Raw genomic sequence first — 272,081 nt, 5'->3', positions numbered from 1 at the left:
CACTCACCCCACTTTATCACTTCAAAAATTTTAAATATGGGGAACTAAGTGTTATCACCACAATTTGCTCATAACTCTCAAGTTTCTCCTTTTTAACATTCCTGCCCTGGTCTCAGCTGCTAAAATTCTCTCATTTACCTTGACTTGAAGCCATGACATTATTTCAATATCTTTTTCCTGGAGACATAACATAACAAGAGGGCATTGAATTTGGAATCAGAGGATCAAAAAGAAAAGTAGTTTTATCACATTTTAGGAGAATGGACTTAGGAAGTTTCTTAAGATCCCAGGGCCTCAGATTTCTCATCTGTAAAATGAGATCATTTAGTACCATAAAACACACACACACACACACACACACACACACACACACACACACACACACACACGGGTTGAGCAGCACATACTGTTGAGCAGCACACAGTATTGATTAGGTGAGGTTTTGTAACTCAGCACGACTAGTATTTTGGACCTGATAATTCTTTTGTTATGAGGTCAGCTCGTATGCTGTACACTATTTAGCAGTATCCCTCGTGTTTGTTCTTTAGATGTCAATAGTAACACTTCTAGTTATAACAATCAAAATTATGGTCAGGCATTGCCGGATATCCCCAGGAGGATGTAGAAAGATGGGGAAGAGCCACAGTGCCTTTCTGTTTGGTTTCTTCAAGGATTGTATAAGATGATAACTAGAAAGTAGGTGGTACTGTTCTTGACCTGTGACCCCATTTGTAGAATATCGATGTCTATTCATTCATGAAGCTCTGTCATTGTGAGGTGCCCTCTGAAATCACAGGAAAGACATGTCTAGAGGAAACTTACTTTGTCTTAAATGATAGGACCTCAAATATTACTTTTGGATGGAAACAGCACCACATAAAAGTTTCAGAGCATATTTTCTTAGTTTGATTTCCCTACGTATTGTCTCTGGCCTCAAGCTTCACATTCCTCATGTATAGCTCTCCAAAATACAACTGGCCTTCCTCATGTTGTTTGTACCCAGCAGTCTTTCTACCAGAAAGTCTATTGCCGGTTCCCACATTTTTCCTTGTTTGCTTGCTCTTTTTAAAGCACTCATTGACTATATATTTTGGTTCTGTTTTTGTTTTGAGATAGGGTCTCCTCCTCACATTGTTCAATCTGGTCTTGAACTCTCAGTTCTCCTGCCTTAGCCTCCTAAGTGTGGGGATTACAGATGTGTGCCCATCTCTCTATTAGTCATATTTACTTCACTGAAATGGAATGTATTTGTTAGTAATTCTTTTTTTCATCCAGTCAACTTTTTCAAGCTTCATCAATGTGTTTACTCTAACTGAAGTCAATCGCCATTGTGATTGGTTAAACCAGCATCTCAATCCAGGAAATGGGTGATTTCTAGTCTGGATGCTGCTGTGTATGTAGTTTGAGCATTCTCGGACATATGTAAGGCCCTTCTGAGACTACACCTAGAGTAGGAATATTTGTTTGTATGGAAAAGAGGAAGCAAAGGAAAGTTACTGGACTTGTCTCTCAAACATATGTTAAATATGCAGCAGAGAATGTCAATTCCTCATGGTCTGACTCACAAACTTTCAAACCTGCCATCTCTTAGTCTCATTGTACATGACACGGGATTTTTTTAATAACGTGAAGCTAGTTAATCTTTCAGCCTTTTACTTCACATTTTCTGAAGTATGTATTTAGTTTTACTTTTTGGCTTCTCTAGATTTTATTTGGATGAAATTATTTATTTAGCCAAATACTGGTGGCTTACATCTGTCATTCTAGCTACTCAAGAGGATGAGGTGTTAGAATTGTGGTTCAAAGCCAGCCAATGTAGAAAAGTCTAAGACACACAATAAGAAAATATATGCGATCATTTTGTTCAAAAAAAGAAATGGCTTTTGATAAAGGAAGTAGCCCCTTGTTGGACACTTCAGAAGAGAAATAGAATGCTTAGAAGAGAAGCTGCCTTGTAGGTGGGGCTGGGGATCTTTCTTGGATTATTTCAATTAGCAAGTAGGAAAACAGTCTGGTCAAGAGAAACTGCAGGTGGTGATATTTACAGTGGGAAAGTGCAAGGTATCTTTGGGAGTGAGTAAATAAACCATTTTGATGAGAAGAGAGAAAAATCAATAGGACAAAGTGACTAAAGAGATATGGAATGGAAGAGCCTGGCCAAACATGTATGTCTCCAGACAGAAGGAAGTTGATCATTAACAGCTTGTAAATGATTCCATGATTCCATGTGGAGCTTTGTGTGGGAGCAAAATACCCAGCTCTCTGGTGGAAATTCAAGCAGGAGCCAAAAGAAAAAGTCCAGATTAGAACTATGGTTTGCAAATCCGTAGCGGCTGAGAGGTAAGACGAAGCTAGAGCAGCAGGTCAAGGACTGGGCATTTGGAAATGCCTATGGAAGACGTAAGAGAGATATGCAGTTGGCCAGTAAGCAGTATGGACCCAGTGTCACATGAAATCTACAAGTGTTATAGCTACAGAAAGAAAGGAGAGAGCTAGCCACCAGCAACAGGGAAACACACACTCTCAGGAGAAGAATAGGCAATAATGAGGCTCTGCTCTTAGCCAGAACACTGTTACAAGCCATTTGAAGAGATGGATGGTGCCCACGGGACCAGGCCCCTGGTAACAACAGAGTGGAAATGGAGACTGATTACATCGGTTTGAAAAAGGGACACAGTTAGATATGGGTCTGATTTTTCCTTTCTGACTCTGCATGCTGATCTTAATGAACTGATGAGCAAATATTTTCACTTTATTCATGCTAATCAATGCTGCTATTACAAATGTTTCATGCAGGTTAGTATTTTAGCATGTGTCTAGCTAACATGCACAAAGCTCTGGGCTGGATCCCCAGCTAAACACACACACACACACACACACACACACACACACACACACACACACACACACACATACACCAAGGAAATTAACAATGGAAAAATCATTTTATTAGCTTCTGTGCTATAAATAAATCCTGAGTATTATACAAATTATACAGTGTGTTGATTTTTTTTTATCTAAGCAGTATACCACAGTATGGTCTCTTTTCTGCAGAGTAACGTATTTACACACATTAAATCATTATTGTGGCTATCTATACATAGTACTATGATGACACCAGTAAATTAGTAAAGTTCATTTCATCTCACAAAACTGGAGCTAACACTCATAGAATTTCTCAAAATGTAAATATCTGTTGTATTTTAGGAATAGGTGAAGAGTTAAACATAACATGAAAAAATGCTGCCTTGTTTGATTTCTAATACAAAAAGTAAACTTCAGCTTGATCCTCATGAAAATTTACCTGTTACTCCCAAAGCACTAGAAGTGAATCTGAGGTCCTCTGACCACAGTCCATTAATGTGTCTTGGTCTGGCACTTACTCACCTTTCTCACCATCCTGTGCCCTCAGTGCTTTTCCTTCTGCTTGGAAAGCACTTCTCGCCTTTAGTAAAAACCTCAACTTCAAAGTCAGTTTTCAAGCCAGACCATGTTGATTTCATCTTCAATCCCAGTTACCCGGGAGGCAGGAGTAGAAGGATTACGATCTGAGGCCAGCCTAGGCAAAGTCAGCAGGAGATCCTATCTGAAAAACCAAAAAGCAAAACAAACAAAACAACAGAGGGTGTGGACCAAAGAGTAGAATGCCTAGCAAGCACAAGGCATCTGAGTTCAGTCCCTAAAAGTGAAAAATAAAGTCAACTTCCCAGAGAATCTTTGAAAACAATTCTATTCAGTCCCATCTCCATTACTCTTTATCAAAATGTCTTATTTTCTTCAGACACTAATAGCAACTTGAATTCATTTATTGCTGCTTCCATTTATTTTGTTGACTCTAAGCTAAACATCCATGAGAGCAGAACATCATCTGCCCGTCACCATTGTGTCCTCCAGCACCTAACACAGATTCTGACATATATTAAGGAATCAGTTGTTAGATGAATGAATGAATGAATGAACAAATCCAAACTAATGAAGACATGCAAGTCCCTGACTGAGGTAGAGAAGTAAGACACTTCCATTTTCTAGGTGGAATGGTTGTGTATCCTTAACTTAAACTATATTCAGAGTTTTGTGGATGATTAGAAACCTAAGTACTCCAAGCCTATTCCTCTTCCAACCAGTAGAAATAGAATATATTATTGTTGGGAAATTCCCATGAAAAAATAAAAATGTCACTTTCCCCTATTCAGGAAAGATTTATTAATGTTCATGGGTACAAAAAAATCACAAGAAAGAAGAAGAGTATGGGAAAGAATGTTAATTGCCTATAAAGCATGTGTTATTATTACTAATTATGGTTACACTAAAACTATATTAAAGGAATTCCATAAAACCTCATTTTAAAAATATTAGCTTTTGGCCATGAATTTTAAGACAATCTATTTTGGAATTAAGAAAGAAACCAAAATATTTCTCCCCTAATATGAAGTATTGCTGCGATGCAGATTGGAACTAGAACTTGCTCAGGCTTGCCTCAAACTCTCCATCCTCCTACTTCTACCTTCCCTGCCCTTAGCAATTGTTTCTGTGAAATTGTTCACTTTCAGAGGAGGGTTTAGTCAGGACTGTGTAATGGCAGAGTGTAATGGCAGAGTTGAGGTGTCGTTTCTCACCAGTGGATGAACCATCTACTTCAGGGAAGAATTTACCACAGTAATCAGGCTACTGAGTCTCATTCCTGGCACAACTTAGAAAGGAGAAAATAAGCTGGAGCTTCTTCAAGCTCCTTGTTCACTGGCCAGTGCTGTATTTAGGGTAGAGAACTATTTCATGCCCAATAATACCAGAGTTCCTTTGTGCTTAAACTTCCTCGTGGGTCCATATCAGAGCCTCTTCTACTTCAGCTTGAACCCTCTGCTGGCTCTCTGCCACAAGCACTTTGGTAAGTGTCCCCAGGCTCCTGAGCCAAGATTGTTACTTATTTTCAGCTTCCCAGAGTAGGTCAGTGTCAGACACTAGGTACCATTTCCACAAGGCATTATCTTTAGAAGGTACCTGGATTCAGCAGTCAAGGTATAGGGAACAAAAAATTGTCTTCCTTCTCTGATGTTAGCCTGCTATATAGAGATTTTCACACTGGGTTTAAGGCCTAAATGAAGCATGGGCTTATCTCATACCTAGCTCAGCTGTGAGTGACTTTTTTTTGGCCATTCATGGAGCTTGAACTCAGAACCTGGGAGCTGTCCCTGAGTTTTTTCTCTTAAGGCTAATGTTTGAGCCACAGCTCCATTTCTGGTTTTGGGGTGGTTAATTGGAGATAAGAGTCTCACAGAGTTTCTTGCCCAGGTTAGCTTTGATCTCAGTTTCCTGAATGGTTAGGATCTTACAAGTGTGAGCCACTGGCTTTGGGCTTCTGAGTTACTTTTGTGGTTGTGTCCTCAGCTTCTCCTTCCCACCAGGAGCCAGGGTTGTAATTGTTGTTTCCTACTTTTCTCAGTTGACTTTCTCTCTTTCAGTTGTCATGTCTCTCTGTTTTGATTTCCAGTGCTCTCCCATTTCTGTATTTGGAAAACAGTCTCCCTTTTGCTATCTTGACTTCTTCAGGGCCAGATGATGGAAGCTTTAATCAGCCATTTTCCCTCATCTTTAATGCTGTCCTTCTATAAAACATAGCTATGAACTTGTGAGAGTTGAAAAAATTCAGATTGCTCCCTCCTCCCTCCTCATTAGCTGTAGAGGATGTAAGTTGTAGCATGGAATTAGAAATGACACAATCTATGCACACAAGCACATTGGATATTCCCTCATGCATTGAAGTGGACTTGTGAGATGAGGGCAATATTTCAGACTAAGAAGGAAGAAAATAAGATAACTGGTGCAAGTTAGTGCTAAAGTCCCTTCCAATTGTTCTTGATTCTTCAATTTATCCAGTCCAGTTACACAAAGTTGAGATTCTTCTGGGACTATGACAATGAGCAAAGCTAGACATCTTTTGCATTGGAATAGGATCAGGAGCCTGTGTAAGTTAGAGAGTGCCCAAGACATATAAAGACTGAATGATGACATGTGCACTTGATTTTCTTCTTGGAATGTCATTTTGACAAAAGGATCAGAAATACATAATGGACACACAAAGACACGTTCTTAAATGTTGCCCAAATGGACTTTTACAGTTTCTGATTTGAAATAACACCAACTTCTGAATTCACTTTTATCACCTCTCATTATCTTATTTGTTGAACTTCCCTATTATGTTTCCTCTCCTCTTAATTCAATAGCAAAAATCCATATTACTATTTTTATTAGATTTATAAAAAATAGTTTCTGACTTGCCCCATGATATCTTGCAATGTTATCCTAAAGCTCTTTTCCAATACAGTAATGTGTATATTATTCATGTTGTAGTACACCATGGTGCCTGCTTATAACCCATCACAGACATACAGCATGTTTTTTTTGTTTTTTCATTAGCCCTTCTCTGAGAATCAACATTTTCCACATTCAGTCTACAGTACTCTCATTATTTATATAATCACACATTTCAAATCATCTCAGCACCGACCTTTCCAGGTAGTATGGTTCATTTTAATCCTCGACTATTTAAAGTAATCAATAATTGTCTCGTAATGATGAAACACAGTCCTTGGCAGTTATTTTATAGCTGAACTGAAAGAATACTATGTTCTGATATTATTATACAAGTCATTACCCTCTCTGAGCCTGTTCCCTCATCTGTAAAATTACAGCATGAATTCAATTAGAGCTTAAACTCGCACATCCTGGAGCAGCTTTAGATAGCTGATAAATTTGTATTGACCCTCATTCCTATCCATTGATAATTTCTTAATTGGAAGAGTTCTCATGAAACTCCAGAGTTGGCTTCTCTTGGAAAAATCTCAGTCTGAGTTCCTTGAATTAAGATAGTCTTCGAGGTTATCTGCTTCAGATGCAGTTCTCTATTCACAGATGACAAGGGAGAAAATCATGACTGACCATCTCTTCCCTGTGATGGCTCTGATCATGGTCATGCTCCAGGCCTATGATGATGAAATGCAGCAGGAAATTTACAACTGAATCGGGAAGGACAGCCTATTTAGTGCCTTAGAAAACCTCATGGAGAAACTGAAGAAAGCAGAAGACCTAACAACATTGACCAAATTGTTTGTTCGGGTGGTACAGAGGTTTAAACTAAGGGCCTTATATTTTCCAGTGAAAATACTAATTATAAACAAGGTTTCATTTAAAAGTATAAGTCTGGGGGAATAGGAGCATAGTCTAGTGTTAGAGTGCTCACCTAGCATGCACAAAGCTCTGGGTTTGATTCCTCGGTACTACATTCTTAGAAAAAGTCAGAAGTAGTGTGGTGGCTCAAGGGGTAAGGTGGTAGGTAGCCTTGAGCTGAAATGCTCAGGGACAGTGCCCAGGCCCTGAGTTCAAGCCCCAGAACTAGCAAGATAAAAAAAAAGTTTATATCTGCTGGGATGCATATTTGTTTCTGGTGTGTTTTACTAGATTAAAAAAATTACTCAATGCAGGAAAGAAGTGAAGGACACACTGATGGAGTATAACCTCTGGTTCTCTGATTCTATAGTAGTTTCTATTTGGTAAATTTAGGATAAGGTGTGAGGGTATAGGTGTGTTATAAAGGAGAGACGTTTGTAAGAAAAGGAGAAAGAAGAAGGGAGGAGGGGGCCACAGAGTATTCTGATTTTTTAGTATATGGGCACTTGTTAAGTATCTGAGTTTCTTTTGGGTGACCTTAACCCATTTCTATCTTCATAAAGTTATGTTTTAAGCAGGTACATTCCCTGTCCTGTTCTCTTGGTAAAATATTCACCAGGCTAAATATAAGGACCTGACGTTTGCCAGTCTTCTCACTTGCACCTTGGTGCTGAGAAAATTTCCTAGCCTTGGAAGGCTTTCAGTAAATATTTGTGGAAAGGAGCTCTCAGGGGTTAGCAGTTACCTCTGGAAAGGGTCCATAATGATTAACAGAGCGAATTATTATTTGAGAGAGCAAGCCAAACACCCTAATGTAATATAATTACGTCTTCTGTTACTCAGCAGAAGGAAAATCAGTTTAAATTGTTTTGCGTTAATATTGTTTAAACTCTCTTAACAGGCCTTGTTACATTAGGCTTCTAAATTTCATCTGCTTATTTGTGTAAAAAGGACAGATCTATATCCCATGCGGTAGTGAAGCAAAACATAAATCTTGACCAAGAGATAATAAAGAACTTGCTTCTTTGACTAAGTAAAAACAGGCTGTAAAAATTCACTTAGAAAATAAGGTGTCTCAGGCTGGGCAGCGGCGGGGGGAGGAGATCAGATGAGGTGGTAAAAAAATTATGTATATATATACATATATATATATATACATATACATATATATATATACATATACATATATATATATATGGTTTCTCATTCCATCCAGGGTTGGGAAAGATAGTAGAACACTGCCCTCTGGTGTTTGTTGCTGGAACACTCTTGACCTTGCATTGGGCACCTTCTAAGGGCTATGAGTCATCAAGCAAGCATTCAAAATATTCAACCCAGGATTTCTTTTTTGTTTGTTTCTTTCATATATTTTTGTTGTAATTAATAGAAGGGTTGCATTATATTCACCAGATGGTGCATTATTTCACAAACATTGATACCCTTTCTCATGTCTTGGTCCCCATTTCCCTTCCCCCACCCCCACCCCCTTCTTGTTTTCCCCCCTTCCCTATCTGATTTCAAATAACCAAATACTGGGGCTGGGAGTTTGGCCTAGTGGTTAAAGTGCTTGCCTACCATGCATGAAGACCGGGGTTCGATTCCTGGGTACCACATACATAGAAAAAAGCCGGAAGTGGTGCTGAGGCTCAAGTGGTAGAGCTCTAGCCTTGAGAAAAAATCCAAGGACAGTGCTGAGGCCCTGAGCCCAAGTCCAGGACTGGCAAAACAAAACAAAACAAAACAAACAAATAACCAAATACGCATATATACAATATATCAGATAACAAGGTAAAATGCTGTAACAATAGAGATAACCAAGGGACAGCAAAAGAGATGAGAGATAACATAGTACATTAAGGACAACAATCACTCATTATATGGCTTTTGTTTCTATATCCTGAAGGTCCTTTCATTTAGCATCATTCTATATAGCCTTATATATCTAGGTTTTGTTCTATTGTAAATCTCTGCTAGGAGAGCCCAAGGTTTCTACTGATTATGACAAGTGAGGGAAACCACTGAGCCTATGTTCCTTTGAGTCTGGCTTACTTCACTTAAGATGATTTTTCTAAGTCTTTCTATTTCCTTACAAATATGGAGATGTCATTCTTTCTGACAGCAGCATAGAATTCCATTGTGTATAAATACCACATCTTGTTGATCCACTCATCAACTGAGGGACATCTGGGTTGGTTCCATATCTTTCCTATGGTAAATAGTGCTGCAATGAACATAGTTGTGCTAGTGGATTTAGTATGTCCTTGTTTCTGGACTATTGGGTAAATGCCAAGTAGTAGAATTGCTGGGTCATAGGGGAGATCTATGTTTAGTCTTTTGAGGAACTGCCATACTGCTTTCCATAGTAGTTGAAGGAGTTTGCACTCCCACCAACAGTGTAGTAGTGATCCCTCCTGGCCACATCCCCTCCAGCATCTGTTGTTACTAGATTTCTTGATCATTCAACCCAGGATTTCTAAACCCTTTCCTTCCTTCTATTAATCAATCTTCTCAAAAATTATAGACAAATGATGTGTAGATAAATAATTTGAAAACAATCACAGCTAATGGAATGGGGACTATGACCAAGCCTTTTCTACTTTACTCACCAGAAAAGGGAAAAGGGTAGGCAATTCAAGATCCAGAAGAGTGTTTGTTAAATATGTGAAATATACGAATCATTTTTAAAATTCTCATAGGTTTCCCATCATCACCTCCTAGATCCAACTTAAAATATCAGTGCTGCTTGACCATATATGAAAAAGAGCCAGGGGTCAGTAGCTTACATCTGTAATCCTAGTTATTTAGGAGGGTGATATCTGAACAATCACAGTTCAAAACCAGCCAGAATAGTAAAGTCCATGAGGCTGTATCTCCAAATAATCTGTAAAAAAAGTCAAGCTGAAAGTATGGTTAAAGTGATAGAGAGTCAGCTAAATAAGTACGTTGAACAAGCAGTAGGCCCCGAGTTCAAAATCCCAATACCAGAAAAGAATAATAAAAGGTTGGGTATGAATTCTAAATCAGTTGTTTAGATTTTACAGAACAATGAAATAAACAATGTGTGCATGTTAAATACAAGTAAGACTACCATCCAACAATATTTTTAATAACTTAAAATGAACAGCAATGATATTGTACTCATTTAGAAACAGATGAGATACCCACCATATGCCAGGAATGTTCTATCATGAAGGCAGCAGTCATAGGCAAACAATAAGTTGCAATGAAAATATCTAGTGTGTCAGCTGAAGCAAAGTGCTATAAAACCACAATAATCACGTGACCAAGAAAGAGAATTAATTGTACTTCCTTGGTCAGTTTTACTGTACATCTACAACTGCTCTTTGAAATAAAATACGAATCTTTTTTTTTAGTATCAGTAGCTAGAAATGTAGCAGTTGATTTTATTTTATTTTTTTATATATTTTTATTGTAATTAATAAAAGGGTTACATGATATTTGCCAGATAGAAGGTGCATTAATTCACAGACATTGATACCCTTTCACATGTCTTGGTACCCATTACCCTCCCCCCACCTCCCACCCACTCCCCGTATTGGTTTTCCTCCCTTCCCTATCAAGTTTCAGATAACCAAATACAAATAAATTCAATATATCAGATAACAAAGTGAGATACTGTAACAATATGAGATACCCAAGGGACAGTAAAGGAGATGAGGGATAACATAGTACATTAAGGACAACAATCATTCGTTATATGGCTTTTGTTTCAATATCCTGGAGGTCCTTTCGATTAGCTTCATACTATATGGCCTTATGTATCAAGGTTTTGCTCTATTGCAGATCTCTGCTAGTAGAGCCCAAGGTTTCTACCGATTATGACAAATGAGGGAAACCATTGAGCCTAAGTTCCTTTGAGTCTGGCTTACTTCACTTAATATGATTTTTTTCTAAGTCTTTCCATTTCCTAACAAATGGGTCGATGTCATTCTTTCTGATAGCAGCATAGAATTCCATTGTGTACAAATATCACAACTTGTTGATCCACTCATCAACTGAGGGACATCTAGGTTGGTTCCATATCTTTGCTATGGTGAATAATGCTGCAATGAACATTGTTGTGCTAGTGGATAAAATACGAATCTTATTATGTCTATTATGAGAAAGTTTGCTGTTTAGTATTCGGCAGAATGCAACCCATGAATTCTTGTGCTTATTTGTGTTCTTTACCAGTCTTCCTTGGTAAATAGAAATATCCATAATAGTAAACTTCAGGAAACACAAAATCCAAGTAATACAGAAACTGAGGGAAAGATTAAGGAAACTTAATTTGCCTCATTTAACTTTGACTTCTTACCAATGAGCTGGCTGGGCTGGAGAGAGAGCACAGATTAGAAATATTTTCTGTTGCTGCATAAGTTCGCCACATATATATATACATATATATGTATGCATATATGTATATATACATATACATATATGTGTGTGTATATATATTCCATATTTCAGAAATATGGCTTTTCACCTAGGAAAATATTACCACTTACTATTAGTCATTTGAATAAGTTTCCTATAATTTCCTAGAGGCATCTTCTTGAATTGTCTTCTTTGATGGCAGTTTCTGAGATGTTCAAAATAGAATTTCTTTTTAGTTTGTTAAAAGTCTTGATAAATCCAAAGCTTAACTCTCCTGATTGCTTTAGCATTCTAACACAAATGTCAACATGCATATGAGTATTTATTTCAATTTTTTTGTGATGTTCTGGTGCTTGAACTCAGGACCTGGGTGCAGTTCCTTAGTTTTTGTGCTCAAGGATGGTGCTCAATGTTTAAACAACAGCCCCCTTCCAGTTTTTTGTGGCTAATTGGAGATATGTCTTGTAAAATTTCCTGTCCAAGATGACTTTGAACCACAGCCTTCAGATCTCAACCTCCTAAGTAGCTAGTATTACAGATATGAGCCATGTGCGTCCAGCACAGGTGACTTTCTAAATCATTACATTTAACATAGTGTTTCTCAGGTTGTATTTCTTTTTTTTTTTGCCAGTCCTGGGCTTGAGCTCAAGGCCTGAGCCCTGTCCTTGGACTTTCTCAAGGCTAGAGCTCTACCACTTGAGCCTCAGCACCACTTCTGGCTTTTTTCTATGTATGTGGTACCAAGGAATCAAACCCGGGTCTTCATGCATGCTAGGCAAGCACTTTAACCACTAGGCAAAACTCCCAGCCCCTCAGGATGTATTTCTATATACATTATTTCACCCCAAAAGGAAGAGTCTCCTTATTGTCAAAAGAATAGGATACAAAGCATGCCTAGTGCATCCCTCAGTTGGGGACTAGAAAAACTCAAGGATGAACATATCAATGGTGATTCTTTATTTAATGGGTAGAAACGGTTCTCTAAACCAGTTCTGATATAAGTGTCACACTGTCATTACAAAATTTTCAATAATATGCTTATTCCAGTCTTAATAGATGTAAATATTCTTTCAATATGGGAACACATCTAAAAATATTTACTTTCCTGAAAACCACTATATAGTATGCTGTTAACATAATGTATACTATAGTTACATTCTTAGAAACAACATACATATATATGTATGTGTTCTTTCCTTAAACATTGAGGGAAAAGTAATCCCTGAATTGATATAATTCCAAAAGTCACGATTAAGTGAATTTCACTCATGATTAAGTGCAACAAGAAATTTCCAGGCAAGTGTTGCCATCTAGTGGTACAATCAGGGCAAAGGCAAGAAACATAATAGGGAGACCCTTGGTATTTTCAGGCAATTTGTTCCAAGGAGACCTCCCCTGAGTAAGAACCATGAATGCTCACTCAGGATGTGTAGAGTTCAGTACCCTAAAGTTACTTAAATTTTATCTATAGCATTTGTACAAGATGTCTGAGCATCCATAATTTAAAACCACATACCGTGGGTTATATAATGGCCACTGTTGTACACATTAACACTGCACACCCCAAACTAGATCTTTCAGGATCTTTATCTCAAATACTTCAGTTGCTCGATTATTTTTTTTCTGAGAATGATGCTCAGCTTCTGCTAAAGACAGGACCACTTTGAATAAAGCTGAATTTTTTCTTTACTCTCTCACTTAAATTAAGTGTATTACATACATTCTGGGATGTCTCTCCCATTCCTCTCCACCTAACTCACCAAATTTCTTTGGATTGATTGGCTAGAATCTCTGCAAATAAAGCCAAGGAGTCTGCATTTCACAAGCCCTGCATGTGTTTCCTTTGCTTCCTAATAATTACATCATAGATCAAAAGTTTAGACACACTTAACTTTCCTCTGTGGCAGAAGACATCTGAATGATCTTTAGCTTCATTAGTCAAATAAGCATCCTATGAGGAAACTCCAGAATTTAAACATCATGTAAATGATGTTTATTTTCATAGTACAATTTGGTGGGCAGAGATTAAGTGTGTAACAAGGAATGCTGTGACACATATGTAATCCCAACATTTAGGAGGCTGAAGCAAGAGAGTCGCAGCAAGAACAAGCAAACCAACAGAAACAAGCCAGCAATCAGGGGTCTAACTAAAAATAAATCTCAAATCTTTTGTATTAAAAGAATACTTAGTGGGCTCATAAATAATATCAACTTCAGGAAGTGGTGGATTGGTAAGTGAACTAATTTGGAAAATACACTCATGAGTATAATTAAGCAGAGGAGAGCTTTTGTGGATGAAATACACATTGGTTCAAGATTTACTTCATGCCAAATGAACACTGTAGGTAGGTCCTACAGTCACTGTCTACCAATAAATGGCAATCCTCAGATATCAGCCTCCTAATTAGCTAGGACTACAAGTAATTGTATGTGAGTGTGTGTGTGTGAGTTCCTATGTGAACACGCATGCATGCATGCTGTTGGGGCTTGAACTTGGGGCCTTGATTTCTCACTTAGCTTTTCCCTTAAGCCTGGTGCTCTACTATGTGAGCCACAGCTCCACTTAAGACTTCTTAATGGTTCAAATTCAAGATAAGAGTCTCTTGGATTTGTCTGGTCAGGATGACTTCAACACACAGTCTTGAAATTTCAGTGCCCTGCTCAGCTAGGAGCATTGGCTGAGCCAACGAACAGCAAAAGGCTTTTATTGGTCTTTAATAGTTGAGATGGGAAGAAAAACCAGCTACATGCATTTTGGACCTCTGTGTAGTTCTTTTTTCCTAATCTTCTCCGATGAGGAAAATGTCTAGTCTTAGTGTGGGACTATGTGCCAACATTTTGTCTCCAAAGATCCAGAAAGTGAAATAAACATTATAGAGAGAAGAGGTTGATGCCATTCCTGGCATTACACCTCTGAGATGGCAGTGGACGTACTGGGCAGCTTACCCTCTCTCTGATGGGCAGCTGTGCCATCATTGAAAGTCATACTTCTGGGAGAGCATTCCACATCTTTGCTGTAGTTCACGAAGGATGGGATAAAAGAAAGTCATTTTTATTTAAGTCCCCTAAAGCTCCAAACAGCAAACTTTTCAACTAGAAATCTTTCACTTAAGACAGTATCCACGTAGCATACCATCTGTGTTACGTTACAAATACCATAACTGCTACATATTCTTTTTTTTTTGCCAGTCCTGGGCTTGAGCTCAGGGCCTGAGCACTGTCCTTGGACTTTTCTCAAGGCTAGAGCTCTACCACTTGAGCCTCAGCACCACTTCCAGCTTTTTTTTCAATATGTGGTACCGAGGAATCGAACCCGGGTCTTCATGCATGCTAGGCAAGCACTTTAACCACTAGGCCAAACTCCTGGCCCTGCTACATATTCTTAACTAAATACTTGAGCCAGCTGCCAAGAACAAATTTTAGTAGCACATTTTTAAACCACCTAATTCCAAGTTTACTATGTAACCCAAATAGGAAGATTTCTTTTTAAGAAAGTTAGCAAGAGTGGAGTGGAATGCAAAGGCCAATTTCCTGCTGATTTTATTTCCTCTCTAAATCCAGAAAAGTTTTTTTTTCCTTCTTAATGGACAACTCTTTTAGTCAATGCATGTTAATAATAGCCTCCATAATCTGGACTTGATTTGAATGTCCATATTCTGTGAGCATATGTTTGCAAGGTTCATTATAGTTCCAGACTTTTGTTGCTAAAATATTAAGTGTAACTCTTCAAGAAAATTTCCCTCTTTTACCCCATTCTTCATTTCAGTACCTTCAAGAAAGTGACCATTAGTGAAAGGAGTTATGAGGGGAAGGGGAGGAAGAAAGGGAATAATTCTACCATGTTGACTCTAAAAGCAGAATACACCCAATCTTCCTAAAAACCAAGTCTGTTCAGTGGTTCATGTGAGGAGCCAGCCAAGAGAATAACCAAATATATATCTTTAAAGAACAAAGAGGCTGGGTTCAAGTGATGTGAATGGTTGAAATGTAAACATCAAATCTTTGGGGGTTTTGTATGCTCCCTATGGATTCTTGGTTTACTGCAACAAGGAAGCTTTGAGAGGTCATATAAGCATGAAATATGACAATTAACAAAAGCTTATCTTCTATGTCATTTTTGTGATATATTTTACTTGGTAAGATTTTTTTCCTGATTTTTTTATTGTGATTAATAGAAGGGTTACATTATATTCACCAGATAGAAGGTGCATAACTTCACAAACCCTGATACCCTTTCTCATGACATTACATGGTAAGATTTAAGTGGCAACCTCTGAACACATATTGTCATTAAGTCCGTGAAATAAGCCCTTTAGAAAGCAATGCTTACTAGAGAGCAGCAAAAGTGGCAGCCACAGTAAAGCAGGATGACTTTGTGATGCTCTTGTCACTTCATTAGGAGTGGACCACGGTCCAGGATGAGCAGAGCAACTCCCCCACTAACAGGTTCCTTGCTCTGTAAGCAAAGCTCATAACTGACTCCTAGAAACAAGTCACAACAGTGGAAATCGAAAACTACATTGCGACATTGCATTTGTAACAATCAATTCCAACTGGCTCCAGGGGGCACATTTCTCTGTTATTTTATTTTTTGCCAGTCCTGGGCTTGAGCTCAGGGCCTGAGCACTGTCCTTGGATTTTCTCAAGGCTAGAACTCTACCACTTGAGCCTCAGCACCACTTCTGGCTTTTTTTCTATGTATGTGGTACCAAGGAATTGAACCCAGGTCTTCGTGCATGCTAGGCAAGCACTCTACCGCTAGGCCAAACTCCTGGCCCCTTCTCTGTTATTTTAAAGGGGCAATACTCATTGTACAGAAGATATGGTTGACCATCACCCATAGACTGCAGTCATTTGGAACACAGAAACAAAAGTTGGGCTGGGTTCGTCACATAAAAACGCTTTCCTACAGCAGGTGTGACCAGCCAAAGAACCAGAAAGGCATTTCTAAATGTGGATAGGCTTTTCTTTGAGTAGGGGCTCCTGCTGAAAGAATTTGGAGTTTCTCAAAGGCTAAGCATGTGGTCCACCACTGAGCTACGTCTACAGTCCTGTAGATATGCTTTTTAATGCACTGGGGAAAGAGAGGCAGAAGGAATAGGTCAAGACCTGCCAAGCCTACTATTATGGTTTGGAGAAATGCCTCCCCAAAAGGCTCATGTGTTTTTCAAACTGGTGGCACTGTTTGGGGGGGAAGTGTTGGACCTAGCTGAAGGGAACAGGTCCCTGAAGGCACATCATGGAAGGTAATTTCTCTTTCCCCTTTCCAGTCTCTCCGCGGTGTAAAGAAATCCTCTGCTACATGCACTGGCCTTAAGCCATTCTATTTTTTTTTTTTTTTTGCCAGTCCTGGGCTTGAGCTCAGGGCCTGAGCACTGTCCTTGGACTTTCTCAAGGCTAGATCTCTACCACTTGAGCCTCAGCACCACTTCCAGCTTTTTTTCTATGTATGTGGTACATACATAGAATTGAACCCGGGTCTTCATGCATGCAAGGCAAGCACTCTACCATTGGGCCAAACTCCAGGCCCCGGCCATTCTATTTTTGCATGTGGGACTGAGCAACCATGTTCCAAACCCTTCAAAACTAGGAGTAAAATAAATGTTTCCTTCTTTTTTGCCAGGTATTTCTTTCTGCCAGGTATGTTAGTCACAGATTCAAAAAGTCACTAGCCCAGCAACATAGAAAGATTATCTCAAAAAAAAAAAAAAAAGGAACGAAGTCCTTTTGGGTGCCTTTGCCCATTAATAATCAATAGTCATTCTATTTGAACAATTGATTTTGGCATGAATTGCCCCAGTTGATGTAGGGTTTCTTCCTGAACAAATGGAACACATTATTTTAACCACACAGCCCTTCATTCCACATTAGGGGCTTTTGTTGTTGTTGTTAGTTTTATGGACATTCATGTGTGTGCAAGTCTAGCATCAATACATATGTAGTGTGTAGAAGAAGGGAGAAAAAAGAGACAGGAAAATGGAGGGATGCTACACTAAGGGAAGGTACTGAGCTCAGAATTCAGACCTGATTCTCAGTGTGGAATTTTGAGCAGAGGGCCTATAGAAATTTCAGTGAAATGAATGACGGGAAATGATAGTTATACATGCCCAGACTGCCTTTATACAAAATCCCTTTAGGAAGATGAAGACAACTCTGAATTATTTGGTCACAGAGAAGTCTTAATTTTCCCCAAGGCTGGTTCAGGACTCTTGATCATTAGTTCATGATCATGGCAGTATTTTATCATATGAATGGTGATAACGGGCTAAGAACATAGCTTAGTGAGAAAATGCCTACTTCATGTGCACGAGGCCCTGGCATGATCCCTAGCACTAAGCAAAAAAAAGGGGGGGGGGAGGAGGAGGAAGAGGAGGAGGAAGAGAAGAAGGAGGAGAGGAGGAGGAGGGAAGATGGAGAGGAGGTGGTGAGAGTAATTACCTCATTATCTGGACAAATTGATTGGAATGAAGTTGCTGTAAGCTACTTTTCCTATCAACATGTTTTATTCTCATGTGGTAACTTTGTGAAAGGGCCTACTCAATGTGCCCGCTTCTTTGAATCACAGAAACTCAAGCCTATGAAAGTCATCTCTGGCCTAGCTCTACTTACCAATCCAGTGCCAGGTCAGAACCTGTCAGAGTTCAATGCAAGCACTTTCCCCTTTTGACATTTCTAACTAATTGTTCAATATCCATCTAGAAATCTAAAAATTAGCACAATCATGTAATACTTGATGGCTTTGATTTGCAAGAGGCATGGATTTGCAACTTACCTGCTAGGATCAAAATTAATTTCCCTGAGATGAAATATGAAACTATTACTGCCTCCTAAGTTTCTCACAGGACAGGATCAATGAATAAAAAGCTGACACTAAAGTGTAAGTGGTAATTATTCAATCATTAACACTATAATATAAAAATAACCAAATCTCTATGTCTTTAAGTTTGCATAGCAGCATATTTAAATAGTGCTTTAAAATCAAACTTTGAAAAAAATCAGTTTTTGAGGGCATTCATAGAGCCTGGGTTTAGTAGTAGATGTAATTCCCTGGATTTAATACCCAGTATCATAATATACCCACAAATAAATAAGAAATAAATTTTAATGCTATGCCCTTTTTAAAGGAATAATTTCTTCTATCTGAGAAGAGTTACATCTCTGTGTTGTCTCTCCCTACTGTTATTAAAATGCCACCGATGAAGTCATGCTTTAAGTTTCCTGAGTGCAAACATAACAATGGACAAGTCTCCCTTCAGCTTTATCTTTCTGAGATGCTTTCTATGCTTAATTAATGATCACAAGGAACTACTTTGAACAGCTATGGTCTAATGTGGATGACAGAAACAAAGGCTAAAGGACCTGAAGATCTAACTGTGCAATGAACTAAATGTGCAGGTCAGATCCAACGAAGCCTGATTGTTCTGGACAAGCAAACCATTTCTCCATGGTTGCAGAGAGTTGTGTGGGCAGCATCTCTGGGTAATTGCTTCACATCTCCCATTTCATTTTGCTTGTATAAACACTGCCTAAATAACTACTTGATGAATTCAATGTTGACACTAGCACATGAACCAACCACAGAATGACTGCTCATTTTAAAATTTATAAGCCCAATATAAATCATAATCAAGCTCCAAAGGAGAATGTCTAAAAAATGGTCCTCTTTAAAATTCATAATGGCATTGAACTTACCTAAGTTCAACCCAGGCACTAATGGGTCTCAATACAAAAATACATTTAAGATAATATGACATTTGATGAACTATTTAAGTCATTGACTCTAGAATATACCATGCTTACATTAGCTTTGATATGAACTTTACATCCTTTAGGGTTAACTAGGAATCTATCCTTATTGGAGGAATCCATTCTTTTGGGGGCTGTACATAGTTGTACCCACACACATACAATAAATGCACCTAGAGAAGCATAGACTAAGAAAATACATACTGTAAAAGAAATTTAAATTGAAGTCATACAAAATATTTTTACACTTGAATTCTTTTTATTTTTACTTATTTATTTTTTGGCCAATCCTGGGTCTTGAACTCATGGCCTAGGCACTGTCCTTGAGCTTTCTCAAAGCTAGTACTCCACCAGTTGAGCCACAGCACAGCATGGCTTTTTCTGTGTATGTGGTACCAAGGAATTGAACTCAGGGCTTTGTGTATGCTAGGCAAGCACTCTACCATTGAGTCATGCTCCCGGCCCCTTGAATTCTCTTTAAAATTAAATTTTAAGCAGTTATTCACAAGTTATCATATACAATCTGTCTGCCTAACTTATGGAATGTGGCAAAACAGACATAATTTATAGCAGCATCATGACTTATACATGCCATAAATTCTTTAGATCAGATCTTGTTAGTAAAGTGACAACATACATATAAACTAAGTGAAGGGTAAGAAAAAAGAAAAAGTCTAAAACAAAAAGGGCTCAACTATTTCTTTAATAGCCTAAGAGAAAGTGAAAATTTATTCTTAAGCAATAATTTCAAAAAATAAAAATATGGTAGTTAACAACAACAAAAGCCAAGTGCTGGTGGCTCATGCCCATAATCCTAACTACTTAAGAGACTGAGATTTGAGGACCATGGTTCAAGACTGGCCTTGGCAGGAAAGTCTGTGAGACCACCAGAAAACCAGAAGTGGCACTATGGCTCAGAGTGGTAGAGAGACTAGGCCCACAGCTCAAGCCTCATGTAAATAAACAAATAAATACATATTTTAAAAAGCCTGAGATTTGAGATTCAAAGCCAATCCAAGACAAATCTGAGACTTACATATAATTATCCATCCTAGAAGCTAGAAGTGGAGATGTGGCTCAAGTGGTAAAGCAATAGTCTTGAGTAAAATAAGCAAGAGTGTGAAGCCTTGAATTCAACTCCTAGAAATAGCAATAAAAAGGAAGGAAGGAAGGAAGGAAGGAAGGAAGGAAGGAAGGAAGGAAGGAAGGAAGGAAGGAAGGAAAGAAGGAAGGAAAAGCACCAGTGACTCACTTCTGTAATCCTAGCTACTCAGGATTTGAGAACTGTGGTTGGAAACTAGTCCAGACACGAATGTCTATGAGATTCTTAGCTCCGGTTTACCATCTCAAAAAAGTGAGAAATGAAAGTGGAGCTGTGCCTCAAATAGTAGAGCTCTAGCTTTGAGAAAAAAGCTCAAAGACAATGCCCAGGCTTTGATTTCAACCTCAGGATGTGTGAGATAGATAGATAGATAGATAGATAGATAGATAGATAGATAGATAGATAGATAGATAGAATAAAGATGATAGAAAGGTAAGATAAAATACATACAACACATATATACACGGTACAGTTTTATTCCTCCATCAGGAAGAACACGATATCATTTTCCAGGTAATGGATGGACCTGAAAAAATATTGAGTGAAGTGAGCCAGACCCAGAAAGATACAGGTTATGTTTTCTCTCATTTGTATATCTTAGATCTAAAATAGAAATATATATGAAAACACATACAGGGTCATATGTGTGAATGCAAAATCAAACTAAGTGATGGTAAATGAAGGAGTAGGATTCTGTGATGTAACAATTTGCACAATTTAGCAATTTAAAAAATAAATCTCAAGAAGCTCAAGTATGTTTTGACTGAGGAGAGTGGGAGTAAAGGGGAAATGGGGGAGCAGATGAATTGAGAAAGGAATCGTGGTTGAATATCGTCATCATATTCAAGTACATATGTGAAAACGAAGCTAGGAAACGAGACAGGTAGCATGGATGACGTAGATGGGGGAAGAATGAGGAAAGGAGTGACACTTCTTAAGATGTACTATACACGTAAGTGGGTATGTTCAATTATTTGAGGCCAATAATTTTAACAAAGCAAAAGGAAGATATGAAGGAAAACAAATGAGAGGAAAGATCATGCTGGAAGCATGGCTTACACAGTGAAGCATTTAACCTAGCAAGCACAAAGTCATGCTCTACTACTACAAAAAATTAATATGAATAATCCACAGCTAATGATATGCTCACCTATAAACCTGGGGTGTGAGTAAATTATATGACAGCAATTAATGAAGACTCACGCTTTCTCCCATTCATCCAACAATTATGGCATAATCTTTGCATTTTTCTTCCTAGTTCCTCACCCACCCCAATCACTTTTGCTTTATTGTGCAGGACATGGGAAAGATGAGAAGCCAGCAGGAAAGCCTAGATGGCCAAAGAAAAGGCAAATAATAGAGAAAGCTAAGAGTGAGGGAGAAAGAGACAGACAAACATAAATGCAGAGACACAAAAACAGAGAGGCAGAGAAACAGAGGGAGAGAGAGAAATTTGGGTTTGGGAGAATATTTGGGGCTGGGATTCTAGAAAAGATGGAAGTTTCTGGAAGAAACTTCTTTCCATGAGGAACATTTTGAGAGGAGCAAAGATTAGGAAACAATTTTGTTAAATCCTACTCCATGTGAGAAATGTCTTGCACCTTTGGCATTTTCTCCCTAAACTGAATACATTTTTATACTTACTCCTTTGTCAATGGTATGACAAATTTAAGAGTCTCGCCCTACACAATTTATAAACTAAAAGCAAAAAAAAAAGAAGCAGTATGATGCTTATTCAGGTTATGAGTATAATTTTAGTCTTTGAAACACCCTGTGCACCACAGTGCTGTAGATTGTAATTACATGAAATATGTTGCAATGACTTGCTTCCAGTTCTAATCCACTCCTCTAGGGTGGCCCTTCACTCTAAGAATACTCACTACTCTTGTCCAAATCTACTCCATTTCCCTAAGAACATACTTCACAGACAGTGTGACATGGCTGAAAGACTGCAATGGAAAGATAGGTTCCAGATGTGCCACCCACAACTGCCTCAACTGTCTTCATCAACCCGAGAAAATGATAACATGATGAATAGTAGCAATGGTTTTCAACTCATGAAATGAATGGTCTTCCAGATGGTTACCTTGGATGGAAGCTCTGGAATGGCTTTTACTGCATTTGCACAGTGGGCTGAAAAAATAAAAATCTTTCAGAATGTGCCCAAGCTAGATTCCAAATAGAACAATTACTGATTTGGGGATTCTTGGCACGTGTATTCAAACTTAAAATTAGCTGAATCCAAACATTTGTAGTTAGTTGGGATTTTTAAAAAAAAATAAAGGTGCCAAGAACAGACAATGAAAATAATCTCTTCAAAAAAAAGTTATAACAACTGGATATCCACACATACAAGAATTAAAGTGAACTATCACCTTGGACTCATATGAATCAACTCAGAACGGACTAAGAGCTTAAACATAAGGCATAGAATTGTAAAACTACTGAGAGGAAACATAGGAGCAAAGCTCCATGACATTGAACTGGGCACTGGCATTTGGGATACAACTTCAAAAGCACAGACAACAAAAGCAAAAGCAAACAAAAAAGAACAAAACAAAACCAGAAATGTGGGATTGTGTCAAATTAAAAATTTTCCATGTAGATAAAGCAACACTCAACACCATGGAGAGACAGATCATAAAACATATTCAAAGAAAGAGAACATCATAAAACATGAAAGATATCATGAAAGATAATATCAAATATATATATAAAGAAGTCAAGCAACTCAATAGCAAGAAAATAAATAATATGACTTATAAATGGGAGTGGGAAGCAAGGCTGGGGGTGGAGTTCAAATACTAGAAACCATGAGGCCCTGAAATCAATCACTAGACACACACACACACACACACACACACACAAAGGGAAGTGTGAACGAAAGGAAAGAGTATAAATAACTATAGCCACTATGGTAAACAGGAGGGCAGGACCTAGAAAATTAAAAATGGCACTTCCATATCTAAAGAAAATGAAATCTGTTTGATGAAAAGATATCATAACAATGACTTAGAGACAGTTCTTTCTAAAGCTATCACTTTCCACTCGCACTAGCAAGAACTCAATGGGTAACTAAAAGCAAGATAAATTTGACATCTCTGCTTTCATTTTGTATCCATCTTTTTTTGCCTTAAACTTTGGGTCAGCTTTTCCTATTCAGCTCTGAATGTAGCAAGCTAACCAAGAGTGATCATCAAAAACTGGTAATGCTCAAGATACCAAAATAGAAGTAACTATTTTTTTCTTTCTTTCGTTCTTTCTTTCTTTCTTTCTTTCTTTCTTTCTTTCTTTCTTTCTTTCTTTCTTCCTTCCTTCCTTCCTTCCTTCCTTCCTTTCTTTCTTTCTTTCTTTCTTAGAAGTAACTATTTTCTAAAAATTGCCAATGGCCAACTTTTAGAACAGCCTATCTAGATTTCAGCAATAGCACCCAGAGTCTTCAATCATTGCCCCAAAGCTTCTAGGAACAGTGAAACTTTGTAGGCAGGGTACAAGACTATCCAGAAGCAATCATCTCATGGAAAGCAAATTGCCACCATTCCTGGGAACACAGGCCCTGTAGGAAAGCGTTTAGTTGAAGGAACTGGAGGTTTCCTCACTTCCATACAGTAGCAATTTCCTTGTTAGTATTAAGAATGTGCAGGCTGGGAGATTGACCTAGTGGTAGAGTGCTTGCCTAGCATGCATGAAGACCCAGGTTCGATTCCTTAGTACCACATACATAGAAAAAGCCAGAAGTGGTGCTGTGGTAGAGCTCTAGCCTTGAGAAGGTCTAAGGACAGTGCTCAGGCCCTGAGCTCAAGCCCAGGACTGGCAAAAAACAAAACAAAACAAAACAAAAAAACAAAAAAACAGCTACTAACATAGTTTTTTTGTCTCTAGGTACTTTCTTAGTCTATGTATTTTCCTATACCTGTGGTTTTTTGTGACTAGCTTCTTTCAACTTTGATATTTTGCAATTATTCTCTCTGTGTGTGTGTGTGTGTGTGTAATAGGATTTGAACTGGAACTTCACACATTTTCTTATTTTTTTTTCCTGCAGTCTACCACTTATGCCACACCTCAAATTCCAGCAGTTTGCTATTTTACTAAGATTTATGTTTAGCAGATTTATCTACTGGGCTGGCTTCAAATCGGAATCCTCAGGTCTCAGCATTCAGGAGTAACCCACTAGTCTAGTTGTAATAAATTCCTTTTAATAAGCCATGTAACTTTTCAGTGTACGACCATGCATCTTGTATGTATACATTCATCGTTTGGGGGATATTAATTTATATTTTGGTTATTTTGTGTATATATAACATTGCCAAGAATTCATAAGCCAGTGGATGGATGGAAGTGTAAGAGTAGAGTTTTCTCTGGATGAATTCATTTCACTTTCTTGCCTGGTTGTCCTGGCTAGAACTTCTAGTACACCATTAACTAGAAGGGACAAGCAAGATTCCCCTAATCTTCCTCTTGATCTTAGCAGGAAGGTGTTCAGTCTTCCAACACTGTGATGTAAGACAGAACTTTTCAGAGATGCCTTTTCTTCGGTTGAATGTTTTTTTTTTTTATTTCTGGTGGGTTTTTATTTGTTTGTTTTGTATCATGAAAGGTTGGTGAATATACTTAAATGCAGTTCTGGCATGTATTTAAACAACCCTGTGTAGTATGATTTTTGTTTTGCATTTATCTATCTCTTCAGATAGATAAGATAGTGGGATTCCTATCCCCTCAATACTCTGCTGGGTGAAGGAAAGGTCACTGATTTTCAGTTTGTTTCATTTTTTGTAAGTGGAAAAACCTGGAGTGATCAATTTCAATATCTGCACATGTTACAGATAAAACAGAAGTAGAAAAGTTTCTGAAAAGAGTTAAAAATGGTGACATAAAAAGATTAGGAACCAGGATGGCATGGAGCTTGCTTACAACAGCAGTGGAAGCATGACATGATAAGTGCTATGCCTTCAGAATTTTGAGGAAAAGTATTATCTAAGGTAAAATTATATAATCAGACAAACCATCCAATCGGTGTAAGGGTAGAATAAAAATATTTTAAGAAATCTTTAGACACGCAAGTACTAAAAAAATGTTCTCTATCCATTTACTTTGTAGCACAAGCTTGCCTTAAACTTGTAATCTTCCTAAAACCCTAACTTCATGAGTTTTGAGCTCATGGACAGGTGCCACCATGCCAAGTGGAAAAAAGTCTGGTTTCAGATAATGTTTAAAAGAAGACAAACTCTCATGACTTACTCGAGAGCTAATTGATAACATTAAATTACCTCAATTAATTCTAGTTTGGAATGTTTAGTGTTTATTTGTTATAGGAGTGAGTAAAAAAAGAGGCAAAGACATTTAATGCAAATGTTCTTTTTATTTTTGTATTGCAAGTGATGACGACTTGTAAAGAAGTCTTTTAAAGGGCTCTACATAAATAGCTCCACTCTATCACCTATAGATACATTTTAGAAAATGAAATAGAACTCATGAGAATAAGTGCTCGTGGTTGGCCGAGGATGAAACATTCAACATATTATATAGATTCTTTTTCTTTTAAAGTGCATAAACATGCTCTGGAAATTATTAAATAGCTCTGATCATGATAAAGATATCATCAGTGAAGATTCAAGTGAATAATCCAAATAAAACTGTTGCATGAAATGAACAGTAGGTGGCATATATTACTAAATTAATGTTATCTCACAAGAACTTGATTTTAAATGTATATGTGAACTAAAGTATTCTGAGAAAAATAAGTTAAATATCCAACTGATTCCCCCACTCCCAATATTTTTCATTTTTACTGAGGAGGTGGCAAGGACCAAAGAAAGGTGAAGTTGTTCCAGCAGCAAGGAGCTGTGATCACACATCCCAAACCATCTGACAAAAGGAATCCCTTTCCTCCCCCTCCATCATCTCACCTGCTTCTCTTAGGAACACTAGCCACTGCCAGATAGTATCTTGCTTATCAGTAGGTTCATATACTCCATATCTGTTTTCCTCACCAGGGTATACGCCTAGTGAGAGCAGGGGCCTGCAGCCTTGTTCTCCATTGAAGGGGCATCCTGAATGTTGCCAAGAGTCTGTGATGTCACTATGTCGTCACTAAAATGAACAGATGGAGAGTGGATGAGCACCTTTAGAAAAACAATGCGGGAAGGAAATCTTCCTCATCAATTTGGGCTTATTTTCTGATCCAATGGGAGGATTCTACTGAAAATCTCCTACTAGTGACTGGACTCACAGTACAGTTGCATCTGTGGGTCATTTTGTACCACCCTGAGAAATTTGTCAGGATTCATATGATCATCTTTGCTATGGAGAAGACATGCTTCATGATGCAGCAATCAGAGGATGGCACACTAGAGGAAATAAACCTCAGGATGGAACAGTGCTATGTGTTCATTAGTGCAATAACTGCTTTATTCATTTATCTCAAGACGGAGCGCTGTCCTGTCACTTTCTAGCTTCCCTTTAGTTGAAACCACACCGACTGCATGGAAGTTCACAGTCTTTAGTATGGAATGCAAGATCTTCTGCATTTGGGCTGCTTGTCTCTGTTCCAGTAGATTCTAGTAGTTTCTGTGCATTCAGCTTGCTCTGACTGGGAAGCCCCCTGCCTCCTGTCCCACTTGGCAGTGGCTGGTCATTAGTAAGTACTCCACAGAACTTTCCTATCACCCTTCTCAGGGAGAGTATGGACCACAGGGTCCACATTCCAGTGGAGCCCTCTGTCCTCCCTTGTGGATTTCCCAGAGGAACTGGCCCCGTGTGGCTCCTAAAACTGTTTCCCACCACTCTTGCCATATTTAATTTCCTCTCTCCCACTGGCTTCCTCACAGATCCTCAACTGCCATTCCCATTGGCCTGGAGTGAAAAGAGCTACTACCGGTATATACAGTGCATTTTCAACTTCATTTGCTTCTGTTCAGAGGCAACCGCTGATGAGATGCTGAAGATGACTTTGAATATCAAAACCAAATAAATCGCTCTCCTTCATATTTTCCTAAATAGAACTATTCCCTTTCTAGCTTAGCTTCCCTGTTTTTTTCTCTGTAGCTCTCAGCGGACATTGCACTACACAGCCAGTAATATTTTTTTGTCTTCCCTTCTATTACATAAGCTTGAGATTATGGGACTTCACTTTGTTAAGTAGTGTATTTGCAAATAGATGAATGCTGCTTGTTGGACTCATTGCTATACATCTTGTTTTGAGATTTTTGTCTTCCTCTGCTGGATACAGAGGTTATATACTATTCCTTAGTCTCTTATCTCCTTCCTTGTACAGAGTAACTTTTGTGGGTTTTTTTTTTTAAGGTGTGGGGGGAGGGGAGGTCATACTAGGAATTAACTCAAGACCTCAAAGTCTACCACTAGAGCTATGTTTCAGTCCTTTTCTGTGTGGGATGTTTTCAAGGTACAGTCTTAAATGATTCCCTGTGCTGGCCTAGGCTGAAATCCTAGTTGTGCTTTCTCAGAACTCTGGGTGACCAGAGTACCAAGCCATTGGCTTACCCATAGCTAGGATAATAGACTATACCATTGTGTCCATATAGGGTTTCACTTTTGCCCAGGAAAAAGTTCGCAAGCCCAGGCTGGCCTGGAACCATGATTGATTCCCCAGTCTCTGCCTCCCAGGTAGCTAGGATTACAGGCTTGAAGAAATTAAGCATCAAATAACTTCTTAATAATGACTGGATGATATTAAGTGCAATCACACCAAATATTTCCCTTTTCTGAAATTCTCAGGTCTATATATAGTTTAAAATTCAGGGGCATCCATTACTTAGTAATCTTAGAAAGTGGATGCCCTATAATCAAACACATTGTGAGTTCTCCAAAAAATTTACATGAAAAGACCTAATATTTCTGATAAATAATGCTAAGTCAGCTTTTACTGTCAAGTGGGTTATCAAGGTTAATTTGAGGAGTTTGAGATTTTTTTTTTTTTTTTTTTTTTGCCAGTTCTGGGCTTAAGCTCAGGGCCTGAGCACTATCCTTGGATTTTTCTCAAGGCTAGAACTCTACCACTTGAGCCTCAGCACCACTTCTGGCTTTTTCTAAGTATATGGTACCAAGGAATCGAACCCAGGTCTTCGTGCATGCTAGACAAGCACTCTACCACTAGGCCAAACTCCCGGCCCGAGTTTGAGATTTTTTAAATGGTGAGTATAGAGCTGTGGATGTGAGTTAGTTAGCATGTGGCAATCTGTGGTCTCCATGACAAACTCAGATTCCCCCCCAAAATCATCAAGTAGTTTACATCATCTGTGTCTATACATTTATATTTTTAATTACAGAAAATATGAATAGAGTATTTGCTATGTGTCAACTCTTGTATAAAACTCTTTCCATATGAATATAACTATTTAGCCCTATTATTATAATCATAAATTTATAAAATTATGATTAGCCCTATTATTTTACAGATGAAGAAAGTGAAGTCTACAGAAAAGTTTAACCATCTCCCTGCATAGCTAGACCCAAACTGAAGCTATGTCACAGTAAAAAGCCATGGTCTGGGCCATCCAAATGTCCTAACATCATATGATGTTAGCACTGTACACATAGCACCGTACACAAATGTTTCAGTCTTGTCACATTTCTTTGTGATGTAGAATCTAAAGGAAAGCTTTTGTAACTCAGACAAAGGTGAAAATCCTTTGGTTACTCAGTCCTAGCTACAGGCTAGCTATAAGAAGAAAACATTTGACTGATACTTTTACAATGGAATAATATATTTCCTCAGCTGAGCTGGTGTTTTTCCAGTATGTAATGAGAAATCAAGTGATTCCAGATAATGAAATAACACAGTCACACTAACTTGCCCTGATTTCCTTTGCAGAATCATGCTTGCAGGTTCAAAGTCTGCTCTTCTCTGATAGAAAAATGAGAGAAGAGACTACCAAAAGGCACTAATTATACATAATGCATAATGTATTTTTAAAGAACACCTTGTTGCTTTAATTTTTTTTAAAGTGAGGCAGAAGTTGCTAGTATATACTTCTGATGAGCAAATTTTGAAACTCCTTCAGACTTACCAAATATAGCAGTGATACTTTGGCATTAAGGAGTTATTGACGAGCAATAAACCTAATTTTTTAAAAAAAATTCCCACATAGGGCTACAGCATCAAGTGAAAATAGAGTTTTGGATCTTACCACACTTACAGGGTCACATTATGATCTGTACAGCAGCTAAAACATAAAACAGAGTCATTTTACAGCACACAGCAGATAATATGAAAATGAGAATCCAGAAACAAAAATAACATCTACACTAAAAACATCGCAACAAAAACAGACTTTATTACAACCAGACAAGTGAATTCTTCAGTTATCATCAACTTCTTCAAGACCATTAAAAATATGGAAATTAAATGGTGCTTAGAAGGCAGAGAAGGGAAGATTTTTCTATGGAGCAATTATATTGCTCTTAAAAAAACAAGACAAAACCCTTTTAAGGGTATGCTCAACCCAAAAGATCATTAGATCTCATGTGTCCCATATTTGCACAAGACTCTCATGTGAAAGTTATCCACCAGTCTTAATGGAATCTTTAAAGAGGAAAAAAAAATAGAACAATAGCTAGATGGATGGATGGATAGATACATAGATCAAAAATTAGTTTTTGAATTTTAAGACTGGGATTAAAGTACAATTTTTAGTTTAAAATATAAAACAACAAAAAATCTGTAATGTTATTGTTTAAGATGCCTTGTTACAGAGCTCCCGAGGCACATATATGTACAAAACAATTATTACAACCTGGTACCTCAATTCATGATAGCCTGTAAATCTGATAGGAAACAGATCACCTACTGGGAGATATAAGTTCCAAATTTCTAGCATAAGAATTTCCTGTGTGTACATGAATGAGCACATTTCATCATGAGAATATTTCAATTTAACATTACATAGCTTATATATTTAAATGAAACACTTATAAAGGAAAGATAACATTACATATAAATTTCAACTCATCAAATCCATAACCCTTTTCAGAGTTTTCTCTTCCTGGGTTCTTTTGAGAGCTTTCCATATGTGCTGAATTTTGTTTTGGGTTGGCGAGCACCTTGATTGATATAAGCAATGCATTAAAGGAAGATTGTGGTTAGGACAGAAGGCGATTATTGGAGAACAAAAACAAGGATGAACTATTTTTCATCAGACATTTAAACAGAAAGGACAAGAGAGAGAGAGAGAGAGAGAGAGGTGGGGGGAGAGGAAAACAAATATTCACAGTAAAACACACCAGATTTGTAGTTTCATTTGAAACCAATAGCAAATCATGAAACGTCATGAAAAAATATAAGTAAAGATAAAATCTCCTAGAGTAATTACTAAACAAAGTTAGAATTTACCACACTGATCAGTAAACCCCAGAAGAATAATAAACAGCACTTAAATTGAGGTCCTTTTTAGACATCATACATAATTTTCAAACTTAATGCATAAAATTGGTAAGTTTGGCCACGCTGCACATTTTTAAAATACATTATACAGAAAAAACTCTTATATTTTCCCCATTTTGAATCATAAAGTTAAAAAACTAAGAGTAAAAGATTAGCTAGAAGAATTTTAAATTATTTACAAATCCAGCAGGTTCATCTGCCATGATGGCTTGGCTTCCATCCCAAGGCAATATCACCCTTTTCTGGGTCAGTTCTCCATCCTCACAGGTGGCTGTTTGCTACCTCTACTGCTCATCAGTCATTTTGAACAGTTCCAACAGGGCCCCAACTGCTCCAAAATAACCCTAGAAGACAATTAAACAAACACAAAAAAGCTTCTGTAGGATTGTCTCTGAATCTTAGCTAAAGATCTGTTACTTCTAATAATGCTGCCTCTGAATTCTATCAATTAAAGAAAAACCTAGAAACTGCTTCTTCCTTGGGGGAGGTATTGGTGGTAGTTCACATTTTTCATACCAGCTATTTGGGAGGTTGAGATCTGAGGATGGCTGTTCAAAGCTATTCGGGGCCTCATCTCCAATTAATCACCAAAAAGCCAGAAGGAGAGCTGTGGCTTAAGTGTTAGAACACCATCTTTGAGCATCAAACCTAAAGAACAGCACCCAGGTTCTAAGTTCATCAAGCACTGTATGGACATAGAGTAAGATAAAATGAAATGAAATGAAATAAAATAAAATCACAAGCTTCTGAGAAAATGCAAGGAAAATTTAGGAATTTGTGTCTTAGTATGTTGTATTGCTATCTGTCTCAAAGTAGCACAGAGTAGATAGCTTATAAACAACAGAACTTTATTTGTTAGGTAACCAAGATCAAGATGTCTGATCAAGGCCGATTCCTCACAGATGGATGTCCTGGCTGTAAACTCCTGTGGCAGGAGGGACAGACAGCTCTGTGGGTCTCTTTTAGAATCCCATTATGAGAGCCAGTCTTCATGATGCAATCACCTCCCTAGGCCCCACTTCCTAATACCACAATTTTGGAGGATTAAGATTTCAACATACAAATTAGGGTGGGAAAGGGCAACACAGAAATATTTAACCACTGGTTCCAAAAGACTGGAGATTCCACCCTCTGACATTGGGTTGATTCAAAAGAGTGACTGACTATAGAGGGTGATGTGGATGTAACAACACTTCAAGACCTTGGTTGTTACTGCTACAATAGGATGGAAGGAGAGAGGGAAAAATAAGAGAAAGGAAAAATGAGCAGTGAGGACTCTCAAGGTCCCAAGGCCAAAGGAGTCAGAAAGCCATCAAACCTGTACCTCCCCAAAGCTATCTCTACACAGTATTATAGTTAGGGCTTCTTGAACTGAAGTGAATTTAAGAATATTAAAGAGCATTTTAAGTGACACCTTTGAAAAGTTCCCTGGCTACCTTTATGACTTTGGAAATGACTTTTCACTGCTGACAGATTCTAGGCTGTATTATTTACATAAGGCAAAAAAATCTGGACAAGATGCCAGATAAATTAACTTGAAAATCTGAATATTTTAAATTGCTGAATTTGGCAAGTACATTGGATTAGAACAGATGCTTTCTTTTTTATTTTTCTTAAGTGTTAATTTCAAAGCTCTGAGGCTTTCTTTGTTTTCAAACCTTTACATAGAGATGTCATAAATAAGTGAAAGCAGGGGCAGGTAGGGTGGGGATGGGCTAGTCTGGTTGGAGGGAAAAAAGTGAAGGTTGTGGGAATTTATTCTCCTCCACCTCCTAAAAGTTGTGGCACTCCATGCATTATGGCTGCTTAAAAAAAAAAGAAGAAGAAGAAGGGAAGGACTTTCAGTATTAATTTCTGTCCCGGGCCTTAGCTATTTCCACTTAAGTTCTTTTTTGCTAGTAGTAGGTTTGATCTCAAGGGACTTCATGCTCATGCCCTTGCTCAACTTTCCTGCACACAGTTTGTGCTCTACTATTTGAACTACACCTGTAGTCCAGCTTTTTGCTAGTTAATTAGAGATGAAGTCTTGTAGACTTTCATATCTGGGCTGGGTGTTGAACTGATCTTCTAGGTCTCAGCTTCCTGACTAGCTCGTTACCCATTGGTGTCCAACATCTGTCTTTCATTCTTAGAGGAAATCCTATACTTTTATTCACAGTATTATACTTGCTTACCTGCCTGCCTGCCTGCCTGCCTTCCTTCCTTCCTGCCTTCCTTTCTCCCTCCCTCCCTCTCTCCCTTCCTTTTTGACTACCCAACTGCCAGTATTAATTATTGAATGAGAAAACTTCCACAGTTTTTCTTTTTGAATGAATGCAAAGGTGAAATGACATCTTTACTCATTGTTTAACTTTAAAATTAGGAGACCTGTTCAAAGACACACTAAGATAGACTCCACATAGGATAATTAAGTTTGTGCAAGCTCAGCTTACCTCATGTTCCAAAAATAAAGCTTTCAGCTGTCCTTTGGACCAAAAATCCATGGCATATGCTAGCAGCTTCATGGAGACCATATTGATTCTTAGAAAGTTTCCAACAAACACAACTCTGTCAATATTCTGGGAGAAAACAAAGGTAAAGAAGAACAATTCAATCAAGGATAAAATTAGCAGCTAGCAAAGACTCAGTGTTCTATATGTCACCATGCAGAGCCCTTAAGGAGATTATAAGTAGAATCATTACAGTACATGCTAAATGAACATGAGCAAACCTGACAGTGCATTTCACAGGAATAGAAGGGTGAGATTTTGATTGGACAAAGCCAAAATTGACACTGGGTTTATGATCCTATATAATATTGCATTTGGCTCTGGTATGAAATTCAGCCACACAAACACACACACACACACACACACACACACACACACACACACACACACACACACAGTGACTGGAGTTCAAGTTTGACTGATTTTTTTTTTTTGCCCATTCCTTCAACAGACACACACCCCCATTTGAAATATGAAATATTGTTCTATCAACCTATTAATGAAACAGCTATTGCATGGGTTTGTTCATTGAATGAGTTTGAGATATAAAAAAGAAATAATACTCCATCTCTGCCCTCAGAACATATGGTAGAATAACCTGCTTGATTACCATATGGGTTAAACTATGGTAACAAAAACATATTTGTCACCATGAACACAGATTTGCATTCTGGACACATACTTACAAACATTCTGCTCCTATCCTATCCATGTAGCCAACCAGCTTCAAGTCTCATAGTTTCCAGCTCCAGTGCCCTAAAAGCACTTCCAATTCCCCAAGGTATTTCTTAGCTTAAGATGGAGCTTGGCCTGTCTACCATACCATGCATGGGCTTATCACAGAGCACAGATCTAGTTGCCATGGTCACATTTCAAGGCAAGAAAGTCTTTGAAGGTTGAATTATTTTCTGCTTAGCCTATCAGGAATCATCAAGGTCTGGGAATATGACCTTTTAACTGTCTCAAGTTTTAACAATGCACGGTTCATGAAGCCATTAGCCACAGAAAATTTTCCATAGATGAAGGAATTGGGGACTAGTTATGATAAATTTCCATTAAACAAAAAAGAGCTGTAGCCAAGACCTACCCCAAGCAAGAGACTCAAAGAATATGCAGGTAAAAACTTAGATTAAAAATAAATTTCATGGACTTTATCATTTAGGAAGTTCTTCCAAATCTGTGGTGGAGGCCCCTATATTTTTGAGGAGAGAAAATACAATTTTATTTAACCATTTTAAAAAAAATTCATTCAACTTACAGTCTCTAAAGTAGAACCTGCTAAGAGCCTAGCTTTGAATTGCCCTGGTAGAAAGCCAGAAAAGTAATATCCAAAGCTGATGAGCATTCATGTTTCAAGTAAACTTCAGGTAGGTAAAAAGGCATGTATCCAACCTCTTCTCAAAAGAAAACGAGACTAGAGAAAAATATCAAATTTAAAAAAATGCTGAGTCAAAAAATATAGCACTCTGAGTCTATTAAAATTGATTTATTCAAAAGTCAAACACTTATTCAAGGAGAAACATCACCACAAAAAAAAATCCAACTGGGAATCAATAACAATATAAGTACATAGTAAATAAAATGAATTTGTTAGCTAATTAATAAAGAATTGTTTTATGTCAAAAAAGAAAAAGATCAATAATCCAATAGAGGATGGATAAACAAATAAACAGTTGTTCACCTGGGCCATAAAAGTGTTATTAAGTCTAAGAAAATGCCTAACCTCTCTTATATTAAGATACAATTCTTACCTATTAGACTGGAAAAGATAAAAAAACTTGACAAACCTCCTAGGAAAAACTTTTAATTTTATACTTTGCTTGGGAAAATAAATTAGAACCACCTTTATGCAAGAAACTTTATAATATCAGTAAAAATTACAACCAAAGTATCCTTTGACTCAGCAATTTCCCTTCTTGGAATTTATCCTACCATACTAGTGTTTGCATATAAATACATGTGCAGATATGTATCTACTTTATATAAATATATTGCAGCCTTTAGATAGAGTAAACACTTGAAGAAAGGAAATACCATTAGAAAAGCAATTAAATCAAAAGCAGCATGCTTATGTTGGGATGCTAGAGGACTATTAAAAAGGATGTGATTCAGTCAGGTGCCAGTAGCTCATCCCTGCAAGCCTAAGCTACTCAGGATGCTGAGATCTGAGGATTGTGGTTCGAAGCAAGCCAGGCAGGAAAGTCTGTGAGACTCTTTTCTTCAATTAAACACACACACACACACACACACACACACACACACACACACACACACACACTGTGGCTCAAGTGACAGAATGATAGACGTGAGCAAAAAACTCAGACTATACCCAGGCCCATAGTTCAAGCTTGAGGACTAGAGTGCTCTGGATACATTATGTAAAATGGCGACAGGCAATATATTCAGTGGTACATGTTGAAACACATGTAGACTGATCCAATGGCTGAGATTTGTTCTGAATTTTTAGCATAAAGAGAAGGAAGAGGAAAAAGAGGAAGAAGACAGATAAAGCATGCACATGTGTGAGACCAAGTCTTGGTAACTATTCAGACTGAGATGATAGTTATATGAAGGTTCTCTGAACACTATGCTACTTCCTTTATGCATTCTTACTGATTTTCATAATAAAAGCCTAATAAACAAAGTACGATATAGAGCAGTATGCAGAAAGCAATTTGTATGGCTTGTAATTATTATTATTTTTATTTTTTGCCAGTCCTAGGCTTGAACTCAGGGCATGAGCACTGTCCTTGAGTTTTCTCAAGGCTAGCACTAGGCCATGTGAGCACCACTCTGGCTTTTTCTGTGTATGTGGCAATGAAGAATGGAATCTAGGGCTTCATGCATGCTAGGCAAGCACTCCACCACTAGGCCATGCTCCTGGCTCCTGATTACATTTTAACAAAGAAGAGTTTGCTGCCTTTGGGAGGATATATTTATTCTACATTGCATACAGCATAGGATAACAATAACAATAATTAATAAATTTTAAAAAAATCAACAAAAATTAGCTTCAAAGAGTACAAGGGCGAGGACTCAATATTTGCATACCCAATGCTATGGACATGGTAATGGAAATATAAACTTAACTATATAGACATAAAAACCTAGGACTCTATAGACATAATGTTTTATTTCATAAACTAATATGTATCTATGACATACAAACCCTTAGCCTAATTTTGATTAAGTTCTAAAAACTAAGTGCCAGTGATTATATAGAGATTCCCTTCTTGAACACTTGTTTGTTAAACTTGTCATTTGAAATATGATGTAAAAATCAATGTTAATAAATTCTTTAATAAAAAAAGTTTTTATTAAAAAAAATCGACAAAAAACCAAGGGTAGTCCTGTATAGGAAGGTTCATGAAGGACAGAGAAAAACTCATTTCCCTGTGTGTCTTTTCAACTAAATTTAGAATTTTATCTATTCAAAACCACAGATAGAATGATTTATGAGGAAGCATTTCCCAGTTTTCTGGCTGTGCTAACAAAATGTTTTAGAATCAGTATGTGATGCCCCGGAGTATGAAATGGCTAAAATCTAAGATGTCAACGAGAGAAAAGGTGAAGGCCTTGGTTACTGCTCTCTCAGGGAAATATGAGGCCGCCAGTTGCTGGCATGCTCCTGGGAGCTTGCACAGACTCCTCACCCCTGACCCTGAGGTAATGAGTCCTTTCATTCATACACTCCATAGGAACATCTAAAGCAGTTGCTCAACCCAGCAGATAACATAGCTACATTTTGAAATCTTGAAAAATTGTTAATTAATCCTCTCCTAAAGGGATTATGATACCTGTAAAAGGACTTGCTGGCTCATTAGAGCAGAGTGCAAGGCAGAAGGCAGTTCTGAGGAAAGCAGGGGAAAGGGCATCTATTGCTCTGTGGGACACAAGGTATTGCCACGTAACTGACCTTTGAGAGCTTGTGAGTACAGCTAACTATACACATATTAGTCCTGGGGCTTGTTTGGCTACTTGGGGGAAAAAAGCACTCTTTAAAGGTTAGTGGCAACAAATAAATAAATAAATAAACCCCTGGTGAAAATGAATCTTCTGAACAACGTGAACTTTGAACGGCACCTCTCTAGAATACACTTCTATCTGAATGTCAGACTCCCATTTAAACTACATCTGGACCGGAAACTTCCAAAAAAGTTACATATCAAATAATACACTACATCCCAAATCCTAAAAGATGGTGTCTCTTTTATAATGCCAAAGCTCAAAGGCAGAGCCAGTTATCAAACTATATATGTGTGTGTGTGTGTGTGTATACATACATATACATGTAATATATACACATACATATATGACTATAATGACATACCTCAATATTTCACTATTTAGCTTAGAGGGGTCTCAAAGAGGTTTTAATTATGCTAATGTTCTATTTCTTGATCTGAATTGTGATGATATAGCTGAGTTTCTGTATGAAAGTGCACTGGTACACTAATACTTCAGCTCTTTTATAGTGATGCCATATTTCTATTAAAGATATACAATTCTATTAAAGATATACAATTCAAAACTCCATTAACTGATCTATGATGGTTCTTTAATGCTTTTCCTATTACTTATCCTATGTTCTGACTTCTCTTTCTTGTCTTCCTTATAAACCTCAGTGAGAGAGTTTTACTTTTTAAGTCATATATTTCAGAAAAGAGCTGTCTTTTTCCCCCCATCTTGCAATGTTTCAAAACTTCTTAATAAAGCTTTGTTGCCAGCTCCACCCCTTCTTATGCCTGGAGCACTGGCTGGCCTTGGCTGTAGCGAGCTCTCTGTGCTTTGATAGCCCTGTACAATGCTGCTTGAACTCCATGCCACAAGGCAACACTGTAAAGAAGCTCAAAGCAGAGAGAAGATTGAATATTGAAAGTGGAAGCATTTTATGGGCGGCGATTTGCAAAGATGAGCAGAACTTCTCACATTTTGGTGGGCACATGCAGAACTGATTGTTAAAGAGGCTATGGGAATTTTGTTGACATTTGTTTTTATCCGGTGTGTCCTTAAAAAATAAAATACATACTTCCCTCCCTCCCCACATACCCCTCTAATACTATGAAATGTGACTATGTAATAAGGCTGTGTACTTTTGAAAGAGGCCTGGGTTCCACAGTACTGAGGATGATTCATGAACAGCACCCAGCTCTCCTGGGTTAAGGCCTTACCTCGTTCAGGGCGCACATCCGAGCAATGGAGCCAATGTTGTTGGTGATGGTGACCAGTGTGGCCCGGGCCAGGTCTTCCTTGCTGATAGAATCTCGCTTTTCTTTACTCATCATGTTGCCAAAACTATTGGAAATATTAGTGAGAGAGTTCAGAAGCATCCTCAGCAGGATCCATGCTTCCACAGAGGTATTGTGGAACGCTCTACAAATAAACTGTTCAAACTCAAATGGCCTGATTTTGCTACCATGGTTTGTAAGCAGATAGAATTACTGTATGGATAGCTAGCTGCCCCTTTCTTAACAGGGACAAAGTAATATGATTATTCATGGGGAAAATATTTCAGTGTCTCTAGATCTGGATAAGAATGGAACAAGGGAAACCGTTGTAGTTTTCTAGAACCTTCTTTCAAAGTTGCCTTATTTTAAGCACAAGCATGAAGAGCCAAACTTCTCAGTGCTTCAATTAAGGACAGGAGATTAAATGTGAGATCTAAAAAGACAGATATTTGCACCAAGCTGCAGGCTGGTGCTATTTTTTAAAAATTAATGATAACAACCATGAAATGAAATCCAGGATGGAGAGCCTGCCTCATGTTCAATCACTACAGCTCCTTGCTACTTTGTCTCTACCTGGATGCTACAGCAGATCCTTGAAGGCCAAATCGTTCATAGTCTCCTCCGTAAATGTCCTTCACCAGCTTATCAACATTGGTGCTGTCGCCTTTAGCTGCCATTTCCAGAGCTTCTTCAAAGGTCTCACAACCAGTCAGCAAGCAACATAGGCCTAGGAATGTTCCACCTCCAAGACTAAAGGAACAATAAGGTTCATTTTTTAAATTTTACTGTAAGATATTCCCATCCTAATCCCCAACTACATTAAGATCATTGATATGAGTAAAGAGAAACAAACGTAAAGCAAAGGGGCACTTACACTGAAGTGCTAGAGTGCAAAAGAACTTTAGAGTTAGATTGCATAAGGAAAGAGGGCAGGGATCAAAACTGATCCTGAAGGGAAACTTGCCCCTGTATTTGAGAACAAAACAAGAAACACTCTCACTGATTTCCGTTGTGAGACCTTCAGCTAGCCACTAACCTAAGTCTTCCTATCTAAGACAAGGGGCTAAATCATGACCTTTTTTTCCTTTCGGTGGTCTAAAGCAACAAATTACCATTACAACACCATAGGCAGCTGAAGGAAAATATTAAGTAAAAGAAATTGTACCTAGTTCACAAGTATGGAGCCAAACCATCCAATGACAAAATCAACTCTCTTCCTTTTCACTAACATTTCTTCTCTAGCACAGCACAGCAAATCTTAAATTTTTTGGGGGGGAGGGGCTGATATGACTTTTTTTCTAGCAGTCGTTGAAAAAATATTATTGACATTTTACTTACTACCCAATAGGAAAAGAGAGCCAAAAGTCACAAAATGGTTCAAATGCTTCAACTATGTTTTAGAAGCTTTCCATTGTGTTGGGGAGAAATATCTTTTAAGCTAGGTTTTGGGGCCCTGATTCAAAACTAATTATAGCACCTGAGAATAACCACAATGTGTATTCACATAAAAGTTGCCTAGTAAAAAGAAAAGCAGAAGCTCCCATCGGGGAAATAATATCAGAAAATGGAGCTCCAATCCCTAAATTGTTGTGCTATGCTTCATTCTTTGTTTTCCTTTAGAACAAAATGTATGAGAGCTCATGTCAATTGATTCTGAGGCCTTAATAGGCCACTAGCTCTGAGAACTCAATCTGTGTTTGGCTCTGGCTTTTAATTCTAAACTTAAGAAAATCAGGTTGACATAGGTTATTTTGGAAGGCAGCTGTCCTCACCACTATACTACCAAGGTGCCCGAGATAAGGTTATTTTGACATAAGGATTTTGGACATAATAGCTTGATACAAGAATGGGTGTTGTATATTACTGTCAATGACTAGTAATAAGAAGGTTCCAAATTACAGACAGGAACATAGTTCTGTTAATTGCATCTATAGCAAAACTTTGTGTAAGGTTCTTAAACTGTGATTTGTACAGAAATACAGTCTTGATGGAAATTATGGGAGTCTTTCATGGAAAATTATGTAGCTAGGTACCACCAGTAGCAGCTACCTAAATTACAGTAACAGGCAATGGAGAAACAGAGCTCCACGCTGTGATTCTGAATTCCTTCTAAGAAAGTTTATCTTAAATGTATAACATAACAAGTCATGCTACCATTGTTGGATTCAGCCTTCCATACAAAGCTTCTGTGCGTGCGTGCGTGTGTGTATGTGCGTGTGTGTATGTGTGTGTGTGTGTGTGTGTGTGTGTGTGTGTGTATTTCGTGGTGCTAGGGACTGAACTCAGGACCTTGCTCATGTTAGGCAAGTACTCTGCCCACTGAGTTATGTTCCTATTCCTGCGAGTGTGCTTGAATAGGAATACTTCTTTGGGTTGTATAGTGCTTTGATTTGTCTTGCCCATATCTACTTTAGAAAAGAAATCTTTGCTTATATTTCTAGCTTCACAATATCTTTCATTCCTAATAATCTTTCTTTGAACATTAGGGATCATTCAATAATATACTCCAATTGTAGGCAACTTAAGAAATTGGCTGACTTAGAAAGAAGGTAATTCATCAACATGGTATAAGTGAGAAAGGGCAAGTACAACTGGAAAATGACAGGTGATTCCAGATAAAGAGTCAAATGAGGAAAGCAAGCATGAATTTGCACAGCTGGCACACTACAGAGAGGAGGGAAGGATGCATGGTGACAGAAGAGCCAAGAGTCTCCTAGTACTTTATTAACATCCTCAACCTGCTAACCATTCCATAATCACATGATTTCCTTGCTCACCATCAGATACATATGTTTGTTTTGGCAGACACATAGTAAAACCCTTACTGCACCAGACACAAACATTATGTTGCCATTGACGAGTATCATCATCTGTCATTGTGATTTTAAAGAGAAGTAAAATAAACCTTCAGTAAACTTATTTTTAGTTATTTTTCTTTCAGTGCTGAGGATGAAACTCAGGGCTATGTACATGCCAGACAAAAGTTCTACCTCTGAAGTACATCCCCACTCCCAAATATTCATTTTCGTAATTAAGTTGTTGACAACTGCAGAACATTGGTCATTAATGGACACAAATGGGCATTATCTTTAAACAGGTTCAATATAACTGGTTAGATGTACTGCTACTTTTGCCAAAGATTCTAGGATCATTACAATTGAACAAACTAGATTCTGACACTGTCAGCTGTAAAAATACTATACTTTCCACTGACATCCATAGGTGAATTGGAGTATTACTGGAAAAATGCATGGGATGTAATAGACGTACATGCAAAAAGGACCTTTAAAACCACATTTAAAACAAAACTGAAAGAGTGAAATGGCTTCCAAAAAACACTCAATGGAAAACTAGTATGTAATAAAACAAGACCCCCCCCCCTCCCCGCCCAGGATAGCTATCAATTCACAAAGGAATAGAACATCTTAAGGCCTATTCTGGCTCCTATCAGTGATTTTCAAAGTGTGTTCCATTTGGTAACGTTCACTGCAAACTTGTGTTGGAAGTTTTAGAACTTGGATCAAAGTAGCCTTTGAGCCCAGTGTAGTGGCACAACCTAGAATCCTTGTATAGGGAAGGCTGAGGAAGAAGGATTGCAAGGATAAGGCCTCTTTGTACTACCTAGTGAAGCTTTGTTCCAGGAAGAAAGGAAGGAGGGAAGGAAGGAGGGAGGAAGGGAGGGAGGGAGGGTGAGAGGGAGGGAGGAAAGAAGGAAGGAAGGAAGGAAGGAAGGAAGGAAGGAAGGAAGGAAGGAGCAGGAGGGAGGAAAAGGTATTTGACAGAACTCTGGTTGAGGTATCAAAAGCTCCATGGACTTGATGACTTCATGCCCCTTCAGTACCTTTGGCAGTCTCCAAAAGGACTCCCCATGAACACATTTCCAAAATCACTGGCTGAAGTGAGAACCTATAAGGAAACCTGAACAACATCCAGATAGAATTTGTTGAGTGTTGAAGAACACTGGTCACTGACTGGCTTTTTATGAATAACTAGATTTTACCGAGATTATTTCACATGTAAGCCAAAGCCACAACTAGTTCTAGGTAGCTATTCAAAATGACCCTGATCCCTAGACTTTCCACCTTTAAAAAATACCTCTAATGAAATGGTGCAGTGTTTATCAATGGTACTGTCAACATCTCTAATATGGAAAATGTTTAGCTTATTGTTACCTTGTGTCAAGCTTTACCAGTTCAAGTCCTCCTGGCAGGATGTCTGTAGTCACTATACACCTGGTCTCTAAATCACTGTTGATATTTGGGGCTTAATAATTTCTTTGTTGCTGGAGGAACTGCTCTAGGGACTGTCAGATGTCAGCACTATCCTCAACTTCAATGCATTCAATGCCAGTGGCATCCCACCTCCACGGATGACAATCAAAAAATGTTGCTAGCCATTGCCAATCACAAATTTATGAAGATCCATCACCAATCATGGCTATACATTGAGAAAGAGAAGTTCTACTTATAATGGGTAAGTAGTACTTCTGTACTTCACTATCACTGTGGTATTTATCAGTGCCAGGAAAGCCTGTAAAAACAATCTAAGCACCAATAACTTGCATGACAGAAATGGGGACACTGAGACCTAGGAAAGTAACATGAGATCTTCATTCTATCAAGAACAATGGTTTGGCCAGGCACTTGGTGGTTCACACTTGTAATCCTAGCTACTCAGAAGTCTAGGATCTGAGAACTGCAGTTGAAAGACAGACCAAGAAAAAACATGGACTGGAGGCATGATTCAGGTGGCAACATATCAGCCACAAGTAAAAATGTCAAACAAGAGCGCAATGCCCTAATGCTCTGAGTTCAAGCCCCAGTGCTAGTGTACATAAACACACATACACACATAAACACCACAAGGCTTCCAATACCACATCCCAAAGCACATTCTATAACCTAACTTAACTTGTTCCTCTAAAAATAGTGTCTGTGGTCCAATAAAGTAGAGGAATACTACCTAACAAATCAGTTTAATTTTACTTACACTAGAGTTTCTCAAATGTATCTGACAGTCTGGACACTGGTGGCTCATTTCTGTAGTCTTAACTACTTAGGAGATGAAGATCTAAGAAAGCCATCCTAGGCAGAAAAGTCCAAGAGACTCTTATCTCCAAAACACCAGCAAAAAGTTAGAAATGGAGGTATGGCTCACATGGTAGAGTGCCAGCCAGCTTTGAGTGAAAAAGCCAAATATGAGCTTGAGACCCAGGGTTCAAGCCCTAGTACTGGGCACAAAAACAACAACAAAGAATACATTCAACACAAAGATTTACTATGTATTGGTCATCAAGGAAGCAGCCTGGTTTTAAGCACAAAGAGGTTCCTCTAGTGGAAACTGTGTTTTACCTGGTCCCTGTAACTCTTTTATAGTTGTCCTTGGAGTACACTGCTAGAATGCTGACACCTGAGCCCATGTTAACCAGCAACATAGGGTATGGGTTATCAAGGCAGTATGGCTTTTTTTGACACAATTCAGGATTTGTGGGATTTTCAAAGTAGTAACATTCTGGCTTGCCATTGAAGCCCACGGAATCGACGTAAAGCAGACCCTGTATCAGACAGTCCAGTTCATCCAGTTTATGGAGCTGCAGGTCAGCAATCTGAAAGAAAACAGAACCTTGTGAGATGACACGGACTACCTTGGAGGAAGTCCCAGATTGGGCCATTCAATTTAAAAGAAGGAAGCACCCAAATACATCCAGTTGTGACATCACGCTGATAATCAGCCAATCTACTGTAAAAATAAAAACAGCTATGTACAAAGGACAGGAACTCTCTCACCTGGTTATTGGCAAAATACCTTTGGATACCTTTGATGGCTCTGAACTTGTGGCTGAAACCTTAGAGAAAGAGTCTTTGTAGATGTTAAAGATCTTGACGAAATTATCTTAGATCATCTGGGCAGACCCTAAACCCAAACTCAAAACCACCATTTTGAGTCTTTGTTTCCAGATTTTGTATAGAGAACAGAAAATGTTTCTCTCGACCTAGCTACTCAGGAGGCTGAGATCTAAGGATCACTGGCTCAAGCCAACTCAGGCAGGAAAGTCCACGAGCCTCTTATTTCTATTAACCGCCGGAAACTTGGAAATGCCACTGTAGTTCAAAGTGGTGGAGTACTAGCCTTAAGCAAAACAGCTTAGGGACGGTGCCTAGGCCCTGAGTTCAAGTCCCATGACCGACAAAAGAAAGAAGAAAAAAAGGAAGAAAAAAGAAAGTGTTTCTCCCTCTTTTTCCTCTCTGTATCTGTTTGTCTTGTCTTTGTGTGCATCCGTGTGTGTCTTTCTCTATCTGTCTCTCTCTCTCTCCTTTAACCCAATTCTTGAATCATCTAGCTGGAGTCTACCAGCTCCCTTAACAGTCTTCCTAGCTTTCTATTTTTAGCCCTTTGCTTTGCCACTTCAACAACAACAACAACAACACCTAGAACTAATGCAAAAAAAAAAAAAGTCTTATCAGAGGGTATCATGACTATTTTTCTGTGGTAAAGATGTTCCCTGAGTGATACAACAAGCATCTACCAGTCAGCCACTCTCTGTTTTGTTTGGTTTTGCTTGCTCACTTTTGTTTCTGTATTGGCACTAGGGTCTGACCTCAGGACCTCAGTGCTATCCTGTAGTTTTTTTTTTTGCTCAAGGCTGGTGCTGTACCACTTCAGCCACAGCTCTAACTCAAAATAAGAGTTTCACAACCTTTCTTGCTTAGGCTACTTTGAACTGTGATCCCCAGATCTCAGTCTCCTGACTGGCAAGGATTATAGGCATGAACCACTGGAGCCTGTCTTTCCATTGTCTTACAGTTTCTAGAGACTGCAAAAAACCTGAACAACTTATAGATCTAGATATTTTATTTTTTAAAAAATAATCTTCATTATAACAGTTAGCCAGTAGGAGAAAAGATTTGACTTCACATCACTAATCTGAATTTTCCACTTAACAAAGCTGACTGAAATCTCTATGTGAAAAGCACAATCACTTAGAATAATATAAGGCTGGTGGTAGAAATATTCTTGATACATGAAAATAAGCATTTGAACTAAGGCTTGGTGAACAAGTAAATACATCCCCAAAATGGTTCTTAATGATTTTTTCCCCAAGTACTGGGATTTGAACTCAGAACCATGTGCTCTATTAATCATTTGAGCCACAGCTCCACTTCTAGATTTTTATTTGTTTGTTTGTTTGTTTTTTAATGGTTAACTGGCAGTAAGAATCTCATGGATTTGTCTGTATAGGCTGGCTTTGAACTTGTATCTTCAAGATTTCAGTCTCCTGAGTAGCTAGGATTACTAACAAGCCAACTGTGCCAGGCCAACCAATGTCATTTCTTATTAAGGAAAACTTTTGAATGCAATGCATACAGTTACACATTTTAAGATAGAAATAGGATAGGTCCAGAGCTCTCTGGAGGTTTGAAAGACTATACTGGGGCATAAGGTAAATATCTTCCTTTCTTCCCAGAGTCCACACTCTTCCATTACACTCACAGCACTGATGACAATCTGGCTATTTTCTGGCTAGTCATGTGCCCCTTGGGCCCACGCTAATGACCTTCTCCTACTCAACGTTTAGTAAACACTTATTAAGTGAAAGTGGAAAGTTATACACCACCCGAAGCTGGAAAGTGTCAATTTCATCAGCTAGTTTAGGAGTCTTAAGTAAAACTTGCTTTAAAAATTAATTAGAGGTTCACCAACAATATTGACAGCTAAGCCTAGAGTCAACATAAACATAGACAGAGACATAGCCTGTCCAGATGGACACCCTGAAACTACACTGAGGAAAAAAGAAAATGCCTGTGAAGATAAATAAACTAAGCACGTACACCTTCGATCTAAAAGGAGACATTATTATTTCACCTTTCCCCTTGAAATGATTTTCAAGTGCAATGAGCAAACAAACATCTCTTCCACACATTTTATTAAGGGATGGGTTTTTTTGGATCCTCAAGGCCAACCAGCCCCAGAGAGAAAACAAAGATTATTATCTTAGTCTTTTTATTCATCTTTTTTGTCACTTTTGTTCAGGCACATGGGGAAAAAGGAGGGTACAGCCAAATAGCTACTTAGATTTTCAAGCAGGCCACACGAAAGTGAGAACAAGTTCAGAATTACATCTCAAAGCTTACAGTATGTGGAAAGTCTGCAACAGGTTAAGATGACAGCTAAGAAGAAACATTTTCTTTGAGCTGAGGGTTTTTTGTTTGTTTGGGTTTTGTTTTTGTTTTTAATATTGGTGTTGAAAATGCCTAGAGATGACAGTAATAAAACATAAAAGGGTGAGGCCCAGAACTGGGTAAAAATAACAGAATGATAAGAACTATGTAGATGGGACATATTACAGTTCACCTCTAGCACATCAACATCATGTGGTCGTGAGTGCCTGGAGTTGCCTAATGGTCTTATTTTTCTGAAATTCATATATGATGTAAACTTTTAGTATGTCGACAACTAATTAAATAGTTTTGGTCTATACATTGCAGGTCAAAGTCACTCAAACAAGAATGAGCATAGCAGGGTTCTTAAACATTTTAGATATCAGAATCACCTCTATTTAAAATACACACACACACACACACACACGTAGCTATGCTTTACCTCTAGTGTTTTTTGTTGTTGTTGTTTTTGTCAGCCCGTCTATGCTGTAACTCAGTCTGTCAAAAATAGTTAACTAAACAAAAAAATCACTCCAAAAGATAAAAACCATTTCAAGAGGGTCGACATCTACTCCTTAGAAAGATTCTATAGTTCTACTCCAAACCAGTCATATCACTCACCCATGAGTAGAGAAATGAGGTACCAAAGTTGGTTATTTCTGTAACCAACTTTGTAAAATACAAATTAGTATGATATATGATATTTCCAAAGGTAAATTTATGGCCACTAATTCAGTAAATAAACTTGGTAGTGGCAGAAAAGATTATTATAATCTGGGCATTTGTGGGCTAAAACATGTTCTTCTATCTGTTCAAGAGGCTGAAATTTGAGAATGGAGGTTAAAAGCCAATGGGGACAGAAAAGTCATTTTAAAAGGTGTGGTTGACTTTTGACTCAAGTGGTAGAGCATCAGCCATGAGAGGAAAACAAAGCCAGGGAAGCTGAGTGCTAGGACTGAGTTCAAGGCCAGCTAGATCCTATTTCAAAACATTTTCTTAATGAGAAAATTTAGTTTGGACAGTGATATTAAAATATAAAACAAAGAAGAAAGGGAGGACCAGAGAAAATAAAAGAAAAAGGAAAAATATTAAAATGTAGTATTAGTTCAAACACTGAAGAAGGTATAATTTAATTCCTGCCACATAGTTCATAGATTTTTCTTATATAGTCTAAATTAGATCAAAACCAGTTACCATTATCTAAGAATTTAAGTACGCTTACTATATATAACAAGAATAGAGTTATCATACCTAACAACTGCTATTTAGAGTCTTCTGAAGATATGTCACTTAGCTTTACTTACACAGGTTTTGTTTATTTGATTGTACTGGGTACTGGTACAAACAACTCAGGCCTTACACTTTTGCTTGGCTTTCTAACTCAAAGCTGGTACTCTACCACCTGCACCACACCTCCACTTCCAGCTTTTGCTGGTTAATTGGAGGTAAGAGTTACAGACTTTTCTGTCCCAGCTAGCTTTGGATCAGGATCCTCAGAGCTCAGCCTCCTGACTTGCATGAGCCATCAGCATATTGCTCAGATGTAGTTTTAAGATACCTATCTGCAAAACTGTGTTGCTTCTTAAAAAAAAAAAAGATTTTTTACAATAGGAATTTGCATATATGTTCTGCTTTATATTTTTTATCAAATTGTTTAACACAAATATTGATCCTTTGCAACTAAGTAAGTAAGCATCTTCAATTTTCTATTCTAGAAAGAGGAAGGCTTTGGATTTTGCACATCTGTATGTCGTGGCACTCACTCTTCTGTCTACGACACCTGGCCTGAATACCTAAATGGTCCCTCCAAATACTTCAAGTGTCTTCCCCAATGTCACCACATCACACACCTTCAACATTCTGCCTTCCTTACTCTTCCCTATTTCCTCCTTCAGAGTTCTTATCACCATTTATTGTTTATTTGATCACTGACTTCTGCTAACAGAATATGAACTGGGAGGGGGAGGGGAGAAGGAGGTAAGAGCTTTGTTTTGCTGCTACATGGCAAATTATTTATTCAATGAGTGAATGAAATTGCTCACTGCATGAGTAAAGTCAAAGAGCTTATGGAAAGCAGATGTATGTAAACCCTAGTTGTAATATCCCATCCATTTTGGGGACATGAACCCCCAACAGTAAAGTCAACAGCACTCAGTGAATGGAGCTAGGAGTCATTTTAATAGTAGCACAGCAGCTACTCTCTACCTTTGGGCTGATAGAAAGAAGCCTTGACCTTCAGTGGGGGTGAGCTTTTAAAGGTCAGCACCACATGCAAGTGGAATCACTGTATGATATCACCTTATGATGTCCATAGTCAATAACCACAAGGATGAAACCACAGGCAGGTGGTCACAGGTGGTCAAGCAGGTTAAGCATTTTTACAAAAGCGAAAACAATTTGGCAGCTAAGCCTGCCAGCTTACTACAGTAGTCATCTTCACAGAGTGTGGATATTGGCACATCAGTTGGTGCTTGGTCAAACAGGCTACAGGAAGAGACTTGTCTTTTTCAGTCTGTCTTTATTTTGGCCAAGATTGATCATGGAAACATAAGGCCTTCCGTGGGTTCTTACAGATGGACAATCAGCTTGGTTAAGCTATTTAGCAGATCTGTTCCCTGTTGTAGTCTATTCAAGAAGTTGTAAGAGGCTGTGCAAAGGTTGATATCCCCTTTTTCAGTTCAGAACCTTGACAAACACACTTGTTCATAGCCAGCACAGATTGAGTAACTTTTTTTCCAGGACATACCTTACCCAAGAGAACAGATAAAGGCAATGAGTGAGCGGTTACATTAATCCACTGGTAACCTTGCCTCACTTGAGCCTCCTTAATAGAGATGGACAGATAGCATGTCCTTGAAGGAACCAGGAGCTCACGGTACAGCCACCTGGGTGTGTGTCAGCATTCAATCAGAGCCAGAATAGAACCCAAGCTGCCCTAGCTCTTAGCTAACAGGTACTACTAGATTAGAACCTCTCAATCAAGCTCTGGCTTCCTCATCCACCTAAAAGCTTCAGTTTTGTTGGTGGATAAAACTATTTATAAACCCAGGGCACTTATGAAAGCAAATGGGTAGAGAGTAATCACTATTCTTAGCAGGATTTACGGAATGCCTTCTGGTTGACTATCTATCTATCTATCTTATATTGGTCTATATATCTATTGCACTGACCCCATAATTATAGAGCAAGTGTCTGTGGAAAATGCTAATCAAAATGTGTACTTCAGATACATGTTACATCATCTTGCCACATTGTACAGCAGTAATTTTAACAGAAATGATGATGATGATGATGATAAATTAATACACATTGAGCTCTTACTAAGAGTCAGGCACACACTATGTAATCTTCTTTGTATCAGCTCTATGGTCTGAAGCTATTTTTATTTCCTTCTAGGTGAAGAAACTGAGGCACTAGGGAACATCAACTTGTCTAGATACAAGGTTAGTTGTCATGTAGTACCCTGGCTGCCATGTGAGAGGCTTGATTTGTTTTGACAAGGACCAGCCTCACCTACCGTTCTGAAGTCCTCTTCAAACTTGAAAGCCCCACCTCCCGTGGCGCAGAGTGTGGTGTGGAGACTGGAAAAGTTCTTCTCGCTGCCCATCTGAATGAACCTGTGCATGGCACAGGTGGGGAAGCGGATGAAATGCAGGTTCCCTTTGCGTCCACACATGGTCAGGTTTTTCAGTTCTAGGTGGACATCCCGGATCCCAGTTTTCCCGTAGGCTGTATTAGATGTCAAATACTTTCTGATGCTCTTCAGGTTCTCCACCTCCTCTTGTTCCTCCTCGGCCGTAATATCCTTTGGTTCAAAGTAGACCAGCTTAACCAGGGTCCCACCAATATCCATACCGAACCATGGGAATGCTAGACACAAGGAAAAAGAGAGTGCTATTAAATTCTGTACATGCCAACACATATTCACTTCTTGAGTATTCAATTCAAAAATACATTGAACATCAGTTTGAAAATTGATTCCGTGTTTTACAAAGGGCACAGAGAAAAATGCTTAATTTTAGAGGTGCTCTTAACTCTGCCCTCCCTTGATCCAATGAGAAGGGCTCAGAACTGAGAAAAGAAAAAGGATTCTGTTGTTTCCTAAGTCATTCTTCTGTCTTGGTAGGGCTGGAGTATCTTGATAACCTACAGCCATTCCACCATTTCAAAATATCTGTACAAAGCTGGACTTCAGTGGCTCAAGCCTATAATCCTATCTTAACTAGAGGCTGAGATCACATAGCACACATATACACACTCAGAAATACTTTCCTGCTCACAGTATAATTTTTTTCTTTTTAGCTACTGTCATATTTTACATGTGCATTTTTATTCATCTTACTGAAATTAAGGTCTACCCAAACTTATGTTCCTACCACCACCACGCTGTTGGTGGAATGAAGATCAGGGAAAGGAAAGGCATCCCAGTGCAGTCTCCAGGTAGGGCTTAGGCTTTCCATTGTAGCCAGATGCTGTGATAAAGTCAGCTATAGCATTGATAAGATCCTTTACATCTTGCTAATTCACACCTTTTTCCTTCTTTCTAAACAGATGTCTCTTAAAAAAAGTATTTCTAGGCACGAAACACCCCCAGTGAGAGGACACGAAGCTTGTGCAGGAGAGAAAGAAGACCACCAGTGGGCTCCAGTCGTATAAACCAAAGATACTGTGCCTGGGTGGGGCTTTCCAGAATGCAGTGTCAAATTCTGTGCTAGTGCCCACATTCCTTTGGCTAAGCCCAAAGCTCATCCACATCTGCCATCTTGCAGAATCACCACACACATGTGGCTGTTATACTGTCAAGGTGTGGATTGTCTTTCTCACCTGGAATACGCAAAATCTTGTTGCAAAATTCAAATCCACTCAGAAAACATGACCATTTCAACATTGTTTTGAAGCAGAAGTCCACCAATTGTGGCCTGTGGTCTGGGCCTGATGCTGACTGCCACCTGATTTTACAAAGAAAACTTTCTCTGAACACAGCCCTTCCTTGGCAACACATGTGCTGCCCCCAGGCTGGTCTCACAGCAGAGACCCCATGTTTTTCTCTTTCCAGAAAAAGCTGCCAATTCTTATCCCCAAGTATCATGATTGTGTGTTCAGAACTGAAACAATCTCATAACATTACTACCATCTCTCAATGAGAAAGTACCACTACTCCATCCTGTGGCATTGAAAATACTTCATCTTCCTAAGCTTCCATGTTCTTCATCTGCCAAGACATAATAATAGTATCAGCTCAGGCTGCTGTAACGAAAGAGCACAGACTTGAGAGTTTAGATGCCAGAAACATTTGTTGGGAAGGTGATTGGTACTGGCATAATTTGATACCATAGAGTCCAATGTGTTCCTGGAAATGTATTGCTCAAAGCAGGAATTTCAACATCAAAATGTCAGCCAGGTCAAAGTCTAGTGAGGGTCTTCTTCCTGGGTCCTCTACCTTCTGACTGGGCCCTCCAATAGATGGTGTGTGTCTGCTGTCTCTTCTTGTAAGAGCACTAATATTATTTGATTAGGGCTTCACCCTATGACATCATTTAACTTTAAGTACCTTTTAAAGGCTCTGTCACCAAATGACTCCATACAGGGGGATCAGGACTCGAACATGTAATTGAGGGACACAATTTACTCTAGAGCATTATTTCTCAGACTTCTTATAAAGCTTAAATAAAATAATGTATATAAAAGTATTGATGCCAACTATGTAGGAGTGAAATAACAAATTGCAGAATAGTCTTTTGATATAATAAAATATTATTGTACTGAAAAAAAAAAAGTATTTCTAGCTGGGCATGGTGGCTCACACCTGTAATCCCTGTAATTCTAGCTATTCAGGAGGCTGAGATCCGAGGATCGCTGTTCAAAACCAGCCCAGGCACTAAAGAATGTGAGACTATTATCTCCAATTAATCACTAGAAAAAGGGAATTGGGGATGTGATTCAAGGGGTAGCCTTGAGCTGAAAAGCTCAGGGACAATGCCCAGGCCCAGAGGTAGGGCAGTAGCTTTGAGCTGAGCTCAAACCTCGACTGAAAAAACAAAAAAGTATTTCTAGAATAGTTATCAAAAATTTTAGCAGAAGTGCACGTTCAAGACTAAGGATAGTGAGAAAGAACATCATAGCAGGAGCTCAGGGGAGAGGAACCTGCATTTTCTATCACAAGAGAACCTGGCTTGTTTTGATGGTATATATGAGGTGGTTAGCAGCTTTAGCATCTTTAACTACAAAACCTGTGGCCCTGTTCTGAGATTAAGCAGCAGGGAAAGAAGAAACAGATATTGGAGATGGGCATAGTATTTGGAAAACTATTACCTATGGTAACATGGAAGGCAAATACTAAGAAGCTTGCTGATCTAGTGAAAAGACTGAAAGTCAAAAGGCAGTAGTATGTGTTGGCTATTTGATGCATTTTGAAAGACAGAAGAACTTAGCAAACAATTGAATGGTTCACAAACAAAAACCAACAGAAAGGACAGGGAGAAAGAAATTCATGAGACAGAATTGCAAAATAGAAAAAAAGTGCTGCTTCTCCTTCCCAAAAGACAAAAACAAAAACAAAAAACAAACAAAAAAACCCAAAAGGAAGCTTTTGAGTAAAACAGCACTTTGCATTTAGCTTTGACACTCTTATTCCCAAGTGAAGAGAATGGTTTCCTGCCCCCTATTAACACTCTATAAAACCGCTACAATGTGTCCAGTAATGATGAGGTTAACTTTAGGGCTTCTTAGTTCAGTCTTTCAGTAGAGTAGCTCAGGGAGAACCAAAGATGCATTTTCCATGTAGAGCCATACTGAAAACAGCAACATTCAGTCACTAAATTAGGGAGACCCATAAGATACACAGGTGACACATAGATGTTTAGAAAAAAATGGAGGGCTTCACTACAGGCATATAAAAATAAACTGGAAACCAACAAGAAACCTGCCTCCCTTTGAAAAGAGTGGCAAGACTGAGGAAACCAAGGGAATGAGCCTTTTAGAGTTGGGATAAGTGTTGAAGACCCACAAGAGCTCTGTAGTCCCTGACTTTCTATGTCAGAAAAAAGTTAAAAAGCCAGGTGCTAATGGCTCATACCTGTAATCCTAGCTTCTCAAAAGACTGAGATATGAGGATAAAAGCCAGCTGAGGCAGACAAATCTGACTTGTATTACCCTTTAACCAGCAAAAGGTCAGACACAGAGGTGTGGCTTGGGCAGAAAAGACAAGAGAGAACACAAGGCCCTGAGTTCAAGTAACACACACACACACACACACACACACACACACACACACACACACCCCAACAACTGAGAAAGCTGCTCATCCTCTAAGGAGCTCACACTCCTTAGAGTTCACTTTGGATCTGTCAGAAGACAGACTTAGAGCAATTTAGTTTGGACTTATTTTCTACAATTTGGTATGGGTGGGTATGGAGGATGCTGAGGATCAAACCTGCCCTGGGACGTTGCAAAGCAAGCACTTCACTCACAGGTGGAGTTTATTTTCATGCTAGAATTGCACAGCAGTCCATTCCATGAAACAGATTAAGTGTTCCGAGGGTCCAAGCAAAGGATGTTGGGTTTATAGACCGAGTAGGATGAAGTACGCAGAAACCAAAGACCAAATAATGGATTTGATCATTTTAATATTAGTTCCTTATGACTGGAGACAGAATAATAGGAAAATAATTAGCCTGCTTTGGGGATTTTTGCCTATCATTTTGCTAAATCTGGATTTCTCAGAAAGTCAGATAAACTGTTTAATTTTAGGTTGGTGACATGGAACTTCTTCTGCATGACTGACTTCATTTAGATTGCAAGCCTGGTCTGAAGGGCCTCATTCTGGTACTCAGCTAAAACAATGTCCACTTGTAAATTTCACCTCTCAGATATGATCAAGAAATCTAGTGGAAAAGGGAGTCCTCCGAGAGATAGATCTAAGGGATGAGGGAACTTGACTAAAGAGTTCCCCCTCACCCCATGAAGAACCAGGGCACCAAAAAGATATTTTTCGGGGGTGGGCAGGTTCTGAATTGCTTCTGCATTTTTCAGTGACTGAGGTCCAGTGGCAGCTAACCATCTTCCCTTCATCCCGTTTTCAAATGGCAGCTTATAGTTGTTTTATATTAATATGCTATGTATATGTAAATCAGATCATTATCTTTTCTGTCCAGAGGTCACTAGATTAAGAAGAACCATATCCACAGTTGAAGGAGAAATAACTGTGTCATCTCCTAATGTAGAGCCTAAATTAGGCATCGCTCAGATGCCAAGATAGGTGGGACACGGGAATGGTCTCCTCTGGGGAAAGTAGGGATGTACTGTGCCTACAAAACAGAGTGTGTGCCAATCATCTGCTCATCGGAGGGACAAACTGTCAGAGTCATCAGCTCTGTTGGCCAAAGATTTATGGTCTCTTCCAGGCCAGTTGGGTCAGACCAAAACTCGTGGCTTTTTAATAATTTATCTGGGCAATGTTCCTAAGCTGCCCAGTGAGTTGTGAAAGGAAAGGACGCGTGTCACTTGTAGGCAAGAGCACTTCATTAAACCCTCCACAACAGTCTGTTACCATAACCTGCAAAATGTAAGATAAGGTTCTGAAAGTAAAGACAAGCCCAAATGGAGATCCCAGCCACCTGCAGTGAACTTGTATTTTGACACACAAACTTTTGTTTTTAAAGATTATTGTTATTGCAGGATTAACTTGCTACATTGGTCAGCCCTGCCTGACTATATGAAATAATAATTAACTCATAAAGACAAAAGGTTTGTTTTAGTGCATGGTTTTAGATGTCTCTGTCTAATACCAAATGACTTCACTGCTCTTGTGGGCCTCTCCTGGGAAGGGGCAAGGGGTGTTTATCTAGCCCTTGAGGCTTTCCTGTGTTTCTTTCCCCTACTTCCTGTCCTCCATGAGGTGAAGACCCTCCTGTTCTTTCTACCACCATGACAGTCTGTCACACTGCTGGCCCAGAATCAACAGGGCCAAATCTCTGAAACTGTGAGCAAAAATAAATCTTTCCCACTTTAAGTTGTCCTCAGGTGATTAAGTAAGTAAAATAATGTAACTGGTGACAAAAGAAAGAAAAAGAAAAGGAATGACTGAGCAAACTATCAGAATATTTTGAGGGTTGAGTAATCAACAATAAAACCATTCATGAAGCATCTTAAAGATAGTTTTACATTGAGTTAATACTAATTTTGTTAACTTGCCTAAAGACTTCCACAAGGTTTATAAAAAAAAGAACTATTTGAGTTAGATCCAAATGTGCAATAAAATTATGATTCTTTAAATGTTTCTTATCTCCAAAGACTAGCTTTCCCTTTGTTATGTATCCCTTTGGTTGAAGTGATTTAACTGCTAGTATTTACATAGAAATGCCAAGTGCAACATTCTGATTACAGATAAGATAATTGAAATTTAAAAAGATCAAAGAAGGTGGCCAGGGGCCAGGAGTTTGGCCTAGTGGTAGAGTGCTTGCCTAGCATGCACGAAGACCAGGGTTCAATTCCTTGGTACCACATATTTGGAAAAAGCCAGAAGTGGTGCTGAGGCTCAGGTGGTAGAGTTCTAGCCTTGAGAAAGTCCAAGGACAGTGCTCAGGCCCTGAGTTTAAGCCCAGGACTGGCAAAAAAAAAAAAAAAAAGAAGGTGGCCATTGTAGTACATGTGCATAATTCTAGCATGGAGGCATTAAGATTTAGACTTTGGGCCAGTGGTAGAGTGCTTGCTTAGCATGCATGAAGACCTGGGTTCAATTCCTTGGTACCACATACATAGAAAAATGCCGGAAGTGTTGCTGTCTCAGGTGGTAGAGTTCTAGCCTTGAGAAAGCCCAAGGATAGTGCTCAGCCCTGAGCTCGAGGCCCAGGACTGGAAAAAAAAAAAAAAAGATTCAGACTTTGAAGCCAACCTTGGCTACACAGCAAGAATCTGAGACCAATGAAGTTACAAAATGAGAGTGTCTTAAAAAAAAAAAAAACCCAACCCTCCCCCCCAAAAAAACAAAAAAATGAAACCTAAAGTAGGAAAAAAAGTTCAAAGAATTGTTTAAAGTCAGGCACCATAGACAGTAGACTTGTCAGCTTGATGAGCCAGTAAATTTCCCATTTTGCCAGGCCAATCTGAGTTGTATTGCTTGACACTTGTAACTGAAGAGCATCAGAGAATTTCTGTGGGAGCATTTCTTATTTATTTGAACCATTTACTAATCAGTAAATGGAGATAGGCTAATCTATCTGTAAAAATCTTCCTGATTCTTACGATCCCTGTCCTGAATATACACACACCCCCTTCCAAAACCATGTCAACAGCATAACACAGCAGAATAGAAAACTTACCTAAACACCTTCACATGGTGAATACAAAGTTTAATAGAAAGGTTTTCATAACATTTTAAATAAATCCATAATTACTGAACAGGAAACAATCTGTTAAATCTTAACTCTATGCAAAGAAACTGTTAAATGTGCTATGTGATTTGAAAAAAATAATGGCTCTGTAGGGGCAACAGAAACCATATACCAAGGTCCCCTTTCAAATAAAAGGATATGAGATATCCTTAGTTAAACCTGTGATAATTCCTCTAGTATCGGCAAGTATAAGTACTTACATACTACCAAGTCGGAATGCAGAGTGGCAATGCTTCCATGGAGCTCTATGGAAAAATATATTAAAAACTTCCAGATTCCTAGCCTCTTCCATAATTTGGTTCTAATTTTGGTAGGGAATGGTAGTTCAGTGGTAGAACTCTTTGCCTTATACTGGAAACATGACACTCAGCAATGCTGTTCAACCAGTCAAGACACTTGTCATACAATGGTTGCTTCAGGTAGGAATTAAGGGTGGTAAAAAGATCAGATTTACCTATAGTTTTGGTCCATTTTCTGTTGCAATAACTAAACAACAGTCTCCAGATAAGTTAAAAGAGAAGAGGTTTTATGGAGTTAGTGTTCAGGACATGGGAAAGCCAAAAAGCACAGAGCCAGCATTTGTTTGCCTTCGAGTAAGGACCTTAAAGGCCTGTACTGTGTTCTATCATGGTAAAACACTGGAAGGGGATACAGGCATATGAGGAAAGTACATGTCCAAGAGAGCTGTTATACCAAACCAGCATAATAAGAACCTGCTTTCATACATACTAATGCAGTATTTGAGAACTACCCAACTCTTTCTCCTTAAACAAGGGAAGTCTAGTATGTAATTCTATCAGAAAAAGCAGTGTCTCTATTATAATCCATTTTGAAGACCCTCAATTCCCAACACCAACAAATAGAGAATCAGATTTTAACATGGGCATGGATGAGGACAAACCATACCCAAGCTACACATAACTATTGACTTAACACTCTCAGGATAAGACCCATTAGTTAAATGTGGTGACTCAAATCACATTTAAGGGCACAACCATGTATGTTACAAAGAACCCTTGTTCCTCTGGCACAGTCCAGGATTCCAATCATCTTTCTTCCTCTTGCCCATATGAGTGAAGGTGATCATATTTCCATAAGTGAGAGGAAAGAGGAAAATGGGAGGATTCCTTTTAGAACTGAGGCAAACAGATGTATGATCAGAGCAGCAACACAGAAAAAAACGGCATTGGGATTTTACCTCTGTCATTCAGGGCCAACTTACATTAGGCCACAGTAGGCACAGTGCCAAGGAGCTGCAATACTTTTACCCACACAGTATATTTGAGTTCCTTTAAAATCAGAGGAAAACAGGGGATTATGGGTTGAAGAAAATGCATTGGTCTTGATACTCACATAACCATAAAATATAATTTGCATTTGATTTTTGAAAAGGACATCCACAAAGGCATTGATCTTTCTGACTTATTTATAATCACATTCCCTTAAATCAATGTCAACTTTAGCTTTAAGTAGAACTAAATTTTAAAGACAAGGTTTTCATTATAGTTATTTTTTTTAACAACTGGTTCTATTTAAGTACATAGTTTCTCAAGTTTGCCTAATTGTAAAAACCACCTAAGGTACACATTACAAATACAAATTTCCAGGCTGGGAGTGTAACTCAATGATAGAGCAAACTGCAGGAGGTCTTGTGCTCTATCCCCAGTGACAGACAGACACACTCATGCACACACATATACACACATACAATAAGCATAAATAAATAAATAAAAGCAAAGATACAAATTTCCAAGCTTTCACCAAGAAATTCTGACTCCATGTTTTCAAGGTAGGTCCCCTGTAAATCTCATTAGTTAAGTTCTAATAGCATCTGCATGAACGCTATAAATAGCTGGAGTATGTCTTCAAAGTGACACATGAGAGTTTGAATGATCTGACCTTGCTGAAGCTGCGAGGGCCATATTTTGAGGCTGATAGCTAAGGGTAATGCATATATTTAGGTGGCTTTGTTAATTAAATTATTTGTGAATAATTTACATCAGTACTGCAGGTGATTTATTTTCCAAAATTTACATAGAGCTTTTGAAAGCTCCGGGTATCATCTCATGCTTGATTAAACCCCATAGCTATGGTTTAGAAATTCTACTTATAATTAATTTCCATCAATGACTTCTCTTGCTCAGTCATGGCCATTGATTGTCAAGGTAAGTATGTATTCTTCCAGAAGTTGCTAGCTTTGGCAACCATCTACTCAAAATCTAGGTCATGCAGGCATTCTTTGATTTGCATTCCACATAGCCTGCCTTGATATCGATAATTTCATGAAATCAAAATAACAAACAGAAGTAATCACATAAAAGCTAATTCTTCAGGTTAAAATCTGAAAAAGGCTCTTCAGGAAACCATGTACCAAAGTTGTCTTCTGGTAACACCCTGGAGTACACTGTTCACTTGGACCTGGGCCTGGAGCAAACAAAATGAAACTAAAGATGAAGGCATCCACAAATATCAAATCCTGAAGTTAAACTTTTATCCTTCACATTCTTCAAGTCCTTGAGCAGCTCAAAAAGCCCAGCCTTTTCCTCAAGGTTCTGGAGCCCTTCCCTGCCATACTTAATGGGAGAGATCAAAGTACAAAAACTAATGTCACTCTGGTTACCCAGTCAACCTCATCTCTTCCCCAACCTGCTTGTCCTGTATTCAAGTCTTACATTTCTGTTCTAGATCTTAAGGAGGGGTTTTGATTCCTACTTCACAGTCAGTTCTTCAGCTGTCTGGAGAGGGTATGTGGAAAATAGCTATTCAGTTATTTCTCAGCAAGAAGCTTCCAGTCTGGTCCAGCCTAGAGCCAATAAAAGATTGACATCTATCTTTCAAATGGTCTTCATCTTTAGTTATACCACCTTCTTCATCAGAAATACAGTTCTGGACAGGGCATGGAGATACATGTCTACAGTTGTCAGCAATCGGGCAGAAAAGATCAGGAGCTGAAGGCCATCTTGAGCTACCTAGTGCATTTTAGGCTAGCCTGAGCTACAAAACCAAGGAAAGAGGGAGGGAAGATTTGTTCTTGGATGAAAAAGAAGATTCTACAATTATGATCAAGCCCAGGGGAGCTAAAGAACTAACCATTTTCTTGGGTGACTATCTTCAATAGGATAATTTTGGCACAGGACCCATCCTGTGGACAGCTACTCCAGCCTTTCAATGCCTTATGTGGGCTCAAGATGGTAATCTCATTACCTGCTTAAGCAAATCCCAGTTTAAACCACCAAGAGGTTTAATTTTTATCTTGACAAGCCACCAGAGCATGCTGGCTTACTCTAGGGATGCTACTAACAATTTAATGCCAGGTAGTAGTTAATTGGAGAGGCTTCAGAGAGAATAGCACTGCTCAGTCGTACCACCAGGCAAAACATGCCCAAAGCATAGGCTTTGTTCAGTTACTTCGGCCTTCACTATCAAAAGCTAGCAAAACTTTAAGGCTGCTCAGGAGTGCTAGAAAAAGGAAGTAGCACCTGCTCTAATAGCAGAGAAAGTCTAAATAAATATAAAGTTACAAGCACCTGCCTCAAATAGTCCAAGATCAATTACATTTTGTTGCTGTTCATGCCAGAACTGGGGCTTGAACTCAGGGCCTGCAAGTCAGTCCTCAACTTTTTCCATCAAGGCAAGAGCTTCACTACTGAGCCGCCACTGCTCCATTTTCAGCTTTTTGGTGGTTAATGTACTTTCTTTCACCTTCTTACTAACTCTGAATCATGATCCTCAGCTCCTAGCCTCCGGAGTAGCTAGGATTATGGATGTGAGCCATTGGCACCCTGTTCAACCACATTCTGACTCATTCACAGAGTATTTATTGAAAGAAGCATTGTGGTGAATAAAATTCAGGCAGAACAATGGACCTGCCCCCTTGTCACCTCTAACCCGTAAGTACTAAGGAGTTAAGAATTGTTTGGAAAAGGAATGAAATCTAAATTGTATAGGAACAAAATAAGACCTAATTCAAATAATTCTTTAATATTTACTAATAACAGCTTTTCATAAATCATCCTCCCTCCCCCAACCTTTTCCTCTTTAGCACAGTAACCATCACAGAATGGAGTATGACCAGTGTCCAGAGACTGAGGCAGGAAGAACCAGAATTTGTCAAACAGCCTGGACTACATACTGAGATCCTGTCTAAAGAAAAGAAAAGAAAGAAAAGAACAATAACAACAAAGAAAAAGAAAGTGTTTGCTTCCTTCCCACCCTCAGCTGCCTCCTGGGCTTATCAGTGACAACACTGTTAAATTGCCAATGTGAAAGTCACTACAATTAACAATAATTTTCTATGCTAACATACAGCTAGATGTATTCTCTGATTAAGAAAAGTGATTAAAGCTTGAGAAGTACAATTATGACCATTTAAAATATTGGACTTTCGGCTGGGAGTCTGGCCTACTGGTAGAGTGCTTGCCTAGCATGCACGAAGACCTGGGTTCGATTCCTCGGTACCACATACATAGCAAAAAGCTGGAAGTGGTGCTGAGGCTCAAGTGGTAGAGTGCTAGCCTTGAGAAAGTCCAAGACAGTGCTCAAGCCCTGAGCCCAAGTCCAGGACTGGCAAAAAAAAAAAAAAATATTGGACTTTCCTTGGGCCAAATCATAAAACCCTGCATTGAAAAACAAAGCAAACCAAGAAAGTCAGACCAAGAGTAGTTTTTCTAGACTCTTTCAAATTGGAAATTTTATATTGCATCTTAACTCTGAACTGCACAGTAGTATCTTATTTACATCATTTTATTTTACTTAATATAAAGGTGAGGGGAATGAATCTGTATTGATTAAAGTCTGGAAATTATTCCTATGTATAGTAGTAGTAGGTTCATGAACTTTAGGAACTATTTTGCATTTTGTTGGATACATGACATGGAGAAATGTCTGACTCAGAGACAAAAGTGCAACTAGGTTTTGAACAACTAGGTTTTGAACAACTTCTTTGAAATTTGATTCACATTTCTGGAATCCAGCAGCTTGGAAGGCATTATAGAAAATATTTCACACACAAAAAAAACCTGAATATTAAAAATATCTAGCAATACTTCACTTTGCTTGTGGTACATATAAAAAGAAATCAAACAAAAACTGGGTACTGGTGGCTTATGCTTGAAATCCTGGCTACTCAGGAGGCAGTTCTGGCAGTTCTGGCAGGAAAAGTCCAGAGATTCTTATCACCAATTAACCAGAAAAAAAAAAACAAAAACAAACAAACAAACAGAAGTGGAGGTATGGCTCAAGTGGTAGATCATCAACCTTAAGCAAATAAACTAACGGACAATGCCCAGGTCCTGAGTTCAAGTCCCTGTACACACACACACACACACATACACCATCCAAACCTTTTACTAAGTGCCTTACATGCTAAGAGTGTGGTCAAGGGCTTGACAGGTTACCTATTTACTTGTTATTACATAACTGACCTGAGTCAAAGTAAGAGCACCGGCCAAACAAATATGCCGAAGCCTTGACTAAAATTCAACTCAGTTTGGTACACATGTGCTAAAGTGGTGGTGTGTGAAAGCTTATGCAATTTATTTTGTGCACATATGCCTACAGAAAAACTTCAAGACTTGAGAACTAAAGAACTGCCAAAGAATGGTCTATTCACAAGACACCTATTCCAAAGCTTACAAACAAATGAGTTAACTCAGTATCACATCTTAAGGTCTTGCTGAATGATGGGTGCTGTGCTAAGAAGTTTACACTTACTCATTAATAGTTCCCATAACCTAATGAGGAAGGTACTAGTTTTATGGCAGTTTTACAGATGTTTAGAGTTACAATGACTCACTCAAACATTAGTTAGATGATCTCCAGCATACTTTGTAATTACAAAGAAAAAGCATTTATTTTTATTTTATTTATTTATTATTATTTTTTTTTGCCAGTCCTGGGCTTGAGCTCAGGGCTTGAGTACTATCCTTGAATTTTCTCAAGGCTAGAGTTCTACCACTTGAGCCACCACACCACTTCTGGATTTTTTCCTATGTATGTGGTACCAAGGAATCAAACTTGGGTCTTCATGCATGCTAAGCAAGCACTCCATCACTAGGCCAAATTCCAGGCCCCAGAAAAAAAGCATTTTTAAGAATAGATTTGAATAAAACATTTGGGACCCTGGAGATTATAGCCTGCATATAGCTAGTTGTTGTAAAACAATTTATACCTTTATAAAGATTTCCTGTATTGCAACTGGCATAAACTGGTAATACTGATGTTTCTGAGGTTTAAAGTAATTAAAATACATTAAACAATAGTCATTTTGCAAAAAGGGAGGAAGGTAGAAAATACATTTAAAGAATATTTTCATAAAATTGGCAAAAAGAAAGAAGCTCTGCCATTTAAGTAGGTTAAGAAATGACCACTATTTATCTAGTTTGAGCCTCAGAAGTGCTTGTGCTTCATACACAAAATGATATTAAATAGATTCCACATTCCATATTAAATAGATTCTTTGCTCCAGGGCTTAGCTTTGAAGGTATAGCAGCTAAACCATGTGGCAGAGTTCATGGATTTCAGCAATACTTATCCTATAGACCCTTCCCCCAGTTCAACTTTGAATCAAGTGACTGGATTCCACAGCATAATCTTGTATTATAAATATCTTTAGAACAGCTAGTTTGTCTACTAACTCCATTCCACTGACTTCAGGAAGAAAAAAGTTGGTAAATTTCTTTAATACTATTCTTTAGTCTATAGCAAGACAAAAACTATATAGGAAATACGAGTTATTTCTAGTCCAGTGATTTGCGGAGTAAATTATAGCAGACTTTTGGCATTGAACTCTTTCATTTCTGGAATAAGATTTCAATTCTCAGACCATGAAGAATGGTTAAAAATTATTTACACAGAATAACAGGTAATGGCAAATAAAAAGATTCTCTGACAGAAACACAGTATCAGGTTTTCATTACCTCCTTTCAAGTGAAACATAACAACTTTAATTGTATTTTGATAACTGAATTCATTTATCTAATTGTGCACTACAAATCAAATAATCTCAGCTAGATGTAATATATTTCAGAATTAAAGAAAGCACAGATGGCTGTATTTTTGTAAAAAATGGATTCTAATCTAATCTTTAGAAACAGATTCAAACACACTGAATACTGAAATATGATTTGATGTTTGTCTCAATACAATCTGGTCTAGGAAAGGGAAAGTTGGGCTTTGTAATTGAAGAAATAAAAATAGAGATCAAAAGTCTGTAATTAAAGAAGCTGAGTGATGACTACTAAACAGTACAACATATTATGCTCTCTAGTTTTCTGTAATGTTTGAAATTTTCCTAAAGGGTTAGTTATTATGGTTTTGTTTTCTTTGCTTTTTAAAACCCCAACATTCTGAACAATGAGAGGACAAGTGTTCCACAATCAGTCACCTCTGAAGCAAAACTTGAGCTAGGGATGTCCCTCTTTTGTCTTCCTGTTTATGGAACTACAAACACCCAGCTTCTTTCCCACTTGGCTAGGACAAATTCCACCTACCTGCCTTAACAAGAAACAGAAATGAAGAGATTCATGTCTTTCCATCTCAACATCTTAGCTACAAAACATAAATGATAAATTAATGAATAATTTGGTTATATGAACTAATGATAATTGAGAGGCCAATTAGGACCAGAATTATAAGTACTAAGGAAACGATTTAATAGCTCCCAAATCACAATGAATAAGTAACTAGAAATCAAGTCATTCCAATAAACACATACCAAATTAAGTATGAGTAAATGATACACCAACACCAACCCACACGGTACACGTAATCTAGCACTAAGCCAATTATATCCTGTATAGTTATTTAGCCTTGGACTCATAATTTTACCACCTCTGCCTCCAGTATGATGGGATTATCACGGTGTATCACTATCTCTGGCAATTCATAGTCATACACAGAACGAGCTAACTCTTTTTGATGATTCAGGGTCGAGATGAGAATAGGAAGAGGCAGTAGAATACTTTTCTTTTTTTAACTCTGTAGTGCTGGGTGATTAACCTAAGGTCTGTGTCACCTATCCCTGAGCTGACTGTACTCCAGTCCTTGAATGCAGTCTTTGATAAAGACAAATACCCTTCATCTAACTTTTCACCTTCTGGCATGGCCACTGTTAGCAAAACAGATGTTGTTGACTTTTCTTCTAATTCTCTACCTCATCTGTGAACTGTGGCCCTGTTACTGGTATGCTGGTAAACTTTTAACAACTGGTTTTTACAATATGAAACCCTAGTTTTCAGTGCTTGTTAATGGCGTAAATATACCCACCATGCCCAAGAATACTGAATGCCCCAAAATAGGAAGAGATGTGTGCGATCAGTTCCTACTGTCAGTGTAACCCGGCTTTGTCAGACCATTCAGACTCCTGGTTTGTCTAGGATAGCTTTAATTTGTGTTTGTGGTCCTGGCATAATTAGTACCTCTACCGCAATTCAAATGTGTCGAGGAGGCTTGAGCATGCTAGTGTACTCCTGCAATCCAGCTACTTGTGGGACAGAGGTTGAGGATATCCTCTCCAGAGTCTAGCATAGTGCTCATCCCAAAGAAAGAAAAACTCATTAGTCCATATGGGTCCCCTGGGAACCATTAAATCACAGAGTTTAAGACCATTTAAGTAAATACTTTCTTGCCTCCCTTGTAACAATCCCAAATATCCCTCCTCCATTCTTGCATTACTACTTCTAGCAACTCATTTGAGTGATCTGGGTGAAGTCTGGCACACAAGATTATAGGTTTTAGTTTTTCACAAGCAGCCAGAGGCAGAGTTAAGGTAATATAGCTGTCTTCAAATACCTCATGTGGAAGATGGATTGGATATATTGTAATGCCAAAGAACACAGGGCTATGGAGTGGAGAATGGATTTTGATACAGTATAAAGAGGAACCTCAAATGATGTCACCAATAATGAAAGCTACTAAATGGTAGACATGCTTATATTTTGCTAGATACCTCACTACAGAGTTGATTCATATCAGGCATGAAGTCAACTAATATCATCCCTGCCTCTTTTACCTCTGAATAGCTAATTTTGATCTGTAAAAGAGTTATTTGTCCAGAAGGCGCAGAGAACTATGAGTAAGTGGCACTGCCCAAACCAGCCACAGATTCCAGAGGCTCATGTAGGTCCACTGTGTTCTGAATGCCTATCCTTGAAGCCTCAGCTACAGCATGGAATTAGGGCCAGGAGTAGGTACTAGTGCTAAGGGCAACTGTGGCTAGAAATATCCATGTCATTCTCATCTTCCAGAACACAGATTGCAAGGTCACTTTTTCAATCCCTGGAGAATAGGTTAAAAAGATGACCAGAGAACTGGATGGAGCTGTGATAAGTTTTGAAGTCGTTCAATTCCGGAATTCTGAAAAAGGAAAAGTGTTTCCTCTTTCTAATCCTTTATCTCCCAAGGCTGAGATATCAAATGGTCAAGATCAAGGAATAATACTTCTCCTTTTAAAAATCACTTTGCCCAGACACAAATAAATTACAGTTTTCTTATTTACTAAGTAGCTGTCAATGTCACTCTCAGGCTGAGCTGTACTTGGTCTCAGGAATGAGAGTGGAGTCAAAGACTTGTGACATTAAGTCTATGTCCTGCTTTTAGAAAAATCAGAGGGCATTAGCAAAGCTTCCTGGTGAAGATGGTGGATCAAATATATTGTGTTATATTTGAGGATACTGTAGAAAATGGTTCCTGTAAGATTCTAAGTATGAACATATATTGTATGCACCTTTTCTTTGTTTGGTCTTTACTATACCTGGTAAGATGAGCACCACTATCTCTGTTGGCAAAGTGATCCAGGGAGAGGTTAAGAATATACTGAGGGCGATGCCCCTAGCAAGCAGTGAATGAGAGCCTGAATTCAGGTGTGATGGTTGCAAAGCTCTTTCCACTATGGAATACTAACTTCCTGGGAATCCATGAGTCTTGCAATGTCAAAATCCTGAGCTCTCTGTATCTTCATTTGTAGATACTGAAAGTCCCTCTCACAGAGTGCTGGGAGCATTTATTTATTTGATGAAATTACCTGTGTAAAGTGGTTAGGTCCATGCCTAGCCTATAGTCAATGAAGTGTACCATATCAATGATAGCTACTGTTTCCCCAAAATCTGTTTGCCAAAATTGTATAGCTGTCTTTTCTTTAACATTTGCAGAACATATTTCCTATTTCCAACTAAATATGACTGTGATAGAAAAGAAAGCTCGCTGGTAACAGAAATTTGGGTTTAAAGCTTGCTTCATTTCTCTGAGTCTCTCTTCCTCCACCTGAAAAATGGAGAATGTGCACATGCGTTTGCAAAAGCACATCAGGAACCATGAACACATAAGCTATGGGTCAGAAATAGCTACCTGCAGGCCATATGTGCTATAGTGCAATGCCAGCACTCAGGAAACGAACATAGGAGATGCAAAAAACAAGAAGCAAAAAATACCACTTATTGCCACAAGGTTCTCTACTCGCTTTCCAAAATATAGGGAAATCTGTGAGAGGATCAGAGCACCACTTTGATGTGTCTGCTTCTAGAAGTAATATTCCTTTGTCCTTTTGAATCTAGTGCTCTCAAATATATTCCTAGATACATACATCTATATACATGCACAGGCATATGTGCATGCACATACCCAGCTAATCAACTCTAAGCAACTAAAAGATATCAGAATTTAGGCAATGAAATACCAGGTTTACCAGCTGCCCCCATCTAGACTATTCTTGCCTACTTAGAAATTCTATACACCACACTAGGCACATCAAATTGTTTTTATAACTGATTCAGATTGCCATCATTCTAAGGGATATGTATGTATGTACACAGGAATATACATCTATATGTTTATATGCATTTATATATGTGTATATATACACATTTAAAATTAATTAAATGTAAGAAAAAGGCTGGAGGGCCAGGAGTTTGGCCTAGTGGTAGAGTGCTTTCCTAGCATGCACGAAGACCCAGTTCGATTCCTCGGTACCACATACATAGAAAAGCCAAAAGTGGTGCTCTGGCTCAAGTAAGAGAGCACTACCCTTGAGGAAAGCCCAAGGACAGTGCTCAGGTCCTGAGTTTAGTGCCCAGGACTGGGAAAGGAAGGGAGAAAGGGAGGGAGGGAGGGAGGGAGGGAGGGAGGGAGGAAGGAAAGAAGGAAGGGAGGGAGGGAGGGAGGAAGGAAGGAAGGGAGGGAGGGAGAAAGGAAGGAAGGAAGGAAGGAAGGAAGGAAGGAAGGAAGGAAGGAAGGAAGGAAGGAAGGAAGGAAGGAAAAGAAGAATCCTGGACATTGTAGTGGACACCTGTAATTACAATACTTGGAGGCTAAAGTAGGAGGATTGTGAGCACGAGGCCAGCATGGCCAGGGGAGCTCCTGACTCATAAAAACCATGATTTATTTTCACACATACAAATATACATTGAGGTCTGGCTTTAATAAAAACCAACAGTCACTAAAAACCAATATTTTATTTCCATATTTATTCCGTCTCCATGACAAAACCATGACAGGTTTTGTTTACTTGCTTCTTATATTTTCCACACATTAAGAATTAACAGTACTAGGGCAGGAAGCGTGGCCTAGTGGTAGAGTGCTTGCCTAGCATGCATGAAGCCCTGAGTTCAATTGCTTGGTACCACTTACTCAGAAAAAGCCAGAAGTGGTGCTGTGGCTCAAGTGGTAGAATGCTAGCCATGAGAATGTCCAAGGATAGTGCCCAGGCCCTGAGTTCAACCCCAGGACTAGGAAAAAAAAAAAAAAACCTAACAGCACTATTTCAATCTTTTTAAAAGAAATTATTGTAAAGGTGATGTAAAGAGATGTTACAGTTAAATGAGTCAGGTATTGAGTACTTTTTTTTACTTTTGGCCAGTCCTGGGCTTGAGCTCATGGCCTGAGCCCTGTCCTTGGACTTTCTCAAGGCTAGAGCTCTACCACTTGAACCTCAGCACCACTTCTGGCTTTTTTCTATGTATGTGGTACTGAGGAATCGAACCCGGGTCTTTGTGCATGCTAGGCAAGCACTCTACCACTAGGCCAAAATCCCGGCCAGTACATTCCTTTTTGAACAGTATGACCCCCCTCCCTCATTTTCTCCCAATTTTTTCCCTCCAAACACCCTCCACCCCCACTCCACCCTCGTTGTATAGTTCATTTCCAATACAGTGTCAAGTGAATATCACTGCTGAATTAGCTCACCCTTTCACTTTTTACTATTTCCATCTTTGGTTACCATGCCAAACAAAATACATTCTAGCTAGATTTCATGGCTCATGCCTAGAATCTCTACTGCTCAAGAGGTAGAAATCAGGAGGCACACCATTTAAAGCCAATTTGGGTTGGTAGAGGATAGATAGATAGATAGATAGATAGATCAAGTAATGAACACCATTCTCCCTTCCTTATTTCACAAAATCAGCAGGAACTGATTTTTTTGGGGGGAGGGATGTTGGGCATCAAACACAGAGAGTTGAAAATACTAAGCATGATGTTCTACCGCTAAGCAATTTATCCTTCTAGCCACTGACTTGATTTTTAGACTACATATGGCCTTTTCAATGAAAGGCCAGGTTTAAAATTTTTATTTAATCAAAAAATACCAAATCATTTTTTTTGTTTTGAAGTATGAAGTATTTTAATGATAGTGCAATCTATACAAATTTTTACTAAATTACAAATATACCTGTTGCAATATGCATTCCAGAAATATACCCTGGATGCCCTAATACACGTAATTTGGAAAGAGACAGGAATCAAATGTAGCAAACTGGTAAGTAGGAATTAGTTATTTGGATAGCTTGATGCTTTACCACCAACCTACTCTGATAGTTCAGATTTAAAAGACTCAAATATTCCTTGTGTCGTAATGATTGCTCCTATGAGATCTATTTGCCATTTAAAAAAAAATGGTGTGGCTCACACCTGTAATCCTAGCTATTCAGGAGGCTGAGATCTGAGGATCAAGGTTCAAAGCCATCTCGGGCACAAAAGGACCTGATACTCTTATCTCCAATTAACCTCTAGAAAATGGGAAATGGGGCTTGGCTCTAGAGTAGGGTGGTAGCCCTGAGCTGGAGAGCTCAGGAACAGCGCCCAGGCCAAGTTCAAGCCCCATGACCCACAAAAAAATAAATAAATAAAAATAAATAAATAAATAAAAATATACTCTCCTTTAAGTAGACTGCTTTTAAGCAGTACCTAAATATCAATTGGTTGTTACATGCAAAAATAATAAATCTACTATTAAGAAACTTTTATAATGAAATGGGCAGCTAGTATGAAATTTTTCAGAAAAGTTTGCTCTGAGAAAAGTAAAGATGGCAGAATAACCAAACCAAATCAAATCAATTTAGATTAAGCCTTTTAAAATTTTATATAAAAAACTCATGGTCACTTGAAATGATAACTAAGATCTTTCTGTAAAAAAATAAGTTGATTTAATTTTCAGCACAGGGTACACAAGCCAATAGTTATATTCTCTTACATTTTACAGTAATTCCTATTGATTTGCAATCACAAGTGGAAAATTCAGATTAATTTTCTGTTTTTCTTCATACTATTAGTAAAAAAGATTGTATTTTCAATTTCTCAAAGTATCTCAAGGAGTGTTAAATCCTCAGTTAAACATAGACGACTCAAGCTGGCAATCGTAGATAAAACTCCATAATTCTTTCTTTATATTTTAGCTATTTTCATTGCAAACTTTAGTATAATTTGTCATTGTAGCTCAGAGAATTAACTAAATGTGTTTAAAAAAACTAAGATGAGCAAATCATAAGTATTAGTCCATATTAAGTTCTTATAAAAAGTTAGTTTCTTACAAGTATAAAGCAAAAGTAAAAAGTCAGGTGCTACCAATCTTTCTTACAACCATAACCAGATCTGCTATATGGTTCCAAAGCTCCAGATAAAATGTTAACTTTCAATCTTAACATTTCAGAACTACAAAACATAAGCATCGGATTCATCTACAGTCTTGCAAAAGATTTCAACCTCTCAGAAACTTTAATTCAATGCAGAAATGCTAAGAGCCAAAAAATAGTAGTAAAAGATAAGAAAAACTGCATTGTTCAACAACTGCCAGAATTTTACAGAAATCCAAAACTTGTCTAACCATTTTCCAACACTATTAACAGAATAATTCATATGCAAAAAGTGCATGCTTGGATGCAATCGCTTATTAACATACATTCTACTTACTTTCCTTTCTGCCATTTATAAGCTTCATTAAAAAGACTCAAAAAGAGGACACCGGCTGTGTGAGGTTGGGCTCTGATAAAGGGGGAAAGAAAAAAAAAGGAGTCGTAAACTCGACCTACAAATTTACATTCCCGAACGTCCAGCAGGGAAAGTACCCTTTACAAACTGCCATTATATACGCCAGGCTCGATTGTGAAATAATGCACTTCGGGCTTTCGACTACACACTACAAAGATACTCAATTCGACCTCCCCACTCGTGCAGGAAAAAAAAAAAAAGAAATTCCACCTCCAGTCCTCATTGGTCCACCCAGTTCCGGCCCACATGGTATCAGAAGGTGTGTCCCTGCCAACAGGCCATCTGATTGGCTGCGAAGAAACTGGGCTTAACAGTCTGTGATTTGGGGGACCGTCAGAGTCCACGCCTCCAGAACGAGGCTCGCCTAAAGAGACCCAAGGCACTGGCGGCGGCTCTGCCTGCTGCACTCCGAGAAGTCAGCCTCAGCCGCGCAGCACGCTCGCTCCCTCCCCACTCATGATCCCACCCAAGTGCTTGTTCCCCATGACCAATAAGAAAGGCTGGCCGTGCCGTCCGCCTCTGTAGAACCGCCGCCCCGGGCGTCCAATCGGCCCATTATGCGGATAGGACCCGGCGAGGAGGGCAGGCTCCAGCAATGACCCCTAGGGCTGGGCGCCCTAGGAAGCGCGCGTCCCCAGCCGCCCTCCCCATCGCAGGCGCGCACGGTGCGCCGCGGCTCCAGCCCACGCCGTCCCCAGTCCCCAAACCCAGCGCGGGCCTCACGCCGACGCTCCCCTCCGGCGGGACTTACGCGGCCTGTTCTTCTTTCCCGAGTCCATCCTCCTCCGCAGCCGGCATTTCTTGGCCGGGGAGTCATGCTGCGGGAGCAGGGGCAGCGGCGGCGGCGGGAGCTCCGACGGGAGCTGGGGGCGAGGGGGCGCTGCGTCGCCGCCGCTCGCGGAGCTCCGGTGGCAGAGGAGCGGCTGCTGGATTGGCGGCTGGTGGAAGCCGTTGTGCAGCAGCCCATTCACGGCGGCGACGCCGGTGGCCGCGGCGGCCCCTGGGGAGTGCGCGGCCGGGCGCTCCGGCTGCGCGCCGCGGTCACTCATGCCCGGAGCCTGCGGAGCAGCGCGCGGGCTCCTGCTCAGGCGGCCTGCCTGGAGGTCATTCTCGGACGTCTTTCTTTCCTCAGATCCTCCCCGCTGCTTCCGATTCAGCAGCCGCAGAGCCGGCGCCGGGGGATGGTGAGCAGGGCGCTCCTCCCCTTCTCCTGCCGACTCCCCCACCTCCTCCACGCCCTGCCCCCTGCGCGTAGACCCCGCCGCGCCCGCCCCGAGCATTTCGGACGCGGGCGCGGAATTGGGGATCTCCGTGTAGCCCCTTTCGGGGCCTCCACGGCTCGATTCCCTTTGATCCCTAAGCCTTGAGACTTCAAATGCAGCTTCTTCCTCGCCTCTCGGACCTGTCCCAGCCACTGAGCATGCCCAGTTCAGCCCGCCGCTGACACCGACTAGTTTCAACATGGGGAATGAAGTTCTCAGGGCTTGCAAAGAGGAGATGGGCGGACTGAGCTTTTGTGTGGCTTGGCCAGACTAAAAGGGTACTGGGTGAGGTAGACTCGAAGAGCCGTCAGCAGCTTTGGAAGGAATGCAGGAGAAAGCCAAATGTTTGCAGAGGTCTGAGGTTTGCTAATCCTGTCCTCAGCGGGCTGGATACCTTTGCAAGGTCATTCATGTTGCCACCCCACGTGCGTGTGTGTGTGTGTGTGTGTGTGTCCACTCACGAGTTTCATGGAGGGACCAAACTAGGGCTGATGGGAGGGCGATTATTTTTATACAAAGGTAGGCAGACTTGCACACACGAAGCACACAGAATGCATTACCTTTTGCAGTGAGGAAACCTGGGAATAAATACAGTGAAGGGCAAAAGCAGGCAGGATTACCTGGTGCTGGAAGAGACCGAGTAAACAAGAAGCAATCGCAAGCTATAAAAAGCGCTTTCCTCACCCAGAAAGAACTTGGAGAGACAATATCATGTTATATTTATAGGGCAGAGTTGCCTCTGGCTTTAAGAAGGGAAAGCATCACAGGGTGGTCAGCATTTGGAGTTAGCCAGTTAGCCCATTCACTTCCAACTTAACCACTAAGCAAATCCACACAGAGTCATTGCTTAACACACCTGGCAGTAGGGAGCCACTCTGAGCATGCTCAGTAGAAAGACAAATTTGAGATCTTACCAAAGTTACATAATCCTTTAGACCTCAGTTTTGACCTGTTAACTGGATTGTTTACCTAAAAATATTGGTGCAATCTTGACACAATATAAGAGCTCAAAAGAGTTGCATAAAATTCTAAACAGTTTAACTATCGGTATGGCCCAGTGGTAAAGGCCTTGGCCTAGTGCGTACAACTCCCTGTTTTTAAATTACAACAATGGGAAGAAAAAAGAAAATTATGGGAAGTCATTGGTTTAGACTAATCTATATTGACCAGGCTAAAAGTGAAAATCATATCATTGATATTAAAAGTTCTGAATCACCAAACCAAAATACCTGCTTGCCTGTCTTAAAAAACCAGGATTAGGGCCGGGAGTTTGGCCTAGTGGTAGAGTGCTTGCCTAGCATGCACGAAGACTGGGGTTCAATTCCTTGGTACCACATACATAGCAAAAAGCCAGAAGTGGTGCTGTGGCTCAAGTGGTAGAGCCCTTGCCTTGAGAAAATCCAGGGACAGGGCTCAGGCCCTGAGCCCAAGCCCAGGACTGGCAAAAAAACAAAAACAAAAACCAGGACTAGAGATACTAGCCAGAAACCCAAATATGCAATTTCTATTGGCAAAACAGTGAATTTGTCTCTACTTTCATCCTTTCCCAAAAGAAGGGAGGAAGTCAAGCTATCAGTTTTATTTTTTTTTTAAATCTTCTGTCTCCTGACCCCTCCTTACAAGAAGAGTAATTCTGAAATGATCAATTTACTTTGTTTTTGTGTCTGCCTTCTTCAAACACTTCTCTGCTTGTAGAAATCAACTCCTCTGCTTGGCCCATTGAAACACTTCTGTTTCAGGGAATGAAATGTCCAATCCTACAATTGAAAATAAAGCCAATTAAGATCATTAAACTAAATTGTTAGATTTATCCTTTGACAGAGGTAGTTGTTATGTTTACAACTTTCACTTCCTATCAAGTCAAGGGAAACGAGGCATATGGGTGGATTATGTGTGATACATTCCATCATTTGCACTACATTTACAGAGGGGTCACAAGGTAGCAAAGCCTGGCTGGCCTCTGTATTGCCATGCCCCTGTGCTCTGTACATTCAGCAGTATCTAGGGTTTATATTCTTGTTAGGCTTTTTTTTTTTTTTCACTGCAGAAGACTGTAAAATCAGAGCTAACAGAAGTATTGGGGAGGCATTCACTGAGAGGTCATGATTCTACTTCATTTCAGGTATAGAAATTGGCAAGAGAAACAGCTAAGGTGGTTGAGGACAAATTAGGACTCAACCCTAACTCTCAATTTTTTCTGATTCTTTGATCTTATACAATTTGAGATCATAGAGAAATTTTTTCTAGGTGACCTAGCCCTTATCTCCCTCTCCCTCATCACTGCTGTCCCTGAGCTGCTTTCAGTTCCTTACAACTTGAATTTTCCCCCTATAGTCTCTCCTACTTCCTATCTGCTTCTTTATTTATAACTATAAAATACATCCATTCCATAATCAAGATATCACTGAGCTGTTACAATAATGAAAGAAATCACATAGGTGCTCACTATGGTGCTTTGAAACAGTTGCAGATTATTTAATTAATATCCCTACCACCCCCACACACTGTCCTATAAGCCTAATTAAGGAAAATAACTTATCTATCACTGCATCTCTTGGAAGAGCTGGGTAACCATTTGTAACTAAATAAGTGATGTATATGTTACCTCACCCAGGATTCCCCTCACTTCCTACTAAAATTTGGTAAAAATCCCTATTGCCATTTTCAATATTCAAGTATCTATTTTTGAAATTCCCATATAATTGAACTAAGCCTGTTAGGAAGCAACTTATATCAGAGATGCAAATAGCAACTTTAGTATTGCTGTGCCTCCAAGGACATATTCTCTGCAGCTTGATTCCCAAGCATGGTGATGGAGACCTGAGCCAAGTGGCTCAGACCCAAACAGGGCAGAAGTCCTGGTACAGGGGACAGAACGTCTTAGATCTGCTTTTTTTGCTCTCACCTTTGTCACGCTGGTCCCTGGATCAGTTACATCCTGCATGTAATACGAAGGGGGCAGGTGGCATCCCACAGGTGTGTATATAGAAGGTGAACTTTGAGGCAAGAACTTTCATGTGCTCCCAGCGTGGCCTGGAACAAACAGTGTTTAGAAAGGATGAGCGAAACCCACAGGCCACTTTTCTCTCTGTTCCTTGGTCATTAATTTATCAGTCATTTACGAGATGTTCACTGTGTGGCAGGTACTAATACAAATGGTTGGAATACAAACACAAATTAGATGGCTATATTACCTTCAGGAGGCTTACAGTTTACTAAAAGAAATACAAAAATTATGACTTTTCCAACATTAGTGTCAGGGAAGAATAACCTAGAGTTTTAAAGGTTTTTTTTTTTTTTTTTTTTTTTTTTTTTTTTTTTTTTTAGGAGATTTGCTATGTTCTTCATGGTTCATGTGATCGTACTGTTTCCACCTCCCAAGTAGTTTGAATTACATATGTGAGCCATTGTGGGTTGGGGGAGGGGGGCAGGTACGGTTCAAGTGGTAAAGTACAAACCATGAGCAAGCAAGCAAAGAGGAACAGGTCTGAAGACAAATGTGAACAACCAGCAGCAGCAAGGCTTAATAGCATTTGGAATTGTCTCTATTAGATCTGGAGCTAAGAATATTTTTACGACAAAAATTTAGGGAGAAAAGCATAAGTTGTTTACATTTGTTAACTGCTAGGCAGATACTTTGGGGAATAATCAGAGCTGCTGGCCCTTTAAGGGACTGTTAACATTCTTTCTTTTCTTGCAGATGGGGCCCTCTAGAGAAACCTAAAAGAATCCAGCCCTCCCCCCCCCAAAAAAATCAGGATCATTCTGACTTATTTCTATATGACCTAAATTAAATTTTGCTCATTATCATAATAAATTCTTCACCATGACTCATTTCCATCTTCCATTTTCGAACATGAAATTCATGAAGAAGCGTAACTTCAAACTGAATATACTCAAGAATGTGGGGACAAGTTTTTCATGTACGAATATATCTATGTTTCAGAAATAAAGGGCCCTTGCTTTCTTTGTTTAGGCAAATATACTGCTGAGTATGCTCTCCTTACTTATACCAGTAATAAACATTTTCTTCACTCTTTTATGTTCTGGTTATGCTTACTGGCTTTCGACTTACCAAGGAGTGATTCCTGGACGTTTGCTTTTACCACACAGCCTCTTAAAATCAAACTTAGGACATTTCAGAAATGTTCTTTTAGTGGTTCTAAAAGAATTTGTTAGACTAGGCAGACCCTCTAGAGACTGAGCTAGGATTATGAATTTGTGACTAATCTGAGCAACAGGGGAAGGAAAGCAGGAAGGCAGGAAGGAAGGAAAAAAGGAAAGAAGGAAGGAAGGAAGAAAGGGAGGAAAGGAAGGGATGGAGGAAGGAGATGACGTCCAAGTAATATGGCCTTGTTCTCATAGTTATCCTGGTGTCTTGCTGGGTGGAGGGGGCTTTGTACCCAGGTATGAACAGCCTAGAGCAGAGAAAGGCCATTCACTGAATTGTAGATGTCATGCTGTTTAGCTTTAGGAGAGCTTTTGCTGTACAGAGAGCTGCCCCTCCATCCCATCTCTGTTATGAATTCAGTGACATGTTATGAATCCCCAGCCCAGTTCTTCCTAGATTCATTCTTTCACATCCAACTTTTAAAAGTAGTGTTGAATACCAAGACATGTGAAAGGGTATCAATGCACGTGAATTAATGCACCTTCTATCTGGCAAATATCATGTAACCCTTTTACTAATTACAATAAAAAATGCAAAAAAAAGTAGTGTTGAAAAACAGTGATAACACAACTACAGACTACTGCTAGTTTTGCAGATTTTCTAGAACCAAGTTTCAACTTTCAATGATGTAGCTTCACAAGACAATACTAACACCAGCACTAGGGACAAAGTAACATCTACAGATTAGGGAAGGAGAGGATTAATTTGAATTAATGTCTACTATGTCTTTTCTAATTATGTTTCTACTTATTTGTTAGTACTAAGGAACAAAACAAATAATTGAAAACAAATCTTCAGTGTATGTAATTTCATAGGATATTATTTGCAACATGTACAATCAAGCAAAGGATTCATATTCAGATGGTATGGAGGAGCTATTAAACATCCTATATACAACAGTATATGTACTGCTAAAGGGCCATCTCATGTCAGTATGATTAAGTGCAAGGCTCTGTAATTTTCCCGTGTCTGATACCAGACTCTGTTGCCTTCTTCTAGCCATCCTTTGTCTCCTTCAGGAAGAGTCCCATTACCCTAGAGAGCAGAGGCTATGGTCTTGTTTGAGTCTACAGCTCTTCTCATCCTCACAGACTGAACTCTATAGCAATCTGCCTATACATGAGGATGTATTGTTTATTGGGTTAATGAAAGCTGATACTCCTCTTCTTCCTCCTTTTCCTATTATTACTATTGTACTGGGGTTCAAAATCAAGGCCTTGTACTTGCTAGATAAGTACTGTGCTGGCTGCACCATGTCCTCAGTCTGTTTTCCTTTATTTATCTCCAATGAAGTCTTTCATTTATACCTGGGCCAGCCCGGGCTTCAATCCGCCCAGACAAAAGAAAGATTTAAGGATTTTGATCAATCTCCTCTTGTAATCAGCCTTTCATTGAGCACCTGACAATAATTCCTTTCTCCTTAGTATTCTTCCATGTTAGTTACTTTTTGTCGGGGTTTTTAGCATTTCTTGCCTCCTGACCCACAGGAGGGACAAGGAGAACACGCCCCGACTAAGACTACACTCAGAAACATTAGGGCCCACTGGCGGCCTTCACCCTCTCCAGAGGGAAGACACAGACGCTCCAGGGAGACTGTCACAGCAAGATTGGTTTATTGGGAAAGTACAAGGGGCTAAAGTAGGATGCAGGAGTCTATCAGCATACAGGTGGGCAGGGTAAGGGGAGATAGGTGCGGTCTGAGAGGGAGGTGGGGCCAATCCCAGGGTTTGAGGTAGCCTTATTTTTACATCACAAACCACAGCCAAACCTCCCAACGAGGCAACAGGCAGGTCGCCTATTTTCCTAATGTGACATGCCCCATAACTTTTCTCGTGGCTTTTTCCTTCAAGCACTTATATCCAAGACACTCACATTGCCTAATTAAGTTTTGCTTTCTTTCTGTTTTGTTTTTGGTCAACAGAAATGGGAAAAATATAGCATCAGCAGCTGCCATACTACCAGTAATAACTGTGTGAGCAGGAATGAAACACATCCCTCATAAAAACACTTCCTGTCTGTCACTAATATTTTCTGTGTAACTAGTAATTAGGACACAAAGATGGATAGGGTGTGGCAGCCTAGAAATCTGATGGGCTAAAATTAAAGTGAACCCAAGCAACCTCAATTGATGGGCATAATTTCAAAAGGGGAATAGATTTATCAAAGTTATCTAACATTCATTGATCTCTTCCATGCTATAAATTGTAGTAAGATAGTATAAGTGCTATCTTTGTAATAATCATAGTAGCCACATTTGTTGGGTGCTATTATTATCCTCACATTCCAGACGGGCTTAGAGTGTGCACCATTAATTTGTATAAGTTCACCAAGTAGAAAATGGCATCACTAATATTAGAACTCAGGTCTGGACAGCATTAGAATCTACTGCAGTATAAATTATTCATAAATTCCTATCATAGAACTTTTAGACTACTTGGGATTTCATTATGAATGTAGACTTACTTTATTGCAACTGAGTTTATACTAATGAAATGAATTAGGTCGGATCCCTAGATAGTCTCAGGATGAGGGTCAGTCACCAGGAAGATCTCAAATGCTTAGAAATAAGAGTTGAAAACTTCAGCCTACCCAAGAACTTTCAGAGAGAGGGGGGCTTGGAGACTTTATTAAAGCTCTTGAAGAATGAAATTTGATGATTTTCCTGGCTGTTGAACATAATGGTGTTCTTGGAGGGAAATTTCTTTCCATATACTGTCCTATACAACACTTCAATCTGGTTCTCGATCTGAATCTTAGAAATAAATGGTTAAGCATAATAAGGTGTTTCTTTGGGTTCTAGCAAATTACTGAATTGAAGATGGAAGAAGGCCATGGGATTCCTAATTTAGAGACAGTCAGAAGCCAGAGTCACATTTGGGACTTGAAATTAATGTTTACCTGTGGGCTTTGATGTTATCTCTAGGAAGATAGCACTGGAATTGAGTAGCAGGACACTTAGTGAATGTCTATAAGAGACTTGTTTGGCATAGGGGAAAGTCTCTTTAAATCTAGTCATAGAACTGTTCTGTGTTAGTGAAAAAGTAGAGAAAAGTCCTTTCTTTTATTTTTTCAACATTCATATATGTATATATAGATGACTATATATATATGTGTGTGTGTATATATATATATATATATAGTAATGTCTCCTAGAAGGTAGTACATCTATGACCTACAAAGTTTATACTGTGTCTGCAAATCCTTGATGTAATATTCCACAGCATTTTGAGGTGGGATGCAGTACTGAAGCTGTCCCTCAGATTTTTCACTAAGGCTGGCACTCTTAAAACTTGAGCTCCACCTCCACTTCTGGCTTTTCCTTGTTTAACTGGAGAAAATTCCCAGCTTTAAAAAAGAAAAACAAAGCCTGGTATGGTGGCTCACACCTGTAATCCTAGCTACTGAGGAGACCGAGAGATCTGAGGATCAAGTTTCAAAGGCAGCCCTGGTACTAAAGTCTTTGAGATTCTTATCTTCAATTAACCACTAGAAAACTGGTAGTGGTCCTGTGGCTTAAGGAATAGGGTGGTAACCTTGAGCTGAAGAGCTCAGGGACAGCGCCTAGGCCCAGAGTCCAAGCCCTACCACCACCACCAACAACAAAAAAAGAAACAGAAAAATAATTCTAGATACATTCTAGCTAAAGTCTCTATTCTGTATATTTACTTAACACTCTCTATACATAATATTATATATAGTATATACAATACATTATTATATATATATATGATATATACCACTTGAGACACAGCACCACTTCTGGCTGTTTTTTTTCTGTGTATGTGGTGCCAAGGAAACACTCTACCACTAGGCCATATTCCTGGCTTTACAGTATATTTCTGATTGAATAGTTTGAACTAATGCTACCAATGGCAGTATTCCAAGTACTACCTTACATAAATAAGCAAGTGAAACAAGTCCTGCCATCATGAACACGCATTCTTCTAAGGAAGTGGGAGAGTGAAGGGTAACACAAAAAGAAAATAAATCAATCAATAAATACAGGTTGTGTTAAGTGGCATATCAGATAAAATAATGTTAGAAACAATAAATGGAAGTTTCATCTATATAGGAATCATTAAGAAAATCATATCTGTGCTGAAATCTGAGAGTTGAAATGTGATCTGTCCATGATGTGATTTGAGTTTTCCAGCTTATGAAAGAAATGAGTATCTGTGTATACACGTACATGTGTGTGAGTCTTCTCTCTATCATCAAGGTTCTGCTAATTTTAGGATGTCTTCAGCATTTTGCACACTGAAGCTAGCCTGATAAATAAGGGAAAGTGTTCCAGGCAAAGCTCCTTCTAAATGGTGAGGTTACCAGTTACAAATAATAAAGCTACATAAGAAGTGGGGACAAACTGTTTTTGCCTTCTATACTTATACTTAACCCACAATATTTTTATCACCAAAATGTGTGGGAGTCCAACCTACCTCCTATGTATACATCAAGCCATTAACTGGCTACAAACTGGGTGTCCTAAGCCTAAAAGCAAATCAGGTTCTAATACTGCCTGTTTGTGTCAGTGTCAGATCCTGCATCCCAAGGGAGCCGACTCCCACAGGGCTGTTCCTTGCTTCAGGTGCTAGTTCTAAGTACCAGGTTATAACTTATACTTCTGACCAACCAGCAAATCAGGGTTCCCATGACTCAATCTGCAGATTTGATTATTTGTTAAAACAGCTTATAGAACTGGAGGAAACACTTTATTCATGCATATCCATTTCAGAGGGGCAGCCAGATGAAGAGATGCATAGGGCAAGGTGGGAAAAGGGGAAGGGGGCACAGCTTCCATGCCCTTTCTAGATACACTTCTCTGAAAAATATATGCCGTATAGTCTGCCTCCCAAAAGCTCTAATTAAAGATAGAACACTGGGACTTCTGCTGCCAGTGCATCACCTTCCAGATCAAACAGCGGCTGTGTAACCAAGCTAAGTCCATCTAGACTTGCTGAGGTTGTTCAGCAGCACCTACTTGGTAAAGTTAGCCCATGGATAAGACTCCAATTAAGAAAGTCTGGGAAGTGAAATTTTCAAAGTTCTGGTTTGCAGTATAGCATATTGTGAATGTTTGACATGGAGTTAATTGAACTCATTTTTTTACTTGTCACAAATGGTAAGACAAACATTTGAATAATTAGGTAGTATGGTTGTGAAAATTTTCTGCATCCTGGTAACTTCCTTAATCCTAGGCACTGGAACAATTGGTTATTCTATCAAGTATTCGAGTTTGGGCAGTATTGTATTTGTAGCTTGAAATGACTGAATGACCCAGTGAAATATGTGGTGTAGGGGAAAAAAAGGAGGAGCCAGAATCCAGTCATGAGAAATACTATAATTTATCAGAGTATTGGGACAAGAAAGGAGAATGAAGATGGTGATTCTCATAAAGAAGAAAATCAGTATTGTATGGTGTCATGTAAGTTAAACAGAGAAGTTTTTCACAGAGTCTATGTGAGCTCTCAATGGCTGAGAAATAGAGTAAAATGAGAAAAACAAACAGGATATTGCAACTGGTGTCCTAAGGTGACAGAGGAGTGGTAGAGTTGAAATTCACATCTGACCAAACTGAAGCATGAAGTGGTAGACAAGTAGAGATCATTTGTATAGTACCTTTCTTGAAGAAATCTGCTGTGAAAGGAGCAGAGGAACAGGGAAGAAACAAAGAGGTTAAGATTCAAAATACAAATAGAAGGTCTGAAATTTAGTAGGTAGAAGGATACTTTCTCCATTGTTAGGATGAGAAAGGACTAGTAGATGAGCAGAGGCAGGGAGAAGTCTAGGCTTAGTGAATGAGTAATGAGGCAATTCTTGACATTCTGTTGTAATTTGGGACCAGACCAGGAGCTTAGAGTGAAGGAAAAGAAGGCATGGGTTTTAATAAGATACTAGGACATCATTTGTTGTTGTTGTTGTTGTTGCCAGTCCTGTGGCTTGAGCTCAGGGCCTGAGCATTGTCCTTGGGCTTTCTCAAGGCTAGCATTCTACCACTTGAGCCACAGCATCACTTCTGGCTTTTTCTGTGTATGTGGGGTGCTGAGGAATTGAACCTGGGTCTTCATGCAAGCTAGTCAAGCACTCTTAACCACTAGTCCAAACTCCCAGCCCCGGACATCAATTTTTTAAAAACGATAGAGTATTGAGTGACCACTTGAGGATGGTAATAAAAAATTAAAGTCATTTGTAAGATGTTCGGTAATCAATAGCTATCATTATTATTAAATGTAAGTAAGGCTTATTGACTCCCTACCCCTGTGCTCCAAATATTACCAGATAGAAGTCCACAAAATTAAGTGTTGGTGTCCTTTATTTACTTACCAACTTAAATTCTGTGATACTTGGGATCACACCCAGGGACTAATGTTTTTCTGAGCTACATTCTCTTTCCATAGATAAGAAAATTCTGTTTTCACGTTGGCAAAGTTGTTCAAAGATATATAACTACCTTAGGGAACAGAGCTGGGATTTGAATGTAGATTAAAACTAGTGCTCACTTTAAGCAAGCTACCTCTCGGCAAGCTGAGGTATTATAATGTATCAGGCCACTCTTCTTTCACTGGCTTCCTGAAGTGCTGGAATTATAAGATATCATGACCAGATCAGTCATTTCAATAAGTGAGTCAGGAACAGGAAGATTGAGGGATAGAAAAATAATTGAGTGGTAAACATTGGGCTTTTGTGTATATGTATAAAGATTAGTAAGTCTGAGGGAACTTTATATATTATCAGTTAAGACTTGTCTGTTTGAATATAAGAGCTATGACTCAACATTCAGGTATTGCAGGTCACTGACATGATTTGGAAATATGAATTTATCTATATAGACATATAAGTCTATGATAGGATATATATTCTACAGACATATATTGCTATATTATATAGATCAATATGTACATCTATGACATACAAAGATTTAGCTTAATTTTAATTATATTCCTAAATTTATGTGCCAGTGATTGCATATAGAGATTTTTTTTCTTGAGTACTTGACTGTAGAACATGACATTTGAAATAGTATGTTAAAAAGTTTTAATAAAAACTTGTCTGTTTGGGGGCTGGGAGTTTGGCCTAGTGGTAGAGTGCTTGCCTAGCATGCATGAAGACCTGGGTTCGATTCCTTGGTACCACATACTTAGAAAAAGCCAGAAGTGATGCTGAGGCTCGAGAGGTAGAGTTCTGCCCTTGAGAAAAATCCAAGGACAGTCCTCAGGCCCTGAGCTTAAGCCCAAGACTGGCAAAAAACAAACAAACAAACAAACAAACAAAAACCAAACTTGTCTGTTTGGAAAAATTTGGCTGCTGTCTTTCTTATCCTGATTTCTCATAGAAAGTAAAAGAAACACCTAAGTTTCAATTGGGTGACTGTGAACTTTAGATTGATTTTGATTTTTTTTTTTTTTTTTTTGCTAGTCCTGGGATTGAGCTCAGGGCCTGAGCCCTGTCCTTGGACTTTCTCAAGGCTAGAGCTCTACCACTTGAGCCTCAGCACCACTTCTGGCTTTTTTCTATGTATGTGGTACTGAGGAATCAAACCTGGGTCTTCATGCATGCCAGGCAAGCACTCCACCACTAGGACAAACTCCTGGCCCGATTCTGATTTTTTGGTTTAGTCTTTAGGTCCTAGTGAAGGAATCTAGTTGGAAACATGGATCTGTAACTTTTATTTAGCAATAATAGGGAAATTTATTATCAGCAATGCTTCTCATTGAAAAATGTCTCTTGCATCCCATGGTAGGAAAAAAGGTTTTGTTATCAGGGTGTGTGTGTGTGTGCTGGGCCTGAACTTAAGGCATGGGGACTGAGTGGTAGTTTTATCTGCTTAAGGCTAATGCTTCACCCCTTAAGTCATAGCTCCACTTCTAGCTTTTTGTTAGTTAATTGGAGATAAGGGTCTTATAGACTTTCCTGCCTAGTTAACTTTGAACCATGACACTTACATGTCAGCCTGTTGAGTAGCAAAGATTAAAAGCACAATCCATCAGTGCCTAGCTATGATTTATTTGTAATGGTATTAAATGACATTTGTTATGCTCCTTGTTTTGTGACTCTGGAATTTTAACCGGGTTCAAGAGTAATTACATACTTTCAGTTCTATGATGATTCAGGTGGCTGACATGGCTACAAATGGTTGGAAGGTTCAACTGGGCTTGGATGTCTGCAATAATTCTGAGGTTTATGTCCTACCTCCTACTCATACATTGAAATCCTAATCTCCAATGTTAGAAAGCCTCTACTGGGTAATTAGATACCAAGGTAGAACACTTACTAATGGAATTAGTACCTTATAAAAGAGGCTCCAGAAAGACCCTCATCCACAAGAGGACACAGTAAGAGGTCAGGAACTTTGAAGATGGCACTCAGCAGAACCTGATGCTGGTACTCTGCTCTGACTTTTTGTGTACAGATCTCTGAGAAATGTTTATTTCTAAGCCACCCAATCTGTGGTATTAGACTATAGCAGTCCAGCGGGACAAAGGCAATTCTGATTTTGGTTCTCTGTTGGAGTCCTTGGTTTTTCTCCATAGTAGGTCTGTTGAAGTTGACATATTCAAGATAAAGCTATCTTCTTCATTTCTGTCACTGGCATGGTTGGAATGTTTGGATCGATTGATCTGGCTGATCACCATGCTCTTTCCACATAATATCTATGATTGTCTGGTTTGGGCTTTGAATAATCAGACTTAAGTGGAGTTAGCTTCAAAAAAATTTAGAGCCAAGCTGGGCAATGGAGGCTTATACCTGTAATCCTTGCTACTCAGGAAGCTGAGATCTGAGGATCACTGTTCATTATTTGCCCTGGTAGGTAAGTTCAGGAGACTTTTTTTCTTTAATCACCAAAAAGCCGAAGTGGAGCTATGGCTCAAGTGACAGAGCACTACCCTTAAGCAATAAATAAATAAATAAATAAATAAATAAATAAATAAATAAAGCTCAAGGACAGTGCCCAGGCCCTGAGTTTGTGCCCCATGCATAAAAGAAAACGTATGTTCAAGGCAGATATGACTATACCTGAAATTCTAGCATTTGGGAGGTAGAGACAGCAGAAGCCAGAGTTCAAGGAAAGCTTAGGTTACATAATGAGAAACAACAAAAAAGGCATTTAAATTTCATATTCTTTAAATGAACTTAGGGTATAAAACAATGATACTAAGGAGACTATAGACACTTAATCATTAACATTTAAACATTTTTTAGAAGAACTAATAGAAATGTTTTACATTTTTAAACAGAAAATTGTACTGAAAGCAGTATTGTGAAGCTGGGCCAACTGCTGTCTCTGACTCATGTTAACCTGTACTTTTTTTGCACTTGTCTCGCAGCCAGCCAACCTCAGAGTTCTTGACCTGACATGCCCGATCACACCATATCAGTCTAGGATGGCAGATGGCCTTGAAACTTTTACCTCTTTGGCACAAGCAACAACATGCCAAGTAAAATTGTCATTGTACATATAGGAATCCAGAAAAAAGTGTTTACTTCATAATTCTTATTGGACTTTACCTTAAAACAAACTCAAAAGAAGAGAGAGAAAATGAAGTAACATATATTAGGCAATAATATATAAATTAGGAATGTTTTGTATAGTATGTATATGTGTGTGATAATTAGGAACATGGCCTAATTATGCAGTATGACACAATCATACTGCATGAGTTCAAATACTGGTCTTGTCACATAGTAACTTGCTGTGATATTACTTGGGGCAAATTACCTAACTTCTATGTGCTTTAACTTTGCCATCTTTAAAATGGTGATGGTAATAATAACCTATCTTATAGGATAATAAGAGATTATATCACTGAGATTATATGCCAGGGATGTGAATGTAGCTGACCAGGACAAACTATGTACAAAGTTCTGATTTCCATTTCCAATGTTAAAAAAAAAGTATGCAATTGGTGGTAGTTATAGCTACTGAAATAATACATTTTTATTTTTTTTTGTGGATCATGGGGCTGGAACTTGACTTGGGCATTGTCCCTGAGCTCTTCAGCTCAAGGCTACCTCCCTATCCTGGAGCCAAGCCCCACTTCCTGTTAATTAGAGATAAGTCTCAGGTCCTTTTGTGCCCAGGCTGGCTTTGAACCTTGATCCTCAGGTCTGAGCCTCCTGAGTAGCTAGGATTACAGGCATGAGCCACTGTGCCCAGCTGAAACAATACTTATTGAGTTCAATATGTGCCACATATTGAACTGCTAGAATATCTTGAACAGAATACTAAAAGAAGTAAAAGGAAATATAAAAGGAACAGAGTAAAAGGAAATATAAGCTTGAAGAATGTATGGGAAATATGGAAAAAATGGAGATGTGTTCAAATATATCTAGGACTGTGGCAGGAAGACAGAAAATGTTCCTCAAAGGAGGCAACATTTATATCGAGCATTAAAAGATGAGTAGGAATTTGCTGCGTAGACAGGAAAAGGGAGTGGGAAAGTTTTTCTGGGTAGAGTAAACCCCTAGAGTGCTCTGCACTATTTATGAAATATAGGAAAAAAATACAGTGATGTGAAAACAGAACAGCAATGAGGCCAAAGATGTTAGGCAAGGACCCAAGTCTGAAGGTCTGTATAAGTTACTGGAAGTGACATGGTCTTAATGGATGGCTGTTTAGGAAGTCATGGAAAAAATGTGTTTTACACTTTGCTGCTATGTGCTCTGTACAGACAATCATCGGAAAGCAAGGATACCAGGTAGGGAATATTTGCAGTAATCCAAGCAAGAGAGCATATGTTTTGAAGTAAAGCAGAGACAGGAGAACCCTAGGTCGGGTTTTTGGCTTGGATGCCTGAGCAGATGGAGAAATATGATCAGTAGAAAATGTCATATGGTCTCTAGCCAGAACATTATGAAGACTTCGTAGCATTATGAAAAAATGTTCAGCATCTAATATTAACTCATGAAAGAAATTCTAATCATAGCTGTACTGTTTGACTTCAGCCAGACAAAAATACTCAAAGGTGAAGTAAAGATGAGACAAGAACTAATTAGAATAGTTTATTAGGATATGAAGGTACAGGAAACATTTTTGTATTATTTTATATAAATGCTCTTGTAACTTTAAAATGATATGCTAAAAAGTAAAGAATGGAATGTGAGGAAGACAGATTTGGATGCATACCAATATATTTGTGGTTTTAAGCGTGATTTAGTGTCTTTATGTTCAGATATTACTGTCACACTATCTTATTAAAACAAACAAAAACTATGCTCTATCGAATAAGGCAGTAAGATATATGAGAAGATGCTCTTCTTGTTTTTTCTTTGCCAGTCCTGGGGCTTGAACTCAGGGCCTGGGCACTGTCCATGGATACATTTTGCTCAAGGCTGGTGTCCTGCAACTTGAGCTACAGCACTACTTCCTGCTTTTTCTAAGTGATACAAAAGAATCAAACCCAGGGCTTTATGCATGCTAGGTGAGCACTCTACCACTACGCTACGCTCATGGCCCATGAGAAGATGTTCTTTTGTTTTGAAAATGAGGTGAATAGGCCTTCCATGAGTGGTTTGCCCAATATTATAGAGCTGCTAAATGGCAGAGGCACAGTTGGTCCACTTTTGCAAGTCCACAGTTTTCAAATTCTTTATCAAATCTGCTTACCAATGTAATGCCCAGAAACTTGAAGCCCCCGGGAAGGATTACCAGAGACCGAAGATCAATGCAAATTGCAATGCGTCGTTTATTGACGAGGTCGAGCACGGGTCTCTGCGCAACTGATAGTCGAGTACAGACCAGAGGCCACGAGCACAAAATTACAGAACCTTTAATACATTCTTTGGTAGGGGGCAGGTCCCAGTAAGCATTGGCAACAAATCAATTGGCGCAATACAAACCAGGAAGAGGGTCGTGACTAATCATTGGTTGGTTTAGCGAGCTGTCGTGCTTTGAACTGATTGGCTAATGGGTGAAGGGAAAGACCCAATATGGAGCCAGTGGAGAAAGACCCGACAAGGGGCCAGATGCGGACAGGCTAACAGGCTTGTGCCCAGTTTGCTGGCTCTTGCAAGTCCGACCGTGTACAAGTATAAAAATACAAATGGCTAATCATATGTTTATAGAAAATATATAGATATTTTCTATGCTCCTTACCAACACCGAAGGACAAAGCAACTATATAACTATATATATTATATGTGAATACAAGAATAAAATCCCTCAAATGCTAGCTTTCATATGACCTAGAATGAAATGAAAAACAAGAAAGCATCAACCTGGAGCAGAATCTCTAAAAATAAGAAAAGTCAAAAATATTCCTCCTTTGATTATAGTGGTCTTTTAAGTTGCTCAAATCTGTGAGCTTTGATTTTTCTGTAACAACATAATATGTATCTATCTCTCCCAGTTCTATCTGATTCTTCAAGTGCTGAGATCATTTACATGTCCACATCCTAGAGTGGAAGGCAGGAGGGCTTCCAGTGTCAGTTGTCATCTAGACACCATTAACTAATAGAAGGCACTGGTGAGAGACTAGCATGTCTTTCCTTCACTGCTTTTAATGGCAATCCCCTAAAGCTGCTGCTTCTCGTTGGGATCTCCCTACAGTATATAACTAACTTGATTCTGTCCTCCTAACTCCTGGGCTCTATTTTATACACTTTCCTCCTCTCTTCCCTTTCCTTTTGTCTTACCAGCCTAAGAATTAAGAGTGGTGGTGCTTCCTGCTGATGCTTAACATGTGGTTGCCTTCTGATTAGTCCACTGATTAGTGTGAGTTTTCCGATTCTTCAGGCATCATAATCCCTGTCCCATGAGGTCTCAGGGCGCATTCTCTATTCCTGGATTGATCCTGTGTGTGATGTTGACTCAGGATTGAACCTAGGGCTATAACTGAAAGCAATTTTAAGGCTTCAGCTGCCTTATTTGTCATTTTTTACTGGCTTATTATATGGGCATATATAGCTCTGATAGATGTTTTCTATTTATGAGTGCATATATTTGTGTCAGAAACACAACCCTTAGAAAATGAAAATATACTAATCAGATAGGCTTGGCAATCATCTAGCAAATAAAATAATGTATTCATGAGCCTGGAATGTCATAGAGTTAGATGCCTGTTCTCTTGTATAATATATTAGATTTGTATAGTTAAAAAATTATAAATTGTTGTCAATTCAAATAACACGAACTTATCAAAGAGTTCCCATATCTCTGTAGTTTAATACAAGAAATGTTTAATTGTTGATCCCACAACAGGGAGTTTCTTCTCACTGTAGTCATTTTAGATGCTGGCAACCAGCTAGTAGATGAGGGGCAAAAGACAGCATAATAGACTACAGTGCCTGAAATAAGTATCATGACTTTGTACATGTTATTGGCCAGAATTTAGTTATATGGTTCCTCACTCCCCCATTGAGTTGTAGGACCTGCAGAGAAATACTTAGCATAATTCTTAGGAACACTAAGAAAAAAGGGAAGGGGAAAAACAAGATAATGAGACAAAGGACAAAGGGTGAGTCAATATGCATGATATTTACAAGACAATATGTTGAAAATTATAACTCAGGAGGAGTAGGCAGGAGGGAAAGCCGGAGAAAAACAAGGGAAGGGGTAACAATGCTCAAGAAATAATGTATTCACTACTTTATGAATGTAACTGTAATCCCTCTATGCATCACCCTGATAATCAAATCAAATCAAATAAATGGGCTTGGAAAATACATAACCATTCATTCTATTTGCCATCGTGGATAATACATTTCATATTTACTTCTATAGGTAGGATACACACCCTCCATTAGATTGTTCAAAGTCACTGATTTCAATGAAATGCTCTGGGTGCTACTCAGTATGTCCATCTTACAAACTAAAAGAACTTACCTCTTCTCCTTTCCCATCCCCAGATGTTCAGCAGTAAATAGTAGACAACTGCAGTGTCCCATTTGGAAAGGGGGGGGGGAAACCCATATAAAATCATCACTGATGGGCCGGGAGTTTGGCCTTATGGTAGAGTGCTTGCCTAGCATGCATGAAGACCCAGGTTTGATTCCTCGGTACCACATACATAGAAAAAAGCCGGAAATGGTGCTGAGGCTCAAATGGTAGAGCTCTGGACTTGAGAAAGTCCAAGGACAGTGCTTGGGCCCTGAACTTAAGCCCAGGACTGGCCAAAAATACCCAAAAAACCAAAAAACAAAACAAAACAAAACAAAAAACCATCACTGGCATCAAGTAGCTGGGCAGACTCTGTGAAAGCATTGGCAAAATTCTTCAATTGGACTGTTTCTATTCTATGATCGTTCTTTTGTCCATATTCCAGTGGTCCCTGACACTGCTCCTTGGGAATTTTCTTCACTGTTTATTATCTTCCATAGTGACATCTGAAGTGGGGTCTAGGGAGTAGGCTTTCTTAAGATGTATGTGGATTTTGAAATCTGCTTCTTTATCAATAAAGCTGAGAGCTATTTTATGCCTAACTAGTCTTTGGAAATACAATTTGCTTATAATCTTAACAGACTTCTCATGCTTACTGAACTTTTTATAGACTGTTCCAATGTCATAAAATGTATGCCAAATACTTTCTTCATATACCTCTCTATTATGTCTTTTTTCTCCTTAACATCATGCCTTTTGCATGAGGCATCCTGGCTAGTGGCAGCCCGTATGTCAGGATTGAATGAGAATGCCATAACCTTAATGTGTTCTTTGCCATCAAGGCATTTTTGCTCATGATTTTTTCCTATATTACTTACTATTTGAGATTTAGAAACAATGTATTTTATGAATCCAAATTTATTTAAGTTCCCTATTTTCTTTAATTTCTTCTTGTAAACTGCCAATACTTGTGAGCCAATAGTAACCAACATATACTAACAATTTGCTCTCTTCAACAGCTTCTCTTGGAGCTGACAGATCAGTACATATGGTTTGCCTTCTAAGTGATCAAAACAAGGAATCTTTGCCAAACGTTTTGCCACTGCATAGCATGGATTGCCATTTTTATTGCCTCTGTCATTTTTTTTTTCTTCCCACAATTGGTATGCTAAGTCAGTGCCATTTATTTTAGGTTTTGTTTTAGGAGCACTCAACTTCAAGATCCCATTTGTGGTTTTCGTAATGGCATCAGAATTGGTTGTATGAAAACAACCTTGGGAATTATGCAATGAAGATGAGGCTTCTGTTAGCTTGGGTTCTGCTAGGCAATCAGGAACACAAGTCTCTTTCTACTGTCTCCTCTAAATCCGACTATAGAGTGAGAACAGAACAGTAGTGTAGTTTTGTGCTTAGCCAGAGAGAAAACAGCAGGAAATTGAGTTATATGCCTAAAAGGAAAATATAAAAGGGAAAATGAAAAAGCATTATCTCTGCAATAGATCCTGTTCACTACCATATTTAACTTCCATCTCACCTTTATGGTCTCTAATTTTGGCTTTTTCCTCATTAAGTGGAGAGAAGAGTCCAGAGGATTTGTCTGCCAGGAATACCTCTGAACCAAGATCCTCAGATAGAGATATAATATTTGATAGAAGTAAAATATTTTTATATTATATTTATATTATATTTAGTGCTGGGGTTGGCTTTGAACCTCAACCTTGATCCTCAGAGCTCATCTTCCTGAGTAGCTAGGTTTACAGACATGAGCCACCACCGCACCCAGCTTTAAGATTTTATTTCTGAAAAATCAAATCCCTTAGTATTGTAAGCAATAGAGTAATTTAGAACAAAATGAAATTCTTTTATTTATTTTTTGGCGGTCGTAGGATTTGAACTCTGGTCCTCGGCCCTGTCCCTGAACTACTCAGCTCAAGACTACTGCCCTACATGTTGAGCCACAGCGAAGCTGCCATTTCCAGTTTTCTGGTTAATTTTGGAGATAAAAGTCTTACAGAGTTTTGTTCCCTAGGCTTGCTTTGAACCCTGATCCTTAGATCTCAGCCTCCTAAGTAGCTAGGATTACAGGTGTGAGCCACTGATGCCAGGCCACAAAATGAAATTCTATTTCATTTAATCCTATATTATGTTTGAAATAGTATTAAAAGAAAAGTCTTCTATCTGGATGTATGAAATTATTTTGTTCAAGGGAATATAATCTAAAATTCTCCTGAGAATCCATTCTTGTGAAAAAGTCACTGCATTTTGCCTCTCTCCTTTATATAATACATATAGTACAATTTGAGAAGACACATGAGTTTTTCCTATGTAAATGCTTTTAAAAATGCTGCCAACATGATTTTGGGTAAGCACAGCATTACAAAGGCATAAAACATGTGGAAATTCAAAGATCATAATTTAGATTTCATCCTTGGAATACTTGCTTAATTTCGTGTAAGATGATGGGATGTCTTATTGACAGACAGTTTTGGGTTTCAATTGTAAACCTTGGTAAGAATTAATTCTTGCTTTTCATTCACTTACCATCTCAACTCACATGGTCACAGGGCAGTTCAATCAGAATCTGCAGCTGCTCTGGATCATTGTGTTCTACAAGATGGTGAGTGGGGGTATTTTGAGATTCTGAACTCTAGGGACTGGAACTCTAACCTCTACAAGGCACTGCCATCACAGGTTACACAGAAGCCATGAAGTGGCTCAATCTAGACTATGTTTCATAATGATAGTTACATCTTCATCCTAAAAGTGGTGTTGATATGAGTTCATATGAATAAGAAATGAATCTTTTTACTACCCTTTCTGTTATCGGTGCTTGGAAAATGGAAGGAAAGGCCACCATGATGGCTGGCTTTTCTGAGCTACTACAAGAAGGGACCAGGAACAGGCCACCCTTATTGCAACACATGAATGAGGTGTTTGATGGAAAAAGGTACGTAATCTGAGAAGGAAGACCATGGGGAAAAATCAAGGTCGAGAAGTCTGGAGTCAAGTGGACCTAGGCAACCATGGCTTGACTCTGTGGAAAAGAACAGCTAGGAAGAAATAAATTCCCTTTAGATAAGGTGGCTAGCACATTTTTCATATTGGAAAAAATCATTTTTTAATATTTTATCTTGAGCAAACATTAGGGCTTAGAAGCAGGCTCACTTAACATGTACAAGGGCATGGATTCAATCAACATCAATGCAGAAAAAAGTGTGAGCAAATCTTAAGTTTATTAAAAAGTCCCTAATTTTTTTTTTGGTCGATTGTGGGGCTTGAACTACGGACCTGGACACTATCCTTGAGCTCTTTAGCTCAAGGCTACTGCCCTACCCCTGGAGCCACAGGGCCACTTCCTGTTTTCTAGTGGTTAGAGGTAAGAGTCTCTCAGTCTTTAGTGCTTGGCTAGCTTTGATCTCAATCTCCTGTGGAGCTAAGATTACAGGCTTTGTTTTCATTCTTTTTCTTTAATATTTCCTTTATCCAACTATCCTATGGTATCACTATGATCATAACACTATTCTGACTAATGTTAGGAAATCAACAATTATGTAATTCTATTTACTAAAGTCCTTACTTGAATTTCATCAAATTTTCTGTTAATGTTCTTTTTCTGTTCCAGAATTGCAACTCACATCTCAGAGTAGGTTCGTTTCTTCTTAGCCTGTAACAATCCATCAGTTCTTGCCTTCATGACCTTGATGGCTTTAAAGAGCACTGATCAGTTATTTTGTTGAATGCCTCTCACAGTGGATTTTCTCATGATTAGATTACATATACTTTTAGCAAGAATATCACAAAAATAATATTGTCGCTATCTTACTGTATCACACAACTAGATTCATGATACCGGACTGCCTTTCCCTTCTCCACTGTGAAGATTTCTCCACTTCTTTATGGCTATGTATCTGTGGGAATTACTTTAAGACCACATCATAGAAATACTAGAAATATACAAACTCAAGGAAATGCAACACTCACAGAATACAAACAGAATGGACAAAGACTTTGAACACTGGTCACAAAATGCATTAAAAGTATTTTTGATAAAGTTATAAAAATTTGAAAACATACACAAGACAATTTGTGAGCATGATGAGACTAACCAAAGACTAATGACAAATTCATGGAGAACACAAACAAGAAGCTAAATGAAGTCCAAGAGATGACAAATGAGTCCAATGGGGGAAAAAACCCCACCCAGTTAAAGGAGATTAAGGGCAACACAAATCAGTGATGTAAAGAACTCCTTAGGAATTCTAAATCAAGAATTCAATGAAGAGGTAGAAGCCCTTAGAAATGACCAAACAGAAAACAGAAAAACAAACAAACAAAAAAACCCATAAAGCAAAAAGTCCCTATGGCAGAACAGTTGATGTAGAACACAGTTTCAGGGCTGGAAGACAGAGCAAATATATTAGAGTGAGAGGAGGTAATTATACAGAACAAATCCAAGAAACTAGAAAGGAGCTTGTTAGAATGCTACAACTCAATCTGAAGACCTAATTTGTGGCTGATAGAAGCTGGCTGAATTTTTAAATTGGAATTCTCTAGCACTGGTATTTGTCATTAGTCTTTAGTTTTCCTTCTATTGTTTCCTTATTTCTTCCCTCCCTTCCTCCCTTGCTTCCTTTCCTCCTTCTCCTTCCCTCCCTCTCTGGAGACAAGATTTCCCTATTATAGAGCAGGCTGGCTGCAAACTTGTGGTCATCCTGCCCTTACCTCCCAAATGCTGGGATTACATGAATGTACCTCTACACCTGGCTTCAATAATTTATTTTTAACCATGTCTCAGAGATATTTATTTTGCCATATGAATGATAACACAATAGGAATATTATTTGTCTTCTTACTCACATTGTTCTAATTTTTTCATCTAGGCACTCATTATCTTGATTTCTATGTACCTTTGACAAGTCCTACTATAAAATATCCTTCACAAGATGTTCCAAGTACATCTTGCTCTTTCCCTGTTGTGTTTGGGATGAATCACTTCTTTAAATCATTTATTGGAAAATGGCATTTAGAAACTCGATCTGGGTGCTAAATGTGTATGCTACTTACTGGGAAACCACTGCTTCTAGGTTTTCTTGGTGGACATACATGCATAATATACTCATCTACACCCACAGAAACTGTGTCTCAGTATCTATCTGTGTAAATATTAAACACAGTGAGTTCATACACAGGGCTCAGGACTCCAACAACCTAACACTACAGGGGTCATTTTGATTGTGCCTTGCAAGACACAATACTTCAAGTTAAATGCTTGGTCTATATTAAAGTGCTCTTCAATAACCACTAATCTTTCAATTGTGACTGATATACAAACTACAGGCTGGTGTGTGTGTGTGTGTGTGTGTGTGTGTGTGTATGTGTGTGTGTCCACACATGCATGCGCATGTGCGTATATGTGTGAAATAAAAGTAGTTTGATGTCTAGTGCAAAATAAGAAGGTATGTGAATGTAAAATCACCTATAAATGAGACCAACTCACCAGAAACAACAAATGATAAGTGGTATGTATATTCTGCCATTCTATTTCTGCTCAAATGACAGATATCAACAATTACCTATACAATGAATGGCTCTAAATTTTCAAACTTGTAACCAGGTAGCTGTTGCCAATGAGCGGGAAACCTCACTATAGATGATACTTAGCCCCATGAAAAGAAATGAACACAGGAAGTGGAGGTGTGGTAGAGGGTCATGCTTGAGTGAAAAAGTCAAGAGAAAACACCCTGTCTCTGAAATAAAGCCTCAGTGAGAGTACACGTGTGCACAAGCACACAAACACAATGAATATCTCACATAAAGTATACTGAGATAAGAAGAAGACAACATCTATCATTAGAACCTTGTAGAAAGCACAGAAAAGAACTCATGTAACAGGATGAAAGAAGCAAGAAAACCCAAGTATACAAGAATAGTTTCTAGGTCTAGCTCACAATACAATGTTTAATATCATCTGATAACCAGTTGTTCACTTTAGCTTAACTATCACTATTAAGAGTAGACTCTTAATGATACTCTGATTGAAATTTCCAGGCATTACAGTGATTCCAGTCATCTCAGTAGAAACTTGGTACTGTGTAATTGACAATAATGAAGGCATAGAACCACCCTGCAGATACTTACTTCACAAAGCACTGATGCTGTCACTTCCCTCCCTGCTGGGATTCTAGCTGCCTCATGACTCTTTTTGCATAATTTTATTTTACCCCAAGTGAAAAACAGTGTTGAGTGGAGAATGGGAGCTAGTCACCAGTTATCTATGAATTCACGTTAGGTGAGGTTTTTTCTATATCTTATGAGAGTAACTAACATACAATTAGGGAACTGGATAATGGGAAGCAAGAGAGAGAACTATGTGGGAGAATAGTGAATGATGCTCACCATCGTTCTGAGTTTCAAGTCCCAGAATGAAAGATGATAGCAGTAAAAATCTGGCTTTGTAGGAAGAAACAGGATTGATAAGGAAAAATGATTATTATCCAATATTAACTAAAAGTAATTGGCTTGAAAACCTGTGAATATACTTTGGCAAACCAAATGTTTAAGTAAATGGTTTCCTTAAGCATATCACATGCCTGCTACTGTGAAAAGCATCAAGGAGGAAACCAAGAAGGAATGGACATGATTTTTATTCTCCTAGGGCTTGCTGTTTTACATAACAGATAACCATGAAAACATACAGAGTGATATAAGAGTGCTTATCACTGGTTGTAAGATTAGGGATGCATATTTTCCTATTTAAAATTGTATATTATTCCTTCTATAATTGTAATCTATGACTTTTATATCAAAAATTAATAAATTTTCTGCTTTATGTGGATACATTCTACAAAAAATTAAAAACAAGCTACAGTTTAAATTCACATCCACCTGTCTAACGATGGCCTTATTTATAAAACAAGAATACCAATTTTATCTCTATCGATATGTTCAAAGTAAATAGCTAAGGTTGCACAAAGTAGGTTAAGAATTCTTGATCACAAAGACATTAAGTTACTGTTTATGTGGTGTTCGGAGCAGAGAGAGCTGAGGAAATGATAGACAATTATATTTCTTTGATGAATATTAAATAAGGACTAATGAGGGGGATGCATTTTACTGACATGCTATGTAATGAAACGTAGCATAATTTCTATCTTCTGATTTGGAATTACTTCCAGGTCTTAGATGCTGAAGCATCTCTTAAGGAGGTAAAAGCTGAAGAACGCTCATCATTATTTATATTACGGAAACTCACTAATGTCAGAAAGAGCCTGTCCTACCTGTTGGGAATAATGAAGTAGTAACAACAAGTACATTTAATATTTACTTTGTAAATACAATGTAAATTCTACATTGGCTATTTCATTATATTTTTCAAAACAGGTCTTTAAGGTTTTATTTGTTCACTTATTTATTGAGATAGGGTGTTGAACTTATAATCCTGTTGCTTCAGTCTCCTGAGAGCTGGGATTACAAGTGTGTGCCACTTTATCTATCTAAATATTGTAAGTTCACAACCTCTTCTGCCAGACTTTATGGGGGGGGTGTATCTTGAAAGGGAACTTTGAAAAAAGTCGTAATTTGTTACAGTTTGTGGGTGAAATAAAGCCCCCCCAAATTATTTTGTTAACGGCTTGGTTTCTGACTGGTGGGAATCCAAGCATTGAGAGGTGAATAATAGATCATGAGGGTACTAAGTGTATCAAATAATTTACACTGGTGACTTCTTACTGAATGAGCTATATATTGTCAGGTGGGGCCTGTTTTATAGAACTAGGTCACAGAAGACATGTTGTTGAAGGATATATTCTGCTTTGGCCCTATTCTGACATCCCTTCCACCAGCATGTCTGCCTTACTGCAGCGCTCAAAATAATGAAGCCAGCTGACCGGGCACTGATTCCTCTAATATCATGAGTCAATACAAATACCTCCTTTTAGGCATTTGCCACAGTAAATAAAAGAATGTCTAACATAGAATCCTTTGGAATATACACACTGTATTTTGAAAATCTCCAAATGAGCATGCTGTAATGAAATCCACTAGTATAAGTCCAAAGAGATGTATGAAATTTCACACTAAGAATACACAAGTAATACTTTATTTACATAAATTAATGAATTTGTCAGTTAATGAAATTTGTTGGCAAATACACTTATTGATAAATTTAACAGGATGATTATAGGCCAAATAGTCTTTAAGTTCCTTTTTTGAAAAGATTTTCATTAAAAATTTTTTAATGAAAAATTTTAAAATTGTACTAATGAAAACCCATAACACATACACCTGCAATAAGTGTTTAGCATTTCTGGTCATTTGAAGATCTTAGAGAAAGATTATACTAACATTGTCTATGAATCAGATGAGCTAAAAACAGGATTCTTAAGTAATGCAGACGTATTACCACAAAGGGTCGTTAAAAACATTTCTTCCAATGTCATTTATTTCTTTATCATAGCTTTGTGTCTTAGCAGCTTCTTTTTAATTGAATAAATTGCCATGAACTCCTGCTCACTGATAAATGCACATCTCTCCAAGCCAGCAATGAACTGTTCACACATCTTTACCATTTGGTCTATAGATATTTTCTGACTAGTGATCATAGTGTCATTGTCATTACTGCTACTTTCTTCATACTGACCCAAATTCAACCTCATCATCACAATTTCTCCCTCACTCAAAGGATGCACAACAGGTACGTCATTGTCAATGTTCAGTATCTCTTCAATGTCAGCTTCTTCTAATTTATTTACACTTTCAGCTGATAAACTTTGGGTGTAAGTAATAAGCTTTGATATCATCATCTTTTCATTAGTCTTTAAATCCTTCCAGATCTTCATCAGAAGGGTAATATTCAAACATCATTGTAGCCCAAAGTCTGTGCCAAGCACTTGTTAATGTTGATTTATCAACATCATTCCAAGCATTAGCAACTGCATAGATAGCCTCCTTAAGACTAAACTCTGTAAGGAAGTCCTGGATTTTTAGATCTCTGTTAACTGAAGCAAGCATTCTGTTAAAAAAAATTGTTTATATTTGCTTTTCATGGAACATAAAATTCCTTGGTTACATGATTGTATTATAGATGTCACATTAGGGGGGAGGTATACGCTGAAAACGTTACTTTTCACAAGAAGCTCTGAAAGGGGATGTGCTGAACAGTTGTCTAGGAAGAGCAAAATTTTGCAATTGTTTTCCAGCCCCGCTTGTTTGCAGTGAGCTCTTGCTGCCGGCACAAAGTGCTTATTGAACCAGTCAGAGAAAATTTCTCTTGTCACGGATTGTTTTTTTGTTTGCGTAATAATGCACAAGTAAACTACCCACATCTTTTAAACATTTTGGATATAGGCTTTTCCCAATCACTGCCAATTTTATTTTGTGTGTGCCAGCAGCATTAGCACACCTAAGAACAGTTAATCTTTGCTTGGCATCCTTGAAATCTGTTTGTGCCCTTTTGTTAGTTATGGTTAAGGTTTTTCTAGGAACATAACACCAGTACAGAGCTGTCTCATCAGCATTGTAAATCTGTTCAGGGCTAAGGTTTTCATCAGATATTATCTTAGCAAATTCATCAACGTAATTTTCAGTAGTTTCATGATCAGCAGAATCTTTTTCACCACACATTTTAAGATACTTGATTCCATGACGCTTTGTAAATTTTTGCAGCCAGCCTTCTGAATATTCACACTCACTTTCAATGTTCAATTCTTCATGGTATATTCTAGCTTGTTTCATGACCAACAACCCAGACAGTGGCATATCTTTACTTCTCCGTCATTGAATCCATTCAATCAATACATGATCAAGATCTTCATTTTTGGTCCTATGAAAGCTTTTCCTATTTTTCATTAATTCTTGGTTATCACTGTCACTGTAAAACTTCAGCAACTTGCCTTTCTGTTTCTTTATGTCATATATGGTGGTGGTTCCCACACCATACTCTTCTGTAAGATGTTTCACAGACACACCAGCATCAAGCTTCTGCAATAACTCCACTTTCTGAGCTATTGATAAAGACAGATGCTTCCTTTTCTTCTTCTCATTGTTACCCATAGGTATATCTTTGACTCTTTTGGACGTTTTCCAACACAATCTTTAAGTCACACAATATCAGGCAACAACAGAGGCATGTGTGATGATAGTTAAGGAGGTGGGCCTAGCAAATGACGGCTTCATGTTTGCTCACAGTTGGTTTTGTTGCAAATAGTCTTAATGCCAAATAGACAAATACTTTTGGGTTTTAAGGCATTTGCTGTTTTTGTCTTACTTTGGAATTGTAGAGTAGAGACTGTGGACCTGTATTACAGATACCATTTTAATAATGAAAAGAATGAGGCTTACTTAGACCCTTATTAAGGTTATATGGTTAATACTTATCTCTTCTGCTTAAATTTAGTCTCTTAAAATTTGATTGCTTTACTGAATAGAAGAATATTTTTTTTGGTCAGTAATGGGACTAGAACTCAGGGCTTAGGCACTGTCCCTGAGTTCTTCTGCTCAAGGCTAGTTTTCTACTACTCTGAGCTACAGCTTCACTTTCAGAACAATTTTTAATTGTCCACCCAGATGATTTGAGTTGAAATATGTGTAGTAAAGGAACCTGATACTATTGACTGTGTGTCTGACAGTCAGTGAAGTCCATGCTGGATAATATGGAGATGTCTTGGAAAGGAGGCTAAAGATCTTAAATTTATAGTCATTGAATGTATTTTTTCTCTTTTATAGCAATTCATCAGTTTGGTATCTATATGCTTTATTACGTATTGCTCCACAATGTGAAAAATGACAGACAAGGATTTGACTATCTACTTTGTGGTGATTATTTTGGTTTAAGCATCCCATGACTCAAAATTATTAATCTATTTCAGAATTGAAATTATTTTAGATATCCCAGACAAGAAATTTCCTTCAACTTAGAATTCAAGGAATTAAGGACTTAGTGTTTTAAGGACTTGGTTTTTGGGGTTGGACCTTATTTCTTAAATGTGTTCCTACTCAAAGGCCAGCTTCTTCCTACTCCTTCTCTTCTTCTCTTCATCATATTTGTTTAGATCTTTACCAAATATCTAATGTGACCTACTACAAAGTCTTTAGACTGTATATCCACTCCCAAATCACCTTCTCCTTTTCCATTAGGTACCAGAGCCATCCTTTGAGATAAGTCATCAATAAAAATGAGAAATTTATAAAAATCCAACCAGAGAGGAAAAGATCATATTTGTTGATGAGGTATGAACATATTGACATTATTTTCTGTGGTTGTCCTCTCCTACTAGATTGTAATGGTAAAATACTATCATTTATCTGATATTTTCTGTATGCCACATTAACACAAAGCTGTCATTAGGAAGCATCAGACTCAGCTGGACCCTAGTGGCTCACCTTGCTACTCAGAAAACTTAGATTTGAGGATCAAGATTTGAAGTCAACCCAGGGAGCAAAGTCTGTGAGACTTATTTCCAATTAATCACAGAAAAAGTTGAAGGTGGTGCTGTGGCTCAAGTGGTATAGTGGAAGCCTTGAGCAAAAACAGCACAGGGACAGTACCAGGCAGATTTCAAACCCGAGAATCATAAGAAAAGAGACATGTGGAAGGGTATCAATGTATGTGAATTAATGCACCTTCTATCTGGGAAATATCATGTTACCCTTTTATTAAATACAATTAAAAAAAAAAAGAAAAAAGAAAAAAAATCAGACTCTGCTCTAGCCCAGTGTCATGGACATTTAAATGACAGAGCCTAGAAGCCATTGGTCTTCTTGGCCATAAAAATCTTACTTATTATTGTCTCCTTACTTCAATATACTCTTGCTTTGAACAAACATTCTACATTCCTAATTCTTTCTTCTTATGATCCACCTTCCCCTTTTCTAAAAGAAAGGAACATTTTCACAAATCGGGAATTTTGTTATGGTACACTGTCCCAAAGAACAAGAATTTCTTGGCTGCTCATTAAAGGCACAATTCAAATGATTAATTTGGAGGCAGCTTCTTGGAATAATTAATTAAAGCACATAAAACCCCCTAATGTTTGCCTTTCTTATACAATTTTTCCAATGCTGGTTTAGAGCCAAGGCATTTTGGCCCTTGTTGGGATGCTCTGAATCAGAATGACTATAATTCTTCCTTTCTTAGGCTACAGTTAGAGAATGTAACGCTTGAAAAAGAGTTGCATGACAGTAAAATAAACACAACTAAAAAGTAAAAAGCAAAGCAAGCTGTGGTAGTACATTGGGGTTATCCTAATTCCTTGGGAGGCAAATGCAGGAGAATCACAAGTTGTAGGCCAGCCCAAGCAAAATTAGGGAGATCTTATCCACCCTCCCTCCCACTCGAAATAAAGAACAAAATATAAATTAAAGTGCCGGGGACATGGCCAGTGACAGCGTGCTTGCCTAGAACACACAATCACCAATATGGGAAAAAGCAATCAATAAATCAGTCAATCAATAGTGGTTCTGTCTAGTTATTTTTAAAATAGTCATCTTGCAATTTGCAACCGGCTCAAAGAAATGCACCTTTAAAAAAGACCAGATAACAATGGCATGAATTCTAATTACTCTTTACTGTGACCATGTTTCAGCAATATCAATCTTTTCAACTGGCAATATTTAGTGACATTTTTATAAGATATTTCCTAGGTTGATTTGGGGATATAACCTCATGTCTTTCATATATGAGTCTCTGATGTGATTCCCAGTATTAGGAGAAAAAAAAACAGGGTTATATTCTGTGTGTTCATATTCTGCCTCTGCTAAATACTGGGCATTCCAATGTATTTTTCAACTTGGTTCCACCTCCCCTTCCTTCCCTTCTGAAGTGAGAAAGGTAAACTAAATCTTGTCCCTAAAATTCTATACCTCTGTGACTTAAGGTGCATAAATATTCCCTCAGGTGACAAAAAAAATACACTTTCTCCTTTTCTTTCTTACTTTTCTCCTGTTTCTTTTTCCTAATATAAGAAAGGCCCTGTTTACATCCAGCAAAAACCATTTTTTAAGTACTTACTGAAATTGGCCCCAATATTTTACCATTATAGTAATTCAATGGCTTCTCTTAGCTAAAGTTACTCAGACTATTCAGGATATCATTACTTTCTTCAATAACTGAAATCTCAAATGTATATACTCAAAAGCATACACATTTAAAAAAAAGTAAGATGATACTAGTATGATCCTATTCTTCCTGAGGAAGCTAGAATCCTGAAATAGCTCACTGATATGAAACTGGAATAAACAGATTCACTACCAGTATTTGGTGGGTGTTAAAAGGATATGAATGGGTAGTCTACTAGCACCATCTGGTGCCATTTCCGAACTAATGCAACTAATCTGTAAAAAAGGCCATTTGGATTTTAAGTAGTTCAGTTTTGGTCATTTCAAATGGAAAGATCCACTGGGGGATACAGTTTTGCCCTTTTTTTTGGCCAGTCCCGGGGCTTGAACTCAGGGCCTGGGCACTGTCCTTGGACACTTTTTGCTCAAGGCTAGTGCTCTGCCAATTGAGCGCCACTTCCAGCTTTTTCTGTGTATGTGGGCTTCGTGCATGCTAGGCGAGCACGCTACCACTAGGCCATGATCCCGGACCCGTGATACAGTTTTACCTACAAATTTATGAGAAGTGAGGTTACATTTTTTGAAATGCTATTTTTTTCTTATTCTGTTTATAGTCATGAGTCTGTGTTGATTTGAGGAGAAATGAGATTGCTACATCATGGGAAAAAAAATCAAAGGGATAACTAACAGTCAATTGAATAGCTTCCTGAAAAGGTCAGAGTGGGAGAGAAAACCTCATGAGGATATTGTTTGCTACCTAGCAGTTAAGAGCTGTTTGGCAGCCAAGCAATTTGTTACCAGTTGAATAAGCATGCAACTTTTAGTACAGAAACCACAAGTGCTATTGTTATCACTGTTAGATCATAGTTGCCACTAATACTTGGCCTTGGGCTCATACAGGTGAAGGATGTCTACATACACTAAGACTTTGCTAAGCTCCCATTTGTATTGCTGTTATGGATTTCAATCTTATCAATAGTCCAGAATGCTCAAAGCCTTTGCAAGTGTTCTTGCAGAGAGATCCTTCACCATCAGAGGATGCTCAAGGTGAAATAGAAAAGAAAGCCCTAGCTACGGCACTCAGAAGGGTCTGGATGATAGAAAACTCATTTTTGATTACATGAATGCATGCATACACACATGCACATACCTGAAAAATACTGGTATGCAATGTTTGAAATGAGATAGCATAAAAGACAGCCCATAATATTACTCATTCAAGCAAAAGATTTTAATACCTAATGTATACAACAGTTATACTTAACTCATACTCTGAAACCAAATCCTATGTTGAACACTGTATACAAGGAGATCATCGAAGTTCTATGATATTTGTAAAACTTTATTCACTGAAAGGCTATTCATTGAAAAATTCCTATATGCCTAGCATGGTTATATGTACTAGAGATCGAATAACGAGCATGACAGATTAAAGTTTTGTCTTAGAAGGTATTATTGTGAAAGAGAAAAACATACCACAAACAAAACACAGGTAATTTAAGTGTTGGGCTCTAGGCTAAGTATAAGTTTGGTGTGCCCTAGAAAGATGGCCAATGATGCAGTCTCTATAGGCTCAAGAGCGAGGAGCCTTCTTTACTAAGGGGGTTGTGGGATCTTACAGCTACATATAGTAAGTGCTTAATAAATGTTTTCTTTGACACATTAAAAATTTTAAAAAAAGCTCAATACAAATCTGACAAGAGCATAACATAAATTGACTTCCTTTTTATTTCCTTATTTATTTTTGCAGTGGCTCAGAATTCAGAGCCTTGAGCCATGTCCCTTCCCTTTGTGCTTTTATTGTTTTGGGGTTGTTTTTTTTGACCAGTCTTGAGACTCGAACTCAGGGCCTGAACACTGTTCTTGGGCTTTGCCAAAGCTAGAGCTCTGTCACTTAAGGGACAGTACCACTTCTGGCTTTATGTGTGTGCATGCGTGTGTGTGTGTGTGTGTGTGTGCATGCGTGTGTGTGTGTGTGTGTGTGTGTGTGTGGTACCAAGGACTCAAACCCAGGTCTTTGTGCATGCTAGGCAAACAAGCACTCTACCACTAGGCCAAACTCCTGGCCCTCTTTCATTGTTTTTTTAAGACAGGATTTCCCACTTTTTGTTCTAAGAAAAAAGCTTTTTGCTCCCACTTTCGATCCAGTCTAGCCTTGGGTCATAATTGTCCTACCTACCCTACCTGTTTGTTGTAGCTGGGATTACAGATGCATAAATTGTTCTTTGAGAAAAGGTCTTGTGAACTTTTTCTATTTGGTCTAGCCTTGAACCAGGATCCTTGTATTTCTACCTATCATATAGGTGAAATTACAGGCATGAGCCACTTGGCTCATCCCTTTCTATTTACTTTCTATGGTCAAAGATATGTTTTTATTTTTCTTGATTTTTGAAACAAATTCTCACTACATAGCCCAAACTACCTTTCAATTCAAGATACTCCTGCCCCAGCTTCCTGAGTGTTGGAATTACAGGTATGTCCTGAATTACTTTGCTATGCTTTCTTCTATGTCTTTGTTGGGCAGAATCTCCTATGTCTAATTGAATTTAATGCCAACTCTTTGTTAAAGCATATTATATAGTACCATCTATGATCTAAGTTCTATCAATTTTAGTTCTCTTCTAGCTTAATCACTTTATCTGTACTTAAAGTCACACTAAAGTATGTATTTACAGATTTTGTGTTTGCTTGTTCTCTTTCCTCATTGCTTTCTATCTTTCTATTGCTTGGAATTGCTTTTCTGCAATTCAATGGCAAATACCATTATTCATTCTAGCCTATACACTACTAAAAACTCCTCACCGGTATGCTGTTTTTTGTTGTTGTTGTTGTTGTCGCTTTTTTGTTGTGTTGTTGTTTTTGGTTGTGGGACTTAAAACTCTGGGCCTGGGCGTTATCCCAGCTCAAGGCTACCACCCTATCCCTTGAGCCACAGTGCCACTTCTGGTTTTCAGGTGATTAACTGGAGATAGTCTTCCAGACTTCAGTGTCAGGGCTGGCTTTGAACCTTGATCCTAAGATCTCAGCCTTCTGAGTAGCTAGGATTACAGGTGTGAGTCACTGCACCAGGTTAGGCTATTTTTATTTATTTATTTATTTATTTTTTTTGCCAGTCCTGGGCTTGAGCTCAGGGCCTGAGCACTGTCCTTGGACTTTCTCAAGGCTAGAGCTCTACCACTTGAACCTCAGCACCATTTCTGGCTTTTTTCTATGTATGTGATACCGAGGAATTGAACCCGGGTCTTCATGAATGCTAGGCAAGCACTTTAACCACTAGGCCAAACTCCCAGCCCAGGCTAGGCTATTTTTAAATAAAAAATATTTTCTGAATGCCTGTTACATGGAAAGCACTGATTTAGACATCAGGGCAAGAATGGTCCATGACAGATATTCTAACTGACATAACAAATGGTCTCAATAAAATCAGCTACCACTATGAATAGCCACTACCATGTACCAGGATAGTACTCAATAAGTTATGTGTGCTATTTTAATTATCACAAGAAATTTATGAGACACACTTTATTGAAATGTCTGAGATTAAGTGTCTGAGATTATAGATTATTAAGTGTCTGACTTTATAGAAACTATCTTTAAGCTATACTCTTCTCCCAGTACTGTGGTCTCTAAGTGTTCAAGTGAAATGAAAAGTTGTACATCTTATACTTTAAATGAAATGCTAGTAGTGATTAAGCTTAATGAAAGGCATGTCAAAAGTTGAGAAAGCTAGGCCTCATGGGTCACATAGTTATCCAACTTGTGAATGAAAAAGAAGAAAAAGTTCTAGACAGCAAAAGTACTATTCCATTAAATACATAAATGCTAAGAAGATGAAAGAGCCTAACTGTAGATATAGAGAAAGTTTTAGTGGTCTATAGATAAGATTAAACCAGTCATATTATTCTGTTAAGCCCAGAGCAAGGCTCCAACTTTCAAGTTTCATGAAGGATGACAAAGGTTAGGAAGCTACAGAAGTAGAGTGTGAAGTTAGCAGAGGCTGGTTTATGAGGTTTAAGCGAAGCAGCAATCTTTATGATCTAAAGTGCAAGGAGAAATATCAAATGCCAATAGAGAAGCTGCAGCAAGTTTCCCAGAAAACTGAACTAAGATCGCCAAAGAAGATAGCTACACTAAACAACAGATTCTCAATGCAGACACAAAAGCTTCATATTGGAAGATGATGCCACATAAGACAGTTATACCGTGAGAAGTCACTGCTTGGTTTCAAGGCTTCAAAGGACAGGTTGACATTTGCAGGGCTGCAACTGAATCCACAATAGAACTGATGATTTAAAAGCAAAATCCTTTTAGCCAGGCACCAGTGGCTCATACCTAGCTATACAGGAGGCTGAGATATGAGGATTTTGTTTAAAGTCAGCCTTGGCAGGAGTAATTTCCAATTAATCACAGAAAAAGCCAAGCAAAAGGAGCTTAGGGACAATGCCCAGGCCCAGGACTGGCCAAAAAGAAAAATAGTCAGTAAGCCAGGCCAGTAAGAGGCTGAGTTCTGAGGATCATAGTTCAAAGCCAGCCTGGACAGAAAGTCCATAAGACTCTTATCTCCAATTAACCACCAGAAAACGAGAAGTGATACTGTGGCTCAGGTGATAAAGCAACAGCCTTGAGATGAAGAGTTCAGGGACAGTGCCCAGGCCCAGAGTTCAAGTCCCATTACTGACCAAAAAAGAAAAAAGTAGACACCTTTCTGGAAATTATACTGCCCTTATGAATTATACCAAAGTGGGGCTGTGGCTCCAGGGGCAGGGTGGTAGCTTTGAGCTGAAGAACTCAGGGGCAATGCCCAGGCCCAGAATTCAAGACTCATGACCAACCAAAAAAAACAACCAAAATAAGATTTATACCAAACTTACACTCCCTGAGCTATACAAAAGGAAATGTAAAGTCTGAATGACAGTACATTTGTTTATAATGTAGTTTACCAGTGATTTTTAAGCCCATTGATGAGACTTTGCCTTTCTAGGAGGGAGAGAATTAAAAAATTAGAAATATATATTTCTTTTCATGTTACTGCTCATCAGTAGTGCAACTGGTTACACATGAATTCTGATGGAGATGTATGAGATTGTTTATTTATATCTGATCACACAAATACCCATTTTGCAGTCTATTAACCAAGGCAAGACTTCATACTATAGCAGTATAAAATTTCTATAGTAAATTTCACCCATAGTAAATATGGGTAAAAATGTTATCAAAGCAATCAGCACATTGATTAGTCAGCAGCCATCAATAACAAGGTAAGATCTTTCTACCAGTATAAAAATTGTAACTTACTGAAGGTTCAGATGATGGTTAGAATTTTTCAGTAACAAAGTATTTTTGTGTGTGTGTGCCAGTCCTGGGCTTGTGCTCAGAGCCTGATCCCTGTCCATAGACTTTCTCAATGCTAGAGCTCTACCACTTGAACCTCAGAACCACTTCTGGCTTTTTTCTATGTATGTGGTACTGAGGAATTGAACCCTGGTCTTCATGCATGCTAGGCAAGCACTCTACCACTAGGCCAAACTCCCAGCCCAAACAAAGTATAATATAATATAATATAAATATAATAATATTGCACACTATAGCATAAATATAACTTTTAAACCAAATATAACCCCTGCCCCTGTTCTGGGGTTCGAACTTAGGGCACAGACAGGATGATTTATTTGAAATAGGGACTAAATCATAAGCATTTGGGGCTTATATTTCTAAGGAAAAACTCAGTGGTTTTGGAAATGGAAAAAAAATACCTCTGAAATCTGTTCTTTGCTCTATATCTCCTTTATATCTCCTCTGTCAAGTCCACATTGTCACCATCTCTTGCTGGGATAGCTTCAATAGCTTTCTAATAGATTCAACAGCATTCTCCTTGACTGCTTCTAATATCTTCTCCAGAAGACAAGCCTTTCAAAAAAAGTACAGAAGGTATTGTATTCATCCTTAACATAGTCCACATACTTCATAAAATACAAATCAATAACTTGGCTAAGTAAAGCAAAGATTAGGATTTTATTCATTCCCCCCCCCTTCCTATATTAGAGAAAGCTCAGTTATTTTAAAAAGTTGAATAGGGGCCTGGAGTTTGACCTAGGGGTAGAGTGCTTGCCTAGCATGCACAAAGACCGGAAGTGTTGCACAAAGTGGTGCTGTGGTTCAAGTAGTAGAGCTGTACCCTTGAAAAAGCCCAAGGACAGTACTCAGGCCCTGAATTCAAGCCCCAGGACTGGCAAAATAAAATAAATAAATAAATAAAATAAAAAGTTGAATAATTCAATAAACACCATTGTATCTTTCAACTGCTTTCATCAATTATTAATATTTTGCCACATTTCGTTTCTAGTTTGTTATCTTTATTGAATCTTTTAAATTGCAGTGACTCTACTGCTAAATAAAACTGTAACTATACTTCAAAGCAAAACATTCTGCCATAGAATCCAAAATCCACTGCCATGTAAAACTTAGTTTTACATTTAGTTTTATATATACATAGATATATTAAATTTACACACATAAGTAATTTTCACATGACAGATAGGATGTTTTCTTCTGTACTACATAGTTTTTATAACATATTACTTTTGTGATCCTAAAATGTGTGAGGATTTTTCCTTATAAGCAGATATACAGCAATTCTACAGCAGACATCAGATGTCCTCTAACTAAATTCTGACACTGTTCTATCACAGGATGAGGGCTTGGTCCCTGAAGGTTAATCATCTCCTACCTTATACCCAACTGCAAGGTTAGGCCTCCAGAATTCATGACTGACAAACTACAATTGAAGTTCTTATTATTTCCTTCAAAGGTTTGCTTATTTTGATTATAGTGAATCACAAAACTTAGGCAAACTTACATTGATGAACTTATTATAAAATATACTTTAAAGGATATAAATAAGCCGCTAGATTTACACATTCATGTGTGAGGTGGAAGGGTTTTCACGACATATGCTACCTAGCCTAACAGCATATGAATGAGGTTGTTGTTTTGTTTTTGTTTTTGTTTTTTGTGGGTAATGGGCCCTGAACTCAGCTTGGGCGCTGTCCCTGAGCTCTATAGCTCAAGGTTTCGCCCAATCCTTGAGTAAAGCCAAGACCCGCTTCCCATTTTCTGAAGGTTAACTGGAGATAACAGTCTCAGGTCCTTTTGTGCTCAGCTGGCTTTGAATCTTGATCCACAGATTTCAGCCTTGGGGAGTGGCTAGGATTACAGGTGTGAGCTATCATGGCTTGAATGAGTTTTTGTTCACCTTCCAACAAGCTTTCACTGATTAAGAATGGTGAGGGAAAAGATTCAAAGGTGGTTCCTTTGTCTTCAGTGACAGGGTAGATACATGGTTACACCATATATTGAGATTTCTAAAAGAGATTAAGAAGGAAAGAGTTTGGGACTTGCCACAAAAATCTGGAATCACAAAGCGAACATGCTCAGAGATACCTGTTCCACATTCATTTGAAGGTGTTAGTGGGTATTGGCATATTCCATAGATTTGAAGTAGATGTCTGGAGAGAATAAGAAATTTAGATAGCAACAGTTTAAAGAAGTTATTTCAATCATTAAGTATTAATAAGGCTTCAAGCTGTCAAGGGGAAAACCATGCAAGTGACAAAAAGAAGGTTCAGTACTCTGAAAATTCCTTTAAGAGCTTGGGTACATGAGAAAGAAAAGGAGACTAAGATGGGGAACTAGTTAGATTACAAGCACAAAAAAGGAGTGGAAATCCAGCAGTCAAAGATATTTCAAGGCCAACATATTTGTGTGGATAAGACATTTAACAGCTGAATGCTGCTAGGAACTGGAAAAAAATGAAAATCCATTGGATTTTTGGTATCTTCCTTCTTCTGTGCCTGGTATAAAGTTCCCTCTATTCATTTCCTAATGAAACTTGAAAATACAGATCAACATTTGTTCACTTTTCTCATTTTTATTTTTCTTTTTTTGCCAATCCTGGACCTGGAACTCAGGACCTGAGCACTGTCCTTGGGCTTTTTCAAGGCTAGCACTCTATCACTTAAGCCACAGCACTACTTCTGGCTTTTTCTGTATATGTGATGAGAAGCCTAAATTAATTTTGAAGTTTGATCAACTTCAGTAAAAGTTATTTTTAAGCAGGCCCCGCCAGAAGGTCACTCTGAACTAGTTCTAAACCAGCAGAGATAGATAGCAACTTCAAGGTTGTTTGCCCAGGGCAGGATGACCACTGACCCACAAGTGATGCTTACCCAGGACAGAAGGTCCCATAGGTGAAGTCTGCCCAGGGCAGGATGACCCACAGGTGATGTTTGCCTAGGGCAAGATGTCCCTAACCAATCAGTTTAAAGTACCCAGTCCTTTTGATTTAGTCAATAATTCTTTTTTTCTTCCCCGCTTTATGATATTATGTTTTAGAGTTGTTCTGTGACCTTCCTGCAGTATGTAATGGATTGCTACAAGATGCTATGATGTATGCAAAGCCCTTGCCTTCCTCAATGAAGTGTATAAACAGTGCTGTAACTCTGGGCTCAGAGATCTCAGCGTCACCAGTTGTAGCCGTGTACTTGGGAGCCCAGACTCGAGCTTGCACTAAAGACTCCTTTGCTTTTACATTGGTTCTGGTCTCTGGTGGTCTTTTGGGTAAGGATTCTGAATTCAAGCATTACCCAGTCAGAAACTTTGCCTGTTTGTCTTTTAAAATTGTTTAGGTAATCAAATGTCAAGAGAAAGGACAGAAAAACTTAGGATAGTCCTGTGAGCCTATCTTTGGGGGTGAGAGGTGAACTGGCAAAAGTGCAGCTCTGGGTTTCCATGCTGGGACAGGCCCTAGGGAGGGTCCACGCATGGTGAAAGAAGTAAGCTGGCACAAAGGCTGTTCATCTAAACCTAGTCAGATGGGCAGAGTGGACCATCTTCATCCTATCTCTTCCTTGCAGACTGACACTGGAAATCGGAAGGTAAAATATGGGTGATGTAATTAGTATTAAACTGCCCCCTAAAATGTGTTAAATTGGGGAAATGATTTTAAAAGAATGTTTTGTGAAGCCTAAATTAATTTAGAAGTTCAATGAACTTCAGTAAAAAGTTATTTTTAAGCAGGCTCCGCCAGAAGGTCACTCAGACCTCACCGGAAGGTCACTCCGAACTAATTTTAAACCAGGAGAGACAGCAGTTTCAAAGAAAATAATAATTACAGACTACTCCCTGTGTAAAAGCCACCTCCAGAGATTTAAGGCTCCAGGATAAAATAACTGGGCAGGAACTTGTCAGTCATCTGTAATAGTGGGTAGTTCACAATCCTAAACCCCCTCCCCTCATTTGCTCAAAGCCCTGACTAAGCGAATTTTTGTTGACACCAGCCACAAATTCTGGAAAGAAGTTTGTGGACCTGAGACTGTGTCCTTCTGATCTGTATATAGGCCTATATAGGTAACTTAGGCATTGTTAGGGCTGCAGAGATTAATTCCTCAGACAATCAAGAAAATGCCTTTGCAAATGGGTTCTAAGTAAGCTACACTATTGTAGCAAAAAAAAAAAAAAAGCTTGTGCAATTGTTAAATGTTTTATATAATCTTCAGTTTGGAGTAAAATATTGCTCCTGAAATGTAATCCTGGCAAGCCCCTTGGTAAAATAGGCTAAACTTTTAGGGTCCCTGGCTAGGTATAGAGACAACACCCCTGAGTCAGCTTGAAGAAGTCACAGAAGATGGATCTTCGCCAATCAACCCTCCCCCCCTTTAAGATGAAGGGACCAGAGTCATTTTTGGAAAGTGTGACAGGATAAATTAGAGGCATGGGAAACAGTAGTAACAGATGTGCAAGAGTAGAGACTGCACTTATGGAAAATGATTACAGGTTCAAGTCTTCTATGCCTGGCTAGAAAATCCTAGCCTCATTTAAAGGAAATCTGGTTACTAAAAGTCACCCTGGTAGTACTTTGGAATCTTAGTCCTATATTCTCCTAAAAACCAATGGGGTGCCAGCAAGCAAAAACAAGTGTGCTCAGGTAAAGCAACCAGGAAATCATTGGGAGACTTCACCAAAGTCGGGCCTTAGGTTAAGCTTCTTTAACCAGTCTGTGCAGAAATTTGCAGATGACCCAGCAGGGGGTGTGACATTCCATTGGAGCTGCTGAGAGACAAGACAGCTGCTACACATCCTGTCCTGCCCGACTCTACTGCCCTACAGCTGCTTCATTGATTGCTTTGAAAACCTTGGTGGTAGGGCATTCTATCTGTGCTAAATTCAAAGTCTCCTAGCTTTTTGCAGCTATCATGGTGACTCTGGCTGGATAAAGGGAATTTTATGAATTCGAGCATTACAGTGGTACTGAGGAATTGAACCCAGGGCTTCATGTATGCCAGGAAAGCAATCTACTGCTAGGCCATGCTCCCAGCCCTTGTTCATGTTTTCAATAGTCTTACAGCTCTAAGAACAATTCCTTCAAACTACTTACAGCTGTAATTTCTCCAATTATTTGTACTCTAATTGTCTCCTTCATAAGAAAATGAATAACTTGATAAATATTCACCCTTTTCTATTGTCTCTACTTCCAATGATACAGAAGATTTTTTAAACAAATACTTGTCAAATAAACTTGCAAATGCTTCAGAGCTGGGAAATTAGTGAGAATTAGTAAAAGCAGTAAGACATGGTGAGGTATAACAGACAGGATAGATTCAACAATAAAGTATTGTCTGACAAGACATGAAAAAGGGTATCAATGTATGTGAAATAATGCACCTATCTGGTGAATATAATGTAACCCTTCTATTAATTACAATAAAAATATATGAAAAAAAAAGTATTGTCTAAAGGAGACATGAAGACTTCGATATGACATTCACTAAAGAAAAGACTTCATTTCTGGCGTGAGTGTACAAGTACAAACACACATGTATTTCCAGCAGACAAAAGAGACTAGTACAGGAATATCCTGAGTTGGCATCTAACTTGAGCTATTATGACCAAAACTTGGTCAAAAAAGATAATAGCAAAATTCAGCTATTCAGGGAGATGAGACCTGAGCATCTTCCTTGGAAGCCAGTGGCTCCTTCCTTCCCCCAAACCAAGAGACTCTTATCTCTGAGCCAGAGGTGGAGGTGAGGCTCAAGTGGTAGAGAAAGGGGATAGGAGAAGGATGGACAAGGGAGAGCTCTGTAGAAGTCCCTTATGCAAGCTCAGCTCCAGAACATGCACAACACACACACACACACACGCACAAGCACGCACCAAAACAAACAAACAAAAAAACCCTTAAGTTTCGGTTTGAAGTTTCTATCTTAACTTTCCTTCTACATGTTCATTTTTTTTTTCAGTTCATTTGTCTCGCAGCTCCACATTCTCCTTTTCTATTGTAAACTATAGTTCACCTCAAAGTTGATTATTTTGTGTAGAAAGAAGACAAATGAGACAGTGATTATTTTAGCGATGGAAAAGGAAGCTGATGGGACAAGCCAACACAAGATGATAAGCTCATCAAACTAGATGTTGTTCCCCCCCCACCCCCCAAAATTGCTTAGAATCGAGTAAAAAGTTGAAAATAAGACCACATATACGAGGAAGAGCCCTGAAACTCTTGAGATGAATTGAAATCCTTGTTCTACGTGCCTTTCTGCTCATAACGTTGCAAACTCAAGTTTCCTCAGAATTAATAAAATGGGATGCTAACAGTAGCCATCCCGGAAGGACCAGTGACATACCCTTTAGCAAGTGAGTAACGGCACAAGGCAAATATTCAATTGATGTTCTTTTTCTTTAAAATAAACAGCAAAGGGAGACAGCCTAAGTTGCAAATACTTGTCATATGAATGCACGTAGTTAGTAGTATCACAGTAAATGGGAAGATTACTTTGAAAAAGATTAAAAGCACCGACACTTACACTCTGGGACCCTGCAAAGACCTTGACTGTGACAAAAAACAAAAACCCAAAACTATAACAGCATAACAGCGTGCGGCGGTGGCTTCTCTGTACTTTTGGAAAGGCAAAAGAGAAAGGAGAAAGAGAAGACACCGGTTTGTTCCACGAGGGCCCCGGCTGACGACGGGTCGGATCCCCAGCGAGGGCCCGGGATGCACCAATTCCGGAACCAGAGGTCTTTTCCAGCCCTGCGGGGACAGAAAGCGGAGGTGACAAGTTCTAACGCCAGTCCTAGAAAGGTCCCTGGGAGAGTCGCAGCCTCACCTCTGAGCCCCAGTGCCGTCCTACCAGGCAAGGGGATGGAATCTCCGACGCCCAAGCAACCAACAGAGGACTACACCTCCGCGGTGATTGGGGGAAGCTCCACCCTCCGAATCCGGCCCGCCCCTCCAGCCCGGAGCTGCCCTCATTGGTTGACTGGCGGCCTAAGTCCCACCTCCCTGCCGGGTTTGAATGCTTTTTCCGGCAGTCGCCCGCGGCGCCAGTCCCCGGGCCCTTCCAGTTCGCTCGGGGAAAGCTCCGCCTACTCCCAGGGTTCAGCGCGCGCCCGGCCGCCATTGTTTGAATTTGAAAACGGGAACACCTCGGCGAGGCCTCGGCGGCGGCGCTGCAGGGGACGTTCCAGGTGAGGAGGGGGTGACCCTCGTGAGCTGGCTGTGCAGTAGGTGGGGTGCCCGGCACGCTCGGCCCGAGGCTGGCGGAAGCGGCCGCGGCATTGTCAGCGTTTTCTGACTGGGGGGCGGGGTTCGTGACTCCCTTCAAGCCTGAGCTTGGGCGCTGCGCCGGCGGGGCGCGGCGTGGACCGAGCCCCCGACTGCTTTGGGGTTAACCCCAACCTCCCCGCCGGCTTACGAGTTCAGGGCTCTTCAGTGTCGAGAGCTAAACGAATGGGGGCTGTCCATTCGTGTCGTACCCGCTCCAGACGGGCGATTGTGTTTTATTCTAGCCAGGGACCTATCTTTCCTTCCTACCTAACCCCGGGGTCATTTGCACAGCACTGGCTTGTACATTCTCTGAGCATTTACCTTTAGGTGTGGAGATTTGAGGCTAACTCGCTCGTGAGAATGGCGTGAGGCGTGGTTCCACATTAATTTAAGACCTGCGATGGAATGTGACCACGCCTGAAATCCCCACCACCCTGGAGTTGGAGTTGGTGGAGGGAAGCCAAAAATAGGAGGATCCAAGTTAGAAGCCTGCGGGCAGCCGTGGGAGACTTATCTGATACTTAAAAAAAAAGAAAGAAACTGAAAGCAAAATGCCTAGGGTTTTGACTCAAATTGTAGCCCTTGCAAGATGAAGACCCTGAGTTTTAATTCCCTGTAACTCCATGTCCCCAATAACTCCCAGAACAAGCAACAGCAAGAAAAGCACCACTGATGCATCCTGTACTGGTTCATTTATTTATTGGGTTTTTTGGACAGAATTCAGAACCTTAAACTGTTATGCCCAAGTCTCAGGACGACCACCAAGAGAGCACCGAGAGTCAGACATGCAAAATGCAAAAGCTAGCCCCGGGCCTCTGTCCTACACTCATACAGTGGGAGCCTAGGAGGAAGCCTGGAACAACTTTTCTACAGGGCTTTTAAAGGCAAAGACTACAGATTTACATTAGAACAGCAATCAGCTTTTGGAGTGTGATTAGGTAGGGGTTAGGGATAGTTCAGGGCAGTGGGAGCTAAAACAAGTGCCATCCCTTGAATTTACGCTTCTGCTTTAGAAAACAAATGCCATCCCTTGAATTTACACCAGTTCTGGTTAATTTTAACACAGACAGGTCAGTTCCTGGGACTAAATGGCACCACAATTCTGTTTCTTTATGTGCACTTTTGGGTCACTCATAGTTTACATAAACAACAAGATGGTTGCTGCTTCAGAATGGGGGCGCTTTTTTAGCTCTTCAAAACAATTTAGGCAAGTGTCGGCCAGGTATTCTTTAAAGTGTATTCATCTACATTCTTTCATTCACTTCTTACTTGCACTTGGAAAGCTTGAATCTGAGTTAAAAGCGTTTGTGCTGTTTTTCTGGTGTAGGTATTGGGGGCTCAGTCTCAGTATTTGGAGCTCTTAGCCTTTTCACTGAAGCTAGCACTCTTTCACTTGAGTCAGACCTCCTCTAGTAAATTGGAGATAAGAATCTCTTGGATTGGTCTGTGTTCAGGCTGGCTTCTTAGCCTCCTGAGTTGCTATCATTACAGGTGTTGTTATGGGAGCAGGAGGAAGGGATTCCACATCTTTCCAGGTGGGAATTCCATGTCCCACCAGAGTCCACCACACAGAGACAGTCTCATACAAAAAGGTGAATTTATTGGGGAAGTAGATGTTGAATTGAGGGGTCAGGGACACAGTGCAGACTCAGGAGCTCACACTGTGACCCCAAGCAGCTCTCACTCTGGGTTTTCTGTTCTTTTTTTCTTTTTTCTTTTTATTGCCAGTCCTAGGCTTGAGCTCAGTGCCTGAGCAGTGTCCCTGGACTTTCTCAAGGCTGGAGCTCTACCACTTGAGCCTCAGCACCACTTCTGGCTTTTTTTTCTTTTTTTTTCTATATATGTGGTACTGAGAAATCGAACCCCGGTCTTCGTGCATGCTAGGCAAACACTCTACCACTAGGCCAAACTTCCGGCCCCAAAGGACCAGAAACTTTTTTTTTTTTTTTTACCGTCCTGGGCTTGAGCCTCAGGGCCTGAGCACTGTCTTTGGAGTTTCTCAAGTCTAAAGCTCTATCACTTGAGCCATAGCACCACTTCTGGCATTTTTTTCTGTGTACGTGGTACCGAGGAATCGAATCCAGGTCTTTGTGAATGCTAGGCAAGCACTCTACTACTAGGTCAAACTCCAGCCCCTCACACTGCGTTTTTAAGGGCAAAACCCATGGGGTCTAACCTGGCTGCACACAGGTGGTCAATGGGATAGTTACATACACAGAGGGATCATAGCCAGCCCCAGCCACAGGCAGATAGCCAATAGGGTTACAGTGTTTGAATTTACCTATTACCTTAGTTGGAGTTGACATGCAAATTGGGCAGGTCTCCACACAAAGGAGGCCCCCCCCACAAGTGGATATCCCTCCTCATGGGAGTGGGGATAAGGTTGTCCCTCGCTAGAAGGGCAAAGGTGGCTGGGCTGCTTTATCACTGTTGACCTTCTACAATAGGGAGGGGAACTCTTAGCGCATTCATCATGGTGTCAGTCTTTGCTTCCCTTAATGGTGTGAGCCACCAGCTCAGCTGTAGTATTCTTTAAAGGATGTTAAAAAACTAAAATAACTTATGGTTGTAACTTACTTTATAATCTTTGATATCTGAGAGGCTTTCAGGTTGATAGTAAACATTTCATATTGTCTTATAGATTCTTATGAAATGGATGGATCCACCTATGGATTAATCATATGCATTATATTAGGCTGTATTGATTATTACTTAATTCAGAGTCTACATGTATAATTTGGTCATTTGTCCTTTCCATTGGTCATTATGTTATAAATGAAGCAGTGTCCTATTTTCCTTCTCTGAAGACTGGTTGTTTGGGGAAAACAGGGGGCTGTCTGTATTATACACTTTTAAAGTTAGAGCTGGCATATATGCTGACTTGTTAAGCTTGTCCTGTTGCTGCTGTTCTTACAGAATGGAATGTAATTTGAATCAAGATGGGGTGCCTAGACCATCGTATGTTTGTAGTGCTGACCCAGTTGCAAGGCCTTTGGAAATAAATTTTGATGGCATTAAGCTTGATCTCTCTCATGAATTTTCCTTAGCTGCATCAAACACTCAAGTAAGTACAATGAAACAAAAATATTATGTTGATTGTCATCAAGTGGAAATGTAGGCATGTCATTAGATACAAATTCTTAAGCTTTCTAGACTTAAGGCAAACTTGGATCTCAGTAAATTTTCCATGGAGTGCTAGGTCAAAAGAAATACATAAGTTATGTTTCAAGTTTTGGGTCTAAACTTGGTATCTGTACCTTCATTTGGTAACCATTTGAGAAAAAAAATTAAATAAAAAGTAAGTAGATAAATAAATAAAATTGCATTCCTTGATGGTTGTACTTACTAATAGGATAGTCCTGTGATATTTTTATGATGATACTTTATTGTGGTAGAATGGAACCTGCAACATCTCAAGGTAAGTCTTTACAACTAGTGTGTGTGTGTGTGTGTGTGTGTGTGTGTGTGTGTGTGTGTGTGTGTGCTGGTCTGGGGCTTGAACTTAGGGGCCGTCCCTTAGCTTTTTTACTTAATGCTGGAAATCTACCAGTTGAGCTAAAGCACTTCTTTTTGTTGGTTAACTAGGGATAAGAGTCTGTATGGACTTTCCTGCCTGGCTTTGAACCATGGTCTTCATGTATCAGCTTCATGAGCATCTAGAATTGCAGGCATGAGCCACTGGCACTCACCTTTAGTTGTATTTAGCTACAAAAAAAACAAAACAAAACAAAACAAAAAACAGTTTCCCAATTACTCTATCTGGAAATTTCCACATCTTATCCAGCAATCTTATGTTTAGAACTTCTTAGCCTAATAGCGCTAACAGCCTAGAAACTGTTAAAAATGAAGTCATTCAAAGCCATGTAGGTGGGTGGAGTTAGGATAGTAAACAAGACCCAAAACTTTAGGAGAACTTCCTTCTAGATAAGTGGATAATCACGTGTCACAAATCTCAAATTTTCGGGGATGATGAATTTTACAATGTATTATGCCTCAGTCTTTGGCCAAGGATCCTTCTAAAGGTGTCACTTCTTAAATTCACTTTGACTCAGGAAGGCCAAACTATCTAATACAGTTGAGAGACAGCTTTAAGGAGGCACTAGTTAGGGGGCTCTGCAGTTTGGACCTTAGGAGTCCTTCTTTATTTTGCCCTCCTCTCCCTCTCTACTCTACCCTTGTTTCCCCTCCCCTCACAAAATGCAGTGTTCATTATTATGTGAAGACTAAGGTTCTGTTCTGCCCACACTCTCCGGGTGTGGGACTCCACACCTGGACCCAGTTATCCTAAAGTAACTGAGTAGCCAACCCAGGCTAGAGGCCAGGCCAGAGTAACATAAAGAGGATGACCAGCTTGCACTCTGAAGAAGGTTCCTTATTTCCTTTCTTCAAGGAGCCTAAGAGGCCCTGGTTAGACTAGGCTCTGAGCAGCATTGCCAACTGTGGGAATGGCAGGTGTAGAGATGGGGAAGCTCAAGTTGCATACCTAAGCATAAATCCAGAGCTATTGAGATTTTTCTTTCCTTTCCATTTCCTTTTTCTTCTTTTCCCTTTTTCTTTTTGTCAGTCCTGGGGGCTTGAACTCAATGCCTGCATACTGTCCCTGAGACTCTTTGTGCTTAAGCTAGGACTCTACAACTTGGACCATATTGTGACTTCTGGCTTTTTCTGAGTAGTTTGTTGGAGATAAGTTTCATGCTTGGACTGGCTTTGAACCACATCCTCATATTTCAGCCTCCTGAGCAGCTAGGATTACAAGTGTGAGCCGCTGGTGTCTATCAGGATTTTCTATTTATGTATCAATTTTCAGTTAAGGTTGCTTGTCTTCTAAAAAAATTTTATTGACTTTAAGTAATTGTGCAAAGGAAGTACCATATTACAAAGCAGTTTATGAATACAGAGCTTCTTGATCAATATACTTTTCAAGTAGTTCTTTTTTTAATCTTTTTTTTTAAACTTAAGACTTTGCATTTAAAATTACTTTTAAGAGTAAGATAAGCTCATTTTCACCTCAGTGAAAGCAGAGACTTAAAAATTCTCTCTGTGATAATCAGATACGAAGATGGGAATTTTATGGAAAAAGGCCTTTTGCAAACTTTATATGTAAATGTAGTAGGTAGAAGAGACAGACTCTTGTGGTGTACTTTAATTCTTTTAAAAAACAAATTTTGTTTTGGGTCTTTCTTTAATCTTGCAAAATGGTTAAAATTACAGAGCTGCAGATCTGTAATTCCTGTACTTGTGACTCTAAAGTAGGATGATAGAAAGTTTAAGGTCAAGCCAGGCATACTGCCTCATGCCTGTAATCCTAGCTACACTGGAGGCTGAGTTCTGAGGACCAAGATTCAAAGCCAGCCCAACACAAAAAGACCTGAGACTATGGGAAGTAGGGCTTGGCTCAAGGGTAGGGTGGTAGCCTTGAGCTCAAGAGTTCAGGGACAGCACCCAGGCCAAGTTCAAGCCCCATGATCCACCAAAAAAAAAAAAAAGTAAGTTAGTTTAAGGTCAGTTACACTGTTCACTTAGAAATAATCTCTCCCAGGTAATAATCAGCCATATTAAAGAAAGATAATCTCAGAAAAGCCATATTTTAACAAAAGGTAATTTCTTCTTTAGGAAAACAATTTGCCACCAAGAGACTGTCTGCAAGTTTATCTTCGAATAAGACCATTTACACAGTCAGAAAAAGAACATGAGTCTGAGGTTTGTGTTGAATTTAACTGGATTTTAGTATTTTTCTCTGATTAAACAGAAAGTGCCATTTACTGGAGTTTTTGTTCTAGGGCTGTGTGCATGTTCTGGACTCAAAGACTGTTCTGTTGAGAGAACAGTCGGTTCTTAGCCGGTTAAATGAGAAAAATTCTGGACAGGTGGTACAGAAATTCACTTTTTCCAAGGTGAGTACCTTGTGAGGTGACTACCTTATGAAGTAGCTACCTTGTGAGGCTGAATTTGGGGGGATGGGTGGAGGGTTATTGGGGATTGAACACAGGACTTTGTATTTGAAAAGCCCATGCTCTTACCACAGCAGTGCACCTTTCCCCGGCTCCCTATGCCAACCCAATTCTTCTGTTTGTTTTATGAGCCTTGGCTTAGGCTATATTGCTTTATAATCGTGTATAATGAACAATAATTTGTGCTTATTGAACTTAGATATTTGGTACAGGTTTTTTTTTTTTAAGAGTAAAACTCATTTCATGTCTATAAATACATACTTGGAAGTAAGACACTGCGCTTTTTTTAATTTGAAGAATTTTTTTTAAAAAAGTGGATCAAAATTGGATTGGCTCAGTGAGTGAGATTTCTGTCTTGAAAACTTGCTAGATTGATAGTTACACATTAAGTGTATTTTTGGTAGTGAAAATATAGTAGCTCCTTTGAAAATTAAGTTTTGTGAAACTAATGGGTAAAATCTGAGCCATGAGAGATAGGATGAGGCTCACTCATTTGAATGCTAACTTGAACTAAAAAGACATGTCTTGAAAATGCTTCCTTAGGTTTTTGGACCAACAACTTCCCAGAAAGAATTCTTTCAGGGTTGTATTATGCAGCCAGTAAAAGATCTCTTAAAAGGACAGAGTCGGCTGATTTTTACGTATGGACTAACTAATTCAGGAAAAACATACACATTTCAAGGTAAATATTTTGGCTAGAAAAGAAAAAGAAACAAAAAGCAATAGTAGGGACTCAGTATTATCTTAATTATATATAGTTCATTTCCTATTATCTGGTATGTATTTTCTCTGTTTTGAGTGAATTGGTTATATTAAATCTCCATTGCTCAATGTGTGTGTGTGAGAGTGTGTGTGTCTGTGTGTGTGTATGTGTGTGTGTGTTTTTTTTTTTTTTTTTTTGCCAGTCCTGGGTTTGGGCTCAGGGCCTGAGCACTGTCCTTGGACTTTCTCAAGGCTTAGCACTCTACCACTTGAGCCTCAGCACCACTTCCAGCTTTTTTCTATGTATGTGGTTCCGAGGAATCAAACCCGGGTCTTCATGCATGCTAGGCAAGCACTCTCCCACTAGGCCAAACTCCTGGCCCTTGTGTGTGTGTTTTTTAAGTCAAGTAATATATCACATAAACCATATCCCCAGACTTTGTGGATTTTACCTTATATATATGGTAGAGAATAAGAGAAAAACAGAATGTGTGTGATACATAGAATTAATCATGGATGAAAAGTGAGACATTATGTTTCACTTTATGTTGCTACTTTCCTACTGTTCTGAGAGAATATAACATAATAATTCTTTTGTAGGTACAGAAGAGAATATTGGCATTCTGCCTAGAACTTTGAATATACTGTTTGATAGTCTTCAGGAGAGATTGTATGTCAAGATGAACCTAAAACCACATAGATCCAGAGAGTACTTAAGGTTATCTCCAGACCAAGAAAAAGAAGAAGGTTCTAGCAAAAGTGCCTTACTTCGACAAATTAAAGAGGTATGGAAGTATTTTATTTTTTTATTTTTATTTTTTTAATGAGGCATTTTCTTTCTTACACCTTTTTTTTCATTTTTTAAAATTGTAATTAGTAGAGGGGTTACAGTTATATTCATCAGATAGAATGAACATTACTTCACACACATTGATACCCCTTCTCATATTTTTGTCCCCTTCTTCTCCCCTCAGCCCCTCCCCTCCTCTTGTTTTCCCCCTTTCTCCCTTAACTTTCCTATTTCAAATAAACAAGTAGACTTATATACAATAATATCAGATTATAAGATAAGATACTGTAACAATATGAGAATAACCAAGGGACAACAAAAGTCACGAGAAATTACATAGTACATTAAGAACAACATTCACTCATTATATAGCTCTTGTTTTCATATCCTGGGGGTCCTTTCTTTCAGCCTCATCCTATATGGCCTTATGTATCTAGGTTTTGACCTATTGGAACCCTCTGCTAGGAGAGTCCAAGATTTGTACTAATTATTACAAATGAGAGAAACCACAGCCTGTGTTCCTTTGGGTCTGGCTTACTTCACTTAATATGATTTTTTCCAAGTCTTTCCATTTCCTTACAAATGGGCCAAGGCCATTCTTTCTGATGGCAGCATAGAATTCCATTGTGTATAAATACCACATCTTGTTGATCCAGTCATCTCAGTGGCATCTGGGTTGGTTCCATATCTTTGCTATGGTAAATAGTGCTGCAAAGTATACCATTGTTCTAGTGGATTTAGTATATCCTGTTTCTGGGCAATTGGGTAAATGCCAAGTAGTGGAATTGCTGGATCATAGAGGAGCTCTATGTTTAGTGTTCTGAGGAACTGCCACACTGCTTTCCAGAGTAGTTGAATGAGTTTATATTTCCACCAACAGTGTAGTAGTGATCCCTCCTAGCCACATCCCCACCAGCATTTGTTAATATAAGATTTTTTGATAATGGCCATTCTACCTGGAGTGAGGTGGAATCTTAGCGTTGTATTGATTTGCTTTTTTTTTTTTTTTTTTTTTTTTGCCAGTCCTGGGCTTAGGCTCAGGGCATGAATTTGTTGTGTTTCTGGGTCTTTATTAAGAAAGTTTCAACCTCTTCCAAGGAGTCCTAGTGTATCTCCTATTCCTTCTTGTAAAGTTTTCAGTGAATCTGCTTTTACCTTGAGATCTTGATCTACTTGGAGTTAATCCTGGTGCAAGGTGACATAGAAGGATCCAACTTTAGTTCTTTGCAGGTGCTTAACCAGTTCTGCCAGCACCACTTGTTAAAGAGGCTGTTTTTCGGCTTGGAGTTTCACCTAGTGGTAGAGTGCTTGCCTAGCATGCACGAAGATCTGGGTTTGATTCCTCCACACCACATATATAGAAAAAAGCCAGAAGTGTTGCTGAGGCTCAAGTGGTAGAGCTCTAGCCTTGAGAAAGCCCAAGTACAGTGCCCAGGCCCTGAGTTCAAGGCCCAGTACTGGCAAATAAATAAATAAAGAGGTTAGAAAAGAGGCTGTTTTTCTTCCATTCTATTTTTTTTGGCTCCCTTATCAAAGATTAGGTGGCTATAGGTCTGTGGGTTGATTTCTGGGTCTTCAGTACTATTCCATTGATCCCAGGCCTGTTCTTGTGCCAGTACCAAGCTGTTTGGGTTACTACAGCTCTGTAATAGAGTCTAAAATGTGGTATTGAAATTCCTCCTGTGCTGTTTTTGCTATATGGGGTCTTTTAGTATTCCTTAAAGAATGACATTGGGATATTGATTTGTGTTGCATTGACTTTGTAGATAGCCCTTGACAAGATTGCCATTTTCACAATGTTAATTCCGAGGTGTGGAAATATTTTAGATATGTAAGATATGCAAGTATTTTATAAACTGTCATCGGTAATTTAGATTGTTTCAGTGCATATTATGCTGTGTTTTATTGTTGTTTTCCTCCCCCCTTTTTTGTGTGTGTGTGTTGGGGGCGGGTGTCCCTGAGCTCTTTGGCTCTAGGCTGCTGTCCTACTTCTGGGCCTGAGTGTTGTCCCTGAGCTCTTCAGCTCAGAGCTACTACCCTACCCTGGAGCCAAGCCCCACTTGCCATATTTTTTTTTTTTTTTCTTGAGGTTAATTGTAGATAGTAGTCTCTGGTTCTTTTATGCCTGGGCTAACTTTGAACCTTGATCCCCAGATCTCAGCCTCCAGAGTAGCTAGGATTACAGGCATGAGCCACCATGACCAGTTGTGTTTCTCTTTTTTAAGAAAAATATTTAACCTATTATTTGCATTATCTCTCCTTATTTTATATTGGACAGTTAAAGTCCTTTTGGTCATAGAATCAGCATCACACTTCCCTCTGTAATGAGGAATAAAAATTCTGTTTTCTATAGTAAAAGTAATGTATAGGAATTAAATTGAGCACAGAAAATGTTAGAAATAAAAAAGTAAAAGTTGGGCTCATGGTTTGGCCTAGTAGTAGAGTGCTTGCCTAGCATACATGAAGACCCAGGTTTGATTCTGCGGTACCACATATGTAAGAAAAGCCAGAGGTGGTGCTGTGGATCAAGTGGTAGAACACTAGCCTTGAGAAAGCCCAAGGACAGTGCTCAGGCCCTGAGTTCAAGCCCCAGAACTGGGGAAAAAGAAAGGAAGTTTCTTAAACTTAAGTGGCTTCCTAAATGAAAACCAATTATTAACAGAAAACTACCATTAACCACCATTAATATTTCAAACTTTTATTTGTGTAGCTTTTTTATTGTATTTTATTACAGGATAATGTGTAGAGAGGGGTTACAGTTCCATTTGTCAGGTAATGTGTGCATTACTTGATACCTCTTCTCATGTTTTGTCCCCCTTTCCCTCCCCCCTGTATAGTATTTTGTATAACCATTTGTATAATATATTCTACAAATGTATCACATATTTATTTTGTAAACTCAAATGTTTAATAATAAGAGAATAATAAATTATTTCACGTCTGTTCAGTTACATAGCCATTATACATTTGCAAAATAACGTAAGTGTAGAGAAAAGAATAAAACTGAAATGTATGTACATACTTACTAATTATCTCTGATTTGCAAGGATTATTATATATAATGGCATTTTTATTACTTTCTCACATTTGTTACTGAAATTTAGGAAAACGTTGATAAACATACCATGTTGTAATGATACAAATTTGCAATTTGCATATATATTTGTGGTACATATAATGTGTGTGTGTGTCTGTCTGTCTGTGTGAGAGAGACAGAGACTAGAGCTTGATCTTGGGGCTTTGTGCTTACTCAGCAAGCTCTACCATTTGGGCCATATCTTCACCCCAGTGGGTAACTTACTCGGATAACCTTCAAATATTTTTAAACCTTAAAAAAATCTTCTTTTTTTTTTTTAAGGTCACTGTGCATAATGACAGCTATGATAATCTTTCTGGTAAGACTTTCTTTCTTACTCAGTTTGTTGATAAAGAGAGTGCATTTGTAAACTTTATCTTTAAATTTCCCCTAGTGGTATAACTTGTATTTTCAGGGACAGGGGACTTTAATTCAGGTCCTTCCTTTCTAGACAGGTAATCTATCACTCAAGCCACAGACTCCCAGTCCATAACTTAAATTTCTAAAGTGACATATTATCTGGGTAATAATAAAATAACTGTGAATTATCAGTATCTGTAAAGTTTCATTTCAATTAAATTTCACAGATTACCTTTTCACAAGTTATAACTTCTGTGCTAAATTCAAGAGATCTTCTTTTCTTCTTTGTCCTTTACATTTAACTTATATTTGACTCATTAATATAGCTTCCAAAAGAAAGGAAGGATAAGAAACAAAGTCAGCCAGGAGTGTGGCCTAGTGGTAGAGTGCTCACCTACGATTCACGAACCCCTGGGTTCGATTCCTTAATACCACATTCACAGAAAAAGCCAGAGTGGTGCTGTGGCTCAAGTGGCAGAGGGCTAGCCTTGAATAAAAAAAAATTGTCCTAGGACAGTGCCCAGGCCTGAGTTCACGCCTCAGGCATAAAAAAGAAGAAGAAGCAAAGCTTGCTGTGGTTACAAATCCTATTTACTTCTAACTTCTTTCCAAAGAGTGTTTAAATTTAGAGATAGGAACATCTGGGCCTTGGGGCCTTATTAAGGCCAATAAATTTATTTGGTATATAAACAGTCTTATCTTTCTCATAAGCTTCTGATCAGCTGCCCACTGCCATCCATTTGTATTGATAATTTTGTATGGCCTGAGAATGATATAAGATCTGTAAATGACCTTTTGATATGACAAGGTTCCTCATTTCAGAGTAGTCAAAAGATTAACAATAGTGAGATTTTCAGATCTATGAGTCTTGATATGAACTTTGTCATTTGTTAATCGCTTAATGTTATGCTTATGCTTTTTTTCTATCTCTTTTAAATAGGAAGCTTAATGAACTCGTTGAATATCTCAGAATTTGAAGAATCCATGAAAGATTGTGAACAAACTAGCTTGAATATGGATAATAATATAAAATTTTCTGTATGGGTTTCTTTTTTTGAGATTTACAATGAGTGTATTTATGATTTGTTTGTTCCTTTATCATCTAAATTCCAAAAGAGAAAGATGCTGCGCCTTTCACAAGACATAAAGGGTTATTCTTTTATAAAAGGTACATTAATTTTTTTTAGTTCATTGTTCAGAAAATTTCTTCTACTCTTTCTGATAGCTATAGGAAAGGAAATATACAATTTAAATCCTTTATACCTCTTATTAAAATAAGTTTCTGTTCTGGAAGTATTTTATTTTTCCCTCCCACCTGGTACTTGAACTCTGGGCCTGGACGTTGACCCTGAGCTCTTCAGCTCAAGGCTCCCGCCCTACCCCTTGAGCCACAGTGCCACTTCCAGTTTTCTGGTGATTAATTAGAGATCAGAGTCTCATGGACTTTATAGTGCCTGGGTTGGCTTTGAACCGTGATCCTCAAATCTCAGCCTCCTGAGTAGCTAGGATTATAGGTGTGCCCAGCTAGGACGTTTGTTTTGACATGTATATTACATTTGCACATAAAAGGATTAGGGGAAGCATAGCCTAGTGGTAAAGTGCTTGCCTAGCATGCGCAAAACCCTGGTTTTGATTCCTTGGTACCACATACACAGAAAAAGCCAGAAATGGTGCTGTGGCTCATGTGGCAGAGCACTAGCCTTGAGCAAAAAGTTTCCAAGGATAGTGTCCAGGACCTGAGTTCAAGCTCCAAGACTGGCAAAAAATAAAAAATAAAAGGACCTAATTTATTACTGTGCTTGCCTAAGTGTCATTAGTAGATTACTGGTAGTGAAAAGCTGAGTTTTTAAATATATTCAATATAACATATATTGAATAGTGTCAACATTTTTAGACTGAAATGTTTTACTATAATGGTATATTTCTTATTTATTAAGACAATTACAGTAGGAAATATATATGCATGTGGTATGTACATGTATAACTGTTAGAACCCAACCATTTAATTATATCTGCCCTTTTTTTTTTAAGACATTTGTGCAGAATGCTAGTTATAACCAACTTTGCTTTTATGGTTCAATAATGAGTGTATGTATTAATGAAATTCATTAGTAAAATCTCATATCTAGATAACTTTGTATTGTATTTTTCCTCTTCTGATTGTCTAGTAAATATTTTTCCTTTTTTTTTTCTTTCCACTTCTCCAGTACTAGGGTTTGAATGCAAGGCTTTGTGCTTGATAGCCTGGTACCGTACCACTTGAGCCATGCCTCCAGCTTCAATACTATTTTTTGTTGGTCAGTTTGGAGATGGAGTCCACCAAACTTTACTGCCCAGGCTAGCTTAGAATCTATTCTCCAGATCTCAGCCTCTGAGTAGCTAAGATTATAGGCATGGGACCCTGGCTTTTTTTAAGAGGTTCTCATTTTCTCTTCAGCATTCTGGTGAAGTATATGTATGTTATATGTTTGCATAACTTAAATACTAAACATTATAATCCCTTCTGTTACTCTTCTTTATGAGAGTGGATAGCCTGCTTAGTTGACTCTACCTTGTAGTGTGTTGTGAAAAGGAAGATGTTAGTATATGAGGTTATTATATGTTACTGGGAAAGTAAAGACTGTGTATTCAAAGATTATATTACATAATAAACTTACATTTTGTAAACTTATGTATCCTGTTTATTTTTTAAAGATCTACAGTGGGTTCAAGTATCTGATTCCAAGGAAGCATATAGACTTTTAAAGTTAGGAATAAAGCACCAGAGTGTTGCCTTCACCAAACTGAACAATGCTTCTAGTAGAAGGTAAGACATAAACGCTGTGCAATACTCTTGTAGTACCTATAGTCTTCTATACTAATTTAAATACAACTCATTTTAAAGTGAATCTTAAAAGGTCTTTAATCTTTTTTTTTTTTAAGATTTTATTAACATTGATTTTTACATCATATTTCAAATGTTATGTTTAACAAGCAAGTATTCAAGAAGGGAATCTGTATAGAATCACTGGCACGTAGATTTTAGAACATAATTAAAATTAAGCTGAGAGGTTTATATGTCAGAGATACATATCAATCTGTATACTATAACATGTTTATAGAGTATATATCTCATATATTTTTATGTCTATGTGGTTATGTTTATATCTCCAAGACCATGTCCATAACCTTGGGTACCCAAATATTGAGTCATTGCTCTTGTATTGTTTGGATCTAATATCCACATATTAAGGATACCATGCACCTTTAGTTCCTTTTGTCTTGACTTATCTCACTCAACATGATTTTCTCTAATTTCATCCACTTCCCAGTGAATTCCATTATTTTATTTTGTCTGTTGGCTATGTAGAATTCCACTGTATACATATACACCATATTTTTTGTATCCATTCATCTGCAATAGCGCATTTGGGTTGTTCCCATCTCTTGGTTATTGTGAATAAATAGTGCAGATATGAACATGGCGGAGCAGGTGTCCTTATCATATCCTGAGTTATTTATGATGCTCAGGATAGATGCCCAGGAGTGGTATGGCGGAATCGTAGGGAAGGTCTATTTTCAGTTCTTCAAGAAATCTCCAAACTGCCTTCCAGAGTGGCTGAACTGGTTTACATTCTCACCAGCAGTACAGTAGGGTTTCTCTTTCTCCATAACCCCACCAGCATTTGTTGTTGTCTGATTTCAGAATGTTGGCCATTCTAATTTGGGGCAAGGGTCTTTAATCTTAAAAGATCTTTACAATGTCTTTGATAGGCTAAATGAGCTCACAGCCATAAAATTCTATAGATTAAAGAGTACTAAATATGTAATATTATCAGTGCTATCTGTATATATCTCTCGGCCCCCAGTGTTACTGAGGATTGAACTCAGGTCTTTATCCTTGGTAGACATGTGCTCACCATTTGACTGATCAGGCACTTTTTTCCCTTTTAGTTATTTTTCACATAGGGTCTTACACTTTTTTTGTGAGGCCAGTCTTTCACAACAATCTTCTTGCCAAGGAGCTGAAATTATAGTGGGTGCCAACCACCATGTTTGGCTTATCTGTTGAGATGAGAGTCTTGCTAACTTTTGCCTTGACAAGCCTCAGATGGATCCTCCAGATCTTTGCGTTTGTGATAGATAGGATTCGGAATGATCTTACCAGTGGATTCATTGATTTTCTTTATTTTAGTGTCTTGACTCATTTTTGGATTTGCTTAGCGTAATGGCCTTTTCTCACTGTCTTCCCCCCCTCCCCGCAATGCACACAGTTTATTCATAATCTCAAGGAATTAAGGAAGGATGTTTTGATGAGAGGGATTTGGGGGATGGAAGACAAAGGGAATAAGGTTCAGCAGTAAAACTTTTTAAATGCTTTCACTGTTTTAAAGTACTGTTTTAATGCTCAATACTCAATTGGACACAGAAAACAACACTGAATTGAACACAGAATGATATATAATCCTAATAATACTATATATAAGCCAATACATGTTTTGCTTTAGGTACAGTCTTCAATGAACATTAGCTATACCTAATGCTATTATGTGTAATAATGCATTGTTTATAAGAAAATTGATTTCATTATCAGAAATTGAAATGTCAAGAGGAGAAGGTGCAGAGGATTTGAGCCAGGAAAAAGATCAGAAATAGTTCTAGCTATTAGTTGGGTACATAGGTGACAGTGGATATGCTGTTGATACATCTGGCAGCATGTTGGAAAATATAGCAATTTGGAGTAGAGCTAATACTACAGTATAAATTAGGTCTATGTAAATGCCTATCTTTCCTATTTATAATACAAAATTAAAAATGGAATTATAACATTTGATCTTTGTGTATTTCTTTTAGTCACAGTGTATTTACTATTAGAATATTACGGATTGAAGATTCTGAAATGCCTCGTGTGATTCGAGTCAGTGAGTAAGTTGAGCACTCTTTAAATTGTAATTATCCCGAATATTTAAAGAATTCTACAATAATTTTTATCTTTTGATTTAGACTGTCTTTATGTGATCTTGCTGGATCTGAACGAAGCATGAAAACACAAAATGAAGGTGAAAGGTTAAGAGAGACTGGAAACATTAACACTTCTTTATTGACGCTGGGAAAATGTATAAATGTTTTAAAGAACAGTGAGAAATCAAAGTAAGTATTACTAACATGATAAGTATTATGATCTTTAAACTTTCAACTTTGCCTAGTTTGCAAGTATGTTTTAAAACACTTATGTAATGACTAGATTATGCTAAAAGTAGTTAGAGGTCTTTCTTAGATTAAAAAAAGTTATTATCTGGATCATATGTCATTCTGTGTTCAATTGAGAATTGAATATTCAGTGTCCAACTGAGTATTAAAACAGTATCTTACAACAGTGAAAGTATTTTAAAAGTTTTACTGCTGAACCTTAATGTCCATGAGACTCTTATCTCTAATTGGCCACCAGAAAACCAGAAGTGGCGCTGTGGCTCAAAGTAGTAGAACACTCCAGCTGAAGAACTCAGGTCTGACAGGGCCCAGGTTCAGAGTTCAAGCCCTACCACCAACTTCCCCCCCCCCCCCAAAAAAAAAATCAGCAACCTGACTTAGTAGATTTATCTGTCTTTTTTTTTTGAGTTACAAATTTGTGCTGGGATTGAATCTAGTGCCAGACACATGCTAGGCAAGCATCTTACCACTGAACAATTTCTGTATCCTCATGAATTTGTTTTTAGCTTACCATATTCAATTTTTTCCATTTTAGATTTCAACAGCATGTTCCTTTCCGGGAAAGTAAACTTACCCATTATTTTCAAAGTTTTTTTAATGGTAAAGGAAAAATATGTATGATTGTCAACATCAGCCAATGTTCCTTTGCCTATGATGAGACACTCAATGTTCTAAAGTTCTCAGCCATTGCACAAAAGGTAAATATATTTAGATTTCTGCATAATTTCTGAAACTTTTATTAGCACATTGTTTTCTGTGAAATCATACGTTTTATATTTAATATTGTAAGACTGAAATAAAATGTAAGCATCTTCCCAAGTAGAAAGAAAGACATGGGAAAGTTAGACACTTTCCCTGAAAAGATTAAAATGACCTTTAGTAATACATGTTAATCAAAAACATGTTACTAATTAATGAGTGTTCTTAGAATGAGTTTCTACTCAGACATTGATCTGGATTGTGATGCTGAATAATCAGAAACCCTTTGCTAGAAGTAATAATGAATACTTAACCTAGGAAGGTAGATAAATCTAGTTAATTTTCATGTAAAAGTAGATTTTTTTTCATGTAATATGGCTAGTTCCTTTTTCTGTGTTTATATGCATAGCTATTAAAGTTGTCATTGAACTACTTTATACAATTATTTGTTAGTAAAAGTTCTTTTTTTTTAAAGTAAGGTAATGAGTACATTTCTTTGGGACTTGAATTTTGAGCTTGAACACTGTCTCTGAGCTCTTCAGCACAAGGCTACTGCCTTACCCCTTGAGCCACATTACCAGTTCCTTTTTCTTTTTTTTTCTTAACTCTCACATTGGATGTTTTAACAGGTTTGTGTTCCAGATATTTTAAATTCTTCTCAGGAAAAATCTTTATTATTCATCAAATCTCAAGATGTATCATTGGACAGTAATTTGGATAATAAAATTCTGAATATAAAAAGGAATACCATTTCATGGGAAAATAGTCTAGAGGATCTGGTGGAAGATGAAGATTTGGTTGAAGATCTAAAAAAATCTAAAGATGAACTAAATGTGGAAAAGGAACTTTCTGATGAAGATTTAGATAAAACATTAGAGGAAAATAAGACTTCTACTAGCAATCAAGAGAGCAGAGTATGTATTTACATCTCATACTTGGATTGTTTTGTTAAAGCTGGGCTTAACCATTATTAAGAACTTAGAGCTAGACTAGGCATGTCTGTAATCCTAGCTATTCAGGAGGCTGAGATCTGAGGATTGTGGTTAAAAGCCAGCCCAGGCACTAAAGACCTGACTGGGACTCTTATCTCCATCTAATCTGTAGAGAATCAAGTAGGGCTGTGGCTCAAGGGGTAGGGCGGTAGCCTTGAGCTGAAGAGCTCAGGGACAATGCCTAGGCCCAGAGTTCAAGCCCCCAACCCATAAAAACAACAACAACAATTATTTGACATGGCATCTTTTTTTTTTTTTTTTTTTTTTGAGGAAAAATGTTTTTGAAACTGTTGTTAGCAGTTTTTCTGCCCTATACAGCTTGAGCTTGCAATTTTGACAGGACATTTTAAAGCTCAACCTTAGCACAGTTAACATGGACTGGTCCTTACCTTCCCCACTTATGAAGTGTGAGTGCGCCAAGTTCATAGAAGTTTGTATAGATGAACTAAAATCAAGTGTGAAACTCTTCAAAGTAGTTCTTATGAGATAATAGATACTTGGGTTTTACCTTACTTTTTTCCCTTAGTTCAACTAGACAGCAGAGCATTTACGTTGCATAATTCTGTTTCTCTTAAAAGTTTTTTTTCCATTTATCTGTTTCTAAAGTATGGTAAGTTTACAGTAGTGAGTTCCTGCAAATAAACAGTTTTCAGTGAGAATATTATTACTATTCTAAACTATGCATATGCCTATTTATAATTCTTAGGGTGTACTTATTTTCTAAGATTTGTAATATTTACATGTTTTAGAAACTGTTGGATTTAATAGAAGACTTGAAAAAAAAGCTAATAAATGAAAAAAAGGAAAAATTAACATTGGAACTTAAAATTCGAGAAGAAGTCACACAGGAATTCACTCAATATTGGGCTCAACGGGAGGCTGATTTTAAGTAAGTTTTCTTTCATATTCTTGGAAAAATAAATTAACTTTATTTTTAAATCTTTATTTCTTGTTTTTCATTAAGTGGCTTCTGAATTCTGATGTCTTACTATATAAATTTGCAAATATACTATTCACACACATTTTTTGCCCTTTTTTTGCCCCCCTTTTTTTTCTGGTCCATTGCAGGGCTTGAACTCTGGGCTTGGGCACTGTCCCTGAGCTCTTCAGCTAAAGGCTAGTGATTGTCCACTTGAGCCACAGCACCACTTCTGGTTTTCTGGTGGTTTATTGGGCATAAGAGTCTCACAGACTTTTGTGCTTGGGCTGGCTTTGAACCGTGATCCTCAGCTCTCAGCCTCCTGAGTAGCTAGGATTACAGGAGTGAGCCACTAGCACCCAGCTTTGCTTTTAATCTATAATATGTTTATCTTAGGGATTTAAATTGAAAAAAATGCCTTTTCATTTTTTAATGTAATTATTTGTGGTTTTAAGGGAAACACTCCTTCACGAACGAGAGCTATTAGAAGAAAATGCTGAATGTCGTTTAGCAATCTTCAAGGATTTGGTTGGTAAATGTAACACTCAAGATGAACCAGCAAATGGAGTTTGTTCTGTGAAAGTCAAAACTGAAGTACGTTTGTTGAAACATTTAAAGATTTCAGAGAGGTTTTGGTCCAGAATTTAATGTACCACATTAATGATGGCTAATATTAATGTAGTTTTAGTTTAGAGTTTAAGCAATATTTAATGTGTTGCTTTAATTAGGCATACTTTACAGAAGTATTCAAAACAAGTTGATCTTCTGTTTTTATTTCTTTGTGTGCGTGTGTGTGTGTGTGTTTTAGTTTGGATCTTGATACGTGGTTTGGGCTGATACCAAATTCTCAGTCCTCTGGAGTGGTAGGAGTACAGACCTGGTTCCCAGGCCTATAGACTGCCATGCCACATACCAGCAGTAGATGTATACCTTTTCGATTTGGAGATTTGTGTGTCTATTGTATTTAGATTCTGTTGGCTACTTCTTTTTAAACATTTTATTAGCATATGTTAGTTTTACAAAGGGGTTTCCTGTGACATTTCCACACAGGTATACAATGTGCCCCAGCCATCTGTCTTACTACCCTAATCCCGCCTTAAAACGATTGCCATAGGTTTGATTTTTATTTTCATATATGCAAATAAATTGTTGACCATATTAATCCTCATACGTAGCTCTTCCCTTTCCCTCTGGTGTTTCTCTTCCCTCAGTAGAGCCTGTTTTATTTTCTGTCGTGTGTGTGTGTGTATTTGTTTATTACTTGCATAGAAAGTTTCACTATGGTATTTCAAATGCACATTTCTTATGTTTTGCTCAGAATAATCCTCTGTATTGCTTTCTTGGTATTTCTCATGTCACTGTATTGATTGTTGGTAGAGTCCTTTCTGTCTGATTATGGAATATCACTCAGATTTTAAAAATTGTATATTAAAAAGAAAGGATGAAAGGAATTCTGCAAGGGATTTTAACCTAATATTCTAATTAAAACAATATATATTTTATAAGAATTGCTCTTGCTGAAAAGCTATTATACTATACCTATTTTAGCTTTTTCATTGGGAAGGAGTTTCCTTTTATAGCCTAAACTGGTCTTGCCCTCACTTATTGTATGTTTTTGTGAAGAAATATGCTTTGTGTTCCATTTAATAGAATATTAATTAGTGGAACATAAATTTTTCTTAATTGGAGTTGCTCTATTTACATTATCTTAAAGAATTTCAGCTTATGAATTTTTTGCTGTTTTTTAAAACTGTCTAAACTAGGTAGTAACACATTTAATGTTGAAATCTGCATTATTTTTAGACATGGTTTTTGCTGTTTTTAGGAAACACATAATTATGTAGGATTTGAAGATATTATTGATTCTCTTCAAGATGATGTCTCTGGTATTAAGAAACAGGCTGAAATTGCTTACTTACACATTACATCTCTTGCTGATCCCCAGGAAGCTATTGCTTGCTTGCAACTAAATTTTAATCAAGTAAAAGATGAACTAGCTAGAACCAAAGAAGAATTAATCAATACCAGAGAGGAGTTAAAAAAAAGAGAAAATGGTAAGTGGATATATTTTACTCATATTGAGATGAGTACAAGAGGTTTATAACTTATTGACTAAGCTCGCCAGAGAATTCTTTGATCCATTCTAATCCATATAGATCCATAACCAAATCCATACCATTTGTTTTTACTGTAATTAATAAAATATTTTCTACCTTTATTTTTAGACCAGTATTACTAGAAAAAGGAAAAAGAAGTAACAAAACTATGTATTAACTTTATAAGTTAGTACATAGGGACTTGTAAAAAACATTTTTTTTTTTAATGAAATCTCATGGTGTAAAAGCTTCTGCTATGTACTAAAAGTTTAAGCAACTGTTGAGCTGTATTACTAGAAAAAGGAAAAAGAAGTAACAAAACTATGTATTAACTTTATAAGTTAGTACATAGGGACTTGTAAAAAATATTATTTTTTTTAATGAAATCTCATGGTGCAAAAGCTTCTGCTATGTACTTAAAAGTTTAAACAACTGTTGAATGGTTTAAAATAGGTTGAGGTTACATTTTATCTCTGGGATTTAATGAGAAATTTGTCATATGTGTGCCCTGCAAATATATGTATTTATGTGTATATATGTATACACAAATACACGTGTCCATATACATATACATACGTAAATATGATTGTGGTGTCTGGGTTCTTAAGAGAAATGAAATTCACTAGCCTTTTTTATGTGAAAAAAATATATAGGTAGAAAATACCAAATTATTGAATGTAGGTATTATGTAGTTAACATACTAGAAAGGTAGTAGATACGTTATGTCATTCAATTTCTTCCTGAGATTTAAAAATAGTTCTCTGAAACATCACTGTAATTAAATTAGCAAATGAGTGTTGGAATGATTATTGTACCTTTTAAGTGCTGTCATTTCTTTCTTGAATGTAATGTATAGCTATTCAGTGATCTGTTTTCTTTAGATACTTTGATATTTCTTTATTCTCTTCATCTTTGCAGAATTGGATTCATTGATTCAAGAACAAAAGACATTTAATAAGGTACTATAAGCTTTATTTATTTTGTCTTGATAGGCAACGTAGGTAGACAAAGTGCCATGAATTATGACTATGTACTTTAAAAATTTTACATAAATATATATGTCCTTTTACCTTTATACATTTTTTTTTGTAGATGGTCAGTGAAAGTTTTCTTCAAATTTTCCCTAGCCATGTCTAATACATAACACACACACACACACGCTGTGCAAGTGCAGAGTGACCTTTTTGAAAAAGCTTACCTAAATAGGTCTTGTTTTCTTTTCCAGATAATTTTGTAAATGATCCTATTTATCAGATGTATCTTTTTTTTGTTTTTTGTTTTTTTTTACAAGATTTGTAGTGTTGATTAGGTATAATTAATAGAGTATAGCACTTGAACAAAGTCAACTTCTGGAAAATATGCAGAATCTTAGTAATTTTAGGTAATGACATTTATAGATCTGGAAATGAAATTGTAGTTATACATAGAGATGAAGTGAGTTAACTTTAGCATCTAATATTTAAACAAGTAGCCAAAATAGCTTTGGAAATACTTCTTAAAGCATGTTTTCTTTTTGTTTTGTTTGCGATGGTTTCTCTCTGTGTTGTCCAGTTTGATATCAGACTTATGGACTCAGTCCTGTCACCTTGGTCTCCTAAATACCTGGAAGTATAGGCTGTTAACATCAAGACTGCTCAGAATGCATTCTGAATGTGACTTTAGGGCTAAAGATGAAGTTACTCCCAAATATTACTCATTTGTCAGACCCATTAGTTATTTTAAGAAATAATTTAGAGAAGTTTCAACAAGTTTGAAACTGTATCTTTTTTTCCTTGAGAGGTGATCTTTGGAGCTTAAAAATTTTCTGTATCAAATTAATCTTTATTTTATTTTAGGATGAGGCTAGTACATCTTCTTTAATCAACATGAGATTATCTTGTGATGAAATAGTGGAAATGACTAACAGCAGTAAAACCAAAATCTATTCAGGAAGAAAAAGATTAAATGACAACGAATTTCAAGAAGATGAGCCATCAGCAAAGAAAGGTATTACTTATAATTATTAATATTGTAATTATATTTAATATCATTACTTATGATTGTTTCCAGCAGCAATCTTTTAAAAAAAACTACTTCCTAAACCATTAGATTAAAAAAAAAAGATTATAATGTAAGAGGAAAATCCTAATATTGTACATTTTTTTTGCCAGTCCTGGGCTTGAGCTTAGGGCCTGAGCACTGTCCTTGGACTTTCTCAAGGATAGAGCTCTACCACTTGATCCTCAGCACCACTTTCAGCTTTTTTCTATGTATGTGGGACCGAGGAATCGAACCTGGGTCTTTATGCATGCTAGGCAAGCACTCTACCACTAAGCTAAACTCCCAGCCCCGTAAAATTTTTTATTAACATGTCTGATCGGTAGGTGTACTTAATGACCATTTAATTGAAATAGGTAAGCTTTTAGACATTATGCTTTTAATACCTTCTTTGGTATACCTCTGTTTTCACTCTGTTTTTTTCTTTTCCTTCAAATTTAAACTCAGGGACTTGTACTTTCTGTTGGCTTTTTCACTCAAGGATGATGCTCTAACACTTGAGCCACATCTCCACTTCTAGTTTTTGTGCCAGTTAATTGGAAATAAGACTCTCATGGACTTGTATGCTCAAACTGACTTCAAACTTGAGTCTTCAGGTGTCATCTTCCCTAGTAACTTGAAATTCAGGCTTTAACTACCACTCTGTGCTTTTAAGAATTAAAAATAGCTTTCATGCCAGGGATCATAGTGATTCATAGTATCTGTTACTCAGAAAACTGAAATCTGGGGATGATAGTATAGAGGCAGCCTGGGAAGAATAACTAAAAGCTTTATTTTCATATGTTTAAAGACTTGTACTTATTTTATTGAGGCTTGTGTGATCAATAAAAATTTTCTTAATTTTAAAGGAGCTATAGTTTGTTCAAGTTCCAGTGAAGAAAAAAAGAAAAGTGACAAAACTGAACAGATTATTTCAGAAGATGGGGAAGAAAATAGATTTTTACAAGAAAGTAATGAAGAGCTGAGAGCACTTTTCAGTGTTCAGAACGAACTTAAAAATGAGAAGGAACAAAATACACAATTAAGTAAGCAAATTGCTAGTTTGCAGGAAGAGCTTTCTTTTTCTAAACAGGAGAGCTTAACCTTAAGGATGCAAATAGAGCAAATTCAGTCAAATCATGATAGTACAGTTGCTGAATTACATGCACAGAAAGGTATAAAGCAAGAACAGGAGGACAAGATTATGAAATTGTCAAAGGAGATAGAAACTGCTAAAAGATGTATTAGGAACAATGTTTCACAAATAAAAATAATGCAAGCAAAAATAGATGAACTACATTCACTTGATTCAGTTTCTCAGACCTCAAATATTGACTTACTCAATCTGTGGGATTTGTCAAAGAGTTCTCAGGAGGCTCATTTATCAAATACACAGTCACACTTTTCAGATAACCATATTAAAGACTGTCCTATTCAAGAACTCAGTAGGGAAAGCTCTTTCTACTCTAGTATTGAAGCCATCTGGGAAGAATGTAGAGAGATTGTGAAGGCTTCCTCCAAAAAAAGTCATCAGATCCAAGAACTAGAACAACACATTGAAAAACTACAGGCAGAAGTAAAAGGATATAAGGATGAAAACAATGAACTAAAAATAAAGGAGAGGGAAGATAAGAATAAAGATGATCTCCTAAAAGAAAGAGAAAATCTTATACAACAACTGAAAGATGAACTTCAAGAAAAACATGACAGTCTCGATGCTCAAGAACAGCATATACTTGAAGGAAAAAGAGCACTTTCTGAACTTACACAAGGTATTACTAGCTATAAATTGAAAATAAAGGAATTAGAAACAGTCCTAGAGACACAGAAAGTTGAATGTAGGCATTTAGCCAAGTTACAGCAAGATATTTTGGAAAAAGAATCTATCATCTTAAAGCTAGAAGGGGATCTGGCAGAATTTCAAACAAACCTTCAGGATTCAATCAAAAACACCGAAGATTTAAGCGAAAAGGAAGTAAAGTTGAAAGAAGAAATTGTACAGTTAACAAATAATTTGCAAGAAATGAAGCATTTACTTCAATTAAGGGAAGATGAAAAGGAAAACAACAGGCAGAAAACAGAAAAGTAAGCTAAACTTTACTTTGCTATTTTTTTCATTAGCTTTCATAACAATCTGGTAAAATATATCATGAATGAGTGAAGAATTTGAACCTCACTCACATGAACCGTTAGAAGGAGGTTTTATAGACAAGTGTGCTTATACAAATGTCATGAAATCCTCTAGAGATCACTTACTTGTCATTTGTTTATTCCACATTTATGAATAGGCATGATGACTTTATGAAGATTGGTAAGAGTTCATTCAATGATCCTAAGTGGCTAATCACTATAAGAAAGTGTTAACATTTTTTTTAGATTGAAAGAAGAACTTGCTGCAAGCTGTGTTCTGTCTCAGAATCTCAAAGTAGATCTTCAGAGAAAGGAAGAAGATTATGCTGAACTAAAGGAGAAACTGGTTGATGCCAAAAAGCAGATTGAACAAGTACAGAAAGAGGCAAGTTATTTCAAAAGCTATTTGGCCAATTAAATATTATATATAAAGATAGTTTCCTTTTCTATTGTTTATATACTATTATAGTTTCAAATAGAAAACTTTACAAGTTCAGAGTTTTTCTTAAAATGACAAGTTATTTTACAAAAGAAATTTTAGCTACCTTAAACGAATTGAAGACCAACAATAAAAAACACATGCTTTATATAGGTTTAGAATCTCTTCTCTAAGTGATTGCTAAAAAAAATAAAGAGTAGTTTTTGTTTATTGTTACTACTTTGGGTCATATGCAGTCTGGCTTTTATAGCACATTTTTATTGTGATTTAGTGTAAAAATGGGGAATTATATGTTTTCAGATTCAAGTTTTACAAAGATAAAGGGACAAAAAAATAATTTCTACTCTTAGCCATCAAATGCCAAAGGCATCACCTCTTGACAATTATTTTCTTTTCTATAGAAAGTAAACACTTTTTAACTCAATTGTATAAATTTTAATAATATCTAATTTTTTCCAGTGTTTTTAAAGGGAATCAGTCTTTGCACAAGTAGCAAGTAATTTTAAACAACAAAAAGCAGTTAGGAAAACGTTTGATTTTCTTTATAAACATTGCTTTGTAGGTATCTATAATGCGTGAAGAGGAGAAGTTACAGAGAATTAAGATTAATGAGTTGGAAAAAAAGAAAAACCAGTATTCACAAGAAATAGATATGAAACAACGAACTATTCAACAACTTAAGGTAACTTTGGTTTTTAGTAATAGCAACAACATTAAAAAATAAGTCTAAGTGACTCCTAATAAAGAGGAAGTTAAAAAAATTAGTAACTTAGCTGGATGCCAGTGGCTCACACCTGGAATCCTACCTACTCAGGAAATTGAGATCTGAGGATCACAGTTCAAAGCCAGCCGGGAAGAAAGTTGGTGAGACTCTTATTTCAAATTAATCACTGGAAAACTGGAAGTCATACTGTGGCTCTAAATGGTAGAGCACTAACCTTGAATAATGCCCAGGTTCTAAGTTCAAGCTCTGCAAACTGACTGAAAATAACAAAAAATTAACACCAACATTCATAAATAGCATTGCCAATAGTCATATGCCATGTAATTTCTGAGGTTTTTTTTTTTTTTTTGCCAGTCCTTGGCTTGAGCTCAGTGCCTGAGCTCTATCCTTGGACCACTTCCAGCTTTTTTCTATGTATGTGGTACTGAGGAATTGAACCTGGGTCTTCGTGCATGCTAGGCAAGCACTGTACCACTAGTCCAAACTCCTGCCCGCCCCCACTGAAGTTTTTTGTTTTTGTTTTTTAGTTTTTTAATGTGATCGGAGGCCATATTCCATTTTGTATTCCTCTGTAAAATTTGTAAGGTCATTATATTCATGTGAAACCATTAGGCAAATCCAAGTTGAAAATGTTTTTGTACAATGCCTGAAAATGTATAGTTTCAAAGTTTCTAAACAGCCTAAGGAATATTAGATTATTAAAAGAGACATGATAATTACGTGCAGTTATCCTGACTAGGATAAACCTGGTTAATTATGGTGAAGTGCATAGTACAATTTACAGTACCATGTCCATGTTTATGTCTTGATTTTTTTTTTTTTTTTTAATCAGTCCTGGGTTTTGAGCTCAGGGCCTGAGCACTGTCCTTGGACTTTCCTCAAGGCTAGAGCTCTATCCCTTGAGCCTCAGTACCACTTCCAGCTTTTTTCTATGTATGTGGTACCAAGGAATTTAACCTGGGTCTTTGTCCATGCTAGGCAAGCACTCTACCACTAGGCCAAATTCCCGGCCCATATATCCTGATTTTTGATAAGGTGAATTTTAAAAATGATAATTGAAAAGCAAAATCCTATATGTACCTTATAGCATTTAAGTTCTGTAAAGCAGCAATTAAAAAATGACATATACATTGTATTTCTTCCATTTTTGCTTTTAAATAAAGTAAGCCAGTAAATATTCAAGTATATACAGGATTATAGTTCATACCAGCATATTGTCTGAAGAAAGCAAGCTATAGTTTCATGATTCAGGGATCCCCCGGCTGTAAAGATTCATGAGGAAACATGTGAAGTTAGAAGATGGAGAGGAATTTACATGAGATTAGAAGTGAAGTTTTTAATATCTGGCAGGTTAAAATTAGAATTATATGATTTCCTTTATGCATAATCAATCTAATCTTATCACATATAACTCCTGTTAACATTTCTCAAAAGTACTTTTTAGATAGTGACTGCTATTCTGTCTGTACTTACGGGTTCATAAATGGGGAACTTGTTACAGTTTTCTTATTCTCCTATATTAAATACCTAGTACACCTCCACTTGTGTTTCTGCTTATTTTGGTTATGAGAAAACATTTACTTAAAATGCTAAGCAAACTATGTGATTATAACTTAGAATGAAAGTGTAACTTTTTTTTTTTTGTCAGTTTTTGTATTACTGTTTTCATTCACCCTGCCTTTTTTCTCCAAGGTGAATAGAACTTGGAAGGTTGAGATTGATATCATTAAAGACACTGATTTTGGATTTATTTGCTGAGCTCTGTTAAATCCTTAAATTATATTTGTTTTTAATTTACATTCTTTAATATTCTTTAACATTGTAGGAACAATTAAGTATTCAGAAAATGGAAGACACCAGACAGCAGTATGAGAAAGTGTGCAAAGGTCAGAAACAAAGTTCTACTTCCTATGTTAAAATGACTTCAAAATAGTTACGATAACAACTGATTCACATTTTCATATGTGGCTTTTAAAATTGTAGATGATTTTTCATGTGCCATCTTGCTTTCCTGCCTGGATCAGGTTCTTTATAGCACTCCAGAGTCAGAATAGAGATTTTAAGTGGGAGGAATTCTTTGAACAAAATTATATGTAAAATCTGAATATGTTTGCCTGTAATCATCTTTGAAAGAATGTGAAATTCTGAGTGACTTTAACCCAAAGAGGAATTCCTGACAAATTGTATAGGTGGGCAGAAATAGCGAAATTTAGAACCTTTTTAGCTGGGCAGTAGTGACAAACCTGTTAATCCTAGCCACTTAGGTAGCTGAAAGATCTGAGGATTATGTGTGGTTCAAAGCTAGTCGGGGCAGGAAAATATGAGATAAGAGCTGTGGCTCAGAGTAGTAGAGTACTAGCATTGAGTGAAAGAACTTGATGCCAGCACCTAGATCCTGAGTTCAAGCCCCATGACCAACTAAAAAAAGAACAAACATTTTTTTTCCTACAATTGTGTTTGTTTTAAGCATGCTTTATGTGTACTTTTGATACTCCTATCATCTAAAGCAGTCCAAGGTTCAGTTACACCTTTAGAGCTTTATTGTCTCTGACATCACCAGTAATTCTATGAAATAAGCCCTGTCACTCTGTCCCATCACTGCAGGCAACAAGCTCATCTTTCCTTCTTGTTTGTTTAAATAAAATTGCTTAAGTCATCATTATAGTCGTTTTTCAAGAGTTGCAAATCAGTTTTAGAGGAGGTGATTTAATATGGAATAAATACTTGATTTCAAATATTTTTCTGGAATGAGAACTTGATATTTTCAATAGGCCAAACTGGGATTAAGCCTTTTTTATTTTTAGATGGTAAAGATTTTCATTTTGATTTGATGATATTAACACTAAACAAATTTTTTCTGAACATTAAGATTTATGTTTATGAGTAGTAATAGGTTAATTATATTGGCAATACTTAATTTCATGTCAGAAGGTTCTTTTTCCATCCTTCTTTCCAGTACTCAAGAATTGACTTGGACATCTATTTTATATACATATATGTATACATGTGTGTGATATGTAATTTTCTAGGTATTGAACATAGAATAATGAATAAAGCAAAACTAATCATGGGAGAATAGTAATTGTAGGTAATAAAGTATATTTTAAGTTTAGAAGTACTTAAGTAAAATTGAATTTAAATATTTCTAAGTTCTAAAATACTTTCTTCAAATATTTAGAACTGAATATCAAAGAGAAAATGATTAAAGACATGCGAATGACACTGGAAGAACAAGAACAAACTCAAGTAGAACAAGACCAGGTACTTGAAGCTAAACTAGAAGAAGCGGATTGGCTGACCACAGGTAAAACAAGACTGTTTACTATTTACAAACCTAACTCTTGTTTTCTTTTTCTCTTCTTAAAACAGTATAAAATGGATAATAATAATAATAATAGAAGAACTTTTTTTTTTTTTTTTTTTTGCCAGTCCTGGGCTTGAGCTCAGGGCCTGAACACTGTCCTTGGACTTTCTCAAGGCTAGAGCTCTACCACTTGAGCCTCAGCACCACTTCTGGCTTTTTTCTATGTATGTGGTACCGAGGAATCGAACCCGGGTCTTCATGCATGCTAGGCAAGCACTTTAACCACTAGGCCAAACTCCCGGCCCCTAGAAGAACTGTTTTTAAATGTTCTGTCATTTGTCATTTTTCTGCTTTGATAGAAACTGATGTGTCTAAGTAAAATCATATGTATAGAGAAGGATTCTATTAATGACTTAGAAATTTTCAGTTGCAAATAACTCTGTTCCCAGAAATCAAGAATTGGTTTTCACTTGAGTTTCACATTTGTCAAGCTTCTTTAATTACCATGTATATTTATCACAGTAAATATTGGGATTCTATTGTCTCCAGAGTATCAGCAGTTGTTTACTAATAATTAAGCTACTTGTACTCTTGTAGAAAGGTCAAGAAATTTATTTACTTTATTATTTTGCATGTTGGGTTTCTAGGACCTTTCAAATGCCAGGTATCACTGTCGCTCATTGTCACCCTATATCACTCAATTATAATTTTAGAGTTCTCCAGAATTTAGAATTACAAATTGCCAATGTCATTTTTCTATGTAACCTTGGTAAGATACTTTTGCTAACTCGTTCTGTTTGTCTTTGTCTGCAAAATGTTGTTAATGATGACAATGTAGTGTATGTGACTGCAAATTATTGTTAGGAGAATCGCTAAGGTTATAAATGTGAGATTTATAAATCCTAAATTTAGATGTGTAGTGGTTGAATGCCTTTATGATAATGATAAGTTAATGCCACTTCCTTTTCCCCAGCTACTTTCATGGACTTCTCTTTGTTTGAAAACTGTCATAAGTTGTATAATTAAGGTTGAAATAAATTTTTACTATATTCTCTGAACACTGCTCATTGGAGTCTTCCTCATGAAGATCTTTGACAGAACTCTTTTGTGTCAGTCCTGGGGCTTCAACTCAGTGCTTCGGTGCTGTCCCTGGGTTTTTTTTGTTCAAGGCTGGTGCACTGTCACTTGAGCCACATCTCTACTTCCAGCTTTTTTGTAGTGGTTATTGGAAATAATAATTTCCCAAACTTCGCTCTTTGGGTTGCCTTTGAACCCTGATCCTGAGATCTTAGCCTCCTGAGTAACTATCAGTGACAGTCATTGGCCACAAATGCCTAATGGCAAGAAAAGTTAAACTAGTAGCTCACACTTGTAATCCTAACTACTCAGAAGGCTGAGAGCTGAGGATCACAGTTCAAAGCCAGTCCAGGCATGCAAGTCTGAGAGGTTCTTACCTCCAGTTAACTACCAGAAAACCAGAAGTGGCGCTGTGGGGGCTCAAGTGGTAGAGAGCTAGCCTTGAGCTGAAGAGCTCAGGGACGACGCCCAGGTCCAGAGTTCAAGCCCCAGGACCAACACAAAACACAAAAAAGTTTAGTTGCTAAAATAATATCATTTTCCTTTTTGGTCTGTTTCTCAGCTTTAATGAATTTGTTTGTAACACTTGTCATATCTGTGTCTATATTGCCTGCCTTTTGTATGTGCTTTTAAAAATAATTTTAATTCTTCAAACTAGAATTGGAAAAATGGAAGGAAAAATGTAGAGATCTAGAAACCAAACATAATCAAAGACCAAACGACTTTGACGGTAACACTGATAGCCTTAATTTAAAGCTCCATAAACTTCATGACGAGTTACAGGTATGACATCTTTCTCTCTATATCGGTCTCTTTCACTGTCTCTGTATGTCTTTCATAGAATTTAGAGTCTTATACTTCGTAATCAGTTTTGATATGGGTAGAATAATTCATAGGAAATAGTAACATACAGATAATAACATACATTTTCAGAATCCATTTGTTTATTTGAAATAAGGAAGGGAAGAGGAAAGCAAGATGATTGGGATGGAAAATGAGGACAAAAACATGAGAAAGGGTATCAGTGTGCTAGAAGTCATGCACCCGCTATCTGACGAATGTAACTGTAATCCCTCTATACATTACCCGACAATAAAATAAAAAAGGAATGTTATCTGAAATAATCCAAGTTTTTCCTTTGCTCCAAAGGATGAAAAGTTGTGTCATTGTATGTCTAGCTCTTAGTTAAATTAGTCAAATACTGTATGTTCTTTGAATGTATTAAGACTTCATGTTTGTCGTAATGTCCTGGTGATTTTCCCTTAAATATAAATATAAAAATGCTTATTTTAAAAGACACTGAAAAGCAAATTAAATTCAAGATTAAAAGTTAAAACATTAAAAAAAAAGAAATTCCCCAGTGTCTTATGTACCAATGAATATACAATTAAATAGGTCTTGATTTTATGTTTGTAATTTTTTTGTTTGTAAATTATAAATTATAATGTTTTTGCTGCTACTTTTCCACTGTGTAAATTTTCTTCTCAGAGAAAATGACCATCAAGAAAATTATTTTGATCAGTGTTAATTTTTTTCTTGTTCAGCTTTGATGTGCAATATGTAGAATTCAATAGATGGATGGAATGTTTTTTCCATAGAATTTATCTAATACTGTTTAAATTTTTGTACTTTTTTTTAAGAAGCTGCATTCGTTGTTTTTTTATTTTTTTCCAGTCGTGGGCTTGAGCTCAGGGCCTGACCACTGTCCTTGGGACTTTCTCAAGGCTAGAGCTCTACCACTTGAGCCTCAGCACCATTTCTGGCTTTTTTCTATGTATGTGGTACTGAGGAATCGAACTCAGGTCTTTGTGCATGCTAGGCAAGCACTCTACCACTAGGCCAAACTCCCAGCCCCAAGAAACTGCATTCTTAAGTATAGTATAGGAATTATAAGAAGCATTACTAATGCTTTTGAAAGGCAACTTTAAATTATTAAATAGAAATGTATATAGTTGAATACAGTAAACAAGTTTTTTCTTAAAATGGATACTGTTGTATAGTAGATGTTATATACCTTAGGATTTAACCTTTCTATTGCAAAAATCCCCAAAACAGCTAGAATAATTGTGTTTACATAGACATATTGAGGATGTTCATTTTAAGAAGTGTTGCTGTATTTTGCATTTTTCTCAAAGGGTGAAACATTTATCTAATCACATACCTGTTATTGTTTCAAGCAGAAACATAGTAATACCACATTTAAACGTGGTACTATTGTTTGTGTCTGAAATGGAATTTTACTTAATATATAAAATTGGTTGTCTGTGAATCCATAGGATCTCTAGGAGTCACTTTAAAAGTCACTAATATATATCTAAGTGTTCCTTTTTTTTTTGGCTTGTAGTAAGACCTGAACACTGGGCCTGGACCATATCTCTAAGTTCTTTTGCTCAAGGGTAGCACACTACCACTTTAAGCCACAATGCCACTTCCAGTTTTCTGGTAGTTAATTATGGATGAATCTCACAGACTTTCCTGCCTGAGCTAGCTTTGAACCACAATCCTCAGATCTCAACCTCCTGAGTAGCGAGGATTACAGGTGTGAGCTAACAGCAACAGGCTTCCTTTAATGGTCCTCTTGAAAAACCTCTTCTTTGTTTGGCATCCTTTATACCTTTATATGTTTCTTTTGGGAACCAAACAGAAGCTTGAATCACTGTAATTTTTTGTTTATTTGACTTGAATCGCTTTAAACATTTTGTTTATTTCTTCTCAAACTCATCTACCCGATCTAGGACTTTAGAGAAAAATTAACTTTATAACGAAAAGAAAAACCAGGGGCCAGTGGATACCTGAATATTGAGGTTTCAAGCCATTTTAGACAGAAAAGCGCATGAGATCTACCTCTAATAAACTGCAAAAAAAGCCAGAAATGGAGCTGTGGCTCAATTGGTAGAGCACTAGCCTTGAGCAAAAGAAGTTCAGGGACAGTGTCCCTGAGTTCAAACCCAAGAACAGGCACTCCAAAAAATAAAAAAGCAAGCTAGCTAGTATTTTTTTTTGATAGAACTTTTTAAAAAATAGTTTTTAAACAGAAGTGCTAGATTATATTAAAATGTTAAAAAAATAACATTTTTTTGATGACTTAGGCATGTAATAGTACCTTATTACTTTTAGGAAGCTGAAGAGAAATATAAAGCTGACAGAAAGAAATGGCTAGAAGAAAAAATGATGCTTATCGCACAAGCAAAAGAAGCTGAGAATCTGAGAAACAAAGAGATGAAGAAGTATGCTGAAGATAGGGAGCGTTGTATAAAGCAACAAACTGAAGTGGTCAGTTGCAGTTTTTTCTTTTTTTTAGTGTATTTCATTATCTTTGGTTTTAATGCAGATTGCCAACTGAAGTAATATTTATTGAAAAGAATCTTCTCCCTTTTCTGTCATTTTTGTCGTAAATAATTTTTATTCATGATATATGTAAGCTTAGGGTTAGAGTTAACTATTTTTATTTAATTATTCAGTTATTACATCTTTGCTTAAGCACACCATTTCTACCATTGAATTTCTTTGGTACTTTTCTAGAGTGTTACACATTATGGACCTTCTCTTGAGTTTCACTGATTTTTCTGTTCTTGTATCATTGGCATACTCTATTTTTTTTTTTTTTATTGTCATGGGTCTTGAACTCAGTGCCTGGGTGCTGTCCCTGAGCTTTTCTACCACTTTTAGCCACAGCTCCACTTTGTTTTTCTGGTGGTTATTTGGAGATAAAAAGTCTCACAGACTTTCCTGTGTTGGCTGGCTTTGAACCTTCATCTTCAAATCTCAGCCTTCTACGTAGTTAAAATAACAGGTCTGAGCCTCCAATGGCCTGCTTTGCCATGACTTGTCAGTAGGTTTGTAAATGACAGGTGACTACTTCTACTTTGTTCTTCATTTTCAAAGTACTTGTGAATGCTCTTTGTTATTTGCATTTCCATATAACTTTTAGAGTCAGCTCTTCTATTTCTACACTTACTTGTATATGTGTGGTTTTAATTAACTTCAGTTTACTGGGAGTATAAACCTTGAGTGTTTTGGCTCTTGGGCACAGGATGTCTCCTCTTTTGTTTGGTGTTTTTTACTCTTTTTAGCAGAGTGTTTTATGCTTAGGTACTCTATATTTTTAAAAATTTAATGTGAGATACTTCATGATTTTTGGTCTTAGTACAAATTACGCTGGTTTTAAAATTTTCATTTTTCCATTGTTACTGTTAAGTCTGTTGTTCGTTTTACTGTAATTCTACATTTCCCCGTTGGTAGAAATTCCAGAATTTATTTAAGAGTATTTTAGCTGGTCATTGGAATATCAATGAGCATGCTATTTTTAATAAGATGGAAAGGGATAAATGGACATGATGGTATTATGTATTTGGTCTTACAGGTAAGTTTGTCATGTATCTTGTTCATTTTTGCATTGTTGGTGTAGTATACAATAAAAAAATCTCTAAATACTCTTAGTCATCATGTTTCAAGAATTACTTTAATGTTTTCTCTTTGACTAGGAAATATTGGCCGCACAGCTGGCAGAGAAAAATAGTGACCTTCAAAAATGGAGAGAAGAGAGGGATCAGCTGGTTACAGCTTTAGAAATACAGCTGAAATCACTGATCTCGAGTAACACACAGAAAGATTGTGAAATTGAACAACTGAAAAAGATCGCATCAGAAGTTTCTGAAATAGTCAGTAGCATCTTTTTATGTCTTCTTTCTTACTGAACATAGGAATGTAAGTCTGGGATGTTAGGGTGATCTGGCTGTGACATCTGTCACTCCATTGATCGCCAGGGTTGATTTAGCTGATCTGGCTGGCTAGGCTGGTGTCCCCTTCTCCCTCACTGCTCCATGTGCATCCCTCCCAAAGCTGTGCACTTAGTCAAAGAAGACGACCATCCCCAATAGAGGAGGACCGGTCTTCAGTCAAGGGTATACGAGTAACTGTGCTCCCCTACTAGAACCTCCAAACAAGCTCTCAAGGAATATCTCTGAACCACTATCACCTGGCTCACAATTCTCATGACAAAGTATAAGCCAGTTCATATTAATTCTTATGTATGCTTTCTCCATTATGAATTCAGTAGAATCTTTATTTTTTAGTAATAGTAACTAGATGGTATAAGAAATATAATTATGATATAATTATATAATTATAAGATCTTCATTGAAATTTATCAAACTTAGGTAATCTGGTATTTATTAAATGATGTGAGCAGGACATAGGAGTAGGACTATCTTACAAAAAGATGGGATGATGAATGTACTGCAAGAAAGATTTTGTTATACTTCCCTTTTCTACTTTAATATTATAGTTGGATTACCGACTCTAGTTTTTCTAAAAATATGTTATCCTAAAAGCAGTTAGGCTTCAAATTCCAACACAGTATAGTCATTGACTATGCCGTTTAACATGTGTAAGTCTACTTTTTTTTCTTCTCTGGAAATTAGAAACGATGGTGCTTGCTAAACAATGAAAGAGTTGAAATGAAACTGATAGGAGAAAATATATGTAGAACACTTCAGAAGTAGAAAGCAATCTTTCAGATGTCTTCTATCAGACCTAAAAGCTAGATGGTTGCTCAGCCCTTCCTATGTCTCTTAAGATGAAAGATTGATAGAGGTTTAGCTAAACTCCTCAATAAAGAAATCTTATTTATACTGTTTTACTCATTGCAAATCTAGATTTTTATGTTTTTTTGTGTGAGGTATTATATTTTCAAGTTAAAAATGGCTTAAAAAAATCTTTATTTTAGGAAAAACCTCCTCCAGATCTTCAGCCTAGACATAGTTCTACGTGCCCTGGCAGCTTTGAAACTGAAACTCAGCCAACAAGTGTTGAAATTTCCAGGAGTGCATCAGAGGTGAGTATTGGATGACAGTCTACTTCTTGCAGTCTTTAGGCATCACTGATCACTAAATAAGACTTACAAGTGTAATGTCAATTGTTGCAGGTACTTTGCTACATAATTAGCTATATGTTTTCAGATGGGTAAAGGAAAATTAGAGTCATTTGAAAGGAGGTGACATTCTTCAGAGAGGTTAAATCTCTGAGTTCTCTTCAATATTTTGTCAGTGCTGAATGTGAACTCAGAGCCTAATGCATTCTGTGCTCACTCTACTCTGCTATATATACCCCTGGCAATAGTCATTTATAGCTTGGAACAAGTGGCATGGCTATAAAGCCTAGCTACTCAGAAGGCTCAGATCTAGTACATTGGGGTTGGAAGCCAATCCAGGTAGAAAAGTCTACTAGACTCCAACTCCAATCAACCGCAAAGAAGCCAGGCTGCAAGAGTGCTCAAGAAGTAGAGCTCCAACTTTGAACAAGAGAGCTGAAGCAAGCATGAAGCACCTCAGGTTAAACCCCTGTATCAACAATAATAAATTAATTAATCCATTAATTGATTTGAGAGAGTTTTTTGTGATTTAGAAGTTCATACTCTATAATTTTTTTTTTCCTATTTCTATTTTAGGATGGATCTTTAGTTCTCGACTCATGCGAAGTATCAACAGAAAACGAACCCAGTACTCGATTTCCAAAACCTGAATTAGAGATACAGTTTACACCATTACAGCCAAACAAAATGGCAGTAAAACACCCTGGTTGTGCCACACCAGTGACAGTTAAGATTTCCAAGGCTCGAAAGAGGAAGAGTAGTGAAATGGATGAGGTAAACAGTGAACTCATGAATACATTTAATAAGTAAATCTTATTGAGCTCAGTTATACTATATAGTTAGGCTCTGCCACCAAAATCATAATTTGTGGTGTATTTTATTCTGGTTAAAAATAATGAGGCTTAATAGTCCTCAGGCGAAAATCTCCTTATTGCAATTAAGATTTACCATAGTTAAATTCAGTTATTTACCGAAAGGCAATCTTCTAATCTTCTGTGAGATTATGTGGAGAGATAAAGAGTAAGATGCTATGTCTGTTTAGTTAAGAAGAAGAAGAAAGGTAGTTTAGTTATGGGAAGTTACACTCAACTTTGATTTTGCTCGAACCACCTTTTCTTTTTTTTAAATACTGATCCTGGGGCTTGAACTCTTGGATCTACCCTGTTCCTGAGGTTTTGTGCTCAAGGGTAGTTCTACTACTTGATCTCTACTTCCAGCTTTTAGTGGCTCATTGGGGATGAGTCTCACATCTCATAGACTTGTCCTGCCTGGGCTGGCTTGGGGATTTGAGTCTCATTCCTCAGATCTCAGCCTCCTAAACAGCTAGGATTACTGGTATGAGTCACCAACTCCTAGCTCCAAGTATTTTTTTTTTTTTTAAATTTAAGTCCTGGTACTGAGAAATAAACCAAGAACTTCCCACACTTATTAAGCAAGTACTATACATCTTAAGCCACATGCCCCTTTTCTACCCTCCAAGCCCAATGATGCCTAATTTTAATGAGAAGTCTTAGATACAGATGCCTGTCCGATTTGGGAGTTGGAAAAGGATAGATATGTTGCTGTGCTTTTTATAATTTAATTATAAAAATTTGATCTCTGAGGCCAAACTCTTCCTGATCAAGAACCACTATTTTAAGCAATAATGTAACATTTTAAAGATTTTTTCATTCTGAGTCTCTAGGAAAAAAAAGTATTGTTAAGCAATTAACCAGTTCTGAAATTCATTATTTTTCAGGACTTGGTGAAATGTGAAAATAAAAAGAACGCTACACCTAAGTTCCTAGGAATTCCTAAAAATTCTCCTGTCAAGAAGGAACAAAAGGTTTGTCTTTGGATTTGTCCAAAACTGACCATTTCTATGATTTACATTATAAAATGGAAAGAAGGAACTAATATTTCAAATTTTGACTAGAAATTATCCAGAAATCCAGATGTATCTAAGTATAGCATATTTATCCACCAATTTTTTTCTTATTTTTAATTGTATGTTATTGTTGGTATAAGTATAGAGGACTTACAGTTAAATTAGTCAGATAATGGGTACATTACTTCTCAAACCTTGACACCCCTTCTCATGTTTTTGTCCGCCTTTCCCTCCCCCCAAGAGGTTTATCTTTGTGATTGTTGTTGTTAATGTACTACGTGAAATTCTTTTTTTTTTTTTTTTGTCTTTTGTGGGGCTTGAACTCTGGGCCTGTGCACTGTCCCTGAGATCTTCAGCTCAAGACTATACTGCCCTACCCCTTGAGCCACAGTGCTACTTCCAGTTTTCTAGTGGTTAACTGGAGATAAGAATCTCAGGGTCTTTAGTTCCTGGGCTGCCTTTAAACCATGATGTTCAGATCTCAGCCTCGTAAGTAGCTAGGATTACAGGTATGAGCCACCATGCCTGGCTGATCATTCTAGTACCATAGCATTTCCTTGTAATAATTCTCACTGACAATAACAAAACATCTTTTATTAGGTTTCCACACATTTGTCATCTAAGAAAACATACTCTTTACGGAGTCAGGCACCTTCAGTTAGTGTAAACTTCGCCAATAAGAAAAAAGAAGGAACGCTACAGAAATTTGGAGACTTCTTACAACACTCTCCAACAATTCTTCAGTCAAAAGGTTTGCAGAAAATTAAATGACCTTTCTGTTAGATGTCATGTGCCTTCTAACATTTGCTTTCAATAAGTGCTATAAGCCAGAATTGCCCTATACTGTTTAATGTGGGAAGAAATGTTTTCTTTATAATGTGCGCATATTAGAACCGTTGTCTTCCATAAGTTACGTACAGTATATATCCATATGCACATCTATCATGGGATTGGATTTATTACATTCAGATTTGAAAAGAATAGAATAGGGAATGTTCTTGAAATTCCAGGTAGCATTATGTACCTAGCATATAGAGTTTGGAGGGTGCCTTGTGGGCTTTTTTTGTAGCATTACTTGAATGAAAGTGAAATGTTGGGAGATGAGAGGAATATTAGAAGAGAAGCAGGGAACAGTTGAGTCAAACAGATTATAAATATGTTTCTGCAAAAGTTTACCAGAGAGATTCCTAAACTTCCTTGTTCAGTGACCTTAGTGTCAGTAATTATTTTCTTTATGCCCTAATATCCAAGAATTACTTGATAAACAGAAGTACTTCACAAATCGAAGATGACTATTTTCTGTGAGGACTAAAAATATTCTGAAATAGTTTTACAAGTTTATTGTAGCACACTTTAAAAGAGCACAGTTGTATTTGTATAAGTAAGATTTACTTAGATAATAGCAAATTGCTAATACTTGGTAAGTCAGAGCTTCTGTTAAATTTGAGATGAGGTTGGTCTCAAACCTCAAACCTGACATGGGTTATCCTCCCATGTCATCCTCCTCAGTAGGTGGAGCTATAGATATGCACCACTGTTGTCATCACCAGAGGACAGACTTATGGTTTTAAAACATTTTTGTTATGTATTTCATTTGTATTATTTTCAATAATATGGAAAAGAATATGTAAGGAAGGGACAATTCACTTACTTGGCTGACTGAATTACTTAGCACTTTCCTGACTAAGATACTTGACATGGTTTACTAATTTTTTTTTAACGTTAGTTTAGGAAGATAAGATGTCTCTGTTTAGGATTACATCTATAGTACAAGCCTATTGTGGTGGGGCACTTGGAAAAAGAAGAGAGAAACTTAATTAACTTTAGATTCCACTTCATTGATAAGTATTGTTAACATTAACTCAGTATTACTTGTCTCTAAACTTCTTTCTGTTCTGTCTTCATGTCATTTAGTACATAATAGTAAACTTCAGATTGAACCAATATTTCTCCTCTGTTTTAAATCCTCATACTTTCCTACTGTCGCATAATCTGTTTTCTGACTCTTTTCTCCAGTGTATCTCCTATTAGTTTGTTGTTGCTAATTAGACAACTTTAATCTTTTTAATTTAATTTTTGTGCTGGCCCTGGGGCTTGAACTCAGGGCCTACGCACTCTTCCCAGCTCCACTTCCAGCTTGGTTATTAGTCAACCTTTGCTATATCATGGTTCACTCATTGTGGCTTTTGCAAAAAAAAAAATGCGTAGTGATTGCTCACCTATCTCAGGAGTTTCATTCCAGAGACCCCTGTGATCAGTGAAATTTCAAGATAGTTGAACCGCCACCTACTGAGGGACAGCTAATGCTGCTGCTTCACAATTTTCACTGATCGCAGGGGTCTCTGAAATGTACTACTCCCAAGATAGATGAGGGATCACTATAGCTTATTGAGGATACGAGCTTCATATACTTTCCTTCTAGGACTGGCTTTGAACCACAGCCCTCTGATCTCAGCCTCCAGAGTAGCTAGGTTTATAATCATGTGCCACCCATCTCCAGCTGACAGCTTTTTTTTTTTCTAGTCCTATGGCTTAAACTCAGGGCCTGAGGAATCAAATCCAGGGTTTCACACATGCTAGGAGAGCACTCTACCACTGGATTATGCTCCCAGCCCCAGCTTTAATCTTAATAGCTTCTGATCATTCTGAAAATATGACACTTTCTTTCTGAACTTGAGCATTCCTTTTTTTTTTTTTTTTGGCTTTTTCTTATAAGCTTAAATGGAATTTGTAATTATAAAGTGTTTTCACTGAATTGTCATTGGCACCTTTATGTAATAGTATTGAACTAAATATATCACCTTATATATTTATTAATTTGTCAGTTTTGTTTTGGTTTGGCTATAAAGGGTTTTGAATTCTGGAACTGCTTTATTTCTGCTTTATTTTTGCAACAGTTCTTGTGTGGGTTTCTTTTTTTTTCCTTTTATTTTTTTTTTGCCGACAGCGGTACCACAATCCACTGGTATATCTGTGCCTCTTGTGTATCTGGAACCATAATTCTTTTGATTTTTGCCTCCTGAGTAGCGGAGACTTACAAGGGTGTTCCATTTAAATTTTTTCTCTAGCAATTGTGTATTTATGTCCTGTCATTTCTGTATTGCATCATTTTAAATTTGTGTATGTTTTTTCTTTACTAAGTATTGCTGCAAGCCTTAATAATTTTCTGCAGATTATTATTTCAAATTTTAACATATTTATAGCAAAGAAGATAATAGAAACAGTGAGTTCTCAAAAGCTGTCAAATGTAGAAGCAAGTAAAGAAAATGTGTCTCAACCAAAAAGAGCCAAAAGGAAATTGTACACAAATGAAATTTCATCTCCCATTGATATATCTGGCCAAATGGTAAGCTAACATTTCAGTTTTCACTAATGTAAAACTACTCATGTTCTTTTTAATTCTGAAATATCTATAACAACTTGAATTTTCTAAAGATTTAATTTTTTTTTCTTTAGACCATATGTCTTAAAACACATGCTTTAAATGGTACACTCCTGGTGTCAGATGAGCTAACTTTATGTTAATTAAATATAGATAGTTACTTAATGTATATAACTAAAATACATTTCCATTTGAACTCTTAGCAGCAGAATATATTTACATTAATAGCACTATCATAATTTAATATAACAGTTTATTTACCTCTTGAATCTGTTTCTCTTTGTCATAAGAATTGAACAAAGATAGGTCTAAATTTGCCTTAAAAAATATAGAATTGACATTTAGCCACTTCTTCCCACCTTTATTCTCAGCCTTCCTGGCTTTCTTAAGAAAAGATGGTACTTGTCACTCTGACTCCGAGTCATTCTCACTCAGAATAGTTTGTGCTGTTACGATGATGATACTGATTTCCTATCATGCTTGCATTTGCTTAGTATCTACTAAGTGAAGGTAGCAAATGAGCAAGAGAAAAAAATTTCAGCCAGTAGTGGCCTAGGAAAATGAGGAGAGACTTATTTTTGTCTTAGAATAGTAGCTTTCAGATAAGACACTGATACTTGAGAACAACTGCTAAAGGATTAGGGTTGATTAGAACATGCCATTGTAAGTACTGTTCTGTTAGTCACTTTTTACCATCTGTCTGATTAGTGCATAATTTCCTCCCTTGGCTGAGATCATTTCTTTTCTTAGTTTCAGTATAATGTGTTTTCTACTTCATAAGCTATGTACTTGTTGCTATGAAAGGTCATTTCTTAAAACTGGCTGAGCCATTTGTCTCTAGATACTTTAATAATTGTAATGCTCATGTATGCTCTGAATATTGTGCTAAGAGTAGGTTATTTTAACCCTACATTTAGATACTGTAATCTTTTATAAAATCAATTTTCTCTTGCATGCATCTTAGTAGAAGATGATATATCTGTAGTGAAAGAGACAGAAAGACTTATGTATCTGATACTACCTATTAAATGTGAGTGATTAGGCACATGAACAGATATCATCAATCATTATTAACAAGTCTTCGATTTTACCTCTTTTTGAGACATTGAAAATGATTACTTTCAAGTTTTAAGTATAATTTAAAATTATTTTTAAAAAGGATGTCAGTTTGAGTCCAATGAATCATGTTTTTCACATTTCAGATTTTAATGGAGCACAGAGTGAAGGAAAGTGACCACCAGATTCTCAAACGACGACTTCGAACTAGAATAGCCAAGTAACTTCCTTTTGGACAATGTCTTATGTATATTTCATACTCATAATCACTGTAACTTGTAATATGCAGATAACTTTTTATATTGTGATACATTTGACCCCTTTGTACAGAAATTGTTTAATATTATATAATTTTAATTCAATAAAGAAATCTTTTACTTATGTGAGCTATAGGCCTTTTAATAATAGTTTCTTTACCAGCTGTATATTGCCCTCTTAACTCAGTAATTGGATCAGTGAAGATTCTAGAAAAAGATGTTACTCTTATTTAAACTGTCCTATGATTCTACTGTATTATAGTTAAGATTTAAGAAGTAAGCAATTACAAGTGTTTTATTTGCCAAAACATGATTGTCTTCTGTTGTTTTCCCCCCCTACATGTTTGTTTACATCAGCTGATTGTACAAGGGGGTTTCACTTTGACATGTTATCCACCACTCTCCCTCATCTCCTTTAACTCATTCCCAAACTAGTTTCAACAAACTTACGTTATAGTATTGTGATTTGATAGAATTGGTATTCCGAGTTTTCTAATACACAGAAGATTAGAAGTAGAAAGTTACAAAAGAAGAGTTAGCATCTAGGAGCCAAAACAGGTAGCTAGAGGAAAAGAAAAAGAATTTTATATCTTAGAAATACATTTTTCCGTTTTATTGATGAGAAGATTAAGGCCACTGAGGATTACTTCTACTGGGACATAAGTAACATGTATTGAGCTGATGGTTAAGAAAATTTAACAAGTAGAAAGAATCAGGAAACTCAAGAATTATCAGCAGAGGCTTAAAAAAATAGTTGTACAAAGGAGTTGCCATCCAACAAAGCAGTTTATAACTCATCTTGATCAATGTCAGAACTTTCAACATTCTTGCCTGTTCTTCCCCTACCCTGTCCTTTCTTCACTCTTAATTTTCTAGGATACACGTATGTAGGGAACTTCGAGGCCAAGCTACAAGACCAGGACAGGGTTAAGAGATTGGAATACTATCTTCCCAGTACTCATAAGGCTGAGAACTGGACTCTGGAAAGATCAAAACAGATAAGGCAAAACAAATGTGCAAGTTGCTATTAACAGGGCCATGTGAAGTTTAAGTTAGAGGTCTTTGGACCCTATAAAGCTTCAGCCATTGGAAATATGATAAATGTTTGGGTTAAGGCCAAATATTCAGCTTCCCTCTGCTTCCTAACAAAAAGGGAGTCAATAATTACAATGTACACAAACTATGTCTCATGTTAATGATTGTAACCACAAGACAAATCTTGTCTTTGACAAGTATTAAATCTGTAGTCAGTTGAAAAACAAGTTTTAGAAGTAGATCCAAAAGTTTTAGTGAATGTTAAGATGGTTTGAAAAACAGAGTCTGAGAGGACACCCGCTTTATCCCAAGTCTGTGCTCTCTGGTAAGTATGGGCATTCATGGGAATAAAGAATTATCACTTTAGCAGGTTCTTGAAAATAGTAAGCAGAAAGTATGTGATTATGTTGTATATAAATACATCATATCAATATTAGATTGATATTAGTTTTGCTCAGCCCAGTCTTACAGTGAGTGTGCACATACACTTTGTGACTCTGATCAGTACATTCTGCCTCATCCAAGAGGCAGCCACAGAAATGATTTAGATTTAATTTCTTATATTGTTAGAAATTTGACTTTTACTCTGGAAGTTGTAAAAACCGGGCCTTTGGAAGATTGTAATTTGCCTACCTAGACCACTTTTTTACTTTATGGAATTTTTATAGGAAAAATTTGTTTAGTATTCATAACTGATTTAGATGTTTTGAGAAGTGTTCCAAGCACTTCTGATTGAACTGGCTTCTATCGTGGATTGTTCACAAGAACCGGAGTAACTGTAACGTGGAACAGGCTGCAGTACAGCTGATGATGCAAAGTTCACATTTTCCACAAGATGGAGACAAAGAACTTCTCAGCAAAAAGGCTCCCTATGCACAAAACCCAATCTCTGACTTTACATCTGCGTCAATTTTAATTAATACAAGTAGGACAAAAATAGGGGAAGGTGGGTAAAATTATCTTTGGTACCATTCCCTCTCAGCCATAGAAATTCTTTCCACCATGGGGTAAAATGGGAAGTAATTTTAAAAGTATATATGGCAAAGCATATATGGTAAAGTGCTTGCCTAGCATGCACAAAGCCCTGAGTTTGATTCCTCCGTACCACATACACAGAAAAAGCTGAAAGTGGTGCTATGGCTCAAGTAGTAGAGTGCTACCCTTAAGAAAACCCAAGGACAGTGACTTGGCCTTGAGTTCAAATCCCAGGACTGGAAATTTAAAAAGTGCCTAGTAACACTGTTCATATCTTATGTAATGGGAACATGTAATGTTTTAAAATATCACCCTGGGACTGGGAGTTTGGCCTAGTGGTGGAGTGCTTGCCTAGCATGCATGGAGACCTGGGTTCAATTCCACATACATAGAAAAAAGCCAGAAGTGGTGCTGTGGTTCAAGTGGTAGAGCTCTAGCCTTGAGAAAGCCCAAGGACAGTGTTCAGCCCCAGGACTGGCACAAAAAAATAAAATAATCACCCCAAGAATTATGCAAATATGCAGCAGCATCAATTCGAATATATTAGCTTAAAAATCATTGCTTAGGCCAGGAGTTTGGCCTAGTGGTAGAATGCTTGCCTATCAGGCACAAAGACCTAGGTTTGATTCCTCAGTACTACATACTTAGAAAAAGCTGGTAGTGGCTCTATGATTCAAGTGGTAGAGCTCTATCTAGCCCAAGGATAGTTAGTGCTCAGGCCCTGAGCTCAAGCCCAGGACTGGAAAAAACAAAAATCATTGCTTACAGAATAGGGGGAAATAGAGGGTGTAATAATGTGGACATCATTGCTCATAAGATGATGGATGACAAGTGTGAGGGAAAAGGCCAAGGTAACTAAGGATGGCAGGGCAGGCTGGACCAACCTGTCCCTGTGCTCTGAACTCTCTTGAGCAACTATGATGCTATTGCGTTTGTTAGGGTTAGAAAGCCACTGTTGATTAGTATTCTTGCTGTTTGCAGATACCTTTACTCCTCACCAATTCACCATTGAAATGTTACTATAAATACACTTGTAATGTTGACCTCGGACATTATCTTTTCTAGCTAAACATACCCTCTGTGCTTTAAACAAAGAGAAGACCTTGGAAACTCAAGTTTTTTCTTATTGTTGTTCCTGAAAAGCAAGTATTAAGTACCTAATTGTAAATACCAGGCAGTCTGCCAAGTGTTCCTGTCCTAATGGTATTTTATGAGTCAAAATACATAGTTTGACATATCACCTGATTATAGGGTGAATATTTTTAACACATTTGTGTTGTCCTGTCAGCCTACCCAAAATAGCATGTGATTTTTCTTTTCTTCAGGGTAAGAACAAGGTCAAGGCACACAGATCATTGCTGTAGCCAAATCCATACACAACAGAACAGAAAGAATAAACCAGAAAGCAACAGATAATGAAGTATTGCATCAAGGTGAGTTTAATTTGTTTGATCCACTCACCCATTCTTCTTTTTTTTTTTTTTTCAGCAATGAGAATCATAATGGGGCTCTCTTCCAAGTCACATCCCCAGCCAATTTTATTTTGAGACACATTTTGCTAAATTACCTATGCCAGCCTTGAACTTTTCATCTTCCTGCCTCAGCCTACTGAGTAGCTGGAATTACAGTCATGTATCACCATCCAGTGAGATTTTTCACATTTTGCTTAAGCGGAGTGGAATTTTCTTGTGAATGGCAAAGGTATTCCAGATAATTGCTGTTCTCTGATCCACCCTAAGAGTGTTTCATTGAAGAGTACACCAAATTCATGGATGTTTAAGGAACTGGGGAAACAGTGGTGTATGAAAAAGATTGTACATATATATTACCTTGGGAAGTTCATAAGAACAAGGTTGAGTCCTCTTGGGAACAAATTTTAGGAATGTATCCCCTGGGATCATGTCTGATGTCAGTTACGTGAGTAGCCAGGGAACAGTGTGACAATATACTTATAAAAGGTCAGAACAACTAAGAAGTAGTCAGTGCATTATTCTATTAATTTCTGAACTTCAGGAGGGTCTACTGCTCTCATGTTATTTTCAGGGCTTTCTTTCATGCTAGAGCTTTCAAATATTTCTACGCAAACCTAATCTCCGAGGTTTTAGACTCATGTCTAGCTGTCTTCTGGGTTATCTCCACCTAGAGCTTTTTTTTTTTATTGTAATGTATAGAAGGGTTACAGTTATATTTGCCAGATAGTAGGTGCATTACTTCTCACACATTGATACCCCTTCTCATGTTTTTGTCCCCATTCCCTTCCCCGCCCCTCCCAATCATCTTGTTTTTCCCCCTTCCCTTTCCTATTTCCAATAAACAAATTAACGTGTATATACAATATACCAGGTTACAAAGTCAGATACTGTAACAATATGAGTTAACCAAAGGGTAACAAAAGAGAAGTAACATAGTACCTTAAGAACAAACTCACACAAGTTAAAGCTCTTGTTTCCACACCCTGAAGATCCTTTCATTTGGCCTCATCTTATATGACCTTATGTAACTAGGTTTTGAGCTATTGTAATCCTTGGCTAGGAGAGTCCTAGATGTGTACTAATTATTGCAAATGAGGGAAACCACTGAGCCTATGTTCCTTTGGGTCTGGCTTACTTCACTTAATATGATTTTTTTTCTAAGTCCTTTCATTTCCTTACAAATGGGGGAATGTCATTTTTCATGGCAGCATAGAATTCCATTGTGTATAGATACATATCTTCTTGATCCATTTATCTACTGGGGGACATCTGAGTTGGTTCCATATCTTCGCTATGGTAAATAGTGGTGCAGTGAACATCGTTGTGCTAGTTCTTTAGTATGTCCTTGTTTCTGGACGTTTGGATAAATGCCAAGGAGTGGAATTGCTGGGTCATAGGGGAGCTCTATGTTTAGTCTTTTGAGGAATTTCCATACTATCCACGGTGGTTGAACGAGTTTACACTTCCACAAACAGTGCAGTAGTGATCCCTCCTGGCCACATCCCCACCAGCATCTATTGTTATAAGATTTCTTGATCATGGCCATTCTAACTGGAGTGATCCCCAGAGAGCTTTTAAGGTTAATTTCCAACTCATCTTGTCTGGAAAGAAACACATTAAAATGTTTCTTCTAGTATATTTCTTTCTCATTCTGTATCTTTTGACAACTATTTATTGAATGTTACTCTGTTCCCTCCACCATGCAAGTACTGGAGATAGAATAATTTTTAAAAAAGAGACCTAAGGCCAGACGCGGTGGCTCATGCCTGTAATCCTAGCTACTCAAGAGGCTGAGATCTTAGGATCAAGGTTCAAAGCCAGCCTGGGCACAAAATGTCTTGAGACTCTTATTTCCAATTAACCTCTAGAAAATGGGAAGTGGGGCTTGGCTCATGAGTAAGGTGGTAGCCTTGAGCTGAAGAACTGAGGAACAGTACCCAGGCTGAGTTCACGCCCTACAACCCACAAAACAAAAAGAGAGACTTAGTTCTACCCCAGTATGTTATCTGTTTAGAAAAAGACTATATTAATAAGCAAATAAACACAAAAGTCAAGTATTTTGTAGTCTGATTTTTTTTTTTTCTTTTTGATACAGGATCTCACAATGTAGTCTAAGCAGGCCTTGACCTCGTGATCCTCCTCCTTCAACCTCTCCCTTCACCAAGTGCAGGCGATTACAAACATGGACTAACACAGGTGGCTCCACTGGGATGTTCAGAGAATTGACTGCCTCCCACTTTCAAAAAGAAACCTCATAGGAACTTTTTTGTAATGGTTATTTATCCTGACTCAGCCCATGGTAAGACCCTTAAGAGTATGATTTATGGGCTGAAAATCTACTACAGGAACTCAGTCAGTAAGACATGGAGAAAGCACATTTTAAGGGGTCAAACTAGGGGTCATTATTGGAGAGCAAGCAACTGCACATGAACTGAGCTTAAGCCCAGGACTGGCAAAAAAAAAAAAAAAAAAAAAGCAAGGAAGCTAACTTATAGCAAACATAATGGTATGCCATTGTTTTTCCCATTTTGGAGGAGAGGCTGGATTCTTTTTGAGATGTTTGAACCATATGTGTTAAGAATTAGGTCTGATATTAGATGACAATCTAATATGATTTCACAGAGAATAAATTGTCCATAAATCCAGAGAACTAAAAATAGTTATTTCTGTATTGCCAATAAGGATTTTTTTTCTGTGTTTATTTTCCATGGCGCTCACAATATATGAATCTTAAAATCTTTGCTACCCACTAGATCATAACAAAACCTAAATGGAAAGGAGACTACTGAAATACAAGGTTTGCATGTATAATTTTATTATGCTCATGGTTATAGTTAACACTTAATTCCCCTACCTCCCAGGTACTGCTCAGATAAAGTGAGACTTCTGGGAGTTTCTATTGCTGAGTTCTGGATCTTAAAGAAGCTTCCCCTTACCTGCTTCATACTAAATGGAATATTAGGAAGGTGCAGAGACCCTACCAAAAGAATAGGCATATGCACAGTAAAGGAGGACCTGTTGCTCAGAGATTGTCATTGATTTTTACAGTTAGAGCTCACCATTATACATTCTAGTTGTGTAAACCTAACTATATGTACACTCCTTTACCTCTGATGTGTTGGTAATCTTGTGTCTATGAAATAATTCAATGGGGAAACCGATTATTGGGGAAAACTATCAAATTTCATTACATGCTATAACTTGGGAGTTATACACAGCAGGGGGTGAGGGTGGTATATAGTTGAGGTTAAGAAGCATTTTTAACTACAATAAAATAAGGACTTGCAGCTGCTGGGTTGGAGGAGGGGAGGTGGCACCAAGCTAAGGTAGGTGGAGAGGAAAGGTGAACAAAGCTTGTCCAATTATGCAGATCAAGTCTCCTAGGTAACAGTCACCAGCAAGGCAGCTATGGTGATTGTTGTGTGGACCTCATCTTGTCATCCTGTGAAAAGATATTTTCCAGGCAGAGAGAGGAAGAGCAGATAGGAAAGCTTGTATATCTTTCCCTCTCCTGGCAACACACACCATTTGCTTTACTAATGGGACAGATATAAATTTCTTTTTCTACAAAAGATAGCTTCTTAAAGGCATTCGTGTATCTGCAGAAATATAGTTTTATTTGAATAACCAATTCAAATTATCCCAAAGTGTATTTGTGGTGGGGGTATTTTGATCTCCCTTATATCAAACTCCTGTGAAAGAATCTGTCTACTTCTGGGGAATTCAGAAGGGAGATTAGGATTAGGTCCTTTTTTTTTTTTTTTTTTTTTTTTTTTTTGCTTACTGGTGCTTTTAACACCCTTTCACCTAGTTCCTTTTGTATGCTGGACAAACAGTTCTATAATTTCAACTGCATCCCTTTTTATTTTTTTTTTTATTTTTAGGTCAGATCTCTTAACTTTTCCTAAGCAGTCCCAAGTCTCACAATTCTCATGCTCCCTACTGAGACTGGAATTTAAAAATAGGTATATATAGATAGTTATCAGTAAATATTAGTTCATTTTTCTATCCTTGAGAAGACAATGACACTTCCTCACCAGGTCAGTATGGGATTGTAAGAACTGGACTCATGTTGGAGAATAAAAAAAAAAAAGATTTCATGTGTGAATCTCCTAATTCTTGCTATAACACAGTTTCCAAGAGCAGATAAGTTCTGTCTGCAGGATAACTATCATTTGGATCAGCTACAAGCTGTCAAGTGTAAGACTAAAGGCACATTCTTTTAAATATCTGGGGCAAGAGAGAGATCTATCTGAGGCTTGACTGAAAATACTTAGGAATGTAGACATTGGCTTACTAATTAATCTCCACTGTAGACAGCCCTCACTAGGGGTCATGTATTGCTTGGCATTTCTAAGTCTCTGTAGGCACCAAGCAGCTAAAATTGAAGAGACTTTCAACTTCGAATTAATAGCTTTTCCTTGTTCTTTTTTTCATTGGATTTGGGTGGAAGCTAGACTCAAAACCAATTAGAAATGGTTGGACATAAGAAATTAGCCCTGCTAGGAAGCATATTCCTCTCCTTTCCCCACCTCTCCCCCTCCTCCCCTCCCCTCCCCTCCCCTCCCCTCTCCTTCCCCTCCTCACCTCTCCCATCTTCTTCTCACCTCTCTCCTCTTCTTCCCTCCTTTCATCTTCCTTCCCCTCTTCTCTTCTCCTTTCCCCTCCTTTCCCCTCTCCTCTTCTCTCTTCTTTTCCCTCTACTTCCCTCTTCTCCACTCTCCCTCTCTTCTGTCTTCTTCTCCCCTTCCTTACCCTCTCCTCAGAACACCCATGAATCCTTCTCATCTATACAGCACTCCATTGGGATGTCTATTAGTGGCTGGCTAGGCAAAAAGCATTTATCTTGTCCAAAGTGCTTACAGGTTGAGCTGTGTAAGCATTAACATCATTGAAGGATTGCATCCTGTTGTAGTCCCCAAGGTCAAGCAAAGCACCAAGTACATGCTCACATGCTGGTCCCAGGGGATAATGGCCCCCGCACCCAAAATGGAGCATTCCATTGTGGACCTGGTCAAGGATACCACCCTGGGCCCCCAGGTCATAACCCATGTTTATATTTGCTTCCTTGTTAAGCTCTATGTAAGCCTACCCCACTCCCTAGCACAACGTTCAATCCCACGGGAAGGTCTGTGTACCTCTGTTCCCCAGTAGTCCTCTCCTGCTGACGATGGTGTCTGAACTATTCCTTTTCCATTCTCCTCCATTTTCCTTCTAATCATAACCAGCATTCCCAGGGACAATGGCCTTTGGTGTATGTGTGTGTGGTATATGTCCTTTGTTAGATAACACCGCTATGTCCACTTAGTGTTTTTTTCAGAACACTTAGCCTCTTCGCCCATTTCCATTATTCCTTTGATTTAACTGGAGATTTAGGAACAGAAAAGGAATGATGTCTCATGAACATGGACATCCCATGAACATTTGATGCTCCTCTCCTGTCAATGACCATATACTTCCTAAGGAACTGAGCCACAGTTCCTTCAGAATTAATCACAATTACCTACGATGTTTATTAAACAGGCTCCTTAGAATCATCCGAATCTACCAAACTAGAGGTAAAGACTGCAGTCTGGCTCTTTTATTAACGTTTTAACTATTCAAACATGAAGTGAAATTTAGTTGTTTGCTCTAGAGTGCTAATATTTCCTTATTTTGTGTTGCCTATCCCTAGCAACTTTGTAGCTCACCTCTAAAGATTTTCTTTAAAACGAAATAAGCTGTACTTTCAACATGCTTATTCACTTAGATAAAATGTATTGCCCAATATATAAATATATTACTCTAACCTTTGCATTTCCTAATTAACACCCTTGACCCCTTGGCTTATGTTCTAACTGTACCTCAGATCTTTCTTTTCAGAACACACCACAATCACTAGTGCTCTGTGAGGATAAATCAGGACTATGTCTGTTTTTTCACCTTGGAGCAGCACATGGCTTTCCCTGGAGTAACTACTAATAATAAAGCATTGGTTTGAAGTGAATGAATCTGACATTCCTTTAAAAGGGAGCGATAACTTTTGGGGGGAGGAAACCATATTGGTTAATGCTATAGCATTGCTTCCCTGAATTGCTTCATGTTTCCATGGAAACATAACTACCAATTCATGTAGGCACCTCTACCTGTCAGTGCCAGGTACCCAAAGAGAGCTTAAAAATCCCATTTCCTGGTCCCCTGCTGCTCTTCTCACACAGTGGCAGAGAGCTCCAGTGACAACAGGAAGGGCCTCCAGTAAGAGCAGCAGGAGTCTCTAAGGCTTTCACTGTGGATAAGTGAGAAGGAAAGGAATGGAACAGCTCCATTCTTCAAACAATTACCCCTGTCCTTAGGTGGCAGGATTCAGGGGGAAGCCTCCTTGGACGAAGGTGAGAGAACAAATGCACTCCACTTTCCCAAGGGGCTTTGTGTTACATCCTACTGATTGCTAACACCAATTATGCCATTACTGCTTAATAGCACCTTTGAAAATAGGGTTGTTGGCTTTGGGAAAAAAAAAACAACAAAAAACCTACTCAGTTTCTATATCTATGGTGATGGAAAAGATCAATATCAACATGAAGATTGAAAGAAAGACATGGAATATTTTCAGAATGGTATAACTGCTTCCGGGCATAGAGGTGGTATATAATCTGGCTAAATTGTGAAATTGTGGAATTCTGTGGCTGGCAGATCTTTGAGCTTGTGAGCTCCAGTCTGCGTGTGTAGGCGTAATGAAGTGACATGAACTAATTGGCTCATTACACGGCCACTAAGATCTGGTAAATGAGCAGGCCCTCAGTATTAGAAGTGGATGAGAGCTTCTGACTTGGTGCTTATACCCTTATGGATTATGATAGAAGTAAGCTTCAGCCCAAACCTTTGAGAGAATTTGTAGCAAGCTGTTTCCCAAATGTTCTCTGCTATTTTATATTTGCTCATCAAATTTGGAATGAAAGATCCATCAGAAGAAACTGGCAAAATCTTGAAATCTAGATTCAGCTAATAGCTTTACATTAAAACTATATGTATTTCTAGTATAATGATGTGTTGAAGCATGTATGTTGTAAAATGACTAAATTAAGTTAATTAACATGTTGACTACTTCACATACATGACATTTTTTTTAACACTGAAAGCCCTTCAAATCTACTAAGCAGTTTTCAGAATAAAACACATTGTTATTTATGTTTGCTGTACTTGAATTTATTTCCCTTGTTTAATTAAAATCTCATGTCCTATGAACTATCTCTTTCTAGCCAAACCTTTCCCCTGGAAATGACCATTCCATTCTCTTCTTCTACAGATTTGCCTTGTTAACATTCCCTATAGAAGTGATTTATTTTACAGAGCTCTATTGGGAAGGCAAGAGGGATCAAGTGCTCCAGCCCTGTCTTTGAGTTTCTTAACATCAGTTCTAAAATTATGTATAGAGGAGGAGAAAAAAGTCTACATCATTAACTGGTCTGATCTAATTGTGATCTGGCCAATCATCATCTCAGTTCGGATTTCACATTTTTTTTTTTACCAGTCCTGGGCCTTCAGCTCAGGGCCTGAGCACTGTCCTTGGGCTTTCTCAAGGCTAGAGCTCTACCACTTGAGCCACAGCACCACTTCCAGCTTTTTTCTATGTATGTGGTCCTAAGGAATCGAACCTGGGTCTTCATGCATGCTAGGCAAGCACTCTACCACTAGGCCAAACTCCCAGCCTGCACATTCTTAATACTAACAAGGAAATTGCTACTGTATGGAAGTGAGGAAACCTCCAGTTCCTTCAACTAAAAGCTTTCCTACAGGGCCTGTGTTCCCAGGAACGGTGGCAATTTGCTTTCCATGAGATGATTGCTTCTGGATAGTCTTGTACCCTACCTACAAAGTTTCACTGTTCCTAGAAGCTTTGGACAATGATTGAAGACTCTGGGTGCTATTCCTGAAGTCTAGATAGGCTCTTCTAAAAGTTGGTCATTGGCAATTTTTAGAAAATAGTTACTTCTAAAAAAGAAAGAAAGGAAGAAAAAGTAGTTACTTCTATTTTGGTATCTTGAGCATTACAAGTTTTTGATGATCACTCTACAGTTGGTTAGCTTGCTACATTCAGAGCTGAATAGGAAGAGCTGACCCAAAGTTTAAGGCAAAAAAAGATGGATACAAAATGAAAGCAGAGATGTCAAATTTATGTTGCTTTTAGTTACCCATTGAGTTCTTGCTAGTGCGAGTGGAAAATGATAGCTTTAGAAAGAACTGTCTCTAAGTCATTGTTATGATATCTTTTCATCAAACAGATTTCATTTTCTTTAGATATGAACCCGGAAATTGTGTTTCTCGATTATATGGAAGTGCCATTTTTAATTTTCTAGGTCCTGCCCTACTGTTTACCATAGTGGCTATAATGATTTATACTCTTTCCTTTCTTTCACACTTCCCTTTGTGTGTGTGTGTGTGTGTGTGTGTGTGTGTGTGTGTGTGTGTGTGTGTGTGTGTGACTAGTGACTGATTTCAGGGCCTCATGGTTTCTAGGCAGGTGCTCTAGTATTTGAACTCCACTCCCAGCCTCACTTCCCACTCCCATTTATAAGTCATATTATTTATTTTCTTGCTATTGAGTTGCTTGACTTCTTTATATATATATATATTTGATATTATCTTTTATCGGATATATGTTTTATGATGTTCTCTTTCTTTGAATATATGTTTTATGATCTGTCTCTCCATGTTGTTGAGTGTTGCTTTATGTACATGGAAAATTTTTAATTTGACACAATCCCACATTTCTGGTTTTGTTTTGTTCTTTTTTGTTTGTTTTTGCTTTTGTTGTCTGTGCTTTTGGAGTTGTATCCCAAAAGCCAGTGCCCAGTTCAATATCATGGAGCTTTGCTCCTATGTTTCCTCTCAGTAGTTTTACAGTTCTGTGCCTTATGTTTAAGCCCTTAGTCCGTTCTGAGTTGATTCATATGAGTACAAGGTGGTAGTTCACTTTAATTCTTGTATGTGTGGATATCCAGTTGTTATAACTTTTTTTTGAAGAGATTATTTTCATTGTCTGTTCTTGGCACCTTTATTTTTTTTAAAAATCCCAACTAACTACAAATGTTTGGATTCAGCTAATTTTAAGGTTGAATACACATGCCAAGAATCCCCGAATCAGTAATTGTTCTATTTGGAATCTAGCTTGGGCACATTCTGAAAGATTTTTATTTTTTCAGCCCACTGTGCAAATGCAGTAAAAGCCATTCCAGAGCTTCCATCCAAGGTAACCATCTGGAAGACCATTCATTTCATGAGTTGAAAACCATTGCTACTATTCATCATGTTATCATTTTCTCGGGTTCATGAAGACAGTTGAGGCAGTTGTGGGTGGCACATCTGGAACCTGTCTTTCCATTGCAGTCTTTCAGCCATGTCACACTGTCTGTGAAGTATGTTCTTAGGAAAATGGAGTAGACTTGGACAAGAGTAGTGAGTGTTCTTAGAGTGAAGGGCCACCCTAGAGGAGTGGATTAGAACTGGAAGCAAGTCTTTGCAACATATTTCATGTAATTACAATCTGCAGCACTGTGGTGCACAGGGTATTTCAAAGACTAAAATTATACTCATAACCTGAATAAGATAAGCATCATACTGCTTCTTTTTTTTGCTTTAGTTTATAAATTGTATAGGGCGAAACTCTTAAATTTGTCATACCATTGATAAAGGAGTAAGTATAAAATTGTATTCAGTTTAGGGAGAAAATGCCAAAGGTGCAAGACATTTCTCACATGGAGTAGGATTTAACAAAATTGTTTCCTAATTTTTGCTCCTCTCAAAATATTCCTCATGGAAAGAAATTTCTTCCAGAAACTTCCATCTTTTCTAGAATCCCAGCCCCAAATATTCTCCCAAACCCAAATTTCTCTCTCTCCCTCTGTTTCTCTGCCTCTCTGTTTTTGTGTCTCTGCATTTATGTTTGTCTGTCTCTTTCTCCCTCACTCTTAGCTTTCTCTATTATTTGCCTTTTCTTTGGCCATCTAGGCTTTCCTGCTGGCTTCTCATCTTTTCCATGTCCTGCACAATAAAGCAAAAGTGATTGGGGTGGGTGGGGAACTAGGAAGAAAAATGCAAAGGTTATATCATAATTGTTGGATGAATGGGAGAAAGTGTGAGTCTTCATTAATTGCTGTCATATAATTTACTCACACCCCAGGTTTATAGGTGAGCATATCATTAGCTGTGGATTATTCATATTAATTTTTTGTAGTAGTAGAGCATGACTTTGTGCTTGCTAGGTTAAATGCTTCACTGTGTAAGCCATGCTTCCAGCATGATCTTTCCTCTCATTTGTTTGTTTTTCCTTCATATCTTCCTTTTGCTTTGTTAAAATTATTGGCCTCAAATAATTGTACAAAGGGATTCCAATTGAACATACCCACTTACGTGTATAGTACATCTTAAGAAGTGTCACTCCTTTCCTCATTCTTCCCCCATCTACGTCATCCATGCTACCTGTCTCAAGTTTCCTAGCTTCATTTTCACATATGTACTTGAATATGATGATGGTATTCAACCACGATTCCTTTCTCAATTCATCTGCTCCCCCATTTCCCCTTTACTCCCACTCTCCTCAGTCAAAACATACTTGAGCTTCTTGAGATTCATTTTTTAAATTGTTCAAATTGTTACATCACAGAATCCCACTCCTTCATTTACCATCACTTAGTTTGATTTTGCATTCACACATATGACCCTGTATGTGTTTTCATATATATTTCTATTTTAGATCTAAGATATACAAATGAGAGAAAACATAACCTGTATCTTTCTAGGTCTGGCTCACTTCATTCAATATTTTTTCAGGTCCATCCATTACCTGGAAAATGATATACTGTTCTTCCTGATGGAGGAGTAAAACTGTACCGTGTATATGTGTGTTGTATGTATTTTATCTTATCTTTCTATCATCGTTATTCTATCTGTCTATCTATCTGTCTATCTATCTATCTATCATCTATCTATTTATCTATCTATCTATCTATCTATCTATCTATCTATCTCACACATCCTGAGGTTGAAATCAGAGCCTGGGCATTGTCTTTGAGCTTTTTTCTCAAAGCTAGAGCTCTACTATTTGAGGCACAGCTCCACTTTCATTTCTCACTTTTTTGAGATGGTAAACCAGAGGTAAGAATCTCATAGACATTCGTGTCTGGGCTAGTTTCCAACCACAGTTCTCAAATCCTGAGTAGCTAGGATTACAGAAGTGAGTCACTGGTGCTTGTCCTGGGATTGTTTTTTGAGCTTGGATTTCACTAAAGTTTTATGCCCAGTCTGGCCTCTAATTGTGATCCTTCTGTCTTGGCCTCCCAAGAAACTGAGATTATAGTATTATCCAGGCTCTAATTTTTATTTCTTTTTATTGGTCTCCTATTACTACTTATTATTCCACTACAATTAATATTTTTTAATATTTTAGAGTTACAATAGCAATAAAATACATGCCTGTGGAATTATTAAAAACTTCAACCACTAATAGACTTACATTATTTTTCGTGTGCCTGGAAGTTATTACAATAAAATGTAATCTCAACTCTGCCCTAGCAATACGTCGACACAGAAAATGACCAATAGAGCAACAGAGAACTTGTGACAGTACAAATATCCTCCTCAGAGGATGTTGGCTTTGGTCCATTTTACAATGGAGTCAACTTGTTTGGCTCAGTAATTAGTGAGATGTAAGACTAAAAGATGGAAGATACTAGGTCTCATTTAACTTCCTCATTGCTCTGTTAAGGAAGAGTGTGCAGAGAAAGGCAGGGATTAACCACATTGGTGACTGGCAGAACCAGAGTAAGAACTTCTTTATCATATTTTTCTCTTTCCAAATCTTCCCAAATTTTGGCTGGCAGCAATGATATATTTTGACTAGACTATAGGAACTCAAGAATAGAATTTTCTATAATCTACTTTCAAGTAACCAGCAGATTTTGGATGCGAATAAGTAAAGGAAAATGTACATTCATGTAACATAATACAATTTGGCATCTCTTCTTCAGCTTTTCTGCTCAGGTACATCTTTTATGCTGTTGCTGTTAGTTAAGCTGCACAGTGGCAGCTGAGAAACATGGCCACAACTGAGATTTCCCTTGGCCTGCTGAAAATACACTGAATATTTATTGCTCAGGTCCTCAAAAAAGAGGTCTGCTGGGTGCCAGTTGATAGGTTGTAATCCTAGTTCCTCAGGCTGAGATTCAAGGATTTTGGATTGAAAGCCAGCACTAGGAGGAAAGTTCATGGGACTTTTATGTAATTAATCACCAAAAATGCTGGAGGTAGAACTGTGTCTCAAGTGGTAGGGTGCTAGAAAAAGAAGCTCAGGGACAGGGTCTAGGTCTATGGGTCCCAAGCCAAAAGAAGAGAAAGAGGAGGTGGAGGAGGAGGTCTAAAGAGAAGAGAAAGGAATGTCTGGGAAAGCTTACCCTGGACAGAGTCAACTGGCATAAAACAAAGAATACAGAGAGCTCTTGAAAATAAAAGCATGATTAGACTAACCTTTGCCCCCCACTTTTTTGTCAGTCCTGGGGCTCAAACACTGGGCTTTGGTGCTGTCCCTAAACTCCTTTCCTCAAGGTTAGTGCTCTACTACTTGAGCCACAGGGTGCTTCCAGCTTTATCTGTGATTAATGGGAGATAAGAGTCCCATGGACTTTCCTGCCTAGGCTTAGCTTTGAACTGAGGTCCTCAGATCTCAGTCTCCTAAGTAGCTAGGATTAGGCAAAATTTATTTTAGTAGTCTGCTTCAGATATTTCAGTATAGTAATGAAAAATTGACATACTTACCTATAATATAAGTTTGGTTTCAGGTAGGTGTAAGCTTTAGGAAATCGGGGTGTGGAGGGTAAGTAGGAATGGTAAAGGTATTAACTATGGAAAAAGCTGACCATCATTCTTGAAACAAATAATATGACCTGTTGGGGGCCGAGTAACGCCATTCTAATAACTTTCTGCTGAGGCCTGTAGTAGGAGTAAACAAGTGAACCTCTTTATCCTGCCCACCTGTTGTGCTGATAGGCCCCCACACCCAATATAAGGAGGGGAGTTTTAGAGAGAGAGATTCCTGCCTTGATGAAGCTGCGTGGCGTTTCTGTTCGTGCTCCGGAGAAGCAAGGCTGAGTGCGGGAGGACAGTGGGCCCTCTCTCGCGGCTTGGACTGGTTGGGATGTGCTTTTCTCCATCCCTCCTCAAGAGGGACTGGGGACGAAGGATCCCAACATATTGGCGCCCAACGTGGGGCACGAAAGAGGCACGAAATGGGGCATGAAAGGGGCACAACTATGAGTTGAGCCAAGTGAGAGATACATGGAGGAAAGACAAAAACCAGAGAAACCTGAAAGGCACAAAAAGACTGAACAACCAGGGAAACCTGAAGGGAAAATGCAGGCTGAAGTAGCTCACAGGGAAAGAAAAAAGACAGGAAGACAAGGAGAAAGAGAGGGACAAAGAGAAAGAAAGAAAAGGTGATAAACAGGAGAAAGGGAAGCAACTACCTGCAAAAGACAAAGAACAAAAACTCAGACTGAAAAACCAGAGAAATCTGAAAGGAAGATAATGCAAAGACCAGGGTAACCTGAAGGAAAAATGCAGGCTGAAATTGCTCACAGGGAAAGAGAAAAAAGACAGAAGGACACAGGGAGAAAGACAAAGACAAAACTCCTCAAAGACTAAACCAGTGAATGTGTGTGTGAAAGGGATTTTAATCATTCCCAGATCACCTCTGAAGCACGGGTCACTTCGGGAGGAACCTCGCGGAGGGTGAGGCAATGTCCCAGGAAGGGAGGAGCCTCTCGGGAGTCTCTGGCCATAGCAGTAGGGCGAGGCTAATAGTTACCTCGCGGAGGGCGAGGCCTATTTTCTAATGAAATGTCAAAAAAAAAAAAAGTACCTCGTGGAGGGCGAGGCCTATTTTCTATTTTTCAAGAGATTTTAGAATAGAACCAAATGGGTTCAGACTGGAACGACCGCGAATGTGTGTGTGAATGCTAAATCTAAGTCTATACGGGAGTAAACAGTTTAAGAACAGGTGTAAATCTAAATCTAAGTCTATACGGGAGTAAACAGTTTAAGAACAGGTGAAAAGTAGCGCAGAGATGCTTGATGGTAGTGATTTAGAAAGCCTGTGTTTGGGTTCAGAATAGTTGAAAACAGGCTAAAGCTTTTTCAAGTCCCTGACAAAATACAGAGACGACGCCCCTGAGTCAGCTTGAAGAAGTTACAGAAAATGGATCTTCGCCCATAACCCCCTAAAAATGAAGGGACCAGAGTCATTTTTAAAACAAAAAGGGAGGGACTGGAAGACTCCTCTAATTCTTCCATTGCCCTGCTATTCCCTATGGCTTGTGTGAATGTTGTTTTCTTAATGTTGGAATGTTTCCCTGTTTTCTCTGTTGTAGTCAGAGCCACTCAGTATATACTAGTGCCTGTACAGGAGGAGGAGAATGCTTTTCCGCTCATCAGTAAAAGAGACTTTGGTGTTTTCCTGCCCTTACTGCTGCGAGTATTGTCCTTGCCACTGCAGTTTCTACAGAAAATGATTTGAATACTGCGTTGTAGATCTCAGAAGCCATTAGTCAGCATGTGAGGACTGGAATTATGTGCACAATTGTTACAATATTCTAACTTTGGGTGATTGTTATCTTGACACTTTTGGGCTTGATCAGTTTGGATTTGTTTTTATGCACTATAATTGTAATATGTCTATTGCCTGCCTACAAAGTCAACGCAGAAAGCGCTAATGAGACGGGCATTTGCTCCCATGGAAATAGATGCATCCCCTCAGGTCTGATTTGCTTAGACGGCTGGTAGTCAAAGACGGGAAAGTCCCAGCTATTAGCCTATCAACCTAAGACAGGAGCTAAGTACCTATCAACCTAGCCAAGTAAAAAGGACTTGGTGATCCCATGACGAGTAAGACTAATGAGCTTGGAGACACCTAAGACAGGCACAGCCCATCTAATATGGTGGTAGCCCCACATATACTAAGTTTTGTCTTTTTTAAGATAAAAACGGGGGAGATGTTGGGGGCCGAGTAACGCCATTCTAATAACTTTCTGCTGAGGCCTGTAGTAGGAGTAAACAAGTGAACCTCTTTATCCTGCCCACCTGTTGTGCTGATAGGCTCCCGCACCCAATATAAGGAGGGGAGTTTTAGAGAGTCTTGCCTTGATGAAGCTGTGTGGCGTTTCTGTTTGTGCTCCGGAGAAGCAAGGCTGAGTGCGGGAGGACAGTGGGCCCTCTCCTCTCGCGGCTTGGACTGGTTGGGGTGTGTTTTTCCCCATCCCTCCTCAAGAGGGACTGGGGATGAAGGACCCCGACAATGACCCATAAGTTTGGGGTGTGAGACAGCCACACAGTAGGACTGTTGCCATAGGTAGACCATGTGTACAATTGAGTCATTATAGGAAAAAAGCTATGTGATAGTTTGGGGCCATGTCATAGAAGACCAACAAGTGTGAAATGTGGAACTATTAAAAGATGTCAGAATCACAGTGATCCCGGAGTTTCTAACAGCAATGTCTTGATGATAATGTTCAGTAATACATTTTAACTGAAATTATATTCACACACACACAAGACTGAAACTTGTTTAATAAAACAAGACTTAGCCTTACTATGTATGGGTTATTCTATTTCCATGTTACTCCACTATATTCTATTCTTTTTTGACTACTTCACTCTATATCATGCTGTGTTTTACACATTAAGTTGTGTTTTTTACCCACTGAGGAATATCTTGAAGTTTGGAAAAAAAAATACTGTTTTCGGGGCTGAATCAGAGTGGTGGGAAGGAAATGGGAGGAGGATGGGTTTTGTTAATTTATTCACAAAGAAAGCCATCCGTTTATTCCTTTGCCAAACATTAAGTAGCTTCTGTGTGTTAGGTGTGAAGGTCAAAAAGCACTGAGGCCAACAATGCCTTGAAGAGCTCATGGCAGTGGGAGAGGCAGGCAGATCACTCACCATTGAAATCCTTTAATAGAGGTTTGAAAAAATATTAAGTGGTGATCTGACCTCCTGAGGAAAAAAGGAAGCATGTGAAGTGGTTCTTGGAGAATGGAATTGCTAAGAGGAGGGAATTGGCAGAATGTTCCCGTGAAGAGCGCAAAGTGACAAGTTCAGGAGCTTTGGAAAGCAGAGCAATCTGGGTCGGGTTGCCAGACTGAGTAAATAAAAATAGAGCCTACCAAAATGATTTTAGGTCCACAATGAATAATTTTTAGCATAATCCTGTCCCATAAATCTTTGAAGGCTAGGACATTTTGTGGGGCTGGAACACATGTAGGCGTGGGGAAGGTGGCAGAAAGGAGTGTGGAGGTGTACTGGGATCACGTTGTGAGATTTTTGGAGTGAATAAGGATCTCCCCTGGAAACCCATTCTCATACCAAATGCTAATTTGAGAATAATTATGGAATGCTTGGGAAGAAATTGGGAAAATATAAGAACATATGTAGCTTATGAATAATAAAAATAGAATCCTAATGTGTGGGAAGGCTGATTTTCAATTATCAATCTTTGTCAATGTAATTCTCTCTCACCTCTTATTTCAATTTCCCCTAAGATGCCTCTGTCTGGGTGCTTAGTTAGGAAGAGAGGAGGAAGACCTTTTAAAATCACATATAGTGCCTTCTTATTATATTCCAATCCAAGGCTGGAGTTCAGATTAACAATCATGGAATTAACAATCAGTGAAAGATTAACCAAGTTTGTTCCTTTTAAGCAAGTTCCCAGATGCAGTGGTCACTGGCTTTTCTGATCCTGTCTCCCTACATCCTTCTCCATCCTCTACAAGAGCCAGAATGGTTTCTGGCAAGTCAGGGAAGGAACTGACCAGCTGGATCAAAAAGAGTTCAGTATCTTTTGTGCTTTTGTAACTTTAATCTCAGGAGCTTGTAGTACGCATGATTTTCTGCTTAATGGATTAAAATAAAAATCAAAAGGAGCCAGGTTAATACTATGGAGTTCAGTGAAGAAACAATTCAGCGAAGGAAGGAGAGATCATGAGAACATGTTTCAAGTCAAAAGCATACTTGATGGACAGAGTGAAGAATAAAGGGTCAGAAAGTAGAAAGGAGGGAAAGAAAGGGTGAGCATAAGTATGTGCAAGCTCCAATGGTACCCCAGTCTCTAAACTCCTCACCTTCTTGAGGTGACTTTGGTTCTTATACTGCAGGAAGGGTATCAGGAAGTGGGGCCAAAAGTTTAGACTCTGGTCAAAGATTATATTCAAATCTTAGCTCCCAGAAGGACAATGTTCGAGGACTTACTAACTTACATTAAGCCTACATTTTTGTAACTGTGATGGTGTTCATAATGATGCTGCCTCAGAGGTAGGGTCATCCTTTAGGTGTACAGGTCCCAATCAAAATATTTTTGTGCATCTTCACTTACATAAACATTACGGGTCACATGAGTACACCAGCACATAAACATTACGGGTCACATGAGTACACCAGCACCATTCTGGTGGCATGGTCTCATGGCAACCTGCAAAAAGAAATACAGCTCTTGAAAAAGGAAGGACTTGGTCACTAAGCCACTCTTCTGGAATGAGCTTGGGCTTTGTCAGTCTCTCTGGTTCAAGCCTAATGGTCCTTGACCCATTCTACTCCTCCTGTGCGAGTGTGTGTGTGTAGAGAGGCACTCCTGCTCCAGCAGGTTTCAGGCACAGGACAGTAGGAGGTGCTCTTTAAGTGACAGTAACCTAACCGGGCTGGACTGCTGCCCCTGAGGAGAGCAGAGGACAGGGCTAGTTGTCTTGGAAGGATGGAGCCTGAGGAGCTCCCAGTGTAAGAGAAGCCCCTTGGAGGTCAAAAGCAGCCCCCTGGTGGGGAGCTCCTTCCCAAGGCCAGGCCCAGGAAAGCGTCTCAGCCTGGCAGCTGGAGTGGGCAATTGCTCCCTGGCCAGGCGAATGGAGACCTCCTTAGTGGCCTGGCAGGCGGACAGTGCTACTTACTTTAGGCAGCTGTGGGGTGTGTGCTAGAGAATCAGTATGAATGTCACCAATCAGATTAAAATATAGAAGCCAGGTTCAGGTGGCTTATGTCTGTAATCCTAGCTATTCCATGGCTGAACCAAGCAGGGCAGAAAAGCCCAGGCTACTGTTTTTGTCAGTCCTGGGGCTTGAACTCAAGGCCTGAGCACTGTCCTTGGGCTTTCTTCAAGGCGAGGGTTCTGCCTAGGGCTCTGCCACTTCAGCCACAGCACTACTTCTGGCTTTTTTTTGTATGTATGTGATACCAAGGAATCGAACCCAGGTCTTCATTCATGCTAGGCAAGCACTCTACCACTAGGCCAAACTCCCAGCCCCAGGAGACTCTTATCTCCAATTAACCTACAATGGCACAAAGTTCTAGAAAGCTCAGGGACATCGCCCAAGTCCTGAGTTCAAACCCTATGACCTCCACCGCTCCTCCCCTCCCCCCCAAAAGAAAAGTATCAGGAAACACTGAAATGAGAGTTCTCAATGCGTGGTGAGAAGCACCCTCCTGGGACACTGGCTTCCTTCCCCACCTCCCACCCCTTGTTCCTGTCCCCAGAGCTCTTGCAGCCAAGAAAGTCCGGAGGCGAGGGACTTTCCCTCGTCCTTCTCATCGGCAGGGGCTGGCCAAGAATGACCAGGCCAAGAGCAGGACGCAGCTGGGGCAGAGGGAGGTAACAGGAGCCAGGGCTGCTTCTGTGGACCTCCAGGGGCAGGACGCATCCACGAGCCGTCCACCAGGGGGCGCGCGAGGCCATCTCTCCAAGGCTTCTGAGCTGGGTTCTTGCAGTTTTCTTTTTGGTTGAAAAGGAATTCACCTAAAACTGGGAGCCAAGGGTGGGGGGGGGGGGGGGAGTGGTGGTGGTGGAGAGGTAGGGAGGGGGATTAAGCCCATAAACCAAAAAGAACAATGCTTACAGCTTGTTAGTATCTAATAAGTTGCACTTCAATATCTTTAATTAGAGCTAACATCCGCATCAGAATTTCTCTTTGGGGTGATTTTTTTTTTCTCTTCTTCCCTTTCTATCTTTTCTTCTTCCCTCCCACCTTCTCTTCCACGTTCCCTCCCTTCCTCCTCATAACAAAATGGAATTGTTCTTCTCAAGAAATAGCAACATCCCCTTCTCTAGTACCAGAAAGACCTAACAGAACCAAACCGGAGACAAGGATCAACCAGATTATAGGTTGACCAGAATTGCTCGACAATGCATACTTCTTGTTCTCCACTGATATGACCCTGAAGCTCTTCCTCCATACAGCTTAGGGTATCTATCCCGAGCTTTCCCCATTGTGGTCATACTGAATAAAATCCCTTTAATGCTTCAAAAACATTTGTCACTGATTGGACTCTGGAGGGGACAGATTGCTGGCTCCAGTTCACTACAAATAGGCCTCAGGTAACAAAGTATTTATGCTGGAAATTTATTTTTGGGATCATACACACACATACACATGTACACTTATTGATTGATGGATTGATATGATAGTACTGAGGTTTGCACTGGGCCTCATGTTTGGTAGGCAGTTTTCTGTACCACGGAGCCAGGCCTCCAGTTCTTTTTTGTGCACAGGTTATATTTTACCTAGTGTCTTGATTTTTGTGAGAGTGTGAGCCTAGGCCATGATCCACCCATTTTCCACTTACCATGAATGAGATGACAAGTCCATGCTGCAGGCCCAGGTTCTTCCACGGATATGGTGTTTTGTGGACTTTTCTGCTTGGGATGGCCTGGAACCATGATCTTCCCAATCTTAGCATTCCCAAATTCTAGGACTCCAATTCATTTTCCCTGAGGCATAGTCTTGCTATGTCAGCCAGGATGACCTTGCACTCATGATTCTGCTATCTCAGCCTTCTGAGATTTATAATGCCCTGTAGAATACCAGTGACTGAGCCCCGGTGCCTGATGTATGTTAGACAATTGCTGTACCACTGAACTAAAGTCCCAGCCCCTGTATACAGTTTTAATCCCAAAACAATTTTAGAATTTTTTTGTGGTTGAAAACATATGTGAGTGTGCAAAACTATACATGAATCTAAAATACTTGAAGACTAATTTCATTTTTCATGCATCTTTACAGTACCATGTCAAACATACTGTATAGCTTCAATGCATGTTCCTAAATGAACTGTTGAATCCATGGAATTCACTGCCATACAACTTTTATTTAGCCGAGACAGCTTTCAAAGGGGATAACCACCCTCATTCCCTTTAAAGTGAATCCAGAGAGAGGTGGATGTTCAAGATCTTTCCATAGAAGTCTTCGACAGATTCTTTTCTTTTTTGATTCTTAATGGGATTTTGCAAGGATACTTTGAGTTACCCATCTTTCTCTTTTCTGAATCTGCGGAAGAGATGGAGTTGCTGGGAAAAGGAGGAAATGAACTGTAACTTCCATGAGTAGGCCTTGATATCCTGGTTTTATTTTGATTTGAAATAGTAACACTTTAACAATCACATCAATTCCAAAAAAAAAAACGAAAAACAAAAAACTTTCATAGCATTAGAAGGAAAAATATGCAAGAGCATGCACCCATTATGTATTCTTTAGAATTTGACTGATTCAAAAGATATGCATCATGAGAAGGGGTATCAATGTGTGAGAAGTAACACAGCTACTGCCTGGCAAATATAACTGTATTCCTCTATACATTACTCTGACAACAAAAATTAAAAAATCAAAGAGATACATGCGCACAATTTCAGTCAGTGCTTAAATTGGTTGCTCTTCTTGCCTCTAAACTTTCTAATGCCTGTAGGACAGAGCTGATAGTAAGATATGCTTCTTTTTATTGGCAGCAGAGAAGTGAACTATTTTTCAGAACCAACATAAACACTTACTCTGGAAAATAAGTGTCTCCATTGCTTTTATTGCCAGTAGCTTCTGTTAAGAAAAGATAAGTCCTGGTGCATTTGTCAGAGAAGGTCTCATTTAATGGTTAGTTAGACCAACGATCACCATGCAAAACAATTTCTTTTTATCTATCTTGAAGATAAACGTATTCCTTACTTAAAAAAACCACTCAGGGAAAAAGGAAATTACAGTTACTTTCCAATATTCTATTCAACTTCTTGGCCCCTCCAAATTGTTTCTCTCTCTTTTTCAGCTAACATGTTAGCAGGGTTTCAGTGAGCTGAGATGCTTACCAGATCAACTTCACACTACTGTACTCATAACAAACTCTCAAGCACATAAAAATGAATGATGTCTTCAACATAAGCATGTGTTTTGCAGAGTGCATGGAATCTTAGAATTTCAACACATTGGTAGAATCATGGAAGCAAAGCAGCCAAACTTCTTTCACTAACAACAGGAGACACATCCATGCATCTCCAACTGTGCAGAGACCTGGCCCCAGGGTCTTCGAAAACCATTGCGATCTTTCTCATCAGTTCGTGAGAGCTGGTACTCAAGATGCAACTTCTTTGCTCAAAACATGTGTTAGACATATTTTCTGCATTTTAAAGGGGTTTCTCTCATGTCTTTCAGAAGTGATTTTGGGATTCTACTGTCTACTTCCCATGTATTTATCTCCCAGAGTGTATTCAAATGTGATGCTTGATTTGTGGCCCACAAATAAAGACATCACTGTTCTATTACTAGGTAAGTCTTTGGAAGTCTCCCCTTTGGTATGATTGCCTCTAAGAAGATTCCAAGCATTCTTCCTGAGCATCGGAAATCTGACGCAGTAGTAAAACCATTGTTTTCCAGACTGTATGTGATCATTTCTTCTTTGAAATTCTCACTAGGATTTACATTATAATAAGCTGTCACAAGCATTTTGCCACCTGAACTGTTTCTCTTCGATTTTAAGTTGCTTTACAATTTCATGTTGGCTAGCATTATTTTTTGGTTCCAGAACATTGAGATGAAATGTAAAAAATAATCCACTTAATCATTCCAGTGTAGGCCTGCTTGATACCAGTGTGCTCAGAATTTCCTCTCCTTTGGACTTCATTAGAATGTGATGGTGTGGAATCACATGATGAGAATGAGGATGGATGAAGTACTGAAGACTGAACCCTAGGGAAGCACTGTACCTCTGAACTCTAACTACACTTCCTTAATCTTGTTAAATTGTACCTTAGCAGGTAGTCTAGAGGCATTTTTCCGCAGTATATATTTTCAGAGGAAGGGAGAGGTAACAATGTCAATCTCAAAGCCAAACAAATATACAGCTTTCTATTCACTAGCCTGATGGTAAGAACTTTCATAGTGAAACTGTACAGCCATCTCTACACACACGACAAAAACAGAACAGAGAATGAGTCAAATTCCTTCTTGGGACAATCATGTTATGGGCTACTAAAAAGAAAAATCCAATATTGCAATCTTGCAGCCTCAGCCTTGGAAATCTCCCATCCAAAATACAATATTGCAGTATAAGGGAGTAGAACTATGATATGAAAATCATTATGAAAAGGAATTCATCTTGTTTGACTCAAAAAGCTAATCTACATTGTACATGTCATATAAACATAGGCTCTCTTAGATTCATGATTGGTTTTTTTTTTTTTTTTTTGAATAAAGAAAGAGAAGACCTACATCAACTTTATTGGAATGTTAAAGAGGGACACCCTGGAGACTTGAGGAGAGCCACAATGCATGGCATAATGGAGGCAGGAATGGAGGTGCTTAAGTAGAGCTCCAGGGGGTGGTGGGGTCAGAGGTAATGGGTTCAGAGTTCACAAGTTTGTGGTACAGTTCTTGCTGTGAGAGTCTATTGGTTCAACAAGTCTTCTGCCTGGTCTCTCACGCAACTATCACCTGGGGTTGGGGGTGGGAAAGTGGAATTTCACAGCTAGATGAAGATTCTGGGCTGGCTATTGGGCTGGTGAATTTTTGGAAGACTACTCAGTGGGCCAAGCCATGGGGGAAATATTGGGTTATGGGAACAAAGCAGATTCCCCTTACTCTCTCTGCTTAAGAACACAGCAGAATGATTAGGAGTTGTTAGGTGATGGAGCCATGTGTTCAGAAGGAAAGGAGCAAGCTGAACTCTCCCAACTCAGAAGGTGGGAATACTCACCACTCTGAGCCTTTCTGCCCACATCTCTCATGTTGGGCAGAAGGTGTTACTTTTTCCCTTTTTATTTCTTTCTTCTACCACCTTGTGGGTTGAACTAAAGGTCTTGTGCTTTCTAGGCGGCGTTCTACTGAAGTAAGGACGCTGAATCTAACAGGCACCATCTTGGCCACAGATAGGGTATTGGGCTGAACCAAGATTGTCTGCATGGTGGAGGCAGGGAAGTCCTACCTCCCAGGTGATGCACATGCCTGAATTCCTACAGGCAGGGTTGGGGACTTGAGTAATAGGTTACTGGAACTGCCGGTCTTGGGTAGTGAACTCTCAAACTCCCTGTGATCTTTCCCCCTGACCTGACCCTATTTAGGCTTGGACCAACTCAGGCACAATTATGCAATATCACATGTCTCTCTGTGTCCTGTATCTTGTCTGCTGGCTCTTTGTCAGTCACCATAGCATTCCACTTCAGCTCTCCATTGGGGATGATCTGGTTTGTTGATATTGCTTTTTTTTTTTTTTTTTTTTTTTTTTTTTTTTTTTTTTTTTTGCCAGTCCTGGGCTTGAGCTCAGGGCCTGAGCACTGTCCTTGGACTTTCTCAAGGCTAGAGCTCTACCACTTGAGCCTCAGCACCACTTCCGGCATTTTTGTATGTATATGGTACCAAGGAATTGAATCCTGGTCTTTGTGCATGCTAGGCAAGCACTTTAACCACTAGGCCAAACTCCCAGCCCCTGATATTGCTTTTTTTTTTTACATTTTTTTATTGAATTTATTAACATTGATTTTTACATCATATTTCAAATGACAAGTTTAACAAACAAGTGTTCAAGAAGGGAATCTCTATATACAATCACTAGGACTTTGTTTTTAGAACCTAATCAAAGTTAGGCTAAGGGTTTGTATGTCATAGAAACATATTAATTTATGAAATAAAATATTATGTCTGTGGAATCATAGGTTTTTATGTCTATATAGTTATGTTTATATTTCCATTACCATGTCCATAGCATTGGGTATGCAAATAGTGAGTCCTCGCTCTTGCACTCTTTGGATTTAATAGCCACATATTAAGGATACCATGTGCCTTTTGTTCCTTAGGTCTTGACTTGTCTCACTCAACATGATTTGCTCTAGATTCATCCACTTCCCTGCAAATTTCATTGTTTTATGTCTGTTGGCTATGTAGAATTCCATTGTGTATATATATATATATATATATATATATCACATTTTCTGTATCCATTCATCTGCAGTAGGGCATCTGGATTGTTTCCATTGCCTGGCTATTGTGAATAGTGCAGAGATGAACATAGCTAAGGAGGTGTCCTTATCATATCTTGGGATATGATGTTCAGGGTAGATGCCGAGAAGTAGTATGGCGGGATGTTAGGGAAGGTCAATTTTTCGTTCTTTAAGAAACCTCCACACTGCTTTCCAGAGTGGCTGAACTAGTCTACATTCCCACCAGCAGTGTAGTAGGGTTCTTTTTTCTCCACAACCCCGCCAGCATCTGTCATTGTCTGAGTTCAAAATCTTGGCCATTCTTATTGGGGTAAGGTGGTATCTTAGGGTTGTTTTTTATTTGCATTTCCTTTATGACCATAGATGATGAACATTTTCTCATATGCTTTTCTGCCATTTTAATATCTTCTTCTGATAAGTCTCTCTTTAGTTCACTTGCCCATTTAGTGAATGGTTTGTTGGGTTTGGGAGGGATTAGTTTCTTGGGTTCCCTGTAGATACTGGCTATTAAGCATTTGTCAGATGTATTGTTGGTGAATATCATTTCCCAGTTGGTTGGCTGTCTCGCTACTTTTGCTACCATGCTTTTATCTGTACAGAAACTTTTTATTTTTAGGTAGTCCCATTTATCAAGTCTCTCTCCAATCTGTTGTGACCCTGTTCAGGAATCTTTTGCCTGTGCCTATGAGTTCCAGGTCTCTCCTACATTATCATGTAGCAATTTCATGGTTTCCAGTCTGACGTTGAGGTCTTTGATCCATTTTGAGTTAATACTTGTGCATGGCAAAAGGCTAGGGTCAATTTTTGGTTTTCTGCATGTGGCTGCCTAGTTTTGCCAGCACCAATAATTGAATAGACTGTCTTTATTCCACTGTATATCTTTGGCTCCTTTGTCAAATACAAGTTGCCTATAGTATGTGGTTCTATTTCTGGGTCTTCTATTCTGTTCCACTGATCTTCTGGTCTGTTTTTGTGCCAGTACCAAGCGGTTTTTGTTATTATGGTTCTATAGTAGAGTTTGAAGTCTGGTATTGTAATACCTCCAATATTGCTCTTTTTGCCTAGAATTGTTTGGCTATTCTAGGTCTTTTCTTGTTTCATATGAATCTTTTAATTGTATCTTTTTCAGTAAAGAATGTCTTTGGGATTTTGATGGGGATTGCATTGAATTTGCATATCAATTTTGCCAGTATAGCCATTTTCACTATGTTGGTTCTCCCTACCCATGAGCATGGGATGTCTTTCCATTTCCTAGTGTCTTGTCCTCTTTAATTTCTTTCATTAGGCTTTATAGTTTTCATTGAATAATTCCTTTACATCTTTGGTTAAGTTAATTCCTAAGTATTTTATTCTTTTGGGGGCTATTGCGAATGGGATCATATTTTTGATTTGGCCTTCTGTTTCAATATTGTTGGTGTATAAGAAGGCTACTGACTTCTGAAGGTTAATTTTGTATCCTGCCACTTTGCTAAAGTAGTTTATTCTAGGAGTTTGGGAGTGGAGTTTGTTGGGTCATTCAAGTAGAGATCATGTCATCTGCAAATAGGGAAAGTTTATTTCTTCTTTCCCTATGTGGATCCCTTTGATGTCCTTTTCTTGCCTTATTGCTCTGGCTAAGGGTTCCAACACTATATTGAAGAGAAGTGGAGAGAGTGGGCATCCCTGTCTAGTTCCTGATTTTAAGGTAAATGGTTCCAGTCTTTCACCTTTTAGTATAATACTGACTGTATGTTTTTCATATATGGCTTTCACTATTTTGAGGAATGTACTGCTTATTCCTATTTTTTCAACATGAATGGATGTTGTATTTTGTCAAATGCCTTCTACGTGTCCAGAGAAATTATCATGATTCTTATCCTTAGCTCTATTGATGTGATGTATTACATTGATTGATTTGCGAATGTTAAACCAGTCTTGCATCTGTGGGATGAAGCCTACTTGATCGTAGTGTATGATTTTTTAATTTGTTTCTGGATTTTGTTGGCTAATATTTTATTGAGTTTGGGCGTCTGTGTTCATTAGAGAGATAGGTCTGCAGTTTTCTTCTTTGTTGGGTCTTTCCCTGGTTTGGGGATGAGAGTAATATTAGCTTCATAAAATGAGTTTGGTATCGCTCCTTCTGTTTCTATTTCTTGGAAGAGTTTCAAGAGTATAGGTGTTCTTTCATCTTTAAACGTCTTGTAGAATTCCGCAGTAAAACCATCTGCACTTGGGCTCTTTTTGGTTGGCATTTCTCTGATTGTTTCCACAATTTCATTGTAAGAGATTGGTTTGTTCAATTTGTTTACCTCATCGTTGTTCAGTGTGGGTAGCATATATTTATTTAAGAAATCATCCATTTCTACTAGATTTTCTTGTTTGTTTGAATATAGGCCCTGGTAGTACTTATTCATTAGGACTGAATTTCTCGGATATCAGTTGTGATTGTTCCCGTGGGGTCTCTAATCTTGTTTATTTGAGTCTCTCCTCTCCTTTTTTTGATGAATCCTCCAGGGGTCTGTCTATTTTGTTGACTCAAAGAACCAACTTTTTGATTTATTAATTTTGTGTATAGTAGATCTTATTTCAATCTCTGATATTTCTGATTTTTTGTTATTTCTATCCTTCTAGTTGTTTTAGAATTACTTTTTTCTTGCTCCTCTAGGTGCTTCAATTTCTTCTTTAGGTTATTTACATACTCTTCTTCTGCATTTTTAAGATGCACTCCTAGTGCGATAAATTTGCCCCTTAGAACTGCCTTTGCTGTGTCCCATAAGTTCCTTTGTGATGTCTCTTGATTGTCATTACATTCAAGGAAGTTTTGAATTTCTTCTCTGATCTGATCTGTTACCCAGGAGTTATTCAGAAGTGTGTTGTTCAGCTTCCAAGTGATTGAATGTTTTTTGACTTTGCATTGTTCAGAATTAGTCTGATTCCACTGTGGTCTGATAGAATGCATGGAATTATATCAGTCCTCTTGTATCTGCTTAAGTTTTCTGAAAAATATGGAACACTTCACGAATTTGCATGTCATCCTTGTGCAGAGGCCATGCTAATCTTCTCTGTACCTTTCCAATTTTAGTATATGTGGTGCTGAAGCGAGCATTGATTGGTTTTTATTTGTTCCAAACCAGTTTCTTCCAATTCTTCCTTAGATCTCATGCAGAACTCTCTTTTCTTTCTTTCTTTCTTTTTAATTTTTGGCGTAATGGGAAAATTTGTCGTTACCCAGGGCTATCCATTATCCCCTCTAACTGGGTTCTGAATTTTCCAAAGCTACAAGTAGCTTGCCACTCCATGTCATTTTTTGCCAGGTGGTACAAAAGATTTTCATGTAAGTAGGGCACTTAACTTAATTCTATAAGGAGATATGCCATAGTTGAAGTGCAATGCATTTTATCCACTTTGTTTTTTAAAGTCATTAAAGTACATTTATTAAATGTCTTCTTGGCTCTATAACAGGCTAAACTGTGTTCATTTTTCACAAGGGGCCCAGAGCCTGAGAGAGGGGGAGAGAAAAAAGAGAGCTCCAGTGATGTAATGAAATACTACTTGTAAATGAAACTATAGAATGTGGGGAACAAAGAGATTTTATTAAGAGAGTACTAAATAAGAAAGTAGGACAAAATCACCAATGTTCTGAAATAACAAACTTCTTATTCTGATCATGACAGAGTAGCAGATATACAAGACTTGTCTTCCCATCATAAAGTATAATATGAATGGATTGTTTTCAGTCATATTACAGTTTGGATCTGGAAGATTCACATGTTAAAAATAAACTTGGTTTCTAGGGGTTTGCTATATTTTCTAACAAGTGTTTAAAAATATAAGCGAGGTATGGTAATTAGTCCAAGCTTATAATTCTAGAATTGAGGAGGGTAAGCCAGGAAGATACCTAGTTAGAGATGTTGTCTCAGAAATATTATAAGTTATTCTTAATTAAAAGATTTCAAGAAATCATAGTCAGATGGAGGGTGCTTGTTGTCTGGAATTTGCCAATCTTGTGCTACCTGGCGAATTTTTGGTGGGGAAAAGATGTCCCTCCAATCAGAACTATTATATAAGAGCCACAATAGATTTGATAGGTTACAACATGTTTGGAGCACTCTAGAGTGAGTGTTTTCTTCTGGGGTAAGGCTTCTCACAGACGGAAGACCCAAAGTGGGGTTTGGAAGATGAGAAATAGTTGGTAAGAAGAGTAAGTGCCAAGGGAAAGAAGTTCCATCTATGAGTAGGGGTTTCTCATCGGGTATTTATAGGATTCAGGACAAAGTTTTGCTGGACCTGAGTTAACCTTTAGGATGGGTACCTTTGATACCTCTGCTTGGAAAGAAATTGAGTGAAGATTAAAAAAGAAATTCTTTACAAGAATATGAAATGCTTTTTTAAAATGTGGTTGGTGGCTAAGTCTCTTCATCTTAGCTGAGGTGGAATGACTCATGCCACTGTGTGAGCACAGTAATTGCTGAGATTACTGGGCTTATTCCAGAGTGTCTGGAGTCTACCACTCAGCTCTCAAGAGGGTACAGGGTGAGTCAGAAAGAGATTTTGACATCTCCTTGTTGATTGTTATGCGATCCATTTGCATTTTAATCTAAAACTGAACTTTCTCAGTTCCCTATTCCTTCAAAGTATAAGTCAGATGAGTATTTGGTATTTTAAGGGTATGGTCTCACAGCAGATTGAGGTCCTTCTTTTAGACTAAAAATAGTTTTGTTTTTTTTTCCTTTTCAAGGAGCTAATAGGGAGTTGGACACCATATACTAAGTCTTGGCCAGAGAAGAAATTATCTAGTGTATCACTGTCTGGAAAGGATGATGATGGAATCACTGGGTTTTGAATAGATTACCTGGGTCCAAATGATTTGTGCAAATTATTTGGCCTTTCTGGTTTTCAGTTTCCCTACACATTACACAAGGACAATGATGGATCACCATATGTCAGGAAATCAATGCAGGAATGTCTGACAGTAACAAATGGTTCCTATTATCATTTCTACTCAAAGCCAAGTGGGACTGGAGAGTTAGTTCTGTGGCTAGAGCTAGGAGAGGGAGGCCTAGAGATAGGACTAGTTATAAACATCTAAGTTATAGGCTTTTCTTCCCCATTTCCACCCACTGGACTTAGCTATAGCATCCTTGGACATGCCTCTCCTGAGACAGTATTTCAGATAGATGCTCCCTTTACCCTGCACTGTACTAATGGGTTATATGTGCTTCATTATTGTGATTCAAGGGGTAATTGCCTTTCTGTTTCCTGTACCTTGTGTTTGTCTGGCCAACTAGGTACTGAGTTACTGGAAGTCAGAGACTGTTGCCTTTATATATTTTTTCTTAATATTAGCATCAGGCCACTAGGTACAGAGTTGGTGTTAAAGAAAAATGTTTCTGTATGAAATAAAATAAGTGGATATTCACATCTCCCATGAAATTCTTGGGAAAAATTAGTTGCCTGTGTGTGTAGGCGGATGTGTTTATATATTTATGTGAGCAGCTAAAATATTTAAGTCATCAATATTAGATACCAAATACTATGTGCAAAGTTGAGCATATCCCTAAATAATCTGTTTATGGACCATCAAATTCATTCACCCTTCAATTCAAAAGAGAACACAAATCTCAAGCAAAATGATCCAAATCATTTAAACTTCTCAAACAAACCTCAGAAAGTGGGAACATTACCCATTATCACATAACATGAATCAACTCATAATGGGGATTTGGAAAATAAAATTCTTCATTTTCATTGATATCGAAGCAGTATGTTTCAAAATAAAACACAAAGTAAGAGTGCCTGTTTCCTCTTGGGGTAAGACTCACAGGAGGAAGGCCCATTGTGGATTTTGAAAGATGAGAAGCAGTTCACAGGAGAAAAGAGTCTGTTATATGGAAGAGAAGTTCTTTCTGTGGGTAAGGATCCATCATCTGGCAGTTATAGGAATCTGATGAAAGAGGCAGCCAGTTCTACCCGTGAAAATCCTGTGTTAAAAAAAATCTGATTACTGATTTTCCGGAAGTGACTTATCAATGTGTTCAGAAAGGTTAATTTGGTAGAATCAGCCAAAATTGGCTTGCAGTGCATGCATGAATTATATCAGTTTCCAGCAAAATGTTTCTGTCAATAAGAAATGCTTTTAAAATCAACCTCCTTGCAAAGCTGGGGTCAAGGACAGCTGAGCTCTGCAGCCAGCCAGCCAGGCAGAGGGAATTTGTACCCTGCACCAGGAACAGAGGATCCCAACATGGAAGAGTGAGGCTCAGATGTTCAGAGAGCTCTTTGGGTGGTAAACTTTGATGAGCATGTACTTTATTTGAGAGGTCCTGGCACAGTTGAGAGCAGACGTGTTCTAGTCTTAGTCTCTTGTAGTTGTCTAGTTTGAAGGTTTATGACCTGGGGCAGAATACATCTTCCTGTGTCTCCATTTCCTCGACTATAAAATATGGGCTGGAGTAGGTATCATTGAGCTTATTGAGCTCTTTCTCTATGTAGATGTACAGATTAGTCACTCAATCTATTTCCGAAATGTGAAGTATATTCAGTGGTTTGGGAGATGTTTACAAAGAGATATTTGATATTTTGAGGAACAGAACCATCTACAATCCAGAGAACATGGAAGATGCCTCATGGGGCATCTCACCTTGGAGGAGGGGCAGTCAGGGTATCTCTGTAAAGAATAATATTTTCCCTCTGCATTCCTCTAACTGTGGTGGGCCATTCTCAGGCTATCATGTTGATATTTATGCTGAGAATGCTTATACTCAGGTCAGAAAACTGAGTAAGAGAGAAAGACAGTGTGTGTGTGTGTTGCACAGAATGTTAGATGACTGCAGAGATTTCTGCCTGAGAGAAAGAAAAGGGTAAATTCTGAATTGTTGTGCAATAAACTATCTAGGATTTAGTGTCATAAATACTGAATATTGCTCTGCACAGCACAGATAAGATACATCACTTTCATTCAACCTGTAGCTGGCATAAGGCAGGAGAGCAATAAGTAAAAGGGCAATCATATGACATAAAATGTCAAGGGAGACATGACATCCCATGGGAGCACATCGGAGGAACATCTAACTCTGGTTTGGGGAGCCTGGGAAGCCATTTAGAAAATAGGATGTTCTAAGCTGTGAATGGAAAAGACATGGGTGGGAAAAATGGAATTGAGTGAGTAGAAGGTAAGATAAATGGCATGAACAAAGGCCTGGAGATGATTAGCAGGAGAGAATTTTCACTGATTTGAAAGCAGTTCAGTAGGGCTGGAATTGAGGGTGAGGGAGGAAGAATGAGTAGTAATAGGACCAGAGAAACCAGATAGGGGAGGGCTGTTATAAGTCCTTAAGTGCAATGGGAAGCTCTGAAGAGCTCTACCCAGAGGAGTAGCCTGATCGTAATTGTTTATCAAAAGGCACCAATGACTGCAGAGTAGGGCAAGAATTGCAGCAGGCCAGTCTAGAGATGGAGAAAGATATGAGGGAGTGAAAGAAGCACCCTGAAAGAAGCTGGGATCTGTGTTACCATGGAGAATTCGGAAGACATCCAATAACTAGCTGTGGTTATTGTGGGTTTTTTTTGTTTTGTTTTGGAAACAGGACTTTACTATGTGGGCCAGGCTGGACTTGAGCTTAAGAACCTGGTGTCTTAGCCTCCCACGTGCTAGGATTATAGTTCTATGCACTCACACCAACTCTTTTGGGCATCAGATCCTAGAGTCTGGCCTCTACCCTCCAACAAGTATATTTGTATATCTAATCTCACTTGATTCTCTTAATAATTCTTTAAGTATTTCAAACCTTATTTTAGAGAGAAAAATAGAAACTTAATGAGATTCAATGTTGCCACAGGTCACAAAGCTTTATCCTACTGGAAAATGACAATATTTGGCAACAGTGGTCACATCCGTATTGGATTCCTCTGATTATCTGCAGCCTGTCAGTAGGGTCAATTAACATACTACCCTCAGTCCAGTGGGCCAGCAGGATGTTCTAAAGGGCTTTATCATGGTTTGGTCATTCAATTTCCTTCAACTTACGGCTTTCTTTTGCTGTGTAGGTTCAGTTTAAATACGACTGGGCTGTTGGGGTGTTTCTCCCAATTTAGCAGCTGCAGGCTCCTGAAAGACTTTAATTTGAAAACATGGTTCTTTATTTCTTTAAACAAGCAAGAAATGGTACATACCACATTCACTCAGTTACTAAATTCAGAGAGCAGCATGTGATCAACATCCCAAAATACTCTGTAATACATGCCAAAAGCATCTTGGGTTGAGAGCTAGATTTATAGAAAATGTAAGATATTTATGAACATTATTTGTAGGAAAGAAATAGGGCCCTCAGCAGGTTATAAAATGTTATCAAGCATTCCTGATTCTAATCACATGTTATTTACAAGGACTGACTCCATCAACATCAAGTCAAAGAAGCTTTGGTTCTAAAAGGAATTCAATGCAATTATCTCTAAGATTTTCTTTTAAAAGTTTTTTTTCTGATATTGAACAAGAAAGCAAGCTGCCCTTTCTGCCAAAGTGTAGCTATCCAGGACTACCACTGAGCTAATTGGACATCTTCTCTGGAAAACTGCTATGTTAAGGGGCATAACAAGTCAAGATGGAAAAGAAAACCACATTAGGGCTGGTACAGAAAAGAACGTTCTGTTAGGACCTATGTTTTTTCCTGACCAGATACTCCTCTGAGGGGTTGATGATCAGCTTTGGGATGAGATAGTGGACAAAGATGCTGCTCAACCCAACAAAGAAGAAAAATATTTTTGACATGTTTGCAATGGGGATTGGAATAAACATCTAGGACAGAGCAATAACTTCACATTACAATGAAGAGTCGGTGTTTTCTTCACCATGGCAGTAGAAGATACCCTAATACCTGGATATTATCTCAAGCAGTCAACTACTTTGTACTGCCCAATGATTTATTATTACATGTAGACAGATATTCTATAAAACAAAAGACATTTGGGAAATAAATACATAGACAGCCCAAATAATGTCTCACGTTACAAAGAATCAGCTGGATACAGCTATCAGGCTTTTCTGCCTTAATAGTAAATTAAAGATTTCAGAAAAATTATCATATGCATGAAAAATCCAACTTTGTAGATGTTTGAATGTTTCAGGAAAGTGGGTAAGGTAAGTTTCTTTTATTCACATTACAGTGACTAGGAGAATAGTTCTACAAGGAAGTCTCTAGGGTTTTCCTAGGAAAATGGGGTTGTGACTGGTGAGAAATACCAATGGTAACTAAAACCAAAATTGTTTCATTTTAGAATTTTTATTGTACAATAAAATGGAGCTCATTATGACATTGCCTTCTCCTGTAGTATTGGCAATCTATAGAAGGTAGTTCCTGGTTCACACTTACCTTCTTGCTTAGGTCATCAGGCACAAGATGCCTCCTATCCTTTTGTGCTGTCAGCTTCACAATTTAGTTTTCCTTTTCTTACTTGTTGACTCATGATTTCCAGACAGTGAATGGCAGGTAGGGGAGGGTCATCTATGCATCAACAATTCTTTATTAGGAAACTGGTATATATATCTTCCAGACAAGACTCTATCACATGTGCCATCTTAAAGAGCAGAAAAACTGAGGAATGGTTTGGTCAAGCCTGATTAATCTCCAGAGGAATGGCAAATTTTGCCCACAACTACAACTGGAGTGGGCTGTTCAGAAAGAAGACCATCTTCAGTTTGCTTCAAAGAAAGAACAATAGAGGATAAAAAAGACCAAGACTAAATTGCAACTGATGAGAACCAATTGGTAACCCAGGCTGTACAATGTGGCGTAAGTTTTTAAGTCTAAGAAAAAGTGATGGACTGGGAAGATAAAGGAAATGAACCATTTTCCTCCAATTAGAATCTTGACTTCCATTTTTCTTCTACCATGAAATCTTGCTGTTAATTGAATATTTTGTTGTTAAAATTCTAGCCATCACTCTTGGGGAAATCTGGAATTAATGAGCTCAAGTGGATATTAATATTTTATTGTTGAAATAGAAGGGCAAATGAAAACTAATAAAAGTTGATGACAATTACCATACTTACTAGCATAATTTTCCTACCTAAATAGCCTGCAGTTAAAATGAGAAGAGAGGAAGCTGTGAGATTACCAACTATGTTAAGGACAGATCTTAGCAATATCACCACCTGGTGCTAAATTCCCCCAAATTTCCTCTGGCCTATTTCTGTGTATAGAGGCAAGAGTGGGTTCATTCAGAGAAGAGGCTGAAGAATCCTGCTGAGAACAGATGATGCATTGTGGTAGCTGTTCATGCTTCAATTTACTCAAGCAAACGTTATTTCATTAAACCCAATCCATCCTTCCCTGGAGAGTCTAAAATTTGGTACTCTTTTTTTTTTTTTTCATCCTGATACTAGGACTTGAACTCAGGGCCTTGAACTCTTTTTTTTTTTTTTTAAGTTTTTCTGTCAAGGCTATGGCTTTACTACTTGAGCCTCAGCTCTTCTTCTGGCTTTTGGGGTGGTTACTTAGAAATGGGAATCATGTGGACTTTTCTGCTTCAGCTGGCTTTGAATCACAATCCTCAGGTCTCACTTTTTTCTTTTTTTCTCTTTCTTATTTTCATATATATTATAATTAATAGAAGGGTTACATTATATTCACCAGACAGAAGGTACATTACTTCACAAATATTGATACCCTTTCTCATGTCTTGGTCCCCATTTCCCTTCCCTGACCCCCACCCCTCATCTTGTTTTTCCCCCCTTCCCTATCCTATTTCAAATAACCAAATATGCATATATTCAACATATCAGATAACCAAGGGACAGCAAAAGAGATGGGAGATAACATAGTACATTAAGGACAACAATCACTCATTATATGACTTTTGTTTCTATATCCTGGAGGTCCTTTCACTTAGCATCATACTATATGGACTTATGTACCTAGGTTTTGTTCTGTTGTAACTCTCTGCTAGGAGAGCCCAAGGTTTCTACTGATTATGACTCACTTTCTTGATTAGCTAGTACTACAGCTATAAGCCACCAAGCCAGAACTCTTACCAATTTTCAAATTCAGTAACTATCAAATTGTCTGAAGTAGGATATGGCAAAGATAGGAGAAGACAATTATGATAATCAGGAAAATACCTGTTTCCCATTTTCTCATGTGTTAGGGAAAAGCCAGAGTATTTAACAGAATAAGATACTGGGAATCTGTATCAGCGAAAGCAACTCAGCAGCTGCTTTGCTTTATTAAAACAAAGTACATTCTAATAATTTCCATGTCAGGTGTTCTTCTAAAGTCACTTAAAAGGAAAATGAATATAGTGTTCTGATGTGGCTAGCAAAACAAAATGACAAAAACAAAACAAGATGGCAAAGTCACTTTGTGTGAGATTAAAAAAAAATTGAACTCATTTTGCAAATAGGTTTTCTACCTGATTTAAATCAATCAGTTTATTCTTCCAAAGTCTGGCTTGTTGTTTCTCATCCCCAAATACAGTCATTCCCCGTGCATTGTCCATGTGATTAGAGGGTAGAACAGAAGGGAAAGAATGCAAAACTGCAAGAGCAACTTAGGGCCACATTCTGTCCTTAGGTCTGCCCACATTTAGCTTCGTATGTGAATGCATATTTCTCCATATCTACCTGCTGCACTTTGATTGAATGTTGCTTCTACAAGATGCTGCAAAACATTTCTGGGGTTAGTAACCCAGGGAATGTTTGAGGGATCCAATTCTGACTCCTTGGATCAGGGAAATATTTCTTTTCTTTTACTATGCTTTTTAAAATAATTTTTATTTTATTATTATTATTTTTGTCAGTCGTGAAGTTTGAACTCTGGGCCTGAGCACTGTCCCTGAGCTCTTCAGCTCAAGTCTATTGCTCTACCACTTGAGCCTAGCGCCACTTCAGGGAAGTGTTTCTATTACATAGCACTTGAGAGTTGAGTTCACATAGACAAGGAGGAGGAGTCAAGAAGAGGCACCAAGTCTGTAGCATAGAGGGGAATGCAGTCTTGAGGAGTGCTGGAAATAAATGCTTTCATTCTCATGATAGATTAATCAGCATTTACACAACAGTTCTCCATCTGGTTATTCAAGCAATTTCCTACAAAGCATGAGCTGGGCCACATGGGCTGGATCCACCAACAAAATGAGGATTTGGAATTCCATTCAGTAATTGGCAATGAAGTAAGCTAGATAGGCACAGGGCTTAAAAAGAAAAAGAGACAAACTTTATGGTGGCTAGCAACTGATACAACTGAAGAGCTCTTTTGGTAGAGGGGGACCATAGGTGTCTCCTCAACTGTGAAAGAAACAAGACCATCCAAAAGGGGCTGTGACCAACATGGCTGACTGAGACAGTCACTAACTGCCCTTTGCTTTGTTGTAATGACTTCTTCCTACCATTAGCCTTGCAGAGTGGTCTGTCCCCACGATGCATCTGATGCTATGGCACAAATAAGGACAGCAGAGGAGAGAATTCTATTCTGGAGCTGTGTGGACCTACTCAGGAAAGACCTGAGGACTGATGCTGCTGAGGACTCTAGAATAAATTATTGATAGTCTTGAACATTTAGCAAAGGAGACAGTAAATCACTCATTAGATTTTTCAAGGACTTAGGATCAATGCGTTTCGAGAAGCAAACATTCTTTTCTCTCTGCTTTACAAAACTGCTTCATAAAACTTTGTCTCCTGAACAAATGTATGCTACTTTCCTTTTCTGCTATTTTTGTTGACTGGAATACACTTTCTTTCCTTTCTTAAAATTAATGTTATTAAATAACAAAGATTTTTTTTTAATCAGTCAGTTGTGGGGCTTGAACTTAGGGCCTGAATGCTGTCCCTGAGCATCTTTTGCTCAAGGCTAGTGCCCTATATCATTTTGAGCCACAGCACCACTTCCCCTTTCTTGGCCGTTGGAAATGTACTCATCCATCAAGATGTAAGTCAGTGTTTTAGTGAATGCTTCTCAAATATCCATTGATATTACATGCAACTTTTCACTGTCTTCATTAAAGCAGAATTGGCATCTTTTTTCATTCTTGTGATAGTTCAATTAGCATTGACATTATCAGTTCTCCATCTGTTTATCAAAGACATTGCTTTCCTCTAGTATATTTGTGAACTTGCACACACCAAGGATTCATTACCTGATGACCTCATTACCTTGTAGGTTCTCCTAATTTGATAAAAGTAGCTGTTGAGATACTACTACTTCCTCATTCTCTGATCTTGGCAGGGTCTGTACCATGTCGGCAAGCAGATGCAACACTGGAAAGGGAACCATGGTTCACACTAGAGAGACAGATCTGTTTCCTCAACAGGGCTGTGAAACTTGCAATTGGCCACAATCAGCAATAACTTTATCTGATTGGTATTTTTTCAAAAGTCTGTCCTATGCAAGACTAGTCTTTGCTTCTGATTAAAACAAAACATTATTTACATTTCTCTCATCAAAACTTGGCACACTAATAATTTAAGAATCATTTGTTGAGTCCTAATTTGATTTAGGCACAAAATTTGGGGAAAAATAAAGCCTCTTCTCTGCTTCTGAGGAACCCTATATGACCTTATAGGAAGGCAGAGATTCAAAAGGAATATGTCCATAGAATTTCTCAAAGTTGGCAAGTGAGAATGCAAGATCTCATGACAATGCCCTGGGACAGTTCAGAACCAGCTTTATAGAGTAAGGGATATGTTCCAGGAGTTGTCATACCTGAGCTGAGCCTTAACACATGAGCAGATAGTACTCTGAATGGGAATTAGCTTTACGAAAGTGGAAGGTAAAGTATGACGGTGGAGAAAGCATATTGCAGGAAGAAGGTAAGCCATGAACCAGGTCATAGATAGAAACATCATGTCATGTGCAGAAAAATAGGAGTTCTTTGTTTCTGGGGTACAAAATTTAAGGAAGGGTGTCAAGAGATGAGGTCAGGGCTTGGAGACTCTTTCAAAGTCTTGTAAATTCAACCCAGGCAGCATTGGTGTCTTAAATTCCACCTTACCAACACAGTAATAACTATCACTGTGTTTCTTTATTTGAGCTAACATCTTAAGTTTTTATTCATCTGTTTCCCATAAATGGGCAAAACTGAAGCTAGCTTCCATTTCATTGTTGCATTTCTAGGTATTTGGAATTTTTATTGTTAAACATAGCTATTACTAAGCATTTAATCATATAAAAATACAATGAACTAAATTAAACTAAACATTAAAATCTCAGAACTAATCACTTTCTAGTTGTTTTGTTACATTTACTATATTTTACCGTGAAGTATTTATGATCTTAAGGTGATTTATATGTTTTTTCCTATGTGGTAGACATAATCTACCCTGGCATGCTACTACTATATTTCTCTTCTTTGTTCTTTATTTATTATGTTAAATTGGTAGCTTGAAACTGGTCATGGTGTGAATATTTACGCCACAAAAGTAAATAAATGCTTTAAGTCAGAGTCTGATTTATCAGACTACGCTTAGGAAAATAATGGTGTAAATACAAACAATGCAGATAAATATAAAAGGGTGCTGGGTTACATAAAGTTGAGAAAATATTCTTTTCTCCATGTATTTTTATTGTAATTAATGGAAGGATTACATTATATTCACCAGATAGAAGGTGCATTACTTCACAAACATTGATACCCTTTCTCATGTCATGGTCCCCATACCCTCCCCCTCCCCTGGCTCATCTTGATTTTCCCCCTTCCCTATTGAGTTTCAAATAACTAATTAAGCATATATAAAATATATCAGATAACCAGGTGAAATATTGTAACAATATGAGATAACCAAGGGACAGCAAAAGAGATGAGGGATATAACATAGTACATTAAGGACAACAATCACCCATTATATGGCTTTTGTTTGTATATCCTGGAGGTCCTTACATTTAGCGTCATACTATATGGCCTTATGTATCTAGATTTTGTTGTAAATCTCTGCTAGGAGAACCCAAGGTTTCTACTGATTATGACAAATGAGGGAAACCGTTGAGCCCATGTTTCTTTGAGTCTGGCTTACTTCACTTAATACGATTTTTTTCTAAGTCTTTCCATTTCCTTACAAATGGGGTGAAGTCGTTCTTTCTGACAGCAGCATAGAATTCCATTGTGTACAAATACCACATCTTGTTGATCCACTCATCAACTGAGGGACATCTTGAGAAAATATTCTTATAGTATTTGGAAGCCATTTTCTAATTCAACAAAGAAATCAGTCAAGTCACTGATGAATGAGTATAGTTTCAAACTATCTCTGTTGTTTTGCTTTGGTTTTTCATGTTAAAGTAAATAAAAATATCAACCAAAATTCATATGAGAGAACCAAGCTCATTTGTCATTTGCAACTAAAGATTGAAAATAAATACAAAAGTTCAACAAAATTTAACTAAAGTATTCAGTGGACATTAAGGTCTCTATGATTCTTAGAACAAAGAGCTTTGCAAATTTTATCATTACAAATCAGAAGCTGTCTTTGGTGTCAGTAACATCTATTGAAAGCTTTTATGTATACATACATTTACAATTTTCTGCCCCAAACATTGATTGCTCTGTACTAAAATATTATAGCTCAAGATTTTTCCTAATTTTATTCAGTCTTCTGCTGCTGATTACTGAGACTTTTCTTTGGTCTGTTTGTGCTTTTTTAACAAATTAGCATGGTAATGTATTTACTTACTGAGAAGGATAAGGCCCCTGGCGATCTAAGTGTTTGGTAAGTCTCCATTTCTGAGATGGCACCTTGAAATTTTCATCATCTGAAGGAAAAGGTTTTTGTTTTTCTCACACTTCCAAAAGACTGGCAAGGAGTAAACCCATTCCTAAAAGCCTTTTTTTTTTTTCCTTTTTTTAGTGTGGCCATATCCAATTCATGTGTGGCATTTGGCCCTACTTCCCATCACTGTAGCTTTAATGACTACATTCTAAAGTAGTGATTATGCTATGTCTTAATATAAATATTAGGCTATGCATTCAGATAACAGTGTCACTATTCTCTCTCTGTCCCTGTCTCTGTCTCTCTCTGTCTCTCTGTCTCTGCCTCTCTCTGTCTCTCTCTCTCTGCCTCTCTCTCTGTTTTCCCTTGGTAACATACAGAACTTCCCATTATAGGTAGGTACTGTCTCTTAATTTGCCTTTTAGTTTCAGCTACTCATAATCACACTGACAGCTCTCTAGGAAAACATGGCTCTGGCGTCCTGGCTGGCTTTGAACTGTGATCCTCAGATCTACTTCTTCATTAGGTCTCAGATTTGTTTCCTCAAAGAAATGATTTCTGAGGAAAAAATCCTATTAAAGAAGTAACCCAGGGGTCCACCGCTGCCACCTCCTCCAGCCGCTGTGGTGCTGCCTGTGTGCTCGTTCGGTGCTGACCGGGGATCTCTTTCGTTAAGCGACATCTGAGGAGACCCCGGCGACGAAAAGCCCAAGGAAGGAGTCAAGAGGGAGAACAACGATCATATTCATTTGAAGGTGGCGGGCAGGATGGTTCTGTGGTGCAATGTAAGATGAAGAGGCATACACCACGTAGTCAACTAATGAAAGCCTATTGTGAACGACAGGGTTGGTCCATGAGGCAGATCAGATTCCGATTCGATGGGCAGCCAATCCATGAAACAGACACACCTGCACAGGTGGAAATGGAGGATGAAGATACAATTGACGTGTTCCAGCAGCAGACAGGAGGTGTCTACTAAAAAAGGGAACCTGCTACTTTGCTCCAGAACTTTGTTCTTATAGACCAAGAATGCATTCTTCATTAGAAAACTGCAATTTGGTTCCACCACACCCTGACTACTGCAATATAGTTTTCTCTATTCTTTCATTCTTCCCTTCCCCATTCCTTTATTGTACATAAAGTAACTGGTGTATATGCACAAGCATATTGCTTTTCTTTTTTTCCTTTTTTCTTTAACTAAATGGCCAATGGTATATTTTGATTGACATCAAATCGAGATGGGATGGGGAAAAATACTGGTTCTGTGAAAATATCCCCCTTCTCCATTAGTGGCATGCTCATTCAGCTTTTATTTTTATATTTCAGGAAGTTATTTTGCTCTCACTGTTTTAACAAAAAAAAAAAAACAGTCCTTGCATACCTTGTTTGATTGGAGAAGTTTAATGCTTTCATTTATCATTGTAACACCAAGGACAATTTTATAATTTTTTTGTATGTAGCTGTTACATGTAGGGCAAATCTGTCTTTAAGTAGGGGTAAATTACTCTTAAAAAAAAAAGAATCCTAGATAGTTTTCCCTTCAAGTCAAGCGTCTTGTTGTTTAAACAAACTTCTTGTTTAAAAATAAAAAAAGAAATAATCCAGGGCAGGGAGTTTGGCCTAGTGGTAGAGTGCTTGCCTAGCATGCATGAAGACCCGGGTTCAATTCCTTGGTACCACATACTTAGAAAAAGCCAAAAGTGGTGCTGAGGCTCAAGTGATAGAGTTCTAGCCTTGAGAAAAATCCATGGACAGTCCTCAGGCCCTGAGCTCAAGCCAAGGACTGGCAAAAAAAAAAGTAATCCTGGCCCAAAGGAACATAGCTATGCTCAATGGTTTCCCTTATTTGTAATAATTAGTACACACCTAGGACTCTCCTAGTAGAGGATTACAATAGTGCAAAACCTAGATACATAAGGCCATATAGGATGAGACTAAATGAAAGGGTCTCTAGAATATGGAAACAAGAGCTTTATCTTGTGTGATTACTGTTTTTAATGTACTATCTTATTTCTCTTCTCTTTTTTTTGCCCTTATGGTTAATCTCATGTTCTTACTATATCTGACTTTGTTACCTAGTATATTGTACATACATTTGTTTGTTTATTGGAAATAAGAAAGAGAAGTGGGGAACCAAGATGATTGGGAGGGGGTGGGGGAGAAAAGTGGGGACAGAAACATGAGAAGGTGTATCAGTGTGTGAGAAATAATGCACTTACTACCTGATCAATATAACTATAACCTCTATACATTATCCCAACAATAAAAAAATGATTTCTGAGTAGTAGTGATCCCAGCTTGTCTCACAGCAGTCTGCCCTCTGATTACAACAGTGATGACATTATCATGAAATTGCATGGCTCCTAAACTGTGTTTTGTGTTACACTGAACTGACAGAGACGATATCCTTTCCCTCTACGATTTTATCGCCAGCCTCTGATGTGCTACCTGGTAAAAGTAAGAACTTGACATTTGTTCATTGAATGAGACAATGCATAAATAAATTGATAGATTCTCTCACATATTATGTTCTGATTTTTTCTCGTTAGCATTTTGTTATTTTGAATGTGGGTAGAAATTCTTCTTTCCTTTCAGCAAGATCACCTTATATTTGATGCACAGAGCTATAAAATCTGTACAATAGGGTCTATAACACATTTTCATTCGTTGTTGGATTTTTAAGAAACACAGCTTTTGGAAATGTGAAGAGGTTTCCATAAAAAGACGGAATCTATTTTCCAGGTGTTAGAGATGAAGACTTAATAGAGCTTGAGCTTAGTTCTTTATTATGTTCGTAGTTTGAATCTTCTATGTCCCCAAATGGCCCATGTGTGAAAGACTTCGTCTCCTCTCTGTGGTGCTGTGGGGAGATAGTAGAGCTTTTAGGAGGCTGGGGCCTAGTGGAGGGAAGGCAAATCACTGAGACTGTACCCTTTAAGGGGATTTTGAGATTCTGGCTCATTTCTTTCTCTGTTACTGTGATGCGTAATTTCCTGTGTCAACTTGGCTACAAGGCCCAGGTGATTGGTCAAAGAGAAATCTAGTACTTCTATGAGGATATTTGTTAGATGACATTAACATATAAATCAGGTAATTTTGAGTAGATTATTTCCATACAGTGTGTGCTATATATATATGCATAAATGTATATATATGGATAAATGTGTATATGTACATATATATGTGTGTGTATACAACCTCTTCAATTACTTAAAGGCTTTAAGGGAAAAGGTCAAGGTCATCTATGGGAGAACAAATTCTGCCTCTGCATTGCCTTCTGATGGATACCATCAGAAACTTCTCTCCCAGGTTTCCAACCAGCTGGATGGCTGTTGTGAGCAAGCAATGTCAGAAACACACATGGACCAATACTTTTCTCTTCAATAACACGTTTAGAAATGATATCAGTTTTATTAGCACTAATTTGCCAAGCACTACTGATGTGATTTGAAAGCCCCGAGCTGTTGGCAAAACAGACATTTCACTCCATTGTTAATTATAAGTCTCAGATAACACAGTACATTGAATAATGTAATTCTAAAAAATACTAAGCCAAAGCAACCACAGAGTTCTGGGACACCTTTCTGAAGGTACAGAGAGCTGGGATAGGTGCAAGAAAGTTGCTAGTAATGACCTCAGTCAAGGGCTGTTGAAGAAAAATAAGAGCTTATTCAAGGTGAAATGCTCATTCAAGGGGCAGAAGTGATTTTGGGCTTACTGACTCTGGATGAATGGAACATGTCAGTGAAGAGGATTGATCTGAGTTAAGCTGAAGACCAGGGACCAGTCGAGAGTTTCTTGTCAGTGACCCTTCGTTACTTGGCCATCCCCATCCTTGAGTGATACTGCATGGTCTGATGTGTGCTCCGATATTAGGAGTCCTGCCTTTTCTGTGATTCAGATGAGAGGATTCTATGTAAGTTCATGGGCCTTAATTTTGGATACGGGTTTAATAAATCTGTGTCCATATGTACTTTATTTAAATGGATAGGCTCATAGGTGGTAATATTGTTATTTGCATAAATAAGCTATTGATAATTCTGTCTCTTGGTTTTCTTGTGGACATATGATGGTGTTTTTCACCCACAACATGATACAATATGGACTAATATTGGATTCAATATGGAATTATGTTGGAGCAAGGCACGGACTGATATCCACATCTGACTTTGAAACTCTGGATTTTCTTGGCTCCAAATTTCATGAGCTAAGCCCAAGAAAAATTTCTTCCTTTACATATATACAATCACTTTCTCCACCCCCTCCCCCACCTGCATTGATCATGTTCCTGTGAGAATACCCTGAGTATTGTAATCCAAAATAGCATACTTTTTCTCTTCCCTCTTCCTCTTCCTGTACTCTCTTCCTGGTTTGTCCTGGGAATATTTCTTTAATAAGTCACTCACATATGAATGTTTATTTCAGGATGTTTCAGGGTATCTTGACCCTGGAGAGAATGCTTGATAATTCTTAGTCACATTAACAGTGAAAATGGTGACTGAAAGGTTGTATCAGATAGCTATTGCTACTTGATTTGGAAGCTACTGCCCCAAAGCCCAGTGACCTACAACAATCATATTTATTATTTTTCATGGGTCTTCAGGTCAACTGGAAACTGATCTAGCCTGGGCTCAGAGGGAATAGAAAGTGAGTGTTCAATATATTTCTGCCTTTTTCCTGAATCCCAGCATGTTCTTCTTATAAAAGTGACAGTAACATCATTGAGTCCATAGAAATTTGCAAGGAGGTTAGAAAATACTTGGAACACGTAAACTCGTTTATGCTTCATTATGTTGGCCAAAGCAAGACATATCGACAACTTCAAAGCCACAGGGGTGAGGGATGTGGATAACAGGAGAAACAAATCTAACATAATTATTAATATACCTCCTTTCTGTAAAACAAGACTTTTTATTTTTTATTTTATTTTATTTTATTTTTTTACCAGTCCTAGGTCTTGAACTAAGGGCCTGGGTGCTGTCCATGAGTTTTCTCAAGGCAAGTGCTCTACCACTTGAGCCCCAGAACCACTTCTGGCTTTTTCTGTATATGTGGTACTGAGGAATCGAACTTAAGGCTTCATGCATGCTAGGCGAGCACTCTACCACTAGGCTATACTCCAGGCCCTAAAATATGGTTTTTATCACTTCCCATTCTACAATCCTATTCAAAACCAGCAATGACCTCAAATTATTAAATTTTGTCATTTGCTTTAAGTCTGGATCAGGTTCCTCTTGATCCAGAGACCTATGAATCAAAAAGGTGAAATACATTGCTAATGTGCAATACATTCACTTATCCCCAAAGGGGAAAATAGGTAGGCCACACAGAAGTACTAGTTTGAGATTTTGCAGGTTAACTGATGAAATGATTCACAAGACATCCCTATGTGTGTGTGTGTGTGTGAGCGTGTGTGGTGTGTGTGTTTGCAAACAATTACATTCTTGTGTGCATTAATCCTAGATTAGTCCTTGTTTCTTGGTGTGGTTTCTAGTTTATTGTTCTCTGCAGTGCTTGGCTTCTCCCATAGAGATATCTTCCCTTTTTCATCAAATTATTGGCCATTTCCAATAGTGAAATTATGTCCTTTTAGACCTTTTCTTGTTCAGGGAAATATAGGGGCCTTTCTACAGATTGAGGAACGAGTCTTTACCCCACCATCTCTTTCTCCTTTTCCTCTTTCCCTCACTTCCCTGACACTTTGAGCCCATGTCTCCTGTTTTTGCCACCAACACAGCCCTTGGTATAGTTATACGTAGTGAATTTCCTACACATTTGATTTGAGTTTGCTCTATGAGCCAAAGGTCATACCAACAATTCTTTTGGATGCAGTTTTCTCTGTGACTTAATTATTCCAGTCTTGGCTATGGCCAGTTGCTATAGGAATTCCCCCCTCCCCACTCCCTACCCCCAGCATTGTAGAAGCTCTCTTGTGCAGCAGCGGAGAAGCCATTTCCTTTCCTCCAGTTGTTTTAACAAGGAATGTGCAAACAAATTCATTCGACCTTTACCTTGAGGGAAGTGTCCTTGATCTTTGCTGATAGGATTTATCTTAATTTCAGTATCTGATTTTTCTACTTGGAAAGTCTAGGCTATGAGAAAACATTTTATGCTTTTAGACTAGCAGGTCCCTGTTTTTCTGGTTATCCTTCTCAGTTTGATTTACAAATTTTCTGGGTCTTGCTGAGTTCATCTCTCTTATGCTTGATAGTAAACAGAGAAAATAAACCAGTTGATACTTCCAATATTGTATCTGGATATCCACTTGGACAGGTTTGGAACTGCATTAGAAACATTTTCTATCTTTTAAGTTGCCATCCTTAATTATTATTATTATTATTATTATTATTATTATTATTTTGCCAGTCCTGGGCTTAAGCTCAGGGCATGAGCCTTGTTCTTGGACTTTCTCAAGGCTAGAGCTCTACCACTTGAGCCTCAGCACCATTTCCTGCTTTTTTTCTATGTATGTGGTACCGAGGAATTGAACCCGGGTCTTCGTGCATTCTAGGCAAGCACTCTACCTCAGCACCACTTCTGGCTTTTTTCTATGTTTGTGGTACTGAGGAATTGAACCCTGGTCTTCATGCATGCTAGGCAAGCACTCTACCACTAGGCCAAACTCCCAGCCCATCCTTAATTATTTTAAACGAAAATTTAAACTTTTTAAATTATCTTTAAGTAGTTGTACAAAGAAGTTGCCATTTAACAAAGCAGTTTATGACTACAATGCATCTTGATCAATATTCTCCTTTTCAACATTCTTCACCATCCTTATCCTACCCATCCTTCTGTCACTTTTCTTAATCTTTTAAAATAAATCTTCATTTATTACAATGATCTGCATAACAGGTGACCATGTTTTCAGCCTCCAGTAAGTCTGTTTTAATATATTTTAACTGTTTTAATATATTTTACAAATGACTTATTGCCATATCCCTAGCCTCCATATACTGTATCATTTAGATCTAAACCCAATAATTAGTGTTTTTGTTATAGCACTGTCTAATTCTTAGTACTATTTTTGATATTTCTGGCCATCACTGTAACAAAATGTCCCTAAACTCAATGGCTTATAATAATAATCACTTACAATATAATAATAAATGTCTCAGGTCCACTTGGTAAAGGAATTGATAAAGAGAGAGGGCTGGCATAGTTGCTAATATAATCTCCTCCAAAGAACAGTGGGAAGATCATATTACTTTACTGTGGAATTATGAAAGAAAATGATTTTGACATCTGGATAATGATGTCACTTTCTCTCCACACATTAAAAACTGCTTTGATAAAGTGCACTGTTTTTCTTTCAAGGACAAAAAAATCAAAGACAGGTATTTAAGGCTGCAAAAATCAGTAAATGAAGGGAGTTATAGATTAAAAGATTCAAATCCAAGTTTCTTACTTCAAAGGGAAGAGAACTGAGTGGGACAAGCTTCATGGAGGAAAATCTTCTCTTTATTGTCAAAGTCACTCTGGAACCAATATGTTTTCTTTCTTCTAAGTCTCCTGGAAGGAACTTACAGAGCTTTGAAGTCAGTAGAATCAAAACCTTTGGGGAAATTACTCAATGAAACAAAGGCTAAGAATGCAGAAATTGGATGTGGTGGGAAAGCTACAGAACAATATGACTTAAGACCTGGCAAGTTTGAGGTATGCTAAATGAAAGAATGCAAGGAAATGCTATCCTTTGATGATTTTTGAAAAATAAAGCAAGTTTGGAGTGATCAATGGCAAGGAGGTTAATGAATATAACCCAGATATTTGGTTGAAAAATATCTTGCTCCATATGTTAGTTTCAAGCATATTTAACAGCAAATGTATTTAAGCATACCTTGAAATGTTTTTGTTGAAATATTACTGGAAAACAATTGGGTCATCATCTTTGTAATTTTGTGAAGTGGCCAAGGAATGCTAATTGTGGTAGTTAAACTTGTATAAGCCCCATGGTTTCACATAATAAAAATCTAACTTCTCACCACCCTTTTAGCCAAAGGTAGGTAGGAGGATTTTCTTCCAGAAGATCATTCAAGAACCTGCGCTTCTTTCATCTTGCGATCCACCTGCTTATATCTCCTGTGGTTTTCTCTGTTCACTTGCTAGATGATAGAACACAGTGTGGCTGTCTGTTCACATACATGCACCTTATCTGTACTCATGCCCTTCTTTTGCATGTTGACATACCTACTGTCTTGCTATTAATGAGTAGATAAGTGTAGAGGCACGATCTTTTGAGACTAGATCTTAAAGGCTTTCTGCTTGTGTTTCTTCTTCTCCCTCCTCTTTCCCAGGTTTCTTACACTGGAACCAATCCCCCAGCCTGTCCATAGGACTGTCAGCTAGCTATGTGGACAGCTATCGGTCTATGGAGTGAGGAAGTGAGGTCTTTTACAGACCGTTGTGTGAACATACCACCTTAGAAGTGCATCTTCCATCCTCAATCAAGCCGTCAGTCTGTGATTGAGGCTGTGCCCCCTAACACCCAGAAAACCACTCCCAGATTCCTGACCCTTACAAACGGTATATGGTAATAAATGTTCGTTTTTTTCAGGCGTTAAGTGTCAAGGTGATTTGTTTGACATTAATAAATAATGAATACAAAGAATGAATAATTATGTATGGGAGGAATTCATAAGAATAGGCCTGTGAGAAATGTAAGCTACTTTCCCCTCTACCACTCCCTGAATTACTCAGTCACAGGGCAGACCCAACAGCATTCCTAGAGAAGAAAGGCTGGTGAAGAAAGTCTACCAATGGGGTCCCTAATGAAAAGAAGCCTTGAGAGACAATTGGCCAGTGTCTGTTATATTCAGTGAATTCAGATGTAGGAAATCTCTGGACCACAAAGTTTCGGTGATTGTTTGTCCAAATCCGCACAAAATTCTTAGCAGATATAATTTTTTGGAACATCTGTTCTTTGAGAGTGATGTCAAATATGTCTGGAGTTTCCCTGGAAAGTTTTAAAAGTCTTTAGTTTGTCTGATTTCCCAGTGCTGGCAGAACGCCACGAGCCACAGCAATACCACTACCAACTAACATCAAATACGCATCTTTATTAATCAGTTATGGTAGAGTGTTACTTGGCTTTCTGTCAAGTAACAAAAGAGACCACTGCATCTTTGGTTCACTGTTTGGGGGGCTCCAATCTATAATTCATTGGTCTTGTGGATTTGGGCCTAAGGCAAGATATCACAGCATGGTAGAAGTGTGTGCTAAAGTAACATCCATAGTCAAAACAACCTCATAGACAAAAAGCAAAAAGGAGAAAGGGTCAGGGCCCCTTAATCTCCTTTAGGGACAGATTCCCAATAACCTAAGGTTCTCAAGTAGGCCCCACCACACAAAGATTCTGCTACCTCTCAATAACACCATTCAGAGGGCATCCAAGATCCAATGAGGTAAGTACAATTATCTCAAACTTGTAAATGTGGAAAAGAAGCACACAAACATGCACGTGCACACACATGCATACAGCTTGGACAGAATGCTCAAAGACTTATGAAAAGCTCAGGAAAGCATGGATCTGGTTCTTTAGTCTACATCTATATTTCTCTACAGTTAGATAAGAAAGGTTAGTGGGGTGTTAGGAGTGTTTTCGGTGGTTGGTATGGTGGAGCCCTGCCATATCCAACCAGTGAAGGTGGAACCAGAAACTTAGATGTGTCTCCTTGTTGGGGGAGATGGGAGATATTGTTTGGCTCAGATGTCATCCTGAAAGCAGGCAGATAGAAATCAACTAGAGATATAATTTGGACAAATGTACATTTTTTTAAAGCCTACCTCTTATATAGGTATACTTAAGTTTCTTCTCTCTACTAAATACCTGCTGCATAGGGTTGTTATATCGCAATTTTGAGTGACATGATATGTGAAAAAGCATGATTTTGAATCCATTAACCCAATTTTGGGAATTATACTAATGCTCTTGTTTTCTATGGAATAGCATCATATCTTATGCAACATTTCACCTTAGTACCTAGTACAGTATCTTGATGAGTGACTGCATAATGTAGTTTTGTGGAAGACGCAGGTGAATAAATCATAGAATCATTTCTTCCTTTTTCTTCTGGGAAGTGAGGAGCTCAGTTCTAGATGGGCAGTCTCATCAACACCCCTTTCCTCTGGGTACTAATGAAGGGTTCAGAAAAACTGTTTCCACACACAGTATCTCATACCCCATCAGGATGCTGCTTCTGCCTGTGCCTGGAGCAGTGGGAAACAACCTTTATTAAAGTACTTTGTCCAATTCAGGATTGAATAAAAATCTAACAAACCCAGAGAGTGTCCAGAGGAGAGCAATAAAAATGGATTAAACAGACCTTCTAAAGAAAGGTTAGAAGAATTGGGATGATTTTAGCTAGAGCTACCAGTAGGAGGAATAATACATTTTCAAGAAACTAAAGAATATTTTGTAAAACTTTGTGCTTAGTGGTGAGTTATTGACACAGAGGATGGAAAAGAAGGGATTTTGATGATTTTCCTCTTTGACATTAACAAGCCTCTTTCATCCTCTTTGCCCATGGGATTATAGCAATCCCACTTGCTCTCTGAGAACTCTTGATTGCACAGGACATCTTATGGGACAAAGTAAGAAGAGACATTTTAATTAAGTGAAAGACTAGAATATATTTATTCCTTCCCTTGGCAGTTTGAAAGGCAAGGCCATGAACCCAATTAACCAGAGGTCCTAAGATATTAGGAGGACAGTACACTTTCTTTCTTTGCTAACGTCCCAAGACTTCTCAACCTAGCATTTTACATCAGCTATATTCATAATTTATACATGAACTACATACTCATTCTACTCTTCCTCAATTATTCTGTAATATTTATGGATAAGGGAAAAGTTCTTAGTAGAGCAGAAGCTCAGAAACAGAAGTCCTGTTGCCACCATAATTATGTTATATTTTCCCTAGAGCTAATATATGAATTTTATACAGCATAATAACCTTAAAGATGTTTATAAATATTTTCTATATGCAAGGAATTGTGTTAAACACTGAAAATATCCTGATGGATTGTATATGCATGGCCTTGTCCCACAAGAACTAAACATAGGGCCTTTGAAAGCACCAGAGAAACCAGAAATTGGAATATAGTAGGATATGTACTATAAAAGATCTTATGGGAAACCAATTTAGGGTCATGGAAAGCTTTTTTTTTGTTTTGATGATAGGCTGTCACAATGATCCATCAAAGATAAATAAGCATTATAGGCTGTCACAATGATCCATCAAAGATAAATAAGCATTATCAGCATTATTATTTCTTCTTGGGCCACTTTATCAGTCCAGGAGCTACTATTTTGAAAATAGATTTCACAACATAGCATCTCCTCCTCCTGGCTTATTATTTTCACTTCACCTCCTCCTGGCTTATTATTTTCACTTCACCTTAAAATTATTAACTCCAAGCCAGGCATGGTGGCTCATGCCTGTAATTAGGAGGCTGAGATCTGAGGGTCAAGGTTCAAAGCCAGCTTGGACACAAAAGAACCTGAGACTCTTATCTCCAGTTAACCTCTAGAAAATGGGAAGTGGGGCTTGGCTCAAGGGTAGGGTGGTAGCCTTGAGCTGAAGAGCTCTGGGACAACACTTAGGCCCAGGGTTTGGGTGGGAGCCTTGAGCTGAATAGCTTAGGGACAGCACCTAGGCCCAGGGTTTGGGTGGGAGCCTTGAGCTGAAGAGCTCAGGGAGAGCACCCAGGCCAAGTTCAAGCCCCATGACCTACAAAAACATTATTAACTCCATCATTTCATGCATGGTTTAGGGATGAAGAGAGTTTAGAGGCATAATTAATGTGGATTAAATTATCATCAATATCATATGCCAAGAATTAACTATGTCTTGAATAATGTGTCAGTAAAATTAGTTCTAATATTTGACACAAATGCACAGTGGTATTAATTTATATTCAAATTTAACTTGAATATAAACTAATTTCATAGGAAAGAAATTGATGTGCCCACTCAACTGGTAGGCAATAAATGAGATCAGCTTTTGATATAAATAGAATTGCTTTAACTCTGGCATAAAAGAATATATAGATGGTGCCTTGTGCCACAGATGAGACCTGAAGGCAATAAAGGCAAGAAACATTATGTTTGTGTATTTCTTTGTGATATAATCTGACAGTCTTACATTCTTTAGCTCACCTTGGGAAAAAAATGCAACAAAAAATCTGAAACCAGGGAAGGGGTGGGGGCAGGGAAATGGGGACAAAAACATGAGAAGGGGTGTCAATGTGCAAGAAGTAATGCACCCACTACCTGACAAATGTAGCTTAACTGTAATCCCTTACACATTACTCTGACAATAAAATAAAATAAAGTAAAAAATCTGAAACCATGCTGTGGGCTCACTATATTATGCCTCAGTTAATTCTGGAGTCCCATGGAATCTCTCCAGGGTGTTTAATTATCCACTTTATCCAAAGAAACTAATTATAACTGCACAAGGTTGTTCTGAAGTTGCATTTATGCACAGCAACAACAACAACAAAAGGCCATAAAAGCTTCCCTGTTTGTAGCTACTATTTATTTTTCACAGTTTGAGGTAAAGAAAGCTGATTGTAGGACAAATTTAAGGTCAGCCAAATATATATATATATATATATATATATATATATATATATATATATATATATATATATATAGTTTCTTTTTCTTCCCTGTAGTATTTCTCTGCTCTTACACATCCAAAGTACTTTTCTTTTTACACCTCTCCCCCAGTTTAATGAAATATTTGAGGAACTATAATTGTTGAGAGTGGCTTCAGAGTCAAATACACATGAATTTCAATTCCAGCTCCAGAGAGGTGATAGCATCTACCCCCTTCATGAGAGCAAATTGCTCAATTAAGGAGAGTTATTAGTAATTATTATTGAATCCAATTTCTATTAAAATATGAACTTAATGGGTCTTGAAATGTGGCTCTAGGATAAGTTTAATCAGAATCACTTAGAGTTCATACTAAACATGTAGATTCCTGGGTCTCTCTTACTCGAAAGCTACTGCGTTCTGAGAGAGACTCAGGAATTTACATTGTAAAAACAAGTTACCCCAAATGATTGTTATTACTATTGAGTTGCAAGAGTCACTGAAATTATGTATGAAAATGACAGGCAGCATCAACATGTGGTTTATATTTCAGCCTGACATAACTGTTGAGTGAAAGAATTTGATACTGTGTCTTTCGCATCCATCATCAGGAAGGGGAAAGCCTTTTTGAATGTCACAGCTCTTCCTGCATTCACAGAATCCACATCTAAGATCACTCCAAAAGTAATTCTGCTTTTGCTCTTTGAAGGGTTGGCCTTCGCAATATTGTTCAAGGGTGCTGATCTTTTGTGGTATTTGGTATATGAAAGTTGTTATAGTCATGGTTGGCTAGGGCTAAAAATGCAAATGTGTGACTCCTCAGGTAGTAGTTTTCAACAATAAAGTTAGCCTGCCTCAGACATCTCAACGTCTCTTCTGGCAAACTGGGCACTTGTAAAGGCTGAGGTGCATTTTCCAGAATGCTTGGAAGTAAAGACTGGGGAGGATCCACAGACATTGTGTAAGACCTGATATACCCCTGAGTAAGAGTAGTCACCACTCTGGCCCAGACTCACTTGGACCTCTTCTACCTACAGCTAATGCTTTTCTTCAGTATCATATAATAGTGGCTGCAGCTGGAAATATCTGATCAGAAGTAGTCATTGTGTATGTATGCTTTATGTTTGTTTTTGTTGTTGAATTCAATTGGCCAGAGTTTATGGATCTATATTCATCAAAGAGAGCTCTAAAGTTCCCTTTGTTCGATGGTCCTCATTGGAATGAGTCTAAGGCTAGCTTCGTAGATTAAGTCTGGTAGTGATTCTTCCCTTTTATTGAAGCGTTTGAGGAGTATAGGTAGTAATTCTCCTTTGAAGGCCTTATAGAGTTTGTCTGTAAATCCATCAGGTCCTGGGCTTTTCTTGAATGGAAGATGTTTTATTGCCATTTCAATTTCATTGTTGTTATAGTATTATTTAAATGGATGAATGGAACAAGAAAGTGTGGTATATATACACAATAGAATTTTAATCATCCCTTGGAAAGAATTACATTGTACCGTTTGTAAAGGAATGAAAATACTTGAAAAAAAAAAAACATGTTAAATGGAGTAAGTCAGTCCCAGAGAGAGAGACAAAGGACCTATGTGTCCCTTATGTGTAGAAGCTAAATGTAGCATACAAACTCATCAGTAAATACAATGGATGGTATTCAGGGGTATAGAAATGTATTGCCTAAAATATAGTAGATTCAAAGGAGAACTCAAATAATTTAATTCCTTACAAAGCCAAAATCAAAGGTCAGCAAAATAGAACACCAGACAGCTGGTACTTGAAAGGGATGGAGTGAGCTCCGGGGGAAAACGGTAGATGAATGAAGAGAAGAGGGGGAAAATGCAGACAAGAATCCAATGTATTTCCTACAAAATTAAGAAAAAGGAGGGTAGAGGTGGGCAGAGGAGGGATGGGTGAAAAACGTTGAAAGGGGTGACATTGCTCAAGACAGATTATATTCATAAGCAGCTTTGTAAAATGGCAACCCCATTGACAACTACTTTAAGATAATAATAAGAAGGAAGTAAAGTCAATACTAAGTTTGAACTTAGTGTTAGTAATCTTATACTTGTATTCTTAAAAACTCTTCGAGTCCCGAAACTTTATAAACTCCAGATTCCACAAAGCCTGGATCTTCCTTCATTTCTAATTGGGAACTTTTGGGGCTCTAAAGCTAATTTTATTTTTTGCCAGTCCTGGGGCTAGAATTTAGAGCATGAGCACTGTCCTTGGGCTTTCTCAAGACTACTACTCTACCACTTGGAGCCATAGCACCATTTCTGGCTTTTTCTATGTATGTGGTACCAAGGAATCAAACCCAGAATTCATGTATGATAGACAAGCATTCTACCACTAGGCCAAGCTCCCAGTCCATAAAACTAATTTTTGTGGGGAGGTTTCATGCCAATATAAAATGAAATGGTGCCACAGGTGAACTGAAAATTATGTTCTATTTTTCTTTATTCACAGCTGATATCCTGGCAGTAAATCTACGAGGATCTCTAGACCATGTGTTCTAAGTGTTTCACATTTGCAGAGCTGCTGCTGCTGCTACTACCTTTTTTGTCTTACCCTTGTCCTAATCCTGTTGGCCTTATTTATGGAATCAGACTAGCTGAATGAAACAGAAATTTCTCTGAAGCTGGCTGGAATAAGTAACAACATGTGAGGAAGCTTAAGGGATATGTTGATTTCCCAGAATTTAAAATTCATTCAATAACTAGTTTCCACTAAATTCCTTCCTTAAGAGTAGAACATTTGGGTTACTCAACCCATTAAGGGTTAACTGCTGATGAACCACTGACTTGTTCTAAGGAATGCAGTGGCTCATATTTAATTTGCATATCCTGGAAGCATTTTTCTTTTTCTGATAATTATTTACTTTGAAATCATTTCATCTTGCCCTTGAATCTCCAAACTGTGAGCTCAATAAACCTCTTTGTAAGGTTGTCCTCCTTTGGGGTATTTCCTTATAGTTATGAAAAGACTAATACGTGGCCCTTTCTTTTTGAATTACATCACCGCTCACAAATGAGCACATTTCTTGGCACTTCGTGTTCCAAGTCCTTTTAGCATTGACTGATCTAGTTAGTGGGTTTTCTTTTTATCTCTGTGGCTAATTTCATGGCCTGGATTGACAAATGGTTTTGGTTATTGACTTCCGTTATGTCCCCATTGAGTTCAAACGGATGGTACAAGATGCAGAAGTTAAATCCAATTTGCTGCTTGAACATAGGGAAGATTCTGGAAAAGGCCTGCATATTGTAGGCAGTTTGTAATGTCATTCCCAATGAAACCAACGATGTTGTCTTGGGAAAGAAATGTGCTGATAACATGTTATTCTTTTGTTTTGAGAAATCGTCATTGTTCCTTGCTGAAGAATGAGCACGCTTGCAATCTTGAAACAGCAGTTGGGCAGGTGGAGTGGAAGATGAAGGCACAATATCTTCCTGAGAGTTTTTGCATTCTTCAGAGAGTTTGCATTCTTGGAAAGTTTCAAAATTCTCTGCTGTGTTTAAATGTTCTCATTGTAATGAGGAGCAGGTCCACATCACCATGAAACAGTTGAGTGGTGTGGTAATTGTACTACAATGGAGAGCTGAGGTGCTACAAAACTGACCTAAGACCCACTGTTCTCTTGCAATGGGGGACTCTTTGATAGTAATGGGTTTTAAAGGCCAGTATATCTTTGGACCATTTCTTCCAGGAAAATGTAAGTAAAGGTTTATCTGAAGGGCCTTGGGTTGACTGAGATTAATTTCCTGTCTTTGCTAAGACGAGGAGTGCTATTATGCAGAGAAAATTATGTTGACACTATACACAGAAATGATAAAGGAGATAGATGAAAAAAAAATCAAGCATTTTTGTTTTCCCAAGCAAGAAATAAAGCCATTTTTGCTGTTAGTGGGAAGAAAATTAATTGAAACTTGTGCTTTTTAGAGAATAATTCTCTCTTGAGAGTAAAGCAGCAGTATATGAGAATTTCTAGATTTGTGAAATAGATATGCAAGGACATAGTTCAGCTATATAATTCCTCCTCATTTCCATTATTAACTGAAATTACAGGCTTAAAGGAGGAAAAATAAAGTATTCACAGGACCAAGCTTGATGCATTCAAATCTTTATGGGTCAGTGCATGGTGCTAAGTGAAATTTGGAATGAAAAAGATGCCTGAAATGTAGTTGTGTCCTCAAATAGCTTCAGATTCTGGAGGGGGTGGGAGCTGATGCATCCTGGCACATGTGGGGGCAGCATAAAACATGACATAGCTCCGGGGTGTGGCCAAGCCAAGTGTGATCCCGGTTAAAGTTCATGGTTCTGGATGAAGGGAAAAGGAGACATTGATAGAGGTGAAGGTACTTTGGAGGTGGTTCATGATCAATTGGAAGAGTAATGTGTTGTGATTATCTGATACTTTTAGTTTGTGGAACACATTATACAATCATTTGCAGTACTGAATTTAAAAAAAAATTAGTTTCCTGTTTCTGAGACAAGCATTTGAAGGGTTTCTGGAAATTGCGACAAATGAAGAAGTGGGGTATGGAGGCTCTGGGTCTTTTAGTAATGCACTTACTGGGATTTACAGTTCCTAAGCATTGTTTACTTTGCATCAAGGTTTGGGGGGGTTATATGACATGAAAGTTTTTCAGAATCAGAAGAGAAAATGAACATGATCACCTCTACTTTGGCATTGTTTAGTGTGCTGTGACTTACTTAGTTGTCTGACCAATGCTAAATCAATCACTGGAAGCAAGAGTCACGGGGATAGTGTCTAACATTTGCCAAAGCTTTCCTGTCACCAGGCCCTCTTCTAAGCACTTACTTACTTTTAGTAATTCATTTTTGTAATGAAAAGAGATCAAATATGTCACATTTATGTTCTGCAATAAACAGGATAGCAGTTGGTAGGTCAGGTTTCTGGGGAAGCAGACTCCATGGATAGAGATGTGTGAGATGGAGGCTAATCAGGTATTGCTCTTGGAAACAACATCATGGCTGATGTAGAAGAACTTGCATTGTAATGAAAGATTGTCAAAACAGATCTCAGCTGATCTCGGCCATAGCACCAGGCTTGTGAATCACTGCATAGGCTACTAGTATTTGTATGTAAGTGGAGTCGACAAATAGGGTGTCACCCAGGAGTTATTTTGGTAGGGAGCATGATCACTGCTTCTACCATTTAGATTACTTCTATTAGCATAGTTCTAGGCTTTAATAAATTTTTTTTGTCATTGTTGTTTTTGTCTGTTGTGGGACTTGGACTCTGGGTGCTGTCCCTGAGCTCTTCAGCTCAAGACTACCACCCTACCCCTAGAGCTACAGCACTACTTCTGGTTTTCTAGTGTTTATTTGGAGATAAGAGTCTCACCGTCTTTAGTGCCTGGGCTGACTTTGAAGCACGATCTTCAGATCTCAACCTTCTGAGTAGCTAGAATTCCAGGCATGAGCCACCGTGCCCAGCTTTTAATTTAGTGGATTAGTCAATGGATTCTAGCAACTAATTTCCCAAATCCCATGATTGTCTTTTCCAATTAGGCTGACAGATAATTTGTCAACTAACCCTGGACACATTTGAAAGTGAAACAGAGGTGTTATTAACATTGCTCATTTAGAAAGCAGGCATCAACAAGGGCTACCCTAGGAAAACTGGGACATATGGACACTTGTAATTTATGCCACCCAGCTGTCAGAATTTTCTTTCTACAACTCTTCCCTGACCCTGTCACTTGCTTTCCATACAGCGTGTCTTAGGGGAAACCATGAACTATTACTGCTCAGAATGACTGCAGCATTCTGTTTTGCTTGGCTGAGTTTCTAGTTGTTAATCAATTAGCTATTGGTGTCTTTGGAAGTTTGGGGCAAGTTTCCAGTAAATAAAGTCTTCCAGGTTTAGATCACTTTGGGGGATCATAGAGAAGGCAAACTTCCAGATTTGCCAAACTGAGACCCAGTCCTTAGAATGTGCTGACCTGGAGTCCTCTGAGTTAGTTCTGCTCCAGCAACCAGTGGCAGCCCTATGAGCCACCACCCTCACCATCACCCATCCTTCAATCTCAGCTGTCATTGCTCTGCCACTGTCAGATCAGTGATTGGCAAAGGCAATGAAGCAGCTTCACAAATAGCTGAGAAAAGCATGACATGGCCATCGGCTATCACTAGTTCCATCTGCATTTCCCACATAGCTTCTGTTTTTCATGATGAATAGGAAGAAATAATCCCGACTAGAATTCATTTACTTTTCTTTCACTGGTGGAAGAAGGTATTTTTGTTGTACCAGGCCTGGGACTTGAACTGAGGACCTGGACACTGTCCCTGAGCTTTTCTGCTGGAGGGTAGTGCACTGTCACTTGAGCCACAGCTCCACTTCCAGCTTTCCTTCCTTCCTTCCTTCCTTCCTTCCTTCCTTCCTTCCTTCCTTCCTTCCTTCCTTCCTTCCCTCCCTCCCTCTCTCTCTCTGTCTCTCTCTCTTTCTTTTTTTTTTTTTTTGTGGTCCTGGGGTTTGAACTCAGGGACTGGGCATTGTCTTTGAGCTCTTTTGCTTAAGGCTAGCACTCTATCACTTTGAGCCACAGCTCTACTTCCAGTTATTGAGTGTTAATTGAAGGTAAGAATTTCATGGGGACTCTTCTGCCTTTACTGGCTTCAAACCAGTCCTCCGATCTCAGCCTCCTGAGCAGTTAGGATTCCTATGGCAAGAGCCATAGGCACTTGGAGAGAAAGTATTTTTTCAAATAGCTTTTGTGAGAAAACTGTTCTTTTCATTAGTATCTGAAATATTTTTAATGTGAAATTCTTATTATATAAAAATCTACATTCATCAGAGAGAGATGAGAAATACAGAGTAGTAGAAGGAAAAAATACATACGGCATTCAAGAGGACAGACTGCTTCAATTTCATGTTCAAAGAGTATAATCAACACCTAGATGAGCTGGAGAAGGGTGGGGCTGCCTGGTACAGGCTTGAGAATCTGAGTGTGGGCAGGGAGTGTGGCCTAGTGGTAGAGTGCTTGCCTAGAATGCATGAAGTCCTGGGTTCGATTCCAGGGTACCACATGTACAGAATAAAGCTTTGAGTGGTGCTGTGGCTTAAGTGGTAGAGTGCTAGCCTTTAGAAAGCTCAAGAACAGTGCCAAGGCCATGAGTCCAAGCCCCAGAACAGGCAGAGAAGCGGAGGGGAAGAAAAAAATCTGAGTGATATTAAAGGATTTGCTGAATCATCTTAATACTATATACATATGCATATATACACATATATATATTATATATTAGCTAGAGTCTTCTTATGTAGCTCAGCTCAGGCTATTTCTATCCTTCAACTACCTCCTACACATGAGGCTGTGATTATAGGAATATACCACCATACTCCACTTACATTTAGACTTTTGAACAGTCCACACGATTTGATGAGGTTGGCTTTTATTTATTCTTCTGACTGACCACTTTATTGATGGAGATTCAGATTCTTTAGGTGACATGTAATAAAGCAGTATACTTTTTTTTTTTTGCCAGTCCTGGGTTTGAGCTCAGGACTGCTGAGCACTGCTCTTGGTCTTTCTCAAGGCTAGAGCTCTACCACTTAAGCCTCAGCACCACTTCTGGCTTTTTTCTATGTTTGTGGTACCAAGGAATTGAACCCAGGTCTTTGTGCATGCTAGGCAAGCACTCTACCACTAGGCCAAACTCCTGGCCCCAAAGTAGTACATTTTAAGCACTTAATACTTCAAAACATTATAATCTTTTGGCTTTTTTTGTGTAGGGAAACAGTAAGGGCACATAATCTAAAGAATTTGTTCACAGAAGGATTGCATATACATATGTATATATGTATCTTCTCTCTCTCTATTTCTCCCAATAGTACTATAGTTATAATTTTCACTTCAATCTTTTTATTAGGGAAAAGTGATTTTACTTTCATTCTACAGTTTAGCTGGCTAATGTGGGATTAAATTAATGATACAGTATTTCTAAGGAAAAATGCTAAAAGAAATATTTATGATGTATCTAATTCTAAGCAGGTCTTTACCCAATACAAATACCATAAATTAACAAGGAAATGTTCAGAATGTAGCATATTACTGAACTGTGATATTATAGTCCTAGACAATATGATAATTTTCTTGACCTATGAAAAGTTAAGTCTGTGTCAGAGTCTTTCTGACTGATGTTAGAAAATTGTCAGGATAAGTCAGAATTGTGATGGGCCCTGGAAGATTGACTCTTCAAGACTAAAATTGCCAAATGATCCCCAGGAATGACATATTCTGGAGACTGAACATTTCTTAATTTAAAAATCAATGTCAAAGTGAAGGCCAACTTTTTTTAATATTTTTATTGTAATTTATAAAAGGGTTACATGATATTTGCCAGATAGAAGGTGCATTAATTCACATACATTGATACCCTTTCACATGTCTTGGTCCCCATTACTCTCCCCCCACTCCCCCATCTTGGTTTTCCCCCCTTCCCTATCCAATTTCAAATAACCAAATACAAATATATCCAATATATCAGATAACGAAGTGAGATACTGTAACAATATGATATAACCAAGGGACAGCAAAAGAGATGAGAGATAACATAGTACATTAAGGACAACAATCATTCATTATATGGCTTTTGTTTCAATATCCTGGAGGTCCTTTCAATTAGCTTCATACTATATGGCCTTATGTATCAAGGTTTTGCTCTATTGCAAATCTCTGCTAGTAGAGCCCAAGGTTTCTACTGCTTATGACAAATGAGGGAAACCATTGGGCCTAAACTCCTTTGAGTCTGGCTTACTTCACTTAATATGATTATTTTTTTTTTTTTGCCAGTCCTGGGCTTGAGCTCAGGGCCTGAGCACTGTCCTTGGACTTTCTCAAGGCTTGAGCTCTACCACTAGAGCCTCAGCACCACTTCCGGCTTTTTTCTATGTATGTGGTACCGAGGAATCGAACCCGGGTCTTCATGCATGCTAGGCAAGCACTTTAACCACTAGACCAAACTCCCGGCTTAATATGATTATTTCTAAGTCTTTCCATTTCCTAATAAATGGGTCAATGTCGTTTTTTCTGACAGCAGCATAGAATTGCATTGTGTATGAATACCACATCTTGTTGATCCACTCATCAACTGAGGGACATCTAGGTTGGTTCCATATCTTTGCTATGGTGAATAATGCTGCAATGAAATTGTTGTGCTAGTGGATTTAGTATGCCCTAGTTTCTGGATGGTTGGGTAAATGCCAAGTAGTGGAATTGCTAGGTCATAGGGGAGCTCTATGTTTAGCCTTTTGAGGCACTGCCATACTGCTTTCCATAGTGGTTGAAGGAGTCTGCACTCCCACCAACAGCGAAGTAGGGATCCCTCCTGGCCACATCCCCTCCAGCATCTGTTGTTATTAATTTTCCTGTTCCTGGCCATTCTAACTGGAGTGAGGTGGAAGCTTAAAGTTGTTTTGATTTGCATTTCTTTTATGACCAGAGATGTCGAGCATTTCTTCATGTGTCTATAGGCCATTTTTGTTTCTTCTTCAGAGAAGACTCTCTTTAAGTCTTTGGCTCATCTTTTAATGGGATGGTTGTTACTTTGGAGATTAGTTTTGGAGTGATTCAATTTTTTGAGCAGTTGATATATTTTAGATATGAGGCCTTTGTCCATTGTATGGTTGGTGAAGATCTTCTCCCACTCTGTAGGCTTCCTGGTTAATTTACTAGCTATGTCCTTTGCCATACAAAAGCTCCGCAGTTTAATGCAGTCCCACTTATCCAGCCTTTCTCTGATTTGTTGTGTTTCTTGGTCCTTATTAAGAGAGTTTCAACCTGTGCCAAGGAGGCCTAGTGTATCTCCTATTCCTTCTTGTAAAGTTTTCAGTGTGTCAGCTTTTACCTCCAGGTCTTTGATCCATTTGGAGTTAATTCTAGTGCAGGGTGACAAAGAAGGATCTAACTTTAGTTTTCTGCAGGTGCTTAACCAGTTCTGCCAGCATAACTTGTTGAAGAAGCTATCTTTCTTCCATTCTATTTTTTTTGGCTCCCTTGTCAAAAATTAGGTGGCCATAGGTCTGTGGGTTAATATCTGGGTCCTCAGTTCTATTCCATTGGTCTTCAGGACTGATCTTGTGCCAGTACCAAGCTGTTTTGATAATTATAGCTCTGTAATAGAGTCTAAAGTTTGGTATTGAAATTCCTCCTGTGCTGTTCTTTCTGCTAAGAAGTGTTTTTGCTATACGGGGTCTTTTATTATTCCATATGAAATTTTGGATTACCTCTTCTATTTCTTTAAAGAATGCCATTGGGATGTTGATGGGTATTGCGTTGAATTTGTAGATAGCCCTTGGCAAGATTGTCATTTTCACGATGTTGATTCTTCCAATCCAGGAGCATGGGAGGTTTTTTCCATTTCCTTAGTTCTGCTTAATTTCCTTTTTCAGGGTTTTAAAGTTTTCATCAAAAAGGTGAAGGCCAACTTTTTAAGAAAGTAATTGTCATCTTCATTTATTCTGTTCTACATTACTTTCTTTCAAATAAATAAATAAATGTAACTTACTCTTTGTAGTGGGATCTTTCTTTACCATTGGTCCCTCAATATGGCTAAGAGGAATTACGAGTAGGATTGAGGTATTGCTTGCAATTGAGGTGGCTTCTCATCTTCTGCATTCTGGAAATCGAAAGCATCAACTCACAGGACATGAGTATGAGAGATGGTACAGCCTTTTCTCCCTTTAGACACCAACTTCAGGGCTGGTGTTCTACCATCTGAGCCATGCTTCTAGTTCCCAGAACAAACTTATAAATCTATCACACTAACTGTATTGTATTGTACAACTGTGGCAAAAGCCTTATGCAAATATAATAGTTAACTAATGCTATGATCCTGTCGGTAGGGTTAGAAGCTCATTTAGGTTTTCTAGTTAAGCTCTAGGATCTGGAGATCTGGTGTTTCAGTATTATGCACCACCATTCTATAATAGCCAATCTAGCCACAAACTTGCCTTTATCCATTCCCTCTTAAAAGACCTCTTCTGTCTCTAGTGTGAGGAGAATCTGTGCTCTAATATGTATGTGTGTGTGTGTGTATAATGTACAACATACCACATATATAATGTACAACACATATCACATATATTGCATATATCACATATATAGCATATTTAATAGCATATACTACAATGTATATGATAGCAGCTACCTTTTGTAATCTCCACCTTTCATTTCTCTGAATAAAAGAAGCAGAAAATTTGGATAGTTTCTCATGTGGGAGAGAAGGATAGATAAGGGTGAAAAACAACCAACAAAAATTTTTTGTGTGTGAAATTCTGAGATGAACATAAATCTAAGTTGAAATGCACACATTTTAGCAGCTTAAAAAGTCTTAAGTTACCCATGTCTCATATGGAAGGAAAAGAATTTGAATCACAACCAAAAGAGCCCTTGGCAACCAACAAATGATATGCAAAGACAGGGGCTGCCATTTTCCTAACCAGACCCACTCCCACTTTCTGTTCAAATTGTCTGTGTAATTACTACCTTTTCTCACCTTTTTAATTGGCCATTTCCTATGCATTGCCAAGAATTCTGATCAGCCTAAGCTCCATGTTGGCATATTTAATAATACTTTTCTTTCTTCCCCATTTTTTTTTTTGTGGCTCTGTATGCTTGTAAAGTCTTACTTAGATTCTCTCACCCACTCTTGGTACATTTGAAAGACTTCTTTCTAATCTTGAGTTTTTAACTGTGCTATGCTCCTGCTTGTACCTTAGTTATATCCTGCCTTAATGCCACAATTCAATGTTGAAAGAATGCTGATGATTCTTCCTGGGAAATCCACAGGAAGCTGGTAAATAGGACTTGCATGCCAGCCTTGCCATGTTCCCTACATGTACTTCTTTTAACATCCTGTGAGTTTGGGAACAAATACTGACTGGATCACATTGGTTTTTAACTAAGCCAAGAACATATATTATAGAGCTTATTGGACCCAATACATATTTATATGGTCTGAAAGGAAATAATTTTTAATTATAAGCCATTTTTTGATCCAAATGGAAAACATGTTTTTTTTTTCCACAGCTTTTCTTTAGTTCCTCTGGTCTTTCCCATCCTTTTAAGAGAATGGGATGAATGGTCTAAAGAATACTTTTCTTTTTTAAGAATGCTTTCTTATTTATGTTCATTTTTATACAAACATGCCTATAAAATCTTAAGATTATTGTTTTTGTTGTTGTTGTTGTTTGTGGGTCATAGGGTTTGAATTTGGCCTGGGCACTGTCCCTGAGCTCTTCAGCTCAAGGCTACCCACCCTACCCTTGAGCCAAGCCCTACTTCCTATTTTCTAGGGGTTAATTGGAGATAAGAGTTTCAGATCCTTCTGTGCCCTGGCTGGCTTTGGACCTCCATCTCAGCCTCCTGAGTAGCTAGGATTACAGGCATGAGCCACCACTTCTGGACAGGATTATTGTTTAAATGAATGGTGGACCTGTACCTTGTAATATCCAATTCTATAATGTATTTGTTTTTGTGTTGGACATTTCAGGTTTATTTTACTCATTAAATGATTCAAAATAGTAGCCATAGGCTTTAATAACAGAATTTCTACTTTGATCTAGCTTTCTTAATTAAAGGAAATACATTTGAGATTTCATTTCATATGGGTTTCCATATGTTATATAAAGAAATTGGCTGATCTTGAGCCTGAACACCTAGAGGGAGTCTCTAAACCCTGACACAGTATGAGAAGTCAGAATAGCTTTGTTATTTGTGATGGACCTTTGATTGCACCTGAGTTTATGTTAGTGAGTTGAGTTATGATATGTCTCTGAATAGTTTCAGGATGAGGCTGCCAATATCAGAAAGTCCAGCCACATCATTAAAGGCAGGAGATTGAATTCAATTCTGAGGCCAATGATTCGATACATCAGGCCCACATAATGAAACACCGATAAACAGTGAACTCAATAAATATTGAACTTAGTAAGCTACCTGGTTGGTAATGTACATCGGCAGGCGTGGAGAGTAATAATATCTCGTGACTATCTCTACAGGGAAAGATAATGGGAACTTTGCATTTGGAATGCTTCCGGATTTTTGTCTTTTGTGTTTTATTTCTTCTTTTTTTTTCTTTAATTGGCTGGTTCTGAGTTTAACTTTTTTCCCCTATAATAAAATGAAAACTGGAAGTGCAGCATTTTCCAAGGTCTGTGAATCATTGAAACTGAGAAAGTAGTAGAACCCCAGGAAGTGATAAATAATGTGTTTAGAAGTTCACGGGGAGAAAGGTAGATGAATGAAGAGAAGGTAAGTGGGGAGCAGAATGGAGTCGGGAAGTCAATGTATATCCCTCGAAAATTAAGAAAAGCAAGGGAAGAGGTGGGTTTGGAGGGATGGATAAGAATGTTGAAAGGGGGGACCACGAGTTTGGTCTAGTGGTAGAGTGCTCACCTAGCATGTATGAGCATCTGGGTTCAATTCCTCGATACCACATACACCGAAAAAGCTGGAAATCATGCTGTGGCTCAAGTGGTAGAGCATTAGCCTTGAGAGCCCAAGGACAGTGCTCAGGCCCTGAGTTCAAGCCTCAGGACTGGTTAAAAAAAAGAAAGGGGTGGCATTGATTGAAACTCATGACACTCATAAATTGCCTCATAAATTGCAGCTTCATCCCTCAGTAAATGATTGGATCAAGAAGATGTGGTATTTTTACACAATGGAATTCTATATGCTGCCATCAGAAAGAATGACATCGCCCCATTTGTAAGGAAATGGAAAGACTTGGAAAATATTCTATAAAATGAAGTAAGTCAGCCCCAAAGGAACATAGGCTCAATGGTTTCCCTCATTTGTAATAATTAGTGCACATCTAGGACTCTCCTGGCAGAGGATTACAAAAGCTCAATACCTAGGTACGTAAGATCATATAAAATGAAAGGATCTCTAGGATATGGAAACAAGAGCATTAGCTTGTGTGCTTGTTGTTCTTAATGTACTATGTTATTTCTCTTCTGGTCTTTTTTTTGCCCTTTGGTTAATCTTATATTGTTACTGTATCTGACTTTGTTACCTGGTATATTGTATATATGTTTATTTGTTTATTTGAAGTAGGAAAGAGAAGGGAGGAAAACAAGATGATTGGGGGGAAGGAAATGGGGACAAAAACATGAGAAGGGGTATCAATGTGTGAAAAGTAATGCACCTAGTATCTGGCGAATATAACTGCAACCCTTCTATACATGACCCCTACAATACAAAATTTAAAAAAATTAAAATGGATACTTTAATAAATTGCACCTTCTTTGTACAAACTTCTTAAAGATAATAAAAAGAATATAAATAAATAAATGGCCAGAAGTGCAGTTGGCCTGACAATTACGGCTGGTATCTGGAGTGAGTGAGGACTGTTTAGAGGACAACAATGTTTTCAGCCTGCAAAGTTTGATCTGACTTCAGGTGGTTGGCATTGGAAGTGATCTGCAATGCAAAGACCAATTAGGCAGCAATGGAAACAACATGGTTAGCACAGAATTATTGTTCAAAAATTTTAGCAAAATGACTTCCTACTGACTAGGACAGTCCTATTTTACCCTGGAATTAAATTAAATAAGCTCGGTAAAATCTATAATATTGTGACATATTACACTAACATATCTAAAAGGATCATTAACACAGACAATTTATTTAAGTTTTGTCTTGTAAAAAACATTTGTTGAAAAACAGGTGCTATGAATAAAGCCCCAAACTAAATCTGTGAAGATTATTTTGGGCTAAAATACTTAAAAATTGCACTGCAAGGAAAATCAGAATGGAGAACATCACCATTTAGCAGAGTGATTCTGAATGTTACCATATATTCCAACTGTGCCGGGGCCAACCGGCAGCAAACCAGGGTTCGCAGATTGGGGTTCCTGAAATAGGGGACAAGGACTAGGAAGAAAAAGAGAGACAGACACACCGGGTCCGGGATGTCCGCAGTCCAGGCAAAGACTCCGGAGACTGCCGCGTTTATTTTCCACTCCCCCTTCTTCCCTCCTCCTGACCCAGGGAACCTCCAGGTGTTACATTCATATGGTAATTCTCAGGTCATTTACATAGAATAGGGCCAGAAAGGAATAAGACAATAAAGCCATCGTCTGATGCAAGTCAAGGTACAGTTTGATTCCACTCTGGCTCCCAACACAACTGCAAAGAATAGATTCTCAATTAAATCTATTATGTTTTTTCTAAACCACAAAAGAAGAGTCAATTGAAGATGTCTGCTTTTAATTTATTAACAATAAGATATGGCTTTCAAGAAGACTGCAGGCAATTTAATATGAACTTAAAAATCCATTCTTGGACCCATGAGTGTATTTTACAGAGTGTGGCCTCAAGCTACTGTTAAAAATGATGTCAATAAATAGTATACACTTAAAAATTATTGAAAAAGTCTTCTATGCACTAACAGAATCACCCTAGATAAGGCAAATATGGATAACAAAATGAATGCCATGTGATTATATACCATTTTACTCAGAATATGAATAGAAGTCCTTAGTGAAGCAAAAGTGACTTTCCTAAAAAGAATCCTTTCCTTTAAGACCTCCCTTGTATTTTCTTTTTCTTTCTTTCTTTCTTTTCTTCTTTTTGATATCACTGTGACAAATACCTGAAAGTTTGAGGAGAAAGGATTTATTTTGCTCAACATTTCCATGGTTCTAGTCTATAGCTGGCTGGCTGCATTGTTTTTGGGCCTGTGGTGAGACAGGACACTATGGAGGAAGGGTGTGGTAGAGCAGAGCTGACCACTTTAAGGGAGAAGGTAAATAGGTAGTAGCAATAGGTAGGGGCTGTGGACAAGTCACGTTTCCAATGATTTACTTCTTCCAAGTAGCATTGTGATTGTTGTTCTTAATGTACTATGTGAAGTTTTATCTTTTTTCCCCTTATGGTTAATCTGACTTTGTTACCTGGTGTATTGTACATACGTATATTTGTTTATGTGAAATAGGAAAGGGAAGGGGAGAAAACAAGATGATTGAGAGGGGGTGAGGGGAGGGAAAGGCAGACAAAAACATGAGAAGGGGTATTAATGTTTGAGAAGTAATGCACCTACTACCTGACTAATGTAACTGTAACCCCTCTATACATTTCCCAGACAATAAAAAAAGATAGTGTTTTTGTCTCTGGCATAAATTGACAGTGTCAAGCCAGTCAAAGAGAATGCAAAAAAAAAAGTAAGAGAAAACAGTCAATGAGAGGGAATATTTATGTCACTGCAAGAAGATGCATCTGCTGTTGGCTTGCTCACAGGTGTTGTTAAATCCACAGGCTTACTGTAATGAAACCCAGTTACCATAGGGGATAATTAACCAGTCTCAATCTTCTATCAGGTTTTTCTTTTCTTAAACAAGAGATTTGTACTGAATCTTCCCTTCTCTCTCTCCTTCCATCCCTTCTTTGATGCCTTACTCTTGATCCCTGACTCACATTTACTTTCACAATCTATTAGTTATTTCAGACTGCATTCCCCTTTCCAGTCTTCTTTACACAGTAGATCCTGAGGGCTGTGAACTCACCAATTTAACACTTCCTTGTAACATTTTCCCCCAATGAATTGTTCTCTGTAGTGCATTCTCTTTAGTGCAGCTACCTTTCTAAGCTCCTCCTCCTCCTCCTCTTCCTCCTCCTCCTCCTCCTCCTCCTCCTCCTCCTCCTCCTCCTCTTCCTCCTCCTCCTCCTCCTCCTCCTCCTCTTCTTCCCGGCATCATTCTCTGGCTTTTTGTCTTCTGCATTCACTTTTCTGTAAGCTCGATCACCCACGTGGTGTGATGTGTCTGGCACATGGACAATGGCACATTCACCATCATTTCTTGCAGGGACTTGCATTTAAAGCACCTGATGTTCTCAAAATCAACATAGATAAAGCGGATGCCCAGAACACTTCTCTTCCCAATCACCTTATTTTTATCTTAGACATCACTTACCTCTCCTAGTCAATGTGTCTTTATACAAAAGAAAAATTTAACAACTAGAAAACTGAAGTCATTGTCTTTTCTCCATGAATATTTGCTTCCAGTTTCTTGGTGTCTTCTGTGTAAACCCTGATCTTGGCCTGTTCTGTAATCTAATAGGAACCTCTAGGTCTGCATGAACTCCACAGCCTCTACTCTTTCTTCCTCTACTTGGTTTGCATATGATTCATCTCCACTGAGAAATCTTATCCATTTTCAAGGCCCGGCTCAAATCTCATATGGAGCTTTGGTCCAGAATTACTTTCACTTGACATTTCCCTATGCCCTTTTCACATGTGAAGGTCTTCACTGGCTGAAGTACTTTCTCATACATATCTCTCCATACAATAATGAGTCCTCAGAGAACTCAATCTAAGTTGGATTCAGCTTTCTAATTCCTTCAGAGCTCTCAGATAACACTGGTTAAATCTTGTTTTAATCAAAACCCATGAAGACTTCTGGGCATAGAGGTACAGAAAAACCAGACTGATTCTTACTTAATCATTTTGGAGGTTCTCCCCACCTTTCAGTTAACTGTCAATGAATGATGATTTAGCAAAATTAAAATGCATTAAACACAGCTAATAACATAAAAGGGGATATCATGTCTACAGACACAAAAGCACACATTCACATCTCAGTAACTCATCTTTTTAACTTACTCTTTACCTGTCCTCTGATTAACCAGACAAAGTTGTAAGAGCAAAACTTGCCATCACACCACAGAGAATACGTGACCAAATTGACAATCGGGGTTAGAATAAATATTGGCTGCCAGAGACTGCCAACAAATGTGTTCATTCTTCCAGATCACTTATAAGGAAGGTTCTGAGGACAGATTGAAACTTGTGTCTTAGCTGTCATTATGAAAGGCATGACTGATTACTGTGCTAAGCCCAGGATTCTGAGCAGGAATTCTCTGACACTTCTCTGTAGGGTGGGCTCCAAGCTAACTGTGAAATCTATCGTCTTTTTCTTTCTCTTCTCCCCAGGGCTGCCCAGAGTTTGTTTTCCAGATCTTTATTCTCCTTTGAAACCTATGCAAGATTTCTTCTTCAAATAGTAGCTGAAAAGGGTTAAGAATACAGGAAAGAAAATATTGGAAGTATGCCAAAACTCAAGTAAAAATAATATATAAGTCAAAAAAGTATTCCAAGAGTATTTCAAGGCTAATCACAGAGGAGCAGTCACTTGCCTCTTTAACAATTTCTTGTGGTTTTCACCTCCATTTTTCTTGTGTTTTTTTTTTTTTATTTGCCAGTCCTGGGCCTTGAACTCAGGGCCTGAGCTCTGTCCTTGGGCTTTTTCAAGGCTAGAGCTCTACCACTTGAGCCACAGCACCATACATTTTTATTGTAATTAATAGAAGGGTTTCATTAAATTCACCAGATAGAAGATGCATTACTTCACAAACATTGATACCCTTTCTCATGTGTTGGTCCCCATTTCCCTCCTCCCACCCCCACCCCTCACCCTGTTTTCCCCCCTTCCCTATCCTATTTCAAATAAACAAATAAGCATATCAGATAACAAGGAAAAATACTGTAACAATATGAGATAACCAAGGGACAGCAAAAGAGATGAGAGATAACATAGTACATTACAGACAACAATCACTCATTATATGGCTTTTGTTTCTATATCCTGGAGGTCTTTCATTTAGTGTCATCCTATATGGCCTTATGTATCTAGGTTTTGTTCTATTGTAAATCTCTGCTAGGAGAGCCCAAGGTTTCTACTGATTATGACAAATGAAGGAAACCATTGAACCTATGTTCCTTTGAGTCTGGCTTACTTCACTTAATATGATTTTTTAAGTCTTTCCATTTCCTTACAAATGGGGCATTGACATTCTTTCTGATGACAGCATAGAATTCCACTGTGTATAAATACTAGGTCTTGTCAGTCCAATCATCATCAACTGAGGGGCATCTGGGTTTGTTCCATATCTTTGCTATGGTAAATAGTGCTGCAATGAACATCGTAGTGCTAGTGGATTCATTATGTCCTTGTTTCTTGATGAATGGGTAAATGTTCTGGTTTTTTTCTATGTATGTGGTACAAAGGAATCCAACCTGGGTCTTTGTGCATGCTAGGCAATCACTCTACCACCAGGTAAACTCCTGGCCCCATATTTCTAATTAGTATATACTTCTAGATATTTTTGCTTCTTGATCTTAAATATTATCAATTGTTTTTCTGTTTAATTTAGGTCACTTAAAACTATTCTTCCCCCTTCCCCCCCTTCCAAGAACATACCTGTGACATCTGAAAGTTGTTATATCATAATCATGGGGGAAAAATAGATTGTGTTTTCATTAGTATAGCAATTTCAATATTAGTTCATTCATTATAGTAACTTTTCATTTTGTCAACATTTTGTTTACACAAAGATTAAAAATTTCTCATTAAAAATAAGGATTATCCAGGCGAGATGGCTCACGCCTGTAATCCTAGTTACTCAGGAAGCTGAGATCTGAGGATTAAGGTTCAAAGCAAGCCTGACCACAAAAGAACCTGAGACTCATCTCCAATTAACCTCTAAAAAATGGGAAGTGGAGGTTGGCTAAAGGGTAGGGTGGTAGCCTTGAGCTGAAGAGCTCAGGGACAGCACCCAGGCCGAGTTCAAACCCCAAGACCCCCTCCCTCCCCCCCCCAAAAAAAGGATTAATAGACTTACCAGGTGCTGGTAGCTCAAGTCTATAATCCTAGCTACTCAGGAAGCTGACAACTGAGGAACACAGTTGGAAATTATACCCTCCTCAACCCCCAACTAATCTCTGAAGTCAATTGCAACCTTCAGGCTGATAGAATGTTCTGAAGGTCAGCTGTCAATACTGTTCCAGTCTACTTTGACTTTGATTCTGAAACTTTCTTTTGCCTCCCTTAGGTGAGATTCTCTATTACTTGCTGAATTCCTTATTTTGTTTTTTCTTGAGTTTTCTCCTCATTTGGGGACACATATCTTCCTGTAGCCTCCAAAGAAAGATACATAGGAAGGAAATTCTTTCAGAGTTTGTCTGCCTTAAAGTTTCAATTTTATCTCATATTTCATGCATGATAGTCTTCCTGGATGTCTTTGTCTATTTTTCTGTGGTTATAGCAAGATACTTGAATGCTCAAAATTTTGTTTAGATCATGGTTTTGGAGATTGAAGGTCCAAGATTAGATGGCCTCTGGCAAGGGCACTTCCTGTTCAGTGTCACAACATGGTAGAGAAACAGGAAAAAAGCCAGCTAAGGTATATGGACCAAGTGTGTGGATGGTTTTACTTTACAGCAACCCATTCTTTTCTTTTTTCATTGGTTGTGGGGCTTGAAATCAGGGCCTGGGCACTGTCCTTGAGTCTCTGTGCTCAAAGCTAGTATTCTACCACTTGAGCTATAGCACTACTTCCTGGTTTTGAATGGTTAATTGAAGATAAGAGTCTCACCGGGACTTTTCTGCCCAGGCTGGCTTCAGACCTCTAACCTCAGATCTCAGCCTCCTTTAGGATTAGTGGCATGAGCCACCAGTGCCCAGTATAACTCATTAATCTTGTGTTGATTTGAATAAAAATCTAAACACAGGTCAGTGCTATAAACAAACATCCTGTAAGAAAGAGGACTCAGCAAGTATGGTGGTTCCTCAAAAGACTAAACATAGAACTCCCCTACGACCCAGCAATTCCACTACCCTATCGTCCAGCAACAAGGACATACTAAATCCACTAGCACAACGATGTTCATTACAGCACTATTTACCATAGCAAAGATGTGGAACAAACCTAGATGCCCCTCAGTTGATGAGTGGATTAACAAGATGTGGTATTTATACACAATGGAATTCTATGCTGCTGTCAGAATGACATTACCCCATTTGTAAGGAAATGGAAAGACTTAGAAAAAAATCATATTAAGTGAGGTCAGCCAGACTCAAAGGAACATAGGCTCAATAGTCTCCCTCATTTGTCATGATCAGTAGAAACCTTGGGCTCTCCTAACAGAGAGTTACAATAGAGCAAAACCTAGACACATAAGGCCATTTAGTATGATGCTAAATGAAAGGACCTCCAGGATACAGAAACAAAAGCCATATAATGAGTGATTGTTGTCCTTAATGTACTGTTATTTCTCATTTCTTTTGCTGTCCCTTGGTTATCTCATATTGTTACAGTATTTCATCTTGTTATCTGATATATTGTATATATGCTTATTTGTTTATTTGAAATAGGATAGGGAAGGGAGGAAAACAAGATGAGAGGTGGGAGAAGGGGAAGGGAAATGGAGACCAAGACATAAGAAAGGGTTTCAATGTTTGTGAAGTAATGCATCTTCTATCTGATGAATATAATGAAACCCTTCTATTAATTACAATAAAACATATATGAAAAAAGAGGGCTCAGCAAACATCGAAAATTACAACTTTCAAATGCATTCTTGAGTTTGCAGGAACTGAGACATGCTTGAATTAATGACTTCCAAAATTGCTACATAATATTTATTTCCAAGAGTAAGAAATGCTGTGGCCTTTGTATTCAGCCAAATCAGATTTTTGGTTTTTGTTTTTGTGTTTTTTGTGTGTGAAAGTGAGAAAAGCTTTGGGCTGGCTAATGGTAGTGGTATACCAGAGGTGGAAAAGACCCCATTCTGGTAGCTTTTGTAAAAGAGAAAAATTACATCCATTTGAATTGAAGCATTTGAGAAATTAGGGGATGGTTTTAGAACATTTATTTATCTAATTAATTACACAGTGTGCATTTTTCTATTCATGTCCAGGTACTCGTCACTGTCACCAATGCAGACAGATTACCTGTCTCATAGAACTTTAAGTAGAAGTAATCCTAAACTATTAATTATCTATTCTTTGTCTTCCTAACAAGTTGTGCCTCTCAAATCTAGATTTGTATTAAGAGAAGATTTTTGAAAGCATATTAAAGAGAAATAAATGATGGAGATTCCATTCATCATCAGATTGAGCTAAAGGAATGAAATTGCTTAAACGTATCAATACAGGGGAATAATCATCTTCATCATGATGATAATGATGAATTATAAGCAGTAGGATTAGTTGTAATTAATAGTATAAATGAGTTTGATTTTGAAATGTCAATCTTAAGTAACAGCTCCCTATTTCCACCAGATTGAGCCTAAGCAACAAACATGTGGTCTCTGTGGGCAAATATACTTAGTTAACTTCTCAGCTCCTGGTTGTAGCATTGAAGGAGTAATTATATTCCCTGTAAAGTCCAGTTTCACCCCACAGCATCACCCATTATCCAAACTTGCCCTTACTTATGGCATGATGCATGAAATTTCTGTCTTTTGCTGATGTCTATTTGTGCAAATTGAAAGTGCTAGGATCCACATTGATATATTTCCATGGAAGGGTACCCAACCTGAAGAAGAAAACTGCAATCTTATTTGGCTTTCACAGTAAGTAACTATTCTGTGCTAAAGAGATGGAAGATGCTAATAATAGCAATACATTAAACAGCTTGAAAATTATAAAGAAGAGAGATGGGACAGCTTGCAACTTCTCTGAGTGGATGTGTGTGTATATGATATGTGTGCACATGCATGTGCATGGATAAGTTAAGTGTTAGTGTCACAAATATCAAATTATTTAATTAGGCAGCACAAGATTAAGCCCCCAAAAATGGGCTAATCTGACATATCATTTCACAGATGGGATTTTTGGAATTCTTGCAGGAGTTCTCCAGTACAACAAAAATGCCATTAACTTTTACTGCAGCTTGTCTGAGATTGAAGTAGGAACCAACTAATAGTTCAAGGGAGAGCAGGGGTGATGAGAAGGTAAAAGTCATGTTCTTGAGCAATGATTATGCTTTTGTAACTTACTTTGCTTCTTTCCTAAATTCTCTTTAGATAAACAAATAAGCTATCTCAAACTAATCACTTGACAATAACATCTCCAATTTATACAGTACTATTTTGGTGGATAACCTCTAAAAATAAGTAGATGCAATGCATTATTAATATTACTTTTATGTGCAATTTATTATTCACATGTTTGTTATTATATATTAAACAGTGTAAATGCTCTACATGTTCAACAATTGGGAAATGAGATGTATAAACTGGGACATTTCCACATAATGAAATATTATTGGGCTATTAAATGACGTGAACAAAGAGACTGTAATGACAAATGAAGCAATTGTTATGTTAAGTAAATAGATTAAATTACAAAATTGTTTATACATTCTAATCTTTATGAGGTATTTACAGGGGGAAAAATGAAGAGAAGGAAACATCATAAAATGTTGACATTATTTGTCTCTCAGGGAGAAGATATGGATATTAGTTTAGTTTTTATTTAGTTTTCTTTTTTCTTTCTATTTTATTCATATGTTCTGCCACAATGATAGTTTTATTTTTTTAGTTTTTTAAAAGAACTTATTAACATTGATTTTACATCATATATCAATTGACATATTTAACAAACAAGTATTCAAGAAGGGAACCTCTATATACAATCACTGGCACTTAGATTTTAGAACATAATTAAAATTAGGCTGAGGGTTTGTATGTCATAGATACATACTAATCCATGTAATAAGAAGTATGTCTATAGAGTCATAGAATTTTATGTCTATGTAGGTGTGTTTATATTTCCAATACCATGACCATAGCATTAGGTATGCAACTTTTTTCATATATCTTTTATTGTAATGAATAGAAGAGTTACATTATATTCATCAGATACAAGGCACATTACTTCACAAATATTGATACCTTTTCTTATGTCCTGTTTCCCAATTCCCCCCCACAACTTGATTTTCCCCCTTCCCTCTCCTATTTCAAACAACCAATTAAGCATATATAAAATATGTCAGATAACAAGATGAAATATTGTAACAATATGTGATAATGAAGGGACAGTAAAAGAGATGAGAGATAACATAGTACAAGGACAACAATTACTTATTATATTACTTTTGTCTCTATATCCTGGAGGTCCTTACATTTAGCATCATACTATATGGCCTTATGCATCTAGATTTTGTTCTATTGTGAATCTCTGTTAGGAGAGCCCAAGGTTCCTACTGATTATGACAAATGAGGAAGACTATTGGTCCTATATTCCTTTGAGTCTGGCTTACTTCACTTAATATGATTTTTTCTAAGTCATTCCATTTCCTCAAAAATGGGGTGATGTCATTCTTTCTGACAGCAGCATAGAATTCCATTGTGTATGAATACCAGATGTTGTTGATCCACTCATCAACTGAGGGACATCTAGGTTGGTTCCATATCTTTGCTATGGTAAATAGTGCTGCAATGAACATTGTTGTGCTAGTGGATTTAGTATGTCCCTGTTTCTGGATGGTTTGGTAAATGCCAAGTAGTGGAATTGCTGGATCATAGGGGAGTTCTATGTTTAGCCTTTTGAGGCACTGCCATACTGCTTTCCATAGTGGTTGGACGAGTTTACACTCCCACCAACAGTGTAGTAGGGATCCCTCCTGGCCACATCCCCTCCAGCATCTGTTGTTATTCGTTTTCCTGTTCCTGGCCATTCTAACTGGAGTGAGGTGGAATCTTAGTGTTGTTTTGATTTGCATTTCTTTTATGACCAGAGATGTCGAGCATTTCTTCATGTGTCTATAGGCCATTTTTGTTTCTTCTTCAGAGAAGACTCTCTTTAAGTCTTTGGCCCATTTTTTAATGGGATGGTTGTTACTTTGGAGATTAGTTTTGGAGTGATTCAATTTTTTGAGCAGTTGATATATTTTAGATATGGGGCCTTTGTCTGCTGCATGGTTGGTGAAGATCTTCTCCCACTCTGTAGGCTTCCTATTTAGTTTACTAGCTATCTCCTTTGCCATACAAAAGCTGTGCAGTTTAATGCAATCCCACTTATCCAGCCTTTCTCTGATTTGTTGTGTTTCTTGGTCCTTATTAAGAGAGTTTCAACCTGTGCCAAGGAGGCCTAGTGTATCTCCTATTCCTTCTTGTAAAGTTTTCAGTGTGTCAGCTTTTACCTCCAGGTCTTTGATCCATTTGGAGTTAATCCTGGTGCAGGGTGACAAAGAAGGGTCCTATTTTAGTTTTCTGCAGGTACTTAACCAGTTCTGCCAGCACCACTTGTTAAAGAGGCTGTGTTTCTTCCATTCTATTTTTTGGCTCCCTTATCAAAGATTAGCTGGCCATAGGTCTGTGGGTTAATATCTGGGTCCTCAGTTCTATTCCATTGGTCTTCAGGCCTGTTCTTGTGCCAGTACCAAGCTGTTTTGATAATTATAGCTCTGTAATAGAGTCTAAAGTTTGGTATTGAAATTCCTGTGCTGTTCTTTCTGCTAAGAAGTGTTTTTGCTATACGGAGTCTTTTATTGTTCCATATGAAATTTTGGATTGCTTCTATTTCTTTAAAGAATGCCATTGGGATATTGGTGGGTATTGCATTGAATTTGTAGACAGCCCTTGGCAAGATTGTCATTTTCACGATGTTGATTCTTCCAATCCAGGAGCATGGGAGGTTTTTCCATTTCCTCAGTTCTGCTTTAATTTCCTTATTCAAGTTGTTAAAGTTTTCATTAAAAAGGTCCTTTACATTCTTAGTTAATTCCTAGGTAGTTTATTTTCTTTGAGGCTATTGCAAAGGGAGTTGCTTTCCAGATTGTTACCTCGTTCCTCTCACTGTTGGCATATAGGAAGGCAGTTGATTTTTAAGGGTTAATTTTATACCCTGCTATCTTACAATGCTAGTTTTATAATCTCAATCCAAACTGAAAATGTTATTTAGGTCCCATTTCAATTATTCATAAAATGTCAGTGGAAACTTCAATTAGCAGTCACTATTCTATTTGGTTATTGAAAACAGCTCCAATACCAGGCAATTTTTGTGTTTTCAATAAAAGTGGTTTGTTCAAAACACACAAAAAAAGTAAGTTTGAATGACTGCCTTTTACTCACATTCATTCAGGGCACAGGCCTTGAGAGTGATGGCAAAGGCACCCATGGAAGATACCCTTCTATGTGTTGCTCAGGAACACCCATGCCCCTGCCCCTCCTTCTGCACCATCTTCCCTAATGGTCCTTCCTTTGGGGTCTTTCCAGAAGTGGAGCTGCTCACATGGTAGAGCACTGTCTTCGAAGGAAGTCTTCTGTCACTGGATGCATGTGAGATTTACCGAAGCTTTCCTTTTAAAGAGAGGAGATCTTCACTTAGGGTCCTTGACTTCCATCAGAGAATAAGAATTCCTGGACAAGTCAAGGTGGTAAGAAAATTGGGCAAAGCTTTATTGAGTAAGAGAACAAGGAAGCAAGCAGACAAACAGACAAAAGCAGACAAACAAGCAGAAGGTCGGGGCGCAATCTAGTAGAGTGTGGTTAGTCTCACAGGGAGACAGACACACAGCTGTTGGAGAATTTATAGGGTAAAGGCAGGAAGTCTGACTTCAAACTTATATAAAGATAGGTGTTTTGTCTTTGCTCTAATCACACCTGGTGTTACTTTCTGAGTTTTCAGGTAAGAATGCATCCTGCTATAGAACAGATCCATAGGCCTGTAATCCTAGCCTCTCAGGAGGCTGAGATCTGAGGATCAAGGTTCAAAGCCAGTGCAGGAACAAAAGGACCTGAGACTTTTATATCCAATTAACTTCTAGAAAATGGGAAGTGGGGCTAGGATCAAGGGTAGGGTGGTAGCCTTGAGCTGAAAAGCTCAGGGACAGTTCTCAGGCCTAGAGTCCAAGCCCTATGGCCCACAATAAATAAATAAATCCATGCTACAGATATATCCAGCTATCTGCATTTTGGACATAAGATTGCTTCAGCTTGGGGAAATAATTTTGTCAAGAAGGCATACATCCTTGGATGTTAGACAAGTGCTACTTCTTGGGGTGAAGAATGCATCCCTCAGGGACACATCTAAAGTAAAGCTGGCACTTCTATGTTTCTAAATATCAGATTTCTGATTTGCCTTCACCAGATCTCAAGTTACCTTGTCCTGTTTTCCCCTAAAGGACTTTGTTTCCTTAATATTAAGGGAAGTATGTGAAGAAATATCTCCTGTAATTGCAGTAAACTGACCACATACCTCATTTTCTCAGGTCTCTCCACCTTTCCACCTTCATTTGCACACTCCTCATTGGACATAAAGACACTAAGAAAGAATGCCATTCTTTGGCTACAAATACCTTGTGGGCACTTTCCATGATGTAGTTATATCATACTCCATGTAGTTTTTGTTACTCTCTTTTGTACTTCAGATTCCTTGTTGCATTCCCAGCACCTTGTACAGTCTACTACCTAAGAGTTTAGCAACCACTTATTTCATGTATGAATAAATCCACCCCATGTAAGACATGAGATATGGAATTCAAATATAGAAAAATACTCACACAATTAAAATCTTGATTGAGAAAGAAGCCTGGGAATGGGAAGCTGATGAGAGTCAGTTGTAGAGTGAAATGCAAGGGCTGTTCCCTCCTTCAAACACTAATATTTGTGCATGAATTTTGCTCTATTAACAATTTTATTTTAGTCAAAGTGGAAACTTAGTAACAGTAGAGAGCTCTGAGTGTGACGGTACTACACTAGACTATATGGATTTGAATCCAGGCTAGGTATATACTAGACTTGTGAATATGAAATGCTAGTTAACGTCGTTAGCTCTTTCTTTCCTTATCTGCATAACTGGGATTCAATACCTGTTAAGATTGTTGTAAAGAGAGAATTAAGCAGTTTTAAGCATTTTTAAAGTTTAAGCAATTATTATTAATAATTTCTCAGTTTCTAAACTTACCAATTTTCTGAAACAAAAATTTCTTCAATGACCACTAGATGGCATTAATGTAAATTAAAAACAGGCAGTGTGGTCCTTTATTCCTATCAGTAAAAATATGGTGAAAAGTAATTTCATGCATATTGCCTCAAGTTGTAAATTAATAGCTAGAGTTTTTGCACGATTTTAATATAGAAAAATCCTATAAAAGGTCATATTTGGTTCAGATAGATTTCCATTAAAGATTCACCAAGTTCCTTCTTTGAAATAACAAAGTTAATCTGGGCACTGGTGGCTCACACCTCTAATCCTAGCTACACAGGAGGCTGAGATCTGAGGATTGTGGTTTGAAGTCAGCCCAGGTAGGGAAGACCATGAGATTCTTATCTCCAAGAAACCTACTCAGAAAAAAGCTGGAAGTGGTGCTGTGGTTCGCATGGAGGAGTTCTAGCCTTGAGCAGCAAGAAGCTCAGGGACAACTAGACCTTGGGTTGAAAATTGAAAAAAATTATAGGCAAGTTACCACTGGGTGCTCTGAGTATGATGGCTGTTTGAAAATGTGGAGAAGGGGCTGAATGTATAATAGGTGGATGAACTTATTCCAAGTCCACTGTGCATCTCAGTGGAATTATCAAATGGAATCTTTTTTGTACTTCTAATATATGCCAATGAAATGGTGTTGTACAGGACTTATGTGTTTGGGACATCAATATGTTATGTAGTTAGGACATTAACTTAGATGACAAGTAAATTGAATGTTTTGGGTGGCTCATTATGTAAAGAAATACCATGACGTTTTATGTATGAATTTTGTCACCATGGCAATATAGTTGGGCTGGGAAACTGTCAATCTTCCATTGAAATTTTATTGTATCTTTAGGTAAAGTGTCAAATATTTGAACTTACTTCTAACAGTGAATGCCATGGAAGATAGTATGTGTTTAACAAATGTTGGCTGTTCAGTGATAAAATATTCAGTCAAGAGCCAGAAGTTGGCCTAGCAGTAGCGTGCCTGCTTCAAGCCCTGGGTTTGATTCCTTGGTACCACATACACAGAAAAGGCTGAAAGTGGTGCTGTGGCTCACGTGGTAGAGTGCTAGTCTTGAGAAAGCTCAAGGACAGTTCTTAGATCCTGAGTTCAAGCCACAGGACTGGCAAAAACAAACAAGCAAGCAAACATGGGAGGGGTTAACCATTTCCAACAAGAAATGTACTCACTACTTTATGTATGTAATTATAACCCCTCTGTCCATCACCCTGCCAATAAAACTAAATTAGAAAAGAACCCATTCAGTCAATTAGATAAATGCATCTTTCTAGAAGTCACCATGAAGTTTTCATTAGAAAACTGGTTTATAACAGGATTTCTATTTCTAACATGGAAGAATACAAAGTATATATGGAATATTTTAAAATGATTAAAAGACAATATGAAGGAGAAAAATTAGACCAACACCCACGTGAACCAGCAATGGAAAAGAAGCACAAATGGGAGTGTGAGATTGGAGATGGAGAACATTTTGTTTCCCCTGTGGAAGCAAAGCAGTAGAGCTGTGAGTTTTGCTTTTTTAAATATCAAACTAAATGCAGTTGGACCCAGGCTCACTGCTTGTATTTAACACCCAAACATCTTCATGAGGTTGAATGATTAAGGATGTATATTAAGTGAACCCACCACAATCTAAATGTCTAGTCATTTGTCTTTTAGGTGTAGCAATGAGTTTTTGTTTTTTTTAAAGAGCAAATGAAAAAAAAATGAACAATTACTCAGGGGAATAATTCAGATAAGGCAAGCTCTCAGACTTTAAATAAAAACAAAAACAAACCCAGAATAAAAATATAGCTGTATATTACCAAGAGAAAAGGGAGACATATCTCCTTTGTTGATATACTATCTGTGAACCAGGTTCTTCCAATGAGCTTGGAATGAGAGCAAGAGGGACTTACTATGTGACTAAAAACCATTCTAGAACCTTCTGTGAAGACCGTATTTTAGGTTTTCCAGGTTAGATGGCCTCTGTTAAGACTTTTTGACTCTGAAACCACAGTTATCCAAACCATGGACCTGTGGCTCAGTTTAACTTTATTTTCCATTTGGCCAAATTTGCACCGTGGACTGTAGTTGATCAATCCTTATTTTGTGGCATCACACTTGCATTTCTGACTTGCATGGGGGAGGATAAGATGCTGTCTGTCCCTGTATTCTTCTTCTTTTTTTTTTTTTTTGCCAGCCCTGGGCTTGAGCTCAGGGCCTGAGCACTGTCCTTGGACTTTCTCAAGGCTAGAGCTCTACCACTTTGAGCCTCAGCACCACTTCTGGTTTTTTTCTATGTATATAGTACCAAGGAATCGAACCCAGGTATTCGTGCATGCTAGGCAAGCACTCTACCACTAGGCCAAACTCCCGGTCCCTGTCCCTGTATTCTTGAAATGGAGCTCTCTCCCTTAGAGAAGCAGAGTGAAAATAAGTTTGAGAAGGATCAGTGATCGGAAACAAACTTCAGTTAGACAGGAGAAAAACTTTTCAGTGTTCTATAGCACAGGGAGTGATTATAGTTAACAACAGTTTATTGGAGACCTCAAAAAATAGCTAGAAGAAAAGATTTTGAATGTTCCCAACACAAAGAAATGACAAATGTTTGAGATGGTGGATGCTAATTGCACCGATTTGATAATTATATGGTATATATACATATACTCAAATTTCATACTTTACCCCATAAGTATGTACAATTATTATGGAAAATTAAAACATTTAAAATGAGTGTCTGTGATTAGCCTCTTTGTCAGCCTTGGTGTGGTCAGTTTGGTGATTAACACTTTTTTCCCTCTCACCTGTGATCATTTCTCTGATTAGAGTCAAGTGCTGTTGGCTTAGGTTTTTGGCCTTCTTAAGGTGACTCTGCACAACACTATTTCAAACTGCTGAGTATTTAAATTTCAGTAAACATAGTATTTCCCAATTCCATGCTGGTCTCTGGTCTTTCATTCCCCAGTTATACAGAAATTTCTTATTATCCCCATGCAGATCCCACTTCAATAATTCATGCCATCTGTTTGGCAAAAGAGAGTTCTAGAGCACTGGTATTGGTTATGGTTACCAAAGTTCAAGATGCTTATTTATTTTATTTCTTTATTTCCTCTCTCCTTCCCTCCCTCTTTTCCTTCCTTCCTTCTTTCCTTTTTTCTTTCTTTCTTCTTTTTGTTGTAAAGGTGATGTACACACAGTTACATAAATAATTAGCACATTTCTTTTTGACTAGTATCACCTCTTTCTTGGTTTTCTCCGTTTTCCCTCCCAACCACCTCCCACAAGTTGTGGGATTATATTTTCAATATAATGTCTAGTGTGTATCACTACTGCATTAATTCACCCTTGTGTTCCGTCCTTACCTACCCCCAAACAGATAAATTTACACACAAGACAAAATGTACAGAAAAAGAAAAAAAAACTAAAACTAAGATAACAAGAAAACCCTTGTTTCCATTCCTTGGACTTCATTTTTATAATCTCCATTTTATATAATCAAGTGTACATAGCTATTGAGCCTTTGTGATCCCCTCTTAAGAAAATCCTCCTTTAGTCCCACTGTGCGAATGTCTTGAGTCCTATTAATTCACATGATGTTTGTTTCTCCTGGCTTACACCCCTTATACCCCTCTCTCTTAGTATAGAACAAAGAAACCATCTCAGACTATCTTAATGTACATATTTTCAACAAGCCAAAATATGCAGGATTTTTTTCCCTAAGAATGAGTTAAATTTGTGTTCTGATTGGTGGACTGTGACTCTTGAATTACCCTGCTCACTTTCTGCCTCTTCTCATCTCAAAGAATATTTGTGGTTTAATTTGGGAACTTGTGTTTTATTTGGTGAGATCTACTGCAACTCTAGCCTCCAATAGAAGCAGATTAGAAATGCATACTTGTTGGACTCAGACTTACTAAGTCAGGATCTGTATGTCAACAAGACCTCCTGATGATTTGGGATTATTAAATCTTAAACTATAGCTATAATTCTTTCTTATTATACTTTTTGGTAGTGCTGGGGTGTCAACTCAGGGCCTTTATTAGGCAGGTAGTCTACCACTTGAGTTACACCCACAGTTCTTTTTGCTTTCATTAATTTTTGAATAGGGTCTTGCATTTATGCAATTAAAATATAAGCCCATGAAGTATAGAATGAAAGACATTTATGACATTTCAGGGATATGTTTATATTTTTCTTTTTGTTAACACAGGAGTCTTTGAACTTCATAAAGACTGTGGTATTCCTAAGAGTGGGGCTGGATTTCAGCTGAGCGAAGAGGAAAGTGAGAGTTGAGTCAAGAAAGCCTGAAATGGCTAAAAACCATGAAAAATAACCCAAGTTGTTCTTAAGTATCAAATCCAAAGGGTCTAGTAATTAAGCTTGATCTAATCCAGAGTAAAAGGATGAATCCTTGCATCAAGCAAAATTGAAGTAGATTTGAAGAGAGTAAGACAGAAAACAAGGTACTATAAGAAAAAGATTTTAAGAGCCTGTTATTGCTTTGCTGTGCGTGAGTGGTGGTGGAGGTAGAGACCCCAGGCTATTTCCAACAAAAGTAGAGTCTATAGCAAAATGACATCCATTCAAAGTATTCCCTCAAAGTCAATTTTAAGCTTCAGGGAACCCAGTATGATAGTTTCTTGTATTACTACCTGTTATATCTGTGATATTAAGAACAAATAGGTATAAATGATTAACTAAAAAGAAAAGAATTACATTTTCAATTAGGTAGTAATATATTCACAGTCTAGAGCATGATGCAAAAACACTCAGGTATGAGTGTGAGTGTGTGTGTGTGTGTGTATGTGTGGTTGTGTGCATGTTTACTTTCTTGTGCAGTCACCACAAATTTTAAACAGAATTGGCAACTGCTCCATGTCAGAACGTCACTTCTCTTACCTATTCTCATCTTACATCTATCTGTCTTTATAATTTCCACATTTGGGGCATATATCTTTGCCCTCTCTTCCCAATTCTGGTGTCCAGTCTCCATCTTGGACATAGCTGCATGCTCCTTTAATTTCGGTCTCCATCCCTGCAGGCTGGCACTGGAGGAGGAGTAGTTAGTCACTGGGAACAGCCACAAGAAAAATAAGCTTCCCCTCTCACAGGTTCTAATTGTTTGTCCTGGTAAGATTTACTTCAATACTTCTTTCTACTCCAACAGAAGGCCCCTCCCCTCCAGGGACAAAAAGAAGCTAGGAAAACAATTTTTTGGAACAATTTTGTGCTGATGAGTGCATTTATGAAGATAGAATTATCTGATTCAAGCTACAAAAACTTTAAAATATATTTCCCTCCAATTTGGAGCATATTACAAGTTGAGGTTTCAATATTTTAGCCATTTACCTTTTTTCCTGGATCTCTTAAAAATGTACTCCAATTTGCATCTACTTTAATTGTAGGATACGATAGTCTTACGAGTTTTTTGGGGGGTTTCAAGTTTATATAAACTTGCCCTTGAAGAAGGACTCAAAGAACAGTTGAAAAAAAACTTTAATGTCAAGGTGAACTAAAGCTTTAGTTTAGGAAGAATTATTCATAGGCTTCATAATTGACAATCTTATACAAGATAATTGGAACATCATTTTAGAAACTTCTTGTGACTTGATTGAATTTAGGTTGGATCCTGACATTCAAACTAAAGGTAGGCAGAATATATAATGCTGTTTGAAGTGAAACATAAAAGAATTTTAGGTAAAATCTGAAAGCAAAAATATATGTCATTGGATGAATTAATGGCAACTGACTAAAGGTTCATTACAAGACCAATTGTTTACAAATAAGTTGGCTTGTAAACTTTAGAAAAATACTGATTATGGAAGATAATGTTAAACTAAATAAGGATATTACCATGGGACTATTTGAAGACTGAAGATGAGATATGTTTCTCCTTCTTTTCACATGTATCCCTAACATTTCTTTTTCTAAATATATTTTTATTGTAATTAATAGAAGGATTACATTATATTTCCTGATTAACATTTCTTACTGCTTAAGATTACCCTTTACACTGAGCCCAAAGCTAGTCTTGTGATGAAGACAATTTTCCAACAAATTTGTAAGAGTTTTAGAATTTGATATCTGAGATACATCCTGTTTACTTTCTTTAGTTTAAGTTTCCTAAAAATTTACTTTGGTAAAGAAAAATGCTTTGAATACCAAAGAAACATTCTAAAATGTCATAGGAGAAAGAGAAGATCAAACACAAAGGAAAACTGCTCTAAGTTGAACATGACTCTTACATGGATGAGTAAATGTCATTTATGCATAACTCAGACGGAACTTCCCTGAAAGCTATTAAAGTGGGTCTAGCTAAACCTAAAAGCCAAGGTCTCTAAATGCTTCCACATTCTAGAGAGAGCTGCAACTGAATAGCCAAGTATTGGGGTCAGAAATAATCAAATCATTCTCATTATCACTGATTAACTTTCTCTTACTGGTCTCTAGGGCAATTTTCCTTTTACTCCCCACAGGACATAAACTTCATTAAGTACTCTATGTTAGAATGTTGGGCAGTTTGGTTCCAAAATGTATCCCAGAGGCCTGTTTATTGAAGGCATATACTAGCCATAGTGCTATTGGGAGGTTGTAGAATTTTTAATTGGTGGGGTTTAGTGGTAGGTCACTGGTATGTCCTTGAAATCCTTCTCTCTTCCTCTTTTACTTTCTGGCTAGAAGGTGAGTTTCTTTTCTTTCCACCATATGTATTTGTCACTATGTTATCTCTTGCCACAGGTGCAAAACTCAGCAGGACTAACTAATGATTGGCCAAAATCTCTCAAAATTTCTGTCTTTCCAAATTGTAAGTCAGATGAGTGTTAGTGACAGAAACCTGACGGATGCACGCACATGTCTACAAATCATCAAAGAGCTGGCATGAAAAGGAAAAAAAAACCCCAACACATAGAAGTGAAACTTTCCTCAAATGAGGAAGGAGACAGTTTCCTTTCCCAACAATGGTAGCCAGCCACTCCAGAATACTTGCATAACTCTCACTTCCTAATAATTGAAATCTTGCGTAGTTCCTTCGTACACTGAGCAGGTCTGATCTTTGTGACTCACGGAATACTGTGGGAAAAAGTGATGTGAGGCTTTCAAGACTATATCATAGTACATTCAGCTTCCACCTTGGTTTCTGCACTGCTTACACTAGAGAGGCCACCATTGTGCTGGAATGCTATCAGTGAGCCCTCTCCTGAGGCCATGTGAGAATAACTGAGGGCTTTGGCCAGCAGGAGCACTTCACTGCAGCCTCACCAGTGATTGCTCTGTCAGAAACACTCTGAATTCTAAGAGGATAGGAAAGATAGCGTGCATCACTATCTGTGAAAGTAGGAAAGATAATGCATAATGGTTATTAGTTTAAATAACAGTTTGGGGAGTGATTTGTCATGCTGTCATTCTATCTTTCTTGCCTTCATGCATGAGGAAGTAGACCCTAGAAGAGGGAAAGGGGAAGCTGCATTAAAGGCAAGGTATTTTGAGCCACTCTAACTACCAAATAAAGGTGTGTGTGTGGGGGGGGGGGTGACAGAGTCTTAAAAGAGATATAGCATTAAAAGGGATCAGGGATGTATGGAGTCTTCTTGAAATGACATTCTGGGGCAACAAGTGGATACTTAGGATAGCATAAATGGGAAATCATTTGGTGAAAAATTAAATTTCAGCATGTACATACTCCATGGTGGTTAAACACTTCAGAAAAAAATGCAGCAATTAATTAAGAAAGGGTTTTTTTAAAGGCATATTGAATGAAAGAATTTACGTGGTCATCCATGATTCAGTAAGTTGTGACTAGAATCAGGTTGATAAATCATTGTTTTCCCCCAGAACCTTGAGCGGCACATTTAGCCCTTCAGTGTACAGAAATCATCATATACAGGTTCTGTATACCGGAGGAGTTTCTATGAAGAGTCTTTCTTTTGAGACCTATTACCTAGAGAAATATGGGGCGTCATTGTTTTTGTAGAAATGTCTCTGTGCTGTAAAGATGTTCTTTTATTGTTTTGATTATTTTAACCAAGGTGAAATTTCGCGATAAACGTCATGAATATCTGGATAGCTAGTTTAGTTTTTATGTAATTCCAGATAGCAATCTTTGTAAATAAATCATCATATACAGGTTCTGCAAATCCAAATACCAGAGGAGTATTGACTACCACAATATATTTATGCACAGACGAAATGTTTCCCCACTGGGAAATATGATGGCTTTGTCATGAGAGAGAATGTAGAGTCAAGGTGGCTTTTTAAGATCAACTTCTAGAAATTACTTGAGACAAGTTTGGAGGCAGTGGCAGCTGCAATAAAGATTTCAATCTGTGTTGAGTTATGACAGAGTCAGGGTCATTCTATTCTTTTGTAAACAACATAAAATCTCATTCCTCTCTTCTAGACTGTCACTGTGCTCCAGTGACTCCTGAAACAAATGACCTTGGGGACTTCCCACGTGGTGCTGCACAGAGATTTCCCCTGGTGAGAAGCAGGCTCAATATCTCTGCACCATGGATTTGCTGATGCCACGAAGGCTTGGTGGGTCAGAGTTCTGCAGAACAGATGGTGTCTCCAAGGCAGGGAAGAGCCCTGAACATTAATTACAATCACACTCTGGGCTCAGAATAGAAGCAAGACTGCCATCTACTCTGGGTATGATATCCAAACAAGAGCAATTTTATTGTGTTTACAAGGGGCTTTCACATATGCTAGTTTATTGATTTTTGCAAAAACAAAACACAACTGGACAATGAAATGTTTCCTAATTTTTGTCTATAAAGAAGCTGAAGTTCAGAAGTAAAAGCTAACTTGATCAAGGTCTCATAGTTGATGAGAAGGAAGATCCTGTGTCAACTCTAACCACTTTGATTCATCCAATGTTAGATAGTTCATTCGGCTATATTGTACCAGCCATAGATTTGAGCATATAAGTAATGAACATTGGCATGTAATTATATGATTTTTATTAGTTTGCATATAGGGTGATGAAATTTCATTGTTACCTTTCAATATACAGTAACATAATGTTCCAGTTTGTCTTAGATCACACTCTGTGCCCCATTTTCCATGCCTCAAAACAGTACGAGTATTCCTTCCAATTAACAATCATAAAATCCCAATGGCATCAATCATAAGCATTGCTTCATAGGTCTCTAGACAACTCTATGAGGTGGTTTCTGTCCAGGTGTACTCCATATATTTTTCATTGTTTTGAGACAGGTAGTTTTATTATGGCATGACATGACAGCAAGAAGGTAAGAGGAATCATGAGAGACCTTTTCAGATTAGTCTTTGCATGGCTACACTGTCACATCCAATGATTTACAAGGTCTCTGGCTGAGCTTAGAGTCCAAGAATGAAGATTATCATTACTTCTATGAAAAAAAGAAAAACCATACTACTCAGGGATGCTCACTCTAGAAAAGAATTCCAACATCTGTTATACTTCAAAATCCACATATTTTAGCACAAATGAAATCTATCTATTTACATCTATCTATCACACAGGCTAGAGACAATATGGAAGGCTAGAGTAAGAAAAATAGAGCAGGTAGATCAGAGAAAAGGTTGATATAATGATTTTGTTAGAACAAAACATTTGGTCTCCCAGATCTGACTAGGAAGAAAAATCTGTGGTGAAAATAAAGATTTGGGTATCACCAAGTTAAAGTAATTCATAACCGGAGAGAAGATCTTCTAGCCTAGGAAAATTTAGTCCTAAGAATCCTCATCATAAGAACCCCTGAAATTTAATAAGGTAGAGAAAGTGAGCACAAAAACAAGACCGTTGAATGTGAAGAAAAATGTCTTAGTAGAGTTTAAATGCAGAGATGAAATGAAGCTATGTTTCAGGCTCAATTTCTTCCTATCCGAAGCTCGTCTCCTGGCCCTATCTGTTCACATCATCAAGTAGGTGTAATATTTAGGTGTACAGGGGAGGTGTGCAGCCATTCTAGTGTTTACAGGGAAAGAGGGGCTCTACAGGGATATGATAAATCATTTTTGTTCTCTTTCAAACAAAAAATAAGGTGTTCTTGTCTCTAAGCTCTTCTTCACTAATAACCACTTGCTTTTAGGTTTTAATGCATTATAACAGAAGGGTTTTTAATGTTTTGGCTTGTACATTTTATGTAAAGAAATATTTTAATTATTTATGATCTTTGTATCCACATATTAATTCAATGAAACCGTAAATTGCTTTTGTTTTTGTCTGTTTTTCAATCAATATTTGTAAGATATAAGGAGTGAATAGATGAGAATAAAAACAGTAACACTAGAGATTTCTCTGTGTGTTAGATAACTGTTAGAGTTTTGTTCTTCTTTTCTTCCATCCTTAGAGGGGTTGCTTTCCTTAGAACCATTTAAATCACATGTGGAAAGTCTGGCTCAGATCTCTGAGTGGTGCTTGAATTGAACCTAAATCTGCAATTCTGTCAGAATCAATTACTAATGACTGGTATAATTGAGGAGACAAGGAAACTGCTCAGCATCACAAAGACACTCTCACCTATCATGAAGACCCTGGTGGAAACACTTGTTGGACTTTCTCATGTTGTTTTGTGTCTTTAGTCCCTTTTGAGGGTATTCATATCAAGCCAGGGATCTCAGAAGTAGAAGACTTGGGATTTCACAAGATCCAAAGACCGTACTACTGAAGGAACACTGAATGGTGATTTTTTTGCTAAGTGATTCAGGTCCAGTATCTCCATTGACCCATTATACACTCTCATCCTCTTGCTCCCCTTGCTGAATGCCATATTAGTAGCACAGAATCACAACAAACTGTAAACTCATCAAATCCCATCATATCAAGCCTGTCATGTCCTTTATTCATAATCTTTCAAATCTATGAAACTATTTCTTTGATAGTTTCATGTCTGTTTTTTTTTTGGCCTGTCTTTGATACATTCTGTATAATCTAGGGCAGTTACTTAGCTTCTAAAAGACTGCATTTTCTCATGGCTAAAATTGACAAAATAAAGCCAGGTGCAGTAGGTCATGTCTGTAATCTTAGCTATTCAGGAGGCTGAAATTTGAGGATTGTGGTTTGAAGCCAGCCTAGGCACTAAAGTCCATGAGACTCATCTCCAATTAACCACCAGAAAACAAGAAGTGGTTTTGTGGTTCCAAGGGTGTAGTGTGGTAGCCTTGAGCTGAAGAGCTCATGGATAACATCCATGCCCAGAGTTCAAGCCCCACAACTGGCAAAAGAAAAAACTGATAAAATAATAGTAAACAATAGAATCCATCTCATAAATATGAGATGAGAACCCTGGCAGAGAGCCCATATTCTGTGGACACAAGTTATTATTTATCATATAAGGAAGTTGGAATAGGTGAATGAACCTCAAATCAAATGTATGTTAAAATCTGGGTAGACTTATAAAAAGGTGAATATTGGGGATTCTTAATAAAAGTTCTGATGGGCCAGGAGTTTGGCCTAGTGGTAGAGTGCTTGCCAAGTATGTATGAATGCCTGGGTTCGATTCCTTGGTACTACATACATAGAAAAAAAAAACTAGAAGTGGTGCTGAGTCTCAAGTGGTAGAGCTCTAGTCTTGAGAAAGCCCAATGGTAGCTCAGGCCCTGAGCGCAAGCCCAGGACTGGCAAAAAAAAAAAAAAGTTCTGATGCTGTAGATCTGAGGTCAAAGACCAAGAATTTGCACTTTTTAGCCAACTGCTCAAATTGTTGTTGGGAAATACATTCATCTTGTGAGAAATGTGGAAGCAAAAGCCTAAGTACCCAATGTCCCAGGAGGACTCTGCTGCTCTTTGGACTCCAGGCAATGGTACAGAAAAGTAGAAATTCACTTGATTGAGATGAACTAAATCTCAGATGACATTCTAAAGGCGGAGGGAGGGCAGCTGGTTGGAGAAATAAGATTGGGAAGGTAGTAGATTGTCACAGGTAGTGCATGGCAGGCACAATGGCTGAGAGGTTGGAAAGGGAGAAAGGATGGTCAGGCAGGAGATCTGCACAAGGGAAGGGAAAAGTGGGAGCTGGAGACCAGGGGATAAGTCAGCTAAGGAAGAAGGGAATATGGGTGAAGAAGGCTTCTCCCAAAGGCAGTAGTTGAGAAGATGGTTATTGTGACATTATGCTTGGTAGCCCAGAGGCTGGCATGCTTATTAGGGGGCAGCTGGCAGGCTTTGGGGCTGAGATCATTAGGGCTGAATTAAGGTGACAACCAGGAGAATAGAAAACCATCAATAATCCCTCCAGGGATTTTTGAGTTTGTCTTCACTGCATTTTAAAAATGTTCAAGTCTAGCTCTGGGGAAATTCACAGGTCCAAAGTAGCTGTAAACATGAACATTTCATCACCACATAGGAATAGGGACTTTCTCCCAGAGTAACAGAACATAGAGTGTGCAAGTACTGGTAACAATTGTTGAAAAGATTGTACAAAGGTCCAAACACACTCATGTCACCTCTTGGTGACATGGTTGAGGCATGCTCATACTTCATGGATGTTGAAATATTCTTCTCCTAGATCTGTTTTCATCTTCGAAGTCTTTGCTCCACTTAATTGTGTTGAAATGATAGGAGGAGAAATTGCAGAGAAAGGCCCTCTGATTCTGCTGTGGGGAATCTCACCTGGATGTGCACTTGCCTTTTGCCCCAGCTTGGTGAATAACAGTTGCAGGGATAAAGTTGCAGAAGCCTGGTGCCTTCAGTCTGCTCTGTCTGGAGTAGTGGCTGGCTCTATCCTGAAAGTGAGGAGTTGAGCAGCTGGAAGATATAGGGTGTCCAGTCATCGTTTAGCCTCTGGGATTGATTCTTTGGTGGAATGAGGAAAGGATTAGAGAAAATCCATATGGGAAAAAATTTTTTTAAAGAAGATGGATACTTAGTTTTGATTGCTATGACAGAAGTCCTTTTGCTAGCTCTGGGAACAAACCGTTCTTGAAAAAGAGCAAGATATTGATATTAATTTCATATTCCAATGCAGTATTACAGCTCTGTAATTTCTACTAAATGGTTCCTCTAGTTACATCATGGCCAAAATGGTTAGAGAACAGTTTTGTATTTTTTATATGTGTGAGTCATATTTCCCAATGTTTAACTGCATTTGTCTTTATTTATTTATTTATTGCCAGTCCTGGGCTTGAGCTCAGGGCCTGAGCACTGACCTTGGACTTTTCTCAAGGCTAGAGCTCTACCACTTGAGCCTCAGCACCACTTCCAGCTTTTTTTTTTATATGTGGTACCGAGGAATCGAACCCGGGTCTTCATGCATGCTAGGCAAGCACTTTAACCACTGGGCCAAACTCCTGGCCCTGCATTTGTCTTTAATCTGGTCAAGGACTTCTTGAAGCCAGCTTAATTTCTGCTTTGTAGCAAGCCTCTGTACTTGAGCTCTCCTTTCCTTTTAATTCATGGTGCACTGCTAACCAGGTATCTAGTATGATTTAGATTTTAGTTTTCTGTTTTTCTTTTCTTATTGTTTCACAGGGAGAGAATGTTGTAACAGGGAAAACTTTAATGTGAATTGTACAATATGGACCATAGAAAATGACTTTATCCAGTGACAAACTGGCCATTTAATGCTATTTTCCCCCTTTGTATTTAAAATGTAAGTGATGTTTCCAAATAGTCAAATGTAAAGTGAGTTCCACTAGAAGAGTCCAGGAAACATTAGTCATGAAGAAGTGGCATTGTGGCTCAAAGTGGCAGAGCACTAGCCTTGAGCTGAAGAGTTCAGGGACAGAGCCCATTTGATCACCCTTTAAGAATGTGATATGATTACTGAATAATTTAAAGTATAAAGTTTCTTTGCATATAGGTTTATTTCTGGGCAGAGAATTTAGGAAGATTTGGGATGATATTTGAATTTTTAAACCATATGCATGTTTTTCTTCATTAAAAAATGTAAGAAAAGAGCTATAACTGCAGTCCATCTTCCCATACTGCTAAACTAGTAGAAGAGAGTAGGGAGGCTAAGGAGCCAGAATGCAAACAGACGAGTCCTACGTAAATGACACACCCTATGGACAAGGTAGCCCTACAGAGGCTCAAATAGTAATGTGACTCTCTTCCTGAATTCCACTAAATGGACAATCTGATGGTCACTGAGAAGGAAATCCCTTTCTGCTAATGGTAGTCTTTGGCTGCAAAAGAAATTCTCACTTAGGTCTATGCCCAGAACCATGAAAAAGACCTTGACTTTCATTATTTCTTTGATCATCTTCCTATTTTCATTATCCTTTTTATTAAACAGACATCCATGTAAGGGGGGGTCATAAACTGATGGTGGTGTAAGAGAAAAAGAAGCGCTCCTTTTGCTAAGGAAGCATAAGGGTTCCTCTTTGGACAGTCAAGAATTTCCTCTGTTAGTCTGCTCACTCTTAATACTGCTGGCAGAATAAAGCTCACTTTTCACCTCGAGAGGGTTTTTCATTCTGCTGTTTCTGCTTGTCTCTCTTCACTGAACATCGATGATATTATCTTTGTTATTTCTTCAGACACAATTATCCTCCCAGCCTTCAGGCTCTGTCTCTGGCCTTTGTGATGATTGATCAAATTTGTCTTTGGATTCCAACTTGGTTTGCACCTGTTCTCTCCCCTCTCCTCTCCCTCTTCCCTCCCTCCCTCCCTCCCTTCCTTTCCTTCCTTCTCCTAAATACTTATTAAGTACTTTCAGATCATGTGAAAGGGAAGAATGTGGAAGATATTTCTAGGTATGCAATGAACTGAAGTATATACCCTCTTCCTCCCAATTCTATGTTTGGGTACCAATCTGCCAAGTGCTTTCCAATTGTTGTTTCAGGCGTTGTTCTGATCCTTGATGACTTGAGTGCAGGGATGTAGATGATATTCATGGTAGTCAACAAATAGACGGGTAGCAGAAGGCGTAAAGGTAAAGGGCATGAGAGGAAGGAAGGCACACCAGCCCTTCACTGACCACGCAGAGCAGGCCTTTGTGTGTGAGCCTGAGGATGGAGAGACAAGCTCTATCCTCTTATTCCAGCCCTAAAGAAATCATCTGCTATTGGAATCATACAGAGAGAATCCTCTATTCAAGTTTCTATGGTGATTGAAAGCAAAGATTTTTAGGGCTCTGGTTAGAATCATTTCTTTTCAGTCTAGCAACTGTTTTCTGTTCTTGGACATGTCTCCCAATCTCAGTTTCACCTACAGATTGATGCTTTGTGAAGATGAAGTGACATATAAGTACAGTGCATTGAGTAGGGTAGCAGGTACAGATGTCAGTCCCCAACCAAACTACGGAAAGTAAGCTTGGAGGCAGGAAACCTAATTTCCCATCTTTAAGTTTTTCGAGGACTTTCCTGTTATGTCATAGGCAAACTCTACTTCTCCTACTTGGTGCTCTGTTAAGAATCCAGCTCATCAAAGCAAATTCCCTTGTGAGGAGAGTGTAGAAAAGAGAGTTTGTTAGCCAGGTACGGTGGCTCACTCCTGTAATCTTAGTCAATCAGGAGGCTGAGATCTGAGGATCAAGGTTCAAAGCCAGCCCAGGCACAAAAGGACCTGAGACTCTTATCTCCAATTAACCTCTAGAAAATGGGAAGTGGGTGGGGTTGGGGGGAGGGAAATGGGGACCAAGATATGAGAAAGGGTATCAATGTATGTGAAGTAATGCACCTTCTATCTGGTGAATATAATGTAACCCTTCTATTAATTACAATAAAAATATATGGAAAAAATGAGAAGTGGGCCTTGGCTCCAGGGTACAGGGGTAGCCTTGAGCTGAAGAGCTCAGGGACAGAGCCCACGCCCAGAGTCCAAGCACCATGACCCCTGCTCCCACACAAAAAAGAGTTTGTTGAAGAGTATATTGATGGTGTTCTGAGAAAGCAGGAAGTGAAGCCCTTACAGTCAGCCAACCAGCTGAGGGTTTGTTTTGTACTTCTTATTATTCATTTTCATGATCCAGAAATTGCCTAAATGTTTTAATTATGTTCCTTTCATTGTATTTTAATGAGCTAATGAATTCTTTCACCCACTCCTTACATTACAATGGGCCAATAATTATAACACCCAGAAAATCTTTTTGTAAATTGCCAGGAATCAAAATTCAATGGAACTCTTTCTTGGGAGGTAAAAATGAATGTGCTAATTTTGTTATTTAACAAGCATCTTTGAACACCCACGGTGCAGTGAGCTCTACACAGGAGGGAAGTGAAAAAGAAACGCAGACTACCTTCATTTTACATTAGAAAAAAATCATCTCTGTCATCTCATTCATTCATTCATTCATTCATTCATTTCCTGACTCATTATTGGTGAACACGTTGCATGCCAGGCATGTACTGGATATATTGGGGTGGCATATGACCAAAACATAAAATGAATGGCGTAAATTTGAAATAGACAAGCTTACAATGAATGGGCCAAATCAAAATGACTTTTTACACAAAAAGATTAAGAAGAATCATTAATTCTAAGCAGAGTATAACAGGCAGATTTGTATGTTACATGAGTGACTGGCTATTAGGAGGAAAATGAATTAGAGGAAGGGTTACTTAGTGTTTTTTGTGTGACACTATTTTGGTTTTACAGGAGAAAACAAAAGCAATGGGAATAGAAATGGATAGTGGATATTTAGGAATTCCTTTGTTCCCTCTTGCACTTTTCTAAGAGATTTCAATATATATCCTGCTTTGGTGCTTGTTAAATAGAGCTCACACTACTCATGTTTATATGAATATGCTGGGTACCCCGTGGGCCCAAAGCCCTCCAGAAGTAAAATGTGAGCAACCCTGACTCTATTTACCCTTCAGGGCTCTGATTTCAACATACACTTATGTGAGGGAACACAAACATCCAGTCTATAAAGTATTATTACTTGTGTTACTTCCACTAGCCTAACTTAACTTAAAAAACACCCTAGTCAAAAAAGTCCAGTGAAATTCATGACTGGCTCTGGGCTCTGACTAATTCTGCCATTTTTGGCAATACCCCCAACAAGTTTTCACAAGGAAAGTTTCTATTGATTATCTCGCCAAACCAGAGAAATCATGACTCATGTCTCAGGAAGTTGGCTGCTTCTGTGACATGGCAGTCCATCAACACTCTCTCTGGAGACTCCTTTACTGCCATACACCTTCAGAGAGAAATGTGAGCGAACTGAGATAGGGAATTTGCCCCATGTGCCATCTTCTGCTTTTCTGACTGCCTTAATTGGCATCTGAGCAGCAGCAGGATATAGGGAGGAGGAGAGGCTTTGAAGCTGTGTTCAGGGGTGTGTAATAGCAAGTCTTATTAGAGTACCTTATATATTTCAAAACACTTTTATTTGCTTCCCTTCACAGAAGTCTAGTAGATGGTGTGGTGGCTTACTGAGAACATATGTGGTTGAGACTTCTTTCTAGCTTTCTTTCACAAGTGTAGCTTGTCTACTTCTTGTTCCAGAAAGGCCACTGGCAAGCTTACATTCCTGGTAGAAAGATGAGCTGGCTACAAATTGCCACTTGTATTTCCTTAGCTGGAACTATGATCCAGACACACCTTTAGTTCCAAAGAATGAAGGTACATTGTGTTTTATTCTCTGTTTCAGATTTGCTATGTCTTTACTAAGAAAATGGAATTGCAATGAACTGTCTTTTCTGATTGTTGTGAGGACCCAGTGAGCCTATCATCTCAAACATAGGTGATGCTCAGGAAGTAGTGGATTTTGCCAGTGTAAAGAGCCAGAGGATGGGGTGACATTTGGTGAGATACACACGTTTGATCCATCCATATATGTACCCACAAATAGCTGAGAAACAAACTATTCTCCATGATGCAACAAAAGAAATAGTCTCTTTTCTGTCTTGCTTCCTTTGCTTCTCAGGATGATACCTTAGAAGCATTGCTATGAAATATTTTGTCTTCTGAATTTCAAATAACACGTTTCTATTGGTGTCTACTGCTATCTAGTAATATTTCAGTAGCACTATTTATTGATGCACTACTACTATCAAAAAATCAATTATGAAGAGGGAGGATATTTGCTATTTTACATTCTGCCTTCCACAATAACTACAACTCCTCTTGTTGCCATGATAGTTGTATCATTTAGATTAAATCGTTATTCACCATTAATCTTATTATTCAGAGCTGAGTCATGTAATTCCTAGCATGATTAAATTCTGTTTTGGTTAAAGTTAAAATGATCAAACTTTGTTTTGACTGAAGTTAATAATTACCTTTTTTGCTGAATTTTGACTATATCTATGGACAATTCATATCGAATTCTCTACTGAAGGTATAAATATCTTTATAGATTAATATTCAAAAACCTAGATACATAGGCCATATAGGATGAGGCTAAATGAAAGGATCTCCAGGATGTGGAAACAAGAGCTTTATATTATGTGATTGTTGTTCTTAATATACTATGTTATTTCTCTTCTCTTTTGTTGCCCTTTGGTTAATCTCATGTTATTACAGTATCTGACTTTGTTAACTGGTATATTGTATATACATTTATTTGTTTATTTGAAATAGGAAAGGGAAGGGTGAAAACAAGATGATTGGGAGGGGATGGGAGAAGTGAAATGGAAACAAAAACATGAGAGGGGGTGTCAATGTGTGAGAAGTGATGTACTCTGTCTGATGAATGTAACTGTGACATTACAATAAAAATTATACATTACAATATATATTGCAATAAAAATAAATTAATTAATTAAAATATTCAGCAGGCTCTTTCCACCTTTTCCTCTTAGAGCTTGGTCTCCCTCTGTTTGACTCTGGGATGCTACACAATATTCATCCCTGCAGACTCCTCTGCTCTGCTGGTCTGAGAATTCTGCTAAATACTCTAGTGGGTAGGATCCTTGGTTTGGGAGCCTCCCATGTGTTTTCTTATATTTTTTTATTTTTATGACTTGAGAAAAATCTCACTATGTAGCCAAGGTTGGCCTCTAATTCATTATCCTGCCTCAGCATCTCAGGGGCTAGGATTACAGGCACTACATCCAGTTTGTACTTTCCTTTTTTATGTCCCATCTCTTCCATTCATTTTTTTGAGAAATGGGCTTCAGGTAGTGAATTATCTGAAAGTTTGAATTATGTAAAAGTGTTTTCTTACTTTAACCTTTAGTTAAAATTGGACTGTGTAGAGAAATATATTTCTCTGTGTCTTGCTCCTGAAGACTTTACATGTATAACTCCATGGTACTTTCCATGGCCAGTCTTCCTAACTTTTTGCATTGTAACCAAAGACAGCCTGATGGAATTTATGAGATTATTTTTTCCCACTTCTGGACACTTTCATTCTGCTTTGTACTCTCAGTGTATGAATAAAACTCTTCTTTTTATATTACTTATGCATGGGTTGGAACAGGCAGTTTCCCTCCCTGTTCCATATCTAGCTTTCATGTGGAGGGGTTCCTAAGTGCTTTCTTAGATGTCCAGCCATATTTAACATTGACATTCTGCAGAGCTTAGAAGCAGTGCCTCGATATGCACACATGGGGTAGACAGTGATCTGGCTTTGTGACTGGGTTCTCAGGCAAAGACTTACTGTCATATTGGGAAAGCTTAAAGATCAGTCTTTGTAGATTCTTTTTCTTGAACTGAGCACTGACACTATATTCTCCCCACAAGCTGGAGTGTAGCTTGGTCACCAGAATTCTGTGAGCACAGTCGGCAAAAGCACTTAGCTTTTTACCATTCTATAACCTAATTGTGCTTTTTTTTTGAAGACCACCCTCTCCTTTATCTGTGCCTTGCTTCCTCATATAAGCTTTGTAGAAGAGAAAATTCCCAATCTTTTGTGAGTGGAGGAGGTGTGGTTGTTTGGCTGTTAGGCAAGGAGATGGCATCTAGGAGACCTTAAATATTACTATGAAATAGCTGGAACACTAGCAGGCTATAAATAATAATAGAGCTAAGTTTCTATAAATATGGTTGACAATTGTTTAGAACAAAAAACTCCTATTAAGTTCATATCTAAAGCATATACAAAAATTAGAACACATTAATTACTATGCTCCCAAGTACCTTTTTATATGATTAAATGTCATATTTTATGGAGAAGAGCTAAAGGCTCTCCTCTAGGATTAGGAGCAAAATAGGGAAACCCATCATTGTTCTTTCTATTAAATACAGTATTGGATGTTCTGCTTGAGTAATTGTATGAGAGAAAAAGCATCTAAACTATATTATGGGATACTTCTCAACCCCAAACCAAACAAAACCTTGCCATTTGGTACAAGATGAATGAAACTGGAAGACATTATGTTTAGTGACTAATCTAGACAGAGAATGAAGGACACTATATGATATCACTTAGAAAAATGGAACTCAGAACCAGAAAGTAGAAATGACTCTTTGAGAGATGTAGAGTAAACCAAAAGAATGTTGGGTAAAGTGCTCCATGTTTCACTTAGGAATCACTTATTGAAGATCTAGTTTAGAACATGAAGACATTAGGTAACATAGGTAACATCACTATAAACTTACTGCTTGCTGTATAGCAAATCTTTATAATAAAATTTATTTTTTTTAATTTTTTTTGCCTGTCCGGGGCTTGAGCTCAGGGCCTGAACATTGTCCTTGGACTTTCTGAAGGATAGAGCTCTACCACTTGAGCCTCAGCACCACTTCCAGCTTTTTTTTCTATGTATGTGATACCGAGGAATCGAACCTGGGTCTTTGTGCATGCTAGGCAAGCACTCTACCACTAGGCCAAACTCTTGGCTAAAATTTATTTATGTATACAATAAATAGGTAGTTACGTGAGTTGATAATGGACTGACTTGATTGTGGTAATCATTTTACAATGTACATGAATATAAAACCATCACTCTATATGCCTTAAATCTATACAATTTCATCAGTTAATCTCCAATTAATTTGGGAAAAGGGGGTGACCTATGTGGGTGTTTGTATTTCCATATGAAAACATTTTCTGTTGCATCTTTCCTTGCTAAAGTTTAGTCTGAAAGATGATGTGAGAAACAGAAGTGAAAAAGATAGTTCCTTAAACTTGAAGTCTTTGCAATCCAGAAGGTAAGTCTAGTGAAGATGACTTGACTTAAGAAAATCTGGGGAAATTGTCCTTGAGGAGACACAATAACATGACCATCTTGAAACTACATCAAATACTCTCCACTTCCTTTCTTGCAGCTATTAGTATGCTTGATTCTCCAAGGTAGGGCCAGAAATCTAGAAAGAAAGCATCCTTTGAGTAAAACCAAAGGAAAGTGACTACACTGCCTGCATTTGGAAAATGATACTACCAAATAATAGCCAATCTTACTCCTCCACACATATTTGATTTAATTAGTATGCAGATGATTCTGACTACATTTTAAAAGCCCCCCCCTCCTTCCCCCAACACTTCTGGACTAATCCTTTCAGGTTCTATTCCTCAGAAAATTCTAAGTTTAGCAGTGTTACGTGTTACCATGTAGCGTGTTGGGACACAGAGAATGTGTCCTCAGGAATTCCCGCTGCACAGTTGAGCATCGACTAGAACCAAGATTCCATCAGATTTCAGTTGGCTTATTTGTTCTCTCACTCTGCTGCTTAAAATGAAATATTTTCTCTTCCAAGGAAGCTTGTCACTTGTAGGAACAGTGTGTCTTTTTAAAAAGTTTAATTCTAAACTGAAATCACTGAAACATCTCATGTTTTTGAGCATTATAGACTTTTACTTCTTCCTGACATGTTTAAGGATTCCAAATTTTGGAGTTCACCTTAAGCAAAGCCCTAATAAAAGAAATATGTCCTTTCCTTTACTTCCAGTTACCTTTGGCTTTTATTTCAATAGTAGCTATATAGTCAAGAAGGCTTCAAAATGGCAATAGATAAATTTTTAGCCAAGAACAGAAAAAAACCCTCATGATATTTTGATTCCCATCAATATAATAGCATTGAAGAGTAAAAGAACAGATTTTCAAAAAGAACACTTTTCACAGGATGGCAACACTTCAGTTTTTACACAGAGGGATTCTGGAAATTGCCTAGCAAGTATTTATTGTGTGTCTGATACTTGCTCAGACAAATAGTGTTGGGATTCAAAGAGGTGGAAGATTTGGTTCTATGTCTCTAGGGTATGTGTTCAGCTAGGGAGACAATCATATTTTGAAATAAAAAAAACATGGCAGGTAGGAAAATATATAAAGCTTTCTTTCCTTATACTTACAAAACACTTTTAGCAATTTCTGATTGAGAAAAATTTGAGCTTATGGATCAAATTAAAACTGGGGATTTTTCAGTACTTTTTTTTTTCTCTTTATACTAAGCTTTTTTTTTTTGTGGGTCATGGGGCTTGAACAAAGCCTGGGCGCTGTCCCTGAGCAATTCAGCTCAAGGTTACTGCCCTACCCTGGAGTCAAGCCCCACTTCCCATTTTCTAGAGGTTCATTGGAGATGAGAGTCTCATGTTCTTTAGTGCTTGGGCTGACTTTGAACCTTGATCCTCAGATCTCAGCCTCCTAAGTAGTTAGGATTACAGGCGTGAGCCACAGAGCCCAACTCTAAACAAATATTTTATAAACAAAGACCAGAAAGTGCCTTGCTTTACATCTATTTCCTTTAGATGATCCCTATAAACAGAAAAAGAATATAAACCATGAGTGTAATTTTAAACCAACCTTCCTGCCTTCCTTCCTTCCTTCCTTCCTTCCTTCCTTCCTTCCTTCCTTCCTTCTGTGCTCCAGTTACCCTGAGCTAGCTCTTTTCTGTCTTGTATCTTTGTCATTGGCATTCCCATTCCAAGAATTCTCTTTCTTCTTACTTATTAAATATATGTTCAGTTTGGAAATATGAGATTAAAATATTAATCCCCTAAAAGGAGATGTCCTGCTTCAAAGGCCCTTTTATTAGCTCTAATTTTGATTACCTCAATAATTTAGACTTACTTATTTTCTTCTTCATAATTGCATTAAATTATTATGTAATTAGCAGTTTCAGCCCTCCTAGTTTATTAGTTTCCTAAAACTGATGTAACAAAATGATATAAACTTAGTGGCCTAAGATCATACAAATTTTCCTTCTTGCAATTCTGAAAACCAGTAGTCTGAAATCCATTTCACTTGGCTGAAATCAAGGTGTTGGCAGGTTGCTTGCTTCTGAAGGCTGTGGGGCATCTGTTTCCTTGACTTTTCTAACGTGTGGAGATTCTCAGTGTTCTTTATCTTCTGATCTTTTCCTTGCGTCACGTCGATGTTGTGTTGCCATATTTTTCTTCTCCTTTCTCATATGAGGACCTCTGTCATTATCTTGAGCTCATTTGGATTAGTTGTGATATTCTACATATAATCTCAAAATATTTAATGTTATTCATTTATTCTGGAAATCAGGATGTGACACCTTGAGGGAGCTTATTCAACCCACTGCTGAAATACAGACTATGTACACACTGGAGATATTTCTTTCCAGGTCACCATTAAATCTCTTGTATGTAGTTTATAGAGTAGGTACTTGAGAAATTACAGAATGGCCATGTCATCTCTTGCCACCAAGACACTTGTTACAAGTTGTCATGAGGATTGTCTATAAGTCCTTTATGGAAGAGGGAAAAAGACTTAACAGAAAATGCTACATCTAACAAGCTAAGCACTTGCAATGTACCAGGAATTGAACTATCAATTTTACAAGCTGTTACTTCCTTCTATTTTCATAAAAAGCCTTCTTAAGTGGGTGTTACTATGCTCATCTTGTTTCAGCAGAAATAACCAAGGTTTTGAGAAACTAGCAGACATTTGCACAAGTTCCTCTGACTGATCTGTGAAAGAATTGGAACTGAATTCATACCCATCTGAGCCCTAAGCTTATTGTCTTCTCAGTATTGCATGTGGATAAAACAGGTAGAAGTCATGATAGAGCTCTGGCCCAGGCTGTTTCTTCTCACGTTAGTTAAACCACAAATTATTCTTTGAGCCTATGACTCATTCATTTTATTTGTGAGTATTGTTTTGTATTGATTCAAAGTCAAAAGGCCTTTCTGGTTATAAGTTCTGTTGTGTTTATTGGTGCAGTCCTGATTTTTTTTTTTTTTTGCCAGTCCTGGGCTTGAGCTCAGGGCCTGAACACTGTTCTTGGACTTTCTCAAGGCTAGAGCTCTACCACTTGAGCCTCAGCACCACTTCCGGCTTTTTTTTTCTATGTATGTGGTACCGAGGAATCGAACCTGGGTCCTCATGCATGCTAGGCAAGCACTCTACCACTAGGCCAAACTCCCGGCCCCCTGAATTTTAAAAAGCCTTTTTAAAAAGGAGCTGGAGCTGTATAAGGCCATTTCTGCAATTGAATTTTTTTTTGTCGTCTTCTTCTTTGTCCATTTGGAAATCGGACTTCAGAACCTCTTAGTTGCTTAGCTTACCTTTTGGTCAGCTTGCTGGTTTCTTAACAAACAACAGCCTGGGAGACTGAATGGATCATGGAGCCACAGATGGCAGGAAGCTCGGTCACTACCCTCATGACAGAGAATGCTGATTCTGCTTGGAACAATGACAGCATCCCATCTGTCTGTCTAGTATCCAGAATCCAGGGTGAGATCCCTCTTGGAACCTTGCCCATTTGTTCAAGAATATGGCTAACACCCAAGAGCATTTTCTAACTCTCCCACAGGGAAAAGAGAGGTATTGAAAAAAATTGCATAGCTTTCCTGTCTCTAAGGCCATTACATCGCTATAGTTTAGGTAAAGGCCAATGTGTTTAAGTCTTGGATAACAGAGGAAACATAGCTTGTTTATGACAAAAAAACTAGCACTCAGTGAACAGGAGAGATGCATGAAATCATGCTTCAGAGTTAATAGAAACCATATTTTTAAAGAGAATGCTGAGGATGAGTTTTGAGAATTTTAGGTAGATAAATAGCATGCCAAATCTGAAGTTAAAATATTACCGATAAAAGGGAGACATTATTAACAAGATCAGAAGAAGGAAAGGAGGGAGGAGAATGACAAAGCACTCCCCTTCCCACCCTGCGAACATTAAACTATGAATTCATCAATTTGTTAATCCATTCATGAGTTCAGAGTCCTGGTGATTCAATTACCTGAGCGCCTCATTTCTTAACAGTACATAGGGCGCCAAGCCTTTACAATATGAACTTTGGGGGAACATTTAAGATCCACACCACAACTCAGTGGAAGGGTGCAGGTCAATTCTTGGGGGAAGTTGGATAGGTATAGGATGTGGATCACTTCTAGTAAGATGCTAGGGAAGAGGAAAGGCTCATTCTGGTGTACAGTGATACAGCCTGAGCCTCACAGAGCTCTGCCTCACAGTTTTCCTTGTGAAATTTAGTCTGTTTAAAGTTGGGAACAGAGCCAGGCACTGGTCGCTAATGCCTGTAACCTTAGCTACTCAGGAGGCTGAGATCTGAGGATCGCAGTTCAAAGCCAGCTAGGGCACAATCAACCAAGAGATGCTTATCTCCAAGTAACCACCAGAAGATAGAAGAGGTACTGTGGCTTCAGCCTTGAGCTGAAGAACTTAGGGAGAGTGCCCAGGCCCAGGGTTCAAGCCCCACAACTGACATTTCCCTATAGGAAAATGAATTAGGGGAAGCTCATAGAAAATGAAAGCAAGACACATTGTAGAATTACAGGGAAGTACTACATGCCAAGTTGAAGGTGGCCATTACACATTTACTGGTGAGAGCAACATGACCTATTACGTGACACTTGTCCTATGACATTTTTATAAGTGGGGTTTAGCTGCTCAGGTGTCTGGAGCAAATAGACCATTCAATTTATTAAAAGTTAGGTAGTTTATCAAAGCAGAGTAACAAAACAGAGAGAAAGGATACTTTATGAGTGTTAATACAAATTAGAAATGAGCAATTACAAGTTGGAAGGGTATAGGCTGACAATTTGGAGGAAATCTAAAAGGTTAATGGACTGAAAGTCACATAAAGGTCACATTCAAAGAATGACTCAAGTGGGAATAGTTGGAAAAGAAAAAGAAAAAGAACGAATTGCAGGATAACTTTTATGACACCAAGTTTCTTTTCATGAAACTAAGTGTCTGGAAACTGAGACAAGTCATGAGGAATAAAGAGAACAAGGATAAAGAGTGTTGGATAGGTCCTAGGAGTGAATATTAACATTCAGTCAGCAATATGGAAGATCTTGGTCTGGGAAACAAGGTATTGATTTAAGTTAGGTTTATAATATGCCATATTATGTTAATTACTCTGCGTCCTATCATGATAGCATAAGAGAAACAACCAAATGGAATACTTGTTCAGTTTTATTAACAATCAGAAAGAACTATTTCCCTCATATTGTAGAATACTCATTTGGCTCAGTGGCGGTTTGACTTCTGGATGAAGTATGTTACTGTTGATCTGAAGGAGGTAATATGGTTGTTGTTAAAAGCGGACTTCTGAGTAAGCTAAGCCTGTTTTTGAATACTGATGATATTGAGTAACCTACCCTTCAAGTGTGGATTTTCAAGATAATATAGATTCCCAGTGCCAGTGCTGGCAGCATTGTTAAGCCAAGTAAAAGAGTTGCCACATTGGTCATAGTGCCTGGCATTTAGTAAGTGCTTAATATATTAAAAAGTGCCCTTGTGAGCAGTCTTATTCAGGGAGGTACCAGCCTTGGGAGTAGGGAAAAACTTGTGAGCTTCCCCCATTGAATTTTGGTAGGGAAACAAAACAGTTTTCTAAGTTATACTTTTGTGAAAAAGGACAAATGAACGAATAGCTTTCCAGTGATGGCAAGACACCTTTCTTCCTAAATTTTATTATAATATGAACATTTAATTCCATTCTGTAGTGATTAGAGTTCAGTTTCTGGAGATAATTGTACCTAATTGTAATCTTGTTCTGAATAACTTTATAGAGATAAATGCAGCTAAACAATAAGGTTGATTACCCGAGGTTTACACCATGTGGTGATATGACAAAAATAGGCTAGAGTTCTTGGTTGAATATGGATTAGCGAATGAAGTGCAGAATTTTTCCCTGACACTCAAGAAATATATATTTCTTCTGGCACAAATTAGGTTGTCAAGTGTATAAATAGGCTAGTAATCATTCTAATTATATAGATTATAAAATCCTGGCTTTACTAATTAGAGCCAGGATTATTGAGTGTCTTCATGTACCAGCAGCTTTCCAAACAGTGGCTAAGCCTTACAATCACTCGGATGTCCATTCTCCAGATGAGAAACTGAGACTTGGAGAGCTTAAATGACTTGTTCAAGGCTGAAGGCAAACCACAAATCATGTGTATATCTGTCTTTAAAGCTAATTTATTCTTTAAAAACTTTTTGTTGTTATTACTAAGGTGATGTGCAAAGAGATAATCATTTCATAATAGAGTTTATTCTTATGTCATTCTGTATTTAGGCACAGCATGGGTTCTGAAATTTCCTGAAAGAAATACAGATAATAAGATTTCTTAGGAGACTACACTAGCTTGAAATTTGCAGGGCCACATAACCAATAAGATTTATGTAGATTTATAGAAAGAAATTCATTCTAAGTTATTAGTTTATACATCAGGAAGGCTGCCAACTCACAAATTTGAGAGTCCCAAGTCTCAAGTACTGAAACTACAGAGTTTTGTTCGATTTTGTAACAGATGGTTGAAAAACACTTTTTAGCATTAAATTTCCATATCACTTTACCTGCTGCTCCCTTAACTACAGGACTTATAACACCTTGACTTTATTATCTTACAATTCTATATTTCAAAAGGCTAAAATGAAGATATTCCTTTCTGGAATCTCTAGAAATTCATTTTCTTGCCTTCTCTTTCTAGAGGCTTTCCCCGTTCTTGACTCAATCCTTCCTCTCCATCTTCACACCTAGCAGTGGAGAACAGATTTTTCCATTACAACACTTTATTCCTAATTTTTTTCTTTTAAGGTCAAATCTCTCTGATTGTCTTCTACCTTTTGTCTGTACTTGTAACGATACTTGTGTGTGTAATAGTTCCATCTGGAAACTTTACTGTTTGCCTAGAATGCACAAGGTCTTAGGTTTATTCCTCAGCACCACTTAAAATATGATTCTGAATGTAATCACATACATATGAAGTTACTCTTGCTCTTTCAAGTTACATGCTCAAAGGATTCCAGGGATTAACACGTATATATCTTGGTAAGGGACATAGTATGGCATTAACCTAACCCAAGAATTATATTAGATGTCCCACGTGTGAGTGACTATAGACACTGCTCTAATTGTTTGTTGGCTTGTCTCCAAGTGGATAAAATAGTCTGTTGCTTAAAGGCAAGCTTGTGTCATCTTTGCCCTTGCATTTCCAGATGCTAGGATGGTTATGGTCAATTTCCACCTAATAGAGCTATCTGCCACCTAAAATTTTCTAGTGGCTACATTTAAGAAAATGTTCAGCCAGGCGCTGGTGGTTCATGCCTGTAATCCTAGCTACTCAGGAAGCTGAGATCTGAGGATCAAGGTTCAAAGCCATTCTTGGCACACACACACAAAAGTCAGTGAGACTCTTATCTCCAATTAATCGGAACAAAACAGAAGTGGCACTGTGGCTCCAGGACTAGGACGCTAGCCTGGAGCTGATGTGCTGAGGGACAACGCCCAGGCCCAGAATTTAAGTCTCATGACCATCACCACCACCACCACCAACAACAACAATCATTAAAAGAAGCTGGGCATGGTGGCTCATGCCTGTAATCCTAGCTACTCAGGAGGCTGAGATCTGAGGATCAAGGTTGAAAGCCTGTCCTGGGCAATAAAAGGACCTGAGACTCTTATCTTCAAACCTTTAGAAAATGGGAAGTGGGGCTTTCCTCAAGGGTAGCCTTGAGCTGAAGAGCTCAGGGACAACATCCAGGTCCAGGGGTAGAGCAGTAGCCTTGAGCTGAAGAGTTCAGGGATAGCACCTAGGGCGAGTTCAAACCTCATGACACCCCCCCCCAAAAAAAGGTAAAATAAATGCAAATTCTGCATGTTATTTAATTCAATACATATGATTTGAGCATTCAAGCAATAACAATTATGCATGAGGTATTTTACAAATGCTTTTCTGGGGAGCTGGCTCTTTGAAGTCCTGCATGTATTTTCACATAGGCAGTCCAAACTGTTAGGACTAGCTCAAATATTTGCTCAGTGATTACATGTGGCTGGTGGCTACTATCTGGCACAGTGTCTCTAGCTCAGCCCACAAGGTAAATCAATGTGTACATATGTCTAACAATGGATGCACACAAATCCTGTGTGAATGCTCCTTCCTAGAAGAAAGTGCTAATTTCAATGTGCATCCGTGCATGGGACTTGAGCTTCATTAGAGTTCATATAAAAATCAAAAGGAAATTCAAACACCTCATCAGTGAAATCTATTTCA

General features: G+C 38.2%; 2 protein-coding genes, 1 non-coding gene and 1 pseudogene across 7 annotated transcripts; 2 read left to right on the top strand and 2 right to left on the bottom strand.

Annotated features, from left to right (window-relative positions):
- Window positions 1–29,662: 29,662 nt before the first annotated feature.
- On the bottom strand, window positions 29,663–115,869 carry Pank1 (pantothenate kinase 1). 4 transcript variants are annotated; one of them, XM_090346294.1, is made up of 10 exons: window positions 115,772–115,869; window positions 109,364–109,517; window positions 75,479–75,606; window positions 74,225–74,330; window positions 50,182–50,534; window positions 43,857–44,110; window positions 39,079–39,255; window positions 38,449–38,572; window positions 33,221–33,346; window positions 29,663–31,132 (listed from the first exon to the last, which is right to left on the bottom strand). In XM_090346294.1, exons 5-10 carry the CDS (start codon window positions 50,515–50,517, stop codon window positions 31,073–31,075), a joined length of 1,077 nt encoding a protein of 358 aa, XP_090202420.1. In that variant the 5' UTR covers window positions 50,518–50,534; window positions 74,225–74,330; window positions 75,479–75,606; window positions 109,364–109,517; window positions 115,772–115,869; the 3' UTR covers window positions 29,663–31,072. The 4 variants fall into 4 exon arrangements, with proteins under 4 accessions (XP_090202420.1, XP_090202418.1, XP_090202419.1 ...); XM_090346292.1 differs by lacking the exons at window positions 74,225–74,330; window positions 75,479–75,606; window positions 109,364–109,517; window positions 115,772–115,869 and adding an exon at window positions 72,063–72,897; XM_090346293.1 differs by lacking the exons at window positions 74,225–74,330; window positions 75,479–75,606; window positions 109,364–109,517; window positions 115,772–115,869 and adding an exon at window positions 71,234–71,480.
- Window positions 115,870–116,044: 175 nt separating this feature from the next.
- Window positions 116,045–159,301, top strand: Kif20b (kinesin family member 20B). 2 transcript variants are annotated; one of them, XM_090346290.1, is made up of 32 exons: window positions 116,045–116,132; window positions 119,128–119,275; window positions 121,825–121,911; window positions 121,992–122,105; window positions 122,706–122,844; window positions 123,465–123,649; window positions 127,013–127,049; window positions 128,031–128,258; window positions 129,785–129,896; window positions 131,924–131,995; window positions 132,074–132,220; window positions 132,816–132,978; window positions 133,609–133,893; window positions 134,721–134,860; window positions 135,346–135,484; window positions 136,716–136,944; window positions 137,905–137,945; window positions 138,822–138,972; window positions 139,872–141,087; window positions 141,379–141,517; window positions 142,134–142,253; window positions 144,121–144,181; window positions 145,474–145,599; window positions 147,335–147,459; window positions 149,794–149,949; window positions 151,161–151,337; window positions 152,405–152,512; window positions 153,125–153,322; window positions 154,287–154,373; window positions 155,016–155,166; window positions 157,619–157,761; window positions 159,000–159,301. In XM_090346290.1, exons 2-32 carry the CDS (start codon window positions 119,129–119,131, stop codon window positions 159,075–159,077), a joined length of 5,301 nt encoding a protein of 1,766 aa, XP_090202416.1. In that variant the 5' UTR covers window positions 116,045–116,132; window position 119,128; the 3' UTR covers window positions 159,078–159,301. The 2 variants fall into 2 exon arrangements, with proteins under 2 accessions (XP_090202416.1, XP_090202417.1); XM_090346291.1 differs by having other exon boundaries at window positions 136,836–136,944; window positions 159,000–159,300.
- A 21,061-nt stretch (window positions 159,302–180,362) lies between these two features.
- LOC150054089 (small ubiquitin-related modifier 2 pseudogene) lies at window positions 180,363–203,541 on the top strand (annotated as a pseudogene).
- LOC150054090 (U6 spliceosomal RNA) lies at window positions 189,827–189,933 on the bottom strand. Its single transcript, XR_016537963.1, has one exon. It is a non-coding gene; the product is annotated as a U6 spliceosomal RNA (small nuclear RNA).
- Window positions 203,542–272,081: the final 68,540 nt, after the last annotated feature.

The sequence above is a fragment of the Megascapheus bottae genome, chromosome 15 (genome assembly GCF_031878675.1).
Source record: "Megascapheus bottae isolate mThoBot1 chromosome 15, mThoBot2.hap1, whole genome shotgun sequence".
NCBI lineage: Eukaryota > Metazoa > Chordata > Mammalia > Rodentia > Geomyidae > Megascapheus > Megascapheus bottae.
The sequence above is the reverse complement of the archived record's forward strand: the minus strand, read 5'-3'. Positions and strand labels throughout refer to the sequence as shown.

Bases quoted from the DNA above. Each gene is read 5' to 3' on its own strand.
- Kif20b (XM_090346290.1), top strand. From the start codon at position 119,129: ATGGAATGTAATTTGAATCAAGATGGGGTGCCTAGACCATCGTATGTT. The intron at 123,650-127,012 runs GTATGGAAGTAT...TTTTTTTTTAAG, and splicing joins TACTTCGACAAATTAAAGAG to GTCACTGTGCATAATGACAG. The intron at 132,221-132,815 runs GTAAGTATTACT...TTTCCATTTTAG, and splicing joins AAGAACAGTGAGAAATCAAA to ATTTCAACAGCATGTTCCTT.
- Pank1 (XM_090346292.1), bottom strand. From the start codon at position 72,774: ATGTTGAAACTAGTCGGTGTCAGCGGCGGGCTGAACTGGGCATGCTCA. The intron at 44,111-50,181 runs GTAGGTGAGGCT...GTTTTCTTTCAG, and splicing joins TTGAAGAGGACTTCAGAACG to ATTGCTGACCTGCAGCTCCA. The intron at 31,133-33,220 runs GTAAGCTGAGCT...ATTGTCTTCTAG, and splicing joins CTTTATTTTTGGAACATGAG to GGTTATTTTGGAGCAGTTGG.